The 288,358-nt window shown below is 45.0% G+C and overlaps 3 protein-coding genes across 3 annotated transcripts; 1 reads left to right on the top strand and 2 right to left on the bottom strand.

Moving 5' to 3' along the window:
* Positions 1-4,462: 4,462 nt before the first annotated feature.
* On the top strand, positions 4,463-80,490 carry si:dkey-230p4.1 (trichohyalin). Its single transcript, XM_041807087.1, has 30 exons — positions 4,463-4,589; positions 11,629-11,805; positions 12,247-12,384; positions 16,678-16,755; positions 17,630-17,700; positions 18,591-18,756; positions 18,839-18,945; positions 19,105-19,470; positions 21,288-21,414; positions 23,979-24,110; positions 24,183-24,331; positions 24,550-24,699; positions 26,446-26,524; positions 26,725-26,802; positions 43,296-43,442; positions 43,547-43,656; positions 43,740-43,881; positions 43,956-44,149; positions 44,530-44,657; positions 47,646-48,223; positions 48,674-50,965; positions 63,853-63,984; positions 65,627-66,175; positions 66,253-66,330; positions 66,590-66,742; positions 66,929-67,078; positions 75,795-75,851; positions 76,053-76,112; positions 76,201-76,739; positions 80,374-80,490. The coding sequence occupies exons 2-29, from the start codon at positions 11,665-11,667 to the stop codon at positions 76,426-76,428; spliced, it is 6,780 nt and encodes a 2,259-aa protein (XP_041663021.1). The 5' UTR covers positions 4,463-4,589; positions 11,629-11,664; the 3' UTR covers positions 76,429-76,739; positions 80,374-80,490.
* A 5,368-nt stretch (positions 80,491-85,858) lies between these two features.
* On the bottom strand, positions 85,859-195,799 carry LOC121523030 (titin-like). Its single transcript, XM_041807760.1, has 142 exons — positions 195,717-195,799; positions 195,493-195,558; positions 195,240-195,332; positions 191,461-191,511; positions 189,373-189,771; positions 188,884-189,162; positions 188,131-188,400; positions 187,905-188,044; positions 187,506-187,632; positions 185,823-186,086; positions 184,869-185,008; positions 184,123-184,249; positions 183,647-183,913; positions 183,011-183,277; positions 182,619-182,885; positions 181,518-181,657; positions 181,200-181,326; positions 180,281-180,423; positions 178,088-178,211; positions 177,709-177,975; positions 177,486-177,583; positions 177,227-177,395; positions 176,836-177,105; positions 176,483-176,749; positions 176,115-176,393; positions 175,505-175,913; positions 175,290-175,414; positions 174,936-175,202; positions 173,841-174,110; positions 173,447-173,746; positions 173,055-173,357; positions 172,783-172,970; positions 171,484-171,598; positions 171,036-171,323; positions 170,793-170,944; positions 170,536-170,683; positions 170,272-170,449; positions 170,073-170,194; positions 168,968-169,255; positions 168,538-168,834; positions 168,254-168,440; positions 168,055-168,170; positions 167,638-167,937; positions 166,291-166,590; positions 166,007-166,112; positions 165,647-165,843; positions 165,251-165,559; positions 164,883-165,161; positions 164,176-164,475; positions 163,755-164,057; positions 163,471-163,667; positions 163,204-163,387; positions 161,097-161,399; positions 160,673-160,972; positions 160,420-160,538; positions 160,157-160,334; positions 159,323-159,607; positions 158,727-159,020; positions 158,318-158,617; positions 158,025-158,206; positions 156,489-156,618; positions 156,209-156,399; positions 154,219-154,648; positions 153,665-153,970; positions 153,082-153,263; positions 152,858-152,987; positions 152,311-152,462; positions 152,060-152,207; positions 151,384-151,546; positions 150,225-150,376; positions 149,573-149,869; positions 149,166-149,465; positions 148,384-148,698; positions 148,158-148,306; positions 147,449-147,599; positions 147,060-147,341; positions 146,668-146,970; positions 146,204-146,506; positions 145,687-145,968; positions 145,242-145,429; positions 145,043-145,154; positions 144,574-144,876; positions 144,084-144,392; positions 143,488-143,769; positions 143,023-143,322; positions 142,558-142,851; positions 139,484-142,453; positions 139,078-139,398; positions 137,683-137,967; positions 137,267-137,572; positions 136,977-137,140; positions 135,741-135,981; positions 135,269-135,544; positions 134,881-135,180; positions 134,442-134,744; positions 134,046-134,345; positions 133,662-133,949; positions 133,243-133,545; positions 132,848-133,150; positions 132,433-132,738; positions 131,848-132,135; positions 131,402-131,692; positions 131,025-131,312; positions 130,635-130,917; positions 130,239-130,546; positions 130,049-130,153; positions 129,760-129,957; positions 129,367-129,663; positions 128,684-129,271; positions 128,283-128,585; positions 110,842-128,136; positions 110,444-110,740; positions 109,605-110,192; positions 109,159-109,461; positions 108,483-109,067; positions 108,083-108,388; positions 107,623-107,925; positions 107,233-107,538; positions 105,361-107,124; positions 104,948-105,241; positions 104,521-104,805; positions 104,111-104,410; positions 101,942-104,008; positions 101,529-101,831; positions 101,131-101,436; positions 100,708-100,998; positions 100,317-100,616; positions 99,873-100,178; positions 99,412-99,714; positions 99,035-99,316; positions 98,357-98,950; positions 97,949-98,236; positions 97,544-97,843; positions 97,158-97,460; positions 96,075-96,377; positions 95,387-95,971; positions 94,993-95,295; positions 93,909-94,208; positions 93,227-93,802; positions 92,817-93,122; positions 92,063-92,668; positions 85,859-91,962 (listed from the first exon to the last, which is right to left on the bottom strand). Exons 3-142 carry the CDS (start codon positions 195,316-195,318, stop codon positions 86,984-86,986), a joined length of 64,746 nt encoding a protein of 21,581 aa, XP_041663694.1. The 5' UTR covers positions 195,319-195,332; positions 195,493-195,558; positions 195,717-195,799; the 3' UTR covers positions 85,859-86,983.
* Positions 195,505-282,429, bottom strand: LOC121522553 (titin-like). The gene is given in 86 exon segments (XM_041807086.1): positions 195,505-195,546; positions 195,733-195,803; positions 196,015-196,101; positions 196,285-196,371; positions 196,562-196,636; positions 200,624-200,713; positions 200,839-200,928; positions 201,876-202,091; positions 204,427-204,504; positions 204,654-204,725; positions 205,063-205,131; positions 208,707-208,974; positions 209,907-209,987; positions 210,902-211,085; positions 211,166-211,448; positions 212,854-212,970; positions 213,359-213,646; positions 214,142-214,432; positions 214,857-215,135; positions 221,861-222,139; positions 222,276-222,557; positions 222,646-222,924; positions 223,032-223,319; positions 223,409-223,687; positions 224,570-224,851; positions 224,939-225,217; positions 225,707-225,988; positions 226,195-226,473; positions 226,556-226,843; positions 226,935-227,213; positions 227,304-227,582; positions 227,667-227,942; positions 228,859-229,140; positions 229,220-229,498; positions 229,977-230,255; positions 230,374-230,652; positions 230,866-231,144; positions 231,370-231,651; positions 231,742-232,020; positions 232,782-233,069; positions 233,151-233,429; positions 233,507-233,788; positions 233,877-234,155; positions 234,236-234,517; positions 234,736-235,302; positions 236,020-236,298; positions 236,810-237,371; positions 237,522-240,721; positions 242,016-242,066; positions 245,999-246,187; positions 246,334-246,453; positions 246,540-246,824; positions 248,085-248,316; positions 248,426-248,594; positions 248,668-248,926; positions 249,095-249,268; positions 252,983-253,243; positions 253,685-253,945; positions 254,038-254,301; positions 254,432-254,692; positions 254,771-255,031; positions 255,454-255,717; positions 255,801-256,073; positions 256,689-256,955; positions 258,990-259,268; positions 259,346-261,042; positions 261,186-261,354; positions 261,455-261,619; positions 261,701-261,933; positions 262,024-262,265; positions 262,379-262,606; positions 264,699-264,841; positions 264,955-265,097; positions 265,181-265,378; positions 265,493-265,541; positions 266,572-266,830; positions 266,912-266,974; positions 269,530-269,784; positions 271,159-271,275; positions 271,911-272,177; positions 276,030-276,162; positions 276,258-276,436; positions 276,525-276,592; positions 276,928-277,215; positions 279,954-280,157; positions 282,330-282,429. Coding segments are annotated over 86 exon segments (23,457 nt in total). The 5' UTR covers positions 282,421-282,429.
* Positions 282,430-288,358: the final 5,929 nt, after the last annotated feature.

Raw genomic sequence — 288,358 nt, 5'->3', positions numbered from 1 at the left:
ATAAATATCATGTATATCATAAATATCACATATATCACAAATATCATGTATATCATAAATATCACATATATCATAAATATCACATATATCATAAATATCACATATATCATAAATATCATGTATATCATAAATATCACATATATCATAAATATCATGTATATCACAAATATCATGTATATCATAAATATCACATATATCATAAATATCACATATATCATAAATATCATGTATATCATAAATATCACATATATCATAAATATCATGTATATCACAAATATCATGTATATCATAAATATCATGTATATCATAAATATCATGTATGTCATAAATATCATGTATATCATAAATATCACATATATCATAAATATCATGTATATCACAAATATCATGTATATCATAAATATCACATATATATCATAAATAACACACATATATCCTAAATATCACATATATCATAAATATCACATATATATCATAAATATCACACATATATCATAAATATCACATATATATCATAAATATCACACATATATCATAAATATCACATATATATCATAAATATCACATATATATCATAAATATCACACATATATCATAAATATCACATATATCATAAATATCACACATATATCATAAATATCACATATATCATAAATATCACATATCATAAATATCACATACATGTATTATAAATATCACACATATATTTTATAAATATAACATGTATCATAAATATCACATATATCATAAATATCACATATATATCATAAATATCACATATACCATAAATATCACATATATATCATAAATATCACATATATCATAAATATCACACATATATCATAAATATCACATATATCAAATATCACATACATGTATTATAAATATCACACATATATATTATAAATATAACATGTATCATAAATATCACATATATCAAATATCACATACATGTATTATTAATATCACACATATATATTATAAATATAACATGTATCATAAATATCACATATATCAAATATCACATACATGTATTATTAATATCACACATATATATTATAAATATAACATGTATCATAAATATCACATATATATCATAAATATCACATATATCATAAATATCACATATATATCATGCATATCACATATATCAAATATCACATACATGTATTATAAATATCACACATATATATTATAAATATAACATGTATCATACATATCACATATATCAAATATCACATACATGTATTATTAATATCACACATATATATTATAAATATAACATGTATCATAAATATCACATATATCATAAATATCACATATATCATAAATATCACATATATATCATAAATATCACACATATATCATAAATATCACATATATATCATAAATATCACATATATCAAATATCACATACATGTATTATAAATATCACACATATATATTATAAATATAACATGTATCATAAATATCTCATATATCATAAATATCACATATATATCATAAATATCACATATACCATAAATATCACATATATATCATAAATATCACACATATATCATAAATATCACATATATATCATGCATATCACATATATCAAATATCACATACATGTATTATAAATATCACACATATATATTATAAATATAACATGTATCATAAATATCACATATATATCATAAATATCACATACATGTATTATTAATATCACACATATATATTATAAATATAACATGTATCATGAATATCACATATATCATAAATATCACATATATATCATAAATATCACATATATATCATAATAATCACACATATATCATAAATATCACATATATCATAAATATCACATATATATCATAAATATCACATATATATCATAATAATCACACATATATCATAAATATCACACATATCATAAATATCACATATATATCATAAATATCACATATATATCATAATAATCACACATATATCATAAATATCACATATATCATAAATATCACATACATGTATTATAAATATCACACATATATATTATAAATATAACATGTATCATAAATATCATGTATATCATAAATATCACGTATATCATAAATATCATGTATATCATAAATATCATGTATATCACAAATATCATGTATATCATAAATATCATGTATATCATAAATATCATGTATATCATAAATATCATGTATGTCATAAATATCATGTATATCATAAATATCACATATATCATAAATATCATGTATATCATAAATATCACATATATCACAAATATCATGTATATCATAAATATCACATATATCATAAATATCACATATATCATAAATATCACGTATATCATAAATATCACATATATCATAAATATCATGTATATCACAAATATCATGTATATCATAAATATCATGTATATCATAAATATCATGTATATCATAAATATCACATATATCATAAATATCATGTATATCATAAATATCACATATATCATAAATATCATGTATATCATAAATATCATGTATATCATAAATATCATGTATATCATAAATATCATGTATGTCATAAATATCATGTATATCATAAATATCACATATATCATAAATATCATGTATATCATAAATATCATGTATATCATAAATATCATGTATATCATAAATATCATGTATATCACAAATATCATGTATATCATAAATATCACATATATCATAAATATCATGTATATCATAAATATCATGTATATCATAAATATCATGTATATCACAAATATCATGTATATCATAAATATCACATATATCATAAATATCACATATATCATAAATATCACATATATCATAAATATCATGTATATCATAAATATCACATATATCATAAATATCATGTATATCACAAATATCATGTATATCATAAATATCATGTATATCATAAATATCATGTATGTCATAAATATCATGTATATCATAAATATCACATATATCATAAATATCATGTATATCATAAATATCACATATATATCATAAATATCATGTATATCATAAATATCACATATATCATAAATATCACATATATCATAAATATCATGTATATCATAAATATCATGTATATCATAAATATCATGTATATCATAAATATCACATATATATCATAAATATCATGTATATCATAAATATCACATATATCATAAATATCATGTATATCATAAATATCACATATATATCATAAATATCATGTATATCATAAATATCACATATATCATAAATATCACATATATCATAAATATCACATATATCATAAATATCATGTATATCACAAATATCATGTATATCATAAATATCACATATATCATAAATATCACATATATCATAAATATCACATATATCATAAATATCATGTATATCATAAATATCACATATATCATAAATATCATGTATATCACAAATATCATGTATATCATAAATATCATGTATATCATAAATATCATGTATGTCATAAATATCATGTATATCATAAATATCACATATATCATAAATATCATGTATATCATAAATATCACATATATATCATAAATATCATGTATATCATAAATATCACATATATCATAAATATCACATATATCATAAATATCATGTATATCATAAATATCATGTATATCATAAATATCATGTATATCATAAATATCACATATATATCATAAATATCATGTATATCATAAATATCACATATATCATAAATATCATGTATATCATAAATATCACATATATCATAAATATCATGTATATCATAAATATCACATATATATCATAAATATCATGTATATCATAAATATCACATATATCATAAATATCATGTATATCATAAATATCACATATATCATAAATATCATGTATATCATAAATATCACATATATCATAAATATCATGTATATCATAAATATCACATATATCATAAATATCATGTATATCATAAATATCACATATATCATAAATATCACATATATCATAAATATCACATATATCATAAATATCATGTATATCATAAATATCATGTATATCATGTATAAAACATATTTCATGTGTATTATATATATCATTTATGTCTTCAGCTGACAGTTCTGGTCAGTTTAAATGCAACCGGAGCTGATGATCTTTATTTAAACTTGTGGATTTCTTCTTTTATTAAAATAAAAAAGTAAAATAACAAAACTTAAAAAATAAATATCTTGAATTTAAGACCTATCCCAGGTGTGTAGAGGCAGAAGACTTAAATTGTCACTGTTTTGTTTTTATGTTTGAAAACCAGCCGGAAAACTCAAACCTGATTTTTTTACCAGAAATATTTCTTTATAAGCTGGACGGTAAAGTTTGTGTGTGTCCGCTCATGTCGCTAGATGTCGCTGTTTGATTCTTTCACGGTAGTTTCCGGTCTGAATGGTTTGTACTTCCGGTGTGAAGGTTGAGGATCCTCGGTTTGAAAGTGCTAACAGCAGCAGGAGGTTGGAGCAGAGAGGAGAGCAGAGAGGGATTTAAAGGGTTTTAGAAAGAGAGAGTTTGATTTCTTTGACCAGTTTAGGAGTCAGACTCTTCAGTAAAGCTGAGGTAAGAACGTCATTCTCTTTATTTCCTCTGTTTTTAACGGTTAGTGTCAGGCTAACGGTCCCAGCTGTAGTTCCTGTAATAACGGTAAACTTTGACATGAACTCTGACTCAGGGATGGAGGCTTAGACCGGGACGATCCGGCTCAGTCTGACCCGGTTCTCCTGGTTCTGTAGGTGTTTACAGAGACAGGTGAGGATGTCTCCTGTCTCCAGAGGGATTATGAAGCAGAATAATCCGGTTATAATCTGACACACACAGACTGTTACTGTGTTAAACCGGACTGAACCGACCTCTAACATTCAGATCAGGGTTACTTAGACTGACTGCAGCAGGTGAGTTTTATCATAGTCCATGTTTGGATCTGATCTAGTCCTCCTTAGACTGGCCTCAGGCCATGTCCCCTCTGACCCGGGTCAGTCCGGATTATCCGGCTCCTCACAACTGGATTACATTCTCCCTTCCTTGTCGTCATGGCAACGAGTCCTCTAAGGACCTGAGCTGGTCACCTGAGCTGGTCACCTGTTCTATTTGAGGATAGCTTGTTAATGAAGGTGACCGGATTATAGAAGTGGAATTTAGGGACATTTCCAGTTAGGTGGACTAAAACCAGTAAGAACTGTGAGGCTGACACTGGGAATGGAGACACTGACAGGTTAAAACCAGTAAGAACTGTGAGGCTGACACTGGGAATGGAGACACTGACAGGATAAAACCAGTAAGAGCTGTGAGGCTGACACTGGGAATGGAGACACTGACAGGTTAAAACCAGTAAGAACTGTGAGGCTGACACTGGGAATGGAGACACTGACAGGTTAAAACCAGTAAGAACTGTGAGATCACTGGGAATGGAGACACTGACAGGATAAAACCAGTAAGAACTGGGAGATCACTGGGAATGGAGACACTGACAGGATAAAACCAGTAAGAACTGTGAGTGACACTGGGAATGGAGACACTGACAGGTTAAAACCAGTAAGAACTGTGAGTGACACTGGGAATGGAGACACTGACAGGTTAAAACCAGTAAGAACTGTGAGTGACACTGGGAATGGAGACACTGACAGGATAAAACCAGTAAGAACTGTGAGGCTGACACTGGGAATGGAGACACTGACAGGTTAAAACCAGTAAGAACTGTGAGGCTGACACTGGGAATGGAGACACTGACAGGTTAAAACCAGTAAGCGCTGTGAATGACACTGGGAATGGAGACACTGACAGGATAAAACCAGTAAGAGCTGTGAGGCTGACACTGGGAATGGAGACACTGACAGGTTAAAACCAGTAAGAGCTGTGAGGCTGACACTGGGAATGGAGACACTGACAGGTTAAAACCAGTAAGAGCTGTGAGGCTGACACTGGGAATGGAGACACTGACAGGTTAAAACCAGTAAGAACTGTGAATGACACTGGGAATGGAGACACTGACAGGATAAAACCAGTAAGAGCTGTGAGGCTGACACTGGGAATGGAGACACTGACAGGTTAAAACCAGTAAGAGCTGTGAGGCTGACACTGGGAATGGAGACACTGACAGGTTAAAACCAGTAAGAACTGTGAATGACACTGGGAATGGAGACACTGACAGGATAAAACCAGTAAGAGCTGTGAGGCTGACACTGGGAATGGAGACACTGACAGGTTAAAACCAGTAAGAACTGTGAGGCTGACACTGGGAATGGAGACACTGACAGGTTAAAACCAGTAAGAGCTGTGAGGCTGACACTGGGAATGGAGACACTGACAGGTTAAAACCAGTAAGAACTGTGAGGCTGACACTGGGAATGGAGACACTGACAGGTTAAAACCAGTAAGAACTGTGAATGACACTGGGAATGGAGACACTGACAGGTTGAAACCAGTAAGAACTGTGAATGACACTGGGAATGGAGACACTGACAGGTTGAAACCAGTAAGAACTGTGAATGACACTGGGAATGGAGACACTGACAGGTTGAAACCAGTAAGAACTGTGAATGACACTGGGAATGGAGACACTGACAGGTTAAAACCAGTAAGAGCTGTGAATGACACTGGGAATGGAGACACTGACAGGTTAAAACCAGTAAGAACTGTGAGGCTGACACTGGGAATGGAGACACTGACAGGTTAAAACCAGTAAGCGCTGTGAATGACACTGGGAATGGAGACACTGACAGGATAAAACCAGTAAGAGCTGTGAGGCTGACACTGGGAATGGAGACACTGACAGGTTAAAACCAGTAAGAGCTGTGAGGCTGACACTGGGAATGGAGACACTGACAGGTTAAAACCAGTAAGAGCTGTGAGGCTGACACTGGGAATGGAGACACTGACAGGTTAAAACCAGTAAGAACTGTGAATGACACTGGGAATGGAGACACTGACAGGATAAAACCAGTAAGAGCTGTGAGGCTGACACTGGGAATGGAGACACTGACAGGTTAAAACCAGTAAGAGCTGTGAGGCTGACACTGGGAATGGAGACACTGACAGGTTAAAACCAGTAAGAACTGTGAATGACACTGGGAATGGAGACACTGACAGGATAAAACCAGTAAGAGCTGTGAGGCTGACACTGGGAATGGAGACACTGACAGGTTAAAACCAGTAAGAGCTGTGAGGCTGACACTGGGAATGGAGACACTGACAGGTTAAAACCAGTAAGAGCTGTGAGGCTGACACTGGGAATGGAGACACTGACAGGTTAAAACCAGTAAGAACTGTGAGGCTGACACTGGGAATGGAGACACTGACAGGTTAAAACCAGTAAGAACTGTGAATGACACTGGGAATGGAGACACTGACAGGTTGAAACCAGTAAGAACTGTGAATGACACTGGGAATGGAGACACTGACAGGTTGAAACCAGTAAGAACTGTGAATGACACTGGGAATGGAGACACTGACAGGTTGAAACCAGTAAGAACTGTGAATGACACTGGGAATGGAGACACTGACAGGTTAAAACCAGTAAGAGCTGTGAATGACACTGGGAATGGAGACACTGACAGGTTAAAACCAGTAAGAACTGTGAGGCTGACACTGGGAATGGAGACACTGACAGGATAAAACCAGTAAGAGCTGTGAGGCTGACACTGGGAATGGAGACACTGACAGGTTAAAACCAGTAAGAACTGGGAGATCACTGGGAATGGAGACACTGACAGGTTAAAACCAGTAAGAACTGTGAGATCACTGGGAATGGAGACACTGACAGGATAAAACCAGTAAGAACTGGGAGATCACTGGGAATGGAGACACTGACAGGATAAAACCAGTAAGAACTGTGAGTGACACTGGGAATGGAGACACTGACAGGTTAAAACCAGTAAGAACTGTGAGGCTGACACTGGGAATGGAGACACTGACAGGTTAAAACCAGTAAGAACTGTGAGTGACACTGGGAATGGAGACACTGACAGGTTAAAACCAGTAAGAACTGTGAGTGACACTGGGAATGGAGACACTGACAGGTTAAAACCAGTAAGAACTGTGAGTGACACTGGGAATGGAGACACTGACAGGATAAAACCAGTAAGAGCTGTGAGGCTGACACTGGGAATGGAGACACTGACAGGTTAAAACCAGTAAGAACTGTGAGGCTGACACTGGGAATGGAGACACTGACAGGTTAAAACCAGTAAGAACTGTGAGGCTGACACTGGGAATGGAGACACTGACAGGATAAAACCAGTAAGAGCTGTGAGGCTGACACTGGGAATGGAGACACTGACAGGTTAAAACCAGTAAGAGCTGTGAGGCTGACACTGGGAATGGAGACACTGACAGGTTAAAACCAGTAAGAACTGTGAGGCTGACACTGGGAATGGAGACACTGACAGGTTAAAACCAGTAAGAGCTGTGAGGCTGACACTGGGAATGGAGACACTGACAGGTTAAAACCAGTAAGAACTGTGAGGCTGACACTGGGAATGGAGACACTGACAGGTTAAAACCAGTAAGAACTGTGAATGACACTGGGAATGGAGACACTGACAGGTTGAAACCAGTAAGAACTGTGAATGACACTGGGAATGGAGACACTGACAGGTTAAAACCAGTAAGAACTGTGAGTGACACTGGGAATGGAGACACTGACAGGTTGAAACCAGTAAGAACTGTGAATGACACTGGGAATGGAGACACTGACAGGTTAAAACCAGTAAGAGTTGTGAGGCTGACACTGGGAATGGAGACACTGACAGGATAAAACCAGTAAGAACTGTGAGGCTGACACTGGGAATGGAGACACTGACAGGTTAAAACCAGTAAGAACTGTGAATGACACTGGGAATGGAGACACTGACAGGATAAAACCAGTAAGAGCTGTGAGGCTGACACTGGGAATGGAGACACTGACAGGTTAAAACCAGTAAGAGCTGTGAGGCTGACACTGGGAATGGAGACACTGACAGGTTAAAACCAGTAAGAACTGTGAGTGACACTGGGAATGGAGACACTGACAGGTTAAAACCAGTAAGAACTGTGAATGACACTGGGAATGGAGACACTGACAGGTTAAAACCAGTAAGAACTGTGAGGCTGACACTGGGAATGGAGACACTGACAGGTTAAAACCAGTAAGAACTGTGAGATCACTGGGAATGGAGACACTGACAGGTTAAAACCAGTAAGAACTGTGAATGACACTGGGAATGGAGACACTGACAGGATAAAACCAGTAAGAGCTGTGAGGCTGACACTGGGAATGGAGACACTGACAGGTTAAAACCAGTAAGAGCTGTGAGGCTGACACTGGGAATGGAGACACTGACAGGTTAAAACCAGTAAGAACTGTGAGGCTGACACTGGGAATGGAGACACTGACAGGTTAAAACCAGTAAGAGCTGTGAGGCTGACACTGGGAATGGAGACACTGACAGGTTAAAACCAGTAAGAACTGTGAGGCTGACACTGGGAATGGAGACACTGACAGGTTAAAACCAGTAAGAACTGTGAGTGACACTGGGAATGGAGACACTGACAGGTTAAAACCAGTAAGAACTGTGAGATCACTGGGAATGGAGACACTGACAGGATAAAACCAGTAAGAACTGTGAGTGACACTGGGAATGGAGACACTGACAGGTTAAAACCAGTAAGAACTGTGAGGCTGACACTGGGAATGGAGACACTGACAGGATAAAACCAGTAAGAACTGTGAGGCTGACACTGGGAATGGAGACACTGACAGGTTAAAACCAGTAAGAACTGTGAGTGACACTGGGAATGGAGACACTGACAGGTTAAAACCAGTAAGAACTGTGAGTGACACTGGGAATGGAGACACTGACAGGTTAAAACCAGTAAGAACTGTGAGGCTGACACTGGGAATGGAGACACTGACAGGTTGAAACCAGTAAGAACTGTGAGTGAATACCCCTCAATGAATCAATATTGAATTGAATTGAATCGGGACCTTGTGAATCGAAATCAAATCGATTCAGGAAATCCGTGGCAATCCCCAGCCCTCATCATTATTATCTGCACTTTCACTGATAATCAAGCGGACTCATGCTACCATGTATGGATTACATCAGAATGACGATCACAGACAGCCCTATAGCCAGTGTGAACACAGAGGCATGTCGTTACTAAAGCGCTGCCCTGGCTTAAATGTTAACATGATGTCAAATCTATTTAACTGGTCATTTAAAGGTTAAAGAAATACTGCACCTTCTGGGACTTGAAAACTGCAGCAGGACGTCCCCAGACTGAATCTGAATTTAGATGGTTCCAGTCTGAGCCACCTCAGTGTGGGTTCAGGTTTACAGCTCTGTAGGTCTGACTGGCCTATTATCAGCCTTTCCCTTCTTTGACTCTGCTGTCCTGTCCTGCTCAGTGATTCTGATCATTTCACTCACACGCTCATCCAGCTTGTTAAAGCCATGATAGCTCTCCTCTGTCCCAGGGTGGACGTGTTTCAGCTCTTTCTCTCTTAGATGCATCATAGTGGACTTTTGCTGATATCCCATATGCTGATAATTCCAACCTTTTCTATGTGACACCGATCTATACACAGCTTTGGTAAAGAACACCAGGTGTCTCCAGTCCAAGACAGGCTGAGCCAATCAGAGCTGGGAGAGGAAGTAGACAGTCTGGTAGTAGTTTTATGTTTGGGGCTTGGTCCAGGGCTCACAGCCGGGCCCCAGAAAACCTCCTGCACCTGATGGTATTGACATTTTGGGGATGATAAAGGCTGATAAATGATTCATACAGCTGATATGCACAGACGATAAATAAGCTGTAAATGCTGGCAGACATGTTCATGTTTGCTAATAACAATCATGTTGGCAGTATTCTCTAAACTGAATCAGATTCAAAGTCAGCTGTGAATGGGTGAGCCACAGCTTCACATCAGCTCATGTTTATATGGACGATGATTTATGCTCAAGAACTATTCCACTCACAGAAGCAAAAAAAGTCTTTTTCATCACTCTGTGCTACTCTTCTCAACCTCCTGAAACATCTGTGTGTTTCCTCATTGTTTCCTGTTTAAAACCTCAAGACGTTAAAGGGATTCTGGGTAATAGCCCTGCACAGAGGGGAGTTCATGACAACTGGGTCAGTCTAAAGAATCAGTTTCAAACTATTTTTGTCAAGGCAAACCAGATTCACATCCATAAAAAGGCCCTTTTTAACAGCATATTTACCTTCTGTATAGTTGTAGTGATAATGTCTGTAGGGACCAGTATCGAGATCTGATACCTGCAGCGCCGTGAGAAAGGATTGGCCCCCTTTCTGATTCCTGATGTTGCATATTTATCACACTTCAATGATCATCAAACCAATTCTTATATTTCACAAAGACAACCCAAGTAAATAGAAAATGCAGTTTCTAAATGATGATTTTATTTATTAGGGGGGAAAAATCACAACCTATCTGTCCCTGTGTGAAAAAGTAACTGCCCCCTGAACCTTAAGGTTTAAGGTCACACCACAGCATCTGAATTGGATCTAAGTCCAGACTTTGATTTGGCCACTCCAAAACCTTTGTTTTTGTTTTTGAGCCATTCAGAGGTGGACTTGCTGGTAAGAATCTGTTTTTATTTTTCAGTCTCTCCACATCCTGAGTCGTGGTCGACCTGTCAGCATGGACTCGGCGCTGCTGATTGGGTGGCAGCAGGAGAAGGAGGAGCTTAAACAGGAACTGTGTCGTCTGCACACGGAGCTGGCCGAGAGTCGAGCGGAGAGGGAGGAGCTAGAGTCGAGGAGCAGAGCGCTCAACGACCGGGTGAGGAGGGGGGACCACGGGATCATCTGAGCCAATCACAGGGTGTCTTTGGGGTCTTGAAGTGTGAGAAGTTGATTTATCAGTTCAGCCAAAATGAAGGCTGTTAAAAAGTTTTAAGAAGTCTTAAATGCTAGACGATGAGATTTCATCATGAGTTGTGTAGGAACTCTCTCATGTCTCTCAGTGTTCTGTGACTCAAACTCTGTCGGTGCTTCCTCCAACCTCTGCTGACCCTCAGCCTAGCCACTGACCTGTATGTGATCATGTGACCTGTGCATGTCAGTGATTGGTTCATGCTCGTTCGTGTGAATCGGCTGGAGTCACTTTTTTTATTCCCTCCATCATAAAGCTGTGACTGTGTCATTAATATAATGGGTTAGACATTTAAGACAGGGTATACCCTGAATCAGATCTCATCTTTATCTCTCTCTCTCTCTCCAGCTGCTCCAGACTGTGTCTCCCTCGCTCGCCCTCTCTCTGCAGCTGGAGGGGGAGCAGAGGGAGTGGAAGAAGAGGGCGAGGGAGGGGAGAGAGAGAGAGGCGAGGCAGGCTCTGCTCATCCACCGCCTGCAGAACAAGGTGAGTGTTAGAGTTCTCTCACTGCTGGTGGGTGGAGAGGATGTTTAACAAAGAAGTACTGCTGGAACTGAACCCAGATTCTTCAGATATACCAGAGACCAGGACAGAGACCTGTAGAGGACAGGAGAGAGACCTGTAGAGGACAGAGACCTGTAGAGGACAGAGACCTGTAGAGGACAGGACAGAGACCTGTAGAGGACAGGAGAGAGACCTGTAGAGGACAGGAGAGAGACCTGTAGAGGACAGGACAGAGACCTGTAGAGGACAGAGACCTGTAGAGGACAGGAGAGAGACCTGTAGAGGACAGGAGAGAGACCTGTAGAGGACAGAGACCTGTAGAGGACAGGACAGAGACCTGTAGAGGACAGGAGAGAGACCTGTAGAGGACAGAGAGCTGTAGAGTACAGAGACCTGTAGAGGACAGGAGAGAGACCTGTAGAGGACAGAGAGCTGTAGAGTACAGAGACCTGTAGAGGACAGGAGAGAGACCTGTAGAGGACAGAGACCTGTAGAGGACAGAGACCTGTAGAGTACAGAGACCTGTAGAGGACAGGAGAGAGACCTGTAGAGGACAGGACAGAGAGCTGTAGAGTACAGAGACCTGTAGAGGACAGGACAGAGACCTGTAGAGGACAGGAGAGAGACCTGTATAGGACGGGACAGAGACCTGTAGAGGACGGGAGAGAGACCTGTATAGGACGGGACAGAGACCTGTAGAGGACGGGAGAGAGACCTGTAGAGGACGGGAGAGAGACCTGTAGAGGACAGGACAGAGACCTGTAGAGGACAGGACAGAGACCTGTAGAGGACAGGAGAGAGACCTGTAGAGGACAGGACAGAGACCTGTAGAGGACAGGACAGAGACCTGTAGAGGACAGGACAGAGACCTGTAGAGGACAGGAGAGAGACCTGTAGAGGACAGGAGAGAGACCTGTAGAGGACAGGACAGAGACCTGTAGAGGACAGGACAGAGACCTGTAGAGGACAGGACAGAGACCTGTAGAGGACAGGAGAGAGACCTGTAGAGGACAGGAGAGAGACCTGTAGAGGACAGGACAGAGACCTGTAGAGGACAGGACAGAGACCTGTAGAGGACAGGACAGAGACCTGTAGAGGACAGGAGAGAGACCTGTAGAGGACAGGACAGAGACCTGTAGAGGACAGGACAGAGACCTGTAGAGGACAGAGACCTGTAGAGGACAGGACAGAGACCTGTAGAGGACAGAGACCTGTAGAGGACAGGACAGAGACCTGTAGAGGACCGGAGAGAGACCTGTAGAGGACAGGACAGAGACCTGTAGAGGACAGAGACCTGTAGAGGACAGGAGAGAGACCTGTAGAGGACAGGAGAGAGACCTGTAGAGGATAGAGACCTGTAGAGGACAGGAGAGAGACCTGTAGAGGACAGAGACCTGTAGAGGACAGAGACCTGTAGAGGACAGGACAGAGACCTGTAGAGGACAGGAGAGAGACCTGTAGAGGACAGGAGAGAGACCTGTAGAGGACAGGACAGAGACCTGTAGAGGACAGAGACCTGTAGAGGACAGGAGAGAGACCTGTAGAGGACAGGAGAGAGACCTGTAGAGGACAGAGACCTGTAGAGGACAGGACAGAGACCTGTAGAGGACAGGAGAGAGACCTGTAGAGGACAGAGACCTGTAGAGTACAGAGACCTGTAGAGGACAGGAGAGAGACCTGTAGAGGACAGAGAGCTGTAGAGTACAGAGACCTGTAGAGGACAGGAGAGAGACCTGTAGAGGACAGAGACCTGTAGAGGACAGAGACCTGTAGAGTACAGAGACCTGTAGAGGACAGGAGAGAGACCTGTAGAGGACAGGACAGAGAGCTGTAGAGTACAGAGACCTGTAGAGGACAGGACAGAGACCTGTAGAGGACAGGAGAGAGACCTGTAGAGTACAGAGACCTGTAGAGGACAGGACAGAGACCTGTAGAGGACAGAGACCTGTAGAGGACAGGACAGAGACCTGTAGAGGACAGAGAGCTGTAGAGTACAGAGACCTGTAGAGGACAGGACAGAGACCTGTAGAGGACAGGAGAGAGACCTATAGAGGACAGGAGAGAGACCTGTAGAGGACAGGACAGAGACCTGTAGAGGACAGAGACCTGTAGAGGACAGGACAGAGACCTGTAGAGGACAGGAGAGAGACCTGTAGAGGACAGAGAGCTGTAGAGTACAGAGACCTGTAGAGGACAGGAGAGAGACCTGTAGAGGACAGAGAGCTGTAGAGTACAGAGACCTGTAGAGGACAGGACAGAGACCTGTAGAGGACAGGAGAGAGACCTATAGAGGACAGGAGAGAGACCTGTAGAGGACAGGACAGAGACCTGTAGAGGACAGGACAGAGACCTGTAGAGGACAGAGACCTGTAGAGGACAGGACAGAGACCTGTAGAGGACAGGAGAGAGACCTGTAGAGGACAGAGACCTGTAGAGGACAGGAGAGAGACCTGTAGAGGACAGGAGAGAGACCTGTAGAGGACAGGAGAGAGACCTGTAGAGGATAGAGACCTGTAGAGGACAGGAGAGAGACCTGTAGAGGACAGGACAGAGACCTGTAGAGGACAGGAGAGAGACCTGTAGAGTACAGAGACCTGTAGAGGACAGGACAGAGACCTGTAGAGGACAGAGACCTGTAGAGGACAGGACAGAGACCTGTAGAGGACAGAGAGCTGTAGAGTACAGAGACCTGTAGAGGACAGGACAGAGACCTGTAGAGGACAGGAGAGAGACCTATAGAGGACAGGAGAGAGACCTGTAGAGGACAGGACAGAGACCTGTAGAGGACAGAGACCTGTAGAGGACAGGACAGAGACCTGTAGAGGACAGGAGAGAGACCTGTAGAGGACAGAGAGCTGTAGAGTACAGAGACCTGTAGAGGACAGGAGAGAGACCTGTAGAGGACAGAGAGCTGTAGAGTACAGAGACCTGTAGAGGACAGGAGAGAGACCTGTAGAGGACAGAGAGCTGTAGAGTACAGAGACCTGTAGAGGACAGGACAGAGACCTGTAGAGGACAGGAGAGAGACCTGTAGAGGACAGGAGAGAGACCTGTAGAGGACAGGACAGAGACCTGTAGAGGACAGAGACCTGTAGAGGACAGGACAGAGACCTGTAGAGGACAGGAGAGAGACCTGTAGAGGACAGAGAGCTGTAGAGTACAGAGACCTGTAGAGGACAGGAGAGAGACCTGTAGAGGACAGAGAGCTGTAGAGTACAGAGACCTGTAGAGGACAGGACAGAGACCTGTAGAGGACAGGAGAGAGACCTATAGAGGACAGGAGAGAGACCTGTAGAGGCCAGGACAGAGACCTGTAGAGGACAGAGACCTGTAGAGGACAGGACAGAGACCTGTAGAGGACAGGAGAGAGACCTGTAGAGGACAGAGACCTGTAGAGGACAGGAGAGAGACCTGTAGAGGACAGGAGAGAGACCTGTAGAGGATAGAGACCTGTAGAGGACAGGAGAGAGACCTGTAGAGGACAGGAGAGAGACCTGTAGAGGACAGAGACCTGTAGAGGACAGAGACCTGTAGAGGACAGGACAGAGACCTGTAGAGGACAGGAGAGAGACCTGTAGAGGACAGGACAGAGACCTGTAGAGGACAGAGACCTGTAGAGGACAGGAGAGAGACCTGTAGAGGACAGGAGAGAGACCTGTAGAGGACAGAGACCTGTAGAGGACAGGACAGAGACCTGTAGAGGACAGGAGAGAGACCTGTAGAGTACAGAGACCTGTAGAGGACAGGACAGAGACCTGTAGAGGACAGAGAGCTGTAGAGTACAGAGACCTGTAGAGGACAGGACAGAGACCTGTAGAGGACAGGAGAGAGACCTGTAGAGGACAGAGACCTGTAGAGTACAGAGACCTGTAGAGGACAGGAGAGAGACCTGTAGAGGACAGAGAGCTGTAGAGTACAGAGACCTGTAGAGGACAGGACAGAGACCTGTAGAGGACAGAGACCTGTAGAGGACAGGACAGAGACCTGTAGAGGACAGAGAGCTGTAGAGTACAGAGACCTGTAGAGGACAGGAGAGAGACCTGTAGAGGACAGAGACCTGTAGAGGACAGGACAGAGACCTGTAGAGGACAGGAGAGAGACCTGTAGAGGACAGGAGAGAGACCTGTAGAGGACAGGAGAGAGACCTGTAGAGGTAATGTCTTCTAAGTATGCTCTTCATTAATTTAATTAAGACAATTTAAATAGAATAAAAATATGGTTTTGAGGTTTACTGTTTTAAAGAGAGATAATCTTCTAAGTGTGTTTTGTGTTCAGGTGTTGGAGTACAGAGAGCAGTGTCAGCGCCTGGGGCTTCAGCTACAGGAAGGAAACACACAGCTGATTGACACTGAGGTCTGACTACTGTAGGACTACAGTACTACTACAAACTACAACTATAGCTCTACTGCAGTACAACAGTACTACAATATTATTATAGTACTACAATACTACTACAGAACTACAGCTAAAGCTCTACTGCAGTACTACAATATTATTATAGTACTACAATACTACTACAGAACTACAGCTAAAGTTCTACTGCAGTACTACAATATTATTATAGTACTACAGTTCTACTACAGAACGACAACTATAGTTCTACTGCAGTACAACAATATTATTATAGTACTACAGTACTACTGCAGAACTACAACTATAGCTCTACTGCAGTACTACAATATTATTATAGTACTACAGTACTACTGCAGAACTACAACTATAGCTCTACTGCAGTACAACAGTACTACAATATTATTATAGTACTACAGTTCTACTACAGAACGACAACTATAGTTCTACTGCAGTACTACAATATTATTATAGTACTACAGTTCTACTACAGAACGACAACTATAGTTCTACTGCAGTACTACAATATTATTATAGTACTACAGTACTACTACAGAACGACAACTATAGTTCTACTGCAGTACTACAATATTATTATAGTACTACAGTACTACTACAGAACTACAACTATAGCTCTACTGCAGTACTACAATATTATTATAGTACTACAGTTCTACTACAGAACGACAACTATAGTTCTACTGCAGTACTACAATATTATTATAGTACTACAGTACTACTACAGAACTACAGTACTACTGTAATGCTGCTGCTATAGAACTGTTTCTACGGTGATTCTGATAACACTGAGGCAGGACAACTTCTCATCCCGCTGCAGACAGCCAGCTGTCATGTTTTTGTTTTGTTTGTCTTCCAGCGGAGGATCAGAGATGAACACAGTGATTCTCTGGAGAGCGCCCTCATCAGGCTGGAGGAGGAGCAGCAGAGGTGTGTTTGTGTGTGGTTATCAGTCTAGAGCAGGGCTGTCAAACTCTGATTCTGGATTTAGGTCTAACCTGAGAGTCTAACAGGGTCAGCAATATTTTACCAGGAATGAATTATGGGAAAAAACTTGATCAGCACTGATGATGAATGGTTTTGAGATTTAAAAAAATAAAAATGATAAGTTAAAAGGATCAGAATCTGAGATAAGATGTCATACTTACTAGTTTTAAAGGTCATTGCATTGCTGCCATTCTTGGCCAGGTCCCCCTTGAAAAAGAGATCTTTGATCTCAGTGGGGCTAGCCTGGTTAAATAAAGGTTGAATAAATAAATAAAAAAATAAAGGTCAAAACATGAAATTAAAAATCAAAATAATGCTCATAAAAGCCAAATGTATGAGATAGAAAGTTGAAATCAGGAGTTTTATAGGTCAAAAGATATAATGAAATTCTACATCAGGTCTTTAAAGTGTCAAAGTATAAAACAGTTTTGTCTGAAAAGTCAAAATATGAGATTAAATTTAAAATTTTTAATTCTTAAAGGTCAAAATTTGAAATAAGAAGTCATAGTTGTGAGTTGTAAAGTTGAAAAATGATTGGAAAACACAGATAAATTTCTTTTTCCACATTACTGATTTTTTATCCAACAATTTTAAACATTATATTTTTATTTTTTCTGACTTAGCAAGGATATTTTATTTTTTCATGGTTTGGTTTACATGTTTATACTGGAGGAAACTGCAGACCTCATACTGCTGCTCCAGTAAGAATAAAAGCAAGATATGATCTTGTGGACCGGGTTTAACTGTACCACGGGCCGGATCTGGCCCCCGGGCCTCGAGTTTGACACCCCTGGTCTAGTGTGTATGTGGGTCTCCTCTGTGTCTCCCTTCAGGTCGACCGCTCTGGCTGAGACCAACGCTCTCCTCCAGCATGAGCTCAGCCAATCAGAGCAGGCCAACCAGGCCCTGCAGGAGGACCTCCAGAAGCTGACGTTGGATTGGACGAGAGCAGTGGAGGAGACGGAGCAAAGAGAGAATGACTGGCAGAGAGAGAGAGAGGTCTGTTTGGGTTTAGTTGATCTGTAGAGCACTGGTCCTTCAGACACTCAGAGTCATCTGTGTGTTCTCTCTCTCTCTCCAGTGTCTGTCCGGTCACGTGGGTCAGCAGCAGGCTCAGCTGTTGACGGTTTGGAGGTCTGTGGTCGCTCTGAGACGCCACTGTAACACGGTCAAAACTTCTGCTGACAGGTACGCTCACCTGTGTGGGTTTGAGGTCTCTGTAGTCCCAGTATTAAAGTCAAACCATACTTTATTTCTGAAGCACATTCAATGTACAGAGCAGCTCTCATTCAGTCAGTCAGTCTTTATCTGTACAGCACCGATTCATAACAACTGCTCTGTCTGCAGGGATCTGTGGCAGCTGAGGGCCGAGTTTTCTCGTCTCTCCTCCACGCTCCTCTCCGGCTGTGACTCTGTCTCCTCCTCTATGAGGCTCAACACTCCTACTGTCATACTCCCCTCCTCCTCTGAGCCTCCCCCCGCCTCCCCTTGTCCTCCATCCTCTCCTCTCTCCTCCACGCAGGGATCGTTCTCTTTAGCAGAGCTGGAGCACAGGGAGGAGGAGGAGGAGAGGAGGAGGTGGGAGGAGAAGGAGGAGGAGAGAAGGAGATGGGAGGAGAACGAGGGGGAGAGGAGGAGGTGGGAGCAAAAGGAGGAGGAGCTTTCAGAGCTGAAGCGTCTTCATGAGGCTAAGGTTTCCCAGCTAAATGAGCGGTAAATATCAAGTTCTCTGGTCTTCTCAGGAGGGTTCATTTAGACTCTGAGCTAGCTACAGTGATAACAATCAGCTGGTGATCCAGTCAGCTGTTGTTCTTTATTTATCAGCTGGTGATCCAGTCAGCTGTTGTTCTTTATTTATCAGCTGGTGATCCAGTCAGCTGTTGTTCTTTATTTATCAGCTGGTGATCCAGTCAGCTGTTGTTCTTTATTTATCAGCTGGTGATCCAGTCAGCTGTTCTTCTTAATTTATCAGCTGGTGATCCAGTCAGCTGTTGTTCTTTATTTATCAGCTGGTGATCCAGTCAGCTGTTGTTCTTTATTTATCAGCTGGTGATCCAGTCAGCTGTTCTTCTTGATTTATCAGCTGGTGATCCAGTCAGCTGTTGTTCTTTATTTATCAGCTGGTGATCCAGTCAGCTGTTGTTCTTTATTTATCAGCTGGTGATCCAGTCAGCTGTTCTTCTTGATTTATCAGCTGGTGATCCAGTCAGCTGTTGTTCTTTATTTATCAGCTGGTGATCCAGTCAGCTGTTCTTCTTAATTTATCAGCTGGTGATCCAGTCAGCTGTTCTTCTTGATTTATCAGCTGGTGATCCAGTCAGCTGTTGTTCTTTATTTATCAGCTGGTGATCCAGTCAGCTGTTGTTCTTTATTTATCAGCTGGTGATCCAGTCAGCTGTTGTTCTTTATTTATCAGCTGGTGATCCAGTCAGCTGTTGTTCTTTATTTATCAGCTGGTGATCCAGTCAGCTGTTGTTCTTTATTTATCAGCTGGTGATCCAGTCAGCTGTTCTTAATTTATCAGCTGGTGATCCAGTCAGCTGTTCTTCTTGATTTATCAGCTGGTGATCCAGTCAGCTGTTGTTCTTTATTTATCAGCTGGTGATCCAGTCAGCTGTTGTTCTTTATTTATCAGCTGGTGATCCAGTCAGCTGTTGTTCTATATTTATCAGCTGGTGATCCAGTCAGCTGTTCTTCTTTAAGGATGTTGACCTTCAGAATTTATGGTTCCATCAATCACAGCTAGTGGTCCAGGTCCTGAAGCAGCAAAGCAGCCCCAGACCATCACACTGCCACCACCATGTTTGACTGTTGGCATGATGTTCTTTTGATCAAATGCTGTGTTATTTTGACTCCAGATGTAACGGGACGCACACCTTCCAGAAAGTTCTACTTCTGTCTGGTCAGTCCACAGGATATGTCCCAGAAGTCTTGGGGATCATCAGGATGTTTTCAGTCAAGTTTGATATGAGCCTTTGTGTTCTTTTTTGTCTGCAGTGGTTTTAGCCTTGGAACTCTCCCATGATGCCATTGTTGCCCAGTGTCTTTCTGATGGTTGAGTCATGAACTCTGACCTTAACTGAGGCCAGTGAGGCCTGCTGGTCTTTGGATGTGGTTCTGGGTTCTTCTGGGACCTCCTGGATGAGTCGTCGTTGCACTCTTGGAGTCATGTTGGTTGGCCGACCACTCCTGGGAAGGATCCCCACTGTTCCCAGTTTTCTCCATTTGTGGATAATGGCTCTGACCGTGGTTCTCTGGAGTCCCAGAGCCTTGGAAATGTCTCTGTAACCTTTTCCAGACTGATAGATTTCAGTCACTTTGTTTCTCATTAGTTCTTGAATGTCTTTGGATGGTGGCCTGATGCGTTTCTCTCTGAGGTCTTGTAGCCTACTTCACTTTGTCTACAGCTTGTCTAACTAGTGATAGTCAGTGTTGTGTGAGTTATAGTTATTCGTATAAAATAATTCTAAACAACAACACATAAAACTAAAGCATGACTGTTGTCCATCCTCTCTCCCTCTCTGTTTTAGGATCACAGAGCTAACTCGCTCACTACAGGTGGAGGGCGATCAACGGGAGGAGAGAGAGAATGAGGCAGAGAGACACCGGGAGGCGGAGAGGAAGCTCCAGTCTGTGGCTCAGTCTGTGATTAACCTGGTGGGTTTGGAGCATCTCAGGTGTGTGTGCTGAGGTCAGAGCTCACACTGCTCTGAAGGTCTAGTCTAGTCCAGTTTGGGTCTGGAGGTTTATGCACATAGGGGCACGATATTATCAACATGATGGCGGTCTGGGCAGATAAGAACAAGTCTGCTGATATAACAGCCGTACATATCAGCAGTGTAAGTCATATATCAGAGTTCCTTTAATATCCTGACACATTAAGGACAAAAATGTCCGCTTCCCAAAATCAGCTGTAAAAATAATATATTTTCATAATTTTCTACTCCAAACGAGTCAGTCTTGAAAAATACTTCATATTTTTGGGGTTTTAACCCTTCAAAGGTCAATATGTTTACAAATCTACACTGTTTTTAACAGGACAGATCCCAAAAACTCAAATAAAACACACACACACCGTTATCCAACATCAGTAGTAACACACAGTTATCATTCAGTAGCAGGTGGCACCAACAGAAAATAGTAAAAAATGTGAAATTTTGCACCATCTGGTGGACAAATATAAAACTATGAAAGGAAGTTAGTCATCCAGAATGAAATCTGAGCATAAAGGAAGGACTGCATTAGTTTATGTTCAGATAAATGTGGGATCAAAAGTGTCATTTTCAGTGGTTTTCAATGGGACGTGTTCTGTCCTTAGGAACAAATGTGTGGGTTTTTGTGTAGCTTAGCCATTTTAGGCTAATTTAAGGAACTGAGATGACAATTTTAAAAAATGCATATCCTCTAGTAACTTTGACTTATATTCATTCAGTACGGCCAAAATGACTGAAAATTAAAAAAAAAAAAAACTATTTGGCACAAAATGCCCCTCAGTTCTCTTAGCCTCTTAATCCCTAACCTCTTTTATTAGGCTACTGCTCTAAATATCCCGCCCATCTTTAAATGAGTATAACTCTGTAACTACAAGGTCTATTTCAATGATTAAGCTACAATAAGGAAGAGGGCACTTGTGAAATTTATTCAGAAGTGTAAATATGTGTATATATGTTACTGAAACAGAGAGAATCAAGTTGGTAAATTAAAAATATCCTTTTTACCTTTTTTTCAGCTTTATCATATATATCCTCTAGAAATAATGCAGTTTAAGTCCTAAAATCTCCAGTAGGCCAAAGCACCACATTTTGACATTACCTCTTCCAACTTTCATGCCACTAGAGAGTTATCAGGCCAAAATAAGAGAGATTTTAGTAAAAAATATCCAGGCGAAATCCCCTGTACCATTTTGGCACAATTTGGCCCAATCTCTGCCATTTGAAAAATCTTAGTTATCAAACTGTATTTACTCATATGCCATTATAGGTGGTCAATGCATCATGGAATTCTTTTTCCCCTCAGATCACCCATCCATATAGTTCCCTTTCAGAGGAAGACTTACAAAGGAACTAAAGTTTGACACCAAGAGGAGCAGATTTATTTTCAATGGCACAAAACACAACACAAAATAAAGTGCAGAAAACTAAAAGAAACTGTTGAAACAAATGGAAACTGCACAAACATGACTAGAATTTTCAGTAGAGGCTGGGCTTTCAGAGGAGACCATGTTTGTGTGTGTAGTACCAGGAACCATCCCACAGGGGGCAGAAGTGTCTGGCTACGTACCACTACGGCTACTTAGTTGGATGTGGTGTAGGTAAAAATGCTTTATTTAGGCTTGTAGCTGAGTTTCTTCTTTTTAATTTGATGACTGTTTTTGTGCTAAACTAGAGTGCACAGAGCAAGTTTGTTTGGATCAAGGCGAGCAGGACCAGATTTGGTCCTGCTAGGGCTTAAGAGGGGTTAAGTCTTGGTAATATGTCTAACTGTTCAGGTATCAGGTATAGGTGGTTGTCCAGGGGCCTCACATTTAGAATGAAGCTACCAGACCGTCTACTTCTCCTCTCTCCTTTATTTATTTATTTATATTTTTAAAGATTCCTCTGAACTTCCACTCCGTTATTCTAGAGGAGGATGGTGGATAGAGTCAGAGTCAGAGATTGGAGAATGTTATGCAGGAAGGAGCCACAGGTCAGATTCAAAGCCGTGCTGTGTACTTTGAGGACGATGGCGCAGAGGTGGGCAATTCATCAAAAAATAATCTAAACTGACATTTAGAGCCTCTGACTGACAGAAACCTGCTGTGTTAATTATTTCAAGTTTTTCCCCTTTCCTTGTAAAAATGTGACTTTTTACAAACATTTTTATTTCAGCTGATGTGGGTTTTGATTTTAAGTGTTTTATTAAATAACCATAAATTGTTAATCTGTGCCTGTTCCTTTCAGTTGTTTGTTTTAAAATTATACAAATATTTACAGAGCAAACAGACTCAGAGGCGGAATAATCGTTCATTGATCATAATCGAGGTAAAAAGTTCAATTAATCGTGATTTAGATTTTTTCCATAGTCGCCCAGCCCTACAATGCCTTCATACATAAACTCATCACTGAACTATCAGTGCCTGGATTTACCTGTTTCTGAGGATTTCACAGTCCAGTTTTCGTCCCACTTACACAAAAATGAAGTTTTTACAACGGCATGTAAACATGATGGCTGTGTCTCTCCAGTCCAGAGCCCTGGGCAGCAGCAGCAGAGTGGGCGTGTCCTCAGACGACCTCCTCAGTCTCGACCTGTCCTCCCTGCTGTCCGTCCTGTCCCACAGCGAGAGCACCCTCCAGTGGAGACAGCAGGAGCTGCAGGTCAGACACCGGCCACATGAGGGGTTCAGGCTGCAGCTCACAGAGGGGTTAATGAATCTATATCTGTGTTAGGGGGCGGAGCTCTCTGTGCGGCGGCTCGGCGAGGAGAACTCTGCTCTGGTTCTACGACTGGCACAGATGGAAGACAACCTCCTCCAGCTGAAATCACACACAGAATACACACAGCTGGAACTCACACACGCCCTGGACTCGCTGAGCAGGTACGAGCACACCTGTGACCACCTTTAAGGAGGAGTAAGCGTGGATGAAAGGGCATGGGTGGAGCTGTGAGGAATGTTTCATTCCTCCTCCGTCTGCTCTTTGTTCAGTGGGTTAGAGGAAACCAACAGAGGGTAACTGATATGTAGAAACATGATGGACTTCTCCTTTAGCTCAGACCTGTGCTGTCTGTTCGGGCATGTGTTTCTGTTTGTCTCAGGGAGCGCGAGGCGTCCTCGTTGCTTCACCTGCAGGTGGAGGAGGTGCAGAGGAGAGAGGAGGATGTGAAGAGACAGAACGAGAGGCTGAGGAAGGAGAGAGAGCGACAGGAGGAGAGAATCACGGAGCTGGAGACACAGACACTGAAACGGTACTTTACTGTCACTGGTACTGCTTAGGGTGTAGAGGTCAAAGGTCAGGGTCACAGGGCTTCATGTTCATTCTCTGCTTCTAAGATTTCTGTCAATGACTGTACCACAGACACCAGGCCGGCCCTCGGTCCTGACCCTCCACTGTCTGAGAGTCTTTAACCCTGTGGTGGTGGTTCTGGTTCCTGCTGGTTTGATTCATAACTGTTTGATAAATAAATAAATCTATCTGAAAAAGCTGAGATAAAATTATGAGCCGAGCATTGACCTGGGGTCAGCGAGGACTCTATGGTATCATTTTTCTGTCAGAAGAATCGCTGATGTGGGAGCTTTAACCTGCTCACAGACATCATCAAACTTTAGAGAAAATTGTCTCCCAGTGGGAATTGTGGTGGAATTCCATCAAACTACTTTTTAGTTCATTTTTTCAGTGAAAATTCACCAATAAGGCCTTAAAATGTTTTGATGCTAATGTCAGTCATCACCAGACTTCGCACATTGATCCTGAATACATTCATACATACTTATCATTACTCTGTCACAGCGCCCCCTTCTGGCGATTCAACATTTCTGCCTCTGATAATTGAATATTTCCTGTAAGTATTCAGTCCCGGCACACTGTTCAGCCAAGGCCTCTGATTTTTGGTCTGCATATGTGTCTTTATAAGACCTACAATTAAGCCTCTTGGAGCCATGCTCAAATCCCAACAGGAAGTCCAGCAGCGTCATCTGCATTTCAAAATAAGACATTTTTCATGCTGCCAAATGACTTTAACCTACTATAACTTTAGTAAACAATATTCTGTGATCTTCTGGTCTTTCTTGTTAGACAACAATATCACACTGATCAAGCTCACATGCAAGCATACCATCACAGCGCCCCCTACTGGCAACAGGAAGTGACACAGTTAGGCCATTTCTTCATTTGAATGACTAAATTGAACCGATCATGCTCAAATTTTGATAGAAAGTCCTTGATATTTTTCTTATGAAGGGATCCTTAGTGCCAAAGGCAAGCATTTCAATATCTCGTCAGATTCACCGGAAGTTGGCGTCATTCTCATATGAAACGGCTGATTTGCTTCAAATTTAACGTGTTTAACCCTTAGAGGTCCAATGCCTGTTTTGCCATTTTGCTAATTTTCTTTTGACAAAACAAACCACTCAGAAAATGTAAACCATGCTCATGTTTGGTAAAATCTTTTTCAGCATTACCTAATTTTTATAAAATGAGAACTATATTTTTTTAAGTTTAATTTACTGTATTAGATAAAGAGCCTCCAAAAACACAAAAAATCCCGGTGCCAGTCCTGTACAGCATGGTCCCCTATGTGTGTGGGGTAGTAATTTTTATATCAAATTAAAATGATCATATTTCCTGTTTTTTTCTGGCCTGTTGACATCAAACAAAAACTGGAAAAAAGCTTAAAGATCACGCTTTCCACTCGAAGTGATTGAAAACTGTGTTTTTGTTTTCATGCTGTCATGTGAAATCCCGCCGGGATGATGGTGGCCCCCGAAGAGTTAATCAGGGTATGGCCCTCTACAGATTCAAACGTGTATTCAAATGTGTGTAACATATTTTCACTAGTGCGCCGCCTACTGTAAGAAGGCAGAAGCATCTCTAGCGTCTAATTCTTCTTCTATGGTTAACAGTCCTAGGAGGATCAGTGGATGCGACTCCCCAACATGTGCTCTGCCCTCGTTTCATGTTGAATCATGGGATGTTACACGTGTTTGTGTTTCAGGGTTGAGACGGAGCTGATGGAAAACGTTCAGATATCTGAGAGAGAAACTCTTCACCGAACAGAGATCCACAAACTGAGGGTAAAAGCAGACACCACTTTATTTTTTATAGTGAATTTCTGTCTGATAGTGAGTTTTCTGTGAGGACTGAGTGTTTCTCATTTATCAACATGTGACACAGAGCCTCTTCCTTTTCTTCCTGTTCACTAACCACCTCTTTCTCCTGAACTTCAGGGCCGTTTTGATAAATCTTTCCTTCCTTTGTGCTTTTTCTCCTGTAGGGGGCGTTAGAGAGGGAGCGGTTAGACAGACAGAGGATAGAAGAAGAAGCAGCTGATGCCAAAGACGCCCTGCAGCAGGTCTGCTTCTTTAATTCACACGATGAAGTAAAATCCCCCTCAGCCTCGATTTAAACCCTTTACAGGCTTAGAGAGAACCACTGTCACATGTTAAACAGAGTTCCTGTCCTTGAAAAGTTCAAACAGATCTTTCATTGGACTTCTTAAATTTAAGGCCGTAAAAAGGCTTAAAAAGTCAGATTTTAAATTGTGAGAGGTCTTAGATTTTAGAAGGCGCTGTGACTGAGACGTGTTTTTATCCACTCTTCATTTTCTAAATTTATTTATTTATTTATTTATTTTGCATGTATGCTTGTAAGTTATAAGTGTATTACTGTCCGTTATATTGATAGAAAAAAGGCTTTAAATGTGCCAGAAGCATCACATTTGGGTTTCTATGAACCAAAAATGCATCAGATCAGTTGACATTTTATTAGAGCCTTCAGCTCTGCCTGCTGCAGACTTACCTCTCACCTTACTGTGAGGTTTACTAAAGTGGTACTAATTCTTCTCAGGTCATAATAAAGGCTTTAAAGAGTTTTAAGTTTGATTCTTAAAGTTAGACAGATCTCTGTTTATAACCACAGAGCAGATGTTAAATACCCACATTTATTAATGTGTTTCTCTGTTGGAATAAACTAGACTACAGTCATATAAGGCATGTTCTTTATGTGCTTAAATGGTCTTTGATTAAAACTCAGATATTTCCTGATAATTTCTACTTTCATGTGGTTAAGTCTCCTTTCTGTTGTGCAAGAATAAAAGGATTAAATTCTATATAATTTTCAAAGTTTAAGGAAATACTTGAGAGTGTTCAGTCCTGTGTCCACGGCTGCTTTCTTGGTGCTGGAAGTTTCTAGTTTATAGATTCAGACCTCGTCGCTGCAGTGTTTGAAAGTTGATTTTCTCCATTAGTTTGTTTTAAATCAGTCAGTCGCTAGTGGACCCGTCACCTCCTTATGATGGATCAGGACCCGTCACCTCATCATGATAGATCAGGACCCGTCACCTACTCATGTTCGATCAGGACCCGTCACCTCCTCATGATGGATCAGGACCCGTCAACTCCTCATGATGGATCAGGACCCGTCACCTCCTCATGATGGATCAGGACCCGTCACCTCCTCATGATGGATCAGGACCCGTCACCTCCTTATGATGGATCAGGACCCGTCACCTCCTTATGATGGATCAGGACCCGTCACCTCCTTATGATGGATCAGGACCCGTCACCTCCTCATGATGGATCAGGACCCGTCAACTCCTTATGATGGATCAGGACCCGTCACCTCCTTATGATGGATCAGGACTTGTCACCTCCTCATGATGGATCAGGACCCGTCACCTCCTTATGATGGATCAGGACTTGTCACCTCCTCATGATGGATCAGGACTTGTCACCTCCTCATGATGGATCAGGACTTGTCACCTCCTTATGATGGATCAGGACTTGTCACCTCCTCATGATGGATCAGGACCCGTCAACTCCTCATGATGGATCAGGACCCGTCACCTCCTCATGATGGATCAGGACCCGTCACCTCCTCATGATGGATCAGGACTTGTCACCTCCTTATGATGGATCAGGACTTGTCACCTCCTCATGATGGATCAGGACCCGTCAACTCCTCATGATGGATCAGGACCCGTCACCTCCTCATGATGGATCAGGACCCGTCACCTCCTCATGATGGATCAGGACCCGTCACCTCCTCATGATGGATCAGGACCCGTCACCTCCTCATGATGGATCAGGACCCGTCACCTCCTTATGATGGATCAGGACCCGTCACCTCCTTATGATGGATCAGGACCCGTCACCTCCTCATGATGGATCAGGACCCGTCACCTCCTTATGATGGATCAGGACCCGTCACCTCCTTATGATGGATCAGGACTTGTCACCTCCTCATGATGGATCAGGACCCGTCACCTCCTTATGATGGATCAGGACTTGTCACCTCCTCATGATGGATCAGGACTTGTCACCTCCTCATGATGGATCAGGACTTGTCACCTCCTTATGATGGATCAGGACTTGTCACCTCCTCATGATGGATCAGGACCCGTCAACTCCTCATGATGGATCAGGACCCGTCACCTCCTCATGATGGATCAGGACCCGTCACCTCCTCATGATGGATCAGGACTTGTCACCTCCTTATGATGGATCAGGACTTGTCACCTCCTCATGATGGATCAGGACCCGTCACCTCCTCATGATGGATCAGGACCCGTCACCTCCTCATGATGGATCAGGACCCGTCACCTCCTCATGATGGATCAGGACTTGTCACCTCCTCATGATGGATCAGGACCCGTCACCTCCTCATGATGGATCAGGACCCGTCACCTCCTCATGATGGATCAGGACCCGTCACCTCCTCATGATGGATCAGGACCCGTCACCTCCTCATGATGGATCAGGACCCGTCACCTCCTCATGATGGATCAGGACCCGTCACCTCCTTATGATGGATCAGGACCCGTCACCTCCTTATGATGGATCAGGACCCGTCACCTCCTTATGATGGATCAGGACCCGTCACCTCCTCATGATGGATCAGGACCCGTCACCTCCTCATGATGGATCAGGACTTGTCACCTCCTTATGATGGATCAGGACTTGTCACCTCCTCATGATGGATCAGGACCCGTCACCTCCTCATGATGGATCAGGACCCGTCACCTCCTCATGATGGATCAGGACTTGTCACCTCCTCATGATGGATCAGGACCCGTCACCTCCTCATGATGGATCAGGACCCGTCACCTCCTTATGATGGATCAGGACCCGTCACCTCCTCATGATGGATCAGGACCCGTCACCTCCTCATGATGGATCAGGACCCGTCACCTCCTTATGATGGATCAGGACTTGTCACCTCCTCATGATGGATCAGGACCCGTCACCTCCTTATGATGGATCAGGACCCGTCAACTCCTCATGATGGATCAGGACCCGTCACCTCCTTATGATGGATCAGGACTTGTCACCTCCTCATGATGGATCAGGACCCGTCACCTCCTTATGATGGATCAGGACCCGTCAACTCCTCATGATGGATCAGGACCCGTCACCTCCTTATGATGGATCAGGACTTGTCACCTCCTCATGATGGATCAGGACTTGTCACCTCCTCATGATGGATCAGGACCCGTCACCTCCTCATGATGGATCAGGACCCGTCACCTCCTTATGATGGATCAGGACCCGTCACCTCCTCATGATGGATCAGGACCCGTCACCTCCTCATGATGGATCAGGACCCGTCACCTCCTCATGATGGATCAGGACTTGTCACCTCCTCATGATGGATCAGGACCCGTCACCTCCTTATGATGGATCAGGACCCGTCAACTCCTCATGATGGATCAGGACCCGTCACCTCCTTTTGATGGATCAGGACTTGTCACCTCCTTATGATGGATCAGGACCAGTCAACTCCTCATGATGGATCAGGACCCGTCACCTCCTCATGATGGATCAGGACCCGTCACCTCCTTATGATGGATCAGGACCCGTCACCTCCTTATGATGGATCAGGACCCGTCAACTCCTCATGATGGATCAGGACCCGTCACCTCCTCATGATGGATGAGGACCCGTCACCTCGTCATGATGGATCAGGACCCGTCACCTCCTCATGATGGATCAGGACCCGACACCTCCTCATGATGGATCAGGACCCGTCACCTCCTCATGATGGATCAGGACCCGTCACCTCCTCATGATGGATCAGGACCCGTCACCTCCTCATGATGGATCAGGACCCGTGACCTCCTCATGATGGATCAGGACCCGTCACCTCCTTATGATGGATCAGGACCCGTCACCTCCTTATGATGGATCAGGACCCGTCACCTCCTTATGATGGATCAGGACCCGTCACCTCCTCATGATGGATCAGGACCCGTCACCTCCTCATGATGGATCAGGACCCGTCACCTCCTCATGATGGATCAGGACCCGTCACCTCCTCATGATGGATCAGGACCCGTCACCTCCTCATGATGGATCAGGACCCGTCACCTCCTTATGATGGATCAGGACTTGTCACCTCCTCATGATGGATCAGGACCCGTCACCTCCTTATGATGGATCAGGACTTGTCACCTCCTTATGATGGATCAGGACCCGTCAACTCCTAATGATGGATTAGGACCCCTCACCTCCTCATGATGGATCAGGACCCGTCACCTCCTCATGATGGATCAGGACCCGTCACCTCCTCATGATGGATCAGGACCCGTCACCTCCTCATGATGGATCAGGACCCGTCACCTCGTCATGATGGATCAGGACCCGTCACCTCCTCACGATGGATCAGGACCCGTCACCTCCTTACGATGGATCAGGACCCGTCACCTCCTCATGATGGATCAGGACCCGTCACCTCCTCATGATGGATCAGATCCCGTCACCTGCTTATGATGGATTTGGACTTGTCACCTCCTTATGATGGATCAGGACCCGTCAACTCCTCATGATGGATCAGGACCCGTCACCTCCTTATGATGGATCAGGACCCGTCACCTCCTTATGATGGATCAGGACCCGTCAACTCCTAATGATGGATCAGGACCCGTCACCTCCTCATGATGGATCAGGACCCGTCACCTCCTCATGATGGATCAGGACCCGTCACCTCCTCATGATGGATCAGGACCCGTCACCTCCTCATGATGGATCAGGACCCGTCACCTCCTCATGATGGATCAGGACCCCTCACCTCCTCATGATGGATCAGGACCCGTCACCTCCTCATGATGGATCAGGACTTGTCACCTCCTCATGATGGATCAGGACCCGTCACCTCCTCATGATGGATCAGGACCCCTCACCTCCTCATGATGGATCAGGACCCGTCACCTCCTCATGATGGATCAGGACCCGTCACCTCCTCATGATGGATCAGGACTTGTCACCTCCTCATGATGGATCAGGACCCATCACCTCCTTATGATGGATCAGGACTTGTCACCTCCTAATTATTGGATCAGGACCCCTCACCTCCTCATGATGGATCAGGACCCCTCACCTCCTCATGATGGATCAGGACCCGTCACCTCCTCATGATGGATCAGGACCCTTCAACTCCTCATGATGGATCAGGACCCGTCACCTCCTTATGATGGATCAGGACTTGTCACCTCCTTATGATGGATCAGGACCCGTCAACTCCTCATGATGGATCAGGACCCGTCACCTCCTCATGATGGATTAGGACCCGTCACCTCCTTATGATGGATCAGGACCCCTCACCTCCTCATGATGGATCAGGACCCGTCACCTCCTCATGATGGATCAGGACCCGTCACCTCCTCATGATGGATCAGGACCCTTCAACTCCTCATGATGGATCAGGACCCGTCACCTCCTTATGATGGATCAGGACTTGTCACCTCCTTATGATGGATCAGGACCCGTCAACTCCTCATGATGGATCAGGACCCGTCACCTCCTCATGATGGATTAGGACCCGTCACCTCCTTATGATGGATCAGGACCCCTCACCTCCTCATGATGGATCAGGACCCGTCACCTCCTCATGATGGATCAGGACCCGTCACCTCCTCATGATGGATCAGGACCCGTCACCTCCTTATGATGGATCAGGACTTGTCACCTCCTTATGATGGATCAGGACCCGTCACCTCCTCATGATGGATCAGGACCCGTCACCTCCTCATGATGGATCAGGACCCGTCACCTCCTCATGATGGATCAGGACCCGTCACCTCCTCATGATGGATCAGGACCCCTCACCTCCTCATGATGGATCAGGACCCGTCACCTCCTCATGATGGATCAGGACCTGTCACCTCCTTATGATGGATCAGGACCCGTCACCTCCTCATGATGGATCAGGACCCGTCACCTCCTCATGATGGATCAGGACCCGTCACCTCCTCATGATGGATCAGGACCCGTCACCTCCTCATGATGGATCAGGACTTGTCACCTCCTCATGATGGATCAGGACCCGTCACCTCCTTATGATGGATCAGGGCTTGTCACCTCCTCATGATGGATCAGGACCCGTCACCTCCTCATGATGGATCAGGACCCGTCACCTCCTCATGATGGATCAGGACCCGTCACCTCCTCATGATGGATCAGGACTTGTCACCTCCTTATGATGGATCAGGACCCGTCACCTCCTCATGATGGATCAGGACCCGTCACCTCCTCATGATGGATCAGGACCCGTCACCTCCTCATGATGGATCAGGACTTGTCACCTCCTCATGATGGATCAGGACCCGTCACCTCCTCATGATGGATCAGGACCTGTCACCTCCTCATGATGGATCAGGACTTGTCACCTCCTTATGATGGATCAGGACCCGTCAACTCCTCATGATGGATCAGGACCCGTCACCTCCTCATGATGGATCAGGACCCGTCACCTCCTCATGATGGATCAGGACCCGTCACCTCCTTATGAAGGATCAGGACCCGTCAACTCCTCATGATGGATCAGGACCCGTCACCTCCTCATGATGGATTAGGACCCGTCACCTCCTTATGATGGATCAGGACCCGTCACCTCCTCATGATGGATCAGGACCCGTCACCTCCTCATGATGGATCAGGACCCGTCACCTCCTCATGATGGATCAGGACTCGTCACCTCCTCATGATGGATCAGGACCCGTCACCTCCTCATGATGGATCAGGACCCGTCACCTCCTCATGATGGATCAGGACCCCTCACCTCCTCATGATGGATCAGGACCCCTCACCTCCTCATGATGGATCAGGACCCGTCACCTCCTCATGATGGATCAGGACCCGTCACCTCCTCATGATGGATCAGGACCCGTCACCTCCTTATGATGGATCAGGACTTGTCACCTCCTTATGATGGATCAGGACCCGTCAACTCCTAATGATGGATCAGGACCCCTCACCTCCTCATGATGGATCAGGACCCGTCACCTCCTCATGATGGATCAGGACCCGTCACCTCCTCATGATGGATCAGGACCCGTCACCTCCTCATGATGGATCAGGACCCGTCACCTCCTCATGATGGATCAGGACCCGTCACCTCCTCACGATGGATCAGGACCCGTCACCTCCTTACGATGGATCAGGACCCGTCACCTCCTCATGATGGATCAGGACCCGTCACCTCCTCATGATGGATCAGGTCCCGTCACCTGCTTATGATGGATTAGGACTTGTCACCTCCTTATGATGGATCAGGACCCGTCACCTCCTCATGATGGATCAGGACCCGTCACCTCCTTATGATGGATCAGGACCCGTCACCTCCTTATGATGGATCAGGACCCGTCAACTCCTAATGATGGATTAGGACCCGTCACCTCCTCATGATGGATCAGGACCCGTCACCTCCTCATGATGGATCAGGACCCGTCACCTCCTCATGATGGATCAGGACCCGTCACCTCCTCATGATGGATCAGGACCCGTCACCTCCTCATGATGGATCAGGACCCCTCACCTCCTCATGATGGATCAGGACCCGTCACCTCCTCATGATGGATCAGGACTTGTCACCTCCTCATGATGGATCAGGACCCGTCACCTCCTCATGATGGATCAGGACCCGTCACCTCCTCATGATGGATCAGGACCCGTCACCTCCTCATGATGGATCAGGACCCGTCACCTCCTCATGATGGATCAGGACTTGTCACCTCCTCATGATGGATCAGGACCCGTCACCTCCTTATGATGGATCAGGACTTGTCACCTCCTCATGATGGATCAGGACCCGTCACCTCCTCATGATGGATCAGGACCCGTCACCTCCTCATGATGGATCAGGACCCGTCACCTCCTCATGATGGATCAGGACTTGTCACCTCCTTATGATGGATCAGGACCCGTCACCTCCTCATGATGGATCAGGACCCGTCACCTCCTAATTATTGGATCAGGACCCCTCACCTCCTCATGATGGATCAGGACCCCTCACCTCCTCATGATGGATCAGGACCCGTCACCTCCTCATGATGGATCAGGACCCTTCAACTCCTCATGATGGATCAGGACCCGTCACCTCCTCATGATGGATCAGGACCCGTCAACTCCTCATGATGGATCAGGACCCGTCACCTCCTTATGATGGATCAGGACCCGTCAACTCCTCATGAAGGATCAGGACCCGTCAACTCCTCATGATGGATTAGGACCCGTCACCTCCTTATGATGGATCAGGACCCGTCACCTCCTCATGATGGATCAGGACCCGTCACCTCCTCATGATGGATCAGGACCCGTCACCTCCTCATGATGGATCAGGACTCGTCACCTCCTCATGATGGATCAGGACCCGTCACCTCCTCATGATGGATCAGGACCCGTCACCTCCTTATGATGGATCAGGACCCCTCACCTCCTCATGATGGATCAGGACCCGTCACCTCCTCATGATGGATCAGGACCCGTCACCTCCTCATGATGGATCAGGACCCGTCACCTCCTTATGATGGATCAGGACTTGTCACCTCCTTATGATGGATCAGGACCCGTCACCTCCTCATGATGGATCAGGACCCGTCACCTCCTCATGATGGATCAGGACCCGTCACCTCCTCATGATGGATCAGGACCCGTCACCTCCTCATGATGGATCAGGACTCGTCACCTCCTCATGATGGATCAGGACCCGTCACCTCCTCATGATGGATCAGGACCCGTCACCTCCTTATGATGGATCAGGACCCGTCACCTCCTCATGATGGATCAGGACCCGTCACCTCCTCATGATGGATCAGGACCCGTCACCTCCTCATGATGGATCAGGACCCGTCACCTCCTCATGATGGATCAGGACTTGTCACCTCCTCATGATGGATCAGGACCCGTCACCTCCTTATGATGGATCAGGGCTTGTCACCTCCTCATGATGGATCAGGACCCGTCACCTCCTCATGATGGATCAGGACCCGTCACCTCCTCATGATGGATCAGGACCCGTCACCTCCTCATGATGGATCAGGACTTGTCACCTCCTTATGATGGATCAGGACCCGTCACCTCCTCATGATGGATCAGGACCCGTCACCTCCTCATGATGGATCACGACCCGCCACCACCTCATCATGGATCACCACACGTCACCTCCTCATGATGGATCAGGACCCGTCACCTCCTCATGATGGATCAGGACCTGTCACCTCCTCATGATGGATCAGGACTTGTCACCTCCTTATGATGGATCAGGACCCGTCACCTCCTCATGATGGATCAGGACCCGTCACCTCCTCATGATGGATCAGGACCCGTCACCTCCTCATGATGGATCAGGACCCGTCACCTCCTTATGATGGATCAGGACCCGTCACCTCCTCATGATGGATCAGGACCCGTCACCTCCTCATGATGGATCAGGACCCGTCACCTCCTTATGATGGATCAGGACCCGTCACCTCCTCATGATGGATCAGGACCCGTCACCTCCTCATGATGGATCAGGACCCGTCACCTCCTCATGATGGATCAGGACCCGTCACCTCCTCATGATGGATCAGGACCCGTCACCTCCTCATGATGGATCAGGACCCGTCACCTCCTCATGATGGATCAGGACCCCTCACCTCCTCATGATGGATCAGGACCCCTCACCTCCTCATGATGGATCAGGACCCGTCACCTCCTCATGATGGATCAGGACCCGTCACCTCCTCATGATGGATCAGGACCCGTCACCTCCTTATGATGGATCAGGACTTGTCACCTCCTTATGATGGATCAGGACCCGTCAACTCCTAATGATGGATTAGGACCCCTCACCTCCTCATGATGGATCAGGACCCGTCACCTCCTCATGATGGATCAGGACCCGTCACCTCCTCATGATGGATCAGGACCCGTCACCTCCTCATGATGGATCAGGACCCGTCACCTCCTCATGATGGATCAGGACCCGTCACCTCCTCACGATGGATCAGGACCCGTCACCTCCTTACGATGGATCAGGACCCGTCACCTCCTCATGATGGATCAGGACCCGTCACCTCCTCATGATGGATCAGGTCCCGTCACCTGCTTATGATGGATTAGGACTTGTCACCTCCTTATGATGGATCAGGACCCGTCAACTCCTCATGATGGATCAGGACCCGTCACCTCCTCATGATGGATCAGGACCCGTCACCTCCTTATGATGGATCAGGACCCGTCAACTCCTAATGATGGATTAGGACCCGTCACCTCCTCATGATGGATCAGGACCCGTCACCTCCTCATGATGGATCAGGACCCGTCACCTCCTCATGATGGATCAGGACCCGTCACCTCCTCATGATGGATCAGGACCCGTCACCTCCTCATGATGGATCAGGACCCCTCACCTCCTCATGATGGATCAGGACCCGTCACCTCCTCATGATGGATCAGGACTTGTCACCTCCTCATGATGGATCAGGACCCGTCACCTCCTCATGATGGATCAGGACCCGTCACCTCCTCATGATGGATCAGGACCCGTCACCTCCTCATGATGGATCAGGACCCGTCACCTCCTCATGATGGATCAGGACTTGTCACCTCCTCATGATGGATCAGGACCCGTCACCTCCTTATGATGGATCAGGACTTGTCACCTCCTCATGATGGATCAGGACCCGTCACCTCCTCATGATGGATCAGGACCCGTCACCTCCTCATGATGGATCAGGACCCGTCACCTCCTCATGATGGATCAGGACTTGTCACCTCCTTATGATGGATCAGGACCCGTCACCTCCTCATGATGGATCAGGACCCGTCACCTCCTAATTATTGGATCAGGACCCCTCACCTCCTCATGATGGATCAGGACCCCTCACCTCCTCATGATGGATCAGGACCCGTCACCTCCTCATGATGGATCAGGACCCTTCAACTCCTCATGATGGATCAGGACCCGTCACCTCCTCATGATGGATCAGGACCCGTCAACTCCTCATGATGGATCAGGACCCGTCACCTCCTTATGATGGATCAGGACCCGTCACCTCCTCATGATGGATCAGGACCCGTCACCTCCTCATGATGGATCAGGACCCGTCACCTCCTTATGATGGATCAGGACCCGTCACCTCCTCATGATGGATCAGGACCCGTCACCTCCTCATGATGGATCAGGACCCGTCACCTCCTCATGATGGATCAGGACCCTTCACCTCCTCATGATGGATCAGGACCCGTCACCTCCTCATGATGGATCAGGACCCGTCACCTCCTCATGATGGATCAGGACCCCTCACCTCCTCATGATGGATCAGGACCCCTCACCTCCTCATGATGGATCAGGACCCGTCACCTCCTCATGATGGATCAGGACCCGTCACCTCCTCATGATGGATCAGGACCCGTCACCTCCTCATGATGGATCAGGACTTGTCACCTCCTTATGATGGATCAGGACCCGTCAACTCCTAATGATGGATCAGGACCCCTCACCTCCTCATGATGGATCAGGACCCGTCACCTCCTCATGATGGATCAGGACCCGTCACCTCCTCATGATGGATCAGGACCCGTCACCTCCTCATGATGGATCAGGACCCGTCACCTCCTCATGATGGATCAGGACCCGTCACCTCCTCACGATGGATCAGGACCCGTCACCTCCTTACGATGGATCAGGACCCGTCACCTCCTCATGATGGATCAGGACCCGTCACCTCCTCATGATGGATCAGGTCCCGTCACCTGCTTATGATGGATTTGGACTTGTCACCTCCTTATGATGGATCAGGACCCGTCAACTCCTCATGATGGATCAGGACCCGTCACCTCCTTATGATGGATCAGGACCCGTCACCTCCTTATGATGGATCAGGACCCGTCAACTCCTAATGATGGATTAGGACCCGTCACCTCCTCATGATGGATCAGGACCCGTCACCTCCTCATGATGGATCAGGACCCGTCACCTCCTCATGATGGATCAGGACCCGTCACCTCCTCATGATGGATCAGGACCCGTCACCTCCTCATGATGGATCAGGACCCCTCACCTCCTCATGATGGATCAGGACCCGTCACCTCCTCATGATGGATCAGGACTTGTCACCTCCTCATGATGGATCAGGACCCGTCACCTCCTCATGATGGATCAGGACCCGTCACCTCCTCATGATGGATCAGGACCCGTCACCTCCTCATGATGGATCAGGACCCGTCACCTCCTCATGATGGATCAGGACTTGTCACCTCCTCATGATGGATCAGGACCCGTCACCTCCTTATGATGGATCAGGACTTGTCACCTCCTCATGATGGATCAGGACCCGTCACCTCCTCATGATGGATCAGGACCCGTCACCTCCTCATGATGGATCAGGACCCGTCACCTCCTCATGATGGATCAGGACTTGTCACCTCCTTATGATGGATCAGGACCCGTCACCTCCTCATGATGGATCAGGACCCGTCACCTCCTAATTATTGGATCAGGACCCCTCACCTCCTCATGATGGATCAGGACCCCTCACCTCCTCATGATGGATCAGGACCCGTCACCTCCTCATGATGGATCAGGACCCTTCAACTCCTCATGATGGATCAGGACCCGTCACCTCCTCATGATGGATCAGGACCCGTCACCTCCTCATGATGGATCAGGACCCGTCACCTCCTTATGATGGATCAGGACCCGTCAACTCCTCATGATGGATCAGGACCCGTCACCTCCTCATGATGGATTAGGACCCGTCACCTCCTTATGATGGATCAGGACCCCTCACCTCCTCATGATGGATCAGGACCCGTCACCTCCTCATGATGGATCAGGACCCGTCACCTCCTCATGATGGATCAGGACTCGTCACCTCCTCATGATGGATCAGGACCCGTCACCTCCTCATGATGGATCAGGACCCGTCACCTCCTCATGATGGATCAGGACCCGTCACCTCCTCATGATGGATCAGGACCCGTCACCTCCTCATGATGGATCAGGACCCCTCACCTCCTCATGATGGATCAGGACCCCTCACCTCCTCATGATGGATCAGGACCCGTCACCTCCTCATGAGGGATCAGGACCGTCACCTCCTCCAGACGGATCAGGACCGTCACCTCCTCATGATGGATCAGGTCCCGTCACCTGCTTATGATGGATTAGGACTTGTCACCTCCTTATGATGGATCAGGACCCGTCAACTCCTCATGATGGATCAGGACCCGTCACCTCCTTATGATGGATCAGGACCCGTCACCTCCTTATGATGGATCAGGACCCGTCAACTCCTAATGATGGATCAGGACCCGTCACCTCCTCATGATGGATCAGGACCCGTCACCTCCTCATGATGGATCAGGACCCGTCACCTCCTCATGATGGATCAGGACCCGTCACCTCCTCATGATGGATCAGGACCCGTCACCTCCTCATGATGGATCAGGACCCGTCACCTCCTCACGATGGATCAGGACCCGTCACCTCCTTACGATGGATCAGGACCCGTCACCTCCTCATGATGGATCAGGACCCGTCACCTCCTCATGATGGATCAGGTCCCGTCACCTGCTCATGATGGATTAGGACTTGTCACCTCCTTATGATGGATCAGGACCCGTCAACTCCTCATGATGGATCAGGACCCGTCACCTCCTTATGATGGATCAGGACCCGTCACCTTCTCATGATGGATCAGGACCCCTCACCTCCTCATGATGGATCAGGACCCGTCACCTCCTCATGATGGATCAGGACCCGTCACCTCCTCATGATGGATCAGGACCCGTCACCTCCTCATGATGGATCAGGACCCGTCACCTCCTCATGATGGATCAGGACCCGTCACCTCCTCATGATGGATCAGGACCCGTCACCTCCTCATGATGGATCAGGACCCGTCACCTCCTTATGATGGATCAGGACCCGTCACCTCCTTATGATGGATCAGGACTTGTCACCTCCTCATGATGGATCAGGACCCGTCACCTCCTCATGATGGATCAGGACCCGTCACCTCCTCATGATGGATCAGGACCCGTCACCTCCTCATGATGGATCAGGACCCGTCACCTCCTCATGATGGATCAGGACCCGTCACCTCCTCATGAAGAATCAGGACCCGTCACCTCCTCATGATGGATCAGGACCCGTCACCTCCTTATGATGGATCAGTACCCGTCACCTCCTTATGATGGATCAGGACCCGTCACCTCCTCATGATGGATCAGGACCCGTCACCTCCTCATGATGGATCAGGACCCGTCACCTCCTTATGATGGATCAGGACCCGTCACCTTCTTATGATGGATCAGGACCCGTCACCTCCTCATGATGGATCAGGACCCGTCACCTCCTCATGATGGATTAGGACCCGTCACCTCCTTATTATTGATCAGGACTTGTCACCTCCTCATGATGGATCAGGACCCGTCACCTCCTCATGATGGATCAGGACTCGTCACCTCGTCATGATGGATCAGGACCCGTCACCTCCTCATGATGGATCAGGACTTGTCACCTCCTCATGATGGATCAGGACCCGTCACCTCCTTATGATGGATCAGGACCCGTCACCTCCTTATGATGGATCAGGACTTGTCACCTCCTTATGATGGATCAGGCCTCGTCACCTCCTCATGATGGATCAGGACCCGTCACCTCCTCATGATGGATCAGGACCCGTCACCTCCTCATGATGGATCAGGACCCGTCACCTCCTCATGATGGATCAGGACCCGTCACCTCCTCATGATGGATCAGGACCCGTCACCTCCTCATGATGGATCAGGACCCGTCACCTCCTCATGATGGATCAGGACCCGTCACCTCCTCATGATGGATCAGGACCCGTCACCTCCTCATGATGGATCAGGACCCGTCACCTCCTCATGATGGATCAGGACCCGTCACCTCCTCATGATGGATCAGGACCCGTCACCTCCTCATGATGGATCAGGACCCGTCACCTCCTCATGATGGATCAGGACCCGTCACCTCCTTATGATGGATCAGGACCCGTCACCTTCTAATGATTGATCAGGACCCGTCACCTCCTCATGATGGATCAGGACCCGTCACCTCCTCATGATGGATCAGGACCCGTCACCTCCTCATGATGGATCAGGACCCGTCACCTCCTCATGATGGATCAGGACCCGTCACCTCCTCATGATGGATCAGGACCCGTCACCTCCTCATGAAGGATCAGGACCCGTCACCTCCTGATGATGGATCAGGACCCGTCACCTCCAGATGATGGATCAGGACCCGTCACCTCCTTATGATGGATCAGGACTTGTCACCTCCTAATGATGGATCAGGACCCGTCACCTCCTCATGATGGATCAGGACCCGTCACCTCCTCATGATGGATCAGGACCCGTCACCTCCTCATGATGGATCAGGACCCGTCACCTCCTTATGATGGATCAGGACCCGTCACCTCCTCATGAAGGATCAGGACCCGTCACCTCCTCATGATGGATCAGGACCCGTCACCTCCTTATGATGGATCAGTACCCGTCACCTCCTCATGATGGATCAGGACCCGTCACCTCCTTATGATGGATCAGGACCCGTCACCTCCTTATGATGGATCAGGACCCGTCACCTCGTCATGATGGATCAGGACCCGTCACCTCCTCATGATGGATCAGGACCCGTCACCTCCTTCGACCATTTCAACCATAAAAACAGTATCTAATAAAGAATGTCTCTTTTTGGACTTTAGATGGAACAAAAACAGGATTAGAGAAAGAGACGGGACGTCCTGTGGGTACAGAGGGATGTTCATGCATTTTATTTTTTATTTTACCAGGTAAATGGACATTTTATTTGTTTATGAAGGAATTCCCTCAATATTTTGGGGAACCCAGGTTTGTCATAAAGAAGATGCATAAGGTGAAATCTCAGGATAAAGATGCGGATGTTCAGAATCTCCACTGAAGGTTTCTCTGTTATTTACATACTGCCCTGTTTTTCCAGGTACACATTCATGACCCTCAGAGAACAGCTCCACGGCCAACTTTTGGGTTCGACCCACCAGTTGAGAACCGTTGTTTTAAATGTCTCTGTGTGCATCATGTTGTTGTTTATTAAAGGAAATCTGTAAATGAAGACAGAGTAGCTGAATCCTGTTCTGGTGTTAGCAACAGCTCTGAAACGTTACCCTCAGACAGATAGGACGGATCAGATTCTCAGAAGCCCCGCCCCTTTTTTATTTGATTGGCCAGTGAGGGTGAAGTGACATTGATGAGAAGAGGGCTGATCTGGAAATTGAACTCTTATCAAATGAGAGCTGTGAGTTTTTGTTCTCTCTACTGAGCGCTGACAGCGATGAGCTCCGCTGGTTTGTACTGAAAACGCGCGCTGCCTCCTCATCCTCACTGCACACAACATGAGTGGGCACCAGCTTCACCCCAGTCAGAGCTTTCAGTGATGAAACGCCTCTCCATCCTCTACAGACGGGTCCTGATCGGTGTCTAATATTGTGTTCAGAATATAATCAGAAAAGTTGAATCAGTCCCAGAGTTACTGAACCATCCGTCTGTGTGTTGATCATTTTGATCGTCTCTCCTCCAGTCCAGAGAGAGCGTGCTGCGTCTCTCGTCCTCTGAGTGTGTGTTGAAGAGAGAAGTGGAGGAGGCCCGGGATGCTCTGGACAAGATGGCCGCCATGAGCTCAGCTCTGGCTTCAGATAAGAGAGATCTGAACAAACAGCTGCTGCAGGTAGACATCTCACCTTTACCTGTCTGCTTTCACAGGAGACACCATCATCACAAATATTTACCATTATGTCTCTAAAATCTTTGTTTATTGCTGTCTGTCTCTAGCTGGAGGGTGAGCTGTCAAACAGCCAATCAGAGCTGCAGACAGTGAGGTCAGAGGTCAGCGCTCTGCAGAGGGAGGTTCAAATGTTAAACGTGGACTGCAGCCAGCTCAGGTGAGGTTATTCCTGTTAACCCAGGTTTAATACAGAACCTAAATCATTCCTGATCATAAACCCTGAACTTTCTGATGATTCAGAGCTCAGCGAGACCAGGAGGCCGTCGTCATCCTTCAGCTGAGAGAGAGGCAGACGGAGATGGACAGACAGATGGAGGAGAAGGAGAGACAGCTGGACTCCCTGGTGGAGGAGAAGGAGAGGGATGGAGCTCAGCTGGGGGAGGTGAGGAGGAGGAGCCGACTATCATGTACCGGAGTTATATGATTCATCATGTCTGACGAGCGTTTGCTCCTCAGCTGTCCTCCCAGCATGCCGTGCTGCACGGGGAGCTAAAGGAGGCACAGGAGCAGCTGCGGCAGGCGGTGGAGGAGGGGAGGAGGAAGGGCAGGCAGCATGAGGAGCAGCAAAGGGAGAACAGGAGGCTACAGGAGGAGCAGGAGAGTCTGCAGAGACTCAGGGAGCAGCTGGAGGAGGAGCTGCAGGAGTTAAGGTACCAGGGGTTAAAGGTCACATCTTTCACCCTTTTAAGACAAGGAATAATTGTGGCTGTTCTGATCAGGGGGTGAGGCTAACTCCCCACATGACATCATGAGGGGAAAATCTAAGAACGGCTTGTTTCAGCACTCATGTTCTGGGGTCTTATTCTTGGGGGGATTGTGGACAGGCCAGGGGTACACATCTTTGTTAGTAAAACCTGAAAAAAGTGTGTTTTGCATAATACGTGACCTTTAAATAATCCAGGCTGTGGAGTCCTGAATACGTCTGAAATATGAAGGTTGTATGTAAATTTGTCAGAGTGGGGGGGAAAAGCTGTTAAAGTAGCTGTCCTGCTCCCCTTTATTGTGTGGACTCTCTCCCTCTGTCCTCCAGGTGTGTATCGGTGTCTCTCCACCAGCAGCTCTCTCAGCAGCAGAAGCAGCTCTCTCAGACAGAGGTCGACAGATGTCAGTTAAACACGCACGTCTCTGCTCTGCAGCAGGCCAAACAAACCCTGCAGGGTCAGTCAGCACACACTAACATAACACATGTATACACCAACACCATCCAGCTCCTCTATGAGACAAACATGCTGCAGCACCACAGTGAGACACAGGGGGGAGCTGTGCTAGTGTTAGGGACGTGGAGGACATCCAGAGTGTTCTGGGGTGTCTCTCAGCAGCAGTCCTAGAACCAGCAGTGCTAGTAGAGGTAGCATCAGCACAGCAGTAGGTGCTAGATCCTATCAGTGGTGCACAAATGAGCTAGGGAGGATAAATAACAGCTACACTTTCATAAAAGTTGGGACAGAGTTATGTTTACCAGGTTCTTGCACCATATCCTGATAGCAGAGATGGGGACCCAAGTCTGTGACTTGAACTAGAGTTGCACTTACTGTCTGTCTCACACATCAGTGACTTGTGACTCGACTCGGACTCGTGATTGGGGATCCCCTGTCCCCCTCTCGTTCTTTCCCCCATCATCCCTTGGACCATCCGTGCGTCTCTGTGCAGCAGCACCATCAGACAGATTCACCTCACTGTGTAGATTTTCCTATTTCTTATTTGTGTATTAAAAAAAAAAACTGGCCAAGTGACGTCCCTCTACTGCGGACCAAAACATGGCGGCCTCCTGGTGAGTCTATAAGATCAAATTTACTCTAAAGTAGGGCTGGGCAATTAATCGCAAATTAGATTAAATTGCGATATGGCCTGCTGCAATTTTCAAATCGCAGAGGGTGCAATATTTGTTTTACCTGAAATTTGTTTGAAAATACCAGTTTAAAACTTTTTTTTTTGCAGCAGAGACGTTATGCATTGCATATCATGTGATCATTCTAGTGGCATATTTTTAGAATTAGTGTACAAAAAATCCTATTTTCTTCATTTTTGTATTTTTTCTTGTTAGATATGAGAATTATATAAAACGATCATTCCCTTTAATACAACAGTTCTATCCAATTTGCAAAATGAGTCAAAATCATCAAAATTAGATATTTTTCAAAATTGTTTTGCCATCATTTAATGTAATATTGTGTTTCTTATAATTTTGGATGAATTATTGTTTGTTTTAGTTGGAAAATACATGAGAAAAGAAACTTAAGAAATAACCATGTAGAAAACCGCTATTGGAAAATTGGGTAAAAAAAAAATCGCAATTAGATTATTTTTCTAAATCATTCAGCCCTACTCAAAAGCAGATATCAAGTGAGTTTTTTACTGCATTATAAATATGAGAGACACAAATATCTATAGAATCAGGTGAATTTTTCTGATCCTGGTTCTTTAATATTAAATGTTTATGGAGGGACAAATAAATGTTTAAATCTCTGCACATGCATTGTTAAGAAAACGTTACTAAACCCCACATCTTTGATTGTGGGGAATATAATAAATGTGCTGTTTATTGATAATTAACAGACATTAAAGAGGACACAGAAACTCTAGATAAGGTTAATGTAGGCAGTGAGAACAGAGACAGATGGATACCAGGCTGGGGCTGGTCATGTAGTACCTCAGCAGTCCAGCAGACTTCAGCTGAATAAAGTCTAAAATAATGTTTCCTGGTTTACTCCACTGACATTAAACTGCAGCGTCAAAAACAGATGTTTGAATCTGTTTATGCAGCAAAGTCATCTGTTATATTAACAGATAATTAACTGTATGTTAAAGCTTTATTTTCACATATAAAGACACTAGGGGTGGATAAAAATATCGATTAATCGATGCATTGCAACCCCCCCCACCCAAATTCAATATCGATTCAGCAAATCCTCTGAATCGATTCACCTCCTGGCCAGTGGGGGTCACTGTGTGTGTGATTTGCATTGTAGGCTGCACTCAATCAAACAACAACCAACCAAAACCATGTTATATGAGGTTTATCACAATTTCCAAGAGGAAAGAGATATTATTTGAGTTTACATGCACTTTACTTTTTCAGTGTTTATACAGAACTGTCATGTTTTTTATTTGAACTTCATAAGCACAAATAAGTTATTATTGTGCAAATTTTTATTTCCAGATGTTTTATTGCTCAAAAATGTGAGGTGACCTACCACGTATGTTCACATGGGCATGAAAATAATTATTAAAAACAGGTTATTTTCGTATTTCTACTTCTTACTGAATCGACATTGAAGCATTTAAATCAATATTGAATCGAATGGATATCGAATCAAATTGCAACCTCAAGAATCGAAATCGAATGGTGAGGTTCTTTACAATACCCAGCCCTAAAAGACACTTCCACCAGAAATGATGACAGAAGTTTAAAGGAGAAAAGAGGAGGAGGTGATACTCTGAAGATCTGAGTGAGAATTAGAAATGTTCATGAAACCTGCTGCAGGTTTATTATTATTATAAACTTAATATCCATTAAAGAGATAAATCCAAGAACAGTGTTGATGTGGTCAGCTCTAGAGCTTCAAACAAAGAGCATTGATTTAGGTAAAAAGCTGCTATCAGCAGGTGGTTTTTTTCTTTTTCCAGTTTTTTATCCCCAGTATCCCAACTTTTCTGAAAGCTGTTGCAGTCATCAAACTTCACATAAGTCTACTATTCTCCAAACATGATGAAACATGTCAAACATTTGTGATGTTGTGTTTGTGCTGTTGTCAATTAAATGTGGCGTTTGTGTGTTTTTCTGTCTCTGTTTACATTCCTCACAGCGTCCCAACTTCTTTGGAAACGGGGTTGTAGTAGTTTTAGAAGAGTTAGAAATACTAACAATGGTTGTAGTAGTATTAGCAGTATTCATGGCAGTATTGTCCTTTTCATCCCAGTATTAGGAGTGTTGGTTCTAGCTCTGGTCTTCATGGTTCTGGTCTCAGTGTTGGTATGGTATTAGCTGATCTAACTGCAGGCTGTGCTGTGTTATTGTTGATACAGAGGTGGAGAAGTCCCTGTGGTGTTGACAGCTGTAGTCAGAGCAGTATGAGCAGCATTAGCACATGTTAAACTACCGCAGTAGAGGAGTCTGATGAAGTTTTCTGGTGTCTCTGTCTGAAGGAGAGATCGAGTGCCTGAGAGGAGAACTGCAGAGGACGACAGCCAGGAGAGAGGAGCAGTGGAAAAGGAGCACGGAGGAGAAGGAGGCACTGATGGAGGAGATGGACAGGCTGAAGGAGGAGTTGGAGGAGCTGAAGAAGAGGAGGATGGAGGAGGAAGAGGAGAAGACGGAGGAGAGGGAGGCTTGGCAGATCGAGAGGGAGACACTGAGCCAGGAGCTGGGGACCAAGGACGGGGAGCTGGAAGCGCTGAGGCGGCGCACGAACGCTCTGACAGAGGAGGAGAAGGAGAGACGGAGAGAAACGGACAGACTGAGGAGGGAGCTGACGGAGAAGGAGGCGAAGAGCACCTCCATGATGGAGCAAATACTCCGCATGGAAGGAGAGAGAGAGACAGCAGAGGAGGAGGTCCAGAGGATGAAGAGGAGGTTCACGGAGGACGAGATGAAGAGGGAGGAGGAGATCAGCGCCCTCTGCGACCGCATGGAGGGGCTGGAGAGGGAGAAGGAGAAGAGGGAGGAGGAGATGGAGAGATTGAGGAGTAAGGCAGAAGAGGAGGTGGAGAGGTGGAGGAGGACAGTGGAGGAGAAGGAGAAGGAGACAGAGAGATGGAGGAGGACGGTGAAGGAGAAGGAGAAGGAGACAGAGAGATGGAGGAGGACGGTGAAGGAGAAGGAGGAGGAGATGGAGAGGTGGAGGAGGACGATGGAGGAGAAGGAGGAGGAGATGGAGAGATGGAGGAGGACGGTGGAGGAGAAGGAGGAGGAGTCGGACAGGTGGAGGAGGACAGTGAAGGAGAAGGAGGAGGAGATGGAGAGATGGAGGAGGACGGTGGAGGAGAAGGAGGAGGAGACGGACAGGTGGAGGAGGACACTGAAGGAGAAGGAGGAGGAGATGGAAAGATGGAGGAGGACAGTGGAGGAGAAGGAGGAGGAGATGGACAGGTGGAGGAGGACGGTGAAGGAGAAGGAGGAGGAGATGGAGAAATGGAGGAGGACGGTGAAGGAGAAGGAGGAGGAGATGGAGAGATGGAGGAGGATGGTGAAGGAGCAGGAGGAGGAGACAAAGAGACTCAGACTAGAGATCATCAGACTAGAAGAGGAGAAGAGAGAGAAGGAGAAACTCCAGAGGAGAAGGGAGGAGGAGGTGGAGCGTCTGCAGTATGAAGTCTGGACTAAAGAGGAGCAGGTGGAGGAGCTGAAGGAGCAGCTGAAGGAGATGGAGACGCTGCGGCTGAGGCTGAGCGTGGCCAAACAGGAGTCTGAGGAGTTGAAGGAGGAGGTGGAGCGGAAGGAGCGAAGCCTGGAGCGACAGATGAGCGCCGTGAGGGAGAGGGAGGAGGAGGTGGAGGAGCTGAGGGCCCAGCTGAGGCTGGCAGAGGAACGGGAGGAGGAGGGAGAGAGGGAGTGTCAGGAGGCACGAGAGAAGCTGAGTCTGAAGGAGGCAAGGGAGGAGCAGCTAGAGGTGCTGCTGAGAGAAACCCGGGCGCTCCTGGAGGTGGAGAGGAAGGAGGGAGGAGAACGGGATGGCAGGATCTCCTCTCAGGTCAGGGAGCTGCTGGAGGTCCAGGCCGAGTGTGAAGGAGCAAGAAGTAGAGCCAGAGAGAGGGAGGAGGCGTGTGAGAGGCTAGAGGAGGAGGTGAAGGAGTGGAGAGAGAAGGCACAGCAATGCACAAGAGACTCTGCCAAGCTCAACCACCTCCTAAAGGAGCAAGAGGAGGAGGTACAGCAGCTGAGAACACTGCTGGAGGAGAAGGAGGAGGAGGCGGAGAGGGAGAGAGAGGAGCTGAAGAGGATAGAGTTGGAGAGGAGGAGGAGGCTGGACAGCAACCTGAGTGAGATAGAGGAGGAAAAAAGGAGGGCGGAGGAGAGGGTGAAGGAGGTTGTAGAGGAGCTGGACCAAGAGATGGAGGTGCTGAGGAGAGCCAAGGAGGAGAAGAGAAGATTAAAGGACAGACTGCAGGATACAGAGAGGGAGTTAGAGGAGCAAGGAGAGGAGCTGAGGAGGAGAAAAGAGGAGCTGTCAGTACTCAAGCAGGAGGTGGAGAAGGAACGAGAGGAGTTAAAGGAGACACTGAGGAGAACAGAGAAGGAGACAGCAGCACTCAGAGAGGAGGTGAAAAGAGAACAATGGGAGAAGAAGGAGGCACAGAAGGAGATCAAAACCCTTAAGGAGCAATTGAGGAAGGAACAGGAGGAGCTCAGAAGAAGCAAGGAGCAGGGGGCCCAGAGAGAGGAGGAACAGGAGCAGCTGAGGAGGAGCCAGATGGAGGTGTCCTTGTTAAGAGAGGAGGTTCAAAAGAGACACAGGGAGAAAAAGGAGGCTGAGGAGGAGCTCACGTGGAGGAGAAATGAAGTGATTACCCTCAAAGAGGAGGTGCAGAAGGAGCAGGGCCAAAGGAAGGAAGTAAAGAATGAGCTAAGGAGGAGTGAAAAGGAGGTGACTGAGCTCAGAGAGGAGGTACAAAAGGGGCAAAAGGAGAAGACAGAAATGACAGAGGAGCTGCTGAAGAGGAGAGACGACATGACAGCTCTCAGAGAGAAGGTCCAGAAAGAGCAGGGTCAAAGGGAGGAGGTGCAGAAGGAGCTGAGGAGGAGTGAAAGGGAGGTGACTGTACTCAGAGAGGAGGTAGAAAAGGGGCAAAAGGAGAAGAAGGAGATCGAGGAGGAGCTCATATGGAGGAGAAATGAAGTGATTACACTCAGAGAGGAGATGCAGGAGGAGCAGAGACTGAGGGAGGAGACACATGAGGAGCTAAGGAGGACTAAAACAGAGCTGATGTTTGTCACAGAGGAGGCTCAAAAAGGAGACACACAGAAGGAGGTGATACATGACCTGTTAATAAGGACCGAAAAGGAGGCGACAGCTCTCAAAGAGGAGATACATAAGGAGCAGAAACTGAGGGAGGAGACACAGGAGGAGCTAAGGAGGATTAAAAAAGAGTTCACAGTTGTTACCGAGGAGGTGCAGAAGGAGCAAACGCTGAGGAAGGAGGAACATGACAAGTTAACATGGACCGAAAAGGAGGCGACAGCTCTCAGAGAGGAGGGGCAAAAGGAGCGCAGGCTGAAAGGGGAGGTCCAGGAGGAGCTAAGGAGGACAAAAGCCGGGCTGACACTCCTAAAAGAAGAGGTACAGAGAGGAGAAAAGGAGAAGGAGCAGGTTCAGGAGAAACTAACAAAGGCAGAAAAGGAGGCGGCTGCTCTCAGGGAAAAAGTGCAGAAGGAACAGAGGAGGAGAGAGGAGGTGCAGGAGAAGCTGAAGGAGGTGCAGAAGAGCATGGAGGTGATGAACTCCAACCTGAGCTCCCTACAGAACCAGGTACAGTAGAACTTTAGAGAACCAGGTACAGTAGAACTTTAGGGAACCAGGTACAGTAGAACTTTAGAGAACCAGGTACAGTAGAACTTTAGAGAACAAGGTACGGTAGAACTTTAGAGAACCAGGTACAGTAGAACTTTGGAGAACAAGGTACGGTAGAACTTTAGAGAACCAGGTACAGTAGAACTTTAGAGAACAAGGTACAGTAGAACTTTGGAGAACAAGGTACGGTAGAACTTTAGAGAACCAGGTACAGTAGAACTTTAGAGTACCAGGTACAGTAGAACTTTAGAGAACCAGGTACAGTAGAACTTTAGAGAACAAGGTACAGTAGAACTTTGGAGAACAAGGTACGGTAGAACTTTAGAGAACCAGGTACAGTATAACTTTAGAGAACCAGGTACAGTAGAACTTTAGAGAACCAGGTACAGTAGAACTTTAGAGAACCAGGTACAGTAGAACTTTAGAGAACCAGGTACAGTATAACTTTAGAGAACCAGGTACAGTAGAACTTAAGAGAACCAGGTACAGTAGAAATTTAGAGAACCAGGTACAGTAGAACTTTAGAGTACCAGGTACGGTAGAACTTTAGAGAACCAGATACAGTAGAACTTTAGAGAACCAGGTACAGTAGAACTTTAGAGAACCAGGTACAGTAGAACTTTAGAGAACCAGGTACAGTAGAACTTTGGAGAACAAGGTACGGTAGAACTTTAGAGAACCAGGTACAGTAGAACTTTAGAGAACCAGGTACAGTATAACTTTAGAGAATCAGGTACAGTAGAACTTTAGAGAACCAGGTACAGTATAACTTTAGAGAACCAGGTACAGTAGAACTTTAGAGAATCAGGTACAGTAGAACTTTAGAGAACCAGGTACAGTAGAACTTTAGAGAACCAGGTACAGTAGAACTTTAGAGAACCAGGTACAGTAGAACTTTAGAGAACCAGGTACAGTAGAACTTTAGAGAACCAGGTACAGTAGAACTTTAGAGAACCAGGTACAGTAGAACTTTGGAGAACAAGGTATGGTAGAACTTTAGAGAACCAGGTACAGTAGAACTTTAGAGAACCAGGTACAGTATAACTTTAGAGAATCAGGTACAGTAGAACTTTAGAGAACCAGGTACAGTAGAACTTTAGAGAATCAGGTACAGTAGAACTTTAGAGAACCAGGTACAGTAGAACTTTAGAGAACCAGGTACAGTAGAACTTTAGAGAACCAGGTACAGTAGAACTTTAGAGAACCAGGTACAGTAGAACTTTAGAGAACCAGGTACAGTAGAACTTTAGAGAACCAGGTACAGTAGAACTTTGGAGAACAAGGTATGGTAGAACTTTAGAGAACCAGGTACAGTATAACTTTAGAGAATCAGGTACAGTAGAACTTTAGAGAACCAGGTACAGTATAACTTTAGAGAACCAGGTACAGTAGAACTTTAGAGAATCAGGTACAGTAGAACTTTAGAGAACCAGGTACAGTAGAACTTTAGAGAACCAGGTACAGTAGAACTTTAGAGAACCAGGTACAGTAGAACTTTAGAGAACCAGGTACAGTAGAACTTTAGAGAACCAGGTACAGTAGAACTTTAGAGAACCAGGTACAGTAGAACTTTGGAGAACAAGGTATGGTAGAACTTTAGAGAACCAGGTACAGTAGAACTTTAGAGAACCAGGTACAGTATAACTTTAGAGAACCAGGTACAGTATAACTTTAGAGAACCAGGTACAGTATAACTTTAGAGAATCAGGTACAGTATAACTTTAGAGAACCAGGTACAGTAGAACTTTAGAGAACCAGGTACAGTAGAACTTTAGAGAACCAGGTACAGTAGAACTTTAGAGAACCAGGTACAGTAGAACTTTAGAGAACCAGGTACAGTAGAAATTTAGAGAACCAGGTACAGTAGAACTTTAGAGTACCAGGTACGGTAGAACTTTGGAGAACCAGGTACAGTAGAACTTTAGAGAACCAGGTACGGTAGAACTTTAGAGAACCAGATACAGTAGAACTTTAGAGAACCAAGTACAGTAGAACTTTAGAGAACCAGGTACAGTAGAACTTTAGAGAACCAAGTGCAGTAGAACTTTAGAGAACCAAGTGCAGTAGAACTTTAGAGAACCAGGTACAGTAGAACTTTAGAGAACCAGGTACAGTAGAACTTTAGAGAACCAGGTACAGTAGAACTTTAGAGAACCAAGTTCAGTAGAACTTTAGAGAACCAGGTACAGTAGAACTTTAGAGAACCAGGTACAGTAGAACTTTAGAGAATCAGGCACAGTAGAACTTTAGAGATCCAAGCACAGTAGAACTTTAGAGATCCAAGTACAGTAGAACTTTAGAGAACTAGATAGAGTAGAACTTTAAAGAATCAGATACAGTAGAACTTTAGAGAACTAGATAGAGTAGAACTTTAAAGAATCAGATACAGTAGAACTTTAGAGAATCAGGTACAGTAGAACTTTAGAGAACCAAGTACAGTAGAACTTTAGAGAATCAGGTACAGTAGAACTTTAGAGAATCAGGTACAGTAGAACTTTAGAGAACCAGGTACAGTAGAACTTTAGAGAACCAAGTTCAGTAGAACTTTAGAGAACTAGGTACAGTAGAACTTTAGAGAACCAAGTTCAGTAGAACTTTAGAGAACAAAGTTCAGTAGAACTTTAGAGAACTAGGTACAGTAGAACTTTAGAGAACCAAGTTCAGTAGAACTTTAGAGGATCAGTTACAGTAGAACTTTAGAGAACCAAGTTCAGTAGAACTTTAGAGAACCAAGTTCAGTAGAACTTTAGAGAACTAGGTACAGTAGAACTTTAGAGAACCAAGTTCAGTAGAACTTTAGAGAACTAGGTACAGTAGAACTTTAGAGTACCAGATACAGTAGAACTTTAGAGAACCAAGTTCAGTAGAACTTTAGAGAACTAGGTACAGTAGAACTTTAGAGAACCAAGTTCAGTAGAACTTTAGAGGATCAGTTACAGTAGAACTTTAGAGAACTAGGTACAGTAGAACTTTAGAGAACCAAGTTCAGTAGAACTTTAGAGAACTAGGTACAGTAGAACTTTAGAGAACCAAGTTCAGTAGAACTTTAGAGAACCAGGCACAGTAGAACTTTAGAGAACTAGGTACAGTAGAACTTTAGAGAATCAGGTACAGTAGAACTTTGGAGAATAAGGTACAGTAGAACTTTAGAGAACCAGGTACAGTAGAACTTTAGAGAACCAAGTACAGTAGAACTTTAGAGAACCAAGTACAGTATAACTTTAGAGAACCAGGTAGAGTATAACTTTAGAGAACCAGGTACAGTATAACTTTAGAGAACCAGGTACAGTAGAACTTTAGAGAACCAAGTTCAGTAGAACTTTAGAGAACTAGGTACAGTAGAACTTTAGAGAACCAAGTTCAGTAGAACTTTAGAGTACCAGATACAGTAGAACTTTAGAGAACCAAGTTCAGTAGAACTTTAGAGAACTAGGTACAGTAGAACTTTAGAGAACCAAGTTCAGTAGAACTTTAGAGGATCAGTTACAGTAGAACTTTAGAGAACCAGGCACAGTAGAACTTTAGAGAACTAGGTACAGTAGAACTTTAGAGATCCAAGTGCAGTAGAACTTTAGAGAACCAGGTACAGTAGAACTTTAGAGAATCAGGTACAGTAGAACTTTAGAGAATCAGGTACAGTAGAACTTTAGAGAACCAGGTACAGTAGAACTTTAGAGAACCAAGTACAGTAGAACTTTAGAGAACCAAGTACAGTATAACTTTAGAGAACCAGGTAGAGTAGAACTTTAGAGAACCAGGTACAGTAGAACTTTAGAGAATCAGGTACAGTAGAACTTTAGAGAACCAGGTACAGTAGAACTTTAGAGAACCAGGTACAGTAGAACTTTAGAGAATCAGGCACAGTAGAACTTTAGAGATCCAAGTACAGTAGAACTTTAGAGAACTAGATAGAGTAGAACTTTAAAGAATCAGATACAGTAGAACTTTAGAGAACTAGATAGAGTAGAACTTTAAAGAATCAGATACTGTAGAACTTTAGAGAATCAGGTACAGTAGAACTTTAGAGAACCAGGTACAGTAGAACTTTAGAGATCAAGGTACAGTAGAACTTTGGAGAACAAGGTACGGTAGAACTTTAGAGAACCAGATACAGTAGAACTTTAGAGTACCAGGTACGGTAGAACTTTAGAGAACCAGGTACAGTAGAACTTTAAAGAATCAGATACAGTAGAACTTTAGAGAACCAGGTACAGTAGAACTTTAGAGAGCCAGGTACAGTAGAACTTTAGAGAACTAGATAGAGCAGAACTTTAAAGAATCAGATACAGTAGAACTTTAGAGAACTAGATAGAGTAGAACTTTAAAGAATCAGATACAGTAGAACTTTAGAGAACCAGGTACAGTAGAACTTTAGAGAACTAGATAGAGTAGAACTTTAAAGAATCAGATACAGTAGAACTTTAGAGAACTAGATAGAGTAGAACTTTAAAGAATCAGGTACAGTAGAACTTTAGAGAACCAGGTACAGTAGAACTTTAGAGAACCAGGTACAGTAGAACTTTAGAGAACCAAGTACAGTAGAACTTTAGAGAACCAAGTACAGTATAACTTTAGAGAACCAGGTATAGTAGAACTTTAGAGAATCAGGTAGAGTAGAACTTTAGAGAACCAGGTACAGTAGAACTTTTGAGAATCAGGTACAGTAGAACTTTAGAGAACCAGGTACAGTAGAACTTTAGAGAACCAGGTACAGTAGAACTTTTGAGAATCAGGTACAGTAGAACTTTAGAGAACCAGGTACAGTAGAACTTTAGAGAACCAGGTAGAGTAGAACTTTTGAGAACCAGGTACAGTAGAACTTTAGAGAACCAGGTAGAGTAGAACTTTAGAGAACCAGGTACAGTAGAACTTTAGAGAATCAGGCACAGTAGAACTTTAGAGAACCAGGTAGAGTAGAACTTTAGAGAACCAGGTACAGTAGAACTTTAGAGAATCAGGCACAGTAGAACTTTAGAGAACCAGGTACAGTAGAACTTTAGAGAACCAGGTACAGTAGAACTTTAGAGAATCAGGTACAGTAGAACTTTAGAGAACCAGGTACAGTAGAACTTTAGAGAATCAGGCACAGTAGAACTTTAGAGATCCAAGTACAGTAGAACTTTAGAGAACTAGATAGAGTAGAACTTTAAAGAATCAGATACAGTAGAACTTTAGAGAACTAGATAGAGTAGAACTTTAAAGAATCAGATACTGTAGAACTTTAGAGAATCAGGTACAGTAGAACTTTAGAGAACCAGGTACAGTAGAACTTTAGAGATCAAGGTACAGTAGAACTTTGGAGAACAAGGTACGGTAGAACTTTAGAGAACCAGATACAGTAGAACTTTAGAGTAACCAGGTTCAGTAGAACTTTAGAGAACCAGGTACAGTAGAACTTTAAAGAATCAGATACAGTAGAACTTTAGAGAACCAGGTACAGTAGAACTTTAGAGAGCCAGGTACAGTAGAACTTTAGAGAACTAGATAGAGCAGAACTTTAAAGAATCAGATACAGTAGAACTTTAGAGAACTAGATAGAGTAGAACTTTAAAGAATCAGATACAGTAGAACTTTAGAGAACCAGGTACAGTAGAACTTTAGAGAACTAGATAGAGTAGAACTTTAAAGAATCAGATACAGTAGAACTTTAGAGAACTAGATAGAGTAGAACTTTAAAGAATCAGGTACAGTAGAACTTTAGAGAACCAGGTACAGTAGAACTTTAGAGAACCAGGTACAGTAGAACTTTAGAGAACCAAGTACAGTAGAACTTTAGAGAACCAAGTACAGTATAACTTTAGAGAACCAGGTATAGTAGAACTTTAGAGAATCAGGTAGAGTAGAACTTTAGAGAACCAGGTACAGTAGAACTTTTGAGAATCAGGTACAGTAGAACTTTAGAGAACCAGGTACAGTAGAACTTTAGAGAACCAGGTACAGTAGAACGGTACAGTTGAACTTTAGAGAACCAGGTACAGTAGAACTTTAGAGAACCAGGTACAGTAGAACTTTAGAGAACCAGGTACAGTAGAACTTTAGAGAACCAGGTACAGTAGAACTTTAGAGAACCAGGTACAGTAGAACTTTAGAGAACCAGGTACAGTAGAACTTTTGAGAATCAGGTACAGTAGAACTTTAGAGAACCAGGTACAGTAGAACTTTAGAGAACCAGGTAGAGTAGAACTTTTGAGAACCAGGTACAGTAGAACTTTAGAGAACCAGGTAGAGTAGAACTTTAGAGAACCAGGTACAGTAGAACTTTAGAGAATCAGGCACAGTAGAACTTTAGAGATCCAAGTACAGTAGAACTTTAGAGAACTAGATAGAGTAAAACTTTAAAGAATCAGGTACAGTAGAACTTTAGAGAACCAGGTACAGTAGAACTTTAGAGAACCAGGTACAGTAGAACTTTAGAGAACTAGATAGAGTAAAACTTTAAAGAATCAGATACAGTAGAACTTTAGAGAACCAGGTACAGTAGAACTTTAGAGAACCAGATACAGTAGAACTTTAGAGAACTAGATAGAGTAGAACTTTAAAGAATCAGATACAGTAGAACTTTAGAGAACCAGGTACAGTAGAACTTTAGAGAACCAGGTACAGTAGAACTTTAGATAACTAGATAGAGTAAAACTTTAAAGAATCAGATACAGTAGAACTTTAGAGAACCAGGTACAGTAGAATTTTAGAGAACCAGGCACAGTAGAACTTTAGAGAACCAGGCACAGTAGAACTTTAGAGAACTAGGTACAGTAGAACTTTAGAGAACCAGGTACAGTAGAACTTTAGAGAACCAGGCACAGTAGAACTTTAGAGAACCAAGTGCAGTAGAACTTTAAAGAATCAGATACAGTATAACTTTAGAGAACCAGGTACAGTAGAACTTTAGAGAACCAGATAGAGTAGAACTTTAAAGAATCAGATACAGTATAACTTTAGAGAATCAGGTACAGTATAACTTTAGAGAACCAGGTACAGTAGAACTTTAGAGAATCAGGTACAGTAGAACTTTAGAGAACCAGGTACAGTAGAACTTTAGAGAACCAGGTACAGTAGAACTTTAGAGAACCAGGTACAGTAGAACTTTAGAGAATCAGGCACAGTAGAACTTTAGAGATCCAAGTTCAGTAGAACTTTAGAGAACTAGATAGAGTAGAATTTTAAAGAATCAGATACAGTAGAACTTTAGAGAACTAGATAGAGTAGAACTTTAAAGAATCAGATACAGTAGAACTTTAGAGAACCAGGTTTAGTAGAACTTTAGAGAACTAGATAGAGTAGAACTTTAAAGAATCAGATACAGTAGAACTTTAGAGAACTAGATAGAGTAGAACTTTAAAGAATCAGGTACAGTAGAACTTTAGAGAACCAGGTACAGTAGAACTTTAGAGAACCAGGTACAGTAGAACTTTAGAGAACCAAGTACAGTAGAACTTTAGAGAACCAAGTACAGTATAACTTTAGAGAACCAGGTAGAGTAGAACTTTAGAGAACCAGGTACAGTAGAACTTTAGAGAATCAGGTAGAGTAGAACTTTAGAGAACCAGGTACAGTAGAACTTTAGAGAATCAGGCACAGTAGAACTTTAGAGATCCAAGTACAGTAGAACTTTAGAGAACTAGATAGAGTAGAACTTTAAAGAATCAGATACAGTAGAACTTTAGAGAACTAGATAGAGTAGAACTTTAAAGAATCAGATACTGTAGAACTTTAGAGAATCAGGTACAGTAGAACTTTAGAGAACCAGGTACAGTAGAACTTTAGAGATCAAGGTACAGTAGAACTTTGGAGAACAAGGTACGGTAGAACTTTAGAGAACCAGATACAGTAGAACTTTAGAGAATCCAGGTACGGTAGAACTTTAGAGAACCAGGTACAGTAGAACTTTAAAGAATCAGATACAGTAGAACTTTAGAGAACCAGGTACAGTAGAACTTTAGAGAACCAGGTACAGTAGAACTTTAGAGAACTAGATAGAGCAGAACTTTAAAGAATCAGATACAGTAGAACTTTAGAGAACTAGATAGAGTAGAACTTTAAAGAATCAGATACAGTAGAACTTTAGAGAACCAGGTACAGTAGAACTTTAGAGAATCAGGCACAGTAGAACTTTAGAGATCCAAGTACAGTAGAACTTTAGAGAACTAGATAGAGTAAAACTTTAAAGAATCAGGTACAGTAGAACTTTAGAGAACCAGGTACAGTAGAACTTTAGAGAACCAGGTACAGTAGAACTTTAGATAACTAGATAGAGTAAAACTTTAAAGAATCAGATACAGTAGAACTTTAGAGAACCAGGTACAGTAGAACTTTAGAGAACTAGATAGAGTAAAACTTTAAAGAATCAGATACAGTAGAACTTTAGAGAACCAGGTACAGTAGAACTTTAGAGAACCAGATACAGTAGAACTTTAGAGAACTAGATAGAGTAGAACTTTAAAGAATCAGATACAGTAGAACTTTAGAGAACCAGGTACAGTAGAACTTTAGAGAACCAGGTACAGTAGAACTTTAGATAACTAGATAGAGTAAAACTTTAAAGAATCAGATACAGTAGAACTTTAGAGAACCAGGTACAGTAGAATTTTAGAGAACCAGGCACAGTAGAACTTTAGAGAACCAGGCACAGTAGAACTTTAGAGAACTAGGTACAGTAGAACTTTAGAGAACCAGGTACAGTAGAACTTTAGAGAACCAGGCACAGTAGAACTTTAGAGAACCAAGTGCAGTAGAACTTTAAAGAATCAGATACAGTATAACTTTAGAGAATCAGGTACAGTAGAACTTTAGAGAACCAGGTACAGTAGAACTTTAGAGAATCAGGTACAGTAGAACTTTAGAGAACCAGGTACAGTAGAACTTTAGAGAACCAGGTACAGTAGAACTTTAGAGAACCAGGTACAGTAGAACTTTAGAGAACCAGGTACAGTAGAACTTTAGAGAATCAGGCACAGTAGAACTTTAGAGATCCAAGTTCAGTAGAACTTTAGAGAACTAGATAGAGTAGAATTTTAAAGAATCAGATACAGTAGAACTTTAGAGAACTAGATAGAGTAGAACTTTAAAGAATCAGATACAGTAGAACTTTAGAGAACCAGGTACAGTAGAACTTGAGAGAACTAGATCGAGTAGAACGTTAGAGAACCAGGTACAGTTGAACTTTAGAGAACCAGGTACAGTAGAACTTTAGAGAACTAGGTACAGTAGAACTTTAGAGAACTAGATCGAGTAGAACGTTAGAGAACCAGGTACAGTTGAACTTTAGAGAACCAGGTACAGTAGAACTTTAGAGAACCAGGTACAGTAGAAATTTAGAGAACCAGGTACAGTAGAACTTTCGAGAACCAGGTACGGTAGAACTTTAGAGAACCAGGTAGAGTAGAACTTTAGAGAACCAGGTACAGTAGAACTTTAGAGAATCAGGCACAGTAGAACTTTAGAGATCCAAGTACAGTAGAACTTTAGAGAACCAGGTACAGTAGAACTTTAGAGAACCAGGTACAGTAGAACTTTAGAGAACCAGGTACAGTGGAACTTTAGATAACTAGATAGAGTAAAACTTTAAAGAATCAGATACAGTAGAACTTTAGAGAACCAGGTACAGTAGAACTTTAGAGAACTAGATAGAGTAAAACTTTAAAGAATCAGATACAGTAGAACTTTAGAGAACCAGGTACAGTAGAACTTTAGAGAACCAGATACAGTAGAACTTTAGAGAACTAGATAGAGTAGAACTTTAAAGAATCAGATACAATAGAACTTTAGAGAACCAGGTACAGTAGAACTTTAGAGAACCAGGTACAGTAGAACTTTAGATAACTAGATAGAGTAAAACTTTAAAGAATCAGATACAGTAGAACTTTAGAGAACCAGGCACAGTAGAACTTTAGAGAACCAGGCACAGTAGAACTTTAGAGAACTAGGTACAGTAGAACTTTAGAGAACCAGGTACAGTAGAACTTTAGAGAACCAGGCACAGTAGAACTTTAGAGAACCAAGTGCAGTAGAACTTTAAAGAATCAGATACAGTATAACTTTAGAGAACCAGGTACAGTAGAACTTTAGAGAACCAGATAGAGTAGAACTTTAAAGAATCAGATACAGTAGAACTTTAGAGAACCAGGCACAGTAGAACTTTAGAGAACTAGGTACAGTAGAACTTTAGAGAACCAGGTACAGTAGAACTTTAGAGAACCAGGCACAGTAGAACTTTAGAGAACCAAGTGCAGTAGAACTTTAAAGAATCAGATACAGTATAACTTTAGAGAACCAGGTACAGTAGAACTTTAGAGAACCAGATAGAGTAGAACTTTAAAGAATCAGATACAGTAGAACTTTAAAGAATCAGATACAGTAGAACTTTAGAGAACCAGGTACAGTAGAACTTTAGAGAACCAGATAGAGTAGAACTTTAAAGAATCAGATACAGTAGAACTTTAGAGAACCAGGCACAGTAGAACTTTAGAGAACTAGGTACAGTAGAACTTTAGAGAACCAGGTACAGTAGAACTTTAGAGAACCAGATAGAGTAGAACTTTAAAGAATCAGATACAGTAGAACTTTAAAGAATCAGATACAGTATAACTTTAGAGAACCAGGTACAGTAGAACTTTAGAGAACCAGATAGAGTAGAACTTTAAAGAATCAGATACAGTAGAACTTTAAAGAATCAGATACAGTAGAACTTTAGAGAACCAGGTACAGTAGAACTTTAGAGAACCAGATAGAGTAGAACTTTAAAGAATCAGATACAGTAGAACTTTAGAGAATCAGGTACAGTAGAACTTTAGAGAACCAGGTACAGTAGAACTTTAGAGAATCAGGTACAGTAGAACTTTAGAGAACCAGGTACAGTATAACTTTAGAGAACCAGGTACAGTAGAACTTTAGAGAACCAGGTACAGTAGAACTTTAGAGAACCAGGTACAGTAGAACTTTAGAGAATCAGATAGAGTAGAACTTTAGAGATCCAAGTTCAGTAGAACTTTAGAGAACTAGATAGAGTAGAATTTTAAAGAATCAGATACAGTAGAACTTTAGAGAACTAGATAGAGTAGAACTTTAAAGAATCAGATACAGTAGAACTTTAGAGAACCAGGTACAGTAGAACTTTAGAGAACTAGGTACAGTAGAACTTTAGAGAACTAGATCGAGTAGAACTTTAGAAAACCAGGTACAGTTGAACTTTAGAGAACCAGGTACAGTAGAACTTTAGAGAACCAGGTACAGTAGAAATTTAGAGAACCAGGTACAGTAGAACTTTCGAGAACCAGGTACGGTAGAACTTTGGAGAACCAGGTACAGTAGAACTTTAGAGAACCAGGTACAGTAGAACTTTAGAGAACTAGGTACAGTAGAACTTTAAAGAATCAGATACAGTAGAACTTTAGAGAACTAGACAGAGTAGAACTTTAAAGAATCAGATACAGTAGAACTTTAAAGAATCAGATACAGTAGAACTTTAGAGAACCAGGCACAGTAGAACTTTAGAGAATCAGGCACAGTAGAACTTTAGAGAATCAGGCACAGTAGAACTTTAGAGATCCAAGTTCAGTAGAACTTTAGAGAACTAGATAGAGTAGAACTTTAAAGAATCAGATACAGTAGAACTTTAAAGAATCAGATACAGTAGAACTTTAAAGAATCAGATACAGTAGAACTTTAGAGAACCAGGTACAGTAGAACTTTAGAGAACCAGGTACAGTAGAACTTTAGAGAACCAGGTACAGTAGAACTTTAGAGAACTAGGTACAGTAGAACAGTAGGCCCAGATGGTTCAGATAGGAGCTTTGCAAGATGGATTCGCCAGTGAGAAACATGGAAATGGTTGTATCCTTCTGCTGTGCAAGGTTAAAGGCCCATTAATGCTCAAGGTTAAATACGGACCCGGATACGGACAGAGCCTTCTGTCCGTGCTTTGCATTCATTTCGTCTGTATTTCTGCATGTTTCCATAAAGCTTAGGGATACGGGCCAAACGGAGCAGTACCACCGGAACCCGTGGGGGCAGTGTTGCTGTCACTACCCGATACGTAGCTCTAGTGAAACACAAAGAAGAAATAACAATGGCGGAACGTTTTGTGGAAAAGTTGCGCGAGTTGGTTAGAAACTGCCTCTGTTTTTGTCTTTTATGCAGAGGTACATTATCAATACCTCCTCCCCATTGCCATGTTTGTTTTTGAGTTTGTTGTTGTCATAAACTTTTGACCCTGGGCTGCCCCCCCTCCTGTGGATGTATTGGTTAATATCCATGCCAATGTAAAGGACGCATGGAAGTATGTGTGTAGTGATGGTAACATCGTTTGAAAAGGACTTATACATTTTTGTACGTAAAGGGAGTAATGGGCCTTAACTCTCACCTCCATCATAACATCCTCCTTAGGTACAAGCTGACTCTTCAAGAGCTGCTGTTAGAGGTGACTGAGGCCCTTCTACTAGGTCATTTCCACCGAGCGGTCCAGTTCAGTTCAGTACACCACGGCACACTTTTTTTTGCCTTTCCATTGAGCAAAAGTTGGAAAGGGTCCCAGGAAAATAACCCGTACACACCCACTTTATGGCAGCCTGCAGTAGGGGTCCCAATCTTACCTATCTGTCCCAAAAGGTGGAGCTACACACACAACCACACCTCACATCAGCATGTCACAGTCCTCTATGTAACAGAAACCCTAGCTTACTGATCAGTAGATAAACTTATAGAGAGCAGTTTCTATTCAAAAGACAACACTGCAGCTAGGAAACAGAGGTGGCAGAGCTGAGCACTGAGTCACTACACATCTTTAATATGAATTCAGTTTGATTTATGCAAAAAGAGTTTAGGATGTGGCCTCTCTCTTTCTGTTTCAGGTGTCTGATCAGAGCCAGAGCAGGGAGAGAGCCAGGCAGGAGGTGAAGGAGATGGAAGAGGAGAAGCAGCAGATGAGGGAAGGTCTGAAGGCTGCACTGGAGGAGATGACCAACCTGAAACTCCTCCTACAGGTACAGCACTCCCTGGAGTCATAACTAACACCCCCCACGTTTCTAGTCTTTGGGCCAAACTATGCTAACCAGAGGAGAGAAGTAACAAAGTATCAAAACTTTATTATCGTACTTTACAAGTTTAAATACTTTGTTTTTATTTTTCTGACAATTTTAACTCCCTACATTTGAACACAAATGTCTGTACTTCTTACTCCTTACATTGTTCCTTCAAAACATTCCAACCTTTCCTTTTAAAATGATGTCATCAAAGCCTTCAAAACATTCCAACCTTTCCTTTTAAAATGATGTCATCAAAGCCTTCAAAACATTCCAAACTTTCCTTTTAAAATTATGTCATCAAAGCCTTCAAAACATTCCAACCTTTCCTTTTAAAGTTATGTCATCAAAGCTGATAAAACATTGCAACATTTCCTTTTAAAATTATGTCATCATAGCTGACAAAACATTCCAACATTTCCTTTTTAAATGATGTCAGCAGAGCTGACTTGTCATCCTTGCCTTCAAAGATCGGTTCATCAAAACTTCTAAATATTCCATCCCTGCCCTTAAAGGTTACATAAAATTTTAAACCCATTCTGTCTTTGCCTTTGAAGATGGTATCCGCTAACCTTGTTAACATTTCATCTTTGCCTTTGGCGATGAGTCCATCAAGGCTAAAAACATTCCATCCTTGCCTTTGAAGATGGTATCCTCTAACCTTATTAACATTTCATCTTTGCCTTTGGCGATGAGTCCATCAAGGCAACAAACATTCCATCCTTGCCTTTGAAGATGTTATCCTCTAATCTTATTAACATTCCATCCTTGCCTTTGAAGATGGTATCCTGTAATCTTTTTAACATTCCATCTTTGCCTTTGAAGATGGTATCCTCTAATCTTTATAACATTCCATCCTTGCCTTTGAAGATGGTATCCTCTAATCTTATTAACATTCCATCCTTGCCTTTGAAGATGGTATCCTGTAATCTTTTTAACATTCCATCTTTGCCTTTGAAGATGGTATCCTGTAATCTTTTTAACATTCCATCTTTGCCTTTGAAGATGGTATCCTCTAATCTTTATAACATTCCATCCTTGCCTTTGAAGATGGTATCCTCTAATCTTATTAACATTCCATCCTTGCCTTTGAAGATGGTATCCTGTAATCTTTTTAACATTCCATCTTTGCCTTTGAAGATGGTATCCTCTAATCTTTTTAACATTCCATCTTTGCCTTTGGCGATGAGGCCATCAAGGCTAAAAACATTCCATCCTTGCCTTTGAAGATGGTATCCTCCAATCTTTTTAACATTCCATCTTTGCCTTTGGCGATGAGGCCATCAAGGCTAAAAACATTCCATCCTTGCATTTGAAGGCGTTTAGATGTTGTTTTGTATTCTTTGGGACCTCCTGGATGATTTGCTCATGCTCTCTTGGAGTCATTTTGGTAGGTCAGCCACTCCTGGGAAGGTTCACCACAGATGAAAGTTTTCTCCATTTGTGGATAATGGCTCTCACTGAAGTTGGCTGGAGTCCCACAGCCTCAGAAATGTCTCTGTTACCCTTTCCAGACTGTTCAATGTCAGTGACTTATCTTCATTACAGTAAGTCTCTGTGTCTCTGTTGATGACCACCCTGGCTGTCTTCTTCTGTGGTTTAGGAGAGCCATACAGAGGGGGAGCGTCTGAGGAGGGCCCTGCAGGAGAAGAAGGAGGAGATGGAAAGGTTCAAAGAGGAGAACCTGCAGACTGTCAGAGAGGAGGTGCTACGAGAGCGGGAGGAGATGGAGAAAGAGAGAGCAGAGATAGAGGAGCTGAGAGCCAGAGCCAAGGCCCTGGAGAAAAGGAGAAGGGAGGTGATGGAGGAGCTGGAGGAGGTTAGGCAGGAGAAGGAGAAGGTGGAAGAAGGGAGGAGGGGCAGAGTGGAGGAGATGGAGGAAAAAGTGAAAACACTTTTTAAGGAGATCCAGACACTGAAGGAGGTGGGGGAGGAGAAGGAGAAGGAGTGGAGAGCCCAATTAGAGGAGGCCAGGAGGGAGGTGGAGGAGAGTCGGGATGAGCTGAGCCGGGTCAGAGCCACGGCAGCCATGTTGAAGGAGGAGAAGGAGCAGATCTCCTCACTGTTGGCACAGAGAGAGGAGGAGACGGACGGACAGAGGAGGAGGAGAGACCAGGAGACGGGGGACGAGGAGATCAAAGAAGGAGGAGAGGTGAGGAGGAAGTCTTTGCTTTGAAACTCTATTTAAAGTAAAGGTTTGACCATTTTAAATGTTGATTTGGTTTTCAGGAGAAGGAGGAGCAGCTCTCTGTTCTGCTGCAGGAGCGAGAGGAGATCAGGAGTCTGCTGAAGCAGAGAGAGACAGAAGTAAGAAGCTGAAACTCTTCTGCAGCTGAGAGCAGCAGCTGATTCAATGGCAGATGCTGCTGCCTCAGTACATCCTGTTGATCTCGCCGCACATTTTTCACCTCAGCGTTGACATTGTGATGTTTTAGTCTCATGAGATCTCATCACACCCCTACTTCCTGGAAATTACTTGGTCTGATAAAACTTGGCATGTGTTCATCTTTAGGTTCTCCTCACTGTATTCCTACGAGAACTGTTGTTAATCATGTTTTCGTTGAAGGTGTACGCTCTGACTCAGCGGACAGACGAGCTGGAGAAAGACAGAGACCGTGTCCGATTGGCTCTGGAGCTCACTGAGGCAGCTATGATTGGCTACAGGGAGAGAGCCCACCAACAGGAGCAGAGCCCAGGGGCGGGGCCAAATACAGACCAGGTCAGTGTCTCTGGTCATTGACTTTATCTGTGTCCTTTCCTGATATCCATCCTGAATGTGACACTGAGTATGTGGTTCTGAAGTCATGGTTTATGCCTCCATGATGGAGGTAGGCTCTAAGTGTAGTGGATCTACATGCTAACTGCTGAGATATGTCCTCAGATCCACCTGTTTGTGTGTCAGCAGGCTGACGGGGAGCGTCTGGTGGTCCTCCAGCGTCTGGTGGCTGAACTGGAACTGGACGTGAAACGACTGAAGAGTAAAAACACACACCTGGAAAACCAGAAAGAAAAACTGAAGAGAGACAGAAACACTCTGAGAGACACGCTCAGACAGGTAAACCCTCACAGTGAGACACAGCTGGGGTTTTCAGGTGAGACGCACCGGGTTGGAGAGGTGGAATAAGTGCGTGACTGTTGTACTCAAGTCTAATCTGATCTTTCCTTACTCGCAAGAACAAGAGAACAGATCTCCAACCAGGGTGTTCAGCTGAAGTCACACCTCTATAGGAAAGGAGAATACACCACAGTGTGTGACATTACATATAGGTAATGAGACTTCTGAAAGGAATGTTTTAGCTGCAGTAACTCCTGAACATCTGTGGTAAGGGGAGTCCCCTCTGGAAGAACAACGCAGAGAGTCTACCTCAGAGCAAGACCATGCCTACTGATGAAGAATTCACACTATGCATCCCTCAGGGACACCTAAAGTCACAGATGGGAACTCTAACTCAGTGCAGACTAGGGCTGTCACTTTTTATTCGAAATTCGAACATTCATTCAAACCTGAGGGTGAAAGTTCATATTCGAACTGAAATGAGATGTTCGAAGTCAAAATAAACCCTCTATCAGTGCATCATGCAGTCTAAAGTAGTTTGCCATTCGACCCAGCAGAGGGCGCCCTCAGAGAAACTTGTCCGTTGCATGCCCTCTTGACCTCCATTAAGACTCTATTTGCTGTTTGCTATTCTGTTTTACAATGGAAGGTGTTAGCAAGCGGAGAAACAAGCGGAGCAAATATCGCGGAGCAAATATCACGTTGTCATATTCTAAATTTGTTTGAAGTTGTTTTTTATAAAAGGTGACAGCCCCAGTGCAGACCTGCCAACCTGTATGCATTTTGCCTACCAGGTACACAATTTGACATGTAAATACGCTGGTACGACTCGCCTTTCTAAACTACGCAAAAAGCTGCGGACGTGTGAGTTCTGAGGGAAATGTGCACCATCGCTCATGTCTGACAGCAGATGCAGCAGCGTGGTGAAGCAGTTTCAACCAATAATGCAGACTTAGCGGAGGATAAAGAGTCTGCTGAAGCTATAGCATTATATCCCCACTCCCCCTCTTTCCTGCTCTCTGCCTCCCTCCCTGTGTGATGACAAGGTGAGAGAGGTGCGTGCATGCCAGGCGTACAGTTTTACCTGTTGCCACAAAAACTTCACTTTGATTTAAGATTTGAAATTCATGCCCAGTCCTTTAATTTTTCTTTCCTCTCGTCATGCAAAATCCTCTGCGTCTGGAGTGTGAGCAGCCACGCTCCGCAGCTGATACGATGGCGAGAAAGTGACCTGCTCTAGCTCATAGGTCGCGGTGTCTTGGCTGTCAGTGAGAGGACAGAGCGCTCAGTCTGCGCTAACTTCTGGGCAAAGATGAATGTATAAAACGATGCATTTTCTCTTCACTAATATTGTAGCTGCTGCTGTTTGGTTAACAAGCTAACACATGTCTGAATGTAGCATACAGGTGTGAATGTAGCATACAGGTCTAAATGTAGCATACAGGTCTGTATGTAGCACACAGATCTGAATGTAGCATACAGGTGTGAATGTAGCAAACAGGTCTGAATGTAGCATACAGGTCTAAATGTAGCATACAGGTTTGAATGTAGCATACAGGTCTGAATGTAGCATAGAGGTGTGAATGAAGCATACAGGTGTGAATGTAGCATACAGATCTGAATGTAGCATACAGGTGTGAATGTAGCATACAGGTCTGAATGTAGCATACAGGTCTAGATGTAGCATGCAGGTGTGAATGTAGCACACAGGTCTGTATGTAGCACACAGATCTGAATGTAGCATACAGGTCTGAATGTAGCATACAGGTCTAAATGTAGCATACAGGTTTGAATGTAGCATACAGGTCTGAATGTAGCATAGAGGTGTGAATGAAGCATACAGGTGTGAATGAAGCATACAGGTCTGAATGTAGCACACAGGTCTAAATGTAGCATACAGGTCTGAATATAGCATACAGGCCTGAATGTAGCATATAGGTCTGAATATAGCACACAGGTCTGAATGTAGCACACAGGTCTGAATGTAGCACACAGGTCTGAATGTAGCATACAGGTCTGAATGTAGCAAACACTTCTGAATGTAGCACACAGGTCTGAATGTAGCACACAGGTCTGAATTTAGCATACAGGTCTAAATGTAGCATACAGGTCTGATTGTAGCATACAGGTCTAAATGTAGCATACAGGTTTGAATGTATCATACAGGTCTGAATGTAGCAAAGAGGTGTGAATGTAGCACACAGTTCTAAATGTAGCATACTGGTTTGAATGTAGCATACAGGTCTGAATGTAGCAAAGAGGTGTGAATGAAGCATACAGGTGTGAATGTAGCACACAGGTCTGAATGTAGCACACAGGTCTGAATGTAGCATACAGGTCTGAATGTAGCACACAGATCTGAATGTAGCATACAGGTGTGAATGTAGCATACAGGTGTGAATGTAGCATACAGGTCTAAATGTAGCATACAGGTGTGAATGTAGCACACAGGTCTGTATGTAGCACACAGGTCTGTGTTTAGCACACAAATCTGTATGTAGCGCACAGATCTGAATATAGCATACAGGTTTGAATGTAGCACACAGGTGTGAATGAAGCATACAGGTCTAAATGTAGCATACAGGTTTGAATGTAGCAAAGAGGTGTGAATGAAGCATACAGGTGTGAATGTAGCACACAGGTGTGAATGTAGCACACAGGTCTGAATGTAGCATACAGGTATAAATGTAGCATACAGGTCTGAATGTAGCACACAGATCTGAATGTAGCACACAGGTCTAAATGTAGCATACAGGTCTGAATATAGCATACAGGCCTGAATGTAGCATATAGGTCTGAATGTAGCATATAGGTCTGAATGTAGCACACAGGTCTGAATGTAGCATACAGGTCTAAATGTAGCATACAGGTCTGAATGTAGCACACAGGTCTGAATGTAGCACACAGGTCTGAATGTAGCACATAGGTCTGAATGTAGCATACAGGTCTAAATGTAGCATACAGGTCTGAATGTAGCACACAGGTCTATATGTAGCACACAGATCTGATTGTAGCATACAGGTCTAAATGTAGCATACAGGTTTGAATGTAGCATACAGGTCTAAATATAGCATACAGGTTTGAATGTGGCATACAGGTCTGAATGTAGCATACAGGTCTGAATGTAGCATACAGGTGTGAATGAAGCATACAGGTGTGAATGAAGCATACAGGTCTAAATGTAGCACACAGGTCTAAATGTAGCACACAGGTCTGAATGTAGCCCACAGGTCTGAATGTAGCATACAGGTCTGAATGTAGCACACAGGTCTGAATGTAGCACACAGGTCTGAATGAAGCACACAGGTCTGAATGTAGCATACAGGTCTGAATGTAGCATACAGGTGTGAATGAAGCATACAGGTGTGAATGAAGCATACAGGTCTGAATGTAGCACACAGGTCTAAATGTAGCATACAGGTCTTAATATAGCATACAGGCCTGAATGTAGCATACAGGTTTGAATGTAGCATACAGGTGTGAATGAAGCATACAGGTCTGAATGTAGCATACAGGTTTGAATGTAGCATACAGGTGTGAATGAAGCATACAGGTGTGAATGAAGCATACAGGTCTGAATGTAGCATACAGGTGTGAATGTAGCATACAGGTGTGAATGAAGCACATAGATGTGAATGTAGCATACAGGTGTGAATGAAGCACATAGGTGTGAATGTAGAACACAGGTGTGAATGTAGCACACAGGTCTGAATGTAGCACACAGGTGTGAATGTAGGTCTGAGTGTAGCACACAGGTCTGAATGAAGCACACAGGTCTGAATGAAGCACACAGGTCTAAATGTAGCACACAGGTCTGAATGTAGCACACAGGTCTGAATGAAGCACACAGGTCTGAATGTAGCATACAGGTCTGAATGTAGCATACAGGTGTGAATGAAGCATACAGGTGTGAATGAAGCATACAGGTCTGAATGTAGCACACAGGTCTAAATGTAGCATACAGGTCTTAATATAGCATACAGGCCTGAATGTAGCATACAGGTTTGAATGTAGCATACAGGTGTGAATGAAGCATACAGGTCTGAATGTAGCATACAGGTGTGAATGTAGCATACAGGTGTGAATGAAGCACATAGGTGTGAATGTAGAACACAGGTGTGAATGTAGCACACAGGTCTGAATGTAGCATACAGGTCTGAATGTAGCATACAGGTGTGAATGAAGCATACAGGTGTGAATGAAGCATACAGGTCTGAATGTAGCACACAGGTCTAAATGTAGCATACAGGTCTTAATAAAGCATACAGGCCTGAATGTAGCATACAGGTTTGAATGTAGCATACAGGTGTGAATGAAGCATACAGGTCTGAATGTAGCATACAGGTTTGAATGTAGCATACAGGTGTGAATGAAGCATACAGGTGTGAATGAAGCATACAGGTCTGAATGTAGCATACAGGTGTGAATGTAGCATACAGGTGTGAATGAAGCACATAGATGTGAATGTAGCATACAGGTGTGAATGAAGCACATAGGTGTGAATGTAGAACACAGGTGTGAATGTAGCACACAGGTCTGAATGTAGCACACAGGTGTGAATGTAGGTCTGAGTGTAGCACACAGGTCTGAATGAAGCACACAGGTCTGAATGAAGCACACAGGTCTAAATGTAGCACACAGGTCTGAATGTAGCACACAGGTCTGAATGAAGCACACAGGTCTGAATGTAGCATACAGGTCTGAATGTAGCATACAGGTGTGAATGAAGCATACAGGTGTGAATGAAGCATACAGGTCTGAATGTAGCACACAGGTCTAAATGTAGCATACAGGTCTTAATATAGCATACAGGCCTGAATGTAGCATACAGGTTTGAATGTAGCATACAGGTGTGAATGAAGCATACAGGTCTGAATGTAGCATACAGGTGTGAATGTAGCATACAGGTGTGAATGAAGCACATAGGTGTGAATGTAGAACACAGGTGTGAATGTAGCACACAGGTCTGAATGTAGCACACAGGTGTGAATGTAGCATACAGGTCTGAGTGTAGCACACAGGTCTGAATGAAGCACACAGGTCTGAATGAAGCACACAGGTCTAAATGTAGCACACAGGTCTGAATGTAGCACACAGGTCTGAATGTAGCATACAGGTGTGAATGAAGCATACAGGTGTGAATGAAGCATACAGGTCTGAATGAAGCATACAGGTGTGAATGTAGCACACAGGTCTGAATGAAGCACACAGGTCTGAATGTAGCACACAGGTCTGAATGTAGCACACAGGTCTGAATGTAGCATACAGGTCTGAATGTAGCACACAGGTCTGAATGTAGCATACAGGTGTGAATGAAGCATACAGGTCTGAATGAAGCATACAGGTCTGAATGTAGCATTCAGGTCTAAATGTAGCATTCAGATCTAAATGAAGCATACAGGTCTGAATGTAGCATACAGGTGTGAATGTAGCACACAGGTCTGAATGTAGCATACAGGTGTGAATGAAGCATACAAGTCTGAATGAAGCATACAGGTCTGAATGTAGCATTCAGGTCTAAATGTAGCATTCAGGTCTAAATGTAGCATACATGCCTGAATGTAGCATACAGGTGTGAATGTAGCATACAGGTGTGAATATAGCATACAGGTCTGAATGAAGCACACAGGTCTGAATGAAGCACACAGGTCTGAATGTAGCACACAGGTCTGAATGAAGCATACAGGTGTGAATGAAGCATACAGGTCTGAATGTAGCACACAGGTCTAAATGTAGCATACAGGTCTTAATATAGCATACAGGCCTGAATGTAGCATACAGGTTTGAATGTAGCACACAGGTGTGAATGAAGCATACAGGTCTGAATGTAGCATACAGGTTTGAATGTAGCATACAGGTGTGAATGAAGCACATAGGTGTGAATGTAGAACACAGGTGTGAATGTAGCACACAGGTCTGAATGTAGCACACAGGTGTGAATGTAGCATACAGGTCTGAGTGTAGCACACAGGTCTGAATGTAACACACATGTCTGAATGTAGCATACAGGTGTGAATGTAGCACACAGGTCTGTATGTAGCACACCGGTGTGAATGTAGCACACAGGTGTGAATGAAGCATACAGGGGTCTTCAAGCAGCAACACTTCTATGAAGTTAGTCAGCTTCCTGCAGGTTGCTCTTGTTTTGTGTCTGGATGTGGAGATGAACCATCAGCGTCTCTCTTCTCTGCTGCACCCCAAAATCCTTAACCATGATTGGCTGTTAGCTTTGTTAGACATTAATGTGGGGCTGTAATTTAGGCTGTTTTTTTCAAGTATTTTCACTTACTGAGCATATATTTAGGTTAGATGTTGGTAACCATGTAAGAAAAATTTTATAACTTGTGCTACAGGTTTTAAATGTAAAAGCCTCCCATGGACAGGTGTTGAACATTAGCACTTTGCTAGAAACACTTACAGCAGTGCATCTGGGACCTGTGTGTGATTAAATGTCACAGCATCAATGTTACTGTATGTCCATGTCAAAAAAATGTTTAATAAATACAAAATTTATTTTTTTTTTCTGTGCTACAAGATTGTCAACCTCTGTGGCCCCAGTGCTATGTATATGGATATATATGGATATATATATATATATATATATACACATACACTATATACAGTTGAAACCAGAAGTTTACATACACTATATAAAAAGGCACATAAACCTTTTTTTCTCACCGTCTAATATTAAATCAGATTAAAGTCAGAAGTTTACATACACTAAGATTACTATGCCTTTGAACAATTTGGGAAAGCCCAGATGATGATGTCATGTCTTTGGAAGCCTCTGATAGGTTTATTGACAACATTTGAGTTAATTAGAGGCACACCTGTGGATGTATTTTAAGGCACACCTGAAACACACTGCTTCTTTGTGTAACATCATGGGAAAATCAAAAGAAATCAGCCAAGATATCAGGAAGAGAATTGTGGACCTGCACAAGTCTGGTTCATCCTTGGGTGCAATTTCCAGATGCCTGAAGGAGCCACGTTCATCTGTTCAAACAATTATACGAAAGTATAAACACCATGGGAATGTCCAGCCATCATACCGCTCAGGAAGGAGACGGGTTCTGTGTCCCAGAGATGAACGTGCTTTGGTCCAAAAAGTGCATCTCAACCCAAGAACAAAAGCTAAAGACCTTGTGAAGATGCTGGCTGAAGCTGGTAAGAGTGTGTCATTATCAACAGTCAAACAAGTCCTGTACCCACATGGGCTGAAAGGCCACTCTCCCAGGAAGAAGCCATTACTCCAAAAGAAACATAAAAAAGCCAGATTACAGTTTGCAAATGCACACAGGGATAAAGACCTTAATTTTTGGAGACATGTTCTGTGGTCTGACCAAACTAAAATTGAACTTTTTGGCCATAATGACCATCGTTACATTTGGAGAAAAAAGGGGGAAGCTTGCAAGCCTGAGAACACCATCCCAACTGTGAAACATGGGGGTGGCAGCATCATGTTGTGGGGTTGTTTTGCTGCAGGAGGGACTGGTGCACTTCACAAAATAGATGGCATCATGAGGAAAGAACATTATGTGGAAATACTGAAGCAACATCTCAAGACATCAGCCAGGAAGTTAAAGCTTGGGCGCAAATGGGTTTTCCAAATGGACAATGACCCTAAGCATACTGCCAAACTGGTTACAAAGTGGCTTAAGGATAACAAAGTCAATGTTTTGGAGTGGCCATCACAAAGCCCTGATCTCAATCCCACTGAAAATTTATGAGCAGAGCTGAAAAGGCATGTGTGAGCAAGACGGCCTACAAACTTGGCTCAGTTACACCAGTTCTGCCAGGAGGAATGGGACAAAATTCCTGCAAACTATTGTGAGAAGCTTGTGGAAGCATATCCAAAACATTTGACCCAAGTCATACAGTTTAAAGGAAATGCTACCAAATACTAATGAAATGTATGTAAACTTCTGACTCTAAAGAAAATAATAAAAAATTGTCTAAAAAATGATCTCTCTCATTATTCTGACATTTAGCAAATAGAAATAATTTTGGTAATCCTAATTGACCAAAAGCAGGAAAAGTTTAATCTGATTTAATGTTAGAGGGTGAGAAACTCACACTCTGCTTCCCTCAGGGACACCTAAAGTCACAGATGGAACTCTAACTCAGTTGATAACTTCACCCATGGTGCACATGTGTCCTACATCAAAAAACAACAACAATCCAGCAGAAAATGTGAGCAACAGAACCCCAGCAGGGATCAGCTGTTTATGGATGTGATGGCGAATCATCCTCTCTCTATGAGCCCCGGAGTCGTCAACAGAGGGGAAGAACAGAAGTATAGTACTCCAGTAAAAGTACAGTTACTCTGGTTAAAACTTACTCAAGTAGAAGTAAAAGTGCTGACTTCAAAATGTACTTAAAATAGTCCAAGTACCCCCCAAAAAACCTCAGTTCCAGTCATTTGAGTAAATGAAATGAGCTCCTTTTCAGCCCTGGTACTGATTCATACAGGACTGTCCTGTATGAGACCGCCCCTGCTCCTCTGACTGTAATGGTCCTGTTGAATCAGACATAAATCTGGGGTCCTACCCCTTTATTCCTCCTGGATGTTCATGGTGGGGGTGCAACATCAGAGGGAGTCACTATTCTGGATTTAAACCACGCTGTGAACAGGTGTAATGACACAACCAGAGATACACTCAAACAAACTCAAAACCAGATGGAGCCACTGACTGGTGTTTGTGTGTTTCAGGTGGAGGGGGAGCGTCTGATGTTCAGGCAGAAGCTGACGGACAGCCGCAGGTCACAGGTCAGGGACCGTTCTATCACGGTTGATGGTTTTTGTGTTTTTATAAACTCTAATGCACCCCTGTTCTACATCTATGATAACATCATGTTTACAGTGTCTTTGATGTAAAACAAACTCTTATCATCACCACCATCTCCCCCCACCCACCCACTAGTATTAACTATCACCACTGTCATTAAAGCGGTTGTGTTTGCCGGTCAGTTTGCAGACACCACAGAAGAAGACCGCTTGAGGAACCGAGTGATGGAGCTGGAGGAGCAGGTGAGAGCACCACAGAAGAAGAAGAGATTGATGTGTTTTGATGTGTCAGATGGATGCTGATGATGTCACTTTGTCTCCTCCCCCCCAGGTGCGTCGGTTACGTCTCTCATTGGCTGTGGACCAGCAGCAGAGGGCGGAGTTCATCCAGCAGTCCTCCAGAAACAGCCAATGGCTGCTCTCTCTGAGACACGACCTCACCGACTCGCTGGACGCCGTCGCACGTCGTCCAGTCCCATCAGTCTTGCAGTCTGAGACGCAGCGATTGGACCGCAGCCTCAGGGAGGAGGAGCTTAGGATGTCCCTCAGCCAATCATAATGCCTGAAATGTCCAAACTTTAAATAAAGCTGCTGACCAAAAATGAGCATGTGACTTGAGCAGGCTCAGAGACAGTCTGCTGTCAGCGTGGAACAGACTGTGTTCAGGAACCAGAGACAGTTGGAACAAAGATGAATGAGTTATTTATTAAAGACTGTAGTGTTCCAGACCTCCTGCCTTATTTCTCTTGCTGGTCCTCATGGAGCCTTCTTCATCTGTGTCAGACTGTTCAAATGGACTTCATGGCTCTCCAGAATCACCAAAGTCTGACCCCCTTACTCATCACTCCTCACATCTGGACCGTCCAACCAGTGAGTCGGGGTCTAGATGTTTCACATCTGAACATACTTTCTTTATTTTCTATTTAATTTCTGGCCTGTGGGTTGATATCAGCCTAAAAAACCCTGGAAATATAAACACACCACAGGGATTACACCACGGCTCACAGTTTTGAAACTACAGATGTCCTGGTTTTAGTTTTCTTCCTCACTTTTAAAAAAGAAAATAACTAGAAGACCAAAACAAAGAAGGGTCTGATTTTTCATATTCTGGGGTAGGATGTTGTCTTAAACAGGATATAATCTGACAGAGATCTACAGTCTGGCTCTGGAAGTAAATATCCAGTTAATTTCCTCCATAGTTGATCCGTTTATTTGCCATAATATAACTGTCTGAGGCAGAATTACTATGAGCTACATGAGAGAGAAACCATGGTATAAACTGCTGGAGAAGACACTAGGCAGCAGGTATTTAACTCATTTTAATAAAACATGTTTGGCACAGCTAGCCTCTTAGCTTGTGGCTAATGAGTTACAGAAAATCAGAATGCTTCATCCTTCTTTCATTGTTAGAACACATGTGTACCCACAGTCTTTCCCTAATGCTGACCGGGCTTTAATGGCAACTGCTGGAAAAGTGGGTGCACTCACATCTCCAACAGTTGGCAACAGAGGCCTACTAGTGGGCTAAAATGGAGGACAAAGCCCCAAGCAGCCCAAGCTTCACCAACATTTCATCATCTGCCTTTGAAGATGATGCAATCTTTAGATCTTTAGACCCTTAAGATCTTATAAACATTCCACCCTTGCCTTTAAAGATGATGTCATCCTTAAAGATTATAAACATTCCACCCTTGCCTTTAAAGATGATGTCATCCTTAAAGATTATAAACATTCCACCCTTGCCTTTAAAGATGATGTCATCCTTAAAGCTTATAAACATTCCACCCTTGCCTTTAAAGATGATGTCATCCTTAAAGATTATAAACATTCCACCCTTGCCTTTAAAGATGATGACATCCTTAAAGCTTATAAACATTCCACCCTTGCCTTTAAAGATGATGTCATCCTTAAAGATTATAAACATTCCACCCTTGCCTTTAAAGATGATGTCATCCTTAAAGATTATAAACATTCCACCCTTGCCTTTAAAGATGACGTCATCCTTAAAGATTATAAACATTCCACCCTTGCCTTTAAAGATGACGTCATCCTTAAAGATTATAAACATTCCACCCTTGCCTTTAAAGATGACGTCATCCTTAAAGCTTATAAACATTCCACCCTTGCCTTTAAAGATGACGTCATCCTTAAAGCTTATAAACATTCCACCCTTGCCTTTAAAGATGACGTCATCCTTAAAGCTTATAAACATTCCACCCTTGCCTTTAAAGATGACGTCATCCTTAAAGCTTATAAACATTCCACCCTTGCCTTTAAAGATGACGTCATCCTTAAAGCTTATAAACATTCACCCTTGCCTTTAAAGATGATAACGTCCTTTAACAGTTATAAAACATTATTCCTTTGCCATTAAAGATGTCATCATTTAAAGCTCTTACATTATTCCTCCCTTGCCTTTAAAAGTTGTGTAGTCCACCAAAGCTTTTTCGACCTTTGCCTTTAAAGATGAGAGCTTCCTTTGAAACTTATTCCATTCTTGCCTTTAAAGATGTCATCCTTCAACAGCTCTAAAACATTCCATCCTTGCCTATAAAGATGTCATCCTTTAAAGGGATACTTCAACATTTTGACAAATTCGCCCATTGCCATAGTTCCTATAGTCTTAGTAATAGGTTCGTTACCTTCAGTTGTTGGTGCAAGCTATTTTCAGATCGCTGTGCCGAGTTCGGACCTGCTGTGCCAACTCAATGTAAGCAGACGGTATTCCAGCTTTCCCTCATCAAACTCATCAAATACACAATCCAACAACTCCAAAACGCTCTCGTGGACAAGTTGTGACCTGCACATTCACCACTAATCATGGAACATTACGAGACGGAGGTGTTTTAAAGGTAAATGCAAAGCCGGAACGTCACTCTAGACATGGCTGCTGCACTGTGTCACTCCGCCCAGTGGTTTACTCAAGACATAGTTCGGAGTATTTGCTTCACGTGTCGTAATGTTACATGATTATACGTTATTATTTCATAGCGTGGTGAATGTACAGGTCACAACTTGTCCACGAGAGCGTTTTGGAGTTGTTGGATTGTGTATTTGATGAGTTTGATGGGGGAAAGCTGGAATACCGTCTGCTTACATTGAGTTGGCACAGCAGGTCCGAACTCTGCAGCGGCGATCTAAAAACAGCTTACACCGACAACTAAAGACTACGAACCTATTACTAAGACTATAGGAATTATGGCAATGGACGAATCTGCCAAAATGTTGAAGTATCCCTTTAAAGCTTATAAGACATTCCAGTCTATCCAGTACCCCACATGGTTTATTGTCTAAATAGTCTCATTGGTCCTTTTTTTTAGCATTTTTATGACAACATGAGGGAGAAAAGCTGTTGAAGAGACCCCTAGGTAGCTCATTAGCACCCATTCATTGTTATCAGTATGTAGGGATACCATGCCACAGTCAGAGAGGATGGGTGGACTGTTGTCTGGTGTCTGAATGACTAAAGGGCCCTTATATCTCTGATGAGTGATCTCCTGAACAACCCCTCAGAGTAGGAAACCGACCGTGTCCTTTAAAGCTCTGACATTATTCTGGTCCTTTCTTTTCCTTTCAAAACTGAGAAAGAAAATTAAAAACAGACTGAACCTTTAGCTCGTCCATTTAACCGTGAAATAGAAAATCCTCCTTTTTTTTAATTTGATTTTTGCCAAGCAGCTGCTTTAAAAAGACTGAATCTGATTCAGAAGCAGTTACCTGGCTGGCATTAAAAACTCCAGAACCACCTTTTCTATCCGTTCTGATTTTTCACTGACAAAGGAAATGACTTTTTAAACGTCTGTTACAGGATTTTATAAAGTCTGAAGACAGATTTGAATGTCTAAGACAAACTTCTTCTAGTGACCCTACACAGTGGTTAGCATTTTATGCCTTCATGCTGTTGATAGCCAGGGGGCGGAGTCATGGTGTGTCCAGGTTGTCCTGTCATATACACCTGTACAGGTTCCCTTTGTGAAGCAGATATCTCTAGAGACCGTTCTCGGTCCACTGTGGCTCAACAATAAATGGATTTGATTTTGGAGGTCATGGGTCACTGATGAAGGTCATTAGGTCCCATGTTAGTCCCTAACCACTGCACTTTCACTGCCCACCTGGGTCAGGTGTTAGATTCAGAGTCTAGATCCCACTCTGGGCTGCCTCCCCGCCTTATACAGCATGCTTTAAAACAGGCACGGGTCTGGGTCTGGGTCAGGGTCTGGGTCTGGTTCTGGAGTCTCAGAACCTTGGTGCTTTCTGGCGAACCAGCCTGTATTCCGACAGGATTTTGGATGCAGGTTTTAACTTGGAGACATGTTTTCTGTGTGTTTTGGCCTTTGTTAGGACATTTTCTCCACAGTTCGGGCCGTTTTCGAGTCTACTGTGATAAAAACATGAAACCAAATGTCCTGATCAGACGCTGACACATTGGTGCTTTAACTTATTTTTCTGTTTACTTATTTATTTTTTCCTTTTTGTATTTATTTTTTCTCTCCTCCTATCACAGCTCTCAGCCCTCACCACACTACATTACCCATGATCCTCCAGGCTGGGCTGTGAGTCTTCCTCAGGTAAAGGTCAAAGGTTGCCAGTTTGATTGTAAAGTTCAATAAAAACCAAAGTTTAGATGTTGTTCTGCGAGTCTTTCTCTGTTTTTATTGACTCCTGATGTGTGAAACACCCTAACAGTTAGGAGTGAGCGCGCATTTGCCGTCCACACGCCACTACTCAGTAGAATTTACTTCATGGGTGTCAGTTTCTTTTGTTTATCTTGCGCTTTTATTTTGAAGGTGCATAATTATCGGCAGCAAAAACGGCGAGCCAGCCAGGGGAGATCAGCACTGATTTAATCCACATCTATGAGGACATCTTCTCTGAGTTTGGTTTTATTGATGGCTCCTCTGGGACAGACTCATTCCCAGCTGATTCTGGATCCAAAGAGTGAGTGAGCTACAAACCTGATCCTAAGAAGTCCATATAGGGCCCCTGCTTCGTCACTCTTCAGCACTGATTTCTGATCCCATGAGTCTCGGCTCTCTTTCTCCTGAAGTCCTCCATCTGGTCTTTTCCAGGGTCTTCCTCATCCTCCATCATGCATGGTGTGTGGTGATAGTATCTAGTGTTTGATGGTCGATCGCGTTTCTGTGCACTTGGCTTTAATTGAGCTTAAGCGGTTACTGCGCTGCATGCCATGTTGTGCCTGTTTCACCATTTAGATTTAAGTGAGGAGCAGAGAGAGCAGAGAGAGCCATGGCACGGACCAGCACCTTCCTAAAATAATGCCCTGTCATTTTTTAACAACTTTTTTTTTTTTTTTTTGCCTCAGTCAGCTCTTCATGATGCTGGCCAGCAGGGCTGTTTCTAGCTTTGTGGGGGCCCCTAGTCTGCCAAACTACGCTGGCGAGATTCCTAATCCAGTAGATGATCCACGAGCATGCTAGTGATGCATGCATGATGACTTCTCATAGATTAAACATCTCAAGAGAAATAACAAGGGAAACAAAAATCCCCTAAATGTCAATAAATTAAACACGTATCAAATGTTTTCAGAACTGTTTTAAAAGCAAGAACACGACTGATGCCACTAACCAGCATTTATCCCAGGTTAGCTGAGGTCAGACTATTTTTGCGACCGAAATAAAAGAACAAGAAAAAGGCCTGGGTTTTTTTTGTTTTTTTTTTTCAAACAGGAAATGGATCTGCCAGAAAATACACTGACCCAGTCATTCCCATGCTACCTGTCAGAAAACCTCACTGACTGCGTGACAGTGGCGTTCAATGTTTTTGACTTAATTTTGCCTCAGAAACACTGGCAACAGATTATCATGGCGGCTGACTTCATTCTGATACCCTACTTTTATTTTTCAGCACACAGTCAGGGATAAAGACAGGAAATCTGAATTCTCCTCAGATGAGGCTGAACATTCAGTTTTTGGGCCCCCTATTGCAGGGGTCATCAACTACATCTGCACAAGGGCCAGATTTAGTCCTGAGAGAGACTCTGGGGGCCGGACTTTCAAATAAACCAAAGTGATATAAATATTTTGGTCTGATGAACGTGTTATTGTATTGGTGTTTGTATTAAATTTTAAAACGCAGGACATTTTTAGTCATTACCAGTGAGATCTATCCCTGTTATCGATTATGCAGAAGGCCACAACGAGACGGGCTAGCCCACAGAATTGCCTGGGCCTCTGAATGATGGGTGATTAAGCACCAATATTAACTAATTTTTGACACTTTTAACCCCATTTCATTACTTGATTTGGCCATTCCTGCTACATTTTCTGGCCCTGGTAAACTATTTTTGATCATTTTGGCCACTTTTATAACAATTGTGCTGAAACTAGGAAGAATAATACTGTCTAGAACAAGCTTCGGGCCAATCAAAAAAGGGCCGCCACTTTTCGCCCATTTCGTCACACTTCCTTGCCAATTACTGTTTCTGTGTGCCATTCTTTTACCCATTTTCACTACTGTGCCGGGCTATTTTTGCTATGTTTTTGCCACTTTTGACCCTTTTTTGATACTTTTTGCCTCTTTAAAACATTTTTCATATTCTCAAACCCCTTTTAAACCCCTTTCCTGCATGTTTTATCCCCTTTGTGCCACTCTTGTGTCCATTTTGCCACTTTTTAACCCCTTTTCATTACTTCCTCTAGCCATTTTTGCAACATTCTGCCAGTCTTAACCCATTTTTAAAAAGATTGTAATAATGGCTGACGAGTAAATTTCTGTAAAACCAGATCAAAATCAGATGGCTCTTGAACTATGTCAATAGTAAATGATTTTGGGATGGGTTTAACAGCTGCAGACATTTGAAGCCAAAAGACACTCCTAAAACCAGAACATCTTCTTTTCCTTCTTTTCTGAATTTAACGCTCTTCTGGGGGCCGGACAGGGAGCTTTGGGGGGCCTGATGTGGCCCTCGGGCCGCCAGTTGATGATCAGTGCCCTATTGGCTTGTGGGGCCCTGTGCATTTGCGTAGTCCGCGTATATCCAGAAACGGTCCTGCTGGCCAGCTCTAGTAAAATCCCCAGCATCCTCAGCTGAACAGACCATGTGATCTACGCCTGTAGTATAAAGAAGAGAGTGGAGAGTGACTCAGGCCAGTTTATCAGCTGCTTCACAAAGACTGAAGTTCTACCTAGCTAGCCATGGTGCAGGACTGGTGCCCTGTGGGTAAGTGATCAGGTTCACTGTCGTACAGGCTGGGCTAAAATGTTGAATAGTTATTAGCCTTTTTAGTCAGTTAAATAGCATGAAGCTATCTCCATGAAGCCAGCAGCTACTGATGATTAGTAAAGAGTGGAGAGGCTGCAGCGACACACATATGAGACCATTATTGATGACTAAAACTATGAGTAGAAACACTCTGATCGTGATTGACCCCTGACCTCAGTGTTTGGTGTAGTCCATCCAAACAGGATCAGCTAAGTCTTCCAGTATTTGTTCTGGAGTTTAAAGAGATTTCTAAAGGAGAACGTGAGAGTGCTGCATGGCTGCAGTGAGGAAACTACTCAGTGGATTTTTAGCTCTAAAGCTCACACTAATGCAGAGTTGTGTTCATGGTGTTCTGCAGGTGTTTGCTTCATGTGTCCTGTACAGACTGTTAACCAGAGCTAATAACAGGCCTTTTCCCTCTCTGTCTGTATGTTTGCATGAACCTTTGTTCCATCTCTAGCAGCTGTCTATAAACTACTATAACCTGGTAGTCAGCTGTGTGTTTCTACAGCTGATCAGAGGAGAGGAGAGAAAGTTAAGATTCCCTCCTGTTAGTGTAGAAATGTTGGATATGAACCTTTCCTGTTCCTGTGAACTGAAGACAAAAGCCAATGTGTGTCAGAACTTAAACCACACTCTCTGACGCAGCCTCTATTATTCTTTTATCATAAAAAGGAGCAGGAAAGGCTGCATGGTCTGTAAAAAACCCAAACTACCCCAACAGCAGGTTATTGCTCTGGAATTTTTACCCTGCAAATCACAGACATGGCCCGTTTTATGGGATGTACATATAAATATAAATATATATATAAAAATATATGCAGGGCTTAACAAATGTATTAAAGTACCCTAACCCTAACCAAAGTAAGGTTTCTGCCACAGCTGTCCTAAATTAACAGCATTGGTAATTACCAAAATACATCAATATGTAGAAGCTCTTTAACCCAAATGATATTTTTAATGCTAAAATAGAATTATTATTGTTATCCATGAATTTTACAATTTACTGATTTACAAAAAACTGAAAAAATAGTAAAGCACATTAATATTTCTAGATTAATGTGTCAGATTATAGTTATTTACTGTCATTCCTGAAGAGAAAAATGAGTTTTAGTGGTTGAATGTTGTGCTTGATTCATTTCTGACTTCTCAGAGAAGCCCAGTGAGCCGGCTCACATTTGGGTGAATTCAGTTTGAAATTCCTCATTCCTGTTCAAAATGGTAAAATGTGGAGAGCTGACTGAAAATGAAAGAGTCTGCATTAAAGCACTTCATGATGCTGGATGGTCTCTGAGACAGGTGGGCTAATACATTTGTTAAGCTCTGTATGTATTTCATCATAGGTATGACTTTATTTCATGTTTTTCATTTTGTTATGTATTTTTGTTCATCTTAATTTCACATATTTAGATTCTTGCTGTCTGTCATTGCCAACTATCAGAGAACGTTTTCAGGGTTCCTGCAGAACCTCGAAAAGTCTTGAAAAAATCTTCAATCAGACTTTTGAAATGTGATGCCATAAAAGTCTTTATTTTTAGTCATGGTTTAGAGCATTTCAAATATAAGCTTTATGAAGGAAATATGATTGTATGTTTGTTACATATGAACCATTTGTTCTATTTACCTCCACCACCAAACATTTCGTAAATATTCACCAGCATGGAGGGAGTTCAGAGTTGGATGCTGGACCTGCAGACCCCCCTCTGTATGATGAGACCACATAAATCCTGTACTGTAGTGGAACACTAGTCCAGCTCTCTGTTCTCGTAGTCACCATGTAGCCCACTTGAGAATGGAAATGGCCCACCTTTATTTTGACGTATCTATCCTGACTAGAAGTGCCATTCTCTCTTTTAATATTAAACTGCTTAGAACCAGCTCAGCATAGCTACAAAGTAAATGTCAGAAATATCACTATACTGATAGAATACAGGGGTTTAAATGCTCATGACAAAGAAATGAACCCTCCTAAATCATCAGACTTTTCAGAAACGCTGCTTTAAATAAGGAAACTCAGCAGAGGTCTTGTTCTTGCAGCACAAAGGGGGTCAACGTCTGCTCAGGTCTGATTTTAACAAGAGTGAAGAAACCCTGGTATAAAGTTTACACTCTACTAAATATCCAAGATGCATAAATATGAAGATTTATCACACCAAATCTACACTTTGGAGAAATGTGGCATACTGAGCTACAGTAGCAAAGCTAAAGTAGGTAGCTACATGTGAGCTTTCTCATTTATACTGTCATAGATGCTGTTTTTAATCCATATATTATCAGTTTGCTCAGTTTAAATACCAGCTTTAATCAAAAAATAGATTTAAAAACATCTTGGCAAGGTGTTCCTTTCTGAATAAAGGTTAAATGGATGAAAGCTACGTGTGTTTTTCCATAGCACTAATGCACTTCATCTACTGACACTGCTATTTGTAGTTCAGTTAATGCCTAACACCAGTTTGTGCTATTTCTTTTATACTTTGACCCTTTTTAACCATTATGCATCAAAACACGTTAATGACTTCTGCCTTTGGATGAATACACTCTCACAGTCATTAAACTGTATGTGTGCCTAATTTAAAGAGCTTTTATCAGTAAAAACAGTTTGACTCCTCTGCTTTAATCCTGACAGTGTGTTGTCGTATTAGATGTATGTAGCACAGTACCAAGTGTAATATTTCCTCCTAAAGTATGTGTGTTCTTTAAATCTTCCCTTCCCATCAGCACCAGAGCAGAAAAAGGAGCAGACTCAAAGACCAGGAGACCAGGCAGGTATAGTGCTGAAATCATGCTTTATTAAATCAGTAATGCATAAAACTCAAGGAGGATGAGTTATAGTTCTACATCAACAGATCAATTAAATAAAAGTGCAGGGTAACACGCGTTTGCCATTCTTTCTTCTCACAGCAGATCGAGTCGCTGTGGTGAGGCAGAAGAAGATGACCCTGACTACTGACAAGGTGAAATGTCTACAAGCTACAAACACTCACACTCAAACACACAAACACGTTAGCTAGCTATCCTCCAAGAGACGGCGCTGCTTCTGCACCGCAGAGCTGGCTCTGACTTTACTTTATGGCCAGGAGATGTAATCTTTCTAAAAGCCAGTCCAGCCGTCCTGTGCGAGACGCAGCGCTCTTAAATAAAATGATCTAAACACTCAAAGTGCATGCCGCTTGCACTTGGAGCTGGTCATCAAATCATGGTGGTATGACGCAGTCAGTCTGAGCACAAGGCCAGTTCATGCTGCTTACATGAGGGTGATGCAAACAGCACTCAGGGTCTTATGCTCATAGGAAACTGTAATATCACACGCACAGGCGCGTGTCCAAAACAATAACTTAGTCTTTCTGTTTCTGGTTCAGAACATCAACAGGGAGCCTCTCTACCTGTTGAGGCAATCTTAAGACTTCAACTTATCGTTGAGGCACATTGTTTAGTTTCTTGATTCGACAGGGTAATCGTTCTACTCGTAACTTTCTCCTGTTCAATTTGTTATTTTGTTTCAGTTAATATTATTGTCATAAATAACAATGCATACATTTCTCATAACCGTTCAGTTCGGCTATATACATTATGTACATGTCACAGAAAAGTGGTTCAAAAATCCTAAGTCATACTTGTCCAATATGGCACATTTCATAACAACTTTAGACTTTAGTCTAGTTTGGCATAAATTAATGTCAAGTTTGGTACAAAAATAGTTCATATTTACAAGAACAGAAAACCAGATCTTTATCAAGTATTATTGTTACTAATTCACTAAATAAAAGGTTCTGGATGAAGAAAAAGGGGAAATAAATTAGCTTTTTATGGACCAAATGTCAAAGTTGACAGTTGCAGAGCCGGAGTCTTCGCCACAGTCTGTGGTGACTCGGTAGAAGTCACTCATTCCTTCTCAGATTGGAGTAGGGGACTTTGGTGTGGGGGATTTGGGTGTGGGGGATTTTGGTGAGACTGGAGACTTCACTCTTTGAGGGGACTTTATTGGCTCAGGGGACTTGACTCTCTGAGGGGATTTTACTGGTTCAGGGGACTTGGCGAGAGGGGATTTTACTGGTTCAGGGGACTTGGCGAGAGGGGATTTTACTGGTTCAGGGGACTTGGCGAGAGGGGATTTTACTGGTTCAGGGGACTTGGCGAGAGGGGACTTGGCCTCTGGAGAGGTAACTCTGGTGGTGGCGGTGGCTTTGGACTCTGACTTCTTGACGGTCAGACTAAAACGAGCCTCTTCTTTGCCTCCTGCATTTTCCACTAGCACACTGTAGCTGCCTTCGTCTGACACCTCGACAGGGCAGATCTCAAAGCTGGAGTTGCTTGGAGAAGAGATGACGTGGTGACGAGAGGTGGAACCAATAGCTGCTCCTTGGTGCAACCAGACGATAGATGGTGCCGGTTCACCTTCCACATCACAGTCAAACCTGGCAAAGTCTCCCTCCTCTACTGTCATGGATTTTGGCTTGGTCAGGAACTTGGCAGGCTTCTGTCTTGGCTTTTCAACAACTGTTGTTGACTCTGTTGTAGTTTTCGTTTCCTTCACTGTTGTTTTAGAGGAAGAGACGTGATACATCTCTGTTCTGGTCATCTCAGGGAGATGGGAGGATGGAGGCTCCTCGTCTTTGCGGAGGGAAGAGAAGGCAGCATATTCAGCCCCAGCTACATCCAGTGTGGCATAGTCAGAAGTCTCTCCTTTAGCGTTCCTGCAGACAACACGGTAAGTTCCAGCATCTTCAGTGACGCAGTTCTTGATCTGGAGAGTAAGAACCCCACTAAGGTTGGTCATGTGGTATTTGCTACTCTGGCTGATCTCTTTGCCATTGTGGAACCATTTGACCTCTGGATCAGGTTTGGCCTGGACATTCAGAGTGAACTTTGTGTTTGAGCCATAGGGCACACGATGAGAACGCATCCTGATGGTAACGCGTGGGACGTGGTCAAGGCTGAAGGGAGCCTGTGTCACCACCTCAACCTTCCTCTCCACTGATCTTCTTTCTGATCTCAAAGCCTGCTTTCTCTCCTCATACCTGGATGCAAAGTCAACTCTTGGAAGGGTCACGTCGGTCACAACAGCCCTTCCTGGGGTGGGAGACCTCCTTCTCTCTGGCTCAGGCATTGAGGTCTTCTTGATTGGTTTGGGAATATATTCTGAGGTAAAGGTTGTCAGGTAGTCAGATTCAACAGCCTCAGAGTATGTGACGGTGGTAGTTGTCTCCTTCCTCTTGACCCGAGTCTTCTCCTCAAACTCCATGCGTTTGAGGTCACTCTTGTAGGAGATGATCCTCTGAGCTGTGGTGTGAGGGCGCAGCAGCTCTTGATCCTCTCTCTCTTCATACACTTTCTGCTGTTGTCTCTGGGGTTTGTACGTCACTTTGTCATGGCGTTGCCGCAGATCAACGAAACTTGGGCCAGCCTCGTATTTGGATGGGATACGGTAGGAGTCATATCTGGGAACTTCTTCTCCCTCTTCTTCATCAGTGTAGGCTCTTCTAGGAGATGAGGGGCGCAAGGCCGACAGCTCAAAGCGAACTGGGCTAAGGCTAGGTGGAGAAGCAGAGTAGCCGAGTTCCAGCTCATCCTCCAGACGAAGCCTCTCCTCCTCTGTCCTCTTCATTGACAAGTACTCGTTCACAGGCAGCAGCAGCTCTTCATCTGACAGGTCACCCAGAGACCTCCTCCTGATCCTGTGGTAGGTGTCCATCTCAGGGGAAGGAGTACGTTGCCTTGCAGGCCTCACGGTCTCCAAATCATCCTGAGTCAAAGACGAGATGCGCCACTTGGGCTTGTACTGGTCCTTGATCCTTATTGGCACCTCGTAGAACTGCTCCCACCGTGAAAGGCGGATACGCTTCATCCTTTTCTGCTTAATTTTATCCATGGGCTCAGGGAACTCATACTGATCCCGCAGCTTCTTGTACCACTTCATGTCAGACAGTGGCTGGAAGTGTTTGATTTCAACATCTTCCTCAAGGACAGCTGGATTAATAACACGGGGAGTAGGAACCACATAGGGCATACGCAGCCTCTTCTCATCCGCCCGCTTCTTCCTCTCCTCTTTCTCTTTCTGTATCTCAGCCTCAGTCTTTTCACCCTTCTTTGTTGTCACAGCAGGTTTGAACATGGTGGCTGCCTCCCTGACAGCCTGTACGGCTACAGGTGGTAGAGGTGTAACAACAGTGCCGGTAAGAATCTGAGACAGCCGGACTTTCTTGTCCAGCTCCTCTTTCCCAGCTTGTGCTTGCTTCTCCTTCTCACTCATCTCATACTCCTTCTTGACATGAGTAACACGTTCCACTTTCAGAATGGCCTGGCAACTGGCTGATCCTGCAGAGTTGGTTGCAGTAACCCTGTACACACCAGAGTCTTCTGGAAGAGTGTCTCTTATATGAAGGATGAAGTAATCCAGACCCTCATGGACAACCTCAATGGATGGTCCAAAGGCCAATGGAGTGCCATCCTTCTCCCACTTCAGTGCTGGATGGCCAGAGACTCTGATTTCAAAACGCACATTCTGGCCCTCTCTGCACTCAACATTTGCAAGCAGGCGCTTAAACATGGGCCTCAAGGTGAGATCGGCTGGTTTAGGTCGAGGAACCACAGTAAGGCGTGCCTTGCAGCTGTCGTCACCATATCTGTTGCGAGCAACAACACTGTACTCGGCATCATCTTCAACCTCAAGGCTGCGAATAATCAGCTGGTACAGGCCTGTGTCGCTGATGAAGGTGTATTTCCGGTCGTCTTGTCCAGGTAAGAGCTTCTGCCCAGATCTGTGCCAGATGACACGAGGCTCAGGGTGAACGGTGATTGTGACACTCAAGCGCACATCCTCACCGATGTAGGCTGTGCTGTTGACCAGAGGAAGTGTGAACTCTGGTGGCTTCTGCAGCATTCTGGCAGTGTCAACTCTGCGCTTGGTCTTCTTAACTACACGTGTTGTGAAGAAGTCCCGGTAAGATCTGACGCCATTGACGAACAGCTCTGCGTAGCCGCTGTCCTCACCATACTCATTTACGATCTTGCATCTGTAGGTACCATCATCTGCTCTTGTGATCTTGTTGATGGTGATAACGGCTAGTCCATCCTCGTATTCGATTTCATATTTGTCACCTGCTTCAAGTTGCCTGACACCACAATACCATGTCACTTCAGTGGTGCTATCATAGTTTTCAATGTTGCAGATGAACTTCGCACCGCCACCCTCATTAGCCATAGTGTGGCTAATTTGGCCTGCAACAGGACCATTTTCAAATGGTGCAATCTTCACCTTGGCAACAAAAACACCACGCTGGGACCTGATGGAGCCACCACTGGCAACACGAGCTGCAGAGACAACAGTGTTCCACTCCTTCCTGGTCATTGTCTGGTAGTATCGCTTATGTCTGGTAGTTGTGATTGCTCTGGTGCTTAATTGCTCTGCAGGTTTAGTTAGCCAAGGATGTGCCAATGCCTCTGCAGCAGTCATACGATGCTTACGATCCTTTGTCATCAAGCGGTCTGTGAAGTCTAATGCATCAACATTGACTTGCTTGAAGGACTCGTCTTCATAGCTGTACGCTGCGTTGGAGATGTTGTCAATCATTTGTTGGTTGGTTTCAGCCGTGAAAGGATTAAGTCCACTAATGAGCACGTAGGCAAGGACACCGACTGCCCACATATCAGTCACACTGCTGACCATATCACACTGGTGGATCTCAGGTGCAGCATACTCTGCAGTGCTATACTGAACCTTGATTTGGTCTCCAGGGGTCAGGTGTCTGGACTGTCCCAGCTCAATAATCTTAACATTGGAGCTGGTTCTAGTAGTGTACACAATGTTTTCAGGTCTAATATCAAAGTGCCCATAGCTCTGAGCATGCAGGAACTCAAGAGCTGAGCAGATTTGACTGATGTAGTTGACAATCTCACGCTCATTAAGCTCAAACTCTGCTGAATTCAGGCGCTCGAAGATGTCAGTACCAGAGATGAAGTCATAGATCATTACCAGCTCTTCAGGGCTGTCAAAGGACTCGTGGAGGAGGAGGAAGTTGGTGTGCTTAGCCAGGTTCAGTGTTGCAATTTCCTTCTTCACTGTTGCTTGATCAGCACCTCTGACTTTAACAAACTTAGCCATGTAGGTCTTCTCAGAGCTGATGCTTACACAGCGGTGGACGATACCAAACTGACCCCTGCCCAGTTCCTCTGCAATGGCGTATTTGTTATGCAGATTCTTGGCTTCAGAATGTGGAGCCTTGCTCTTTGGCACACGCCCTGTATCGTCAACCTCTCTGTCATAGAGCAGAACTCTAGATTTGTCCTCCTTAGTCATGACAGGTCCAGTGGTCTCTGACGGAGCGCTCTGTCCAAACTTATTCTCAGCGATGACTCTGAACTGATAGCTGGTTCCACCAAACAGATTGATAACAGTGTAGCGGGTGTCACGGGACTGGGCAACACGCTGCCATCTCTCAGCGGTTGTCGGGCACTTCTCAATGATGTAGTTGATTACCCTGCTGCCACCATCGTTTGCTGGGGCTACCCAGTTCAGTGTGACTGAATCTCTAGAGACGTCGCTAGCTTTGATGCCTCTTGGAGGATCAGGCACGTCAGCCACATCAAGTTCCACTGTCTGCTGGTCGATGCCAAATCTGTTCTTGGCACAAACAATGTAGAAACCAGCATCCTTCTTCTCCACTCCGTTGGGGAACACCAAAGAAGTGAAAGATCTGGTGACAATAACTTGGTAGTGACCGTTGCTGTCAATGAGATCTTGTCCCTTCTGCCATGTAATGACAGGATCTGGTTTGCCACTGAAAGGAATCTTGATGTTGACTACTTCTCCACGCAGAGCAGGGATAGCCTCCTTGTCCTTCAGGTTCTTTGGCAGGTTGATCTTTGCAGGAACTAAAAGGAAACAGAGTAAGATAAGTTAACAATGGTTTACGTTTAAGTCAGTACAAAAAAACATGGTCATGTTTGGTAAATTTTAAGTCTTATCACTTACTTTCAACATCCAGTGAGACTGTAGCACAGATGGAGCCGCCCTGGTTGGTTGCCCTTATCTGGTACACGGTGGAATCTTCCTCATCAGCTTCAGTGATGACCAGCTGGTGGTAACCTCCCTTAAACTCCTGGATCTTAATCTTCTTTCCATCGGAGTGAATTTCCTTTCCACGTCTGAACCATTTAATCACAGGCTTAGGCTGTCCTATTATCTTGCAGACAAGTGTAGCGTTGCTCTTGTACTTGACACTCATGTTCCTCAGCTCTTCCTTGAAAGCAGGAGCACGGACCTCGACGACTGTGGCCGGAACAATGGGAGCAGTCTCCTCACTGTAGTCGCTTTCTCCACCGAGGTTCTCGCACTTCACACGGAAGATGCACTCAACGCCCTCGGTCAGACGCTTGACAGAAAACACTGTCTGCTTGATCTCATCTGTTGTCACTGGGGTCCAATCACCCCATTCCTTCTTATCCTTCTTTTGCTTCTTCTCAAGGCAATAGCTCTTGATCTTGGAGCCGCCATCGCTTAGTGGTGGCTTCCAGGAAACGACGCAAGAGTCCTTTGTAATACCAGAAACAACTGGAGACAGAGGTGGTGATGGTTTCTCTGTGGACAGGAATACAACAGAGATTGTCAGTAACTTTGCTCAGTGTACCTACATATCTCTGTCAAAAATTCCATCCTTCCTGGGTAAAATTATAGCATATGAATTGATGAAGCAGAAGAGACTACACTTTTATTTGATTTAACATACCCAGTTGGCTCTTGATGAGTATAGGTGAAGTCAGCTCCAGTGGTTCACTGTTGCCGTAGCGGTTCTGAGCGTACACACGGAAGAAGTATCCAGCACTGTCAATGAGGTTAGGTACACGGCAAGATGTACCATTGATGGACGATGACACCAGTTCCCACTCAGTGCCCTCTTTGTCCTCACGCTTCTCCACAATGTAGTTGGTAATCATGCAGCCGCCATCATCTGTAGGAGGCTTCCAGCTGATAATGACAGAGTTCTTCAGGAGGGCATCCAGCACAATGGGACCTTGTGGCTTGTCAGGTTTGTCTAGAAAAAATAACCAAATATTAATCATTCATCCACTAAGCAGGATGCATTTAAAGAATGCTTAAAATGTGCCGTTTAATCACAGAAACATTAAAAAATCTCACCATAAATTTCAACGCTGAATGCGGTGTCAGCCCTGCCAAAGTGGTTATGCAGGCGGATCCTGTATTTGCCTCCATGAACTCTGCGCTGCACGTTCTTGATGACCAGGTGAGTATAATGCTCTGTGGTCTCAATGCTGATGTCGTCTGTGTTCTCCAGGGTCTTTGCCCCATGAAGCCACATGATCTTGGGCTCAGGACGGCCAATGTAGACGGCGTGGATGCGCAGAGTGGTTCCCAGGCCAGCATAGTAGGTTTCCTTCAGAGGGTAGTCAGGGTGGAAGGATGGAGCAGCCTCCAACACCAAGGTTCCTGTGGACTCAGCCTCTCCAGCATCGTTGATGGCCTTGCATGTATACGGTCCCTCATCCTCCTGTTGGTCGGTCATGATGGAAAGAGAGTGGTTACGGCCATCAGAGCTCATCGCGTACTTCCGCGACTCAACCACCTCCTTGCCAGCATGATACCACTTGATTTCAGGGACGGGCCTGCCAATGATCTGGCACTTCATGACAGCAGGCTGGCCAAGCTTGGCAGTTACTTCATCCATTTCCTTCCTTAGACTTGGTTTACTTTCAACTGTTTATGTAAAAAAAAAGATGAGTATTTAGGAAAAAATATTCTTAATCCTTTCTTAAAGTGATTATAGGACACTATTAGGTAACAGCATATTTCAGTTACTTACCACTCAGTTTGGTCTTAATGCATGTGGCAGTCCTACGGGGTCTGCTCATTCCAGTCTCATTCTCAGCAAATACTCTGAATTCATACTCTGTGGCCTCAGCCAGTCCAGGCATAGTGAACTCTTTGTCTTTCAGCCTCTGTTTGTTGCACTTCTTCCATGTGCTCTCAATGGACTTCCTGTACTCTATCCAGTAGCCCAGGACTTCCTTTCCACCATCACATTCTGGAGGTTGCCAGCGGATAGTGATGAAGTTGTTGGATACGTTCACTGTGTCGATCTCTCCTGGTTGGCTTGGCTTGTCTAGGGAGGAAAGAAGATTATTGGCCAGGTTATTTACAGTGTTTCATCTGGGTAGAGGTAGTATTTCATGAAGCACAGCGTTAGAGCATGCAGGAAACCTTAGTCATATGTCCAGCTGTGACCGATTTGAGGCCAGCTGATCCAAATTATCGCCAAATTATATCTCTCACTAATCCCTACTTGCATTAATGCTGATGAACCACACTGCTGCTGGCAAAGCCTCACCTCCTCCACCCCAGCCTCCTCCTTTATGGACTAAAGCTTCACCTCCTCCACCCCAGCCTCCTCCTTTATAGACTAAAGCTTCACCTCCTCCACCCCAGCCTCCTCCTTTATAGACTAAAGAGTCACCTCCTCCACCCCAGCCTCCTCCTTTATAGACTAAAGCTTCACCTTCTCCACCCCAGCCTCCTCCTTTATAGACTAAAGCTTCACCTCCTCCACCCCAGCCTCCTCCTTCTTTATAGACTAAAGCTTCACCTCCTCCTTTACTGCATAAAGCTTGTTGCATGCTCATATTCAGATTCATGCTACTATGGATTAATTGCTTTTAGAATAATTTAATTGTATTCATTATTCATTGTCATGAATGTATCTATCCATATGGGGGTTTTCAGCTATTTGCTCCATGGAAAGTCAAATCATGCTGCTGACTAAGCCAGGGAGCATCTTTAGAGCAGAGCCTTCTCCACCAAGTAAAACTGTAGATCTATTTTGCAATAAAATGGTAGAATTTATGACTAAAGTGTTCCTGACTGAGGATTATTTTACAGTGGAAACTTACCGAATGGATCCTTGCAGGTGACAGGGTCGGACACAGGTCCAGCCTCGCTCTCGCCGATGTTGTTGACAGCAACTATGCGGAACTGGTACTCTGAATCAGGGGTTAGTCCAGGTAGAGTAAACATGGTAGAGGTGATCTGAGTCTGGTGCCGAGACCATGTCTCAGCAGACACCAGTTTGTATTCCACAAAGTACCCGGTGATGGCAGAGCCACCGTCGTCCTTTGGTCTGGACCAGGCCAATGCCACAGAACTCTTTGTGACATCCATGATTTCTGCTGGGGTACCTGAAGGCTCTGGAGGACCTGGTTTAAAAGAATAACAGATTTATTTAGTCTTACATATCTGTGAATTCTCCAGAGACACTCATGGCCAAAGAAAAGGAATAACACTTACAGAGAGGAGTCTTTGGCACCACTGGCTGCTCTGACTTCAGAGAGGAGCTGATACCAAAGGAGTTTTCAGCTGTTACTTTGAAGTGGTACTCTGTTCCCTCCTTCAGGCCCTTGACAACCAGCTGAGTGTCAGTCACTCTGGAGTCCACGGTGTACCAAGCGTTTCTGGCTGCCTCACGTCTTTCTACAATATAACCCAGGATCTCTGAGCCACCATCATCTGTGGGCGCCTTCCAAGACACCTTGACAGAGTTGGCCTGGATCTCCTCAAAGAGCATCGGTCCTTCTGGAGCACTTGGGCGGCCGATGACCTTTACCTTTATTTGAGCCTTTTTCTTGCCAACCCTGTTCTCCAACAGGAGGTCGTACACTCCGGAGTCACTTCTCTCAGCTCCCTTGATCACCAGCTCACTGGCTTCTTCTGTGGAGGCAATCATGGCCATGGCAGAGACATCGCTGCCATCCTTGGACCACTTGCAGGTTGGTTGAGGCTTTCCTTTGACGGGAACAGAGAGTCTAACCACTCCTCCCTGGCGAACCACGTACAAATCTTTGTATTTCAGCTCCAGTTCAAAGTCTGGGGATTCTGGAAGGAAGTGAGAGTTATAGAACGTCATTTTTCCAGAATAACTTTATTCAACTTATGCAACTGGTCCCAATGCAGTTGGGTTTAATTCTTGAGCTCTTACCAAGCATCTCTGTCACTTTGACTGTTCCAGGCACCTCAGCAGGCTCTCCAGAGCCTCCTGCGTTGCAGGCCATCACACGGAATTTGAGCTCCTCTCCCTGTACCATGCTTGTTAGCGTGTACTCGCAGATAAGAGATGGTGTGGTGTTGCACTTGATCCAGGCCAGTGAGCCTGCCTTTTGCATCTCAATCAAGTAACCATCAACTCTTGCATCTCCTTCATCATCAGGAGGACTCCAGGCAAGCGACACAGAGGACTTGGTGGTGTCGGTGATTCTTGGGTTTTGTGGACAGCCAGGTGGATCTAAGCAGAGAAGAAAATTTTATAAGTTTGGCTGTTTTTTTTCTAAAAGATTAAATTGTTCTCTATTTGCTCATTTTTTCACTACCTAGCCTAACAATCCTTGATTGATTATGGTGATATTCCATACATGCGTGCATCTTTCCAATGCCTTAAATCTCTAGATTCTGTGTCCCATGGGATGCTGAGGTTCACAATGAACCTTGAGTCCTTAACTCATCACTGTACTCTGTGTGATTGAGTTGGTTTGCCTTATTTGACCACTGGTTGGCTAAATCATTGGCATATACTTATTTATTAAACTTCAACCTGCTTCCATCATACTTGTTTGATTTTATTCATGTAAAAAGTTAGTTAGAAACTAGTCTTTGCTCTGAGAGCCTGTCACAAGATTCATTTTAGCTCACTCTGTAAATGGAGTCTCAGGTACGCTGCTCTGGCAGTCTGGAATCTGCTGCAGGAAGATCTGGGGGAGCTAGTCTCTTTGAATAGTTTTAAAAGTAGATTAAAGGCATTGGAGGAAGATGCTACAGGTTGTAGATGTCCTGATAGCTTTCTGATCTGTGACTCAGACATTGGTTAATCTGTGTTTTATAGTGCTTTAATGTTTCCTGTCTGCTGCTGCTGGTCTTGGCCAGGAAACCCTTGTGAGATTCTTAACCTCAATGAGACTTTTCTGGTTGAATCTAAATAACATCTGAATAAAATAAATTAAACAACATATTCTCAGCTTTCTGTAAAATTCTTGTAATAATAGAGCTTTTAGTCAATCTGTTGTCTCACCGATGGGGTCTGTTGCCACCGCGGGCTTAGATGGCAGACTTGGCTTGCTCATTCCTCTTGCGTTGATAGCGATGATTCTATGTTCGTACTCAAGACCCTCGATCAGCTCTGTTGACCTGTATCTGGTCATGGTGATGGGGTTCTTGTTGGCCCTCACCCATCTGTCAGCCCTGACTTCTTTACGCTCGATAATGTATCCAGAAACTTCAAGACCACCGTCTTCGTCTGGTGGGTTCCAGGCCACGGTCATGCCGTCACGGGAAACATCGAAGACGGTTGGACGGCCAGGAGGTCCAGACACATCTGTGGAGAAGAGGTTAGATGTTACCTTATGCCTGTTTAGTAAAAGGTTAAATGTGTAAGCGTAAAAATGCCACAAATCTTACTCTTCATGCTCCTGCAGGTAACAATTTCAGACTGCAGGAACTCTCCGGTGCCATAACGATTGATGGCTGCTGCACGGAAGACATACTCATCTCCCTCAATCAGGTTCTCAAACTTGAATATTGGTCGGCTAACAGAGTCACAAACAGGCACCCAGCCAGGTCTGTGAGCATCACGCTGCTCTACCGCATAGCCACTGATGGGAGCGCCGCCATCTCTGACAGGTGGTTCCCAACTGCAGGTTACGGTGGTCGCGTCAATCTCCTCAAACTTAATGGGTCCTTTTGGTTCATCCGGTTTAGCTGGAAGGGTATTCAAAGGATTAAAGTTATGAATAAATGTTAATGAAATATTTGTTGTAATTGCTTCATCACAAGTAGATTAATAACTGGGGGATGGTCTCTTACAGAGGATGATGACTTTGATGACCTCGCTGATAGTACCGACGGCATTCTTCACCTCCAGAGTGTAGTCACCAGTGTCATCAATGGTGGTGTCAGATATGGACAGTTTGGAGAACTTGCCAGTGCTCTTGACCTTGACGCGATCTGTGATTTTTATCTTGTTATCACTGAAGAACCAGGAGCAGACAGGAGGAGGCCTGCCGATGATGGGCAAGTCCAGCTCCAGAGTCTTGCCAGCCAGGACGTTGACAACCTTCTGCGGTATACTGGAGAAGTCTACCACAGGCATGACTGGAAAACAAAAAGATGTATAAACATTAATGCCAAAAGGTGGGAGAAAGACTGAGCTTAGCTATGGTGTCATTGCTAGATGAAACAAATATTGAATGTGTAGTTTTCTGTGGCTGTTACCTCTCTGTTCCTGTACTGTAACAGCAGTGAGAAGCTCTTTAGGCTCACTGGCTCCTCTGCTGTTGACCGCCCTTATTCTAATCAAATACTGCTCATTCTCATTCAGCTTCTCGATGGTGTGCTCGAAGTCTGTGGGCTTCAGAGTAGCGACTTTCATCCACTTGTCAGTGCCAAACTTGCAGGCTTCAATGACGTAGCCTGTCAGTCTGCTGCCACCATCGTGCTCTGGCTTCTCCCAACCCAGGGAGAGAGTGCTCTTAGTGACGTCGATCACCTCCAGCTTGTTTGGCGGCAGAGGCACCTCACAAACCAGGATAACATCTGGAGTCTCACAGGGTTCTCCGATACCATAGATGTTCTCGGGTAGGACCCTGAAGTAGTACAGCATGCCCTCCATCAAGCCATCGATCTTGTAGGACGTCTTACTACACTTGGAGGTGACGGTCTTGTAGGCTCTCATGGACGCCTCACGCCTCTCAATGATGTAGTTGTTGACAGGAGCACCACCGTCCACAGTTGGAGCTTCCCAGGAGATGGTAGCAGACTCTTTGGTCAGCTCTTTGATCTTGATTGGTCCAGTTGGTCCAGGAGTATCTAAAATAGAAGAATTAAAATGTAAAATTCTGAGAAGAAGAAGAGGTCATTATCTTCAGTTAAGTTTAAATTATATTTTCTTACCGTAGACCTTGACCAGGATGTTGGCCTCTTGTTTTCCAGCAGAGTTCTCAGCCACCAGTGTGTACTTGCCGGCATCATAGCGGTGGACTTTGTCAATGATGAGTGTGGTGGATGTGTTTGTGACCTCGATGAATCCTCTGTTTTGAAGGTCAACACCAGGTTTGCTCCAAGTGATGGCAGGATAAGGACGACCAGTGACTTTAACAAACATTCTGATGGAGCCTCCAGCACGCAGGCAGATGGTCTTCTTCAGGTCTTCATGGAGCTCAAAGTCAGGGGTTTCTGTGTTAGAGAAGATGGTGATTAATCACTAGAATAGTTTATTAAAGTTTATAAAGCTTTTTGTGGTATTGGAAATACTTTTATGGATGGCTTACCAATTCTCTCCACAGGCTCAGTCTCAGCACAGGGTTCGCTGAAGTCTCCTGTACCATTAATGTTGATGCCAGCCACTCTGAAGTGGTACTTCTTGCCAGCAGATAGTCCAGTCACAACATACTCGGTGGCACGCAGGGTCTTTTCATGGGCCTTTGTCCATTCCTCTGCTCCAGCTTCCTGCATTTCCAGGATGTAGCCCATCACATCAGCTCCTCCATCCTCCACAGGGCGGGACCAGGCCAGGCTGATGCTGTCGGCATGGGTGTCGGTAATACGAGGAATAGAGGGAGGAGCAGGGGTGCCTGAACAAGGATACAGGAATCAGGATGGTGAGAATATCAAAGGACATTTCCTAATGAAGGTTGAGGGTTACCCCTACTAATATCCTGATGATCTTTTTAAGGAAGGGAATCATTAAGAGTTACTGTTGAGCATTTAGATCTAGTCAAACTAAACTTACATGTTGGCACTCGGCACACCACATACAGAGAGACCTCGCTGGCTTCGCTCTCTCCGGCCTTGTTGATAGCCGTCACTCTGAACTGGTAGATGTTGCCTTCAGTCAAACCAGACACCTTCAGTGTAGTGTCCAGATGAGCTCCATCCCTGTTCACCTTCACCCAGCGGGCACTCTTCCTCTCTCGCCTCTCAACCAAGTAGTGGATCAGCGGGCTACCGCCATCACTCTCTGGCTTCAGCCACTCGATGGTGGCGAAGTCCTTTCCTGATACGAGAATCTCTGGAGCACCAGGAGGAGTTGGAACAGCTGAAGGAGAGAAAATAAAGTGTTAGAGGTTTAAACATGGCCTTCTGGTAGTTTCTCTATTCAGAAATCATTGGGAGATCTTTGCTGCCTCATGATTTTATCTACACAGAATCTGTTGTTTTTTAAATTTGGACTTACTGAAAGTGTTTCTGGCAACCATTGGTCCTGACTGGAGGTAGATGCCGGCTCCATACTTGTTGACTCCACAGACTCTGAACAGGTACTCTGTGTTCTTGAAAAGCCCGGTGATGTTGCAAGTCAATTCTTTGCATTCGGCATGCATGATGACCCAGTTAAGTCTGTTAGTGTCGCGCCTCTCCACGATGTAATGGGAGATATCATCGCCACCATCCTCAAGAGGAGGCTTCCAGCTCAGTGTGCAGGACTCCTCTGTGATCTTACTGATCTCGATGCTGCCTTCACAGACTCCAGGGGTGTCTGAAAAAACAAGAATGTTCGTATTGAACTGGACCTACTCATGAGAGATTGATGGTGGCGTGTTAATTCATGATGCAATAAACCCTCTTACCAAGCACTTTGACGTTGACCTCAGCGGTCTTGGTTCCGCTTACGTTCCTAACAGTAAGAATGTACTTTCCAGTGTCATCTCTGTCACAGAACTTGATGATGGCCATAGCCTTGGTGGGGGTGTACTGAAGGTGATACTTCTCACACAACTCCAAATCCCTGGTACCCTTTGACCAGGAAGCTTTGGGGTCAGGTCTTCCTCCGACCGCAGCGTCCAGAACCAGGTCTGATCCAGCTCTGACCATCACAGTTTCTGAGAGGAGTTTACTATCCAGCTGAGCTTTAGGAGGCTCTGTAGAATAGACAGAGTGACATTGAAATACACAGTTTATGTTTAGGCTGGCATTAATTTGCTGGGACAACAATAAAAGCAAGCTCATTCAAAGCTAGAAAGTTTAGGAGTGTTGTAAGATGCATGTCTTACCAAAGTCTGTCTTGCACTGCACAGATCCAGTGGACTCAGATGGTAAACTGAACACCTGGTTAGCATTCTTGGCAATGACTCTGAACTCGTAGGGCTCTCCCTCTCCTAGCGCAGTGACGGTGTAGAACGTGTCGGTCACATTGGTGTAGTTGCACTTGAGCCAGCGGCCTTCACCGGTCAAAGTGTACGGTTTACGTTCCACAATGTACCCAACAATGGGACTGCCGCCATCATTCAGTGGAGATGACCATTTAAGGGAAACTGTGGTTCTAGTAACGTTTGTGACTTCTGGCTTACTTGGAGGATCTGGAAGAAAATGAGACATTTGTCAAACTTGGTTCACCAACAGAGTATTGAGGACAGTGCCACTGGATTTTGTGATCTCTGTGAAAACTCACCAACTGGGTTCTGAGCTACTGCTCCCTTGGAGGCCTCACTGGCTTTGCTTAGCCCAGCACTGTTCATGGCGTAAACTCTGAACTGATACTCCAGGCCTTCAACCAGACCCTCCACTTTGTAGTAACACTCAAAGCAAGGGATCTTGTTCTCCCTCACCCACAGGATGTTGTTTCTTTCCTTCTTCTCAATCCAGTAGCCTGTAACCTTGCTGCCACCATCGTGGTATGGCTCTTCCCATTTCATGGTCATGGTGTTGGCAGTGACATTAAAGATTGTGGGTTTTGTTGGTGGACCAGGAGGAGCTGTGACAAAAAATATTTGGGTTTTTAGCAGGTAGGCCAGATTGAAAAGAAAATGCTCATTCTAAGGCAAAGAAAATTCATTCAGGCATTTTTAAGTAAATGGTACTTACTGTAAGGATGCTCTGCAACAATTGTCTCAGACTCTGTAGACTTGCTGACTCCGAATCTGTTCTCAGCTGATACCCTGAATGTGTACTGCATGTACTTGGTGAGGTGGCTGACATGGAGGGATGTGCGCTTCACGCTGGAGTTGATCAGCTGCCAGGCGGTGGAGCCAGACTCACGCTTCTCAACGATGTAGTTAGTTATGTCAGTGCCGCCGTCATCCTCTGGAGGTTGCCAGTTTACGACGCAAGACTCAGAGGTGATGGAGGAAATTTCAACGGGTCCAGTTGGTGGACTAGGTTTTCCTGTGACATTAACTTCAACAGTGAAGGTCTTAGTTCCAGTGACATTCTCCAGAGTTAGGAAGTATTTACCACCGTCTCCTCTCATGGCTTCCTTTACGGAGATGCTGGCTCTGTCTTTGGTGACTTTAATGGTGACTCTGTCTGAGCTCTTCAGCCTCATCTCTTCCAGCCTCCAGCTGACCTTAGGAGCAGGTCTACCGCTGATGGGAACATCAATAGTGAAGGTACTGCCTGACCTACATGTAATCAGCTGGTTGGCTATCTCACTGAGATCAGCAGCAGGTTCAATGTGTGGCTCTTTGACCAGCACAGGACTGATAGTTTCCTTGGCTGTGCTGTAGCCAGACTCATTCTTTGCCTTCACACGGAAGTCGTACTCATCACCCTTGTTAAGCTTTTCAACTGAATAAGTGAGATTTGTGGTGTTTCCAACCACCATCCATTTGTCTGTGCCCTTTGGCTTAGCTTCAATGACGTAGCCCTGGATACGGCTGCCTCCATCATGCTCTGGTTTCAGCCAGCCCAGTAACACTGAGTTGTCTGTGGTGTCCAGGATGTCCAGTCTCTTTGTAGCTGCAGGCTCTGCAGTGGCAATGACAGGTTCAGTAAGCTCAAACGCCTCTCCAACACCATGCTGGTTTTCAGCCGAGACTCTGAAAAAGTATGGTACACCCTCCAGCAGGTCCTGGATCTTAAGGACATGCTGTGTGCATTTTCCACCAGACTGAGTCCAAGTGCGACGGCTAGCCTCACGCCTCTCAACGATGTAGTGATGGATTCTAGCTCCGCCGTCATTGAGAGGAGGCTCCCAGGCAACAGTGACAGTGCCTCTGGACACCTCTTTCATGGTAACGTTCTGAGGAGCTCCGGGAGTGTCCATGACCTTGACAGTGAATGTAATGGCCTTGCTGCCACTAGAATTCTCCAGGTTAACTGTATATTTGCCTGTGTCATTTCTGGAGCAGTTCTCAATGTTTAGAGAGCTGTAGCCTTCTGTTGTTGTGATCTCAGACATGACACCGAGTTCTCCCTCTTCCTTGACCCAGGTGGCTGTTGGAATAGGCTTTCCTCTGAAGTGAATGCCAAGGCAAACTGAACCTCCAGCCTTGACAATATGTGTCTGCTTGAAGGATGCATCAATATCCACCTGTGGTGGTGTTAGTCTGTCTACAGCCTGAGCAGGCTCCAGAGTCTCCTTGTCTTCACCTCTTCCTATGTGGTTGACAGCTGCGACACGGAACCTGTACTCAGCTCCTGTCTGGAGACCAGTAACTACATAAGTTGTCTCTGAAATCAGCACCTCATTAACTCTCTTCCAATCGTCTCCTTCTCCCTTCACCATCTCAATTATGTAGCCCATAATCTCCATGCCTCCATCATCTGCAGGCCTGGTCCATTCCAGGCTGATGGATGTGTTGGTGGAGTCTGACACACAGATCACAGATGGAGCACAAGGAATATCCTTTGGCTCTGCGGCCTTGATAGGCATAGAGATGTTGCTAGGTGTTCCAACACCTGCGTCATTCACTGCCATTACACGGAATTCATATTCCATATCCTCTGTTAGGTGGAGCACTTTGTGAGCACATTCAATGATGGGCTTCTTGGAAATGACCTTGTAGAACTTGGTAGTTTTCTTCTCTCGTTTCTCCAGGATGTAATACTGAATGGGGTTTCCTCCATCAGATGTTGGAGGAGCCCAAGACAGGGTGATGCTCTCTCCTGTAACTTCAGTGGCATCAGGAGTTCCTGGAGCATCAGGAGTAGCTGAAGGAAATGATGCAAATAGATCAGTTTACCAGGTTGACTTTTAAAAACATTTTTTTATGAGAAAAAAACTCGTTAAATCCTTTCTTTTTTCCCACTTACTGTATTGCAGCTGAGCAATGATGGGGCTGGATTCCAAAGGTCTTCCAACTCCGAACTTGTTTACAGCAGAGACCCTGAACTGGTATTCATTGGACTTGATAAGCTTGGTTGCATTGAATGTGCACTCCTTACATTCATCAGACACCAAGGCCCAGGAGATCTTCGCCGTCTCACGCTTCTCAACGATGTAATGTGAGATCTCAGAGCAGCCATCATTCTCTGGTGGGTTCCAGGACAGTGTGCACCTGCCTTCTGAGATGTTACTGAATGTTAAGGGTCCTACAGGCTCCCCAGGAGTATCTGCAGTAAAATGGAATAAAGATGTAAGATATGGAACATGAATAATGATATTTGCATTTATAAAGAACAGCTTTTGACTATCCAAAGACAAGAAAAGCAAAGCTGCATACCTTGTACTTGAACAAGGATGTTCTCCTTCTTGCTTCCAGATCCATTTGTAGCCTCCACAGTGTAGAGGCCACGGTGTGTACGATCAGCATCCCTCACAAACAAGGTGCTGGATCCAGCTACATTGAGAATGTCCATCATCTTTTTGGTCACCTCGACACCATCTCTGAACCAGACCACCTTGGGGACAGGGCGCCCTGTGATTGTCACTTTCAGCCTGATGTTATCTCCTGCCTTGACTGTCAGACCTTCAAAGTACTCTGGGCCAAACTCAATGTTTGGAGCAGCTGGTTTTGAGAAAGACAGATAGCATTAGATCCCAGTGTGTAGCTTCAGTTTGCTTACAAGATGATAGAAAACAAACTGCTCTTAAACATAATTTTATTGTTCAAGCTTTAAGGTCAGTGTAGCGACCCTTAGATTACTCACCATTCTCACTTCTGACGACAATCAAGCCAGAGGAGTTAGAGGGAGGGCTGACCACACCAATGGCGTTTCTAGCAATCACCCTGAACTCGTAGCGTTCATTTGTTGCCAACCCGGTAACGGTGTACTGGCAGTCATGTACGTCCGTCAGGTTGGCCTTGAACCAGCGCCCATGTCCTTGGCGCTTCTCAACAGTGTAGCCGGTAATTTTGCTTCCACCATCGCGCTTGGGTGCATCCCATTTCAGTGACACTGAGTCACTAGTTACATCAGTGTAATCAGGCTGACCAGGAGGATCTGAAAGATGTGTTTTTCAAATGTTACTATCAGACTAAACCAATTATTACCAAGCTCTGTAGGCTAATATTAGACTAAAAACACTTGATAATGTTTGAGACATCTAAATCAGTACTCACCGACAGGACTGACAGCCATGGTGGACTTGCTCTCATCACTCATTCGGCTGAAGCCGGCGTCATTCTGGGCGTAGACTCTGAAGGAATACTCAAGGCCTTCAATGAGTTCCAGGATCCTGAAGTCTGTTTCTTTGACTTGTACAGTGTTCACCTTTTGCCACATGATGCTGTTCTTTTCCTTCTTCTCCACATGGTATCCTTGGATGGGGGTACCACCATCGTAGATTGGCTTCTCCCATTGGATGGTCATACCATCATTGGTGACGTTATACACGATAGGCTTGCCTGGTGGGCCTGGAGGCCTGAACTGGTGCTTGGCAATGACCATTTGTGAGACTAGCGCCTCGCTGACACCATACCTGTTTTCAGCACAGACCCTGAACTGGTATTGGACTCCCTTGATCAGGTTAGGGACCTTGAACTGCGTACCCTGTACGTTGGAGCAGGCCATCTTCCACTCAGTCTTGGAGGTGTCACGCTTCTCCACAGTGTAGCAGGTAATTTCTCCGCCACCATCATCGTTAGGTTCTTCCCAGGATATCATGATGCTCTCAGCTCTTACTTCGTCCAGATTGATGGGTCCAACAGGCTTTGATGGTGGTCCAAGTGTGATGACATGGATATGGAAGGATCTCCTATTGACCTTGTTATCTAGAGTCAAGGTGTATTTACCCTCGTTCTCCTTCGTCACATTCTTAATCATCAGAGTAGCTTTGTTTTCTGTCGTCTTAAAGCGGATTTGGTCGCTCTCCTTTAGAGGCAGGTTGTCCTTCAGCCACAGAATAGAAGGTTTGGGTTTTCCTTTGTATGGTAGCTCAACGTGCACATTGTGACCCAGGCGGACACTAATTCTTCCTTTTGGATATTCAGCAAGGCTGGCCTCAGGTGTGATGATGTAATCAATGACCTTGATAGGCCCAGCCTCAACAAAGTCGCCCTGTCCTTTTTCGTTCCTTGCAGCAACTCTGAAGAACATTTCTGAGTGTTCCTTGAGTTTCTTAACCTCAAACTCGCACTGTCTGCTGGTTCCTCCCAGTGACCAGTCCTCACCTTTGAGCTTCTTCTCAATGACATAGTCAGAGATAATGCTGCCACCATCGTAATCAGGCTTCAGCCACTGTAGTGTCACAGAAGTCTTGGATGAATCCTTCATAGAAACCTCCTTGACTGGTCCTGGGGTCTCTGTAGCCTTTACAGGCTCAAGAGTTTCACATGGTTCACCAACACCGTTCTCATTTTCTGCTAACACACGGAAGAAGAAGGATGTCTTCTCTGAGAGATCTTCAATGGTGTATGTTGTTTCTGTGCACTTGCTGGTCACTGCAGAGTAGGATCGTTTGGAAGAGTCTCTCTTCTCAACAACGTAGTTTGTGATCTCAGCACCGCCATCAAGAAGTGGAGGCTCCCAACAGAGAGTGACCTTTCCACGTGTGACATCCTTCAGAACAAGATTTTGGCACGGAGCAGGAGTGTCCTGGACCTTCACAGACAGGGTAAGGGTCTTGGGCTCACCAACACCGTTTTCAATCTTTACTGTGTACTTTCCAGTATCAAGCCTGGTCACCTCACGCATAACAAGGACCGTTGTTGTATCTGAGTGGTGGAACTCATATTTGGGATCCCGATCAATGCATTGTTCTCCCTTGCTCCATGAAGCTGTTGGGGAAGGTCGGCCTTTAAGGGGCACAGACAGCTCCACATCTTTGCCAGCCTTCACGATGTAGTGTGTTCTCATGGCCACATCGGTATCAATCTGGGCCTCCTCTGTGAACATTATAGAGAACACTCAGGGTTTAACAGCTTGTAATATCCATGTAACACAGAAACATCATAAATGAATGGATTTTACTTTAGTATCAGAGACTTATTTACCAAGGATATCCTTAGCCTGCACAGGCTCAGTCATCTCCAGCGGCTCTCCCCGGCCAGCACAGTTGACAGCAGAGACTCTGAAGAAGTAGTTGACATCTGGTTTTAAGTCATGGATGATGTATTCAGTTGTCTTCACCTCTCCCTTGGACGTTATCATCGCCCATTGTTGCTCTCCCTCGATCAGCTTCTCCACCATGTAGCTGGTGACCTCACTGCCTCCGTCCCATTCTGGCTTGGACCAGCCCAAGGTGATGGAAGTCTTTGTGGAGTCCACTACCTTCAGCTTGCAGGGCTCATCGGGTGGATCTGTAAGTTGAGTACATGTGATGTTAAGGGTTATAGATGTATTTTGTTTTTCTTGAGTTTGTTTGTGAATGGTAGACCACCTACCAACTGGGTCTGCAGCTTTGTAGAAGTCTGATGCGTCAGAGAAAGGTCCCTCTCCAGCCTTGTTAATGGCACAGATGCGATACTGGTACTCGTTTCCTTCTGTCAAATGATAGACACCCTGTTTGGTGTCAGTAATAGGGTCTTTATAAACCCTGATCCAGCGCAAGCTCTTCTTGTCACGACGCTCCAGGTAATAGCCAGTCACAGCGCTGCCTCCATCTACACCTGGTTTGTCCCATTCCACGACCATTGTGGTCTTGGTGATGGTTGTGACCTCGGGAGTACGTGGCTGCCCAGGAGTTACTGTAGACATTAATGATGGATATGTTAACAATTTTACTGTTATCATTCAAATGCAGAATAGTGAAACTCTAAAACTGACAGTTAGGAAGCTGCAGCAATAAATTGCGACTTATTTAAATGAAATCATATTTGCCGCACACTTCTGCCCAAAACATACCAAAGGCGTTCTTAGCGATGACAGGCTCCGACTCCAGAGGCTCTCCGATTCCAAATTTATTTACTCCCATTACTCGGAACACATACTCATTTCCTTGCAAAAGCTGTCCAACTGTGACGTGAGTCTTCTCATGCCTGTCTGAAACTGTTGACCAGACCACTCTACTGGTTTCCCGCCTCTCAACGATGTAGTGAGTCACCTTGGCACCGCCCTGGTCTGACTCAGGTACAGGCTCCCAGCTGAAGACAATTCTGTCTGCTGTAACTAAGTTGAAGTTAATTATGCCAGCTGGGGGTCCGGGTTTATCTGAGGGGAAGTTAAAAAAAAGAGAATGATTAACATTTTAACAGGAATTCAGAATTTTGGGATTTGGAAAAGATGAGGCAAAATGTCTTAATACCTAGGATTTCAATCCTGATAGTTGCAGATGCAGAACCAAGAACATTCTTAATTTTGACCTCGTATGAGCCAGTGTGAAGGCGAGCTGCATCCTTGATCAGAACAGCTGAGGAGTCAGTTGTGCTTTCAATAGATATTGTAGAAGTTTGTACCAGATCCTTTCCGTCCTTCAGCCACTCGATTGTTGGTAGAGGTTTGGCGATGATTCCAACTCTCAGTTTAACTGAAGCTCCAGCCTTGTATTGAACCACATCCAAATACTCTGGTGGCAGATCAATAGCTGGTGCACCACATGCATCCACACAAGTGACCGGGCCAGCAATGAGAGACGGGTTGCTGACAGATCCAACGGCATTCTTGGCATACACTCTGAACTCATAAGACTCATCTTGGTTCAGTCCAGAAACTGTGAAGCCCATCTCAATGATGTTTGTGAAGTTGGCCTTCACCCATCTTCCATTTGGAGCATCCCTCCTCTCCACACTGTAGCCGGTAATCTTGCTGCCACCGTCATATGGAGGCCTCTGCCATGCCAGGCTGACTGAGTTCTTGGTGACTTCTGTAATGCGTACATTTGCTGGGGGCTCTGTGACGTAAATAATGAACAGCCATTTTAATTAAACCATGATCAAAAATGCCAGCACTTTTATTAATGCATATTTCATTAAAACACTTACCACAGGCATCAATTGCTAGTACTTCTTCAGAGGTCTTGCTCATCTTTCCAATACCTGCAGCGTTTTCAGCTGCTACCTTAAATTCATAGATGAGGCCAGGGCAGATGTTGGTGACTCGCCACTGGTTTGCCGGGATTGCGGTCTTATTGACCTTCTGCCAGAGGATGCTGCTCCTCTCTTTCATTTGGAGATGATATCCAAACACAGGATTTCCACCATCGTTGACTGGCTCATTCCAGCAGACTGTCAAACTCTCTCTGGATACAAAGCTGAGCCATGGTGTTGATGGGGGTCCAGGGATGGCTGTAAGGGGCAGAGGAATTCATGATACTTAACACAAAAGAGTCACAGCAAGATTATTTCACCTCTATGTAATATATCATTTGTAGGCAACAAAAAGTAGGTCAAACATTCACTTTACATTGCATTTAATTATATTAACTTACTGTAAGGAAGCTTTATTGTGACTGGTTTGCTGTCAATATGATCACTGACACCGTAACGGTTCTGAGCCTTGATCCTGAACTGGTACTCCTCTCCCTTTGTCAGCTTATGAACCTTGATGGCACTTCTGGCGATGCTAGTGGACACTTCTTCCCAGGCTGGAGTGCTTGTTTCTCGTTTCAGAACAATGTAGTTTGTGACAGGGCTGCCGCCGTCATACTCTGGAGGTGCCCATTTCAAGCATACTGTGGTTTCTCCAACCTCTCCGATCTCAACTGGACCGACTGGAGGCCCAGGTTTATCCATCACAATGAAGATAATGAAGATTTTAGTGGTGCCTCCAGCATTTGAGGCGGTTATTTCATATTTGCCAGCATCGGTTGAAATGCTTTCAGTCAGAGTGATGACTAGACTGTCTGGAGTCACTTCTGCAAGCAGCCTCTTTGACCCCTTGATGACCACATTGTTCTTGGACATGGCCACCTTTGGCATTGGTCTACCAGTGAGAGGAATCTCAAAGGTCAGATCTGATCCTGCCTTAACATAAACCGTATTCTTGGGATAGTTCTTCATGTCAAATTCAGGGGCCTCTGTTCATAGAAGACAAGAACAAAATTTTGCATCAGTTTGAAAGCAAAACTGCTTTTTCAATCACAAATTTTTAAAAAGTCTCTTTAAATACACGTCTTCATTACCTGAAATGTATTTTAACTTAACACTAAAACTTGTGAAGAAAAAGTGAGCATCAAGTGACATTGTGCATAGTGTTTTATTCACTAGAAACACAGAAAAATATATGGAGACAGCCAAATGAAACAATAAGTAGTGATGGAGATAATACCATGTATTTCTTTGACAAGGACCGGTACGATCATCTCCTTTGGTTCACTGAGTCCGGCGTGGTTCTCGGCTCTAACTCTGAAGAAGTACTCGGCACCCTCTCTCAGGCTCTTAATGGTGTGGGTCATGGCCCTCACGGTGGCGCACTTGACCCATTTGGTCTGTCCCTTCTCTAGGGCATCAATAAGATAGCCAGTGACTCTGCTACCACCGTCATATTCTGGTCTTGTCCAAGCAAGTGTCACACAGTCCTTGGTAACATTTGCAACTCCAAGTTTCATGGGTGGACTTGGAACCTCTGTGAAAGACAGGGTGAAGTTTATTAACGGACATCTGCACCAAAAGAAAGAAGCTGTGTAAAATGGACTTCAGAAAAATTCAGACAATTGTTTCACTCACCTGTGATCTTTGTTCCAGCCTTGGCCTCCTGAGGGACGCCCACTCCATATTCATTTTCTGCAATAACTCTGAAGTAATAGATGGCTCCCTCCTGAAGGTTTTCAACCAGGTAAGAAAGTGCATGGCAGTTGCTAGTCACAGACACCCAAGCCTTCTTACTGGCCTCACGTTTTTCAACATGGTAGGCCTTCACTGCATCACCGCCATCATTTTCTGGAGCTTCCCAAGTGAGGGTTGCAGAATCCCTGGTCACTGCTGATACCTTAACATTGACGGGGGGTCCTGGAGAGTCGAGCACCTTGACAACCATTGGCAGGGTTGCTTTTCCCAATGGGGATTCAATAGTAACACTGTACTCTCCAGAGTCATTTCTAGAGGACTTCTCAATAGTCAGTGAAGTACTAGACTCTGTTGATTCAATGGTTCCTCTAACCTTCAGGTCAATGCCCTCCTTGGCCCATGTTACTGAGGGTACAGGTTTTCCCTTGAATGGTACATTGAGTGTAAATGCTGTGCCATGCTTAACAATGAGCAATTTACGCATCTCGATGTCAACATCAAATGATGGCTCTGCAGTTCTGTCCATTACTGCCGCTGGCTCTGAATACAGACTACGAATACTGCTGCCAATTTTGTTTATTGCTTTGACACAGAATTCATAATGTTTATCTGTCTTCAGTCCAACAATGGTGAACTCCAAGCTCTTAGTGATAGCAATAGCCTCAACCCATCTTGCAAGTTCTTCAGGGGATTCAGGTACTTCCTCTTCCTCCTCTTCATATTCTTCCTCTTCCTCAACCTCTGGCTTTGGTTTGGGAATGTGTTCTCTGTATTCAACACTGTAACCAAGGACAGGAGCGCCACCGTCAGTTGTTGGTGGTTTCCAGACAATTGATGCGCTGTTCTTTGTTGTGTTTACAATCTTTGGCTTGGTTGGGCGAGAAGGAACGACCAGTGGATCTAATGCTCTGAAGGTGGCTGATTGTTCACTTGGTGGGCTCAGACCAGCAGCATTTTCAGCATAGACTCTGAAGTCATATTCACAGCCCTTGCGTAGTTTTGTTACCACAGCAGTGCATTCAGTGATAAGGTCTCTGTTTACACGGACCCAGCGCATGCCTGTCTTCTCACGGCGTTCAATCACATATCCAGTGAGTGGACTGCCTCCATCACTTGCTGGCTTGCACCAGGTGAGAGTCATTGTGTCTCCAGTTATGTCTGTGACATCAACACTGGTTGGTGCAGTGGCAAATGTGTATGGATCTGTAATTTTCACAGCTTCACTCTCCAGAGTCTCACCGAGACCGTGCTTGTTGACAGCCAGAACTCTGAAGACATATTCATTGCCCTTCAGCAGTCCGGTGACTTTGAAATATGTCTTTGTGACATCTCCCTTTATCATTGTCCACGCCAAACGGCTGGTCTCACGCTTCTCAACAACATAATGTGTGATGTCAGCACCACCTATCTCCTGAGGAGGTCCCCATGACAGAGTGCATGCCTCAGCAGTGAGACCTGTGATCTGTAGAGGTCCTGCTGGAGGTCCTGGCTTATCTAAAATCACACAGTTAATTGGCATGGTGACTGTTCCACCAATGTTCTGCAGAGTCAGGGCATACTGTCCAGAATCTCTTCTGATGCAATCCTTCACAATTACGGAAGTGCTTGTATCTGTTGAAACAATCTGGATTCTGGCTCTCAGCTCAATGTCTTTGCCATCCTTAGTCCAGGAGACTACAGGGGCAGGACGACCAGCAAGATCAGCATTAATCTTCAGAGTTTCTCCTGCTTTTACAAGGACTGTCTCTCTAAACTTGACGTCCATCATGATACGTGGTGGGTCCACATCATCTTTGACAGTGATGGGACCAGTGTTGTACGATGGTTCACTGAACAGACCAGCAGCGTTCTTTGCAATGACACGGAAGTCATACTGGCTGTTCTCTGTAAGGCCTGTGACGTCATAGTGGGTCTCAGGCACGTTAGTGAAGTTGCATCTTGTCCAGCGTCCCTCTGGAAGGTCTCTGCGTTCAATGACGTAGCCAGAAACCTTAGCTCCACCATCATACTCTGGTTTATCCCAAGACAATGAGACTGAAGTTCTGGTGATGGAAATGACCACAGGGGTTCCTGGAGGATCGCATGGATCCCTGGCAGCTACACCTTCACAAGCTTTGCTGCTTTTACCAATGCCGGCGATATTTTCAGCATAAACACGGTATTCATATACCATGCCTTCCTCAATTCCACTGACTTTGTATTCTGTATCTTTGATCATTCCTCTGTTCATCTTTGTCCAGAGGATGCTAGAACGTTCCTTCCTTTCTAGATGATAGCCAAGGACAGGGCTACCACCATCATTGACTGGCTCATTCCAAGTTACCAACATGAAGGACTTGGTAGCCAGTTTCACTATAGGGGTGGATGGTGGTCCAGGTTGTTTGAAGCTGTACACTGCAGTGATTCCGGGTGAATCCAGACTTGTACTCTTTCCATAACGGTTCACGGCATAGATGCGGAATTGGTACTCTGAGCCGTGCGTCAGGCGCCCAGCCTTGAAAGATGTTCTGGCAACGTTGCTAGCCACCATCTGCCATTCTTGTGTGTTTGTGTCTCTCTTCTCAACAATGTAGTTACTGATGCAGCAGCCACCATCGTACTCTGGTGGGGACCAGGACAGTGTGATGCTGTCTGAAGTCACAGCATCCACCTTGATGCCCTTAGGTGGACCTGGTTTATCGAGGACAACAACTCCAATATCAGCTGAGACGGTTCCTGCTGAGTTGGCCAAGGTTACCTCATACTTGCCGACATGTTCCCTGCTAGCTTCTTTGATAAGGATTTTGGAAGAGGTTGCTGTGTTCAGGATGGTCACTGATGATGTTTGCTTCAAAGGAAGCCCATCCTTTTTCCAGGATACAACAGGCTTAGGCCTGCCTCTTACTGGTACCTCCAGGGTGAGGTCATCTCCAGACTTCACGCTGTATGTGTTAAACAGCAAACTGATAGATGGCTCAATTGCAACATCCTTTGCAACCACGGGCAAGCCAAGCTCCTTTGGTTCACTCTTTCCTTTCTCATTGATTGCAACAACTCTGAACAAATAGGCTTCATTTGGAGTCAGATTTGGTACAGTTGCTTCAGGCACCTTGACTGTGCATGCTGTGCCCCATTTATCTCCACTCTTGGGTTTGAATTCAACATTGTAACACATAACTTTGCTTCCACCATCATGAGCAGGTTTTTCCCATGCCAGAGTCACACTGTTCTTTGTCAGATCCACAAGGGAAATCTTGCTTGGTGGCAGAGGTACCTCAGACACTTTAACTTCTTTGGTTTCAACACTCTGCCCCTGACCGTATTCATTAACAGCACATACTCTGAAGTAGAAAATTCCACCCTCAGGTAACTCTTCAATCTTGAAGAAGTTGGCTGTGCAGTTGCTGGTGACAGTAGTATAGGCCTTCCTGACAGACTCTCTCTTCTCTACAATGTAGTTCGTGATCTTAGAACCACCGTCAGTGAGTGGAGTATCCCAGGCAAGAGTAACAGAGTCCTTCTTTAGCTCCTTCACAGCAAAGTTTTGAGGTGCACTTGGTGTGTCCAGGATTCTTACTGCAACAACAGCAGATTTTGACCCACTGCTGTTCTCCAGTGTGAGTGAGTACTTCCCACTGTCAAAGCGGTTAACATTGTCAATGACAAGCATTGTGTAAGAGCTGGTTGTGTCAATCGCAGCACGGTCTGTGAGAGTGCCCTCAACCTTCTCCCATTTCACGGCAGGTTCAGGCCTTCCTCTGATGGTGACAAACAGACGTAGTGTTCCTCCCGCACGCACGGATACCACCTTTCTGAGTTCGGCATCGAGCTCCATCTCTGGTGCTTCTGCCCTGTCAGAAGTAACCACTGTGCCGTGGACACTAGCAGGCTCTCCCACTCCCTCAGAGTTAATAGCACAGACACGGAATTGATACTCTCCGCCCTCCTTCAAGTCTGGTATGGTAAGTTTAGTGGCTTGAATGCCAGCAGGTGGAGTGCACATAGTCCATTCTTTTTCTACTGTTGCTTCTACTCCAGGTGCCACTTCTGCCTCCTCTGTTGATTCAGGTACTGGAGTGTACTCTCTCATTTCAACAATGTAGCCTTTAATGTAGGCACCACCGTCGAAGTCAGGCTTACCCCATGACAGAGACACAGAAGACTTGGTGTAGTCGGTAACCTTGGGATGATGAGGAGGACCAGGGGGTGTTGTGGCATCACATGCTCTGTAGAATAGAGACAGCTCACTAAGATCTCCCATTCCAGCCTCATTCTCTGCTGCAACACGATACTCATAGAAGTGGTCTGTCATGAGACCAGTGACCTTGAAGTGGGTGTCAGTCAGCTTCTCTCTGTTGCATTTTGTCCACCTTACACTGTCTTTGTCACGTTTTTCGAGGTGGTAGCCATCAATGTCAGCACCGCCAGTCTGTTCTGGTGGTGTCCATGACAGAACCATTGAGTCTTTAGTGATCTGACTTGCCTCTGGAGTTCCAGGAGCGCTAGGCGGTTTGTAAGGATTGCGTGCAATGATGGGTTCACTCTCAAGGAAATCACCAACACCATATTTGTTGACTGCCCTCACTCTGAAAATGTATTCATCTCCAGGAAGCAAATTTTTCAGTTTATAGTATAGAGTCTTTATGTTTGGTGCAGCCACGGTCCATGACAGCCTGCTTGTCTCTCTTTTCTCTAAGACATAGTGAGAGATGCTGGCCCCACCATCCAGGGTTGGCTCAGCCCAGGCAAGGGTGCACCTGTCAGCCATGACTCCTGTTACCTTCATGGGTCCAGCTGGTGGACCTGGTTTATCAAGGACTTTGACAGTGATGGGGAAGGTCTTTGTACCACCCAGATTCTTTAGGACAAGGTCATAATGGCCACCATCAAGCTTAGTAACATCCTTTATGGTAATGGCTGCACGCTTCTGTGTAGTTTTCACTTCAATACGGAGGGCTCTGTCCATTTCCTTGCCTTCTTTAAGCCAGACAACATCAGGAATTGGTTTTCCATAGATGTCTGCATCAAGAAGCAAGTGTTCCCCAGCATTGACGACAATGACATCCTTGTATTTGGGGTCCATTGAGGCTCTCGGTGGTTCAATTTCATCAGTAGCAGTAATAGGTCCAGAGCTGTCTGATGGCTCACTGAATACTCCAGCTGCATTTCTTGCAATTACTCTGAACTCATACTGCTCATTCTCAGTGAGACCAGTTACGGTGTACTCAGTCTCAATAATGTTTGTGAAGTTAGCTCTCACCCAGCGCCCCTCAGGGGAGGAAAGATCTTTTCTTTCAACTATATATCCGTTAACTTTGCTGCCACCGTCATACTGAGGTTTGGTCCACTGGATCTTGATGAGGTTCTTAGAAATAGATACTGCTTCAGGAGCACCAGGAGGGTCACAAGGGTCACGGGCGACGAAAGATTCAGACACTTTGCTGCATCTGCCAATGCCCACAATGTTCTCCGCATAGACTCTAAATTCATATCCAAGGCCTTCCTCAAGGTTGCAGATTTTGAACTGAGTATCAGCGATGAGAGTTTTGTTCAGTTTGTTCCACAGGATGCTGCTTCTCTCCTTGCTTTCTAGATGGTAGCCAATTACTGAACTTCCACCATCATTGACTGGCATATTCCATTCGATGATCATCATTTCCTTTGTTGCTGATTTTATATATGGTGTTCCTGGAGGTCCTGGAGGTTTGTATGGATATTGGACAACAATGGCTTTGGAATCCAGTGGCACTCCCTTTCCATATCTGTTTTCAGCTATGATTCTGAACTGGTACTCTGAACCAGTCTTAAGTTTAGTCACCTTAAAGGCTGTCCTAGCGAGCTGTGTAGTGACTGCTTGCCATGTTTGGGTAGTGGTGTCTCTCTTTTCTACTATGTAGTTCTTTACCTGGCATCCACCTGTGTACTCAGGTGGTTCCCATGACAGATGAACAAAGGTATTGCTCACTTCAACAACCTTAACTGGACCTGATGGTGGACCAGGCTTGTCAAGAATAATAACACTCACATCCTCTGTGACTGTGCCTGCAGAATTGGTTGCTGAAATTGAGTATTTACCAAAGTCATCTTTGGATGCCTCAGTTATTTGAATTCCTGTTGAAGTTTTAGTGCCTACCACGTTGACCCTGGATGTCACCTTCAAAGGCTGACCATCCTTAGACCAGGTGACTTTAGGTTTTGGCCTTCCAAGGACAGGGAAGTCCAACTTAAGATCTTTTCCAGCTAATACACTGTAAGTGTTGAATTGCATCTTAATGCTTGGCTCCACTGTCATGTCACTGGCAGTCACTGGTGCGGCAAGGGCCTTTGGCTCACTCTTTCCCTTCTCATTGTAAGCAATGATACGGAATAGGTATTCTGCTCCAGATGTGAGGCCTGTGACCGTGCCATCACATGTCTTTGTATTTGTGGCGACTCCCCACTTGTCTGTACCTTTAGGCTGCATCTCAATCAGGTAGCCACCAATTCTGCTACCTCCATCATGCTCAGGTTTCTCCCAAGCCAGTGACACCGTGGCCTTGGTGACATCAGTGAGGAATATGTTTCCAACAGGCAATGGTACCTCTGAGGCCTTGGAAGCTGTCTTTGTTTCAATAGCCTGGCCAACTCCGTAATCATTCTCAGCCATGACTCTGAAATAATACATAGCGCCTTCAACCAGGTTCTCAACTTTGAATGTTGTTTTGGTGCACTTTGTGGAGACGTTTGCATATGCCTTCCTGGTTGATTCACGTTTATCGATGACGTAGTTCTTTACTTTAGATCCTCCATCAATAAGTGGAGCATCCCACACCAGAATGACACTGTCTGTTTTGATTTCTTTAACTACAAGGTTCTGTGGTGCTCCAGGTGTGTCCAGGACTTTGACAGCAACAAACTCAGAAACAGTGCCACTGCTGTTTGTAAGGCTCAGTGTATATTTTCCTGAGTCGCCCCTGTCACATGAGTCAATAGACAGCTGAGTGAAATTGAGAGCTTTCTCAACCACAACCTTTTCAGTTACGTCTCCCTCATCCTTAGTCCACTTAATCTCAGGTGTTGGTCTGCCTTTGAAAGGAATATGGATTCTAACTGATCCACCAGCTTTTACGACAATGCCTTTCCTCAGCTCAGAGTCTAGGTGGATCTGTGGAGGTTCCATCCTTTCCTCTGGCTTAGCTGTTCCAGAGGGTGCCGCTGGTTCACCAACTCCAAGTTTATTCAGAGCACAAACCCGGATCTTGTATTCCTGACCTTCAGTAAGTTTTGTAATTTCATATTTGTTGACACGCAGGCCAGTGGGGGGAGTAACCATTGTCCATTCCTCCTCTTCAGCCTTACATACTTCAACAATGTATCCTTGTACAGCACTGCCACCGTCAGACACAGGTTTACCCCACGACACTGTAATAGAACTCTTTGTGGAGTCTATCACATTCACATATGCTGGGGCACCAGGTTTGTACTTGGGGTCGCAGGCCTTGTAGTATGAACTTGGAAGGCTTGGCTCTCCCACTCCAACTACATTCTCTGCAGACACTCTGAACTCATATTCATGATTAGTGGTAAGACCTGTAACCCTGAAGGAGAGGTCTGTTACTTTTTGTCTGTTGCATCTTGTCCATTTGATTCCACTTCTGTCCTTCTTTTCTATCACATAACTGGTAATTTCACTGCCGCCATCATGCTCAGGGGCAGTCCATGTGACGGTCATGCTATCATGAGCAATATTAGACACATTCTCAACGTGAGGTTGTCCAGGGGGGACAAATGGAGTCTTCATAATCACTCCTACAGAATCCAGTGGGTCACTGACACCGTGACTGTTCACTGCCATGACACGGAACATGTACTCATTACCTTCCAGTAATTTGGTGACTTTGTAGCATGTGTTTTCACAGCAGTTAGAAACAACAGTCCAAGCCAGACGGCTAGTTTCTCTTCTCTCGATGATATAGTGGGTAATAGGACTGCCTCCATCATGAAGAGGTTTTTGCCATACCAGTGAGCATCTATCTTCAGCCACTCCTGCGATGCGGAGAGGTCCTTCACATGGGCTAGGCCTGTCCAGAACAACAACTTTGAATGGAATAGTTTCACTACCAGCCACATTTGTCAGCTGGAGAGTGTATGTTCCCCCATCAATTCTCACACAGTCCTTAATGACAATCATAGCGTGGTTTTCTGTGTTTTTGATTTCTAGTCTAAGCGTGTTCTCCACTTGTTTTTCATCCTTGAACCACTGGATTGTTGGCAGTGGCTTGCCTCTGACATCAGCGTCCAGTTTAAATGTCTCTCCGGCATTGATAACAATGGTCTTTGTAAAAGCGGGGTCAATAGAGTATTTGGGTGCTTCCACCTTGTCACTTGCAGTTATTGGTCCACTGTTGTAGGATGGCTTGCTGACAGTTCCAACAGCATTCTTAGCTATGACTCGGAAGTCATATTGGGCATTTTCAGTCAGACCAGTGACAGTGAACTGCGTTTCAATGACGTTTGTGAAGTTGGCCCTTACCCACCTGCCCTCTGGCAGATCACGCTTCTCTACAGTGTAGCCAGTTATATTACTGCCACCGTCATATTCTGGTTTAGTCCACTGAATGACAATGGTATCTTTGGTCACATGGATAGCTTCTGGAATACCAGGAGGATCGCATGGGTCACGGGCAAAGCAGCCCTCAGACACCTTACTGCACCTGCCAATACCAACAATGTTTTCAGCATAGACTCTGTATTCATACTCAATACCCTCCTCCAAGGGATGACTCTTGAAACTGTTCCCGTGGATAAGTGTCTTGTTGATCTTGACCCAGAGAATGCTATTCCTCTCTTTCCTTTCCAGATGGTAGCCGAGAACAGGGCTGCCTCCGTCTGATACAGGCTCATGCCACTCAACCACCTGGTGGTCTCTAGAGAGGGAGGAGATGAAAGGAGTACCTGGTGGGCCTGGCTCTCTGTAAGGATACTGAGCAACTACAGCAGATGAATCTAAACCATGACTCTTTCCATAACGATTCTGAGCAATTATCCTGAATTGGTACTCAGATCCAGTCTTAAGTCTGGGCACTTTAATGGTGGTTCTGGCATGGTTGATACTGACATTTTCCCATGTTGTTGTAGTAGTGTCTCTCTTTTGTATGATGTAATTTGAAATCTGGCAGCCACCGTTATGCTTTGGTGGATCCCATGAAATAGTGACACTCTGTGTTGTGATTTCATCGAACCTCACAGGCCCTGAGGGAGGGCCAGGCTTATCAAGTACAACGATCTCTAGAGTGGTGTCCTTCTTTCCAGCTGAGTTTGTAGCATTGATGCTGTACATTCCACCATCGTCCCCTGCAGCCTCTTTAATGCTCAGTGTTGTATGTGTTGGTGTGCTGAGAATGTTGACTCTGGTAGTGAACTTCAGAGGAGCCCCATCTTTCATCCATGTCACTGTTGGTTTAGGACGTCCAAAGACAGGAATGTCAATGTTGATGTCTTTTCCCACATGGACACTGTAGCTGCTGAACTGTGGCCGAACATCCGGCTCGAAGACTAAGTCCTTGGTCATTACTGGACCAGCAAGCACTTTGGGGTCACTCTTGCCCTTGTCGTTAATTGCAGTAACTCTAAAGAGATACTCGTCTCCTGGGTTCAGATTGGAAACAGTGGCCTCCATTGTCTTAAATGTGTTAACACCAGACCACTTATCACTGCCCTTGAGCTGCACCTCTAGTAGGTACTGCATCACTCTGCTACCACCATCATACTCAGGCTTCTCCCAAGCCAAAGAGATACTTGTTCTGGTTTGATCTGTTACACTCAAACTCTTTGGGGACTGGGGCACCTCTGAGACCTTAAGAGGGTCAACAGTTCCCACAGGCAAGCCAACACCATGAGCATTTTCGGCAAGAACCCGGAAATAGTAACTACAACCCTCCTGCAGTGGCTCAATCTTCCATTCAAGAGCATGGCAGTTTGTAACAACTGCAGCATATGTCTTGCGTGTGCTCTCTCGCTTCTCAACAACGTAGTTCTTGATCTTGGACCCACCATCCAACAGAGGGGGTTCCCATGACAGAGTCACCGATTGGTTTGTGATTTCTTTCACTTTCAGGTTGACAGGGGCACTAGGCGTGTCAAGAACACGGACAACAACAAATGCAGATTTGGTTCCACTGGAGTTTTCTGCAGTGATCGTGTATTTCCCGCTGTCATTTCTGCTCACCTTGTCAACTACAAGGGATGTGTAACTGCTGGTTACTTCCACCTGAGCAGTCTCTTTGAGTGCAGCTTCATCTTTGTCCCATTTGATGGTAGGAGTGGGTCTTCCTTTGATAGGGATGAACAGTCTAAGAGAAGCACCAGCTTTAATGGTGACAATCTTCCTCAGCTCTGCATCAATGTCAAGGTCGGGTTCTTCTGCCCTGTCTTTTACAACAACAGCCCCAGAGACATCAGCATGCTCACCAACTCCAACTTTGTTAACAGCACATATTCTAAACTTGTATGCCTGGTTTTCCTTCAGGTTTGCAACCTCAAACTTTGTCTTCTTGATGCCAGCTGGTGGTGTGCAAATCTTCCATTCCTCTGCAGGTGTGCCTTCAGCAGGGACCTCTGCAGGAGCTGCTGTCTCAGTGGTAGTGCAGTACTCAACAATATAGCCTTGAATCTCACATCCTCCGTCACAGCTGGGCTTGCTCCAGGATAGGAATACTGAGGTTTTTGTTGTATCAGTAACCCTTGGATTGTGTGGTGGGCCAGGCCTGAAGATGGGATCAAGGGCTTTAAAGAGTACAGTGGGGGAGCTTGGTTCACCAACACCAACAGCATTTTCAGCGGCCACTCTGAATTCATAGTTATGGTTTTCCAGGAGTCCAGTGACCCTGAAAGACAAGTCAGTGACTGTTTTCCTGTTGCATCTTGTCCATCTTACACCTTCCTTGTCATGTTTCTCGATGATGTATCCAGTGATAGGGCTGCCTCCATCTTCAGAGGGAGCCTCCCAGGTAAGCATCATTGAATCCTTTTTAATTTCTGAAACTTCCAAGCCCTTGGGTGTGCCAGGAGGTAGATATGGATCTTTGATTGTGACAGCAGCGGACTCAAGAGGTGCGCCCACTCCAAAGTCGTTGACGGCACGCACTCTGAAGATGTACTCATTTCCTTCTAAGAGCTTTGTGACCTTCAAACAAATATTTTTCACTTTTGGATCAATAACAGTCCAGATTAGTCGGCTTGTCTCTCTCCTCTCCACAATGTAGTGAGAGATTTTGCTGCCACCATCTTGTAGTGGTGGTTTCCATGCCAGACAGCAACGGTCTGAAGCTATTCCTGTGATAACAAGAGGTCCATGAGGTTCTCCGGGTTTATCCAGAACAACCACGTTGATTTGTACTGCCTTTTCTCCTCCTGGATTTTTCAGCAGCAGGGTGTATTGGCCTCCATCGGCCAGTTTAGCTTCTTTGACAAATATAAATGCTTTGGTGGGTGTGTTCTTAATTTCCCTGTGAATAGTGTTGCCAAGTTCCTGCTCTCCCTTCATCCAGTGGATAGATGGTAAAGGCTTGCCATGAACATCTGCATCAATCTTGAAGTTGTCTCCAGCGTTTACCACAATGGTCTGTGTGTACTCTGGGTCAATGCTGACACGCGGTGGTTCAATCTCATCCTTAGCAGTGATAGGTCCAGTGCTGTAAGATGGGAGGCTGAAAACACCAGCAGCATTTCTGGCAATGACACGGAATTCATATTGATTGTCCTGTACAAGTCCTGTTGCAACGTACTCTGTCTCAATGATGTTGGTAAAGTTAGCCTTTAGCCAGCGACCTTCAGGAAGTTCTTTCTTTTCCACAACGTAACCTGTTACCTTTGCACCGCCATCATACTCAGGCTTGGTCCAAACAATAGTCACAGAATCTTTAGTGATCTTAGTTGCCTCTGGGGTACCAGGAGGGTCACAAGGATCTCTAGCAACATGTCCCTCAGACACTTTGCTCGCCTTGCCAATTCCAACAATGTTTTCAGCATAAACTCTGTATTCGTACTCCATTCCTGGCTCAAGACCAGATGTCTTAAAGGTTTGGTCGGTAATGAGAGATTTATTAAGTTTAACCCACAGGATACTGTTTCTCTCCTTGCGTTCAAGATGATAGCCCAGGACTGCACTTCCACCGTCATTCACTGGTTCATTCCAAGCAATAACCATGCTATCCTTGGTACAAGCTGCAATGGATGGTGTTCCTGGAGGTCCTGGCAGCTTGTAGGGGTATTGAGCTAAAATACACTCTGAAAGAAGAACTGGACCTTTTCCGTATCTGTTTTCTGCTGTGATTCTAAATTGATACTCGGAGCCAGTCTTCAGTCTGCCTGCCTTGATTTTGGTCCTGGCAAGGTTGTGAGATACAACCATCCAATTGGTTGTGGAAGTGTCTCTCTTTTCCACTATGTAGTGTTTAATGGTACAACCACCATCATACTCTGGTGGGCTCCAGGAGATGGTGACACTGTCAGAAGTGACCTCCTCGACTTTCACTGGACCCCCTGGCTGACCAGGTTTGTCAAGAACAACAATGCCAACATCTGCAGCTGTCTCTCCGGCTGTGTTGCTGAGAGTAATGTGGTACTTTCCAACGTCGTCTTTAGTGGCCTCCTTAATGGTCAGATTCAGCATTGTGTCCGTTTCACCAAAGTTCACCCTGGTGGTTCTCTTCAGAGGCTGGCCATCTTTCACCCAGGAGACAGCTGCTTTGGGGCGTGCCACATATGGGATATCCACGGTCAGATCTTCTCCTGCCAACACGCTGAATGTATTGAACAACATTTTTGCAACAGGTGCGATCACTAGATCTTTCACAATAACTGGCACACCGATTTGACGCGGGTCACTTGTTCCCTTTTCATTTCTTGCCGCTACGCGGAACATGTATTCTTCCCCTGCATTGAGTCCGCTGATAGTAGCTTCCGTCTCCTTTACAATCACAGCCTGGGACCACTTATCAACCCCCTTTGGCTGGATCTCAACAACGTAACAGCCCACTCTGCTACCACCGTCATGCTCTGGCTTCTCCCAGCTGAGGGTGACGCTGTTCTTTGTGACATCCTTAAGAGTGATTTTGCCAGGTGGCTGGGGTTTCTCTGACACTTTCACTGATTCACCAGTTTCAATGGGCAAGCCAATACCATATTCATTCTCAGCAAGGACTCTGAAGTAGTAGTTGCATCCTTCTAGGAGCTGGGCAACGGTGAAGGTGGTATGATGGCAGTTGGCACTGACTGTGGCATAAGCTTTCCTTGTAGACTCGCGTTTTTCAACGATATAGTTTTTAATCTTCACTCCTCCATCATTCACTGGTGGTTCCCAAGTCAAAGTCACAGCTTCATTAGTTACAGCAGTTATCTTCAGATTTTGTGGCGCACTTGGTGTATCAAGCACCCTGACCTGGACTGTGACGGTCTTGGAGCCAGAACTGTTTTCAACTGTAAGATTATACTTTCCACTGTCAAATCTGTTTACATTTTCAATTACAAGTGATGTGTAAGAAGTTGTGCTGTCAATGGTTGCCCTCTCAACAGCCTCCCCTTCACCTTTGGTCCATTTAGCCTGAGGAGCTGGTCGGCCTCTGATGGGCACAAACAGTCTTAGTGAGCAGCATGCTCTGAGACTGACAACCTTGCGAAGTTCTGCATCCAAATCAATCTCAGGAGGGAGGAGTCTGTCCTCTGCTTTAGGGTTACCAGGTACAGAGGCTGCCTCTCCAACCCCTTCACTGTTGACAGCAGAGATGTTGACCTTGTACTCCTGATTCTCCTTCAGATTAATAACAGTAAAAGATGTGGCAAGGAGTCCTTCTTTGGGTGTTACAATGGTCCATTCTTCCTCTTCCTCCTTTTCAGATGGAATACAGGTTTCCACAATGTAGCCCGTGATGTCAGAACCACCATCATATACAGGTTTGTTCCAGGCAACTGTTATTGAAGATTTGGTTGTGTCCAAGATTCGAGGGTTGCATGGAGCCCCAGGCTTGTACAATGCATCAGTGGCCTTGTAGAATGGACTTGAGCCACTAGGTGCACTCACTCCAGCAGCATTCTCTGCAGTTATTCTGAATTTATATTCATGTCCAACAACAAGACCTGTCGCCTTGAACTGTAGGTCTTTGACTTTCCTTTTGTTGCATTTGACCCAGCGGAGGCCTATTTTGTCTTTTCTTTCAATATTGTAGGTGGTGATGGGGGTCCCGCCGTCACTCTTTGGTGCCTGCCACATGAGAACCATTGAGTCTTTAGTGATAGCTGTCACCTCAGGATTCTCAGGTGGATCTGGGATCTTGTATGGGTTGTCTGCAATAGTTGGTTCTGATTCAAGGGACTCACCAGTTCCGTATTTGTTTACTGCCATAACTCGGAAAATGTATTCATTTCCTTTAAGCAGCTTGGTGACTTTGAGCTGTGTAACCTGAAGGTCTGAAGCCACATTTGTCCAAACCAGTCTGCTTGATTCGCGCTTTTCAATCACATATCCTTCAATCTTGGCACCTCCATCATCTGCAGGTGGAGCCCAGGTGAGCACACAGTTGTCAGCTGTAACATCAGATACTCGAAGAGGGCCCTCTGGTGGTCCAGGTCTGTCAAGCACTTTAACATTGAAGATGTGCTTAGCAAATCCACCCACGTTAGTGGCAGTAAGAACAAATTCTCCTCCATCTGGTCTGATAGAGTCCTTGTTGGTTAGGGTGGTTGTCAGCTCTGTGAACCTAACCTCCAGTTTCAGGGTGTTCTCAATCTCCTTTCCATTCTTGGTCCAAACCATAGATGGGGTTGGTTGTCCAGCAATGTCAGCATCGAGTTTAAATGATTCTCCTGCCTTCAGTACGACAACATCCTTGTAGATGGCATCAACCATTATGCGTGGCTCAATGATGTCATCTTTGCAGGTAATGGGGTCTGAGGGATCTGAGGGGACACTCACGGCACCTGCCGAGTTCCTGGCCATGACACGGAACTCATAGGCAGCATCTTGAGTCAGTCCACTTACAGTGAATGTTGTCTCAATGATGTTGGTGAAGTTTGCCCTGATCCAGCGCCCAGCGGGCAGTTCTCTCTTCTCCACTGTGTAGCCAGTGATTTTGAAGCCACCATCATACTCAGGCTTTGTCCACTGGATAGTTATGACATTCTTGTTGACAAAGATCGGCTCTGGCTGACCAGGAGGATCCACAGGGTCCAAGGCCAGAATTGCTTCTGAGGACTTGCTGGGCTTGCCAATTCCAGCCATATTTTCAGCCATGACACGGAACTCATAGGCAACTCCATCTTCAAGACCGGTGGATTTAAAGAGGTTTCCTTTCACAAGACCCTTGCTGATCTTATGCCACATGATGCTGCTTCTTTCTTTCCTCTCAACATGATAACCAATGACTTCATTTCCACCATCAACAACAGGCTCATTCCAGCCAATTGTGATTGAATCCTTGGTAAATGCAACAACACCAGGAGTACCAGGAGGTCCAGGGACTTTAAATGGATAGGCGGCCACCACTGCCTCTGAGGCTATGGGTGGTCCAGCACCATATCTGTTCTTAGCCTTTACTCTGAACTGGTATTCTGATCCTGTATTCAAGCGGATAGCCTTGAACATGGTACGAATGACAGTTGAAGACAGCTCCGTCCATGTTTGAGAAGTGGTGTCTCTGATCTCAACCGCATAGTTGGTGATTGGAACACCTCCATCGTTCTCAGGAGTCTCCCATGCAAAGACACAATATGTACGAGAAATCTCCACGATCTTGATTGGTCCTTTGGGTGGCCCAGGTACATCATGCACTTTGACAGTGATGTTATCAGTCACCGAACCCACGATGTTCTTTCCTGTCATGGTGTATACACCACTGTCTGCCCTGGTGCATTCACCGATGCTGAGGATAACGGTGGCAGCAGTAGCTTCTACATTGGTCCTCTGAGTGAGCTTTAGGGCTGCACCATCCTTCTGCCAGGAGACAGTAGGTCTAGGACGTCCCATAACTGGAATTTCAACCTTGATGTCATCGCCAGCCTTGGCGATAACCGTTTTCTGGCATACACCACGAAGATCAAACTCGGGCATGGAAGTAGAGTCCCTGACAATAACTGGTTTGCTGTTACGTGGAGCACTTCTTCCCGAATGGTTCACAGCCATTACACGGAAAATGTACTCCTCATTCTCATTCAGATTCTTCACTGTGAAATCCATGTTCTTAACTGTTGTTACATGTGCCCACTGATCAGTTCCCTTCTTCTGGGCTTCAAGAACATATCCTGTCACCCTGCTTCCACCGTCATGCTTGGGTTTGGTCCAAGCCAAGCTCACAGAATTCTTTGTTACATCAGTAGGAATTATACTCTCTGGAGGAGTTGGTGCCTGGGATGCACGAACAGGATCAGCAGTTTCAACTGCCTCACCAATGCCATACTCATTCTCAGCAGACACTCTGAAGTAGTATTCGCAGCCTTCACCAAGCCCTCCGATTCTGACGGAGGTAGTGGGGCAATTTGTGACAGCAGTGGCAAAAGCCTTACGTGTTGATTCTCTCTTCTCGATTATGTAGTTTGTGATCTTTGCTCCACCATCAATGAGAGGCATCTCCCACTGAAGTGTAATGCTTTCCTTGTCAATCTTGACTGGTTTTAGGTTAAGTGGAGGTCCAGGTGAGTCTAGAACTCTCACATGGATATCAGCCGACTTCTTGCCAGCAGCATTTTCAACGGTAAGCTCATATTTTCCTGCATCATTCCTTGAACTCTCGGGGATGAGAAGCATGGTGAAAGACTCTGTGCTGTCAATGACTGCGCGGGGAACAGGGCCACCTTCTTTGGTCCAGGTTACTGTTGGTGCAGGACGCCCCTTGATGGGAACAAAAAGGCGAATGGAGCAGCCAGCCCTGACAACAAGGGTTCTCCTAAGCTCCACATCCAGCTCAAAATCTGGTTCAGCTGCATGCTCCACAATCTCAACCAGCTCCTTGGTTTCAGCAGGTTCACCGGCCCCCTTAGCATTCACAGCACTTATTCTGAAGTGATATTTTGCACCGCTTTCTAGATTGGGAACGACAAACTCTGTGATTCTTAGTGGGGATGAAGGAGTGTCCTTCACCCATTCTTCTGTTCCCTCTTTCTTGTGCTCAAGCACATAACCGGTGACTTCAAGTCCACCATTGTCCAGAGGTTTGCCCCAGTTCAAGGTGGCAGTGGTCTTGGTTGTGTCAGTGACTCTTGGATTAACTGGAGGCCCAGGTACATCTGTCAAACACACCAAAGAGGTTAGTTTTTACTAAGAGTACATTTCTCACAAAGATATTTATTTTATTTTGAGCATCATAACAATGAATGAACATGAATTATTCCTGAATCTTTGCTTGCATAACCAGAAAACAATTTTTACTTACAGGCGACAACTATTGTTCTGACCGACATTGACGGTTCACTTGGCTCTCCAAAGCCGGCTCTGTTCTCTGCAAGAACACGGAACTCATATTCCACGCCCTCGGTGAGACCAGTGACTTCATAGGTGAGCTCAGTGACAGATTTCTTTGATGCCCTTAACCATCTCATACCCTTTTTCTCCTTTTTCTCAACACAGTAACCTATGATGTCACTTCCCCCGTCCTCAGTGGGCCTTCTCCACGTCACTGTGGCTGAATGTCCATCAACCTTCTCTACCTCTGGTTTAGATGGTGGACCAGGAGGACCTATACAAAGGAATAGCAGAAACATACTTGTGAAACAGCCCATTATATGTGTAAGAATTTAAAGATTCACGTTAAGAACTAAAGCTCACTGCTCTTACCAAATCTGTCGACCATCTTGACTGCTTCAGAATGAGATGGCTCGCTGGCACCATACTGGTTAACGGCAGAGACTCTGAAGAAGTACTCGTTGCCCTGGATGAGCTTGTTTGCGACGTAGTGACAGTCAATGACCCTCTCCTCCAGGATAGTCCAAAGCAGGCGGCTGGTCTCTCTCTTCTCAAGAGTGTAATACTTGATAGGAGAACCTCCATCCTCAGTAGGAGCTGTCCAGGTAAGTGTGACTTTTTCAGAGGAGACACCACTACTTTCAATGGGTCCAGGCATTCCAGGAACATCCAGGACTGTAACATTGACCGTTTCTTCCTTCACACCGAAGGGGTTGCTAGCAGTGATTACATAATCTCCAGAATCCTTCCTGCCAGCATACTTGATGGACAAAGTGGATGAAGTCTCGGTGGTCTCAATATGCACAATATCAGATGGTTTAAAGTACTTTCCTCCCTTTGACCAGCATGAGGTTGGTGCAGGCTTTCCTAAAATACTTGTAGCAGTTATAACAATAGTATCCCCGGCTCGGACAGTCAGGCCCTCTTTCACCTGTGCATCGATTATGATGGTTGGCGCAGCTGTTGAGTAAAGGAAAGTTTAATTTATTGTACATTTTCATAGATTATAACTGAAAGTACACTAAGAAGGATTAAGGGTATTTTAATTTTCCTACCGTATTCGTCTCTGCAGATAATGGTATCTGTCTGTTCAGAGGGGGGACTGAGAGCACCAGCAGCATTCTTTGCTCTGATTCTGAACTCATATTTGCAACCTTCCTGGAGATCTGTCACAGTGAATGCAGGCTCCACAACATTCACATTGTTGGCCTTCACCCAGATCTTGGATGGAAGGTCACGCCTCTCCACGATATAGCCAGTCAGTCTGTGCCCACCATCAAACTGTGGCTCTGTCCACTGCAGGGTCACAGTGCTTCTGGTGATGCTGATCACATCAGGTTTACCAGGGGCATCTAAGGGCAAGGACGCAAGACATGTGAGTCCATGTTGCATTTTTATAGAATTCAGTTTCCTATATTTGTTGCCAGTCTTGTACTTTTAGGACATACCAACTGGATCCAGGGCCACCAGTGGATCAGTGGGAGCACTTGGTCTGCCAATACCAGCCAGGTTGATAGCCATGACTCTGAACTCGTACTCCAGTCCTTCCGTCAGCCCTGTTACCTTGTGTTCCTTCATCCTCAAGGGTGCAGGACTTGCCCTTTTCCACAACATACTGTTCCTTTCCTTGAACTCAACATGGTAGCCTGAACAACAAAGTAAACAGTTGGTCAAAGACAAGAAGAGACAACTTAGATGTTTGACAGCAGCTGGATTGGGTGTTCAAGCTGATTGTACCAGTTATAGGAGATCCACCAGTCTTCCTGGGATCAGACCAGGCCAAGTAAGCGGAGTCATGGCGCATGCTCATGATCTGAGGTGGAAGAGGAGCGTCGGGAACATCTGTAGAAGAGCATTTGATATTTATCAATAGACAACACTTCAACACTTCGACTTAAAACTGTAAAGTGGATCAACGATCACTCACTGAATGGATGTTTAGCAACAACTGGGTCAGACTTGAGCCCTTCTCCAACTCCATACTTGTTCTCAGCACAGACTCTGAAGAAGTACTCTGTGCCCTCATGGAGACCGGTCACCCTCATAGTGTTGGTCTCCACAGAGGAGGACACATTAACCCACATGTTGGTGATAGAGTCCCTCTTTTCCAGGATGTAGTTTGTTATCTCGGAGCCACCATCATCCTTAGGAGCACCCCATTTCAGTGTAGCGCCATCAGCAGTAACGTCTTTGAACTTCACTGGTCCAATAGGGATGCCAGGTTTTCCCACCACCCTTTAAGAAGATGGTTGTATGGCATCAATGATTCAGCATCCAAACCAGTTCCTATGAAATATTCCTGATTGAGCAGAATAATACTTACCTGATGAAAATGGTGGACTCCTTGCTCCCAGCACTGTTTCTCAGGGTGATAATGTACTTTGAAGCATCACTTCTCTGGCAGTCTCTAATCAGGAGGGTTGTGTTAACTGCAGAGGACTCTACACACACTCTGCCAGTGTCTGTAAGGTCTTCATCATCTCCCTTCTTCCACGTGACCTTGGGGGTAGGCTTGCCGATGATTGGGATCTTCAGACGGACGGTGCTGCCCTCTTTGGCAATGTAGCACATGTTGGGCAGCTCCCTCAGGTCACAGCTGGGATGAACTGTGGCGATAAGAAATGAGTACTTGAACACTCAAAAGTCAAAACATATTATTACAAACTGCCTTCTGTAGTTTGAATACTCTTTATAATAATGGACAGTGACTTACTGATCTGGTCCTTGGCGACTACGGCCAGTTCTCTGGGAGAGCTCTCTCCTGAGTCATTCACAGCCTTTACTCTGTAGTTATACTCCCTGCCCTCCACCAAGTCTTTGGCACTGTACTGCATGTTTTTGGACCTCATTAGTTCCTTGTATTTGTCTTCACCATTGAGAACCTCCAGGACGTAGCAGGTTATACGGCTGCCACCATCTGTAAGAGGTTTCTTCCAGCTTAGCGTGCAAGAGTCCTTGGTGACCAGCAGGGTCTTAAAGTCCATAACAGGACCAGGCTCCTCTGTAAAGATGAACATGAGTGCAGTGAGTATGATTTTTGCTGACAGACAACAAAAGAGTATCAGACATAAAATGTTATTATAAACCCACCGGATGCCTTGACTGCATCAACGGTTTCACAGCACTCTCCGGCTCCAAGCTTGTTCACTGCTGATACTCTGAAGCAGTAAGACCGTCCTGCATCCAGGTCTGGCACTTTGAATGCTGTCTTGTTGCAGTCTCTAGAGACGCTGGACCAGGCCTTCCTCTCTGTGTCACGCTTCTCCACTATGTAGTGGGTGACCTCGTGGCCACCATCAATCAGAGGAGCGTCCCAATAGATGGATGCACTGTCCTTAGATGTCTCCTTTACCACTAGATTGGTTGGAGGTCCAGGAGTATCTGGAGAGATAAAGCAAAGCATTCTAGCAATGTATCTTAAAACTGGAACTAACCCCAATCAAACATTAGGTTCCCACCCCAGTCTATCCAGTCTATGTATTTACTTGGAGTACAATCACTGGAAATGATATGAGAAATTAAAACATTTTACTCACCAAAGATCTTTACAACAATGGTGTACATCTTCATGCCAGCCGTGCTCTCTAGATTCAGAATGTATTTGCCAGCATCATATCTGTTTACATTCTCCACCACCACCATCGTATCATAGTTAGTTGATTTTATGACAATGCCCTGACGGTCCTTGATGTTTGTGTTCATTTTGGCCCAGGTGATCTTGGGAACGGGACGGCCCTTGATGATGGCATGTAGCCTCATGGTGGCACCAGCAGTCAGCTCCAAGCCTTCCTTCATTTGTGCGCTCAGCTCTGCCTCAGGTGGAACTACAGAGAGAGAGTCACGGTTACAAATGACAGTGTGAAAAAAGAGCATTGCTGTCATATCAGCACCGGCCAAATTCTGCAACACAAATGGGGCAAAGAACTGTGAAAATAGAAGAAAAATTTTGTGCTGAAGAACCTAGTAAATAGGATTTGGTAATCAAGTGTTCAACCAGGTTTAAAGGCAAATGAAACGATATCAGTAACTTTGAACTGAACACAACATAAATGAGCCAGGCTAACTGTACACGTTTGATTAAGGTTTGAACAGTTCTAGGTTAAAACAAAAAATGTACGTACCAGTGATGTCCTTGGCAACATGCTTGCCAGGTACCTCCACTGGCTCACCGAAGCCCACCTTGTTGACAGCAGTGACGCGGCACTGGTACTCAGACTTGTGAATAAGATTCTGGATGACATAGTTGGTTTCTTGCAGGTTCCTTGGGACATTGCACCGGATCCAGTCTGTGGTGTCCGTCCTCTTGCACTCCACTAGGTAACCTATAATTGGACTTCCTCCATTATTGGCTGGGGCAGTCCAGGTGAGGCTAATGGTGCTGTTGGTTGTGTCTGCCACACTGGGGTTCACAACTGGGCCAGGAGGAGCTGGAGGAGTGCACATTGACCCAGGTTAGATTACATAAAGAGAGTAGTGATGTACATTTGACTTTAAAAGAAAGATGTGTGCAAAGTTTTCAGAGGCAACAGGACTTACTGATGGGATTTTGTGCAACTGTTGAAGCAGAGGGCTCGCTGAATTTGCCAGTCCCTGCCAAATTGACGGCAGCGATTCTGAACTCATACTCTACTCCCTCTGTGAGACCGGTGACATCCAGGCTCCTCTCTGTCATGGGCTTCCTGTTCATCTTGGTCCAGTTCATCTCCTTCCTCCCTTTCTTTTCCAGCATGTATCCCAAGATGGTGGACTTTCCATCATCAGCAGGCTCTTTCCAGCTCACAGTCATACGGTCCTTAGTCACATTGGTGATCACTGGGGCCTCACAAGGGCCAGGGACAGCTGAAAGTCACATGAGAATTTGAGTTTTGGTTTATGTTTTGGTCAAAAGAAAATATCAAGTGGAATGTAATTGCTTGGACCTGAAAACTCACTGTATGGGTTCTTTGCAATAGCAGGGTCAGTGATGAGGGCGTCTCCAACTCCCCACATGTTCTCAGCACGGATTCGGAACTGGTACTCATGACCCTCAATCAGCTTCTCCACATTGAGCTCAAGGACTTCACCCTTAAGTTTTGCAGTAACCTGGGCCCAGTTGGCTCTGCTGGTCTCACGCTTGTCTACGATGTAATTACTGATGGCAGCACCTCCATCCTTCAGAGGTGGCTCCCAGGACAACTTCATACTGGTGGCAAACACCTCAACAAACTTGGCTTTTGCAGGGGGGCCAGGCACATCTGAGTAAAATAAAAAATAAGAATCAGCTGACTGATCAGAGTTTAGTGATTCGAGAAGCTGGACCTGGTAAAAAGGACTGTTAAACCTTTATACTTGGATCAAGAGTGGTACTCACCCAGGACGATGACCTGGATTTCTGCAGTCTTGGAGCCACTGGCATTATCAGCCTGGATGGTGTAGGTTCCTGTGTGCTCTTTGGTAACGTCCGTCATCTCAAGCTGGAAGTGATGCCTCTGATGGGTGATGACCTGGCCTTCACCTGACTTGAGAGTATCATCGCCTCTCTTCCAGGTCACTCTGGGCATAGGCTTTCCAAACACCTCAGCCTCCAGAAGAATTGTGGTTCCAGCCTTGACCTTGAAACCTTTCTGCATCCTTGCGTTGATTTCCACCCTCGGAGGAACTATGTTTGTTAAAATGAGACAAAGCAGCGTCACAATTCAGATCAAGATAAGGCAGTCATAACAGTGTGTTACTAATGCTTTAAGCCAGGACTCACCATTCTCAGCACAGACCAGGATGGGATCTGTGGGCTCAGAGGGTTTGCTGATGTTGACAGCAGTTTTGGCAATAACTCTGAACTGGTACTGAAGGTCCCTCTCCAGGCCAGTCACGGTATACTCTTCCCTTGGGACGTTCTGACTGCTGGTGTTGCAGCGTATCCAGGTGTCTCCTGGTACCCGCATGGCCTCAACATAGTAGCCAATGATCTTACTGCCACCATCATTCTTGGGACGAGTCCAGACCAGGGTGACAGAGTTCTTGGTCACGTCTAGGACCTCAGGTTTACCTGGGGTGTCTGTCACAGGCAAAGGAAACAGGATTTAATAACTGAAACTAAGATTGTTTGCACACATTCTTTTGATTGTTTTTGATGCCAAATTGGCAAACCTACCAATGGGTGTTCTGGCAGCAACAAAGTCGGTCTTCTTGCTTGGTTTGCCCTGGCCAGCGCGGTTGATGGCAGACACTCTGAATGTGTATTCAAGACCCTCAATGAGGCCAGCGCACGGGTACTCGGTGGTGCGGACAACGGTGTCGTTTGCTTTCACCCACAGCAGGCTGTTCCTCTCCTTACGTTCTATGTAGTAACCTGTGATGGGACTGCCACCATCGGTCTCTGGCTTATCCCAGGCCACAAACATACAGTCTTTGTTGGTCTTGTTGATGCGGCAGTTGAGAGGCTCACTAGGAACATCTAGAAACAAAACAAACAAAAAAAAAAAAAATTGATACATCTTGGACCTTGTCACGCAACACCTATTTCTATGTAAATAGAAAATAAAGGGTTATCTTGTCTAACTTAAAAGTAAGCAAGGACTGTGACAACATACCGAAGGGGAACTTGGCCACCATCCTGTCAGACTGAATGGGGTCTGACACGCCGTAACGGTTCTCAGCACGGATACGGAACACATACTCTTTTCCAGGAATGAGTTTTCCAAGCCTGCAGCTGGTCTTTACACCAGAAGAGGCAGCTGTAACCCAGTCGCCTCTAGACACGTCACATTTTTCCACGACATAGTTGGTGATGTTGCTGCCACCATCCTCCAGTGGTTTGTTCCATGAGAGGGAGCAGGCGTCAGAATCGATGTCACTGATTTCAACAGGACCCTCAGGAGGACCGGGAATATCTGAAACAAATACTTATCTTTAAGCATGGCAAATATCCATCCTGCTAAGAATCAAAACCTGAGGAACTCTTCTGTGGTTAACACTGACCTCTGATGATAATCTTCAGGGCCTGGGTCACCTTTGCTGAGCTGTTCTCAGCCACAAGGCTGTACTCTCCGCTGTCAGTTCTTGACACATCTTTGATGATCAGGACACACAGGTTGCCGGACTGGTGCACAGCCAGACGGCTGGATGGGACCACTGCACTTTCACCGCGCATCCACTTGCAGGTCGGGGCAGGTTTCCCAGAAACCAGTGCCTCTACTCTCAGCTTGGCTCCCGCTCTGGCACTTGCTGTTTCTTGCATGACAATCTTTGGCTCCACTGTCAATAAAAATGAAAATTAATCTCTTATTTTACTGAGGTAACTTGACTGAGAGGAATTAAGAGGAATGCCAGGATTATTAGCGACACTTCATTTGTCAAAGTATGAGACGAACAAGGTTTTAAGATAATTTAACAATTTGCACATCACAAGATATTCACTGAAATAGTCTCTTAGTGATATGAAATAACTTACACATCTGTTCCTTGATCTCAACTGGCTGTCTGGTCTCCGTAAATGAGCTCATGCCCATGATGTTCTTTGCTGCCACCCTGAATTTGTACCTCTTTCCCTCCTTCAGACCACTTATGCTGATGGTCAGACCTTTGACTGTAGTGTAGGCATTCCAGACTTCCTTTTCAGGTTCTTTCACCTCTTCCTCTTCAACCACAGGGGGTGGAGGAGGTGGTGGAGGAGCTTCCTCACCTTCAGGAACCTGTGGCAGATAAAAGTTTGTGGATAGATGATTACTATCCAAAGCTACTAAATGTTAACTTCCTAAGACCCTTCTCGCACTTACTGCAAGATTTGGGAAACTGTTTTAGACTTTCTTTGGCAACTTCATGGGGAATTTTGTAGGGATTCACAATATTACCAGTTTAATTTCAGTATCGGCAGACATGAACATTTCTGCCGATAACTAAAACTGATACTTTGACTGTAAAAATCTGCTTTCTTTGGCTGTACAAAAATAATTTAGTGGAGTTTTCTGGGCCTTAGGCGAGTCCTTTTCTTTATTCATCATCATTCCCTACACTTCAAAGTGTGTTTTCAGGTTTTAGGTCTGAACTAAATCTAAATATCGATATCGGCCAACATTATTTTGTAAATACTGGCATATCTGATTTCAGCAAAAATCAAATATCAAGCATCCCTAGAATTTGGGAAATTAGGAAATTTGGAATTTAGGGGTAGGGGTTGTCCTTTGAAATTTACAGAAATTTTCATGGAAATTTCAGGAAAATATTTTAGGACATTCCATCTTTTCATGGAATTTTGGAGAATATATGTAAAAGTTTTAGAATATGCCAAGAAACTTTTGATTATATTTTAGAAATCTGCCTGGTATTTGCAAAGTTTCACCGAAAGATTTGAAGACCATGTAAAGATGGGAAACGTTTTATGGGATACTTTACATATATGAAGAAGAAGAATTTGAGGTTATTTATTAAAAATTTAAGTGTTTTTTATTTTGGAAAGGAACATTTCATGAAATGTCCCGTTTAACTCTAACTGTACTTATCCCAAAAATTTAAAAATGCTCTACAGACAAAGCTGAGGTCTCAGGATGTTAAAAGAGCTTTGGTTCTAGAAATCATTGCACATATAAAATGGCAGTAAAGCTGTTTTATCCTAGTCTGAGTTTTTAAGTATGTGAAGGGGAAGATAGTCAAAACTATTTCAGAGGTTCGGTTGCATCACAAGACAAACCTCCGTTGGGGCTGGGATCTCTGGAGGAGGTTTGACCTCAGTGTATTCAATCACATAGCCATCAATCTTGGCACCACCATCTCTTGCAGGTTTCACCCAGCCAACTACGGCGCTGTTTTTGGTGATCTCCAGAACTTCAATCTTCTCACAGGGATCAGGCTTGCCTGAGAAAGAAAAGCAGACAGGTGTATATGAAGTGTTTTCAGGACTGATGGGAAAAAAGGCGTGAGCACTACAGTGTTAGTAGCCGTTGTCTCTTGGCTCTGGTGTGAAAACAATTTTGTACGTACTGACAGGATCAGAAGCAAGATAGGAAGTGGGTGACACTTTGGGAACTCCAGGTCCGTACTCATTGACAGCTGTGACCCTGAAGTAGTACTCAGTGCCCGGAGCCAGACCGCTGACTTTGAAGGGAACCTTATCCTTCTCAACTTGTGCCTTGACAGTTGCCCAAGTCTTACGGTCGATTTCACGTTTTTCAACGATGTAGTGGGTAACCTCACTGCCACCATCAGTCTCTGGAGGACTCCAGGCCAGCATGGCTGATGTCTGTTTGATGTCACTGGCTTCCAGATTCACCACAGGGCCTGGAGTGTCTGTTGGGTAAGAAAGGAGACATTTATATCAAGTTTTAGTAAAGCAAAATTATTTTTTCCTGTAGGTAGTTAACAAGTATGTGCATTATTTAAAGAACACAGTGACGTACCAAGAACCTTAACATTGACAAACACAGCTTTCTCTCCAGCAGGACTCTTCAGAGTCAGGCTGTATTTGCCAGAGTCATAGCGAGTGCTGTCGGGGATGACCAGGAAGGTCATGGTGTCGATGATGTCAACTTTGCCCTTCCTGACCACATTGTCAATACCCATCCTCCTCCAAGTGACTGTAGGAGCTGGTCTTCCTCTGATAGTGGCACAGAGTCTAATGGGACAGCCTGCTCTGACTGTCAGTCCCTGTTTCAGGTTGGCGTCCAGGTCGATCTCTGGAGCCTCTGTTGGGAAGAAAGGGCCAGTATCAGCATCTCAAAATGAACTGTAGTTTATTCATCAGGTTGTTGTGTGTAAGCGTTGGAGGGCATCATAATCTAGGGCAGTGGTTCTCAACCTTTTCAGCCCGCGACCCCCAAAATAAAGGTGTCAGAGACCGGGGACCCCCACTGTACCTGAAGGTGGCTGAACACAGCCATGAACATTCAATAATAGTCACATGGAGACAAGACCGCCTATTAGGGGGAAAAATGGCCCAGCCGAACTGGGGACCAACAAAACCATGGTCCATTGTACAGTTAAGCTGTGGTATCTTATATTTAACCTGAATCATAACCACTCTTATCAAGGAAACAAATATCTTTTTAATTCATCTGTGCAGTAAGTAGCCCCCTAAAGAGTGGTAATCCTTCTGTTAAAAAACTGAATTAAAATACATTTTGAAAAGCTAAAATGGGTCAAAAGGTGGTGAAATTTGAGTTTAAGAGGAGCAGAAATGTCAGAAACTGGATAAAAGTGGCAAAAAATAACAAAGCGTGGCAAAAATCGGTTAACATGGTAAAAATGGGCATATTAAGTAGTAAAAGGGGATTAGAAGTGTCTGAAATGGCGTTAAAGTGGCAAAAACTGGTGGAAATTTGGTGAAATGGGTTTAAAAATGGATATAAACTGGCATAAAAGGGTTAGTGGAGACAGAAACAGGCAGGAATGGGCATATAAAATTGTGAAATGTTGCTTAAAAAGTGCTAAAAGGGGTTAATAGTGGCAATAATGGGTCAACAGAGCCAACAATATGCAGAAAGTGTAAAGGTTTGGTTTAGAAGTGACAAAAACAGGCAGAAAAAAAGTGGTGGAAAGGGTTTAAAATGGACAATAAATGGGTTTTAAGTGGCAAAAATGAGTTGGCGAAATTGGCAGGAAAAAGTGATGACAACGGGTTGAAATTAGGCAAAATTGGTGTAAAGTGGCAACATTGTTATTTAATAAATATTCTAAAATCTTTTTAAAGCATCTGGAGACCCCCTCTCGGTGTCTCGCGACCCCCAATGGGGTCCCAACCCCAACGTTGAGAACCCCTGATCTAGAGAGTTTTGTGGTGACTACAAATATCTCACCTAGAATCTCCTTTGGTATCACGGCACCATCGAGGTCACATGGCAGGCTCATGCCCACCTGGTTCTGAGCTGACACTCTAAATTCATACACAAGGTTCTCATCCAGACTGGTGACGGTGAACTCGCACACAACCAGCTGTGCAGCCACGTTACACCTCTTCCAGCCATCGTCTCCTTTCTTTGCACTTCCTTGCACTCTCATCTCCACAACATAGCCGATGAGAGGTGCTCCACCATCTGATACAGGCTTGGTCCAGCCCAGGGTGACAGTGGTTTTGCTGCTGTCAGTAACCTTCAAGTTGGTGGGAGGTGCAGGAGGTTCTGTAAAAAGACGTCAGAGTATGTGAAGATAAAACCCTAACCAATAGATTGTAAAAGCAATGAAAAGGTTTTTGACAATACATACCAACTGCATCCTTGGCAGTAATGGCACGCGAAGGCTTGCTTGGACTGCTGATGCCAATTTCATTAACAGCCTTTACTCTGTACTGGTAGTCATGGAGGGGCAGGAGTCCAGTTACTGTAAAACGAGTTGATGGGATTGGATCCTTGTTGACAGGAGACCACCTAACTGCATGCTCCTCCTTCTTCTCCAAAAGGTAACCGATGATTGGCTTTCCGCCATCTTTCTCTGGTTCTGACCACTGTACAGTCATTTCCTCCTTTGCAATCTTGGTGACTTCGGGTGCCTCAGGAGCATCAGGAACACTGAACTGGGTGCCGGCAACGATAGACTCGCTCTGCACTGCAGGTCCAGGACCCATCTTATTCTCAGCCCGTACCCTAAAGATGTACTCATTCCCCTCTATAAGGCGAGTCACCCTAGCTTTATTGGTAATGACAGCATTGGTGTGGACTGACCAGACTCCTCTCTTAGTCTCACATTTTTCAATAATGTAGTTATAGATTTCGCAGCCACCATCATCCTCTGGGACCTCCCAGGCCAGATTGCACCTGTCAATGGTGACATCAGACACCTTAAGATCCCTAACGGGGCCAGGTCTGTCCAGTACATTTACTTTAGCATGAGCAGAGGAAGTTCCTGCACTGTTTGAGGCAGTGACAACATATTTGCCGCTGTCGGTGCGCCTGGCACCAGTAAGCAGAAGCTTGGAGAAGTCAGCACCACTTTCAATCTGCAGTCTGGGGCTCTTCTTGATCTCCTCAGCGCCTTCATCTTTAGTCCACTTGATATCAGGCTGGGGTTTTCCCTTCACTATTGCCTCAATAGGAATCGAGTCTCCTGCCTTAACCACAAGGGTTCCATCAAGTTTGATCTTAACTTCAGGCTCCATAATCTGTTCCTTAACCAGAACTTCACCTGTGGTCACCCAGTTGCTCTCGCCTCCCTCATTCTTAGTCTGAACTCTAAACTGGTAGATCTGGTTTTCAATGCAACGGTCAGCCATAAAGTAGGTCTCCTTTATGGCGCCCTTGTGAATCCTCTCCCATTCCTCAGCCTCCTTTGGCTTCTTTTCAACATGGTAAGCCAAGTTACGGCTACCCCCGTCGTATTCTGGTTTCTTCCATTTAAGGAAGCAGAAGGTCTTTCCAATCTCAGCGATCTGGAAGTCAATTGGTTCACCAGGTTTCTCAACTGGATCAACAGCCAGTACAGGTGACTTGGTCTCAGTGGGTGGACCGGTGCCAATCTTATTCTCTGCACTGACACGGAAGAAGTACTCGCAGCCCTCATTGAGAGGAGCCTTTAGGAGGCGCTTGGTGCAGTCGCTGGACACCACCGACCAGCCTCTCTGGCTTGGCTGACGACATTCGATAATGTACTGAGTAATCTCTGTGCCTCCATTGTCCTCAGGGTTCTCCCAGGACACCATGCAGGAGTTCTTGGTCACGTAAGCTACTTTGAGGTTCTGGCAAGCGCCTGGTGTGTCCAGGACATTGACAATAATGGTGGCCTGTGCTTGCCCACTACTGTTCTTGGCCAAAATTGCATATTTACCATAATCTGACCTGACTGCCTCATTAATTACCAGCTCACACAGAGGGTAGTTATTATTCATCTCTATGCGCTTGTCCCTCTGCAAGGCTCTGGCGTCCTTGGTCCATGTGATCTCTGGGTCTGGTCTGCCCTTCACCCTCGTGATCAAACTTATTATCTGACCTGCTCTAACGGTCAGAGAGTCCCGGCATGACACATCAACAGTAACCTCAGGGGGCACAAGGATGTCTTTAGCTAAGACAGTCTCAGCCAGCTCCCTAGGTTCACTGTCACCAACCTTGTTTGTGGCTCTAACGCGGAATCTATACTCCAGTCCTTCAAGGAGGCCTGGCACTCTGTAGGCACAGATCTTGATGAGATCCTTGTTGATTCTATCCCACTGGGCGGTTCCTGACTTCTGAGCCTCAACAACATAGCCCAGAATGGGACTGCCTCCATCTCTTGTAGGCTTGGTCCAGCAGATGTCAGCGTAAGACTTGCTCCAGTCCTTCAGTTTAAGATTGCCAGGTGGTCCTGGCTTGGTGATTGCACGTGTGGCCTTGATGGGTTGAGAGTTGAGAGAAGGTTCGCTGATACCAGCAATGTTCTCAGCAAATACTCTGAACTCGTAGCTGTTGCCTTCAAACAGACCGGAGACTCTGTATCTGAGGTCCAGAACAGGTGTTTTGTTGACGCGGATCCACTTTCCTGTCATTTCTCTGCGTTCAATCACATAGCCACTAATGGGGCTGCCGCCATCGTAGTCGGGCAGGGTCCATTCTACTGTCACAGCGTTCTCTGTGATGTCAGAGCACTCTGGAGGGCCAGGTGGACCAGGAGGATTAAACATATGTTTGGCAATAGTGGGAGGACTCTCAAGCCCGGCCCCAATGCCAATCTTGTTCTCTGCACGGACACGGACGATGTATTCACGGCCCTTTTCCAGCCTGGACACCTTGGCCTTGGTGCTTGTGCCACCGGAGCTAACGACAGACCAAGGTTCCCATGGCTTCTTCACATCCTTCTTTTCCACCACATAGTTGGTGACTGGCGCGCCGCCGTCGTCTTTGGGTGCCCTCCACTGGATCATCATATAATCGGGGGTGACTTCCAAGATGTTAATGGGTCCAATGGGTGGACCTGGAAGATCCAGCACAGTAACATGAAGGGCAACAGTCTTGCTGCCTGCAGGGTTGGCCACAGAGAGGATGTACTCTCCAGTGTCTCCTCTCTGGGACTCAGGGATACTAAGAATGGTGGAGGATCCAGCAGTCTCAATTTTAAAGCGGCCCTCAGAAACGATCTCCTTGCCATCGGACATCCATTTGGCAGTGGGAATGGGGATGCCAATCATCTTGGCTGGAAGGGTGATAGGACTGCCAGCTTTGACAGTAAGACCCTCAATGAGTTTCACATCAACTTCAATAGCCGGTGGCACTGAAAAGGAATCAGAAAACAACATTGGGATATTTGCAGACTTTAGGAAAAAATCACAGAATGTCTCATTGCACTAAAGAAAACTAGATGAGAATGTTTCTTACATGTCTTTTCCTGGCAGGTGACGGGGACGCTAGTGTCAGGACGGCTCACGCCAATAGCATTCTGAGCCTTAACCCTGAAGCGGTAAGTCTTGCCTTCCACGAGACCTGTAACATGGGCATGGTTGTTGCTGACAGTCTTGAATGTTACCCAGTCAGTCTGACCCTCTTCCTGGTGCTCCACGATGAAGCCGGTGATTTCACTTCCACCAGTGCGGTCAGGCCACTCCCAGGCTAACCAAACTTCGGTCTTCTCTGCATCAGTGTGATGCAGATTCTTGGGTGGGCCAGGAGGATCTAAAGGTACCCAGAACAAAACATAACTGATTGCTGACTACTGATGGGACTTCTATCGATATCAGGTACAATGTTATTTAGCAGACGGTATAACAGGCAAGGATCACTGATACAATTTCATGAATATGGCAGCTAATTATCATTCATTGACTAATGATGACGGTTACTCACAGAGAGGATCAACCGCTTTGATTGGTGTCTTGGTCATCACATAATCACTCCTGCCAAACTGGTTTTCAGCAGCCACCCTAAACAAGTACTGGATACCTTCCATCAGATACAGGGCCATCAGACTCAGCTTCTTATTGGCAGCAGAGACGGGCACCCACTGTTCTGCAGCAACATCCTTCTTCTCTACAACGTAATGTGAGATGACAGCACCACCATTGTCCTCAGGAGCCTTCCATGTCAGGTAAGCAGACTCGCTGGTTACCTCTGATATAACCAGGTCTCTTGGAGGAGTAGGCTTGTCTGGTGGAAACAGAGGATGGGTTGGTGAAACTGACAAACGTTCCATACTCAAATAAATCTTCCCTCACGCTCTTAACCTGCATGTTAATGTGGACATTATAACAAAAATAACTCATTTAATCTACACAAATCTAAGCCTGCATCTGTGGTGGCCGTTTCACTTACTCAGCACAAGAACAGCAACAGTTGCTGATTTCTTTCCGGCTGCGTTCTCGACAGTGATGGTGTAGTTCCCAGAGTCTGGACGCACACACTTGGGGATGAACACTTTGCTGCCGGTGGCAGTGACAGCAACCGTTATGTGGGCGGGAACATCACCATCATTCTTCTTCCAGCTGACAGTGGGTGTTGGGATGCCCCTAATGGTGGCGCTGAGGGTGATGTCTGTTCCCAGCATGGCCAGGTGGTCACGTGCCATGTTGGCATCCAGCAACAACTCTGGCTCCTCTGTGAGGGGAAATGGGAACACATTTAGTCACTTTTTTATGCACACGTTAAGGCTGGAATGATGATATAAAATATGTGGGTTTACTAGACCAAAATAGAAAAATAACAATGGTAGTTGTCAAGAAATATATGAGAACCAGGTTTATTCTATGAAGTCAGGTTGCCAATCAAAATGACACTGTTGGATTTCTTTGCACAAATAATGACAATAAACTAAATCTAAGACTTGATTTTTGCAGAAAAAGTATGCCATAGGTAGATCAGAGCTGAGATGTACACATGCATACATAAATATATATATATGAACCCCGTACCAAGTCTGTCATGGACTTTGATGGTCTGCTTGACATAGGCAGGGTCAGATTTTCCTGCAGCATTGACAGTGAAGATCCTGAAGGCATACTCCTGTCCATCAGTTAGACCGGTCACCACATAGTGGAGGTCGGGGCACTGCTCTGGGGTCTCATTGGCCTGAATCCATTCGACAGCACCGGGCTTCTGGTACTCAACAAGATACCCAAAGATTCTACCCTTTCCATCGTGGCGCGGCATCTGCCACTTCAGGCTGACAGAGTCCTTGGTCTTATCGTAGACCTCAGGGGTTACTGGTGGGCTTGGACGCACTGAGGGAGGAGAACATCAAAGAAGACATTCAGTTATGAGCAAATAAAATCTAAAATCAGCAACATGAGACCGAAGAGCAGACAGTTTGTTCTTTGATGGGTCATGCATTTGCTTATTTATTTTTTACATTCATGGGTTATAATTCATCTTGACTAAATGTTTGGACGATGTTGCACTGACCAATGGGATCCTTGGCAAGGATGGGTTTGGATGGGGGGCTAGGATCTCCAGTTCCCAGCTCGTTTTCAGCCATCACCCTGAACTCGTACTCACAGCCCTCCACCAAGTCCTGGACTCTATACTGAGTGTGAGGGTAAAGAGGGTCCCTGGTGGCCCTGGACCACCTCTTGGCTGTGGTCTCCTTCTTCTCAAGAATATAGTTGGTAATGGGCTTTCCACCATCTCGAGGTCTGGTCCAGAGAACCAGGGCGTTGGTGGCATACACCTCCCTGACTGTTGGCATCTCAGGGGCCTCGGGGACTCCTGCAGAGGGAGAGTTAACAATGCTGGGTTAAGGACAGGGAGGAGCAATGGTGTTTGAATATTCAAACACCCATTAATTTATTTAAAAATGTGAATTTCATGTTGCTATTACAATAATCAAACTGAATTTCTGAATGTGCGTAAGGATGTTGTAAACAGGACGTACTGAAGAGATCTTTGGCTCTCATCTCCTCGGACTCCAGAGGGTCGCTGATGCCGTACATGTTCTCAGCAGAGATCCTCATGATGTACTCTCTGCCCTCTGTAAGCTTGGGGATCTGGGAACAAACAGTGAGATTTTAGTAATACTGAGGGTTTCATTTCAACAGCTAATTGAAAACAGTGGACAAACCATCAGGACTTACCTTGCATACAGTCTTGGTGGTGGCGGATGTCACTGTGGTCCAGGTGTCTCTATTGGTGTCTCTCTTCTCAACGATGTAGTTGGATACGTCAACACCGCCGCTGTCAAGAGGAGGTTTCCAGGAGATGACCATGTACTCCCTGTGCACCTCCTCAAACACCACAGGTCCGACAGGAGGGGTAGGACGGTCTGCAGGGAGAGGAAGTCTCAAAATGAGCAATCTTTGCTGCTGCAATTATTAAATCTTCATCCATTGCAGTGAAGTGGCTTTTCTTGGGTTTTAGAGCCTACTTCTTTCAGTCATAATTGCTTTCTATCCTTAGACCCCTTCTACAGCTCATTTAAAACAAACACAGACACTACAGATGGCATATCGATACTGCTGTCCACTTCTCTAATTTTGTCTTATTTCTGGCTTATACAACCTTGTTTGAGCCGCTACTCACCAACAACAGTGATGTTGCAGACTCCCTTTCTGGAACCAGTGCTGTTCTCCACCACGACTACATATCTGCCACTGTGTTCACGCTTCGCCTTCATCAGGCCAAGCGACATGGTGGTCAGGGTGTTCTTGAACATGATGTGTTGGTCTGCCTTCAGCTCCTCATCATCTCTGTACCAAGAAATGGATGGAGAAGGTTTGCCGGTGTAACGGCCTGCCAGCAGGCAGCTCTCGCCCACGCGGATGATGATCTTATCACGGAAGTCCAGCTCGATGGTTGGTGGCTCTGCAAACACAAAGATCAGAAGGTTAATGTGGCATATCCAGAGGGCTCTTCAAATTTCGGACTTCACCATGCACAGGAAGGTTTGTGTCTACTTGTAATATTCTTTAAATACTCTCTGAATGAATCCTGCTTTGAATTAAATTGAATTAAAAAAGCATTTTTTCACAGACAAACATCATTTGATGCTAATGTACTGAAGCATGATTTAAACCCAGGAGGCGACAATGATTCTCACCAAGTTCATCCTTGCAGGTGATTGGTTTGGTGCAGAAAGAGGGTTTGCTTGGGCCAACTTCATTGACAGCAATGGCTCTGAACTCGTAGGAATCCCCCTCCCTGAGGCCGTCGTAGGTGAACTTTCTCTCCATGAGCGCCTCCTTTGTCAGTCTGGTGAACTTGTCTTTGCCAATCATACGGGCTTCAAGAATGTACATGGTGATCTCTGAACCACCATCAAACTTGGGTGCCTTCCATGTGACACTAATCAAGTCCTTTGTGACCTTGGTGACCTCCAGGTCCTCAGGGCGGTCAGGTACACCTTGGGGAAGCATAGACAGTTTTTTTACTGATTTGTGTGAATTTTAAAAATGTAAATGTTTTCAATGGCAGACAGTAATATAGACAATGATTACTGCTACTAATCTTCGTGTCTATAGCTGTAATACCTCCAGGTTTGAGAGCCTGTTTGACACTACTCACTCATTGGTTCCTTGACGACCATTTCAGCTGCGGTCTCGACGAAGGGTCCCATGCCGATTGCGTTCACAGCAGCTACCCTGAAGAAGTAGGCCTTTCCAAGGGTGAGGTCATGAACAATTGCATTCTGTCTGCTGGCAGTGAAGGAAACTGAGGTCCAGGCCTTACGCTCACCCTCACGTTTCTCAACGACAAAGTTACTGATTGGAGAACCACCATCGTTCTCGGGGAAGAACCAGTTGAGTTTGCAGGAGTCAGTGCTCAGGTTTTCTGCGACCAATGGGATACCAACAGGCCCAGGGACGTCTGAGGAATGACAAAAGGGTTTTTAATAAATACACACACTGAAAACATTCAGGATGCTGTGGCAATTTTAAAGCTAAACAGTATTTTACCCAGGACTTCCACGGTGATCTTCTTGGACTTCTCTCCTCCGGCGTTCTTGGCTGTCAGTGTATAAACGCCAAGGTGCTTCCTGACACAGGGTTTGATAACCAGAGAAGAGCTGATGGCTGTTGTCTCCACTTTGGCCTCAGGAGGAAGTGCAGCTCCATCTCTGCCCCAGGTCACCTCAGGTGCTGGCTGGCCGGAGATGTAAGCAATGATACGGATCACTCCACCAGCGTGGACCACCATCCTCTCCTTCACTGAGGCGTCCAGGTCGACTTCAGGAGCAACTGTGAAGAAGACGGGAAATATTACAGTCCAACCAAACCGGATAAAAAGGTCTCACCACTGAGACACTGAGGTTTAATTTGAGCTGTAGCCATCTCAGTTGACTCACTTATTCTGTCGTTGACCTCAAGCACCTCTGGGACTTCTCCTGGCTCGCCATTTCCAGCAGCATTGAAGGCGATCACCCTGAACCTGTACTTACCACCAGTCTTCAGACCAGTGATCACCAACCGGGTGCCTCGGGTTTCTGTCTCCTTGGCCTGAAAACACAAACATGGAGTTTCTTAGATTACTGACATGCAGAGATTTATTTGTATTGGGCAGTTCTACAGTAGGGAACTGGACCCAGATCTGAGTACACAAGTACTGTGCCCCAGTTCACTTGGTATGGGGAAGATATGAATGCAACTATACCAGAGTAAGGGCAGCTAGATTCTACACATCTGGTATCCCTAAAACCATTCTAAAACGGGCCCTTTTTATCCTCTGAGCTGCATGGTTAAGGTGGAACTAGAAGTGGGCCATCGTTGGTGTCAGACATAAAAAAGAAACATACATAGCAGTAGGAAGGCCTCTATTGGCTGCATGGACCATGCTTTTTTTTGGCATGATTGGTTCCCATGGTTGTCTCTAGTCTCTCTTTCTTCAATGCACATACCACCAGCCACTGTAATGGACTGGTGGTGGGTGGGCTGGGGGGTAGGGGGTCACACACTTGAGCACAGTACAAAACAATCAGGTCTTCTATGAAAGGCCATTCTACAGGGTGACAAATCCCAGAATCAGTGCTATCAAAAGTAGAAGCCTGTGTCTCTCACCTTAACCCAGGCTTCGGTACCCTCCTCCTTGTGCTCCACCCAGTATCCAATGACCTTGGAGCCTCCATCTTTCAAGGGAGGGATCCATTCCAGGTCCACTGTAGACTTTGTCCAATCAGAAACCTTTGGTGTTGGAGGAGAGGGTGGGGCTAGAGAAAGAAACAGAAGAGTCAGCATCCTGCTCTGCGGATTTTTATTCTGATGTGATTTCAGTTTGTGGACTCACAGATGGGGTCTCTGGCAAAGATGGGGTCAGTGGGGGGGCTGGCGAGTCCAGGTCCAGCTGCGTTGATGGCAGAGACTCTGAACAGGTACTGGGCACCCTCAATAAGTCCACTAACCACGAAAGACTCTCCCATACCCATGGGTCTGATTGGGTCGCGGCTTACACGGGTCCAGCGTTTTCCTGTGGTCTCTTTGCGTTCCAGCCAGTAGCCGGTGATTGGAGTGCCGCCGTCGTCCTCAGGCTCCTCCCAGTTAACTGTCATGGAATCCATGGTGACGCTGGTGACGGTTGGCTTCTCCACCTGACCAGGGACGGCTGCAGAAAGGTGAAGACAGGGTCCGATGATCAGAATAATAGCTAGATATAAATATAACTGAAGGCTTTCCTCCAATCAGAGAGTATTATCAATCAGACCAAAAACGTAACGTTGCAAATGTTCAGTATTTTGAGGTATGTGTCCATCCCTCACAACTTGATTTTCTTATGACAGTTATTTATTTATGAAACAAAATCAAACATTCAAGGTCCAACAACTAAACAGTAGGCACAGTCATCAGAAATTTCCAATGTGCTGAAAAATGGCCTGTGAACATTTACCTTTAGTTAACTTTTCTGAAGAATTATGATTAAATCAAATAACAGCCATTAAAGTCCCAGGCTTGTTTTGGTGGTTCCATCGTTGCCAACATTTACTTCATGATTTCTAATTGTAAAGGATGACTCTATGTTGCCATTTTCCATTGCTATTTGAAAATGAAACTCAGTTATAACCCTGGACTTACTGAAGAGGTCGCGTGCTATCTCAGGCTCGCTGTCCAGTGGCTCTCCAACTCCGTACTTGTTCTGGGCCATGATCCTGAACACATACTCGTGTCCTGGCATCAGGCTCTCCACTGTCCAGATACGCTCTTTGGGTTCACTGGTAACAGGGACCCAGGTCTTCCTGTTGGCGACACGCCTCCAGATGACGTAGTTTGTGACGTTGGACCCACCGTCGTCCTTTGGTGGCAGCCAGGACAGCGTGATCCTCTCAGCGCCAATCTCTTCAAACTTGATGGGAGCAGAGGGAGGCCCAGGCCGGCCTGAAAGAAAGGAGAGAGAGAATTAAAGCCAATGTGATCATGTGAAAGTGCCTCTGCATTCTCCAGTCTTAAATTTGAAACACTTCTTCGTCAGATGTTTCCCTCACCGAGAACGTTGAGCCTCATCTCCTTGGAGGCCTTGCCAAGGCTGTTGGAGGCCACCAGAGTGTACAGACCCGTGTCGGGGCGCTTTCCCTGCTGGATGAGCAGCGTGCAGCTGTCGTCTGACACAATCTTGTTGATGTGCTCGTCATATTGAACCTCCACCTTGGCATCGGACTTGTGGGGCGGAGCCTTGTACCAGGTGAGCGTGGGGAATGGACAGCCACGGATCTTGGCCACAATGCTGATGTCGGAGCCCTGTTCCACCTCCATGAACTCCTTCAGTTCGATGGAAGGAGCACCTGCAGCAGAACAATAGAATATTTTCTTATGAAGTTTCTGGTCCCTGAATGTTTGTAGGGAAGAACACAGGCTATAAGACACTGACTGCAGTAATGTTAGTTATAAAGTACATCAAGAAGCTTCGGTAGACCCTCAGAAAACTAGCAATAATGTGAGGATAAGAAAGCTTTCATTTTGATTTCATGGTCTGGTCAAACTTACACATAAGAGAAATCTTTTCTTCTTTGTTGATATTAAAGGCGCACTGCCATAAAGCGCTTTAAGCCTTACACTCTGCATCCTACATTTCCCATAATTCATTGCATGGATTTACTAGGAGCACACCCAGACCCAGGCTGAGAGTTCTGGTCTTACAGGTCTGGTCCTGGATCATGATGGGTCCCACGGTGGTTGAAGGTCGGCTGGCTCCAGCTGCGTTGTACGCCATCACCCTGAACTCATAGTCGTCTCCCTCTGTCAGGTCCTCCACCTTAAACCTGGTGGTGTCCACGTCTCTCCTGTTACACCTGAAAGACACAGAGGTCTCAGTCAAGTCCTCTGAGTCACACATCTGGAAAACAGACCTGATTCTGGAAAAGATCTGATCTGACCCGCACTCATAGGCAAATACATGTCAACACAAATGCTCAAAAACCTATTTTTTTCTGGCATGAAGCACTAGATACACTAAAAGACGATAAATTTAACAAACAGAAACAAGGGCTGTCAAATAGTACATTTTCAAAACTGACTGATCACAATATTTCAAATAATAGCTATTAATGAATTAGCCTGCACACAAAGCACTTCTTTGTAAGAGCTCACATTTAGCTGCTTCCTCTGTGGAGTAGTCTCCTTAAGTTTATGTTCAGATCCGAGATTTTTCAGGAAAGTGTTCTTTGTTATGTCTTTATTTTGGAGTTTGTAAAGTCTTAAGCCAGGGTATATTTCTAACTGTTTGGATAAAAAAAATTCAGTTTTTATTGCAAAAGAAATAAGGAACTTCTAGAATGGCTTTAAATTTTGGAATTATTATTATAAAGGATATTATAAAGGAATATCTTATGATAAATGGTCAGGAAAAACAGTAAATGTTGGATTTGAATGGCTCAAATGCCCACTGAGCTGTCTGAGTTTTTAAAAACTAAAATGAAGTATTCACAGGAGCAGTGGCGTCCTTGTTTTAAATCAGTGTGTTAACAGGAAGAGGTTAGAAAGACCCTGCTGCTGCCCTGCTAGGCTATCTAAACTAGTGTGCCTAAATGACAACATAGCACACGATTTATTTAGTTTAGAAAAAATTAATCATGGTTAACACATTAACGCTGACAGCCCTGACTGAAAGCTAAGACTGTTATTTGTCTGTACTAACAGAGATTCTGTATGAAAGTGGTCTAAGAAGCTGGTCTAAAGGAGTCCCCGAGGACTCAGAGTAGCAGACATCAGCAGTATTTTATCCCACAGAATTATCTGGAATATTTATTGCATCTTAGCCTGATCTGGTTCAGGTCTGCACTCAGAGGAGGAAGTTTACCTCCTCCAGGCCTCCTTCTGGCCACTGGCGTCCCAGCAGAGCAGGTCAACGCTGTAGTGGGTGACTGGTGCACCGCCGTCGTTCTTTGGAGCCTTCCACGTCAGAGTCACCGTGCCCTTCCTCACGCTCTGGATCTTCAGCCTGGTTGGAGGATCTGGAGGATCTGCAGCCCAAAAAAAATGATAAATGTGTCTGAAAACCAAGACTAGGTTTAGTTTCAGTACAAGTATGTGGCGAATGTGCCGTCTCTATTTCTGGGGTTTCCTGTCTTTTTTAGTTTTATCTAATTCTAAATGTTTTTTTCTTTGTTGTAACCTAAAAAGTGAACCATAGACGATGCTGACATCAAGGACAAACAGCAAAAAAGAAACAGAATAACAAAACTAACAGTTCAGGTTCCTGACAAAAAGTACAACAAAGAAAAAGTACCAGCGCAAATACAAAGAAAAACTTCGATTTTAAGAAGGATAAGACGAAGAGAAACAGACATAAAAATGTGCCATTAAACAAAGAGTAAGATAACAGTAATTCTGTACCGTTAGGAACAGTTCTATCTAGGTCAGGTGGTTCACTAGTTAGATGTTATAATGTAAGCTGGCTGATGAACCACTAATAAAAGCAGCAGTGCTTCCTTAGAGTCAAATCCAAACTTCATAAAAGGTCTGACTGTACGTACGGATGGGGTCTTTGGCTCTGGTTCCTTCGGGGGTCTCAGCCCACGGGCCGAAGCCAAAGCGGTTCTCAGCTTTGATGCGGAACAAGTACTCCTGACCATTGATCAGGTCTGGAACCACCAGGGACTGGGCAGCACAGGCAGGGTTGACCTAAAGGAACCAGATCAGGGTCAGTGTGTAGTCCTCATACTGGTAGATAAAGTGAAGCTGATGCATGAGGGGTGGGTCGGGTTGGTAGGGGGCTAGGGCGTACCTTGGTCCAGGCTTTACCGTCCACCGACTTCTTCTCGATAAAGTAGCTCTTCACTCTGTCCCCACCATCACACTCCGGAGGTTTCCAGGTGAGTCGGCAGGTTCCTCTCGTCACGTCGCTGACCTTAAAGTCTCTGGGAGGTCCAGGCAGGTCTGTGGTCCACCAAACAAAACATGAGACCGGGAAAATCACTCAAATCCACAACACTCAAATCCAACTACAGTTTGAGGTTGCTTAAGATGTTTGACTGGACTGCCCTCCTCGTCCTGGTGTACAGACTCAGCAGCAGGTGGCCATGTGACCCTTCTTAGCTAGTTACTGTCGCTGGGTTGACCTGCAGCTGATTGGTTGTATGCTGAACGCTGAAAACAAGAACATCTTTCCCTCTCCGTACTCTTGGTACCAATAAAATGCAGACTATTCCTCAATCTTTAGGTGATATCTGAAGGTGGAGAACAAGACTTCTTCTATTCTTATTTTGACTCTAATTCTACTTATAATTAGTGATAAATGTGATTGATGAATACATGATTGTAGGTTTCCATACCGAGCACGTTGACTCTGACTTTGACCACTTTGTGTCCAGCAGGACTCTCTGCGTTGAGGATGTATCGGCCGCTGTGGCTCAGTTTGCTCTCTGGGATTACGATCACAGACGTGGTGTCTGTGGAGTGGATCTGAGAGGAAACACCGCCACCATGTTAGACGTCTTTATTTTACACGTTTACATTTATAAAAACGGTTTGAGTATTAACGCGAGAGCAGCCTGACCTCAGAGTCGACTGGCAGGTTGTGGAGCTCGTTCTTCTTCTCAGTCTCAGCGGTTCCATCGAAGTTCCACGTGACTTTGGGAACAGGTCTTCCTGTGATGGTGACAGGAATCTTGATGGTGGTTCTGGCTCTGCAGTTCAGCAGGTCTGGGGCGCTCACATCCAGAGTCACCATCGGCTCAACTGGAAAACACAAAACAAACTTTTCTAAACACAGGAGGGAGCAGTTCAGGTGATTTTATGTAATAAACTTGATCTGTTTAAGAAGTTTGACCTGAAGACTAGGATGGAAAAATCAATACTTTTAAGACATTTCAAGATATTTTCAGTGCAGATAGAGGATGGGACAGTATTTAAATATATTACTGCTGATAGTCGTCCCACAGAAAAGGCCCCAGTATGCCCAGTAAAGAGTTTACAGTGGGAACAGTGGAGCTCTTTCAACACTCATTAATCAATATATTAGTGTTGATTTTGTATTCACATTTAGAAACATGGAGATATAGTTTATAGCCTTAGTCTAAGCTGTGACAAAGATCTGATTTAAAGCAGACGTATGATTCTGACGGCTCAGTCTCTCTTACTCAGGATATCCTGGACCAGGATGTCGCCCGTCTTGGCGGGCTCGGAGTTTCCAGCTGCATTCACGGCGTAGATCCTAAACTTGCACTTCTTGCCCTCCTTCAAGTCGGGGACGGTGATTTCTGTGGATGGGTGAAGCTTGTCTGCAGGAGTCACCCTCCTCCAGTCAGGAGAGCCCTCCTCATGGACCTCGATGATGTACCCTTTGACAGGGCTGCCGCCATCTCTGTCGGGCGGGCTCCAGGTGAGCGTGATGCTGCTCTTGGTCTTGTCCTTAACCTCTGGGAAGCCAGGTGGGCTGGGAGGGTCTGGGGGGAGCGGAGAGGGTCAAAGATCAGGATTGAATGTTTTTATAAGAGAGGAACATCTAGGTTAGGGATCAGCAGTAATACTACGGTTAAAAGGAACGTTTAGGGAGTCTACAGGAGGGACAGAGAGAAAAGGGTTAATGTTGATTACTGTGGTGATCTGATCATGAGCCACAGTGGCTTCATACCCACCCACGATACAGAACTAGTAACATCCCTGCTCTGTAACAGGAAGCAGCAGTACTCACTGCATGGATCGGTGGCGAAGCGGCACTCGGACGCCTCGCTGTGCGGTCCGATTCCTGCAGCGTTGCAGGCAGAGACTCTGAACTGGTACTCGGTTCCTTCGATGAGCTTCAGCATGGTGTACTGCAGACCCTTTACAGCTGGTTTGGTGATAGGAGCGCGGTTGACTCGCCCCCAGTACACGGCGCCACGCTCCCTCTTCTCCAGCCAGTAGCCCTGGATGGTGGAGCCGCCGTTGTCCAGAGGAGGCTCCCAGGTCAGGGTCATGGTGGTTGCAGTGGCGGCGATGATTTTTGGGTTACGGGGAGGTCCAGGGAGGCCGAACGGATCCCTCAGCTGGACTTTCTCTGAGTCACAGCCATCACTAACACCATACTTGTTCTCAGCCTTGATCCTGAACTGGTAGGTACCGTTGAGGTTTAGTTTGTAGACCTGGAGGAGAGGAACCAGAACAGGCAGAATGACTATCTCTACCAGGGTTGGGCAACAGGTGGCCCGCGGGCCATATGGGGCCTTCCACCTCATTCACTGTGGCCCTGAAGTTAATTCCAAATACCAATAAATTATAAACCTCAAGAAAACAGTCAAAATCTGGCATGAAAACAAACATTCCCCATGGAATTTTGCTCCTGATAAAAAGTTAGTTTATTAATTCAGTTTGCATTTTCAATTCAAACAATTTTTTTTTTTTTTGATGTTTAAATGAATAGATATTTTATTTTTTAATTTATTATATTTGCGTTTACTTTAAATTTCTAATTTTTACTTTTTGGATTTCAATTAAAAAAAATTAAGTTTTCAATTTCTATTATTTTTGTTTTTAATGTCATTTTATTGTTTGTTTTTTATGTAATTTTTCTTCATAATAATTTTTTAAGTTTTTATTTGTGTTCAATTTAATTTATTTTATTTCATTAAAATTTGAAATGTTTTTATTAAATTGTTTGCAGTCTCACTTCTATTTCTGGTTTCAGAAGAGATTATAAACGTTTTTAACTGTTCATAAAAATGTTTAAATGAATTTTACTGCAGCTCAAAAATGAATAGCTTTCCTGTAAACTGAACATTGAGTATATGACGGGCCTCACAAATGTTTTAATGCTGGGTGGGACCCTCTTATAAACCCTTAGGGGTTTCTTTTGTCCCCCCTGTGTATTTCATATGTTCATGTATTCCTTTGTCTCATTTTAAACTTCTTTCTTTTGCACAAATAAAGACCAATTTTAAAATGTCTTTTATGCTTATTTTGTTTCTTTTAAATCTTTTTATTTTATTATCTTTTATTTATGTAATTTTTCTTCATTAAATTTGTATTTATTTAAATGTCTTTTAATTTGAAATTTGAATATTTGAAATTTATGAATTCTTAATTTGTTTATCCTAATATTTTATATATTTGTTCGTATTTTATTTTAATTTATTTTGTCTACTTTTTGAAATTTGTTTTCAATATAATTCCTATTTTTAATTTTTATCTTTATTAGATTCAATTGGCTGCAAGTTTAACTCTAAATTTTTTATATGCATTGCTAAATGCACTTGTCCAGAGAAACGCAAATAAAATACAAAGTATCATGTTCACTGCACTGAAAAAGCACCTTGAAATTTATTTAATTTTGTATAACTTATTAGTTTAACTTTTTCTTTTTGCACTTGAGTTTAAAACATAGAAAGGGGTTAAATTGAGAAGATCCGACAGTCTGTAACAGTGAGTGAAATAATACGGCCCATCCCTGATCTCTACTCATATTCAGGATATTTAGTGTTATTCTCTGCACCTGTTAAAGGTGGAGCCAAATAATGAAGTCTGCATGTTTAAAAGCTTGATTTTGAAGATGTTAGGAACTGTTTCTGTTCCTAATTTTCTGAATGCTAGCTGAAAATAAAAAGCTCCTTTTTCAGATGTATTGAAATGTATTGATTTCCTTGAGTGTGCTGAATGAATCTGAGTCCTGCTCTTTGGTTAGACCTCTGTGGCATTGCTGTACTCACCCCGTATCTCCTGTCGATGAGGTTAATGGTCATAACCTCAAAGTCAGACTTCTTCTTGCTGGCATCGCGGCGTTCTACGATGTAGTTGGTGATCTCGCTGCCTCCATTGTCCTCTGGGGCGTCCCAGTTGAGGTAGCATGAATCTGCTTTAATGTCCGAGACCACAATGTTTCTCGGCGGAAGAGGGCGGTCTGAAAGCGCAGGGTTGGATTTAGGGATCATTTAGGAAACATTGCAAACTTTTAGACAAAATCTGAACTCTGTGTGATTCAGATCTTACCGAGGATCTCCACGCGGATCAGCTGCTGAGCTTTGCCATGGCAGTTCTCAGCCACCAGCTTGTAGTTGCCCTTGTCTGGCCGGACGGTTACTGGGATAGCGATTTTGGTCTTGATAGTCGTCCTGTCCACCTGAGGATCAGAATCACATTGATTCATTAAAACAAACAAAACATGAGCACAAAGAAGACGGATGTCAAGCTTCCATGTCTGTCATCAAGCAGGAAACGCTACCAATAGGCCGTTTTTAGCCGTTTACAACAAAGCACAAAAAAAAACATTCTTATTCTCAAGCTCCTTTTCTGTCCTGAAAGTAGTGAAATATTCAGGCAGAGAAAAGTTTGAAAAAACTTGCAGAGAAACATCAGCAGGCAGAAATCTAAAATCCTCCATCTAAAGTCTGGACGTGTGTCGGGTATGATCTGTTTCCACAAAGCAGTCCAGTTTGGTCCAGTCCAGTTCTGTCCTGGTTTCATTAAACTGATCTGTTTCCTCAGCTGATGTCTGTCCAGTCTCTCTGGTTGTGACGGGAAATACATCTCTTTTAGAGATCCAGATCATGTGGCTCAGCCCAGCAGAGCTGGTTCTTCATCTGGTACCAGTTTTTCTTTTCAAATGTGGATTAAATAAGGACAGAGGATGGAGGAAAGGAAACTGGTACTCATATGAGCTGGCTATAGAGGCTCACACTAGAGAGTGGTTCATAAGAACAAACTAATTCGTGAATGGCTCATATTAAAGAATCATTCAGTAGAACAGACTCGTTCGTGAACAGCTCACATTAAAGAGTGGTTCAGTAGAACAGACTCGTTTGTGCATGGCTCACATTAAAGAGTCGTTCAGTGGAACGGCTCGTTCGTGAACAGCTCACATTAAAGAGTCGTTCAGTAGAACAGACTCGTTTGTCCATGGCTCACATTAAAGAGTCGTTCAGTAGAACAGACTCGTTTGTCCATGGCTCACATTAAAGAGTTGTTCAGTAGAACAGACTCGTTCATGAACGGCTCATCATTCCTTGGTTGCTAACCCCACAGTTTCCTTGTTTGGGATCGTTTGGGTTTTCTCTGTTGATAGAACATCAGCATTACATTGAGGACTGTTTGAGACTAAAGGGGGATTTTAGGTGTTGGGGGGCTCTGCTAGCCTCTTAGCTCAGGACTAGACTCTTCTAGACTCTGGTCTTCATCTGTTTAGCCGAATCAGAAGAGGGTTAGACGTACATTGGTGTTCTGATGATAACTGCAGCCCACAGCTCCATTTAGAGCTGTGAAGTACTTTTCTAATGGTTGTCCACCACTTCCTGACCCCCAACAGACATTTTAGGATCATGTGATTGCAAGCAACCTATATGAAACGGCCTCTCTCATGTCAGATTACAGCATGGTAATATTTCTAACCCCGGTTTGAGATTTTCTTAAACCATTATTGAGGGTTGCTGAAATTAGATGCTCTGCAGAAATACTCCAGGATAAACTGTGGATGGTTCATCTTCCCGTCTCTGACAGGTACAAGTGTGGATGTATCAGGAATCATCTCACCTCCTCAGTCTCCATGGTCATCTTCTCTCCATCAGGAGCCTCGATCACCTCGTCATCCTTCATCCAGTACGTTGTGGGTAGAGGAAGACCCCTCACCTCAGCCGGGATGTCAATGGCGGGTCCCTTCTTCACGATGATGGCGTTGTTCTTAAAGTACTTCAGGATGGTGATAACAGGAGCGACTGTGGACACAGACATCAGTTTATGTTCTCTCTTCCGCTATAAGTCTTTTAAATGTTGATCTAAAGTTTCTCAGCTACATCTGTTTTAATGTTCAGATTTTGATTACGTACTCTCTTCATCCTGGATCTTGGCTGTGATTGGCTTTGAGGGATCTCCTGCTCCGACCTCATTTACAGCTTTGACGCGGAACTGGTACTCCTGGTGCTCGGACAGGTTCTCGATAGTCCCGCAGCACTCGGTGAAGATCTTTCGGTGTGCCACTTCAAACTCGGTGCCATCAGACCTCATCTTCTCAACATAGTAACCTCCAATGGGGCTGCCGCCATCAGTGCGAGGAGGCTGCCATGCCAGCGTGATGGTGGTCTTGCTTCTGCCTGTGTAGTGAAGCCTCTCAGGGGCGGACGGGGTACCTGCAGCACAGGAAGAGTTTAGCTAGTGTCCAGAAGGAGACGCAGAGCTTCTTTGACAGCATTCATCCCAAAAACACGATTGGATACTGGTCATAATTAGTGTGTTTACCCTTTGGATCCTCAGCAACGATGGGCCCCAGGTCAGACGGAGCGCCGTCACCGTACTTGTTTCTTGCGAAGACCCTGAAGTCGTACTCCTCGCCGGCCAGCAGGCCTTGGATGTCGCACTTGCAAGAAGCTGTCTCGATGGGTTGGCGGAAGAGTTTCATCTTGGAGTCCTTTCTTAGGACCTCATAGCCGATGATGTCACTGCCGCCATTGTCCAAGGGGTCAGACCAGGTGAGGGTGATGTTCTTCTTCGTCACAGCAACAGTCTTCAGGTCGACCACGGGGCCAGGGACGTCTGTAGAGACAAGGAGATTTCAGATTCTTTCATTTAACAGGGTTCAGACCGTAAGTCGGGTCCAAGAGAGCCCTAATGTCATCTTTTTAACGTTTATATAAGACTGTCTAGTGTTCAGTACCAGGAAGAGGCTTGTTTGATTTAATCCTGAACATTTAAGAAACTAAAAAGACCTTTAAGACCAAAGACAGCCAGATGTTCAAATCTGATAACTGAATGCTTCTGAGTGTCACTCTTAACCTTCAGTTACACAAACAGGCGTGCTGTCAAACATCGACGGTCTGTCTTTGCTAAACACTGACCCATGACGTCCACTCTGGTCTCGGCAGTCTTGGTCCCGCTGCTGTTGGTGCCAGAGATCTTGTACTTTCCGTGATCGGCCCTCACGGCTGTCTTGATGAACAGAGTGCTGTTCTTGCCTTCTGTCTCCACGATCATACGCTCAGTGTCGATGTCCGCCTCGTCTTTGGACCACTTCACTTCAGGCTGAGGACGTCCGATCACCCTGGCGGGCAGTCTCAGAGGCTCGCCAGCCTTTATCATCACGCCGTTTTTCACTGAGTCGTCAAACTCCACGACAGGAGACTCTGAAAAAAAAAGAAGACTCAGCATTAATACAAGACATGTAAAAAGTATTCACATTTGCAGCATAAATGCTCATCATTGTGATCCTCCTACCCAGTGTAAAGGTTTTTCTCACATTTATGGGTGATAACATCTTCTGTTTAGATGAGTAAAGCCAGAGCTGCACATATTTAGATCAAGGGAAAAAAACAGTTTTCTAGAGTAGTACGCCCCAAAATCTTCCTGGAAAGCTTGGCTTTTGGACCTCTGTACTTCTGAAACCCTGTGTCTGGCCCTTGTCATGTAAGATGTGCTGCTACCAGGAAACTTTTATCAAAATAGATTTTAAATCTCAATGAGACTTTACTGGTTAAAGGTTGAATAAATAGATTTATAAAAAGCAACTGAAAACATATTTGAAGTGCTGATAGGTAATGCCATTACTGCCTAGCATCAGGAAGTAAGACTAGGCACAGTCTTGAAGCAGGGCTGGGACAGGAAACCGTTCTGACACACTGCCATAAAAACATCTCTAGCCATCTCCTCATGTCTGATTATGAAAGTGTCCGTACCTTGTGGCTCCTTGACCTGGACAGGCTCCGTCAACCCAGGAGCTCCAGGTCCAGCGTCATTAACGGCGAGGACACGGAAGTAGTAATCAGCTCCCTCGGTGAGACCGGTCACAGTGAAGGTGAGCTCCTTACACCTGAACTCAGTGGCGCGAGTCCAGTCCTTCTCTCCGGCCAGAACCTGAGTACAGGAAAACAGAGGTGAACATCTCAGCTCAGAGATTTCAGACCAGCATCCATCAGCTCTGTGTCTGAATGTGTCCAACCTTCTCCACGTGGTATCCAGAGATGTCTCCTCCTCCGTTGTACAGCGGAGGCTTCCAGGCCAGAATGACTGAGTCATTTCCTGTGTCCACGATCCATGGAGTGGGGGGGCCAGGAGGCACTGGGGGGTTAGGGGGAGATGTGTAAATCTTCTGATGAGAGCAACATGAACTCATTAATCTGAAAGCACACTCTAGTCACTGCTGATAAAACCTATAGCCAGTTCAGTTACACCAGGAGAACAGGGCGACTTACAGATGGCGTCCATGGCGACGATGCGGTCGGTGGGCTCACTGAAGGGCCCAGGTCCGGCCAGGTTCTCGGCACACACTCTGAAGATGTAGACGAGTCCCTCCATCAGACCGGTGACCTTGACCTCCAGAGAGTTGAGGAGGGCACGGTTGACTCTGGTCCAGTGTTTGCTGTTCACCTCCTTCCTCTCAATCCAGTAGCCCAGGATCGGGCTACCGTTGTCCTTTGGCTCCTGCCAGGAGATGTGGGCAGAGTTTGCTGTCACCTCGCGGACTCTGGGGGTGTTTGGAGCATCAGGAGGATCTGCGGAAGAAGGATGAAGGTTTTAGTGTTTAAAAGACTGTTTGGTGATTTTGGTCAAACCTTGCTGATATTTGGAAAACTTTAAATGTGAGCTAGATTCTTTTTCTTTCTTGTCGTATCTTACCGAACATATTCTTGGCGACTAGTGGCTCAGAGATGCATGGAAACCCACAGCCGTACTTGTTCTCGGCAGTGACCCTGAAGATGTACTCCTTGCCCTCGATGAGTTTGGTGATGGGGCAGCTGGTGCCCTTCAGGGTGGAGGTGACGGTGATCCAGCCAATCTCCTCGTTCTTGTTGTCCTTCTTCTCCAGGATGTAGTTCAGGATCTCGCTGCCTCCATCGTCCTCCGGAGGCTCCCAGTTACAGATGCATGACGTGTTTCTGACCTCGTCGAAGGTGAAGTTGATCGGAGCGCCAGGTTTGTCTGAGACAGGATAGAGGCCAAAGCTTAACCAAAGAAGGACTTGAGTTTACAAAGTTTTAGCTATCAGGATCATAGCAACTCAAAGGTTGATCTCATTAGCACATAAGACTTAGTTGTTATTCTTGAGGACTTACAGCTCACCGAAAGGGCCTCATCAGTTCTACCATAACTCTCTGAGGGTCTTTGGTATGTTGATGGTGTTCATCAAATAAGTCATTGACTTACTCTCACAGTCGCTAACTGAATGACTGAGATCGAGGGCCCAATCATCAACCATTAACATACCAATGACCCTCAGAAGCTGACCTTTCAGTCTCAGCTACAGATGTTTTGATCATTCCTGAGACACCATCAACGACCCTGTCCTACGTGCATGTTGGATAACTGAGGCCTTTGCTGCACGGATACGATGGTTTTCAAAGAGACGGGAGATGTTTAGAACTGAATTTAAAACAGTACTCTCCGATGAGAACTCAATACTTGGCATGATCTCTTCTTCAGGGTGGACTCAGGTGCCGTTCCTGTGTGCTCGCTTTCACCCTGACCAAATGGAACTGGACTTTGGGGTCGTGTACTCAAATATGGGTTCAACATGACTACAGATTATTGAACCACGTTGTAATTCTGTGAAAATACTCCACACTTTATAGTTCACTGATCATCAACTGGCAGCCCGGGGGCTATATCAGGCCCCCCGAAGCTTCCTGTCTGGCCCCCAGATGATTATTAAATTCAGAATAAAAGAAAATGTGGTTTTAAGAGTATGTTTTGGCTTTAAATGTCTGCAGCTGTTAAATCCACCCCCCAAAACAATTAATAGTTAAATATTTTTAAATTATGACTTCACATTTGATTTGTTTTTACAGAAATTCCCTCATCAGTCATTAATATTAAACATAAAAAATGTGTTAAAATTGGCAAAAATGGCGGGAAAAATTGGTGAAAATGGGTTAAAGTGGCAAAAATGAGCAATAGGCATCCAAATGGGTTGTGGAGTGGCACAAAGGGACAAAACCTTGCAGGAAAAGTGGTGAAAAGAGGTTAAAACGTGGCAAACCATCAGTTTAAAAGGAATAAAGGGGCAAAAAGTATATCATAATGGGTTAAAAGTGGACAAAATGGTGGAAAAAAAGAATAAATATGGATAAAGGAGTGGCACAAAAGGGAAACGACAGGCAAGGAAAGCGGTTCAAAGGAGTTAAAGAATGGCAAAAAATTGGATTAAAGGGGCAAAAAGGGCAAAAAGTATCAAAAATGGGTTAAAAGTGGCAAAATGGTGCAAAAATAGCCAATGGCGAAGTGGTAAAAAGGCAGGAAAGTGGGTAATAAAATAGCAAAATGTGGCAAAAATTGGTTAAAAGTGGCACAAAATGTTGCAGAAATTGCAGAATGAAGCAGTGAAGTAGTGAAAAGTGTGAAACATGAATTCATACTGGTGCACAGTCAAAATTGTTGAGGGCCCATTCTCTGGGATTTTCAGGAGTCCGGCCAATTCTGTAGGTCTACGGCATTAAAGATTTCAATGGTAATGCCTAAAAATGTCCTGCATTTTGAAAGAAAATACTAATAAAAAATATGTTAATCAGAACAACACATTGATTTAATTGTTCTTTATTAGGAAGTCCGGCCCCCAGAGACTCTGTAAAGACTAAATCTGGCCCTTGTGCAGATGTTCTTGATGACCCCTGTCCTCTGTTCATCTGTAGTTCTGGTATTTATGACCAGATATAAAACTGTTCCAGCATAGTTAAACGTGTGAACCACCACCTATAGGCAGTGCCACGTAGGGTTCACTGAAACCTACCGAGCACATTAACAATGCAGGAGGCGCTGGCAACTCCATGCTGATTCTCCACCTGGATGGTGAAGTTTCCATGGTCAGCTCTGACGGCATCACGGATCATCAGGGCAGTCTGACCTCTCTTGGTCTGATCCAGTCCAAGACGCTCACGCAGAGGAGTCACATACTCAGGCTCGGGTTCAGGAACCTGAAAGGAGCACAATAAGAAGAGGTTTACAGAAGAATCACTGAAATCAGAGTTGATACTCTCCCATCTCTCCGAGGACTAACCTTGGCCTTGGATTTCTTTTTCCTCACCACAGGGATGATTTTCTTGGCGGGCTCTTTGGTGACATCCTCGCTGTTCCTCATCCAGGTGATTTTAGGATACGGGGAGCCTGAGACGTAGGCGTCAATGCGAATCTCCTCACCTTTTTTAATGCACAGACCAGACTGCACGCGGGCGTGGAGGGTGACCTTTGGTTTTTCTGAAAAACGGCGAGGTGTTTTAAGTTAAAGGGTTTAAAATAAAGATTCACCAGGAGATTTTTAGCAAAAAGCCTGAGTTTTCTTACCAACAGGGTCTGCAGCCTTTATCATCTGCGTACTACGTGATGGCTCGCTGACTCCAGCTGCATTCTCAGCACGGACTCGGAACTGGTACTCCATGTCCTCCTTCAGGCCAGTCACCACATATGAGAAACCAGGCACCAGGCTTGGGGTGACCCTCTCATAGCGGTCCCCATCTTTCTCCATCTTTTCCACAATGTAGCCCTGGATGGGACACCCACCATCGTAGTCCGGAGCCTTCCAGGTGACGGTGATGGACTTTGATGAGGGATCTTGGGCCTCCACCTGGATGGGGGGGTCTGGTTTCTCTGTAGACACATTACAGAGTGGTGATTGAATTTATGGTGGAAAAGACAAAGAGCCACTCATATCAGAATTCTTTCATGAATCATTAAAAATAAGAATGTTGGAGCGTCCAGGACTCACGTTTGATTTCCTCACAGATGACTGGGTTGCGAAGCTCCAGGTACTCTCCTGCTCCCACCTTGTTCACGGCCTTGATTCTGAAGTAGTACTCACAGTTGATGTAGAGGTCTTTGACGGTGTAGGTCAGGACGTTCTCCCCAGACATGACGGGCATGTACGTCTTCTTGGAGGCTTCGCGGCGCTCCAGGGTGTAGCTGACAATCGGGGTGCCTCCGTCATCCTCTGGGGCCTGCCAGCTGATCTTGCAGGAGTTCTTAGTGGCATCGCTGGAGGTGATGTCTTTACACTGGCCAGGGAGTCCTGCAGGATCAGGAAAGCATTAAAAAGAGGGCTGGTGCATTCTTGTTTTGGATAATAACTGAAACTTCTCAGCAGTAGAGTTTAAAATTCAAACTTGTAGGATGAAGACCAGAGTCAGGCACACATATTTTAATCGGTTAATTGGTGATTATTACCAATTTTAATTTTAAACATATATAAGAATTTGAAAAATGAAAAACAAAAAACGAGAAATGAAGAAACTACATGGCAACAGCTGAAATGTAAAACTTTCAGGTGCAAAAGGAAATCCAACCATGTGGTGACTCCTGGGTGACTATGGCTATTATAAACACAGACTATAATGAGAAACCAATGATGGACTGGTATACAGATAGATTCACTTGATTCCTCATCGACCCAAGTGTTGGATTTGAAGAACATCATACCAATGACTTTGACGTTGATGGTCCCGGTGGCAGTTCCCAGGCTGTTCTCCAGAATGATGGCATAGGCACCGGCGTCGGCACGTGTGCACTTCAGCAGCTCCAGGTGAGCATCATTCATCTCCACAGTCATAGAGAGACGGTCGCCGGCCTTACACTCCACTGTGTCCTTCTGCCAAACCATCTTAGGAGTCGGGATGGCCCTGTATGGGACGTTCAGGTGCAGCTTCTCACCTTCAACCACGACCACGTCCTGTGCCTCCAGGTTGATGGTTGGAGCACCTAGGGAAGAGATGACACGATCATTATCATTCCAGGTTGTTCAAGAGCGATGCTTCTTATCAGTGAAATGTAGTTCTGTTGATGCTTACAGTCGGGGTCCTTGGTGAAGACTTTGTCAGAGATCTCGGAGGGATCGCTAACACCAACAGCATTGATGGCGCGGACCCTGATGACGTACTTCTTCTCAGGTTTGATTCCATCATCAATCCTGAATTTGAGCTCCTTGACGGGTCTGGCGTTGACCCTGAGCCACTTCAGCTCTGGACGAGCCTCTGCCACCTCAACATGGTAGCCGGTGATCGGGCTGCCGCCGTCTTTGGTAGGAGGCTTCCAGGTGACATTGATGTGCTCTCTGCTGGCGTCAGGGATGGCGACCTCCAGGGGAGGAGACGGAGCACCTTATGAGAGAAAAGGATGCGTTAAGGTTCAAGTTCAAAACCTTCAGTCATTTCTGTGTTTGATTTGAACGTGTGCTGGTCTCTTACTGGTTGCATCCTCGATGGTGAGGATCATGGTGGGTTCACTTGGATCTCCAACTCCAGCCTCGTTCTCAGCTCGGACCTGGAACTGAACCTCAGATCCTTCATCCACGTCCGTCACCTTGAACTGCGTCTGTCTGTCTGGAGTCTTGCAGCATTTCAGCCAGCGAGTTCCCAACTTCTCCTTCTTCTCAATCACGTACCTGGAAGGAAAAAGGGGATTATATCAGCTGAACTGTTCTTAAGTTTTTCCCAAAATAGAGCCAGGTAGGTTCGAAAGTTTGCAGAATTCACTGGAAAGATTTACGTGCCATTCTTCTCTGTGAAATATGGCCTTAAGCTACAATGGCTAGGTCTTATTCTTACTTGGTTATGGGTCTTCCACCAGTACTCTGGGGAGGCTCCCATTTCAGGTCCACGTGTCTCTTGGTAACCTCCACCACGGTCAGGGCGTAGGGCGGTCCAGGAGTTGCTGCAGAAAACAAGACAGGCATGAAAATCAATGGTGGCATCACTGTGAACACAAACCCTCACTCTAGGCTGTTTATGGATGCACTGGGAGGTTAAGCTAAGGTAAAAGCAGGCCCTGTTTTTGACCTTAGTGAGTTGAATGTAAAATCTTGACCTGCTTGTCTCAGCTGAGGACTTACTGAAAGTGTCCTTGGCAAGCACGGCGTCCTCCATCTCACAGAATTCACCCATGCCCACGGCATTTTCTGCCGCCACGCGGAACACATACAGAGATCCTTCGTTTAGAGGAGTCACCGTGTACTTCAGTTCCTTGACCGTGGTGTCCACAGTCTGCCAGGCCTTCCTCCTTACGTCTCTCTTCTCCACCACGTAGTTTGTGATGGGTGAGCCTCCATCACTGCTGGGAGCCTGCCACTTCAGGTCAGCGTTGATCTTGGTGATGTTGGCCACCTCCAGCCACTGAGGAGCCGACGGAGGATCTGCAGGAAACAGGAAAACTTTGAATCCCTCTTTCAGGTGCGCGCATTACATTTCAACATCATGTGCTTATTTGTGCTATTTATGTTTTATTATATATTAATTATTAAAAATTATGTCTCATCAAGTTTGTCTCCAAGAGATTACTTAAAACAACTCATATGCATGGGTTAGAAAAACATGTGAAAATGAGTGAAAATGTTAAAAAACTTAAGAAAAGTTATAAAAAAGTTAATCTTGACAGATATAAGTGTTGCCAAGTGTTGTCTATGGGCTGTTTGTGTAATCCTCAGGAAAAAAAATCTGTTATTGTCAGGATAATTGTATCTACCTTTTTTTTTGGAATTGTTAGATTTGGGGATTGAGACAAGTTTGTCTCTATTGACTTTGCTACGCTAAAGAATGAAGGGAAGGATGGGTGAGTGAATGAATGAGGGTGGGGGGTTTGGGATAAGGAGTGACACAGGAACATTATGGTTTTTTTGAAAATGTCCAGAGATGGAGCGCTATGAATGTCTGCAGGAAGAGTGTTCTAGAGGGTGGGAGCTGCAGCACTGAAGGCTCTGTCTCCATAGGTTCGGAGTTTGGTTTTGGGCATGGAAAGTAGGCCGGTGTCTGAAGATGGAAGGTTGTGGGATGGTGTGTATGGATGGAGGAGATCAGAAAGGTACTGGGGAGCCAGAGCATGGAGAGATTTGTATGTGAGGAGGAGGACTTTGTAGTTGATACGGGACTTGATAGGGAGCCAGTGGAGGTGGATGAGGGTCGGAGTGATGTGTTGCCAGGGTCTAGTGCGGGTGAGAACTCTAGCTGCAGAGTTTTGGACGTACTGAAGCCTGTCCAGGGTTTTGCTGGGAACTCCAGACAGGACTCCATTACAGTAGTCCAGGCGGGAGGTTATGAAAGCATGAATGAGTGTTTCAGCCACAGAATCAGGGAGTGATGGTCGGAGTCTGGAGAAAAGCCCAGTGACTCTGACTTGGCTATTCGAGAGTTTCTCTGACCCACTAATCTTTGGTTAAGGACCACATTGTTCATGTTGGACTTACAGAGCCTCTCCTTGCAGACAACAGGGTCACTGGGGTCGCTGGGTTCACTCTCCCCGGCTTTGTTGACGGCTTTGACCCTGAACGAGTACTCCTGCTTCTCCTTCAGGCCTGTCAGCTGATGCTCCGTCTGTGGAACGTCCTCTGCGATACGGATCCATTCCTCGCTGCCTGTTTTCTGGAGCTCAATGATGTAGCCTTCAATCTTTGCTCCACCATCGTGCTCTGGTCTGGTCCACGCCAGCAGGGCGGTGGTCTTACCCACTTCCCTGACGACGGGCTTGCCAGGAGCCCATGGAGGATCTGAAGAACATTACAATACTATTATTTATAAATGACTCTCATGTCTAGTCTAACCCTTAAAGATGTCATCTAAACAGCGATGGCGATGAATCTGTGAAAGACTGATATGTGACTGACCAATAGGATCTTTGATGAGGACGGGATCTGTCTCTGCACTGGGTTTTCCAGGTCCAGCCAGATTCTCAGCCAGAACCCTGAAGCGATACTTCTTCTTGGTGGGGAGTCCCTTCACCCTGCAGACACATGACAGCAGGGTTGAACACATGAACCCCTTTTCTGTAACTGATTATCCTGTTTTTCTGTTTGCCATCTCTACCTGAAGGTGGTGTCCTTGACTGGAAGTTTGTTGCATTTCATCCACTTGTCGCTCTCAGGATCGAACTTCTCAACCCAGTATCCTGTGATGGGGCTGCCGCCGTCCTCGTCTGGCTCAAACCAGGTCAGAGTCACGGCGTCCTTGGCGATGTCAGAAGGAGTGACTCTGGTAGGAGGACCAGGAGGATCTGAGGAAGGGGGAGTTACGGGATGAAACAACAGAAATAATCATTTTACCGCTCTGGATTGAGTCTTTCATGCACATGAAGGGACTCTACAACATACCAAATGAGTATTTGGCAATGATTGGTGTGTGCTCTGCAGGCTCGCCGATGCCATACTGGTTCTCAGCGCTGATCCTGAAGATGTACTCCTTCATGGCTGTGAGCTTGCAGGCCTTGAAGGTGGTGTGTTTCACAGTGGCTGACAGCTTCACCCATTCCTCCTTGTCTGTCTGCCGACTCTCCACAATGTAGTTGGTGATGACTGAGCCACCATCATCTCTGGGAGGGTTCCACGCCAGGAAACAGGACTCGTTGGTGATCTCAGAAATATCGAAGGCAGCGGGTGGACCGGGTTTGTCTGAGAAGATAAAAAAAAACACTCTGGTTGGTAAATTTGATATTTTTCTGGAACAGACAAGACATATGTAAAGTTTCAAAGCTTCATATGAGCTCCCAGAACCAAATAATCAGATTTATGTCTGGTTTTGTACCGAGAATGTTGACATCAATGGTCGCAGTGGCACGCCCGCAGGCGTTGACTGCCTCAATAATGTAGGTGGCGGTGTCTCCTCTGGTGGTGTTGGAAATGGACAACTTGGAGTGCCCCGGCTGGGTGTCGATGGCGATGCGGTCATCGGCACGCAGGACATGGTCAGCCTTGGTCCATTTCACCCTGGGGTCAGGCTTTCCAGTGACATCAGCTGGCAGCTCGATCTTGGTTCCAGCTCTGGAAGTCAGGCCAGCCAGAAGCTTCACATCCAGCTGGATCTCTGGGGGCTCTGCAAGGAGATTCAAAAACAAGTGTGAGACCCAAGAAAGACAGTTATTCTCCTCAATCTAATCCTGAGACTTTTAGTTTCGTTTCCATTAGACTTGCATAATGATAGGTCATTTTTGGCCCTAAAGGTATAAATATATTGTCCAAATACTCCTCAAGTATGTGGTGTCAGTATGGTTATTCTGCAGCCCCTGGCTGGGATGGAGCAGTCATAAATATCTAACGTCAGACATTGGTGGTTCTAGATCAGGCTGTCTGTCTAAAAAGCCAATCAATGTGAGTGGACTGGCCAGTGTCACCAGCTGATGTTAGTTAGTTTTAAAATAAACACATAAAAATAAAATAAACAACTATGCTGTCTTCTCAACCTGCATTTTACCCAGATTCTTCTTCTTTAGAAGAATGCACACCAGGAATCTCCACTCTTAAGTTGCTCCTACAATCAGCAGGAGTGTGCCCTTAGGCAGGTCTTGGTGGCCCATAGGAATTTGCACAACCACACATTATTGCTACAACTAAACATTAAGGTGTGCCTTCAGATTTTGGCCTGATTTGAAGTGTGCCTTGGGCCAAAAAAGATCTAAAACCACTGTCTCGTGTGCCTGGACACTGTCCTTATGTCCGTGGTCTCCCATGTTTTAAATCAGGTAAGATTTTAAATTGTTGGCAACCGTACATTCAGTCCCTAAACTATCATCCAGCTCATTCATTTGTGAGCTGATATTAATCATCTTAGTCTGGATCCCACTGCAGCCCATCTTAGCCCAGTTAAACCAGTGTTTAAGCCAAGACCATCCGGTAAAAAGGAACTGGTCTACCTCTGGCATCCACAGCCTGGATCTCGTCAGTCGCTCTGCATGGTCGGCCAGCTCCCAGCTTGTTGAACGCTCTGACTCTGTAGGCGTACCACTGACCCTCGATCAGGCCGGTCACCTGGAACCTAGGAGCAGAAACAGATTGTAAATACTTTCTGTACCAAAGAACCTCATCATGAGGTGACTAAATATTGAGGCTTACTTCAGTTCAGGGATGGGGTCACCGCATGGTTCCCACTTGTCAGTACCACGCTGACATTTGTCCACAACGTAACCTTTGAGTGGGGCTCCACCGTCGTACTTAGGAGGTTCCCAAGACAAGAAGATGGTCTTGCCACTCTTGTCACGCCACTTCAGGTTCTCAGGAGGATCAGGAACAGCTGGAGAGAAAGGTAGGGTCATCTTTGAGTTCGTCTTTGACATAAAGATGTCTCTTTAGTTTTTCTATGACAGAATGAAGACTCACTGGCAGGAGAGGACACATTGACGGGCTCATCGATGTATGCTGGCTCTCCAGGTCCACATTTGTTGCACGCTGTGACGCTAAACAGGTACTCCTTTCCTTCAATCACATCTGTAACTGTGTGCTCCAGGTCCAGGACACCAGTGGCCACCTGGAAAAAACACCCATCACCATAGTGAGGACACAGAAGCTGCAGAAGACTTATGGACTGTATCAACACAGCTTTGGCAGATGGTTTCTGAATCTAGACTTAGGTGTACCTTGGCCCAGGTCTTACGGGACACTTCTCTCTTCTCAATCTGGTAGTGAGTGACTGGACTTCCTCCGTCATGCTCAGGAACCTCCCACATCAAGTGGACGTGATGTCTGGTCACTTCAGCCACCTTAAAGTCCTTGGGAGCACTGGGGCATGCTGGGAAGTAAAAGCACCAAAAATGACTCAAACCAAAGTTTTCATATGTTATTGATACAGATGACATCGTTCATGAGGGAGAGAGTTTTACCGATGACGTTGACTTCGATTTCTCCAGAGACTGATGAGACGTCGTTCTCCAGTGTGAGGCCGTAGGTGCCTTTGTCTGGACGGACGCTTGGAGAGACTGTCAACTCTGTGTAAGTGGGCTTTGTCACCATGGTGACACGCTCATCAGCGGTGGTCAGCTCCTTCTCTCCGAACATCCACTTAGCCGTGGGCGTCGGGTAGCCGGTGATGGGGACTCTGATGGTGAGAGGTTGAGGGACGATCACCTCCAGGCCGTTCCTGAAGGCACTCAGGTCCAACGTGGGACCAACTGCAAGAGGGGGGTCATTTTAGGGGACATATTAGTGTCTTTGAACAGATGGTTGCACACATATTGATTGGCTGATTAATAAATAAAACAAATCCTTTGTTTTAGGTTGAACACAGTTTCAGTTGGCTGTAACAAGAAAGAGAGACATTTTGTTCCATACCATGAGGATCGTCGGCAAGCAGAGGTCCAAGCTGCTCTGCAGGGTCGGAGACACCAGCAGCGTTTTCAGCACAGACTCTGTAGAGGTACTTCTGACCAGGTTTTAGACCAGACACCTACAGAGAACAACACCACATTAGTGCCCTCATGACCAAGGAAACTACTTCTGCATCAACGAAGCTGTGAAATCAGAAAATCATGTTTTAAAAAACAATTTTCTGAAAAGTAATCACATCCACCGGGCAGCACAAGTTTAGTTAAGGTGGACTTGGACAGCACCAATCCAGTTTCAGGGTTGGTGCTGGTCTAGGCCTGGTTTGCAGTTGGTTTGATGTAAAACAGTTTGCATTTCTCTGCACTAGCACTGGTAGCTCCCTAAGATTTATTATTCTTTATATTATCCCAGGCCCACCAGAGGTGCCAAGTAACTAAGTACAAATACTTCGTTACCTTACTCAAGTAGAAATTTTGGGTATCTATACTTTACTGGAGTAATTATTATTTAGCTGACTTTTCACTTCTACTCCTTACATTTTAAAAATAGCCTCGTTACTCCTATTTCATTTCAGCTTGTTTTCATTCTGGCTTGCCATCGTTCAAAAAAACACAAATAAAGAACCCAAAAACCTATCCAGATAAATCGCGCCATCCAGATAGAGTGATTTTGATTGTGGTTGGATGAGAAGTATAAACATAATACCATTCTGACACCCTATTGGTTTGTACGCGATCCATCGCACCTGCACACGACACAAATCACGTCACACTCCAGCAAGGAAATAGCAGACGTATGTAGCCTAGTATGAAGATGTCTGTGGCAGAGACTCAAAGACTTACCCTAACTGGAGCAAAATGTCCCAACCAATCACCAGCGAGGAGGTTGGTAGGCAGGAAGACCAATACTTATAGGCAACTATTCATCATATCTTCTGCTCCATAAACTCATATTAATGCTCAGTAGTACACATATCTGGTTCTTGAATGTATTTACATCATACAAATGTCTTTTAAACCCTAGTATCTGTACTTCTACAGAAGGCTTTTAAACCCTAGTCTCCATAATGAATGTGAATACTTCTGACACCTCTGAGGCCCACACAGGAGACAGCCGACCTCCTCCCTGGACTACTGCTGCTCTGCTTTCACATTCATGTTTGTGTTACACCACTGTCTTGTCTGTCTTGTTTTCTCTGTCCCAGAGTCAGCTCTTTGGCTCTAGACAAAAACGTCCCCTTGATTAAGCCCTGGATCTGGTTAAGTGGACCAGGGTTAAGAAAGTGGCTCAAGTGTTGGTTTGTACCCGGTAGGAGAGGTCTGGACACAGTCTGGCGTTACAGCGGAGCCACTTGTCAGAGCCGTCATCACACTTCTCGATGATGTAGCCGGTGATCATGCTGCCACCGTTGCTGGTTGGCGTCTCCCAGGTTAGCGTGACAGCAGTCTTGATTTGGTCGCAGAAGTTCAGGTTCAGAGGTGGGCTTGGTCTCTCTGCAAATATAAGACAGCGTGTTTAATGTCGGTGATGTTTCTCACATGATAGAACAGACATTTAAGTTTCTGTTTCTTATTCACCGATAGGATCCATGATCTTGACAGGTTTGGTTGCGGCGCTTGGCCTGCCGATGCCGGCCTTGTTCTCGGCGCGGACTCTGAAGATGTACTCCTTGTTCTCCACCACATCGTTCAGTGTAGCCGAGCGGTCATTGGCGCCGCAAACCATGGCTGCCTCCCACCTCACAGACGTCCTGTCACGGAGCTCAATCACGTAAGCTGTGATTTCAGAGCCGCCGTCAAACTTAGGAGGCTCCCAGTGAACGGTGGCACCAAACCTGTTCACCTCACCAACTTCGACGTTCTCAGGAGCGTCTGGTACATCTGATGATGAAGGCAAACAGCCATTAGACACGTTTTCCAGTACAGAGTTAAGAGAACACTTAAATGGGGGAACTGGGGGTGTGTCTTACCAAACTTGTTCTTGGCCTGGACAGCATCCTCAGTGGCGACGAGGGGTCCACTGCCGACACGATTTCTTGCGCAGACTCTGAACAGGTACATGTTGTCCTTCTGGAGGCCACTGACGCAGTACTCTGGTGCATCTGCACGATCTGTAGCCAGGGTCCAGGTCTTACGCTTCACATCACGTCTCTCAACCACATATGCGATGATCTTGCTTCCTCCATCGCTCTCAGGCTCCTCCCATGCCAAACTGACCTCTCCATCAGCAGTGTCTACTACTCTCAGGTTCTTGACGGGTCCAGGAACATCTGGAACATAACAGCACAGCATTTAAAAACTCATACACAGATCTAGAACCTTACCTTCAACCACTCAGAGATGAAGGTTGTCCCCCAGACTTACCGATCACGTCCAGGTTGATGAAGGCCTCTCCTTGTCCGTGTTTGTTCTTGATCACCACCTTGTAGCGGCCCTGGTCCTCCTTGCTGGGGCTCTTCAGTCTGAACTCAGTCCTATCAATGGAGGTGTCGATGTTCTGCACAGGCAGACTAGAACCCTCGAAGAACCACTCGGCATCAGCACGAGGATAGGCGTCATAGGGCACGCTCATGATGAAGGGCTTACCAGCATCAGTGACCAGATTCTGGTCGGTGGTTTTAATCTTTGGAACGGCTGTGGGGAAGAAAGAAGAGAGACGTGTGAATGTTTTGAATGCACTGGCATTACCAGAATCAGAGACAGCTAGGAGTGACACTAGCACTATCGGGGACGACGCTGGCTGCCGAGGATCTCTCTAAAAATCTTTGTCTCTTTGTAAAGTTCACGAATGGGATTAGTTAATACTGACAGACACTCTAAATACCAGCCTTTGGCTTCGGTGTGTGATGGTAAGGGCTTAACAGACTAGAGTAGTCAGATAACTAGGAAACCATCACACAAGCTCAAGTCCATCTACTATTGTGTTTTCTGGTTTTCTGGTCTTTCAAAGCAGTTCTTTTAAATCCAATGTCTCAACAACACTTTGAGAAACTTTCTTCAAACTTTGCATAAATATCTGCTCTGATTCAGAGATGAAGAGAACACATTTTAAAGGTCATAGGTTGCTGTTAGTTCATATTTTCCAAATGCACTGAAAGATTTTTGTCAAATCTGGCAGAAACCTACGCTTGGACTTGACGGTGATTTGATGAGATCTTTAGTGTCAGAAGGTCATTATTTATGCACCAATTTGACCCCCATACATGTAACTAGTTCTTTAAAATTCAAAGTTGATCACAAAGTATGCACGTGTTCCATGAAATAAATGATTTCTACCAATCACACCACCACAGGAACCAGCCCAGACCTTGGGCCTCTTGACCCACCACTGTCCATCTACTGTCTGACAGTCAGAACCAGTTCTAGCTCTTTGTCATGCCACTGAATTATTGCTTTAGTGCATCCACTCATCTATGTCTACCTATAAATAAATGTCTGAGTGCCTCAGTCCTGACTCACCTGCCAGCTCCAGCTTGGCTCTGGCGTCCTTGTCTTTGGCCACGATCCTGTATTCTCCCTGATCTCGAGGTCTGATCTCACAGACCTGAAGCCTGTGGACCTTCCCCTCGCTGATCATCTGATATTTGTCTCCCTGGACGATGATCATGTTGTTTCTCATCCATTTCACCTCCACTCTGTCCTTGTTCAGCTCCACCTCGAACACGATGTCCGAGCCTGGAGGTTCAAACATGTCCTGAGGAGGCCTGACGATCTCCACCGGGGTCTCTGCACCAATAAAAACGGATTGATGAGAGGGACGATAGAAAGCAACAAACAGAGACTTAAATATACGGGCATAATTTCAGATTTTACCTTCAACAAAGAGCCTGGCTCTGGTCCTCCTCTCTTCGATGCCACATGCGTATTCACATTCATCATCAGGTCTGCACACCTTGATGACCAGTCGGCAGGTCTTGCCTTCCTTTTCCATGTGATATCTAGAAATACACCAGATAGAAGTTGAATCCTTTTACCCTCCCCACCATGCGACTTGATCTAAAATCAGTTATGGATGGATCCTGTGATACCTGGGTCCCTCTCTGATCTCACGTCCGTCCTTGTACCACTTCACCGCAGCCTTCTCTTTGCTCAGCTTGCAGGTGAACTCTGCATCCTCAAACTCAGTGATGGTCTGGTCTTTGAGCTGCGCTGTGAAGTCTGTAGGTGCCTCGCTGATAATGAGCTCAGCAGAGCACTTGTCATCTCCGACCACGGCGGTGTACTCGCCTTCGTCGTCCATCACGCAGTCCTTGATGGTCAGGGTGTGTTTGAGGCCATCGGCTCTGTAGACGATGCGTTTGCTGAGCGTCAGCTCCTGGCCGGCCTTCATCCACTTCACCGTCACCTCGGGACGGTTCACCTTGCACACGAAGCTGATGGTCTTCTTCTCCTGAGTCTCAATGTCCTCGATGGGATCCAGGAACTTGAGTTTCTCCTCTGTGGACGATAAGGAGCATTTTCATACGTTTGAAGCTAGGCTCTACATATTTTATCTCACATTTAAATGCTTGAATAAAGATGAAAAGTTTAAGAATATCTGCAGAGGATTAAATGAAGGACCTGTGGTCTAAAGACACACAGCACGACTGACAAAGGAACAAGCCTGGACTAAAAGTCTGGATGAATCCAGGTGAGTACCTGTGACTCTTGCGCTGGCTGTGCACTTGGCTGCCTCTCCTCTCTGATTGGTCAGGCTGATGGTGTAGCTGGACTCATCAGACTTGTTGGCGTCTCTGATCCTCAGAGAGAAGACGTTGTCTCTCTGAGCCATCATGTACTTGCTGCTTTCAAATATTGTCTCCTCGTTCTTCAGCCACTTTGCCTTAGCTCCCTCCGTGTTCGTCTCACAGTTGAACACAATCTCACTTCCCTCCTTCACCTCGGTGTCTCTGATTGGTGTTATGATCCTCAGTTTTTCTGAAAACAAACAAATATGTGATTACAGATGTGCTCTGAGATCATTTAGGCTGAGATTCGGGATAAAAAAGTCTCTAAAACAGTCTTACCGATCACAACCAGATCAGCCGAGGCCTTAACAGTGCCGATGTGGGCTACGTAGCCTCCCTCATCCTTCAGGTCACAGTTTTTCACAATAAGAGCCCTTCTCTTCCCCTCACTGATGATAGTGTATTTGTCTCCAACTTCTACTTCCTTTCTACCTCTGAACCATTTCACCTCGTAGGTCTCCTTGGACACAGAGCAGGTGAACTCGGCCTTCTCGCCCTCCACCACCTCCTGGTTCTGAGGACGGGCGATGAACTCAGCTGCCAGCTCTAAAGAGAGAAGATAAAATGTTTTAATGGTGATTTCACTTTTCCATAGCCTCTAAAGGTGGAAACAGCTAGCTTAACGTTCTCACCGTTGAGTTTCAATATGGCCGAAGTCTTGGTGGTGGGACTCAGCCTGCAGTTGTACTCTCCGGCATCCTCCATCCTCAGGTCCTGGATGATCAGGATCCTCTTGCGTCCGTCCATGATCTGCTCGTAGCGGCCGCCCTCAGGCAGCTCCTCGTCTCCTTTGTACCATGTGACCTCAGCGCTGGCCTTGGACACCTCGCAGATCATCTTCACGCTGTCCGTCTCCATGCCCTCCACGTTGGACAGGTTCTTGGTGAACCTGGCTGCCTCCTCTGGGAGAAGAAACACAACAGCAGCGGCAGAAGGTGTTAGTGTGACCCCGACCTTTATTCCTGCGTCCTAGTTCTCATCGAGACGTCGATACCAAGTTTAAAATAAAAGCTGAACTCTCACCGATGACAGTGAGCATGCCGGAGCTCTTGGAGGTCCTGGCGTCACATTCGTACTCGGCTTCATCATCAAACACTGACTTATGGATGATCAGGATCCTCTGGACTCCCTTAGCGATGATCTCGTATTTCTTTCCTTTCCTGATCTCACTGCCGTCCTTGAACCAGCGAACCTGCACACAAAGTCACCAAATTATTGATGTAAGTCGTCAAAGCTTCACGTTGAAGCAGCCGTAGATGTTTAATGACGCTGCAGGCCCCACCTTAGCTGACTCTCGGGACACTTCACATTCAAACTTGGCGGATTCTTTCTCTTTGACCTCCACGTCCTGCAGAGGCTTGGTGAACTCCACATGTGGCGCTGTGGACCAACACATGACTCGTTAGAATGTTTTTAACCATGTTCAGCTTTTTAACTGTGAGGTTGATGAAGTTATTGTTTTTGTGTTGTTTCAGAGATAAAACTAAAAATGTCTTGGTCCTTACGTGTGACCTCCAGGAAACAGGAAGTCTTGAACTCCTTGGCGTCACATGTGTACATCTTTGCGTCATCTGGAGTGCAGTCCTGGATAATCAGCACCCTCTTGCGTCCGTCAGCGACTAAGTCATATTTTTTGGTCTTTCTGATCTCCTGTCCCTCTCTGAACCATCGTACCTCGGCGTTCTCTCTGGAAACTTCACACTCCAGCGTGGCGGTGGCCTCCTCCTCCACCGTCTGGTCCTCCAGAGGCTTGGTGAACTCTACCGGAGGCTCTAAATGCACACGTACACTCATATTAGACACTATGTAAGGTCCCCTAAACCTCCTACTCTGGATCTACGGCCATGATGCATTCACTGTCCACCGTTTGTTTGGGCGCCTTACCTCTGACGATGAGCTGGGCCTTCGTCTGGAAGTCCTTGGAGGTGAGTTTGACCTCGCCGGCCTCAGACAGCTTCACGTCTCTGACGGTCAGAGCGTGAACGCGGCCTTCAACGCGAGTCTTCACCTGCAGAGGACAGAATATCGCAATCATTGTTTCTATTGGTTAAAACAGAAACAGCCATGGCAACAACAGTGACTGATATCTGAACAGACCAGTCAGTATCAGCCTGCTTTTTATTTTAACCAGTTAAATTAAAAAAAAAACATAGAGCTTCAAAATGAGGCGGTCCCAGTCAGACTGGGGGACACGGTCCCCCTGAAACCAGTTAAAGTCAAAGTTAAATATTTTAGTTCTAACCAGGCCTTTAAATGTCAGCTGACTGAGTGTTAAAGATAACAGCTGTTATCTCTGACTATTTTTAACCGGAGCGTCTCTGCAGATCCTACACTGTAAAAAATAAGCTGTCAGCTTCAGTCTGTTTACAGTTATTCAAACCAGCAGATATGACACTGATCATGCATTTCATTGTTATTTATTTATTATCTTAGTTTATGATGATTATTTATTGGTTAATAAAAATATCGGCTTATATATCCATACCTTGTTCTAGGAAATAACTGAAAAGTTAAAAGAGGAAATAGAGAGAAAAACTAGAAAAACAAGAGTTTTTGATAAAAGGTTGGCATTTCTGTGAGACTCTCTCGTGTCACCTCGGTCAAAATGTGCCCATAATGAAGCAAAAAGATTCAGTGGCCCTATGACTGCTCAGGAGTCTGTGCAGTAGTAGAGTTAGCAAAAACATCCCAGTATTATTATCTGAAAATGGTTAAAAACTGCTTTTATTTTCACAAAATGGCCAGGTAGGTAGACTTTGACCACATTTGGCACAGCTGCCTAACTGGGCAAAAATCAAAAGTATGCCTGTTCCCCAGTGTGTTCAGATGGCTGTTCATTTACTGGTCCAGACACTGGCAGCGTATCAGGAGGAACAGAGACCGGTCAGATATCTAATAATCTGAATATTCACCAGGGCTGAACGATCACCCAGCATTGGGATTGCAATTTAACATGTGACTATTCTTCATTATTCTTATAAACCATTCTATACTATAACACACGAAGCTATTATATATTGAATTTCCCAAAATCCACAAATAAATGTTCAAAAATTTTAAGAAAATAACTAAAAATTAAAAACCTGCCCCACCACCAAAAAAATCAAATCAAATTCCCCCCAAAATTCCAATAAATTCCTCAAATTTTCATATAAATACTAAAAAAAAAATCAAAGCACCCCCCCCCAAAAAAAAGAAAAATCAAACAACATCTTAAAAATTTACAAATAAATTTCTCTAACTTTCATAAAATTACTTCAAGGTTTCAAAGCTAATTCCCCCAGAAATTTGAATCAAATTTCCCCAAACTTTACAATTAAATGTTAAAAAAATTCCAAAAAAATACCTAAAATTTTCTAAACAAATTTCCCAAAACATTCAAATCAAATTCCCAAAACGTAACAAATTTATCAAATTTTCAAGAAGATATTTGAAATTTTCAAATCAAATTTCCCACCCCAAAATTCAAATCAAATTCCTAAAAATGTCGAAATAAATTTATCAAATTTCTGCAAAAATATCTAAAAATTTCTATGCAAAAATCCTAAAATTCAAAGCAATCTAACAAAAATGTCTTATTGCAAGTATTTTGTCCTATATTGCAAATCTGATATAAATTGTAATGAAGGGTGTGATGGTTTTACGGATTTCTTATTTTGAAGAAGACAAAAATGTACCAAAACAAGAAAAGTAGGAACTTTGGTCAATTATTCTAGAAAATATTGGCACTTGAATGTTTGCATGATGTGTAGAGTGAATCACCTCAGCTTAAAAACATATTAAACTGGTATTTCAGAACATTTCAGGTCAAAGACATACTGCACCCTCTGCGATTTAAACATTGCAGTAGGTCACATTGAGATTTAATCTACATCTCTATTAACTGCCCAGGCCTGATATTCGCTGCAGTTCTTGGGTGAATTGAAAGTATTCTGAAGGCGCCTCTGACAGGAAATATCACGAACGTGGGATAATGAGGAGCAGTCTAACAGTCGACGCCTCATGGATCCACACAGGACCAGGATTTATCCTGGGCATGAGGATTCTGTACGTCTGAGCTGAGGTCATGTGACTCACCCGGTCGCTGGCCTCCATCTTCTGTGCTCCCAGGAACCACTCGACTGCGATGCCCTCATACGACAGCTCGCACTCGAAGGTTGCGGTCTCTCCTGCGGTCACCGTCACGTCCTTCAGAGGACGCAGCATCCCGATGGAGCGGGCTGGAGAAGAAGAGGAGGACATGGTTAGACGGACCAGCATGCATCTGTCTGCCTGGTCTCAGGATTGTTTCAGAAAGTCTGAAGGGCAGCACGGAGCTGTCCAATCAGACAGCTGCCTCTCACTTCAGATAAAACGGCTAAAATAAACTCAGGAGCTGATTGGCTGAGGACAAGGTGACACTCATCACCTTCCGCTGATGGATGCAGAGGGGAGGTGAGAGATAGAGAGGACTTCTCCTCGTCTGTCTGCTGTTTAAATCTAACGCCACTAAAATGGATTCTCCTGAAGGACAGAGCTCAAAGACCGACCACGGACGACATCAACGACACGGTTCACTGAACGAGTTCAAAATACTCCACCTTCAAAGTTTTGAAGAAGAGGAGTAATCAGCACTTTGGTTCCATGACTGTAAGAGAACTACTCTGTGGAAACTTCCAAACACGTTTTAGTATTCCCGCTGTATTCTCCTTTACTTCTGTCACAAACTTGACTCTTAAACACTGGTTCCACTCACAGGTGAGATCACTGAAAGGTGCTCACTGAACCAGGAAGTGGACTATGGGCTGCTGCCAGCTGATTGGTCCGTAGAAAAGCATTTTCTAGATACTGGCCACCTAAATGGTCTCTGTCATTCTAACCTGTCTTTCTGGATGAGAACACACTCTGTAGGCACCACAGCAGGTTAAATTAAAGAGACTACATTCAGAGTCCCAGCAGCCCGACAGACAGGAAACAAAAGAGAGAATAAAGCAGTCATGGATGTATGTGCTCTCACCTTTGACCCTCAGCTGAGCGTTGGATTTGGCGTTGGCGGCTGAGAAGTCGACAGCTCCGGCCATGTCCATACGGACGTTATAGAGGATCAGCAGGTGCTTTTTACCCTCCTCCTTAATCTCAACATCCTGAAAACAAAAACAGAAGGTTGAGAGGTCACCAGAGAAACAGGAAGTCAAATATGTGAACAACCAGCCAGTAAAGCTAGTAGGAGTGGAACTCCTTCTTTTATCTGTGAATGTGCTCAACAACAGTCAGAACAACCATCAGGCTGATAACTGCTCTTTCATCATTAGAGATGGAGGTAGGCTGAACTCACAGGAGACTGATGCAAGGCCTCTCCCTTCAGTTTCCAGTTTCCGTGGACGTCCTCTTCTGAAATCTCCGTCTCAAACTTGGCGGTCTCGGTCTCTGTCACCTCCACGCTGTACAGCGGACGAACAACCTTGATGTCCCGCTCTGTAGAGGAAGACCAAGAGAAAAATCAGTGAGGGATTCAGACAGAACCTGCACGTCTGAAAGCTGATAATAGAGAGATCACTGGAAACTGGAATCTTAAAACCGTTTCCCCTCCATAGGCCCAATAAAGACCTGCAGTTCTGTTACAACCATACCTGTCTGAAATCAAACACTCTAGTTTGGTGAAACTGCGTTTGACTGATTGACAGTTAAGTCTGGAGTTGTTCAGGGCTCTTTCCTCGGCCTTCTTCTTTTTTAAGTTAACTTTTAAGATGATTTTGTGGCCCTGAAACTGAAGAGGGACAGGGAATACGAGGGGGGGACATGCTCACGACAGGATTGGGGTTCCATTCTCCCAGCAGTCTTCAAGGACTGTAGTCTCATGTGCCCTGCTTTACCACTGCACTGTTACCATAAACGTTTGAACACAAACATTTGTAAAAATATAGAAGTCTGAGACGGTGCAACATGGGTTGAACCACAGCTTCGAACTTTTGAAAACAAATATTTATGCTGCTTTAAACATCATACCTTCATCTGAGTTTGACAGATATGAGTCTGGGTCTAAGGGCTGTATCTAGGCGGGCCATTAGGTCACGTCCCGTGAACGGAGGCTCCATGGTGCTTCCCATTTGATTGGAAGTCAGAAATTCCACAATGCTGGTCGAGTTCATCATACTGAAGGCCCCCAGAGGTCGCTAACCCCAACTTGGAAACCTGGAGGACCTTGGAGTAACTCTGACTTACAGATGCCATTCCCAGCTCCAACATCTGAGTTCCAAGGATCGTGGACTGCACCATGAGTCCTCCAGGTGGAGGTCATGGAAGACTAAAGGCAAAGCTACAGGGCCGTCATGACCTGGCTGGGTTCACTGTCCCCACTCCATGTCCTCTCTCTGATTTCTGTTACTATCCTCTGACCTCCCAAAATAAAGGCTTCTAAGAAAAAAGGAGAACCTACCTTCAATGTTGAGGTTGGCGGTGGTTTTATCAGAGCCACAGTCACAGGTGTACTCTCCGATGTTGGCCTTCTCTGCCTTCCTGACCGTCAGGATGCGCTTCTTGCCATCGGCACTGATGGCGATGTTCTTGGATGGAGTGATCTCCTTCCCATCTTTGAACCATTTGACGTCAGCGACGGCTTTGCTGAGTTCACAGACCAGCTTCACCTCGTCCTTCTCCACGGCGGTGTAGTTCTGAAGCTTGGTGGTGAAGTAGAGGTCACCCTCTGCAGACGAACAGGAAAGGAAGATGTTTAAACTGAAGAGACGCCCTTTTGAACTCAGTGATTGGATGGAACCCTAACCAAATATAAAACTGACTGATGGACCAAAGTTTTAAATTTACACTCACCGATAACGGTGAGCATTGCGGTCATGGTCTTGTCCATGGCCTCCACTTTGATCATGGACGTGTCATCGATGGTGACCTCCTTGAAGGCCAGCATGTGGACCTTTCCTTGGTCTGACATGTGCACCACCTTGCTGGGGTGCAGACGAACGTCGTTCTTGTACCAGACCACCGAGACCTTATCGTGGGACAGTTCCACGCTGAACTCTGCAGTTTCACGTTCCTTCACCGTCACGTCTTTAATTGGTTTGACAAACTCAAGGCGGATACCTGAAACCAGAGATGATGGCGTTACAAATGCCTTGCAAAGATGATATTTACCATAAAGATAAAAGTAAAGATGGATAACATCCTTTCATCTGAGTGTATTTAGCAGAACTCTAAAATGAAATAAACAGGCCTGAGTTTCTTTAATGGAAAGGAATTTTTATGAAATTCTGGAGCAAATGAGAAAGAGGGAAGGAAACCTAAGTTTGGTAGCTCCTCTGGGAAAATTTGAGATTTAAACATGGAGAAGGAAAAATGTCCTTATTATTTAAATCGATGTAAACTTACACTGGGTTTAATCAGAGTTTACTGCGATAATTCATTCTTAGAAAAGAGACTGCATTCCTCATTAGGATGTTTTTTGTCGGTCACCTTGTATGATGAGTTTGCCAGTCGTCCTCTTGTCCTCCGCCTCAAACATGTACTTGGCCTCATCATCGTAGGCGGCTGATTTGATCAACAGAACGTACATGTTTCCCTCCTGGATCATCTCGTACTTGTCATCTGCCTGCAGCTCCTGAGAACCCTTCAGCCAGCGGAAACTCTTTGGCGCTCTTGAAACCTCGAGCTCAAACCTGGCCTCGTCCTTCTCGTACACCTGGACGTCGGTGAGCGGCGTGAGGAAGTTCAGAGGAAGCTCTGGAGGGTAACGGGAGGAAGGGTTTTAAGCGTGACGCTGCGACATTTAGAGATCGAGTCTGCGGTCTGAAAATAATCCTGATTGACCTCTCTCTGAGGTAAGACGTAAAAACTAAAGGACCAATCAGGGACTGGGGTAATTCCTTCTTCTAACATGATGTAAACTCTTCTATTGGACTGAATGAAGGTGAAGTGGCGGTCCTGATTACCTTTGACTTTCAGGTTGGCAGAACACTTAGCGTTGGCAGCGGCGTACGACACCTCACCGGTCATTGGTACTCTGCAGTTGTAGAGGATCAGAGTGTGTTTGCCTCCCTCCTCGATGATGTCCACGTCCTGTTGAGACGACATGACTGACATTACTAACCAGCAGAAACCTCCGTGGTTAAAACTGAGGCCAATACTGAAGAGAAACAATCTGCTCTTCCCCTAACCCTACTGGAGGCTATCCCTCCACAGCCCATTCTCAAATGGCCATGTTTACAGCACCCCTGGGATTGTGGGTATTGTAGTATTTAAAATAAAGAACTTTAGTTTTCTCTGGGAGCATGGACCATCATGTCCCCCTCAGGTAGCTCATGATAGGTCGAACTGAGATATCTCTGACAACATGGCTGATAATTACAGCCACTGTGGAGCGAATGAAAGGGAATGTTACATCCAAACCCATGCTATTGGGCTCCATTCTGCATGAGTTACAACAGCATGGCTTCACAGTGAAAGAGGGCAAGGTCTAGACTAGCCCGCATGCAAAAGACAAGGATACAATGTTTTTTAATCTTTAAAGAAAGAAACCATCTCCAAAGGCAGAGGTGGAATGTTCATGAAGCTGGGGATGTTGGGGGCTTTAAGTCCATTTGTGCCATAGTCAGCGACTTTTGAAAAAAGGTAGGAGGAAAACCCTGGCTCCTAACCACTGCCACCCACTTTTCCAAAAGAAGCAGTGTACACTCACTGAGGACGGGCTGAGGATTTCTCCGTTCAGCTTCCACTGGCCGTGAATGTCGTCCTCAGAGATCTCTACCTCGAAGCGAGCCGTCTCTCCATCGAACAGCTCCACGCCATAAATTGGACGCACCACTTTGATGTCACGAGCTGAGGAGTGAAAAAAGTGCAAAGAAAATACATGAATAACAGGTAAATTTAATGTTTGATTTGAATTGGAAGTCAAGTTTATGCATTGAAATAAATCATAAATTATCTATGAGCACTCTGATTGGATAACACCTTACCAGGTTCCTGATATGAAACCACTCTGAAAAGATCATGTTGGCATTTGTACATGTGACGGTTCATCATCAACGTTGTTCTAAAGTCTGACTATAGGCGTGTCCATGGCTTTGTCATTATTAATGATAGGTCATTTTGTACTAATTGGGAGTTCACATTAATGAAAGGTCGTTTTGTACTAATTGGGAGTTCACATTGATGAAAGGTTGTTTTGTACTAATTGGGAGTTCACATTGATGAAAGGTTGTTTTGTACTAATTGGGAGTTCACATTGATGAAAGGTTGTTTTGTACTAATTGGGAGTTCACATTAATGAAAGGTCATTTTGTACTAATTGGGAGTTCCCGTTAATGAAAGGTCATTTTGTACTAATTGGGAGTTCCCGTTAATGAAAGGTCATTTTGTACTAATTGGGAGTTCCCGTTAATGAAAGGTCATTTTGTACTAATTGGGAGTTCCCGTTAATGAAAGGTCATTTTGTACTAATTGGGAGTTCCCGTTAATGAAAGGTCATTTTGTACTAATTGGGAGTTCCCGTTAATGAAAGGTCGTTTTGTACTAATTGGGAGTTCCCATTAATGAAAGGTCATTTTGTACTAATTGGGAGTTCCCGTTAATGAAAGGTCGTTTTGTACTAATTGGGAGTTCTTCCCCCTGGTGTGTTGTTAATCACACCTACCTTCGATGTTGATGTCGGCTGATGTCTTGTCAGTCCCACAGTCACAAATGTATTTGCCTTTATCGCTCTGCTCCACCTTCTTCAGGACCAGAGACCTGCGTGTGCCCTCAGACTTCATCACCACCATCTTGGAGGAGACAATCTCCTTCTCATCTCTGTACCAGACCACGGGCACGTCTTTGCTCAGTTCACAGTCCAGAGAGACCTCATCCTTCTCTGTGGCCGTGTAGTCCTGCAGCTTCACCACGAAGACGGCGTCGCCCTCTGAGACACAATGAGACAGACAGGAAGTCAGAACCAGGACAATTCTCAGAGGTAGTCCATTTGAATGGAGCTGTGGCTCAAGGGAAAGACGTAAGAAACTGATCGAAATTCACTCTAATTTATACATTTTTATTGACTTTGGGACAAATTAGGCCAGCTACACACCAGATGATTTCAGATGCTGTAAAGTTGTGGGAGACCACCGACATGAGGACAGTTGGAGCTGACAAACATTAGACGGTTCAACCAGACTGTGAGAGCACACAGCTGCTGTCTGGATGGTTTCAAAGTGGAGGTTATTATGAATACCAGCCATTAATTTCTATGATCCCAGATCAGGGAGATTCTGACTCAACTGGGACCAGTAAAATGATGGTTTGACACTCCATAATTGAGGATTGGTTTGCACAAATTGGTTGCAACAAGCCATGATGGGGCCAAATCCCACCGATGGTCCTGGGGGAATGAAAATCAGCTCCAAAGATCAGCTTAAATCATCTAATGTGCAGCCAGCCTTCCTTTAGAGAAATAAAACCTGTACAGTCATGTATGTAAAGTGGCTCCATCCTGCTGAGGTGAAAACATCATTTAAAAACAGACATGTAAAGAGGGAGAGAGGGTTTTTACCTATGACCGTCAGCTTTGCCGCAGAGTAAATTCCTTTGGCCTCTGCCTTAACCTGGCAGGTATCATCTAGAGACAAACTCCTCATTTCTAGGAAATGTCTCTTTCCTTCCACGTGCATGAGCACCGTGCGGCTCACATGGAGCTTCACTTCGTTTCGGTACCAAACCACGGGCACGTTTTCGTGCGTCAGCTCGAGCTCAAAGTGAGCCGTTTTACCTTCTTTCACTGTTTGGTCCTGTAGCTGCTGCACATACTTCAGCCTCATGCCTGTAATACAGCAGGTCAGTGCACACAGACCGCCACACTTTACTGACACAAACATGGAGAGACAACAGAGGAAACATGGAGCAGCGTCTCTGACCGACACTTACCTTCCACAGCCAGCTGAGCGCTCGACCTCTGACCCAACACCTCCACGGTGTACTGAGCCTCATCGTCAAACTCACAGCTGTTTATGATCAGCATGTGTTTCTGGCCATCATCGATTATCTCATATTTAGGACTCGGGGTGACAATCTCCGCCCCCCTGAACCACATGACCTTTGACACTTCCTTGGTGATGGTGCATTCAAACTTAGCCTGTTTCTTTTCAGGCACAGAAACGTCCTTCAGCGGGTCAACAAAGCCCATCACGATCTCTGCGAGGTGCGAACATTTCAGCCGTTATTCACAAAAAGCAGAACACAGACGACACCTTCTTACCGTCTGAGACCTCGGCTTTCCTGACCCACACAAAGAAAGCAGCGACAGACCACAGGAAACAGTGTTTGTGTGTCCGTGTGAGGTACGTACCTTTGACGTTGAGCATGGCGCTGGTGACGGCGTTCAGAGCCTGATATGACACTTCACCAGCCTGATCCAGCTGCACGTTTTTCAGAGTAAGGAAACGCTTCTTTCCTTCACTCCGGATGTCACAGGTCTGAAAAACAAGCAACAATGTGATTTAAACACTGAGACACCTTCTAGTGCGTTCACAGACCTCCAAACTCCTAAACAGTTCCTGAGACTTCTGTGCTAAGCTGCATTAGAGAATGCAAGCTAAGAGACTCCAGCCCAACCCTTCCAGAGCCGTGCATCAAAGTTTCATGTGCTGCCTTATTTGTTTTGTGTCCCTGACAGGTCACATGATCTGTGCTCATTCGTCCCATTTGTCCACGTCCTTTCCAGTGAGTGTTTTTTTTCAGTCCTTACCGGAGATCTCATCAGCACGTTGCCTCTCAGTTTCCACTCTCCCACCACATCATCCTCAGATATTTCAGTGTCAAACTTGGCCTCCTCTTTCTCCACCACCTCCACGCTGGCCAGAGGCTTCAGGATCTCAGCCTCACGCTCTGAAATTACAGATGTAGAGGTGTAACATTAACACTTCATGAAACCGCCCTTCAGGGTCTGTGGCTATGGGACTTTTTACACAAACCTCCAAGCGTGAGTTTGGCCGAGTATCTGCGGTCCTCCACCTCGATGGTGTAGTCCGAGACGTCGTCTGGCTGGCAGTTTTTGATGGTGAGCGTCATGTCCTTTCCATCTTTATTGATCTCCACCTTATCAGAAGGAGTGAGCTCGTTCTCTCCCTTGAACCACTTCCAGTTGGGAGTGTCCTTGAACAGCTCACATTTGAACTCAGCCTTGGCCTTCGGTTTGACGTGCTGGTCCCTCAGAGGCTTCACCAGCCAGTCCTTGATGATTTCTGAGCACAAAAAGGCAACGATGGTTAGTTTAAAGGGAAAAGACACAAAGCTTAATATGAAATTGAGGGCCAATCAGAGCAGAGGTGGAATGAAAACAGCTGAATTATGTTAAAAACTTCATTTGAGTATGTAGACGTTGGAACCAGAATAATAAGTCCTATCCAGCAGTCGTAGGTTTCCAGGACCCATCATTCCTGAAATCAGTGGTTTTATGCCATGACCAGAGTCATGAGAGACATTCAAACAGTCCTTAATGCTCAGTTGTTGGTCTCTGACAGTTACAAAAGTGGTCAAACATAATCTCCACTATTCCAGGGATGCAAGGGGGCTGATATCTAGGACTAATTCAGTACCATGTGGCCCTGGCCCCTCACCCTACCCCTTAGGCATGATGACATCGGGTCAGGACTAAGCAGGGGGGTCAGAGGTCTGTTGGGATGGAGCCTTCACCTTAAGCTCTACGCCACACTCAGATTGCTTACCAATCACTTTAACGTTGGTGGTCGTCTTAACGTCCTCCTGTCCTTCTACCTCACATGTGTAGTCGCCAGCATCCTCATCCGTGGAGTTCTGGATGGTCACGGCGTGCTGCATACCAATGATATTTATGGCCACTTTTCCCGCCTTTTTCTTTAGTAAGGCGCCGTTACGCTTCCAGACCACATCTCTCTCTTTGTTCAGCTCACAGGTCAGATACATGGGCTGACCCTTCGTACATGTCGTCTCTGGTTCCAGTTCTTTCAGCCATTTCACGGGCAGTTCTGTGCAAATGGATAAACCCATTAAACATCTGTGTTTTCTCAACAATGACTGTTCGGTTTATTGAACTTGTTTTATTTTGTTGCTGATACCATACCTGAGACTGAGCATGATCTGACTCAAACAAAGAGCTTGGCTTTTAGTCAAAATTAGTCACAGATACTTCAACATTGTGAAAATGTTTGTGTGGATGAAAAGCGTCTTTATTTTACCTTCAACGACCAGCTTGGCCGTGCATTGTATTTCCTTGCCGGCGTTCTTGGCCACACAAGTGTAGTCACCCATGTCTGACAGCTGCACGTCTGCAATGTGCAGCTTGCGATCTTTGCCGTCAGAGGTGAACTTGTGCTTGGGGCCCTCGCGGAGGTTGCTGCCATCTTTCATCCAAGAGGCGATGGCGGTGGAGGGCGAGACCTCACACTCAAACACAGCAGACGAGCCAATAGACTCGGCCTCCTGCAGCACGATGTCCTGGATCTTCTTGATGAACTTCAGAGGGACAGCTTTGAGCTTGAATCCTCCGAAGGGCTCCTCTGGTGGGGACGGGCCCTTTCCACCAGGCCTCAGGCCTCGACCCCGCCCACCATCACCAGGAGACGGCGTCTGTCTCGCTGAAACATCACATACAAAGACTCATCAAGTTAGTCTCAGATGTCATAGCGGCAAGAATCAGACATTGTTCATGGGATGTTTAAAGCCTTGGTGCCTACCGTGAATTATCCGTCATTCAGAGGTCATTTTACATCAATGTTAGCAGTTCATGGCATTAAAGATTCTGTTTAGACATGCAGAGTGGCTCTGAATGAGCGTCCAACAAGACTCAAAAATACAACACAACAATAAACCAAAGAAACACACAAAGGAGATAAGACAACCTTCAAGAACGTTGGAGCTTAGTGAGAAACACCAAGAGAGCCTCCCTGATCTCTGTGTTTAGAAGATGACTACAGATAGCCATCCATATTTGTCTTTTTGGGCCTTCAAACGTCTGAGATAGAGATACAGAGACCCACTAAACAAATGAAGTTACTGACTAATACAAGAAAAACAGCCCATTAAAAAGATGTTGTCATTGTAGTAACCTGAAAATTGATGTTGACTTAGGGTGTTTCCACATTAGGCTTGATTGTTTCCTCCCCTGCAGCAGGTGGCGCTATACACATAACTGTTTGCAAATCTGCCAAGAAGAAAAAGCTATTGCAGCCACTCCATAAGTCCATATTTCTACTACGGATTTTTCTAAGATGCCAACAACGACCTGTTCCTACTTCTACATCTACTGTAGCTCAGAGGATGGATAGGCCCGTGCTGCACGGATGTGGCCTTTCTAACTGCCTGGCTTTTACAGCTCTGCATGCTGACCGCTACCCCCTACTGGAGCACGGTTGCATTCAAATCTCCTGAGTATGTGCCTGAGGCCACCTCTTCAAGCATATCCAAGTCTGGGATGCCTTTGTTCCCACTGATTAACGGAACTGAATTTGGGGTCAGGGCTGCATGGTGGTGCAGGAGTTTGGAGCTGTTTCCACGAGGCTTCCTGGTTTGCTTCCCAGTCAGGGCCTTTCTGTGTGAAGTGTGCACCCCCCCCCGGATTCTCTGCAGCTTCCTTCCATCACCAAAGACATGCTTGTGAGGGTAACTGATGATTCTAAATTGCCCGTAGGTGTGAGTGTGCCTGGTTGTCTGTCTCTGTATGTCAGTCCTGTGATTGACTGGCGACCAGTCCAGGGTGAACTCCGCCTCTTGCCCAATGACAGTTGGGATAGGCTCCAGCCCCCCGCAACCCTGAAAGGGATAAACGGTACAGAATGGCTGGACTTTGGGGTCAAGTGTTCTTCAGTTAGGGTTCCCAATGTGAAACCACCCTAAGACAAAGAATCCTTAATATCTTTTCAAAAGTAGAACAACTAGAACAAAAATAATAACAAATACGATTTCAACGGGGTCTTCACCGCCGAGGTTGGTGCTCAGGCCCTAACTATGACCCTGACAGTTTTGGGTCCAAAAGGATTTGGCTGAATAAAACTAGAACTTTCCACAGAAGAAGGCCAAATCTACTGGTTCTTGACAGATTTGAAAAACAGAACACACACATGCGTGCTACACATTTCGGCTAATACCGAAAAGTGAGGGGTCTGAAACCCACCCCTCTGTTCAGAGAGAAAGTCAAGATTTAAGACCAAACACAAACCAGCTGTTTGATTTTAGTGAAAGAACAAGACTATCAATCAGTGAAGAGATTATTCTACACAAAGAACACACTGTTAGTACACTCAGGGTCTATTTTCACTACGTCATACCCCCAAATCCTCTGCCCCGGCCTTTTGGTGCCTCCTCCGATGGTTTTCCATCTGGATAAGAGATAATCAGATTATTGTCTCTGATAGAGCTCAGTGTGGAGGTTTATTCTAGAAGACAACAGCAAACATGCTAGATCCAACATTAAACTACTCTGAAGAACAGAACAAAGATGGAGCAGTGGATGAAGATGGAGGAAACCTCAGACTAATGAATAATGAAAGATAACGACTTGGATGTTCATGGATGGGAGAAGATGCTGAAAGTCAAAGTTATGGTGAATCACATGAACACTGATGACATTCAACATGGATCGATGCGGATGGACAGAAGGACAAGACAATAAGTGATGGATGATGTGAGGACGGACAGACGGACAGAAAGATGATCTCATGATCTTTAAGATGTGATGGATCACATGATAAATGAGGAGAAGATTAGACGGTCACTGGCGATGGAAGACATGAGGACAGAGGGATGGACAGAAAAATGATCTCATGATCTCTAAATGATCTGATGGATCACATGATGATGTGATGAAGATTAGACGGTCACTGGCGATGGATGATGGCCCTCCAGAGTGATTCCATGAGGATGGGGTTTGTTGGACAGCATCTCACCTCGTTTGCCACCAGGGACAACTGGAGTCTCCCTCGCCCCGTCCATCCCTTCACCTTCCCAGTCGTCTGAAGGGACCAGCTCCCAGCCCCAGGCTTCCTCTTCCTCTTCCATCTCCTCCTCCTCCTGGTACACCTCCTCCTCAGGCTGGGTGGGAACTTTTTTCATCTGCACGGCCCCTGGAGAGACCTCCTTCACCAGGGGGACCCGTCCTTTACCGGGTTTCTCCGGTTCTGGTGCCTCCTCTAGAGTCGGCTTCCTTGGGACCTTTTTGAGCATCACGGCTTCGACCGAGTCTTTGGGTGAAACTGTTTTAGGAGTCCTTTTGACTTTTTCAGCGCTGGGCTTCCGCTCCACGGGGACTTGCTCCAGTTCTTTGGGCTTTGGCGACGGCGTCTTTTTAAGCTCCACCTTCTTAAGTTGCTCAATAGGTTTTAGGGGCTTTTCTTCTTCTACCTTGTCTCTGCTGACTCGAGGTGAAGGAGTCTTTTTCAGTTCAACACCTTTCTTTAAGACTTCCGTCTGTTTTGGAGGGATCTCCTGCTCTGCCTGTTTCTCCTCAGGTGGACTCGGCTTCTTCTGTGGAACAGTTGGTTTCTCTTTCTCCTGGGGTTTCTCGTCCTCTTTTACAGGAGTTGCGGTCTTTTCAGCCTTCCTCAGCTGCTGATCTTTCTGGTCTTTAGGGATGTCATCAAGCGGTGTCCAACTTGGTACCTTTGCATCCAGAGGCTTCTTCTCCCCTTCCTTGGGGGCTTTGTCTTGCTTTTCTTCAGGTTTGATTTCTTTGGTGAAAGGCTTCAACACGACCTCCTCCTTCTCTTTCTCTGGTGTGGGAACAGTTCTAGGTTTTCCACGGAGCTTATCAACAGCTGCTGGTTCTTCATCTTTGGGTACTTTTTCAGCTTTTTTCACCTGTGGGGTTTCCTTCTGGTCTTTGCTGACTTCAGGAGTCCCCTTTGGAGTCTTGACAGGAACGCCTTCCTCTTTCTTGTGTTTAACAGCAGCGTCTGGCTGATCTTTCTGTGGCGTCTCTCCTCTCTTGTATGGAGTCCGCTCAGTCCCTGTCTTTGCCTCGCCTTCCTTCAGAGCTTTCGGAGGTTCAGCTGCTTCTGGTTTTTGAGGTTTCTCAAACGGTTTCAGTGTCACCACTTCCTGCTCTTCCTCTTTCTTTGGCAGTTTTTTTATTTTCTTCTTATTTAAATCTGGCTCTTCTGCCTCTTCTTTTGGTGCTTTAGGGGTTCGTATCCACCTAGATTTCTCCTCTTCTTCCTCCAGTTTTTCAGGTTCCTCTGCACGGCTGACTTCCACCATCTCTTCAGCTGCTGTGAAGATTCGTTCACTTCTCTTTAGGGTCACCAGCTCTCGATCGTCTCGGTCCCGCAGCTTCTGAACGGTCAGTTCTGTATCGTAATGCCTGACCACGTCAACCTTATGAGTGATGACTTCCTTCTCAGGCTCTTTGGGCTTCGTCGGCACCTTCTTTAGTTTGACCTTTAGTGGCTCTTCTTCTGGTTTCCCTGGTTTTTCAGACGGTTTCAGTTTGACTGATTCTTTATCCTCTTCTGTCTTTGGGAGTTTGGTTATTTTCTTCTTCTCTACTTTAGGAACCTCAGGCTCTTCCTCTTTCTGTGGTTTTAGGGCTCTTGCCCACCCTTCCTTTTGTATTTGTGTTACCACCTCGACTCTTTGGGCTTCCTCAAAGTATTCCAACTGAACTGTTTCTTCCTCGGCTGTGTAGAGCCGTTCAGTTCTTCCAAGTGTGATGATCTCTCGATCTTCTCTGTCGTGAAGCCCGTGGACTATAAGCTCGGGATCGTAATGCCTCGTCACTTCTGTTTCATGAGTTATCACTTCTTTCTCAGGCTCTTTGGGCTTAGTCGGCACCTTCTTTAGTTTGACCTTTTGTGGTTCTTCCTCTGGTTTGGCGGGTTTTTCAGACAGTTTCAGTTTGACCTTTTGTGGTTCTTCCTCTGGTTTGGCGGGTTTTTCAGACGGTTTCAGTTTGACCTTTTGTGGTTCTTCCTCTGGTTTGGCGGGTTTTTCAAATGGTTTCAGTTTGACCTTTTGTGGTTCTTCCTCTGGTTTGGCGGGTTTTTCAAACGGTTTCAGTTTGACTGATTCTTTCTGCTCATCAGTCTTCGGCAGTTTGGTTATTTTCTTCTTCTCTACTTTAGGAACCTCGGGTTCCTCCTCTTTTTGTGGTTTAGGGGTTCTTGTCCATCCTTCCTTCTCTGGTTCTGATACTTTAACTCTCTGAGCTTCCTCATCATAGCCTAACTGCGCTGTCTCTTCCTCGGCCGTGAAGACTCGTTCGGTTCTCCCGAGTGTTACAAGCTCTCGATCTTCTCTGTCGTGAAGCCCATGAACCATCAGTTCGGGATCATGATGTCTTGTCACCTCTGCTTTATGAGTTATGACCTCCTTTTCAGGCTCTGGAGCTTTCACTGGGACCTTCTTTAGCTTGATGACCTCTGGTTCTGGCTCCTTCTCTTTGGGTATCTTGGTGAACTTAGTCCTCTTGGGAGATTCGGGTGTTTTTGCCTCTTGAACAGGAATCTTACCCTTTTGCTTAAGAGCTGACACTGTAGTTTAGGCAGTAAATACACTTTTTACAACTTCAACATAAAGACACACAGAAACATGAACAACAGCAGATGTCTGTATTCATGAGAGAAGATCTAACTGGCCTTTTGAATTAAAGAAGCCAATATTTGTATACCTTTGGTTGGCCCAGGCGCTGAAACTGGTTCCATGTCTGTAAGAATTTAAATAAGTAGACATGATACAAACAATCTTAGAAAAGAGAGAATAATTCAAGGTCAGAGAAGATTTTTAAGACAGTTAAAGTTGTGAGTCAAGAAAGTGTGGCATGCTTTTGTGCAGGATAACTACGTTCTAACGGTGGAAGTGGACTGAGTCAGTTACATCCAGATAAACCAAGGGATGCTTGGCCTCATTGGAAAGCTAAACTAGAAGATTTGAGCCGGGATGGGGAGGGAACTGTTCTCCAGTGTGTACAAACATTAGACCAGGACATGGAGACAAAACTGGACAGTGAGTGTGTTTCATAAAACAAAGCTTAGATGGCTCAGAACCAAGACAGAAGAAGCCATCAAAGCTTTAGACGGACACAGAGACACACAGACAGCTAAAGGCATGTTACCTTCAGGGGGAGAGATATCCTCCTCCAGTGCCGGAGAGGGTTCAGCCTGTACGGCTGGGGGAGAGGGTTTCTTCTCCATTGGTGCAACTGGAGCTACAAGAATGCCAACTTGATTAAATCACTGGCAAGATATGATCAACAAGAAACAACTGACAGATAATAAAACCACATAAAATGTAAGAATTCAAACCAACACATTCCTTAAAGGCTGGACTGACAAAATAAAACACTGATGACAGACAAAAGAAAATACCTGCAACTTTTTCTACGGGAACCTTTGGAGCTGGTGGAGATGGTTTCTTTTCCGCTGGAGGAGACACTTAGGAGCAGAAGATACCAAAAAGAATGACCAAGAGAGCAGAAGATATCACAGAGAGACAAGACATTAAACCAGAGAAGACAAGTCAAAGATGGTAAAGAGGAGAACACAGGAACAGAACCAGACATAAGAGGACACACTGAAAGTCAAAGAACTACCTGCAGGAGGCGCTACTTTCTCTGCAGGACGAGGAGGCGTAGGCTTTGGTACTGGAGCAGACGGCTTCTTCTCCTCTGGAGGAGACACTTTGGGAACACAAGATGCCAAGATCATGACCAAGACAACAACAAGGTCAATGAAGACAGAAACAAAGAAAAGAAAAGACCGGACACGATAGAGAGCAAGAGAAACGGCAACCAAGCACAGAGAGACGGACAACGGTCATCATCCAAAGAAGAAAATACTCAGTAAACAAACAAACAGTTTACAACAGACAGAACAGAATATGTAAACTACCTGCAGGAGGCGCTACTTTCTCTGCAGGACGAGGAGGCGTAGGCTTTGGTACTGGAGCAGACGGCTTCTTCTCCTCTGGAGGAGACACTTTGGGAACACAAGATGCCAAGATCATGACCAAGACAACAACAAGGTCAATGAAGACAGAAACAAAGAAAAGGTGATATAAAGAGGAAAAGACATGAATCTGAGAACATTTAAGACAAACCAACAGACAAAAAGTAAACAAACAAACAGTTTACAACAGACAGAACAGAATATGTAAACTACCTGCAGGAGGCGCTACTTTCTCTGCAGGACGAGGAGGCGTAGGCTTTGGTACTGGAGCAGACGGCTTCTTCTCCTCTGGAGGAGACACTTTGGGAACACAAGATGCCAAGATCATGACCAAGACAAGATTAGGCCCAGCCAAAACATGAAAGGTGATATAAAGAGGAAAAGACATGAATCTGAGAACATTTAAGACAAACCAACAGACAAAAACCCCAACATGGCAGGCTGGTGATGAGCCAGCCAAAGAGAGGAAAGAACAGAGTAATTAGACTACCTGGAGGAGAAGGAGGACGAGGAGCTGAAGGCTTTGGTACTGGAGCAGACGGCTTCTTCTCCTCTGGAGGAGACACTTTGGGAACACAAGATGCCAAGATCATGACCAAGACAACAACACGGTCAATCGAGACACATTAAAGCCATAAAGAGGATTTCAGAGTAAATCCTTTTTAAAGACAAAAAGCACAAGAGATGATGGGAATGAAGGTAAATCAACAATGATGTCATTAGACCAAGAGTGGTTCTTTAGTTCATGGTGAACCTTGGAGGTTAGTAACGTTTGACGATGATGATGATGGATGAGGCTGTTAAGAAATGAAGATTAGAGAAACACAGCGTATACCTGATGTTCTGGTTATTACCATGACATGGGAGTTAAGAAGCGAGATGTGGAATCTCTTAAAGAGGGTTGATCTGATGGCGATCAGAAGCCTGCGCGGCTCAAAAAAGAAAGAGTACCTTTCTGAAGAGTTTGTTCAACCGTCTGTACTGTCTTCTTTGGTCCTTCTGGGGTCTTAGCTCTGGTGGTTCTTGTTTCTTCTGATAATCTTTCTTCTGTAAAGATCCTCTCTGGTTCCAAAGAGGTCTGTTTCTCTGAGAAAAGAGGTTCTTCTTTAAGTACAAGAGGTTTCTTCTGAGGTGGAACTTGGGATTCTGTGGTTGAAGGAGCCTTGTCTTTAGTGGTTGGTTTCTTTGTCCGTGTGGCTTTGCTCTCTTCTACAGGAGCTTTTGGAACAGCCGTCGAGGTCTTTGTTGAGGGTGTAACGGAGTCTTCTACAGGACTAACCATTTTCTCATGTGGTGGGATCTGATCAGGACTTGGAGGTGGCTTTTCTCTACTTGCTGGGACAAGTTCTTCTTTTGCTACTGGAGATGGTTCCCTTTCAGTTTCTCTGAGATACCCCGGTCTATCAGCTTTGGAAGGTCTTGTTGGGTCTTCCACATGAGGCTCAATCTTCTTTGGGGTCAATTCATCCATTTTTGGAACTTCTGTTGTGACTGGAGGAGTTTGAGGGAGAAACTCTTCCTCAGACTTGGTAGCAACAGTTTGTTTATGATGAAGGGTTCTTACTGATTTAACTCGTTTCACTTCCTCAGAGCCAGACTGCTTCAAAACGTGGACTTCTTCTGGTATTTCAGACTTCTTTGGTACAGTGATTTCCACAGGCGTTGTCGAGATTTTAGGCTTAGCAGGGTCCTTGCTTGGATAGACGTCTTCCTCCTCAGTTTCTTCAAGGTGGATTGATGATTCAGAAACCTGGGTCTGCTCTGTAGAGACACGGGAAATGTCCGCTGTCTGAAATGGTCTTTGTGGAGTCTTCCTGTAGGCCCATGACTCTTCCTTGGGTGATAATCTAGAGATTTCTTCCTCTGTAGGTTGAGTCTTGTCCGGGGGAGGGATCATGGCCGGTTTTGGTGGAAGGACGGATTCTTTCTCTAAGGTTTGGGGAACAGGCCTTAACTGAATCTGCTCTTTATGGTCAGTTGATTTTTGCTCCTGATCTTCAAACCTGATCTTGGTTTCTTCTACGATGTCAGATGACTGATCTTCAGTGTGACACACAGAAACATCCTCTTCTTTCTCCAGGACGGATCTACTTTGCTGCTGAAGCTTTTTAGCCAGAGGGACCGGAACTATCTTTGGTGTCTCTGGAACCTTCTTTGGCGCTTCAGGAACCCTCTTTTTCTCCTCTGTTAACTTTTTTCTTTCCTGTGGTTCGATCTTTGGTTCTTGTGTGACCATCTTTGGGGCTTCAGGAACCATCTTTTTTTCTTCCACATCCATCTGTGGTTCCTGTGGTACCATCTTCTGGAACCTTTCTGGAACCTTTTCTGCTTCTTGTGATACAATCATGTCTGATTTCTTTGGCGCTCCAGGAGTCCTCTTTACCATTTTTGGTTCTTGTGGGACTATCTTTGGGGCTTCAGGAACTATCTTTGTGTCTTCCACAGCTTTCTCTAGTTCCTGTGGTTCTGTCTTTGGAACCCCAGCCCTCGTTGACTTTTGTTCTTGCAGAACCATCTTTGGAGCTTCAGTAACTGTCTTTGTTTCCTTCACGGCCATCGCTGGTTCTTGTGGTACCCTCTTTGGTGGTTCTGGAACTTTCTCAGCTGCTTCAGTAACACTTTGTTTTTCGTCTACAGCCTTTTTGGGTTCTTTTGCGACCATTTTTGTTTTTTCTGGAATCTTCTTTGGGACCTTTCGGACCCTCTTAATGTCTTCCATAACCTCTTTTGGTTCTTGTGTTAACGTCTTTGGTTCCTCTGGACCATATGTTATTGTTTCTGGAAACTTCCCTGGAGTTTCAGCACCTTTAGCCTGCTGATCTTCACTGTACCATGCAGAAACCACTTCCTCTTCCTTTACCAGGACCCTTTGGTGTCGTTCCTTCACTTTCAGCTCTTCTCTTACGGTCGACTCCCTAAGTTCCACCCCCTTCTCATATATCCTGACTTCTTCTGCCAGAAAGATCTTTTCTTCTCGGTCCTTTCTCAGAGAAGTCTCTCTTCTTTCTTCAGTCTCTTCTGCTGTTTGCTTCAGACCAGTCTTAACTGGGACTGGGTTTGTTTTTAAGAGGGGACCCAAGATTGAAGATTTGCACCATGAAGCGGTGGCCAAGAGAAAGACAGCACAAGACAAAAGTATCAAAATACAAAAGCACAGATTTCTGCATGTCCTTTTTCTACTTTTACTAGATCTATCTAACTTTATACTGGGACTCTGGCTGGACCTCTACTCCAGACGGGATCACCTCGTCTGGGTTCAGTTAAATAAATAAATGAAAATTTCTACATAAACTTTGCTGGCTTTCTAAAAGTACCTAAGAATGCGTCGGCATGGTGGGTGTTGTTGTCCCTGAGTGTGGTTTAGGCTATTGTTCTCTAAGGTACCCTGCTCAGTCTCACTGCAAACACTCAACACACAGCAGCACAGACAAAACCATGGACCAGTTAGCTCCAGATAAACCATTAAAGAGTGAGTTAGAAGACCAAGAGGGATGATGGGAAGGTTAAAGAGGTTTTCACTCGTAGCAGACATATCTACCTTGTTGCTGAGGTTTTTTAGCCGGAAGAATTTGTCTTGGTGTTTCCAAATCTGGCTCTACTGGCAGATCGGCCATTTGAGCCTTTGTTTCTTGTGGAACCCTTTTTGGTGTTTCTGGAATCTTCTTTGGAGCTTCAGGAACCATCTTCTTTTCTTCCATGACCTTTTTGGGTTCTTGTGGAACCATTTTTGGTTCTTCTGATACCTGCTTTGGAATGTCAGGAACTCTTTTTGTTTCTTCGATGACTTTTGGAGGTTCCTGTGGAACCATTTTTGCCTCCTCTGGAACCTTCTTCGGGGCTTCAGGAACCCTCTTGATCTCTTCTACCACTCTTTTGGGTTCTTGTGGTACCACCTTTGGTTCTTGTGGTACCTTCTTTGGTACCTCAGGAGCCCTCTTTGTCTCTTCCACAACCCGTTTTGGTTCTTGAGGTATCATCTTTGGTTCTTGTGGTACCATCTTTGGTTCTTGTGGTACCACCATTGGTTCTTCTGGAACATATTTAGGTGCCTCTGGAACCTTCTCTGGGGGCTCAGGAACTCTTTTTTCTTCCTCAACCTTCTTTGGTTCTTCTGGTACCTCAGGAACCCTCTGTGGTTCCTCATGCACTTTCCTCTGTTCTTCTGGAACCTTCTTTGGTGTTTCTGGGACTGTCTTCGTCACCTCAGCAGCCTTCTTTGGTTCTTCCAGGACTTGCTTGGGTTTTTCTTGAACCTTCTTCCGTTCCTCTTGTTTCCTTTCAGAGATATACTTTGGTGCTTCTGGCTCAGGTGTCTTTGGTTCTGTGACAACTTTGAAGAACATTTGTAAAGATGTTTATCTTGTAAGCAATATTTTGAAAAGCAAAGTGCAGTCACACTCTATCGAGTGCTCAGCATTCTCAAAGACAAAGAAAGGAGACGTGTCAGCAAGACTACAGATCATAGGAACTCAACATGAGAACACAGAAAGCAACACAAACACAGAACAGAGGAGAACCACTAAAGAACCAGGTGAGAACGTCTTTATAATACCTGTGGTCGGACGAGCTTCAGCCTTTGTCGGAGTAACTGTGGGTGGAGACGGCTGAAGCACAGGTTCCTCTGGTCTGGGAACATCTTGTACTTAAGAGAACATTATGTATGGTTTAACTCACCAGGGCTAACATGGAACCAAAGATTACACTCTAGACGAGTGAAAAGACAGAACAAGAGGATGTCAGAAGATTCCAGACATTATCAATTGATACCTTTAGTTGGAAGACGCTCTGGTGTTGGAGGGGGAACCTTTACTGCAGTCGGCAGAACTGCAGGTTCTTCAGGTCTAGCAACGTCTGGTGCTTTAGGAACATTTAAAGAACATTTTAAAGAGCATTTAAAGAACATTTTAAGAACATTTTAAAGAACACTTAAAGAACATTTTAAAGAGCATTTAAAGAACATTTTAAGAACATTTTAAAGAACACTTAAAGAACATTTTAAAGAACATTTAAAGAACACTTAAAGAACATTTTAAAGAACATTTAAAGAACACTTTAAGAACATTTAAAGAACATTTTAAGAACATTTAAAGAACACTTTAAGCACATTTAAAGAACACTTTAAGAACATTTAAAGAACATTTTAAGAACATTTAAAGAACACTTTAAGCACATTTAAAGAACACTTTAAGAACATTTAAAGAACATTTTAAGAACATTTAAAGAACACTTTAAGAACATTTAAAGAACATTTTAAGAACATTTAAAGAACATTTAAAGAACACTTCAGGAACATTTTAAAGAACATTCTAAAGAGTAAATAAAGTCCAAAAGGCTTTAACGTTACCACTCTGACGAGTGACAAAACACACAAACATGACAGCCAATCAGTGAGCTAGAAGACAAACTCGCCGTCTCTCCTCTACCTCGTCTTAATCTGTCTACAACCTTTGGCGCAGTAATCTTGGCAGTGATTGGCTGAACAAGGGCGTCCTCTGGTCTGGTTAGTTCTAGTGCTGACACTTTAGACAACATTAAAACCTTGACTCTCTCTGCAGGTGTGATAGTTGCTCTAGAAAAGCAGCGTGAGCTTGATTATTCACACAGAACTCAGGCTTTAGTGACTCTGAGTTAGTTTGTGGAAGAGTGTAAAATCAGATTTCACTGAAGAGGTTAGGAGTGAAGAATCTGAGGACAGTGGGAGTTAAAACTTTAGACCACAACAACGAGACACAAAACAAGAAAGACATCCTGACAAACACCACACCTTTCCTGCAGACCAGCGGAGAAAGCGTTCAGTACTTTACCTTTAGCTCTGGCTGCCTCAGGGATTTTCTTCACAGGTTCTACTTTGGGTTCTTGAGGCTTGACTTTGGGAACCGTAGGCTCGGGTTTTTTCAGAGGAACTTTAGGCTCAGGAGGAACCATTGTCGGCTCCTCGGGCTGATAAAGTTCAGGCGTGACCTTTCTGGGAACGGTCACTAGCTCAGCTTCAGGTTGTGGTTCGGGGTAAACGGGACGTTCTCCATGTTTAAAAGAGAAATACGACTTTGAGTCAATACAAAGAACACAGAGCTTCAAGAGATGAAGGAGTAAAAGAAGAACAAACACGAAACATAGAAAGACAGACGGATGAGAAAACAACGACCTTTAAAGAAAGACACGAAGACATGAAGGTCAAAAGACAAGAGAAGAAGAAAAGATCAAGAGTTACATCAAATAAAGATAAGAAGAAGAAGACTGGTGGAATCAGCCGATAAAACAAACACAACGTTCATGCAAAACTCTGAATATCTGCAGGACTAAAACTCTGAATATCTGAAGGACTAAAACTCTGAATATCTGCAGGATTAAAACTCTGAATATCTGCAGGATTAAAACTCTTAATATCTGCAGGACTAAAACTCTGAATATCTGCAGGATTAAAACTCTGAATATCTGCAGGACTAAAACTCTGAATATCTGCAGGACTAAAACTCTGAATATCTGCAGGATTAAAACTCTGAATATCTGCAGGACTAAAACTCTGAATATCTGCAGGATTAAAACTCTGAATATCTGCAGGATTAAAACTCTGAATATCTGCAGGATTAGATGTAGAAGAACTCATAATCTGCTGTTAGAAAGTTAAAATAATCCCTGAATAATGGCGATAAGCATGTTTGGTGTAGTTTTTAATATCCTGGCTTTGTTAGGTTTTTTTTTAAGTGCTCAAATTATTTCAAAGTTACTTCATGAAAACATTTAGGAATTGAATTATTTAATATACCAAAATAAAATAAAATGTCTTTTTTTTTTTTAATTTTATGCATATTCAAAAATGTTCCATGATTCCTTATAAATGTTTAATTAAATAAATATATACATCATAATTTTTTTAAAATAGGAGATATTTTAAAAGGCCGTGCTTACACAGCGATGCGTTCCACTGGAAACAGAGACCATTTGGACTTTCTTAAAAAGAAAAACCCAGATTTTAGACCCTGCTTGGACAGTAGCCTCCGTAAACACAGGAAGGACGGTCTGGTGTTGATCCGGATTATCTTTACAGGCGGATCCTTCTGCTCCTAGTTCAGCTTCATAAGATCAGACAAACTTACCGCTGCTCTGACCCGGGATTGAATTTCTTTTTTGCTTTTAGTAATAATAATTATTATTATAATCATAATAATAATCATAATAATAATCATAATAATAATAATAACAAGTATTATTATTATTTGTTACTATTATTATTATTATTATTACTTATTACTATTATTATTATTATTGTTTATTATTGTTTGTTATAATAATAATAACAATGACAATAAAATTGATAATAATAATCATTACTATTATTATTATTATTATTATAATAACAACAACAATAATGATAACGATAATAATGTTAACTTTAAAAAGAAAAAAATTAATAACAATTATTATTATAACAATAATAATCATAAAATAAATGCGATTTATAAAGCAGTTTAATTAAAAGTACTGTGATTTAAAATAACAAAAAACAACAATTAAAAAAAACTGTTAAGAACATTAAAAATCTGAAAAACAGCTGAGCTATCAGACGGACTGAGAGGAACAGACCGACTCTCAGCCAGCAGTTAAGGTGAGGGTCTCTTCCTGGGACGGTCCTGTCTGAAGTCTACAGGCACCGGTTCAGAGGCCAGGATTCTTTTAGAACTATTCTGGTGGTCTGGAGTCGTCTTTGGAGCTTCAGGAACCATTTTTGGATCTTCCACAGCCTTTTTGGGTTCATGTGGAACTCCCAAGATCACCCCTTTACTCTATTTAACAACAAGACAGGAAATAAAAAAGAACTGAGATCCTGAGATCCACAGATGAGGCCCATCAGGAGCACACGGATCCACTAAAACCCCAAACATGCTGGCCTACAAACGCCAGGACCTTAGACGTGGCCATGACTCATCAGGTGTGCTCTCAGGTGTTACCATCCAAAAACACACAGAGAGACTACGTTTAGAGGAAATGTGGATGGGAGTGAGCGTACCTGTGCACGCCTGCTGTAAAGGTCTCTGTTTCCAGAGGGACCCGTGGATCGCCAGTTTGCAAGACCACAGAAACGGGGCCATTTTAAAACCCCAGTAGGTTTCCATTTGTGATGTAAACTTGACCTGGTTCAAAGAAACTGATCCTAGTCCATAAAGATGTGGACAGTCTGCCTGATCTGTTCCTTTCCTCCTGAATGAAGAACAGAAATCTCACCGTGGTGATTCTGAGTTAAAGGAACAGGAAGTCTGACCTCTTCCTGGCATGGTCTTACAAAGACTGAAGAATCTGAGTCCACAGAGACTCTAAGAGCACAAAGACAGGAAAACGAGAGCTAAAGAGGTTTACCTGCTGCAGTGAGACGTTCCTCCGGCCAGGACGGAGCGGCGACGGTCACCTCTGGCTTCTGTCTCATGGCGTCAGGTACTTTAAAATATCATCATCAGGTTCAGTTTGTGACCACAGCAAACAGGAAGAATCTTTAACAGTGAGGTCATTAAGAGGAACACAGAGAGGGACTGGACAGAAGGTTTAAGAAACACAAGAGCAGAATCAGGTAAGGAGGTGTCTGATACCTGCGTAAGGAGCTGAAGGCAGCGCCGCCGGCTCAGAGGGTTTCTCCTCTGCTCTCCTGTAAGCCTCAGGAACTTCAAAACCAAGAAAGGTCACATTAAAACACTGACAGGAAGTCTGGGTTATTCTGACTACTCTACTGAAAGCTGTGGAGAGGGTTAATAAGAGGTGAAGAAGAGACACACGGGTGAGGAAGAGGGACATGGAAGGAAAGGCACCACACGCACACATCTGCAGCCGCGAGGAAAGAAAAGCATCTAAAGCAGCAGCTGCTGAAGCTTCGACAACGAGGACGCACAAACGTGGCGCTGAGCAGAGTGGCATTTTCAAACCAGCTTCACTACGCCGCAGCCGCAAACTTCAGCACACAAACAGCTGACTTTTTTAGATGTAAAAAAGCAGCGTCGGTACCTTCAGGGACTCCTTCTCTTCTATCGAACTGAGTCCTCTCAATAATCTCTTCAACAGGTTTTCTCTCTTCTGGAGGAGGAGAAAGTCACACTTAGACAGAGAGACTGACAGCAACGCACGCTCAGAGATGCTCAGCAGGAAGTCAGCAGATTTATGAACCAGTGAAGAAGAATGGAGACGACGACGAAGGACAGGGACACACATGAGGGACAGATATTTACACAGACAGGGTCAGCAGACGATACCTGGGGCGGAGGAATATCGGACAGAGACGCGCTCCTCTTCCACCGTCAGGCGCTCATAAGCTACAGCGGATCAGGACAATCAGCTGTTAGATCCAGCTCTAAGACCTCATGGCTACATGGTCTCACTCAGTACAGAAGAGTCAGCCAATCAGTGCAGACCAGACATCTACTGAGCCAATCACTGAGCAGCTTTAACTTCAAATCTGACTCTAATGTCCGCTGTACGTCTGAGCTCATGTAGTCACTTTAACATTTATTTACAAGATGTGGGATTAAATAAAAAGAAATACATTTTTGAAGATTGTTATGAGATTATTATTAGTAATTTTAAAATTACATGATCATTAATATCATTATTATTATTTTTATTATTATCACTATTATTATTACTATGATTGTTTTTATTATTAGGAGGGAGGATGGTTTGGATGGGGGTTAAGAGAGGAGGTTAACATTTCGGGTGGGGAGGGGAACACTTTATTATTAATATTGAAGATTAAATTCACATTTTTTCTACTCAAAATAAGAACGAAGGTTTTAGTGGGTGTGAATAAATCCTCTCATCTGTACCTTTCACTTGTGTTCTTTCTTCGTAGTGATAAAATTCTGCAGACTCTTTTGGCAGAAAAACACAGATTTATTACTGAGTTCAGAGTTAAAGTTGGGTTGGTTTAATAAATCCTAAACTCACCTCGGACCACCATGGAAGCAGATTCTGGGACGTAAACTGACGTGTCAGGGACGTCTAAAGGTTTATGAATAAATATCTGATCAGTTCACGTCAAATTCACTGAAATCTTCTAGTTTTTTATGACAGTAAAACTTCACAACTCCTCCATTTTTCTCTTCTATTCTAAAGTTTCACGTGTTTCAGAATCTAAACGTAGGGCGCCTTCACGTTGATGGTTTACACCATACTTCAGTGCGATGGCTCCCTACTCTTTTTCTCATAGAAGAGTGAAGACTGTGCCAAAAGTTGCCATCAGAGGAGAGTGGATGAAGGGAGGGTTTGCTGGTATAAATGTATTCTGAAAATCAAAGAAAGCAGCCAGAACTTCTCCTGAAGGCTTGCTCAGCTTTACTGTCATGAGTTTAGTCAATCATTTTAAAATACTCACCCACAGGAACCCTTCCTAACCCAATCTCTGTGAAAGGACAGGGTATAACAGTTATTTTACCTGCTGATTTATCATTTTAACTCCAGAATTTTCTGCAGACGTGTTCTACAGACCTTTGCCTGAAAGGTAAAGCTCGGCCGTGCTTCGAGCTTCTCCGGTCGTCTCCAGACGAGCGATCACCGAGTACACCCCTGACAGATTTGAGCACATTAGTTTCTCTGAGTGATACTTCATTTATTTATGAAAAGTTCATTTCTGAAACTAAAACCTGCGTAAAGCAGCGGTCACACCAGGGGGGAGCTAAAAGGCCGACTCATCAGTGAATCAGAGATGTTTGGTTTCCTTGTACGCCGACGATACCGTGGTGTATTCTCATAAAACCAAATCTGCTTCATCATTCTGGACTTGAAGCCTTTTTCTTTCCATTTAGAAGATAAAAAATAAACCCAGCTAAACCTTTCACAGTTCAGTTTAGTTTAGTAGTTCATTTCATCTCTGCCACTGAACCCTCCTATGAGCTTCAAACCAGCAGATTCCTCTCTAAATGCTGGTGTGACCGAGGCTCATGTCTGCTACTCTGTCTTCACTGTTACACCTGCAGGTTTCAAGAAACGATGTGTTTGCAGGGATCAGTCTAGGGTGAAATATTTGATTTGTGAACAAACCTTCGTCCTTGGGAGTTACGTTCCTGATGGTCATAAAGTGCCGGCGGCCTTCGGTCCTGAAGTTATATTTAGAGCTCTCTTTGAGCTCCCAAGAGTCTTTGTACCACGTCACAGTGGCGTTGTCGAAGGCCAGCTCGCACTCGAAGGTGGCAGCAGGGCGTTCATCCACCTCGATACTTCGGATGGATTTAGTGAACTGAATTTGTTCGGCTAAAACCAAACAGTCAGAGTTAACGTCTCGTATTTGAAGATAAATGTTACTTTAAAACAATGAAGACCGATTAGACTGGTTAGAGGCTTCACTGGTACAGGTTTATCTGACTGGTTAGATGTGATTTTCAGGGGTTATTCTCCAGTTTAGAGGCTTCACTGGTACAGGTTTATCTGACTGGTTAGATGTGATTTTCAGGGGTTATTCTCCAGTTTAGAGGCTTCACTGGTACAGGTTTATCTGACTGGTTAGATGTGATTTTTATGGGTTATTCTCCAGTTTAGAGGCTTCACTGGTACAGGTTTATCTGACTGGTTAGATGTGATTTTTATGGGTTATTCTCCAGTTTAGAGGCTTCACTGGTACAGGTTTATCTGACTGGTTAGATGTGATTTTCAGGGGTTATTCTCCAGTTTAGAGGCTTCACTGGTACAGGTTTATCTGACTGGTTAGATGTGATTTTTATGGGTTATTCTCCAGTTTAGAGGCTTCACTGGTACAGGTTTATCTGACTGGTTAGATGTGATTTTTATGGGTTATTCTCCAGTTTAGAGGCTTCACTGGTACAGGTTTATCTGACTGGTTAGATGTGATTTTCAGGGGTTATTCTCCAGTTTAGAGGCTTCACTGGTACAGGTTTATCTGACTGGTTAGATGTGATTTTCAGGGGTTATTCTCCAGTTTAGAGGCTTCACTGGTACAGGTTTATCTGACTGGTTAGATGTGATTTTCAGGGGTTATTCTCCAGTTTAGAGGCTTCACTGGTACAGGTTTATCTGACTGGTTAGATGTGATTTTCAGGGGTTATTCTCCAGTTTAGAGGCTTCACTGGTACAGGTTTATCTGACTGGTTAGATGTGATTTTTATGGGTTATTCTCCAGTTTAGAGGCTTCACTGGTACAGGTTTATCTGACTGGTTAGATGTGATTTTTATGGGTTATTCTCCAGTTTAGAGGCTTCACTGGTACAGGTTTATCTGACTGGTTAGATGTGATTTTTATGGGTTATTCTCCAGTTTAGAGGCTTCACTGGTACAGGTTTATCTGACTGGTTAGATGTGATTTTCAGGGGTTATTCTCCAGTTTAGAGGCTTCACTGGTACAGGTTTATCTGACTGGTTAGATGTGATTTTTATGGATTGTTTGGAGGTTTTTCTGGTTTGGTTTTATTCACGGATTTTATTTAGAAGACACAAGGGACACAAACAGGAAGTACAGATCCACAGAGACACACACATAAAGCCGTGAGGTGAACCGTCAGGCTCAAAGAGGTCAGTACAGGGTTAGGGTTAAACGGCTTACCTGTCCTGTAAGCAGCTCCTGATGATAAAATAACCACAGGTTAAAGAAGGACGGCGTACAGACGGCGTCCATCAGAGAGGACAGGAAGTCTGAAGGCTCTTACCTGTGACGGTGAGCTTGGCGTTGGAGATGTGAGGTCCACACACCACGCGGTAGTTGCCCTGATCCTTCACCACGCAGTTCTTGATCTTCAGGTAGTGGCGGTCGCCCACGCTGCTGATGTCGTATTTATCGCCCCTGTCTAGTTTCTGCGTGCCCTTGTACCAGGTGAGCGAGATCTCTGGGTAGTTGATCTTGATGCGACACTCAAAGGTGGCGCTCTGGTTCTCAGCGGTCGTCTGGTCAGTGATGTCCTCGAGGACGGTGACGGGCTGAGGATTCAGAACCGTGATTACTCTTCAAACATTATTTTACCGTTTCCTCACAGATAAATGTGTCTACATCTGAGGGTTAACAAGAACGAGGACCAGGGTGGACATTTTATATCAAACTAAACCTGACAAATGACAAATGAGGATGAGCAGGATTGTCTCTTCTAATAATAAAGCTTAGAAAGTAGGAATCAGGAGAATTTTAACATTAAATCAGACTGTTACCTAACGTAATGCCACGTAGTATAACAAATCCTATTGTATCAGGTGTCATGTTGTATTTATGATAACTAATATGTCGTAACATTTCACTGAGTAATATTGTATCATATCGTGTCTATCATACAGTTTTGTATCATATTCTGTCTGTTCTGCTGAAGTCAAACGTATCCCAATGTTTCCTAACATATTTGTACAGAACAATGGCAGCGTAACGTATCGTAGAACAACCTGACGTAACATAATGTTACACAACACAACCTAACGTAACATAACGTATTATAACCCAATGTTTAAAAATGAATACTTTGTAATATATCTTAACAACAAGTATCCAAACACAACATTACATTACAATGCGTATCATAACACGTTTAAAACACAATGTATTGTAACATATCTTAACATTACTTACCATAACAAAACATTACGTAACATAACATTATGTATCATAACACAATGTTACATAACGCAACTTACCACTAGGTATCATAAGACAACGTCTCATCTCAGCAGACAAACCAAACCAACACAGGACCATTAAACCAGGGAAATAGCTCATTTAAGGTTCAACAGCTAAATGAATCAACAGTGAACAGGCTCCAGATCTAACATTAGAATATTTATTCACAGGTATTCATACACTCCCTCTGATAAGTATTCTCAATAGAGACCGGCTGCTTCATAACCAATAATACTAATGTTTTAGTCACCTCTGTCCCGACGCGTCCCTCCAGCTGTGTGATGAGACGAGCCATATCCTCCTCTTGAACCCGACCGCCATGTTCCACTTCCTGTAGAGAGAGACGATGGTTAACAGCAGTCTGAAAAGGTGCTGTCTTTAACTCTGAAAACGCTGTTTAGAGATTCCACTGTCAACAACCTTTCTGCTCAATGAGGAGTCCTCAAAGAGCCCTGTCTCCCTGACTAGGCTTTAATTTTCTCATTTTAGCATCAAACTTCGGATCAGGGATAATCAACTGGTGTCCCGGGAGCCACATCAGGCCCTCCACATCTTCCCATCCGGCCCCCAGAACATTATCAAACTAAAAACATGCTATAGCTATTAAAACAGCTGAGACTGAAGCGGTTTAATCAGGCTTTGTTTCATCCATTTTCAGAAATCCTTGCATCAGCATTATCAGCAAATATAATGCATGTTAAACATGTATCTACCTGTCCATGTTCTTCAGATAAAATTAGCTGTTTTTCTGTTGGGAGTGAAGGTTTCCTACTTACCAGTACACAGCATATTAGCATCAAACCCAGAAACAGACATGACAGCCATAGAAATATTCAACTACCTCTATCGCACCCCTGTGGCCGCCTGCGATAAAGGGGCCAATCTTATTTTACATGCATTTAAAATAAAATAAAAACAGTTCAACAAAAATCTGTTAACTGGACCCGTCCTGAAATGTTTTAGTTTATTTGAGAGTTCGGCCCAGTAGAAATGTAGGTGATGACCCTGCTGTAGATCTTTGGTGCTGCAGCCTGCTAATCTCTTCACTGGCCGCCATCGTTTACAGTCACTTCAGCTGTACTTACCGCCACTTTCTCCTCCAATGACTCTGATTGGTCGGCTCATCCTCTGACCAGGAACAAGAAAATCAGCTTGAAGCTGAAACACTTTTGGCATCATGGCGACCCTAAAATGATCAGGAATCCCTGAATCCCTCCACAGCCAGCTCGGCTGCACGTCTCTTACCGGTCTTCCAGTCTCCACCTCCTTCTCCCTCTTCAGGAACTCGATGGCCTGCAGGATGGCGCGGTAGTCGTGGATTCCGTGCTCGGTCAGGATCCTCTCGTAGTCCTTGGGGTCGTGACCTCTGAGCAGCTCCACGATGTCAATGTCTCCCTCCTTCTTCGGACTCTTCTGCTTGGAGGGGGTCCTGACAGAAACCAGACACACAGTTAGAGAAAGTTCCACAAGTAGACCCGCGTTTACCCCCAGACCAGCAGCTCTTCGTACTTCTTCAGCCTCGTCCTGATGTCTCCGAATCCTTCCACTTCCTCCTTCTTGGTGACCGCCATGTCAGCGCTGCACTCGATCTCTCCGTGTTTGTTGGTGGCCACACACCTGTAGGTACCAGCATCGGACTTGGTCACCTCTCTGATCTCCATCTTGGCGTCCTGGCCCTTGTGCTCGATAGAGATGCGACCACCGGCTGTGATCTGCCTCCATTTGCCCTTCATCCACTTCACGCTGGGGATCGGGTCGCCGCCAATCTTGGCGATGAAAGTTGCAGTGCCCTCTGTGATGAAAACAATTTAACATTCATTTAACATGAGGTTCAGGAACATTTCAGAGAATTTAACCGAGTTTCTGTTTTAGGCGGTTCATTTTCATCCATCAACGGGTCTTTGAATGAACTCTGACACCTTGAACCTTGGTTTCTGCAGACTAAAAACCAAACTTCTCCTTCTGAAGCACAGCCGACCAGGATGAACATTCATGGTAGCTCAGCCCCACCCAGAGTAACTGCATGTGTGAGGATCAGTCAGCCTCCTGGCTGAGGACTGCTCCATGTTTTGGTGCTAAGGTCTATCTTAAGTTGTTTGCTGATGCAACATGAACGGTGTATTTCTGATGCATTGATAGGAATGATTACTGTTCAATTTCAACACAAAATATGCTGGGGCCACTGGCCTTATCAGACTGAAGTTGGTCTTCCCTCACTCCTCTCCCTGATGTCCTGCACGGTCCTGTCCTCTCCAAAATAATCCCCCCAAAATATTTACAGATATATCTTAAAAATAAATCTTTTACATCTAAACACAGTGACATACAACAACACTGCTAAAGGAAACATGGCCATACATTTGCCAGTCATTCTCATATCTGCTGGTCGTGTATCAAAATTCAAACATTTTGGGAAGGAGTTATCCAGATCTTGGGAAAGATTTTTGCGACGGGGATACCTAGGGACCCTCGGTGCTATACCTAGGCTTACCCCCAGGAAACTGCATCCCTAAAAGGACATGTATCTCTTCAAAATAATTACTCTCACATGCGAAAAGGCCATCACGAGAATCTGGCTGAAAAGTGACCCCCCCAGGAATAGCTCACAATTTTAGAGGAAATATACTCTATGGAAAAACTGTCTCAGCTTCTGAAATTTAAAACAAAAACCCTCGACCATCGCTGGGACAGATGGTTTCAATACAAGAGAACAGTGGAACCATTGCAGCTGGACTGAGAACCTTGAACGATAGGCGGGATGACTGTATAGCCCCCACGCCCCCCACTTTTCTTTGTAATGTCCTCTTAATTTTATTTGCTGTTATTTGCTGTTTTTGTAAAAATGAACAAAGATGAAAAATAAAAAGTAAAAAAAACAAAATCTTAAAAAAAAATAGATCTTAAAAAATAGATCTTAAAAACTTTAGAATTAAAATAAAACAAAATAAATAAAGTAAAAAAAATGGAATAAAATAAAACAAAAAAATAAAATAAAACAAAAAAATAAAATAAAAAATAAACAAAATAAAACAGGAAAAAACAAATCAAAAAATAAGGCAGCTCAACTTTAAAGTGGACCATGTTCTTGATGACCCTGGTGGGCCTTAGCAGCCCCCCCCACCCCCATGCTGGCCCTGATACCTAGCAATGCTGTCTTCTACCAGACCCCGTTGGTGTTGATGAATGAATGAACTTACTCTCTGTGACAGAGACGTTTTTAGGCTCCTCGATAAAGAAGAGGTTGTCCAGTCTCTTGACGGGAGCGGGGGCAGCTGGGGCGGCGGGCTCGGCCGGGGCAGCCTTGACTCCAGTTTCTGCAGAAAAGAAGAGTGCAGATGAGAGACGTGGCTGAAACCAAGGCTGCAGACTCTGGATGAGCTCTAACATAAACATAAGCGTCTACCCTAACCCTCATCACTGACTCTAAAGCAGATAAATCCATCAGACATGATCTCATCCTGCTGGACCTTAACCCCTCCTACCATATCCTGTGGTCTGACCATACCGCTGTACCGGTTTGTTTCATGTTGTTAAAGAAAGACAAAGCCAGCTTCTTATTGGCTAATAGTGTTTAAATCAACTATTCCTCTGGTAAATATTAACATAACATTAAATTACAGTATATTTTTGGATGTTTTAGTGCACACTGTAAAAGATGAAGCCCTAACCCAGCAGAAATGTAAACACTGATCACTGCTGTACCTTTCACAGTGACGCGGCATTTGCAGAAGTTGCTGCCGCTGGCGTTGCTGGCCTTGCACAGATAGTCTCCAGCGTCGCCCTTTGAAGCTGAGCTGACCTCCAGACAGGCCGTCCCACCGACGAACGTGATTCTGGTGTTTCCGCTGGACTTCAGCTCCCTCCTGTCTTTCATCCACTGGATGTTTATAGGAGCAGAGCCGACCACATGGCACTTGATGCTCAGCTTCTCGCCCTCGTTCACCGTCACCGGCTCCAGAGGGACGTCAAACTTTGGAGCCTGGCCGCTCTCTAAAGCAGTGATGAAGATGAAGGAAGACTATTAGAGCTGCTGAAACAGACTCTGGAACAAACCTGCCAAACCTGCAGCTGAGGACTCACCCCCCCTGAATTTAAGGGTTAATTCCAGCCCCAGTGATGTTTTGTGAGAATTCTAGGAGTGACCTCTGGTCCCCGCTGTCACTGACTAAGGCTCCAGTCTTTAACCCTGATTACTGGAGCCATTCAGAGATACCCTAACACCTGAAACCAGCATGTGGTTTTTCCTCATCCTTCTACCAATCAGGGATGATACCTTGGTCACCTTAGAAGGTTATGACATCATGGACAATAAAAGCATAGACTACGATGTTGTGGCTGATAGGGGACAGAAGGAAGAGCTGAGTGGCTAAACAGCCCTCCGTTGGTCGATTAAGAACCCCCGTCATTACGAAGCATGAACACCACTCCTGACCAGTAAAGGAGAAAGGCTACGATTAAACCAGGAAGAAAAGGTGAAACTCGTACCTGCGATGGAGAGAGAAACCTGGCACGAAGCCTCTCCAGCTTCGTTGGCAGCTGTGCACGTGTACACGCCGCTGTCGTAGGTGGAGGACTCTCTGATGCTCAGAACCGCCACGTTGTTCTTGAAGCTGACATCGTATTTGTCAGAGGGGAAGATCCGGTTGTTGTCCTTGTACCAGGTGACGGTCAGAGGCTGAGAGCCCGACACGCGACCCTCCATCTTCACCGTCTTACCCACAGAATCCACCATGGACTCGGAAGGCTTCCTGGTGAAGTTTGGAGGCACTTTGCGCTCTGTTAGTGGAGGAGAGATGAAGGAAATCAGGCAGGGTAGGAACCATTCTCTAAGGCCAGTGGGCCTTCACCTATGACTGGGAAACAGAGAGCCACAGAACCGAGACCACATGAAACACAGATGCAAACACAGAATATCCGCTGGACGGACGATACTCTGTTCAAGCAGGCAAAATATCCGACCCAGCCATACTGCAGGAAAATCTCTCTTAAGGACCTCGTAAACACTATCTATACATTTAAGTCCAAACCCGACAGACATGAGACCAGGACCAGCTGGTCTGGAACAACAGACCGAGAGCCAGGGCTTCATAGATGTTACTAACCAACGAGAACACGACCACAGGAAGGATCACTGCACTAGAGGAGGGTGTTAGTACATGGAGCCAAAGGTGGGGGAGACGGTTGATGCAGAATGTGTTACCTATGGTAATATGAGCATGACAGACGTCAGTTCCTTCTGCATTGGAAATTTCGCAGGTGTATTTTCCTGCGGCGGTGGGTCTGTCGCTGTAGAGAACCTCCAGGACACAGGAGGAGTTGGTGGTTTTTACGTTGTACTGGTAAGAAGCCCAGATCATCTTGTCGTCCTTCTTCCACGTCACGTAGACCCTCTGACTGCCGGTGTATGTGCACTCCAGCCTCAGAGGTTTGCCCATCTCGTGGCACATATCCGTCAGCTTCTTGACGAATCGTACGGGTTCTGGGAGAGGCAATGTTGACATCAGTCATAAAAACCAAAGACCCGTGCATGCGGAGGAAAAACTAAATGTGACCGCGGAGTATCCAAGAGTGTCTGCGATGTTCTTATGCCCAAAGAGAGGCTATGTGACTGAGAGAGCTTTACCTGTACAGGTACGACAGGCAGTGGGACAACTATGTGCTGCTGTATGGGAGTTACCGTTAGGATTATTCACTTCATGCAAGAATAAATGATGCAGACTATGAGCACTCTGCTGCTGGTTCTGGTTACCTAGTTTGACATAAGCATGGCAGGTATCAGAGCCTTCAGCGTTGGAAATTTCACAACTGTATCTTCCTTGAGCTTCTTCTCTGTCACTGTTGAGGATGTCCAGCATGCAGCTGCAGTCCGTGGTCTTCACGTTGTATTGATAAGAGGCCCAGATGGGCCGCCCATCCTTCCTCCAGCTCACATTCACTCGTTGGCTACCAGTGAATGCGACTCTAAGAGACAGCGGTTGGCCGACCCAGAACGTGGTGTTTTCCAGCTTCCTGATGAAGCGTGCGGGCTCTGTGAGAAGCAGTGAGGCTTGTTAGAAGGCAAGGTCATGTTAGCAAGCAGAAGCCAGTACAGTGATTAATCACTGAGAGAGAATTAGTCTTTATTATAAAGTCAGAGATCCTACTCCAGGGGGCGCTTCTGTTTCAGAGGCGTCTGATGTTATCGTTATCAGCACTTTCATTTTTGGATTTTGCAACTAAGAAGAAATTATTAGTTAAAGTTAACAGAACAAGCCTGAAAATGTGATGAGTGCCAGCGAGTACGCCACCTAGAGGACTAGAGAGCTGCAGGGATGACATACGTTTGGACTCTTTGCAGAAAGCCTTTTTTTGTTGTTTTTTTTACAGGGGTCTTGGATTATTGCTGGAAATGTTTTTGACACTGGCATGTTCTGTTCATCAGGATAATCTTCACAAACAAACACTACTGGAACAGTTTTGAGGGTTAAAGCAGGAAGTGAAAGCAAAAGTGAATGTTAGACTGAAGAGGAACTTCAGTGTCACCGCCAAGACGCTTCTTAACCTTCATTTGGCGCTCTGGCCTCTTCTAGAAAAGACTTTCCCCTCAGTGGGAAACACAAATCAAAAGTTCTAGCTCAGCACAATGGACCATAGGCGGGCTAAGATGGAGTTAAGATGTTTAACTCTTGACCTGCTGTTAGACCAGGATCAGCTTCTAAATCCATAAAGTGGGAACTTCAAAATGAACTTTAGATCATGGAAAAAAATCCCTTCTGCTCGTGTTTTCCACAGACCTGCTTCAGGCGGCGTCTCAGTCAAAACGCCATGAAACAGGAAGTGCTAAAATGCAACTTCATGTCTGTTTTAGGATTCATCACTGCAGCGCTCTAAAAAAGAGCCAAAAATCAGTTAATGCATGAAAGATTTATTTTCCTGGCTCTCCCATAAAGTGGCTCACATGTGACATGTTCATGGTGATGCAGGTCTGAAGGAGGAGGACCTTCAGCGGCGAGGCGGTAACGATTTCATCTAAACATGTATGCTTTGAAGAACTCAGCAGGAAGTCCAATTTCAGGATTGGAAAACGAGTTTAAGAGGGTCTGATTAAAGCAGGAGGGGGCTGTGTCGGAGGACCCAGTGGAACAGAAGCTAGTCTGGAGTAGGAGCCAACATCTGCTGTGTGCTTATCGTTAGCTGATGTCAGCTGATCGCTGTGAGTCACTGAGAGAGGTGAGAGCTGTGGCTGCGATACCTTTCTTTGTGCTTTTATGAACCACATAAGCGTCACAGACGTCAGAACCTTCAGCGTTTGAAACTTGACAAGAATAGACTCCGGCTGCTTCTTGTCGGTCGCTATTGAGAACCTCCAGAACGCAGGAGGAGTCGCTGGTCTTCACGTTGTATTTGTAAGAAGCCCAGATCGGCTTGCCGTCCTTTGTCCAGCTGACGTAAACTCGCTGACTTCCGGCAAACGTGCACGCCAGAGTCAGTGGATCGCCCAGACGGAACGACGTGTCCTGGAGCTTTTTCACAAAGTGCACAGGTTCTGAGAGAAGCAACATGAGCGTTAGTCAAGATAAACCTGAGCTGTTAGCACAGCAGTGAGGATGTTAGCATGGTTACCTAGTCTGACATGAGCGTGGCAGGTAGCTGAGCTACTAGGGTTGGATATTTCACAGGAATATTTCCCAGCAGCCTCCTCTCTGTCGCTGTTAAGGACCTCCAGCACGCAGGAGTTCTTCGTGGTCTTCACGTTGTATTTATACGAAGCCCAAATGGGCTTGCTGTCTTTAGTCCAGGTCACGTGCACGTGCTGGCTGCCCGTGAACGTGACCTGGAGCTTCAGAGGCTGCCCAACCCTAAAGGTCACGTCCTCCAGCGTTTTGACGAAGCGCACAGGTTCTAGGAGAGGAGCAAGGAGGTTAGCTGTTAGGGGTTAGCAGTGGGCTAAGCTCAGCAATGTCTGAGGAAGTAGAAGGAGAGGGTGTGGTCAAAAATAAGGCTCTTTGTTTCTGCTTCACAGCGGTTTAAAACAGCTGCTGTTATTATAGAAATATTTATCAGAACATGTAAAGAACAAGGTGAGAACACAGAAGGACATGAACAGGGTTCAGTCTTCTAGACCATGATCAGAGACCAGTGGTCGCTGGTTCCTTTAGAGACAGAGCTAAGCTAACGCCACGCCCAAAAATTCTGACTTTTAAACTCATAATTAGAACTTCTGATTCAGTGTTGAGGTTAATGTTTCAACCTTTTCCTCATAACTAGGATTTTTTTTGTCATAATTTGACTTTTATCTCTTCAACTAGTGTTAACTTTAGCAGATTTTCAAAATGTAGTCTTAGTCTTTAAAGCAGGGGTGTCAAACTCAAGGCCCGGGGGACAAATCCGGCCCATGGGACAGTTAAATCCAGCTCGCAAGATCATATGATATTCTGCTATAACTGGCCCATCAGTCTGCAGATTTCCTCAGGAATAAAAATGTGAACTTATCCTGATGTTTGAAGATATCCTTGTTAAGTCATAAAATCTGAAAAAGGAGTAAAAGTATTTAGATAAGAAGTCAGGAATGTGGGGAAACAATCTGATTTGTTTTAATTTATTTTCGCATCTGACTATAAGGACGCAAAATTCAGATTTTGACTTTATATTTTGTACTTTTAGCATTTTAACTCATAATTTTGACTTCTTCTATAATATTTTCTAAATTATAGATTCATAATTTAAAATCAAAAGTCATGTTTTGACCTTTTTAACTAATTATTTTGCATTTTATCTCATATTTTCAACTCCTTACCTTGACCTTATAATCCCATAGTTTGACCGTTTAGACTCACTATTTAAAATTTTGAATCATGTTTTGACTTTTAATTTCATGATTACAAATTTTATTTCATATTTTGACCTTTTAAACTCATAATTTAGAATTTCTTTCTGAAATACATGCTTTTTACTTTGACCTCAAAATATTTATCATCGGTGCAAAGTTTTTTTTTGTTTTTTTTTTTCATATTTTATTACTGGTGAAATAGGGGTGACAGTTTGTGGTTAAATAGTTGACCCTGTTAGGCCTTCAGGTTAGACCTGAATCCAGAATCCGGCCCCTTCTGTGATTGAGTCTGACACCCCTGCTTTAGAATGTTAGTCTGCTTTCCCACCAATTATTTACATTTAATCTTTACTGTTTTAGTTTAGGAAAAGTAAAAAATAGTCCAGCTTAGGTCAGTAAAAAATCCTGATATTTAAATCTTTAGTTTGTTAGTAATAATAATATTTTTGAACTACTTTCGTGACCCAAACAGTAAAATTCTTATAGATTTAAACCCTCCTATTAATGCTCTATCAGTACTTGAATGGTTTTAAAATAACCTGAACTTCTCTCAGATATTTCCTTTCTCTAAACAGAAACCAAAAAGCCTTTTCTTTGAACCTCCGTGTTAATCGTGTTACCTAGCCTGACTTGAGCGTAGCAGATCGCCGTGTTCTCAGAGTTTGAGATTTCACACGAGTATCTGCCTGCTGCTGCGAGCCGGTCACTGTTCAGGACCTCCAAGATACTCGAGCTATCGGTGGTCTTCACGTTGTATTTGTAGGAAGCCCAGATCGGCTTGCCGTCCTTCCTCCAGCTCACGTGGACTCTGGGACTGGCGCTGAAGCCGCAGTACAGCGAGAGCGGCTCGCCCAGCCTGTAAGTGGTGTCCTCTAGCTCTTTGATAAAGCGCACAGGTTCTGAAGGAGGCAATGGGATGTTAGTGCTTGCTTTCCTGGGATAGTATGTCTGTGTGAAAGCTTGGATGATTACCGTAAATCCTCAGATAACGACTGCTACTCAGTGGCTCAGCCCAGGGTTGGGGCTCGCACAAACCTTTTATAAACCCGGGAATTATCAAGGGTTAATGTGAACATGCTCTCCATGTGCTTCCATTTCTGCAGCTTGCAGGGCTTTCCAACAAAAGTCTGTCAGTAGCTGCTGTCACATTTGACACTACTTGGCCAATCAAATCCTTTAGTTGTTGGAGAACGAAACACATGGAGGAGTCATAGGATGGAGAAGCTTCAGAAACTATGGGGGAGAATCGAAGTAACTCAAGACGCCAGCAAGAAGAAGTTCCTTAAAAAAGGATGGACCCATGTCTGTCCCCCACGCCACGGCAGTCTAAAACAAGTTTTCCCAAGGCACTCACTGTCAAGCGTCAATACAAGATGATGCACGTCTTTCAGCCACCATAGCAGCAGACGTCTGATCTGAGGAAAGGGTAAACTGCTGAGCGCCGAGCCTTGAGGATTTACGGTATTCACTGAGGTTGTTAGTGTCGTTACCTATCTTAACCAAAGCGTGGCAGATAGCAGTGCCCTCTGAGTTGGATATTTCGCACGAGTATTTCCCAACAGCTTCCCGCCTGTCGCTGTTGAGGACTTCCAGGGTGCTGGAGGATTTGGTGGTTTTTACGTTGTACTTGTACGAAGCCCAGATGGGTTTGCTGTCTTTCCTCCAGCTGACGTAGATCCTCTGACTGCCGGTGAACGTGCACTCCAGCGTCAGAGGGTAGCCGATTTTATAGTAGGTGTTTCTCAGTTTTCTCACAAATCGGACGGGTTCTAGAAGAATCAGTTTGTCATGATGGTATTAGAAAAGAAGGCAGTGGTTTTTGGAATTTTAAAGAAGCTGCACATGAAGCTTTAGTAAAGTGAAAGTTATTTAACTGAGGGTTAAATCTCTGTTTACCTAGTTTGGCATTAGCGTGACACACATCCCTTCCTGTAGCGTTAGAAATTTCACAGGTGTATTTCCCGACAGCATCCTCTCTGTCGCTGTTGAGCACCTCCAGGATGCACGTGTCTTTGGTGGTCTTCACGTTGTACTTGTATGATGCCCAGATCAGTTTGTCATCCTTCTTCCAGGTGACGCTGATTCTCTGGCTTCCAGCGTACATGCATTTAAAGCTCAATGGTTCACCGAGTCTGAAATACGTTTCCTCCAGCTTTTGCACGAAGCGAGGCGGCTCTGAGAGGAGCAATGGTGGTTAGTTGCATGTAAAATAACAACTTTGTTATGCTAGAAGGCAGGTATTAGTCTTAGGGTTATTCTTAGCATCTACATGTTGAGACAGAAATCTGCAGTGCCTAGGGAAAAAGCAAACGTTAATGAAAGCAGGTGATGTGTTTAGACTTTACCTAGGCTCACGCGAGCGTGGCAGACATCTGTTCCCACCCCGTTGGAAATTTCGCAAGAGTACATCCCAGCAGCTTCGGGCCTGTCGCTGTTAAGGACGTCCAGGACGCAGAGAGAATCGGTCGTCCTAACGTTGTACTGATAAGACGCCCAAATCAGCTTGCCATCCTTCTTCCAAGTGACGCTGACCCTCTGGCTTCCGGTGTAAGCGCAGGCCAATGTCAGCGGCTGACCGACTACGAAAGTCGTGTCCTCCAGCTTGGTGACAAAGCGCACGGGTTCTGAGAGAAGCAATGCTAGCGTTAGAAATAAGCCAAAGGTGTTGCTGCCATGCAGTTCTATGCCTCTATGAGAAGGTTAATGCAGCTATCATGGATGAAGTGTAGGATGTGTTGAGACCACTGAGAAGAGGTGTACTGTCAAAGTTACATGGTACACATGAAAAAAGTGAAATGAGTCTGGATAACTTTACATGAGTCTTCAGCGCAGTTCAGACCAAAGATTCCTGACACAACAGCGGCAGCTCCAATCAGGGCAGCAGATGGTGCTGACAGCTGGTCCCGATCAGGCAGAAGATTCATCGATAACTTTATTGACACCGGCTTTAAAGTTACTTAAACTAAATCAAACAAGAAATCGCAAAGCTTCTGAGTGAATGCAGTAAGGATTATCTTTCAGTCTGCATAAATCAGTAATGATTTGGAGCTGGGCTGTTGAAGGCCCCACCAACATCTGCCCAGTCTAGATCTCCTTGTCTTTTTCTGGTTTTCACTTTTTTGACAAGAGCAGAATTGCAACGTAGTGAATTAGTCACTATTACTGTCTTCAAGTTCAGCTACAAGACGGGCCTGAAAACTGGAAGGAGGAAGTGGGGACTGGTGCTCCGAGTGTGTGCAGGGTTCAAGCACTTGCACGTTTCATCTCATCTTGTCAGGAATCGTTGGCCTGAACTGGGCTTGACAATGAAGTTAAACTGGTGATCTTTCCAGTTCCTTTATCACTGAACACAAAAGAACGTTAAAGAAAATAAGAGTCATGGAAACGGGCATCACCTTTCACCATCACACGGCAGGTAGCAGAGGCTGAACCGACCCGGTTCTCTGCCTGGCAGGTGTACTCGCCGTGGTCAAACTTGGTTGTTTTGCTCAGTTTCAGAGTTGCTACACCGTTTGTGAAATCCATGGAGCAAACATCTGATTTGCGCAGCTTTCCGCCTCCTTTGAACCAAGCTACAGCGATGTCAGGAGTTCCTGCGATACGGCATTTGAGGGTGAGCGATTGGCCCACAGTCAGCTCTGTCGGCTCCATCTTTTCAACAAAATATGGTCGCTCTGAAGTGAGAGATGATGATGGTGATGGTTTAGTATGACCCATGACTCAGTGAGTTACTGATGAGTAAATGAGGGAATGAACATGAAATATCTGAGAAGATTAAACCAGGCAGAAGAACATGCACGTTGATATTACCTAGAATTGAAACTTCAGCTTCACATCTGTCGCTGCCGACTCCGTTGTCTACTTCGCAACAGTATCTACCAGCAGCCTCCGCCCTGTCTGAATTAAGAATCTCCAGAATGCAGGAGGTGTCGGTGGGGATGAGGTTGTACTGATAGGAGGCCCAGACGGGTTTACCGTCCTTCTTCCAGGTCACATTTACCCTGGGAGTTCCAGCAAATGTGACCTCGAGCCTCAAAGGTTTGCCCTTTTCAGAGGAAACGTTCCTCAGCTTCTTCACAAAGTGGACCGGTTCTGAGAGAGGTAATTCCAACATCGGTTACATCAAATGCATTTAAGAGCTGTGGAAATGGTCAGAAAAGATTCCATCATGCTAACAAACCTTTAACAAACAGATTAACGGGGCAGCTTTCCTTCCCCGCATCGTTAATGATCTGACAGGTGTACTCTCCTGCGTGGGACGTCTCCACTTTGTGAAGCACCAAAGTTGCGATGTCGTTCTTTAGGCTGATCTCACAGCCCCGACCATGCTGCATCTCTTTAGCTCCCCTAAACCATTTCACCTTCAGAGGAGCGCTGCCTTTCACTTTAGCCGAGAAAGACACGTTCTTGCTGGGTAAAGTTTCCTTTGCTTCTGGTGGTTCCACAAAAGATGGAGGTTCTGGATTCAAATAAACAAAGGTGTCATTAACTGTGTGATGAGCCTGATCCCACGCTTAAAAAAGACCCATAAAGACTCTCTTCTTGACTCCAATCCCATCTACTGACCTGTCACATTCATGGTAGCACTGGTCTCACTGGTTCCAGCAGCATTCGCTGCTTTACATGTGTATTTGCCAGCGTCTGACATCCTGATTGAAGGAACTCTCAGTTTGCAGCTGTTATCAGTGCAGCTAATGTCATAGTTTGGCCCGCTCTTGACCTCCTGGCCGTTGTGGAACCAGGATGTCGTTAGTGGAGCAGAGCCAGCGACCTTGCACTCCATCTCGCCAGGCTTACCAACAACGAGGTGGGTGTCTCTGAGCTTCCTGATGAAGCTCGGTGGAATCACCTTATCTATTTCCAAAAAAGAAAGTGTTATAATGCATTCTGAGCGAGTCTGAATCAAAAAGATCCAAATGTTTGCGTGCACAACGGCCACCAACCTGATACAGAGAGCTTAGTTTTGCTCGAGGCAGTGCCAACATGGTTTGCAACCTCCAGCTTGTATTCGCCAGCGTCTGCTTTGTCAGCAGAGCGAATCTTCAGGGACGCAACCTTCTTTGAGAAAGACAACTGGTACTTTGCGCCAGCAGAGAGTTCTTCGTTATCCTTGAACCACTTAACCTTCAGCTCTGGAGAGCCAGAAACCGTGACTTCAAGAGACGTGTTCTCTCCTGATTTCACGTTCAAAGACTCTGGGCTATCCACGATAGCAGCCGGTTCTAGAAATTAGTGAGAAAGATGTTGAGCTAAAAGAATTCCAACACGGTATCTTAATGTTCTCTTAAAATGGTGCGCTCCATTTAATCTTGGAAGTTGGACATTTTAAGATGTTGGATAAGTCTCGCTGAACGCCACCCCAACCCCAAAGTCAGAATTATGGGCTGTAAACTCAGAGGAACCTAAATACTAACCAGACACAAACAGACATTTTCAAAGTCTATTTTATGGGATTCAGTTCACATCCATCTGGGTAACGCCCCACAGACGGTGCTTGGGAAGGGAAGGACCTTTCCAAGAATGACTACGGAGGGTGACTGGATGAACTTCCTGTCTGTCTCATTCAGTATGGGCCAATCAGAGCGATAAAACATGATGTTGTAGGCGACAGAACTTGAGCTGCTGCCCTGTCAGTCCCGGATCGTTTACTATCAGTGGAGCCAGTTGGTAAATTAAACTGTGTTGAAGACAGTGAGGAGAAAAACAGAAACATCTTCTCCATCAAGAGAATCTTTGAGCGTGGTTCTTTTATTTAAAATAATGTTTGTATGTTGTAATCTCTTCACCTGCTGCATTCAGGCTTGCAGTCGCTTCAAATAAACCACACCTAAACCAGAGTTATCTAAAGAAACTAGATAACAAGATTGCTTGGCTGTAGCTACCACCTCTTTCTCCTCAAGTGATGCTGATTGACTCTTAGACTGGGCACAAACATGAAAGATGGGTCTGCCTGACCAGGGGACTTGGCCAATCCATCGGCTCTGCAAGATTAAATCTGAACTGAAAGATGGTGGACTTGTTCAACCTTGATTCTAAGTCAGTCCCCGACACCGTCCAACTTCTGAGAGAAACGGAACGCACCAAAAGCCTGGAGTTTTACAAACCTAGCACGGTCACTTGGGAGATGGACTCAACAACTCCAGAGTCGCCTCTCAGCTGGCACGTGTATTTACCAGCGGTGGCCGAGTCGGCTTTGGGTACGACAAGAGTGGCCACGTGATTCTCAAAGGTGATCTTACGGTTATCACCGTCTCTGAGAATGTGGTCTTTGTCCTGAACCCAGGACACGGTCAGCGGCTCAGAGCCTGTCACGGTAGCCGTCAGAGTCAGCTGCTGGCCGACCTTCACTGACTGGTCCACCAGCTTCTTGACAAACGCTGGCTTTTCTGAATAACGATGGAAAAATCAAATGTAAGGAGAAGATTAACACTAAAACTACCCTGAGAGAAAATGGTCAGTGATCTTTTACAAACCTTTCAGGCTAACGGTGGTACGGCAGAATTCGGTTCCTACACTGTTAGAGACTCTGCACTCATAAAGACCAGCATCATCCTGCTCCAGCTTCATTACATGAAGAGTAGCAGAGCTGGCTTCAGTCACCATCTTATACTTCCTGCTCTCCTTTAGTGGTCTTTTGTCTTTGTACCAGTTCACCTGGAACGGTGGAGTGCCGTAGATCTCACAGTAAAGGCTGGCATCTTTTCCTATGATGCCCTCTACTGGGCTTGGTGTTTTAGTAAAGGATGGTGGCTCTGGAAAATACATCAAGAGATATTAGCAGAAGAAACATCTGAGAACGTCTCCACTGCAAACATAAATTCAGCAGTTCCATGTCTCGTAGAGGGTCATGCTTCAGGTCAGTCCATGCTTGAGGAATCCATCAGACGTTGACAGAAAACAAAGATCATTAGTGAGGGAAAGAAAGACTCACGTATGTGCTATGTGCATGCTCTGACTGGACTGTAGGGCTAACCGACATTAAAGAAGTGAAGATAGAAAACACTTTAATCATTCTTGGAGTACATGCCTCTAAACAAGAGGGAATGTTCAGATTCATGCTATCCAAATTAAGACTGTTTTCACAGAAACAGTAGGTGGTGCTGTTGAGGTCCATGCTGGAGATTTACAACAAGGGTTCCAAAAACACTTTAAGGTCACATCACATTTCACAAGGGATTTCCATTCCTTCTTTTCCATGCTACACAGTTCAAAAACATCAGTGTGTAGCCACCATATCTGACCTTGGACTTTGAGCACTGTGCTGCAGCTTGCACTGCCAGCATCATTATGAGCCTCACATGTGTAGACGCCATTATCCTCCAACTTTGTGGTGCGAAGCTGGAGGTATGCGGTGGAGCCAACAAACATTGTTTTGTAGTTGCCCCCGTCAGTTATCTTTTGGTCATTTTTGTACCAGCACATAGTCAGAGACTGGGACTCCGTGGCCTTGCATTCGAAACGGAATCCCTCACACTGCTTCACGAAGGTCGCGGGAGGGAGTTTCTGGACAAACTGTGGAGGTTCTGCAAAGTCAAAGACATTCAGTTACTATCAGCTGCATGCTGGAACACTTGGATAAGAGTGTGGCGTATGGAGAAATCCCTGAAAGAAAGACATGTTAAAACGGTCAGATGGAGAAAATGAAAACAAAGAAAGAGCAGCTAGGGAAATGGAGGAAAAAAAGAAGCAGTTAGTCGCGGTGATGGACAAAGAAAAAAGATAGTCCCACCTTTCACCAACAAGTCTGCTGCACTTTTCACCGAGCCCGCTTCATTGCTAACTTGGCAAGAATAAATCCCAGACTGCAGGGTCTGGACTGAGTGCAGCTCTACAGAGGAGGAGTACGTCTCCAGTCTAACAGTACAGGACGGGCCGGTGATGAGCTCCATGTCATCCTTGAACCATTTCACCACAAATGGAGGAGTTCCTTCAAACACACTTCTGAAGTGTACAGTAGACTTTGGAATAACAGCCCGAGACTCAGGCTCGGATGTGAACCTGGGGGGCACTGAAACCCGTACAGAGAGATCAGTAAGACACTTGACAAACAGGGAAAGACTTAAACATTTAACCAAGAAGTCCTTCCAAACCTTTGGCTGTAAGAACTCCACTGCACAGGCAGCTGCCTGCTTTGTTGGAAACTTTACAAGAATACTCTCCGGTATCATCGCTCTCCGTCAGTCTGAACTCCAGCGACAGAGTGTTTTCAACATGCTGAAGTTTATACTTGGAGCTCTCAGCGATCACTTGTTTCCCTTTGCTCCATTCAACTGACATTGGAAGAGACCCGGTCACCTTACACTCCATGGTGACCGGTGAGCCCATAATGGCTTGAGTGTTTGTTAGTTTCTTAAGGAATGTCGGAGGGATCACCTCCTCTGTTTGAAATGACATGAAGAGAAAATGGTGATTAAAAGAAAAGCACAAGGCTGCGTATCAAAGAAGGTATGAGATTTTCTCTTTACAAACCTAAAACAACCAGCATGATTTTACAGCTGCAGGTCCCCACAGAGTTCCTGGCTTCAAACAGAAACTCTCCACCATCGTCCATCTGAGAGCGGAGTATGTTTAACCGGCCCAGCTTGTTCTCATACTGGACTTTGAATTTCTTGTTAGAGCGGAGCTCTTTACCATCTTTGCTCCATTTAACACTGATCTGAGGAGTTCCAGTGACCCTGCACTCAAGGCTAACTGGATCTCCACACGTCACTTTGACTACGTCGGGCTTCTCTGTGATGGTGGGTGGTTCTACAACATGGAAGAAGAAAGGTGAGGCACTTGCTGCTGTTAGTGCGAGCTCTAATGTTAGCTAAAGCATTGAACTTGAAGCAGAGCTACCTTGCACTATGAGGTTGGCGAAGCATTTGTCCTGGCCGGCCTCGTTCACAACATGGCAGCTGTATTTCCCCGCGTGAATCGCCTCACACACAGGAATCCTCAGGGTGGCCTCGTTATTAGCAAACGTTCTCTCAATCTTTGGATCCTCGTGGATCCAGTTCTCATCTTTCTGCCATTGCACAGAGAGAGGTGAAGAGCCGTCCACGGTGCACTGAAACACCGCGACCCCTCCCAGAATAGTGGAGATGTTTTCTATCTTGGTGGTGAATGTTGGACGGACTAACACAAACAGAAGGAGTCAATGAAACACGGGGATAAACACCACTGTGTGCCTGATGGATGTAAGACGTTAGGGAAACAAACCTTTCAGACTCAACGATGCAGAGCCGGTACAACTCCCAACTTCATTTGATACCAAACACTTATAAGTACCGACGTCGCCTGCATTGCAGTCCTGGATTTTCAAACTCACGTTGTCGGTATCCATTATGACGTACTTCTGGTTGGGTTCTATTGGCTTTCTATCTTTGAACCATGTGACCTTAAATGGAGCACTTCCTGCCACTTTGCAAGCAAATGTAGCTGTGGAGCCTTTTACCACCTCAAGATGTGTCAGCTCTCTCAAAAAGGACGGAGGTTCTGAAATATAAAACAGCAGATCAACCTAAAACAACCCTTCACTCTTACGGCTGATGGAGTATTAAACTTGATCCTCACTGACTATTAAGAGACTCAGAGGCTCATTTATGCTCCACGTTCAGTATGCATCTTGATCCACTCTGGTCTGTACTTTTACATGTTCTTCCCGAGCTAATGGAAATACACCAAACGCTGCAGTACCACCATGATCATGGGGTGATGCTGAGTGATAAAGCACAACTTATGCCAAGGCAGAAAACACAACAAAGACGAAATGTTTCTGAATATTGTGAAATATTTTAGAAGCTACTCTAAATGATGTCAGCTTTCCTGGACACAGACAGACTACAGTAAACAGCTGGAGGATGTATTCCAACATTCAACAGAATGTTTGGCATGTCTGGGCCTAAAACTGAGACTGAAGGAAGGCATGTAATGGCGAGTTAGCCACCTGAGGACACCTTCGGGGGAAGGAGAATCGCCACAACCCAGATTGTGCTCTGGATGTCCTTGCACATTACCAGAGTCACGGTAAAATAAGCTGTGAAAAAAGAAATCCACTTCATGTAAGGGGTGGACTCAGCGAGTGCGCATGGCCTAGGGCACTGCCAGGCAGGTAGTAGGGTTGTCATGCTGTGGATGTCCCAAGGGTCCAAAACCTGGCAGGCGTATGATTAGGGGTGAAAAGGCCTGGAAAAAAGAGATGCCATCAAGCTTGACCCTGGCTCCTGCCCCCCTCCAGCCCCTGGTTGTGGCATCAGGTCCCATGATATATCCTCACTGCCGTACGTTCCTAAATCATCTGTTCCTGACTGTAGATTCATGGGGGTTGTGGGTAATAACGGCTGTGACTGAAACATTCAGATGCATATCCTACGTTGACGGAGCATACATGAGCCTCTGGAGGGAAACCAACCTTTCACATCAAGCTCAACGCTGCAGCTCTCTGTCCCTGCTTCGTTGCAGGCTTCGCAGAAGTATTTACCGCTGTCATTTTCACTAACGTCACAAATCTCCAAGGAGGCCACAGAGTTGTAAAATGAGATGTAGTGTTTGTCACTCTGGCCAATCTCAGCTCCGTCTCTGAACCAGCGCACACAGATCTCTGGAGTTCCGGCTAACTTGCACTCAAACATTTTAGATTCTCCTGCTGCTACGACTGAAACACCGTCAGGTTTCTCTAGGAAATATGGCGGCTCTGGAAAAACAATCACAGGTTACTAAAGCATGCTCACTTTTTGGAGTGGAAGTCTTAAAGGTGTGAGAAAGTTAATAACCTTTAACAAAGAGTGATGTCTGGCAGGACGTGGAGCCCACGTCATTCTGGATTTCACAGACGTAGTCCCCAGAATCGGAGGTTTTGGCATAGAGGAGCTTCAGCGTGCTGGAGGTGTTGTCTTTAAGCACAGAGCGGTCAGCACTGGATAAAAGCTCTTTCTTATTCTTTAACCACCTGATCTTTAGTGGAGGCGTACCAGAGAACAGAACATTTAACTGGATCTTTGAGCCCGGCAGAACACTCATGGGTTTGGGCTTTTCAAGAATACACGGAGGTTCTGTTGGTGGAACAAAACCATTCTTATAGTTTTCACATACAGCATGATAAAGCCTGAAAATGTAAGACAGCTGTGATGATGAGAGAACAAACCTTTGACTACCAGCGCCCCTGAACACTGCACAGATCCGGCCTCGTTTTCAGCCTTGCAGGTATAAAAGCCAGCGTCTTTACTGTCAATACTACTGATCTCCAGGAAAGCAACGTTTTCAAAGAAGGCACATTTGTGCTTCTCGTTTGCACGGATCTCTTCGCCGTCTTTTGACCACTGAACCGTCATGGGCAGGGAACCGGACACGTGACACTCCAGATGCACGAAGGAGCCTCGGATACCTTGGGTCTCCTTCAGAGCTCTCGTGAAGGAGGGTTTTAAAATCTGATCTGTTGTTCACAACGTACAGAAAAAACAGAGAGGTGGGGTTTGGACATAAAGTACAGAGGGAGATCTGATTAAAGATGCTTTCTTATTGATAACTGACCTAAGACCGTCACAGACGCTTCACATGAACCGCTGCCGGCTTTGTTCGAAACCTCGAACGTGTAATCACCGCTATCACTTTTGTCTGTTTTAAGGATGGTGAGCACAGAGCTGGTGTCCGTGCTCCGTATGTTGTATCTCCTGCCTGAGGTCAGCTCCCTTCCCGCCTTCATCCACCTGGACTTCAGCGGTTTGGTGCCTGAGAATCTGCATTCTAGCCTGGCTGGGTCGCCTTGCGTTACACTGATAGACTTTGCATGATCAGAGATATTTGCAGGCTCTGGGACGACACGATAATCCAGTTAGCCGTGACTTTCAACACAAATATAAAGCAGCAAATAAAAGCTTGACAAAAGAAGCGACAGCATTTGAGACAAATAAGGATCACATCTACAAACCTGTGACTACGAGTACAGCGGCGCAGCTGCGAGTCCCGGCATTGTTCTTTGCCTGACAGACATATTTCCCGCCGTGTGACAACTGAGTGTTTGTCAAATTCAACACGGCACATTTGGTTTCAAAGGACATCTTAACATGCTCATCCTCAGTGAGCTCATGATCATCCTTAATCCAGGTGAAAGTCATGGGGAGGGATCCAGACAACATGCACCTCATAGAGATCTCAGATCCCACCATACAGGACATATCCTCTAGTCTTTGAACAAACGACGGGGGTTCTAGTGAGAGAAGATCATACATCAGACTGCATGCATGGAAGAGTTCACATCAGCAGATATAATCCACATTGCAAACATCATTTAGCTGAATTATCTGCAACTGGAAGCCAAATGAAACAAGCTGAGCATTGAGAGAAAAAGCCATGGCTCCTAGATTACATATTTAAGAAACACATTGATCAACAGATGGCATCCAACCGTCCTCCGACTAACCTTTAAGAGAAATCTGGCAAGAACAAGATGTCTCCCCGACATCATTAGCGACAGTGCACTGGTATGTCCCAGCGTCTGTCGTCTCACAGTGGGAGATCTGAAGAGTCACCGTGTTGTTTTCAAAGCTGATCTTGTGCCTGGCGTCGCTTCTGATCAGCTTATCGTTGAGGAAACAGTTTATTTCAAATGGAGGGGAGCCGGTAACCGTCCCCTCCAAGACAATTACAGATCCTTTCACAAGCTCAGCGGATTCAAACGGCCTCACAAACACCGGAGGTTCTACAAGATAAAGATAGAGTTACATTTAAAGGGGGCAGAGGAGTCAGGGTTCTGGTCCACAGCATTCATTTAACTGTTCAGAATATCTACACAACCATCTACCAGTTACACGAGGCACCAGTGGAGATGAACTGGTTCTCCTAGACCCCCCCATTAATGTAGGTAGTAGTGAACAGGTTAGAGAGGAGTGTGGAACTAAGGCAGGCTAGTTTAAAGTGGACCAACCTTTGACTGTTACTGAGCAGTTGCACTGGTCTCTGCCGGCCTGGCTGGACGCCACGCAGACATAATCGCCGCTGTCCTCCATGGAACAGTCGTCTACCTCCAGAGTCGCTATCGAGTTGTCGAAGGACATTGCATGTCTGTGGTCTGCAGCCATTTCTTCCCCGTTTTTAAACCATGAGATGCTAATAAAGGGGGTGCCCTGAACTTTGCAGGACAGCTTCAGAGACTGTCCCAGTTTGACTTGCTGTGACGGCTCAAGCTTGATGGTAAACGTTGGCGCCTCTGTGAATTAACAGTAACAGTGAAAATGAGGTAAAGGGAAAGAACAAGGCAGCGTATTAGATCACCTGGAAGGACGGAGCGACACAGCACCTTTCACAAAGACGTCTACAGTGCAGTCCACCTTCCCGGCATCGTTGGAAACCTGGCACGTGTATTTAGCAGAGTCGCTGGGTTTGACTGAATGGAGCTCCAGAGAGCTGGAAGAAGCGTCTTTCTTTATGAAACATTTCCCCCCAGTGAAAATCTCTTTTTCCTCTCTGAACCACTTCACATGCAGAGGAGCTGATCCTGTAAACGCCGATTTTATGACAATGTTTGATCCAGGTGAAGCATCCTGGGATTCAGGCCTCACCGTGAAGACTGGAGGTTCTGGAGTCATTTAGGAAGAAGAAGAGCACACGTTCAAAGCCTATGAATGAGCTCTGGTTCCAAAAATGTCTGCCAAACTCAAGTTAAAGCAACAATATGTAGGGTTTGGTTTGGGGCACTTTGGTAGAATCACGATCCCTGACCGGGTACAGTCAGGGTACAGGGGTTTGGTCAGATATGACTGCTAGCGTCTACATCTGCAACCGAGGGACACTGAAGAGGATTATTTATGAAATACCAGATGAGATAGGGCTCTAAGGCTCCAAACTTATCAGGATAACTTAAAGACTGGACAAGGAATGACTTTGGTGTCAGATGGATGTCGAGTTACATCAAAAAACATGAATGACAAAAACATGTGCATCAGTCTATCAGCTGAAGTGTCATTTAAATCATTGGTTTTGGTATCTGTCTTGGTTTTCTTACGTGATCATTTGGTGTCAATAGTTTCGGTGAGGGTGTAGCAAGCATGCAGCAGCTGGGCGTCAGAGCTGCAGCCTATTCTGATGTAAAACTCTTGTATGAAAAGTAAACAAGCCTATCCAGTACCCAGAATTGCTTGCTGACTTCCTGTGGCAGGCTACCTGGCTCCCTTTCAGCCCAAGGTTGGTGTGTGAACTATTTCTGGTGAGAAACCGCCATCATGCTGAATCAGCTGATTGGAGTGATTTGTAGAAACAGGATTGAAAGTCTTGCACGGTCTGCGTCGCAAACATTTACATATTGTTGCTTTAAATGTGGAATAAGTGATGAGGGCTGACCTCTGACAGCCAGGGCACCACTGGTGTCTTTTTCTCCGGCGTCATTGGACGCCCGGCACGTGTAAACTCCAGCGTCCGTCTGCTCCAGGCTGATTATAGTCACTGAGGCTGTACTCTCACTGAAATCAATCTTATATTTGCCATCGCTGTGGATTTCTTTATCGTCTTTGTACCAGGAAACAACCATGGGCTGAGTCCCAGCCACTCTGCACTCCAAGGTCACGTTACTACCCAGATTTCCATCCACTTTCTTTAGAGATCTGGTGAAGGACGGTGGCACCGCACGGTCTGTGTGAGGAAATAAAGCCAGCACTGTCAACAGAAGCTCACCTTAAAGCGGTATTAACCATGTAATCTGGACTAACTGACCTATAACAGTGACTGAGCATGTGCACTCGTCTTTTCCGACCCTATTGGACACCTCCATCCTGTACTCGGACGTGTCTCCTTTATCCGCTGAGAGGATCTTTAAGGTGGCGGTGTTCTCCTTTACTACCACTTTATATTTGCGCCCACTGGCCAGCTCTTTGCCGTCTTTGAACCACTTCACTTTCAGCTCTGGACTTCCAGAAATAGCACACTCCAAAGTGGCTGAATCTCCGGCCGTCACGCTGATGGACGCTGCCTTCTCTAAGATCCTAGCCGGCTCTACAACACAACAATCTCATGAATGAACAGCCCTGCGTGTTATCCTGTATGTCTAATAAACAGCATCGTGTTCTAACCTTGGATTGTTAAGACGGCGTCACATTTCTGCTGTCCCGCCTCGTTTTCGGCCACGCACGTGTACTTAGCCCCGTGCTTCATCTCAACAGACGAGAAGGAAATGCTCGCAATGTTGTTCTCAAATGTCATTTTCACATTTGGATCATCATCTCTGAGCAGCTTAGAGTCTTTCAGCCATTTAATAGTGATGGGGGCGGAGCCTTTCAGGGCTCCCTGCAGCTTCACCGTGGTGCCCAGCACTGCTGTAGCACTCTCAATCCTCTTAGAGAACATAGGTGGCTCTGAAATAACAACCATCATATAAATAACACATAGCAGGGCCAGGGCAGTGCTACAGTTTCATAAAGCTGGTCTTATAGCATCACTGACCTCTCTGTTTGGCTACAGACTTGGATGTTACCGAGCCCACCTCGTTTGAAACCACACATTCGTACTCCCCAGCGTCAGTGCTCTCGAAGGAGCGGATCTCCAGAGAGCTCAGCGCTCCCTGTGAGACTATGCTGTACTTCTTATCTGTGCTCAGGCGTTTCTTATTCTTTCTCCAGGCCACCTCAAAGGGGGCGGTGCCTGAAATCTCACACTCCAAGACTGCTACAGAGCCTCTGACCGCCTCTACGGGGAGTAACTCCTTTTTGAAAGTGGGGGGCTCTAAAGGAGGACATAGTTGGGTTAGACAAGTCCTTTTCTGATGAAACAACCGCTTCTCTAATGAACCTGGATCTACAAACCTTTCACTGTTACTTTAGTGCTGCAGCTTTCACAGCCAGACTCATTGAGAACCTCACAGGTGTAGTTCCCGCTGTTGCTCATCATCACATCCTGTATCTCCAGAGTGGTGACCCCGTCCTTCTGACTGATGCTGACTCTGCCCCCCGCAGAGATTTTACTGTTATTAAAGAACCAGCTGGTGTGAAGTTCAGGAGAACCTTTGACACTGCACTGCAGCCGTGCAGTGCTGCCCTGCTTCCAGACGGTGTTGGCTTCAAGCCTCTTTACAAAGACTGGCGGCTCTGGACAGGTTTAGGGTTAAAATGAGCCATTATGGAATCAAAGAAGACATTAGAAAAATAAAAACCCAGCATTGAAAGACAAGATGTTAGAAAGTACAGCTGGAGCTGCACCATCTGGAATGAACACCACAGAATTAAATACGTTATTTTCCAGTCCTGCAGATTTGAAAGGCTTCAAATGCTGCAGCAGCCATGGAGAATAACCAGACAGCTCTTACCTTGGACTTTCACCGAAGTGGAGCAAGAGGCACTGCCGGCCTCGTTGGTCACCGTGCACACATAATTTCCACAATCTTTCAGTGTGGTCTTTAGGATATCAAGACTCACTGTCTTATCCTCAAAAGACAGTTTACAGTCCGGAGACTGGTGGACTTTCCGACCATCCCTGGTCCAGGTGACACTGACTCCTGTGTCCTCATCCACCTGACACTCCAAGTGTAGAGGAGCTCCGACCACAGCGGCGATCGGACCCAGGGGCTTCACAAAGTTGGGCTGGTTAATAACACGCAGCTCCATGCTGCACTCAGCCGTCCCAACGTCATTGGACACTTTGCACACATACAGCCCTTTATCGTCCGGCTCTAGCCTGGTTATCTCAAGAGTGTGCTTGTTCTTTTCGCTATAGGTCTGGTAGTGGGTGGGCACCATGGGTAACGGCCGGTTGTTTTTGAGCCAGACCACATTCAGTGGAACAGATCCTGTTATTACACTCTGAATCAATGCCCTCTTCCCAACATACATAGTCTGGTGCTCAGGTTTAGTTATAAAGGCAGGAGGACATAGCTCTACAAGAATTCAGAAAAAGAGAAACACATTAGTGGTAATATGTTTGACCCAGAGATTAGCCTGAGCCAAAGCTGGCAGGAGTCAGACCAGCAGAGCGAGAACAATCAAGAGTTCAAGACCAATCAGGCACAGACGAGAGCCCAGAGCAGAATAAACTCCAGAGGAAAGCGCACATCGACTAAAGGCGTTCTCACATTTAGCACGGTTGGTTTGTGCCCGAACATGGCTGCCCCCCCACTAGAATCATTGCTATGTTCCCGAGCACACTTGCATTCCTGCAAAGTTCAGTTCTGTCAGTGTAGTGGCGCACAGTCGATTTAAAAATCTAAAAGAAGAGGACAGATGAAGATGCAACCATGGCAGCCACATGTCCCTGACAGGCCTGATTAGGGTTTTATTACATGTTAGGAGTAAAGACCACCGACGCTGACACAGGCCCGTGCTTTTACTGTACTGACAAGTAGCCTGCACGCCAGCATGGCTGCACTCACATCTCTCCTACTCCACGCTTGAATGCACATGCCCACGACCGCTGCTTCAGTCGCACCAGTAAGCTTGTGTTTACACGGATCAAACTAACTGGATTTCAGGGTCAAGTGTGCTCGGGTCCGGGCCCCAATGTGAAGCCACCCCAAAGCTGTAGATTCAAGCTTCATCAACACAAACATCAGCTCCAACCTAACCAGCAAAGAGAAGGACAGACATGTCGCTCTTACCTGTAACGCTGAGAGAGGCGGAGCATTCATCACTGCCATGCTGATTGGATGCCTTGCAGGTGTATTCAGCACTATCGTCCTTATTTGGGCTCAGAATCTCCAAACTGGACATGGTAAAGCGGCTGATTATCCTGTACTTGTCACCCTCTTTGATGGGGTGTCCATCTTTGAACCATTTGAAGCTCACGTTGGGAGCATCCTCAGTTTCACATTCAAACTTGGCAGAGCCGCCAATGTTGATCTCCACAGGGGCGATTCTGTGCCTGAACACAGGCTTCACTGTGTTTTTGGAGAGAGGAGAAAGACAAGGTTAATAAAGAGAAACTACAGAAATGAAAGCAGAGGTTAAGGTGATGTGGTGAGCCGAGGATGGGAGGTGACGGTGATCCTGTAGTGAGGAGAGAAAAGCTTTGATGAAGTGAAGTGACTGGAGGAGGAAAAGTGAGGTAAGTTTGAGATGGAGATGAAGAATTCTGCTAAATAAAAAGAAAGAAAGCATGCAGAAAGGAATGGACCAGGAGCAATGAGCAGCTAAAAGTATGGAGCCAACATTCTTTCCTTCATGGTGCAGAGGGATGGAGATGGAGAGTTACAAACGTGGGAAATGAATGACCTTCAAAGAAAAGTGAGGATGTGACTGGTGTCTGCTGAAAACCTCAAACCTCTCTCTCTGGTTTAAACTCTACGTTCGTGCTCAGGTCGGCTTGTGTTTGAGGTTTGCAGACATCAGAAGTGGATCCACATGTGAGGTTAGTTGATGATCAAACCAAAGAATATTCTAGGATCAAACCTCTTGAGACCACAGTGAGTCTTGAAGATGTTGTAGTCCTGCCGGCTTCATTCTCAGCCTCACAAACATATTCTCCTTGGTGCCTCTCCTTCATAACCTTGTCAATAGTCAGTGTGTATCTGTCCTGGTCTTTAGAACACTTGAACTCTTTGCCTGATTTCACCAACTGGCCATTGAAAAACCAGTTAACTCTGCTGGTATACTTTATGGTGGTAGTAAAAGTGGCTTTGCCGTTTTCCTCAGCACAAATATCTTCCAGAGAATTCACAATGACAGGATAGTCTAGCAGACTGTCAGAGGACTCACTGATCATGATAGCCTCAGACAGATACTCCTCTCTGCTCTCTTTGTGGACCATCACTTCTACATGTCGTTCAACATGGGTCTGATCCACGGACACCGAGGTGGTGACGTCAGCAGCGGTCTGCCTCTCTCTCACACTCACCGTCTTAGATTCCTGGATCTCAGCACAGCTCTGAACTGAAGCGCTCTGGAAGGAAGCCCTGGCTTCAGTTTTGATCTCAGCAGACTGAGACAGAGCTGGAGGAAACCCTACTGCACTCTCTGCCACCGTCATGGTGTCCACCATAGTCGACAAAACCTCCTTGGAAGCCCTGGCTTCAGTTTTGATCACAGCAGACTGAGACAGAGCTGGAGGAAACCCTACGGCACTCTCTGCCACCGTCGTGGTGTCCACCATAGTCGACAAAACCTCCTTGGAAGCCCTGGCTTCAGTTTTGATCACAGCAGACTGAGACAGAGCTGGAGGAAACCCTACTGCGCTCTCTGCCACCATCGTGGTGTCCACCATGGTCGACAAAACCTTCTTGGAGCGTGCTGAACTGACCAGCGCTCTCTGAGGCTTGTCTATCTGCATGAGACCGGGTTGCTCTGATGTGAGACTGGAATGTTCCTGGAAAACCATCGCCTGTAGAGCGATCTGGAGCTCAGACCTGAGGTCAGCTGTCTGAGGGTATTCACCTTCAAAAGACAGCGTGATTTCCATAGGAGCCCCAGGTGTTGTGATCAGGTATGAGTATGTGGCTCGTTTGGGCTCTCTGTACACCTTGACCTCCTGAACCTCCACGCCCTCCAGCCTTCCTACAACGTCAGCGAGAAGCACGGGCTGGTCCTGGGCCACAGCGGACTGAAGGGCGTCTCTGAGCTGATGACGGATATTTAAACTGAACGGTTTGGGAATCTGAATGACAAAGTGGAGTTCTTTCGGGAGAGTCAGCGTGTCCTGGGACTCATGAGCAAACAGAACCTCATTGGGCTGGGTCTTCACGCTGAGAGCTGATCCCTCTGATTTAAGGATCTCACAGGAACGCTCTCCCGTTATCACGCGCTTCTCTTCTAGTAACACCGAGCGTTGGACGGACTGGCCTTCCTGGATCTGAACAGCGAAGTCCTGCTCAGCAGCCTCTAAGATGGTGCAGCTCTCTGTGGCCATGGCCTTCTCCTCTATTAGGATGGGTCTCTTTGGAATCTTGGGCTCAGTATTTATCTGGGGTCTGAACTTCTCATCGGTCTTAATGCTAACGGTATGACCCTCCTCTAAAGCCTGAGTGTCTGAGATGTTTAAAGAATGCATGATTCTCCAGTTTTCTTCTTTCTGGACTAAGGCGCGCTGGTGCTTGGCCTCGCTGGTGAACGGTTCTTCTTTGGCCAGATGTAGTGGTTTGGAGGAGACCGACAGGATGCTGGACGGTCTGGGCTCGGTCTGAAGCTTTGACTGAAGTCCAGGCACAGAAACATCTAGATCTTTGTGAAACTCTGCTGTAATCGTTGGTCTCTCCTCTGAGGTCGCTGCATGACCCCTGGCCTTTTCTTGCTTCTGCACTGCCCCCTGCTGCTCAGGCTTGGTGATGGTGAGGATGCCCTCCTTTGGTAGGACCATTGAGGACTGAATGGTCTGGAGGCATTTTGTTGGCGGTGACTCTTTCTTGGGCTGAATGGACATGGTCTCGGTCTCTGCTGAGAACTCCGAGGTGGCTTCACAGACCGCGGTTCGTTGCTCCTCCTGGGTCACAGAATGCAGAAGTGTTGGGCTCTTCCTTGCCTCTGCCTGCTCTGCGGACGGCTTGTCACTGCTAAACCTACCCTCAGACCATAAAACATCCTGTTCACTGATGACCTGCAGATTCAGAACCCTTTCCTCCTCACGCTGTGGCTGCAGACACAAAGAAGAAGCTAACCCTGGCACTGGCTCTGTCTGCTCACCTTGGAGTTCATATCTCTCCTCAGCAGTCACTGCTGACTTAAAGACCATCACTTTGTTTGGGACGATGCTCTCCTGATCTGGTCTGTCCATTCTAAATGTCTGCTCCTTGGATAAAGACACCCTAGCTTCACTAACTGGTGCTACCACTGCTTTAGCCTGCTCTCTCTCTACGTAGGGCTCAGAAGCTGGATCTAGATCTGGCAGAGGCTCCGTGTGCCTCTCTGTGATTGGTAGTTGCCCCGTGGACTGAGCCGAGTATAAAATCTTGACTCCCTCGGTGACTTTAAAGCCCCTCTCTTCCTCAGGCTTGTGGACGGCCTCTGAAGTCTCATCAAGAACTGGAAGTCTGGACTCGACTTGGTGACTGCTGACGATCTGCTGGGGTTCTCTCGAGGCCTTGAGGTTCTCTGTAGCCCGCTCCCTCAACACCTCGGCTCTCACTGTGGCGAGGGGCAGGGTCTCTTCAGATGTGGCTGACAGGAGCCTCGATCTGCTCTCTTTGGCCGGTTCAAGCTCCACGATCTCAGGACTGAGGATCCGCTCCGAGTGCTGCTCTGTGATCTTTTGCTTTTCCTGCACTGAGGATAAGAAGCTAGCTACATGAAGCTGTTTCTTGGGCACTGCTGACACTTGAGGAGGATGACTGGGGGCCAAAGAAACTCTTTCCTGTATGTCATGAGACTGTAAGACTGCAGCCTGCTGGGTGAGCAGCTCTCGATGAAGGGTGGCCGCATAGATATCGAGCTCCTGCAGGGTCCCCGCCTCCTCGCTGGGAATGATCTGCCGGTCTTCAGTGCTAATGGTATAAATCATCTGATCAGACCGGCTCCTTTCTGTTGATAATCTAGATTCTGTGGTTTGTTCAGTCATTGATATTTTCAGACCTTTAGTTTTCTTCACCAGTGTTTGCTCTTCCTGGACCTCCTCCTGACAGACCATCAGCTCAGCGGAACAGGACGCCTCTCCGTACCGGTTTGAGGCCTTACAGGTGTAGACGCCACTGTGCTCCTGCTTGACACTCTTCAAATTCATGAAGCCTGATCCATCTGGGTTACTCACAATGATGCAGAACCCACCAGCCTGAATGTGGAAGCTGCCTTTGAGCCACTGAACCTCAGGAAGAGGATCTCCCGTCACCACATACCTAAAGAAAGCCTGACCGCCTTCAAACAGCTCTACAGACTCGATGTTTTTAGTGAACTCTGGGGCTCTGCCGGTGGGAACAGGAGGTTTCCTGTCAACTTTCTCCTCCCTCTCTGGTTCCTTCACGTGCACATGCAGATAAGACGTGCACGTTGACTTCCCAAACCTGTTGCTGATAGTACACGAGTACTCGCCTTCATATTCCCTCTCAGCTTTAGTGATGACCAAGCTAAACTCGTCCTTCTCATGGACGAACGTATACGCGGATGAACTAGTGATAGTGTGGCCGTTGTGGAACCACTGAATGGTGGGCTTAGGGAAACCAGACACTCTGACCGTAAGTCTAGCCGTTTCTCCAACACTCACAGCAGCTGGACAAAGTCTGCTGAGGAAAACAGGTTTTTCTTTCTTCTTTTCCAAATGGCTGGAAAAGCGTTTGGACTCGGGCTTAAGTTCAAGTGTTCTGGTTTTATCTGGCAATTTTAGACCGGAGTAGAATGACTCCTCGGTTTCCTCTTCCACTGTGACGGTGGAGCTAGTGAAAGCTGAGTGAGATAATAACAGGTGAGTAAAGTCAGACCAGCACTCCAACAAGAGGAAAGAAGCTGCTCTGGAAACACAGGAATCTAAGATAGACTAGCAGCTTTTTACTGGAAACTGTTCCCAGATTTAAGAGGATGCATGCATGCACCGAACTCACTACTGGAACAGTTCCTCACATTTTATTAAACAGGTAATATCTGCAGATAATAAGAATTTAAAAGAACTTTATGTGGTGTAGAAAAAGAGATGTAAAACTAGGGATGCACGGTAATATCGGCCTGATATCGGTGTCGGCAGATATCAAAATTTCTGCCAATATTTACATCCAATATTTTGCCTTTGTATTTCAGCATACATGGACTGTAAATCTGGTCATATATACTAATAATTTAGTGGAGTTTAGGCTGAACCAACAGATCTGTGTCAGTTGAGGTTTTTTTCTTATTTACCCTCATTCTTCACACTTTAAAGTGTTTTTAAGGACTAAAGTTTGTTTCCTTGGTCATCCTCAAACCTTAAAGTGTGTCCAAAAGGACTGAAATTTTCCATCTGAAAAGCATATCTAAATATCGATATTAATTTTGGTATCAGCTAAAATGAATCTGTAAATACTGGCATATCGGATATTGACAAAAATCCAATATGGTGCATCCCTATGTAAAACCCCAAATCTTGGTTTGATGTCGATAAATTCTCTCTAAATATTAAGAAAACTAAAGTGATGATTTTGTGAATCAAAAGGAAATTGATGGTAATAGATTTATTTGTGATGTTGACACTAAAGGAGCTTTGGAGACCAAAAATTCAACGTTAACATAAAAACACTAGACTAAATAAATAAAAGGAGAAATAGCAAAGTCAGTGGCACCTCAGTGTAATCACAGAAATGTATTAAATCATAATCTTTTACCCACTCATGGTTTCTTACATATCTTATTGGATCTATGGAGCTAGTTTTGTTGTCAAACTATTTGCAAATGCATATACAAATCTACAAATGTGTAGATAGATGTGCACAGATTCACAGCTGATATGTCTGTTTAAACAGAATCAGAATGTTGATGTCAGATTATCCTGATAAATAACCTGTAAGCTAACATCCGGCTGGGCTTAAATCGTGCTGGTTCCACATTTACATGCCTTCAGCTGAAAACATTAACCCCTCAGTTGAACAACAATGACATTTTGATTGGCTGAAAATGCTTGAAAACCTTTAAAGACCTGCACGTCTCCATCGCTGTGGATCAGTGTATCTATGAACAGAGACAGGGTTAGGACGGTCATAGGAATATTTACCTTTCACTTCCTCTTGGACCTTAACTGAAGGTTCCTCTGGTACTTCAGTTACTGCAAAGACACAAACATTTCCAAATTAACAACACTCCAAAAACTGCACATCAGCTGCATATGGTGCAAGACTGTTAGAATCAGTGAAGTCGTGCATCCATATCATAGTTTTCCCTTAGCTTCCCTACATGTGGGCATGCTTCCTCTCGGTCTCTAGTGTACGGCACTGCTGTAAGTCTGAGTGATGTGAGTGTCCCTCCCTCACACCTAAACACAGGTTAAACCTTGTTGAAGAGGAGCTGTCCCCGTGTGAAGAAGTGTGCCTCTGCTGGCTGTTTAGGTGGAAAGCAGTGTGGATGAGTGGAGGGCCAAGCGGCCCGAGCGAGCAGAAGGACCAAAAGCATGCAGATGCCAACCTTTCATCCCTGTGCTGCACTCAGCATCGTCAGCTGAGCTCACGTTTTTGAGAATGTAAGAGCCCCCATGTCCGGGTCCCACATTGTTAACATTTACGCAGCACAAGGGGCCGTCACGTTTCAGAGAGTAAGACACAGAATCCTCAACGTTCAAACGGTTGTAAAGCCAAATGAGAAACGGAGAGGGAACCCCCTTCATAACGCAATACAAGGGGCCGCCGCCTCTGTTGGTGAGCAGCAGCTCAGGCGGCAGTTTGATCAGGAAGTCAGGGCAGCCGCTGAGACGACGAGGCTCCACGTCAGGGAAGTACATGTGGCTGAGGAGGCTGAAAGGTCGCTGGGAAGATGGAGCCGACGGTCCCGGCTTGTCCACAGCCTCCTGCTTGTCATGGCTGTGGGGGTCTCTAGGGGTCTCCCTGTCTGCCTGAGACACTTTACGTACAGAATCGGCGGGAATGGGGGTTTCTGCTTTGAGATTTGCTTCTTTAGCTGGGTGAGGATAAAGTTAGGGAGAGGAATTAGGGGTCAGAGTTTAAAAGGCTATGACTGGAAACACTGAAGGGATTAGTGGGATGATGGATGAGGTTAGCCAGAAGCTGGGAACATCAGGAGGCTTGTTACTGTATTACAGTCTAACAGGAAATATTAAATACTGGGAGGAAGGGGCGGAGCAAGAGGAGCAGGTGAGGAGAGGATGGACCAGATGGAGTGAGAGTCAGAAAAAAGAAAGATTAACCACCTTCAACAGTCAGCTTGGCCGAGGAGCTGTTCTGGCCGTGTTGGTTGGTGGCCGTGCAGCGGTACACGCCCTGGTCTGCCACGCCAACACCCTGGATGATCAGGGACAACAGCCCCCCCATCTGAGAGCTCCTCACCCGCTCTGTGTCCGGCAGACTGTGGCCGTTATGATCCCATACCACCCCGGTGAAGGGCTGCCCGCCGAAGGAGCAGCTGAACTCGGCCATCTCTCCGCTCTTCACCCGGATGTCGCTCATCTCCATCAGCAGCTCGGGTCTGGTCGAGAGCTTGATACCAAAGCTGCTCTCAGAGCTCCTCTCCACTGAGCTCACACTCTCCATCTGAATCTCAACAGTCCTCCAAGACATGGAGGAGCTCTCAGAGAGCGACTCAGAAAACTCCACCCTGTGGGCACTCTGACCCACGGACCCAGAGCTGAACGCTTCTCTCTGAGTCTCTCTAGCTAAGGCTTTTTCATCTGGGCAATAAGAAAGAGTAGAAGAATTAGGTCAACACAGCATTCTGCCAGCTTCTTCACGTTACTGAGTCACACCGTGTTTGCAGAGGGAGCAGCCAGGGTGGAGCGCTGAGCATCAGTGAGAGAGTGGACAGTGGCTGTTTCCACTGTCAGTCATGCAAGCTTGATTGGAGATAAATTCACAGTAAAACCAGAATGTCGGTGCCTAAGAGTGAGGAGCCTGGAACACTTCCAGGAGTCTCTAATGTCAGGCAGGAAGAGATGACAGGCATGCACCACAGGAGAGGGGATGATGATGTTTGCTTTGGATGTCAGGACACAAACACTCCGGGTTAGGGTCTGAGTGGGAGACCATGTTCACCATGCAGGCTCGCGTCAAAACCCTTATCAGACTCATCCTCACAGTCTGCATATCCTGAAAGATCTTACCGTGAGAATTAGAGGACTACATTCTTTAACTGTCAGATGTGACTTCAGGTAACCCTTTAACACCTGTGAGACCATGCAACCTTTCTCCTGAAATCCACCTGACCTGATGTGTCACTAACTGTGAACGTTTCAGCTTTCCTCTCCTGCCTTCCCTCTCTCTCTCTCTCTCTAATAGGGCTGAATGGTTTGCAAAAATATTCTTATTTCGATTTTTTCCCCAATATTGCGATTTAATGTGCGATTATTTTTAGGTTCCCCAGCTTACATGTTGTTTAACAAACACAAGCAATAAATCCCTCTGTATTAAAAAGAGCACCGTATTAGATAAACAGAACTAGGAATACATAACTTTAAAAAAAGAAAAGGCATTTTGATCCTTATCTTTTCTTGTTATTCTTGTTTTGAATAAGAAAAACCCATACATGAGGGATAAAAATCCACAAAAGAAACCCTGTTTGCATAAAGTGTAGAGCAGTGACACTCAACATGTGGCTCTTTTATGTCCTAATCTGAAATATCATTCCCCAGAAAACCTTAAAAAAAACTGTTTTTGCCATTTTCACTATTTTTGCCACTTTCCCCCATTTATTCCACTGTAATCCCATTCTTTTGCCCTTTTTCACCATTTTTTGCCCATTTAAGCTACCTTTTGCCAATACATACCACTTGTTTCCAATTTTTTGTTCATTTTTGCTACTTGTGACTGCTTTCTGCCCATTTTAGTCACTTCTTTTGCCACCTTTAACTTGTTTTGATTATACTTCATGCCATTTTTGTCACTTTTCACCTCTTAGATTGTGGCTCTTGCAAAGGTATTTTTCAACAGTTTGGCTCTTTGGTTGAGCAGGGTAGAGTAACACTGCTGTAGAGCATAAAACATCTACTGCAAAAAACTGTATCTGGTATTCTGACACAGTTCAGGTTAAAGAAATATTGCATTGCATGCGATTAGAATATTGCAGCAGGCCATATTGTGATTTAATCTAATTTGCAATTAATTGCCCCGCCCTACTCTCTAACACAGTGTTGTGGGTTTATGTGGATTCACACCGTGGATCTTTAGAGATGAAGGATATCAGGAGTCACAGCCACATGAAGCTGAAACCATTCCTTCTATCTGATTCTCACAGACTTGTTTATCAGGGTCCTGGATTAAAGGATGGATCCACCATTTCTTTGTCTTTCTTCCAGAGATGAAGAACCACTGAACTGTTTAATGTGCTTGTTAACTCTATTTTGTCAAGAACTGTCCACATTAGAGTGTGTGTGCATGGTTTCTGAGCATTTACTGGATGAAGGATCTGTAAAAAGGACCTGAAAAAACCAGCAGACTCAGTGAAGAAAGGCCTTTAGTGTGAACCTTTCTGCTGTTTGTTGGTCTTGTTGTAGCTCTGGAGACTCTTTGATAGTCGTCTGTTTTCAGTAAGAGCTGCACGTAGAGACAGGAAGGCTCTACAGAAGCATTTATCCTAATCTCACCTCTGCAACATTGGTCACATCTCCACATGGTTAGCTAAAAACAGCCTCGCTTTAGCTCTACATCCACTCAACAAAGGCCTTCTGGGTGCCGTGGAGCCAAAGGTTGGTGGACTCCAACAACGATGGAGGTCTCCTGAGTTTGTTAGTCTACATTTTCTCTGCAGGCTCATCTAAGGTGTGTCAGCCATCTTTGTTCATGTTCACCAGTCTGTAGAGGAAGAGGATGTGAACATGCATGTGCTGTAGCGAGGACGGCGTTTTAGGATCCGTGTGCACTCACGTTATGTTAAGGTTGCCGTCTGAACACAGAACTATCTCAGTGGACTGTATTTACACTGAGCCTCCCTGGTCACAAACATGCTGGATGAGGAGACCATGACGGTTATTCAAGCTCATGCAATGAAGAGAAGTGTTAAAGTTTCAGCGCGACTCTAAAAGCCTCAGATACTCACCATCAATGTGGATAGTGGCCGAGCTCGTGGCCATTCCAGCAGAATTAGTGACCACACATGAATATTCTGCTTCATGGCTGGGCTGGACTCTGGAAATGTCCAGCTGGAAGATGTCCCCATAATGAGACATCTTAAAGACGTCTGACTGTCTGATCTCTCTGTCATTACAGAACCAAGAAACCTGCAGGTCTGTGGAGACAACGTTCATGTCCAGTCAGAATCGGTGGATAATCTGCTAAAAGCTAAAACAGAGCTGCAGAGATGATGGGAGCCATCCAGCTTCAGTGGAGCTGGAAACAGAACTCCTTTATTATAAAAACAGAGGTGGTCACTACCTTCCCCAGAGATGGTGCACTGGAAACGGGCAGAATGTCCCTCTGCAACCAGGACGTCCCGGATAGGAGCCACAAGGACCGGAGCAGAGACCCGCACCATATGTTCGACCACCTCAGGAACTGAAGATACAAGCAGCAGCAACATCATCAGTACAGGTGAGCTAGAAGAAACGTGACTCACAGTCCTGCGTGGAGTCTTCTCGTACCTTCCACAGTGAGAGGGGCAGAGCTTGTCGCCTCTCCGTAGTCGTTCTTGGCTTCGCAGCTGTAGACGGCGGCGTCCTCAGGGAAGACCTCCAGCAGCATCAGCGTGTGCTCGTCTTCGTCATGGAGGAACTTGCACTTGTAGCTGGTGGCCAGAGCCTGGGAGTCTTTGTACCAGGACACCTGAGGCTGTGGGATACCGCCGACCTGCACAGAGAAACGCACCGACCTGCCGGATGTGGCGGTCTGGGGCTCCATGTGGCGGACGATCTGAGGAGGCTCCGGCACTGGAGACAGGAGAGATGGAGCTCAGGATCTCAGGAGATACGACAGGATGTTTGTAGAATGCAAAGAGCAGAAATCAAATGTAAGGAGTCTTTGCTGTTGATAACTGAGGAGTGTATTTCAGTGTTTTTTACATCCTGACTTCTTGATTTCAGTCTCATAGTTTTCAGCAGTCTTTCCATTCAGACCTGTCTTTGGTCTCTGACCTGCCTCCTGGTTCTTAGATTTCTCTGAGCTCTAAACGTCTGACTGATCCCTAATCTTTATCTGATGATCAGATCTCCCAAATCCATCCTCGTCTGTGGCGTACGAAACTTTCTCTGAGCTCTTAACGTATTTCTGCTGACAAACCGACCAATAGGAAACAGGTAGAGGATGGACCAATCAGGTTAGAGCTCAGAGAAAGTTCTGTACGCCACAGACAAAAATTAGAGTCAATTTGACAAAAGCTGCATTTCCATTATAGTTTTCACAAAATAAAAGTAATGTTTTTTAAATTTCGACTAAGTACAGTCACGCTCTGAATGTGTTTTCATTGAAGGGAGTTGTGGGCATGAGCCTTCCAATTCTTGTGAAATCTCATCTCACATTCCCGCTGCAGGGAAGCTGGACGTTCAAACCTGTGGCGTGTTCATACGGTTCTGATTACATGTACCGCGGTCGCCATGATAATTTTGAACAAAAGACGAAGGAAATGGATGATAGTTCAGAGGAAAAGTCTGTATGTGTGGAAAAAGCCACGTATAAGGGTTAAAGTTTGATGTTAAGAAAAGTCTCGTCTCCTCTTCTGTCCTCATGTACCGCACCATGTTGTCTCGGATTGGCTGGTCATGTGACACCGTACGTCACTCGTAAATACAGAAAAAGTGTTTCCATTACACTTTTGGGATATATTTCTATATCGAAAACCTCCTCATGGGAGGGTAAAAACTTTTCAGCGATATCAAAGAGGTTTTTTGAAAATTCAGGTGTTTCCATAACCAGTTTTTAACTGCCCTATTTAGATTTTGAGCATTTCTAAGAGTGATGGAAAGTCAGCTAGTGAAGCAGAACCAGCCTGAATGAGAGGAGGATGGATTTAGAAGATCATCAGCTAAAGATTAGAGATTAGAAATCTAAGAACCAGGAGACAGGTTTAGACAGGTCAGAATGTTAAAATATGCTCCTGAGTCTTGCACCAATACTGACTCTGTGAAAATGTGGCTTCAGTGTCTGATCTGCAGAAGTGAACTGATTTGTTGTTGATGTTTGGGGTTGCTTACATCTAACGTGGAGGTGCATGGTGCTCCTGTTCTTGCCAGCTAAGAAGGTGTACTCGCCGGCGTCGCTCCTGTACGTCTCAGAGATGGTGAGGCGGTGCAGCTTCCTGATTGTGGCGTAGTTGAACCTCTCCTCCATCGAGAACTGGATCTCCACGCCATTCCTCATCCAGTGACCCTCCACGTCGTCCTCGTTCACCTCGAACTCAAAGGTCGCTCTCTGTTTCTCGACGACCTGCAGAAACACGAGTAGATTTAAGAACGGCTGGAACGCCGGAGCATCTTCACGTCTGAACCACCCGTAAAAACGTCTCTGCTCTCATATTTCTATCAGTCAAACTCACTGTGATGTCTCTGCTGACTGGCTCTGAGATTTTCACGTCCCGCCCCTCAACTCCCAGATGGCCAACAGACATGCTGGACCCGGCGACGGCGGTGTATTCTCCAGCATCAGACAGGCGAACGGACGGCAGAACCAGGCGGTGCACAAATTTATCTGAGGTCATCTTATACCTGCAGGAGAAAGAAGAGTTTACGGGGCCTGTCGTTGTTCTCTGATGTCTAAGGTGACATATGAGTCACGTACCTGTCAGACATCTCCAGCTCCTGGCCGTCCTTCATCCACATCACCTGGATGTTAGGCTCAGAAACTTCACACTCAAATGTGGCTCTCTTTTTCTCCGTGATCTTCAGGTCTTTAAGATGTTTGGTGAACTCAACAACACGAGCTGGAAGAAATACATGGAGCCAAACTCAAACATGTGCGCTAACAAATAACGTCTCTATAGTCTGAAGGAGTCTCTGAATGAAAGAGAAAAGCATTTTAAAAAAGATTGCCCTAAAGCCTGGAGGACCCTGAGGACAGTAGGGTTACTCTAGGGGTCCTAACAGCATGCTGGTGATCATGGAGCTTCAGGTTAGCAGACATACTCAGACCCATCTTTAAGGTCTCTAATGTGATCTGGAGCTTTACGTGGTCCTCTTTACTTCTACTCTCTGATCAAACCACATGCTGAGGCTGTGAGTCAGCTGTCTGCAGCGAGCCTGGCATCTGTCCGTGGACCGGATCTCCACGCCGTTCTTCAGCCACTTGTACGTGATTCCCTCGTAGTTGACGTTCACCTCAAAGGTGACCGTGTCTTTCTCCTGAGCGTTCAGGTTCTCCAGCATGGTGGTGATGAGGATGGCTGGTAGAGGATGAAGGTGACGGTTAGTTCAACTAAACCTACATCTGAATTTTATCATGGAAATGGAACGTTTCTGATCAGTCGTTGTAGCATTTAAATCAAGCCAGAGATCCTTTCATTTTCTGATTAATGTAAAGAACATCATCTCAAAAACATTCATGCTTTAACAGCACATCACCTGTAACTGTGAGTCTATCTGCAGGCCTGCAGTGGTCGGGGGCTGCAGGAATAATATTCTCTGGTTGTCTGCACGCCGCCGCGGCGTTGTCTTATCTATCTTATCTTTCTTATCTAATCTGTCCAGAACACTTTTGGTGATTTGTCTGAAACTTCACACTAATGCCCGTGGTAGTTTAAGGACTAATACTGTGGGGGATTTTCTTCAAATATTCACTTTGATGCAAAAAGAATATAGGAGCTGCTGTCAGTGATTCTAGTTTATCCATCTTTAACCCTCTCTGCTGTCAGTTATTCTAGTTTATCCATCTTTAACCCTCTCTGCTGTCAGTTATTCTAGTTTATCCATCTTTAACCCTCTCTACTGTCAGTTATTCTAGTTTATCCATCTTTAACCCTCTCTACTGTCAGTGATTCTAGTTTATCCATCTTTAACCCTCTCTGCTGTCAGTTATTCTAGTTTATCCATCTTTAACCCTCTCTGCTGTCAGTGATTCTAGTTTATCCATCTTTAACCCTCTCTGCTGTCAGTTATTCTAGTTTATCCATCTTTAACCCTCTCTACTGTCAGTTATTCTAGTTTATCCATCTTTAACCCTCTCTACTGTCAGTGATTCTAGTTTATCCATCTTTAACCCTCTCTACTGTCAGTTATTCTAGTTTATCCATCTTTAACCCTCTCTGCTGTCAGTGATTCTAGTTTATCCATCTTTAACCCTCTCTGCTGTCAGTGATTCTAGTTTATCCATCTTTAACCCTCTCTACTGTCAGTGATTCTAGTTTATCCATCTTTAACCCTCTCTACTGTCAGTTATTCTAGTTTATCCATCTTTAACCCTCTCTGCTGTCAGTGATTCTAGTTTATCCATCTTTAACCCTCTCTGCTGTCAGTGATTCTAGTTTATCCATCTTTAACCCTCTCTACTGTCAGTTATTCTAGTTTATCCATCTTTAACCCTCTCTACTGTCAGTTATTCTAGTTTATCCATCTTTAACCCTCTCTACTGTCAGTGATTCTAGTTTATCCATCTTTAACCCTCTCTACTGTCAGTTATTCTAGTTTATCCATCTTTAACCCTCTCTACTGTCAGTTATTCTAGTTTATCCATCTTTAACCCTCTCTGCTGTCAGTGATTCTAGTTTATCCATCTTTAACCCTCTCTGCTGTCAGTGATTCTAGTTTATCCATCTTTAACCCTCTCTACTGTCAGTGATTCTAGTTTATCCATCTTTTTAAAAACTATAAGTAATATTTTCCTGTTTGATCAGGATGAAAAGTGAGTATAACAGTTAAGGTCATGGGTGGGAAAAGATTTATTTTACTTGGAAAAATTAAAATTACAAGCAGCAGCCTTTTTTAATCCAAGTCTCAGTCAGTCTCTTTACACACTGGTTCTGTTATTTTAGACCTCGCACACTGGGCCCAATGCCTTTTTTTTGCCTTCATTGTGAAAATTCATAGAATGTGGGAAATTGTTTTGTACTGTGTCTCTGTCACTCCTTTAAAATCCTGCTGGATTAATCCTGACAGAGAGATTCATTATCCGTCTCTTCAATTTGTCATCAATTTTCCTCCTGCGGCCACGTCCAGGGAGGTTGGCTGCAGTCCTGTGGATCTTAAATTTCTGAATAATATGGTCAACTGTAGTCACAGGAACATCAAGCTGCTTGGAGATGGTCTTATAGCCTTTACCTTTAACATGCTTGTCTATTATTTTCTTTCTAATCTCCTGAGACAACTCTCTCCTTGGCTTCCTCTGGGCCATGTTTAGTGTGGTACACACCATGTCACCAAACAGCACAGTGACTACTTGTCACCCTTTAAATAGGCCGACTGACTGATTACAAGTTTGTAGACACCTGTGATGCTAATCAGAGTTTGGTTGAACATGTCCCTATGGTCACATTATTTTCAATCTTTCCTAGGGGTACCATCATTTTTGTCCAGGCCTGTTTCATGATTTTGTTTTTTAAAATAATTCTGTTGCAGCACAGTTCAAAAGCAATGTATGATTTTCATGTGTTAATTTTCATTGAATTTTTATTTATTATCACTTTTGTCAAATTCAAGTTATTTCTGTGACCATTGTGGGTTTTTCTTTCATTAACAGAGGGGTACCAACAATTCTGTCCACGTGTGTACATAGGGTGTGCTTAACCAATCAGTCACCTGCACCCCAGGTCATTTTGATGAAAACTAAACTTAGTTTTAGTCATCACAGATCTACTTTTGTTAGTCTCAGTCTAGTTTTAGTCATCACAGATCTATTTTTGTTAGTCTCAGTCTAGTTTTAGTCATCACAGATCTATTTTTGTTAGTCTCTGTCTAGTTTTAGTCATCACAGATCTATTTTTGTTAGTCTCAGTCTAGTTTTAGTCATCACAGATCTATTTTTGTTAGTCTCAGTCTAGTTTTAGTCATCACAGATCTATTTTTGTTAGTCTCAGTCTAGTTTTAGTCATCACAGATCTATTTTTGTTAGTCTCAGTCTAGTTTTAGTCATCACAGATCTATTTTTGTTAGTCTTAGTCTAGTTTAGTCATCACAGATCTATTTTTGTTAGTCTCAGTCTAGTTTTAGTCGTCACAGATCTATTTTTGTTAGTCTCAGTCTAGTTTTAGTCATCACAGATCTACTTTTGTTAGTCTCAGTCTAGTTTAGTCATCACAGATCTATTTTTGTTAGTCTCAGTCTAGTTTTAGTCATCACAGATCTATTTTTGTTAGTCTCAGTCTAGTTTAGTCATCACAGATCTATTTTTGTTAGTCTCAGTCTAGTTTAGTCATCACAGATCTATTTTTGTTAGTCTCAGTCTAGTTTAGTCGTCACAGATCTATTTTTGTTAGTCTCAGTCTAGTTTTAGTCATCACAGATCTATTTATGTTAGTCTTAGTCTAGTTTTAGTCGTCACAGATCTATTTATGTTAGTCTCAGTCTAGTTTTAGTCATCACAGATCTATTTTTGTTAGTCTTAGTCTAGTTTTAGTCATCACAGATCTATTTTTGTTAGTCTCAGTCTAGTTTAGTCATCACAGATCTATTTTTGTTAGTCTTAGTCTAGTTTTAGTCGTCACAGATCTATTTTTGTTAGTCTTAGTCTAGTTTAGTCATCACAGATCTACTTTTGTTAGTCTCAGTCTAGTTTTAGTCATCACAGATCTATTTTTGTTAGTCTTAGTCTAGTTTTAGTCGTCACAGATCTATTTTTGTTAGTCTCAGTCTAGTTTTAGTCGTCACAGATCTATTTTTGTTAGTCTCAGTCTAGTTTTAGTCGTCACAGATCTATTTTTGTTAGTCTCAGTCTAGTTTTAGTCGTCACAGATCTATTTATGTTAGTCTCAGTCTAGTTTTTGTCAAGGAAAAAAGGCCCTTAGTTTTAGTCAATGACATCAACGGTGGTTATAAGGACACAGGCTTCATTTCATTTATAAATCAAGGACCTAACTGTAAAAAAAGAGTTAGATTTGGATTTTTCTTGGATGGATGTGTTCTAAATCTCAGCTGGTAATAATAAACAGTGATGGAAACCAACGTACGGTTAACGGTCAGCGTAGCGGACACTCGGTCGTTCCCGCAGACGAAGGTGTACTCTGCAGAGTCGTCCCTGCTGGTGTTCATGATCTTCAGCTGGTGGATTTTCCCCTGGACGACGATCCTGAACTTCTCGCTCATCTCGATCTCCACGCCGTCTTTCAGCCAGGTGGTTGGCACGTTGAAGTGAGAAACTTCACACTCGAACATCGCCTCCTTGGTCTCTGGGACTGCCACGCTCTTCAGCGGTCTGGTGATGCGCAGGGCTGAGGGGAAATCACAGGAGGAAGCTCACTGATACGTACTTTCTAGACTCAGTCCTGGTGGAACCACTGCTCTACTTTTGTCAGAACATTGTGTGCCATTTAAAAAGTGTCTGCTGCCTTTATGGAGATGATGTTTCCTCTGAATTACATGGTAAAAGCAGTGTCAGGTCAAAAACATACAGTAGGCTCAACCTGAGGCTGATTTGGCCTCTCAGTGTGAATAAAAATGTTCAAAACTTCTTAGAAATTTCCTCTCAGTGTCTGCACCTTCGAAATTTAACAAAAACTTGGTTAAAGATCTGAAGATTCTCTGGTACAGCCAGTCCTAGCAGACAATATGAGGATCTCTGGTAGAGAAGCGTTGTTCTAGAAAGTGTTTGTTAACGCAGTGACAGAAGGTTCACGTCTCATGTAGTTTAATCTGTCACGTTAGAAACTTACACTCAACAGAGAGGCGAGCGCTGCATTTAAGGTGTCCCACCATCAGCGTGTACTCTCCCTCCTTGCTGTTGTCCACGTCCTGGACGATCAGTTTGTGGGTCTTCTTCTCAGAGAGCATCCTGTAGTGCTCACTGGGCTTCAGCTCGGTGTTGTTGAACATCCATTTGACAGGGATGTCGTCCTCAGAGAGACCCACCTCAAACATGGCGGTGGCTCCCAGCAGAGAGGTCACATCTTTGGGCTTCTTCAGGATCTTGATGGCTGTGGGAACATGTCATTGTTTAATGGTTTATTTCTGGACACACCGTTGTTTGACGTTTTGTGTTGCTAATATTTGCGCAGGTGTTGCTTACTCTCAACGTTGAGCCTGGCGTTTGCTCCCAGCTTGCCCAGTTTAAAAGCGTAGACCGACTCGTCCTGTGTGGTGCAGTTCTTGATCGTCAGGGTGTGGACAGTGCCTTCGATGGTGATCTCATATTTATCGCTGGGCTGGATCTCCACGCCGTTCTTGATCCACTGAGCTCCCCTCACATCCTCGTGGGTCAGCTCCAGGCTGAACACGGCGTCCTGAGTCTGGACCACATTCAGGTTCTTCAGGGTCTTCTTGATCTTCACGGCTGTGGAGAAATAATGAGGGGTTAATCCAGGGGTCACTGGTGTCAATGGAGTCCAGATCTGGACTCTGATCAGACGCCACACCAGATGAGAACCAGTTATGTAAGGTAACAAGCTCTTTGCTAGACCTACCCTCCACTTTCAGGGTGGCTGTGGTCTTGGAGGTGGCCACCTGGTAGGTGTACTCTCCGATGTCGGTGGCTTTGGTGATGTTGATGACGAGGCGTCTGACGGCGCCGTTCACCTCGCTCACCGTGTTCTCGTTAAAGTCCACAGGTTGTCCGTCTTTCAGCCATCGGCCCTCAGCGGTGGGGTTGGCAACTTCACACTCCAGCACGGAAGTCTGGGAGTCGGCCACCACCAAATCACGCAGCGGCCTTTTGATAGCGCCACCTGGTGACCAGCGACAGTCAATGATCAGTCAGAGCCTGGCACTGAGACTCAGTATAACGGTGTAGTATTGTAGCTCACCTGTCACTGTGAGCATAGCAGTGCTCATCTTCTCTCCAGCAGCGAACATGTACTCGCCCTCTTCATCCACCATGGCGTTCATGACCGTCAGGGTGTGGCGCTTGTTCTTGGACTCCATCTTGTACTTGGCGCTGGCCTTCAGCGGCTGCCTTTTGAAGGTCCAGAAAGGGTCAATGCCAGGGTGGGAAACCTCGACCTCGAAAGTGACGTTCTCAGACTCTGAGCACTGCTTGTCTGACATCGGCTTCACGATCTGGACCGCTGTGGAGGTGCAAGAGAAGCAAATATCCAACAGGTCATCCCCCATATTCAGACTCTGACATTTTCACTGTCAAAGAGGAATGTTTTTAGTGCTGACCCCTTCATTTTCTTGGCTTTAAGAGTAAATCTGGCAAAGGTCATCATGTCGTTTAACCTTTATCCAATCAAGACATGACTATGTGTTAGTCCCATTTGTGGCATTTACCCCTACCCTTGTTTTCCAGTGCCCCTACAAAGTGTAAATGGTGTAATACCCCCCTTACTAAATGGGACGGCCCTGCTAGTTCCCTGATTAGTCATCAGTCACCGTGTGCAGAACTGTAGTCCTAGTACCTCTCCATTCCTACAAGACCTAGAACCAAACGTGGGGATAGTGCAGAGTGCAGTGAAAGCAGTAATCAGTCCCTGCTCATATGTCTTACTCTGAACAGTAAGCCTGCAGCTCGTGTCTGCACGGCCAACAACCAGTTTGTAGTGTCCCTCATCGGAGGCAAACGTCCTGTTGAAGACCAGACGCTGCTTGGCTCCCTTGGCCACCATCTGGATGCGGTCGCTTGGCGTCAGCAGCTGGTCGTTGTGGTACCATTTGACAGAGCTGATGTCCTGAGCAGAGATCTTGGTCTCCATGACTGCTTTGGTTCCCTCAACAGCACTGATGTCCTTCAGTGGGATCAGGATGCCGATTGCTGCAACACAAAATAAAATGTGTAACGTTTGGTTAAAGCACGATAGATCTTTTAGGAGAAACAGGAAGTGTGTGTTGTCTTACTCTGGACGACCAGCTTAGCAGTGGTGGAGATGCCATGATCAGGAACCACAAAGGAGTACATCCCGTAGTCGTCTTTGGTGGTGTCTTCGATCAGGAGTTTGTGGATCTGTCGGTCGATAACAATGTGCACACGATTTGAAGCAGTGATTGGCTGCCCGTTCTTCTGCCAGGATCCCTCAACGTTCTCCTGGGAGAACTTAACCTCCATCTGAGCGATGTCGCCCTCGCAGACGGTCAGGTCGGCCAGAGGCTGCATGAGCGTCACCGGGCGCACTGAAACAGACCAGATATGTCAGGAACACTGGGACAAAACCTGCTATATCCAGGATGTTCTACATGTTCTAAGCACAATCGTAAACCAGCCCAGCAGCTGGAAGAATTCTGGACAGGTCTGCCCTGAAGACCCATGGTTTTACCAGGCGTATAGAGCGTCATAGTAACTGACAATCAAGACCACATCTGGGAGTCTTCACAACCTACTGATAGAAGGTCTAGCATGTTTGATTTTCTCTGTCTTCTCTCTTTGATCTGCCACAAGTGTTTACGAAACCATCACAAAGAAGAAGAATGATGGGATATAGCTCTGACAGCATCCCAGCCTTTAATGTGTCGTTAACGGACAACCCCAGCAGACTGAAAGAAGAAGAATGATGTCAAGAACCAGCAGACAAACTACTGAAACCCAGTAATGGATGTTAGCATTAGCACCAGGATAGCGTCCCTGTTGCTTCTAACATCATCTCATCAGTTATGATACTTGGTTGGTACCACTGAGTAGCCATGATTTTATGGCCCTGCGACCGCCACACAGACCACTATAACAGGCAAAAAGGCCTCGGCATTGTTCTGGTGTTGGGGCATTTAGCCATGGTCGCTTTTAAAACTCACATTTCATCTTCAGCGAGGCGCTTGTCTTCAGCTCTCCCACTTTGAAGGTGTATTTTCCCTGGTCCTCCTTCTTGACGTCTTTCACGGAGAGGGTGTGTCTTCCACGGCGGGAGGTCATAAGGTATTTACCGCTGGGAGAGATCATGTTCTCCCCAAAGTACCAGGTTCCTTCAGCATCCTCACGGGACACGACACACTCGAACTCTCCAGAGTATGTCTCAGGTACTTCTGTGCTCTCCAGCTGCTTCACGATCTCCAGCGGGGCTCCTGGTGAAACAAAGCACCAGGGGTATGTGAGTGAGAACAGTCATCAGACAACACACAGAGCCACTAACAGGTTCTCTCTCTGTTTCTAAAACCTCACTGAAGTGAACATAATCACAGTTCAGACCATGCATGTTTGCTACCATAGCATCGGCACGTTTGGTGCTTCTTGTACAAATGAGACATGACCATGGAAAATAATAAAATGATTTACAGGCATCTGATGCTGACATTTCAAGCTGTGCAGGCGTTTCATATCCAAAATGTACACGTCAAAGGTTGCCATGGGGAATTTGTGGACAAGAATTTTTATAAAGCACTGGGATCCAGTCAGTATTATGACCTTTGACCTCAATGTGTGGGCAGGACAGACTGTCTATGGAGCTAAACAGTAACTACCCACGTTTTTGGTTTGGCTCTGGTTCTGGACGTAAATTTCCCTGTTAAAATCCCCACTGATATTTCAGAGAGTCCTTAAACCAATATTTTACCCCAGAACCAAACCAACCAGCTACCTGGATACCTGAGACGCTTCAACTACGTGAAAAAAATTGAATTGGAAAAGAAAGGCCAAGGTACAACATGTGGGCATTATTGTTTCCAGGAGTGAAGGAGCTACACAGCCCACAATCCATTGCAGTTCCCATAATTCACTGCAAATGGTGGAGTAGCACGCTTCATTCAGTCGTCATTGACAGTTGATAGCCAAAGTCTGTGAAGTTGGTAAACATTTCCACAATAAGAACATACTCCACAAATCAGAGCTGTTGCTTTAAGACTGGAGGATTATGGGTAGTTCATTTGTTATTCTTCACACCAGGTGGATGTCAAACATGAGCATTTATCGTGTCTACCTCGGATGGCTGGTGACCAGTCAGATCTGCTGTGGCAGAAATAAATGTGAGCCTTTGGTAGTACCCTACAGCTTCTAGATCAGTGGTTTTCAAACTTTTCCCGCCCAAGGCGCACCTGAGGTTGAGCCAAAATCTCGAGGCACACCATATTTAAATTGATACAAAACAGAATTTTAAAATAATGCTACAGTCAAGGTGGGGATAAAGGGGAGAGCTTTCTGGGGCCCAGACAACTGGGGGATCATGGAGATGGCAAAAGTGGGCAAAACAAAGTCAGAAATGGGCAAAAATTGGAGAAAAAAAATAAAACAAAAAGAGGGCAAACAATGGGTTGAAATTGGCAAAAACTTGTTGAAAGTGTCAAAATAGTGGCAGAAATGGGCTACAAGTGGTCTAAAAGGGTTAAATGTTTTAAAAAGGTGGTAAAAATGGGTTAAAAGTGATAAAAAGAGCAAAAAAGTGGTCAAACAAAGGCAAAAGTGGGCAAAAATTGGCAAAATAGATCACAAGTGGAAGGAAAGTAGCAAAAAAGGGGTTAAAGTTACAAAAAGGTGGTAAAAATGGGTTAAATGTGACAAAAAGCCCCCAAAATGTGGCAAAATGGGTCAAAAGTAGAATAATAAAGTGGTCAAAATGCAAAACAAAAAAACCCCAGCAAAATTGTTTAAGTTGTCAAAAGAAGTGGCAAAAATAGGTAGAAAAATAGGTTAACTTGGTTAAAAATAGCACAAATAATCATTTCAACACCAATTTCAACCCAATAACAGCCTGCCATGCTTTTCAGCTCTTAGTGAGGGAACTGTTAGCCAGGATGCTAGCACCAATGCTACTGATCCAACACACATACACTGATATCGTCAATAAATCACAACTGGGGAGGTCCCACTCTCTGTGGTTTTCAGGGGTCCAGATTGTAGTAATAATGTATGGTAAAAATTCCCACGGCACACCTGGACTAGCCTTAAGGCTCACTAGTGGGCCTTGGTACACCATTTGAGCACCTCTGATCTGGATGATGTAACGGGCCAAGACTGGTGTGAACACTAGAACATGATCCCTGGAGGCTGATGAGAAACTAAATCGCTATCTGACGGTAGATGAGGGTCCTAGCACTGTCAGGTCCCTCACATCTAGATTCCACATGGACCTGCAGGTATCGATCAGCAGTTGTCCTTTCACCCACCTTCAACACTGAGCTTGGCGGTCGTTCTGACATCATCGTCGATAACCATGCAGGTGTATTCTGCATCGTCCCTCATGTCGATCATCAGCACTGACAGGAAGTGAACCTTCCTGTCCGAGTGCATCCTGTACTTGTCCCCGGAGTAAATTTCCGTGTTATCTTTCAGCCATTTGACCTTGACGAACGGCTCGTTGGTTTCACACTCAAAGGTAGCCATGGTGTCCTTCTCTTTGGCGTTGACATCCTCCAGCTTCTGTGTGAAGGTGATGACTTGCTTTCCTGTAAAAAGAGCGCCCTCTGTTAGAAACACAAACTCTTACACTGCAGAAATAAGTGGATAACGTCCAGTCTGCTACCTTGCACCAGCAGGAAGGCGTGGCTGGAAGTCTCTCCAGCCTTGCTGGTAGCTTTAACCATGATGCTAGCAGAATCCTCCGCTCTGACATCTCTGATCACCAGCTCGCACACGTGATCTTCAGGCCAGAACCAGCTGATGCGGTCAGACTTCTCCAGCTGAACACCGTTCTTGAACCACTGGCACTCAGGTTCTGGTCTACCAACAACACGGACTCTGAACTTGACCTCATCGCCCTGAGAGACGGTCTGGCTGGTGATGCGCTCCAGGATCTTTGGAGCTTCCATGCTGGCTGAGAGCTTGACTCTCTCTGGTTTTAGAGCTTTAGCTGTAACTTTGCGACGTTCTTCTTCCTTCTTTTTCTCAGCCTCCTCTTTCTCCTTGACACGGTGAGCCAGCTCCTCCTTGGTTTTCCTCAGGAGGTCCTCGTAGGAGTCGTCCCTCTTGCGTGCCTTGAGCTCCACTGCAGTGATGGATTCATAGTAGCCTTCCTCAGTCCTGCGCTTGAACTTGCTCCTCAGCTCCTCAGTCTCCTCTGTGGCCTTCTCATGGATAATTCTTTGAGCCTTCTTCAGTTTGACCACTTCTTTGAGCTGGGACTCTTCGGTGACTGCCTCAGCCTTCACCACCTCAAATGGAGTTCTTCCAGGTTCAGGTGCGGCCTCTATTAGCTTCCCATCAGCTGCACGGCGCAAATGTGTCCTGAAATCCTCTTTCTGCCCAATCTCGAGCTTCACAGTGTGCTCTGTTGAACCAACGATGTTGTCAGCCACCACTTTGACCTCTCCGGAGTCATAGGACTTGATTTCGGTGATCTCAAGATAATAGATGCCATCATAGCGGAGTCTGTATCTCTTGCTCTTGCGGATAAGTTGTCCGTTGAGGTACCAGTTCACCTTGGGGGCTGGATAACCGGTTACTCTGCAGCGGAATCTAGCTGTGTCTCCCTCCATAACATTGACTGGTTCAGGAAGAAGGACAATCTCAGGCTTGGTTTTCTCTGTCTCCTCTTCGGCTGTGACTCCAGAGGGTCCTCCCTCATGAGCCAAGCGTTCCATCTCATCGATACGGTGGGCTCCCTTCCTGCCTTCAGGAAGTTGGGATTCCTCAACAAGGCCCTTCTCGTCCTTGACGACAAGAGTGGCCGAGGTCTGGTCGACTCCGAACTTGTTTGTGGCTCTACAGGTGATGACACCGCTGTCTCTAGGGTAAGCAACCTCATAGTCAAGACTGCAGTATCCAAATTCATTGACCATGCGCAGTCTGTTAGCAGCTGCCAGGGGTTTACCGTCATGCAGCCACTCTACCACCATGGTGGGGTCACCAATGGGAGTCAGTCTGCACTCAAAGTGGGCTGGACCAAAGCGCTTCATGCGGACAGAGGTCAGCTTCTTCTTGAACTGAGGTTTCTGCTGCTTCTCTTTGTCGTAAAGGTCGCCCTCCTCCCACTGCTCTTGACCGTATCGTAGATGTAGAGGCTCCACCTCTGGAGGGGCGATCTCCTTGGCTTTGTAGGTTCCTTTGGGAATGATGAGCTTCCTCTCTGGTTCAGGTTCTACGTAATCCACCTCCACATTGACTCTGCAGCGAGTGGTGTCTCTGCCAGCCCTGTTGATGGCTGTAGCGGTGTACCAGGCGCTGTCTGAGCCGGTTGCAGAGGGAATCTGGAATTTGGCCTCTCCTCTTGTTCCGTCAACCCTAAAACGAGGATAAGATGCATTAAAATACCTTTTTTTAATCACAAAGAATGTTTGGAAGGGCAGTGAAAGGGGGCCCTAGCTCACTGATTGGTTCATTAGAAGAAGGTCAGATATTTCACATGAAAGTTCAGGAGGTCCTACCTGATGTTTGGGTGCTTGTGTGGGGTGATAATGTCGCTGTTCTTCAGCCAGACGATGTCAGGTAGGGGGTTTCCAATGGCTTTGACAGCCAGCTCAACCAGAGTACCCTGTTTGACACTGATATTCCTCAGCTTCTCAGTGAACTGGGGGCGCACCAAGGTTTCTTTGGCTGAAGTAGAAGAAGAAAAAACAGTTTTAAGAACCGTACGCCATCAGATGTACAGAGGAAGCCTTTTAAAGAAGTTCGGTCTCAGTAATGTCAATCTTACCATCGACCGTGAGAGTGACAGAGATGGATGAACGTCCAGCTCTGTTCTGGGCCACGACGGTCCACTCTCCAGAGTCCTCAGGCATGGCTGGGACGATGATCAGAGACTGGGTACCATCCTCTTTCACCACTATCTTGTGGGTGTAGTCGCTAACGACTTGTTGTCCTGAGAAGGCAACAAAAAGATTTGATTTTAGAAGACCAGCAATCATCGAAGATAGCAATGAGATAGATCTGTTCAACTCACCGTTGTGGAACCAGTATGTGTCCGGCATGGGTCTGCCGACAACCTTTAAGTCAAATCTGGCAGTTTGCCCCTCAGAGCATTTACATGAAGAAGGCTTCATGACAAACACAGGCTTGTAGAGTCTCTCCAGCTGAGCCTCGTCTGTCTCATCAAGCCTCCTGGCAGGAGAACGTCCAGGAGAACGGCTGGGAGAACGTCCAGGAGAGCGGCTCAGAGAACGAGGAGATGTGGACCTGAGGACAGGGTAGGTCAGTCTTACTAAGATTCCACAGTTCTTCTGAGTTCTCACTCTCTCCTCCTCCCCCCTTTGACAGAAATCTTACCTGATTCTCTGCACCGCCGGCTGTGGCGTGTATCTCTGAGGCGCTCCAGCTGCGGATGGCTCGATGTAGAGTTTTCCAGAGCTGACAGCATTTCCTGTCATGTTTGAGGCAAAGGCGGTGTACACGCCTTCATCCTCTGGTCCAACCACAGGCAGACGCAGGCTGGCTCGTCCATCCTGAAGAACCTCCATGTGATAGCGGTCGCTGGGCCTAATGCGCTGGCCATCTTTGAACCAGGCAATCTGGTTTCAAAGACAAAACATCAGCATATGACCACTGTGGAGACTTTGACAGAGGCGTCTCAGCTTAACAACACAAACCAGAATGACAGAAGCTAAACCTCAGACGTCTGTACCTTGGGGAGTGGAGCTCCAGCCATCTTGCAGTGGAAAGTCACTCCCATTCCCTCCATGATTCTGTAGTTTTTGACAGGCGTGTCAAAGGCAGGCTGCTGGGCCCCAGTGGGGGCAGCAGTCACGACTGTTTCTCCATCTTCAGTCACTATTTCAGTGTAGGTAATCTGCATGATACGTAGTTCAATCTCCTGGATGATTCTCAGCTCAATGGCAGAGAGATGGAACTCCTACAAACAGGATGAGAAAGGTACGCTCAGGTGTTCAAGAACTCTTGTCTGACTTAGCAGTGACTACCAGTCCACCAAAGCCAACTCTGTCATGCAAATTCATGGATAGAAGCATTAACGTTGTTTTAAAGATATATCTCTGAGCTTTTCATGCTTTTATTGATAGAGGAGGACAGAGGATAGAATCAGAAACAGGGATGAGAGTGGGGGAGAGACATGTGGGAAATGGTGCCTGGACTCAGCCTTCATGTTTCTGTTAGTTTTACATGTTTTTACATGTTTAAAAAGCTTTTTTAAAGCTTAAAAATGTGTCTTATTTAGGATATTCAATCTCTGGGGGGCAGATGGACAGCAACACTCTTCGACATCTTCTGGGGGATCCCACGGTGTTCCCAGACCAGGCAGGATATATAATCCCTCTAGAGCAGGGGTTTTCACAGTGTGTGAGGGTGAGCCTCTCCTAAGAAGAACGTATTCATCGGTGGACCCACACCCACAAAAAGGATTCAAATTAAAAATAAAGAAATAAAAAAATAAACAACATTTCAAACATTTATGTCTAATCATAAAACATTTTTAACATTATTTTTTTTTTATATTTTGGTTTGCGAATGTCCTAAACATCTGCCTTTCCTTCTTATTCAGTTATAATGCCATTAAATATTGAATTACTTACTTGAATTAATTATTGAATTTCCCTTCGGGGATAAATAAAGTTCTTGTATTCTTGTATTGTATTTTATTGTATTGTAAATACCCCTTTTCATATATTTTGGCCATTTTACAACTTTTTTTTGCTACTTTTCCCCATATTTGTCCTTTTTCACCATTTGCCCATTTAAGCTACCTTTCATCATTAAATATCCCTTTTTCCCTCAATGTTTTTGCTCATTTTTGTGACGTCTTTTTGCCACATTTTCCTAATTTTTGCCACTTTTATCCTGATCTTGCCCTTTTTTTCCCCAATTTTTGCCACGCTTGACTGCTTTTTGCCAATTTAAACTACCTTTGGCCATTAAAAACCACTTGTTTCATCTTTTATTGCCATTTTTTGCCACTTCTTTTTGCCACTTCATCCCATTTTTGCCCTTTTTCACCCTTTTTCTCCCAATTTTCACCCATTTAAGCGACCTTTTGTCATTAAATACCACTTTTTTCCTAGTTTTTGCCCATTTTAGCCACTTCTTTTTGCCACTTTTATCCCATTTTTGCCTTTTTCACCACGTTTTTGTCACTTTTCAACCATTTCAGCTACCTTTTGCCACTAAATACCACTTGTTTCCCCTTTTGTTGCCCATTTTTGCCACTCGTGGCTGCTTTTTGCCCATTTTAGTCACTTTCCACTCATTTTTTGGTCACTTCTCACCCATTTCTGCTACTTTCTCATGATTTTCCATTTTTGCCCCTTTTCACCCATTTTTTGCTGCCTTTTGACCATTTTGCCACCTTTAACCTATTTTTATTGCTACTTCCAGCTGTTTTTGCCTCTTTTCACCTCTTAGATTGTGACTCTTGCAAAGGTATTTTTCAATAATTTGCCTCTTTGGTTGAGTAACACTGCTCTATAGCATAGTCCCTATAGTAACTATAAGTTTATCCATTTTGCTCCATGCACAGCAGAGGTTCGCAAAGCAAATCACCTTTTTTCTAGTTTATGGTTCTGCGCCTCCCCTGAAGCTCTGCGGCGCCCCCCAGGGGAGGCCCACCTCACACTTTGAAAACCACTGCTCTAGTGCATTCTGGGTCTTCCTAGAACGGAGGAGGAGCAGCTCTAAATGTCTAAACTCCTCCCCCTGTCTCTCAGGCTGAGCCCAGACACCCTCCAGAGAAAACTCATCCCAGCAGCTTGTACCCCAGATCTCATTCTTCTGTCATTACCCAGAGACCAAAGGTGAAGGTTTGGGATGTAAACCAAGCAGTCAGTAGGAATGTTGGATTATTTAGAATGTGTTTTGGCCGTTCTCCACCTCCTCCTGACCTGGCATATGTTCCCATTCCTGATCTGACTTAGGATGTACTAGTCCTTCTGGTTTCTCCTTGAGAATAGTTAGCCCCCAAACCCCCGGTTGAAAACATGGTGTAGTGCTCTCACCTGTCCAGAGATAACGGTGGTTGTTAGCGGCATAGTTGTGACAACGACTGGGGGAACGTCTCCCACTTTGGGCTCCTGCACCACTGCTGTCACTTCAGTCTTAAAGGTAGCTTCCTGTTTCTTCATGTAAGCGTCGTATTCCTCTGTGAAAACAAAGCAGTTTGAGGATTTGACCTGCCATCCTAGTCTTATCTGCAGTCCTCTCTTTGCTTCACTTTTAATCTCTGGTGAATTTATCGATCAGTTGACAGCTCACCTTCTTCCAGCAGGCTGACGGATTCTGAGACCTCTCCCAGCTGGTTCTTGGCAAAAACAGAGTATTCTCCGGCATCATCAGCAAAGGTCATGGAGATCTCCAGCCTGCATACTCCAGTGTCCTTCTTGTAGGCCACTTTGTATCTGATAGGCCGTTTAAAGAAGGCTATTAAAAACTATTCTCAGAATATGAAATCCTGACCAGATGACCTGAATAAATCCCGTACCTGTATCCAGTAGTCAACGGTACACCACCCTTCTTCCAGATGATGTGAGGTTTGGGGCTTCCTCCAACCTGGCAGTCAAACACCACACTTCCTCCTTCCACCAGCTTCTGAATGGTCGGCTTCTTGATGAAGAAGGGAGCGGTGGCAGGGGCGTCGGCCTCAGCTGCCATGGCCTCCTCTCTGGCTTCTTCAGTTACTCTGAAAATAGAATTTTCCATATGGAACAACAGTTAGGTTTATGCAGAGAACAAGGGGAATCTGTTCCTGAGTCCACCAGTGATGCAGCTATTCAAGTTAAAGAAGATAACTCACAGTTTCTCTGCAGCTTCAACTTCCTCTCTGCTCTCGATTTCCTCGGACACTGAAAGAGAAAGACTGGGTTAAAAGACTAGACGGTAAAAAAACATGAAACATGTCTAAGGTGACCGTACATCTTGGTTTGACTGGAATGTCAGCTCCATGTTCCCAGTCCCAACAAACATCTATAAAACCATGAGATGTCCCAGTTTTATCCATGTGAAATAGAGGAACAATGCATTAGGTTAACAGCATGGGTAGTCTGTAGAGACGCTGAACTGTGCAGAACTTTTAGGCATGTTTGGGCCAGAAAGGCGTAGGCGTGGCGAGTAAGCCTGCCTGAGGACAGGAAGGAGGACTGACACAATCCCAGCAGTGCTCTGGGTGCCCTTCCATATTACCAGGGAAATGAAAAAAAAACTTTACACCTTTAGGGCGGAGTAAGGGGTGGATGTGCTGAGTAAGCACGGCCTGGGGTATCATCCTGTGGGTTTCCCAGAGGCCTAGAAACCACCAGAAGTCTCAGGGTGTATTACCAGGGCTGAAAAAGTCTGGATTAAAGAGTTGCCTTCAAGCTTGACCGTGGGTGCCAAATAACACACACGTGTGTGTCGAGGTGTCCAGCTTGACTCTGCCTCTCCCTCACCAGCCCCGGGTTGTGGCCCGTTGGGCTCTTTGTTGAATTCTTAGCTCCCTACCTGCCTAAATCTTGTGTACATGACTGAATACTGATCAATGTCATTGAAACAGGTGTTGCAGAATGAACCAATAGAAAACATCCCTGATGCTCTAAGGGTCAAAGTTCAGCACTGATTCCTCTGCTTGCAGCTGTTGCTTATCTAGCCCAGATTATCATAGTGGCAGGACCTGCAGAGTAGCGTCAGCTAGGCTAGCTGTCATGAAAAAGTTCTCCAAAGAGCTCCAGGAGGAACCTTTGAAAGGCACCAGCATATACGTGAGGCCTCTGGGCAGCGACAGGTAAAAACTGGGGTCAGCCTAACAGTAACACCCACAGGTTTAAAGAGGCACATGAGTAAAACCACCACAGTTTCTGACCATATATGGTTTTTATCCCGTGTGTCTTCTGTACTGACCCTGGACGAGCAGGTAGCAGGAGGTGCTGACAGTTCCCGCCTCGCTGGTGGCGGTACAAGTGAAGCGTCCGCTGTCTTCGGCGAATGCCTCGCGGATCACCAACTGGGCGATTTCATTCTTATACGTGATCTGGAAATCGATGGAGCTCTCGATCTTGTAGTCCTCTCTGAACCACATGATGACGGGCGTGGGGTGACCGCTGATCTGGCACTCCAGGGTCACCGACTCGCCCTCCGTCACATTTGTGTTCTTCAAGCCCTGGAGAGAGGAAAACTCTTTAAAGAGAGGAACTTTCTGAAGTGATGGGAACACGCCTGTGGATTATAGTGGGACACTTACGGACACCAGAGTGGGCGGGACCACGCCGCCACCTGCTGCAGGTACGGCTGCTGCCTCCGCCGCCTGTTGTAGAAACAAACATCCGTTAGCAAGGCTGAACAAAGAGGGCTTTCTAAAATCAATGACATGAACACAACACGGCCACACATTCAGGACAAGACAGGGGATGAGAGGATGAAGGAATGTGGAGAAAGATGGCGGGACGATGGAGGACAGGCTGGAAGGGATGAAGAGATGAGGTGAGGGTGTCAATAACAACGACAGGCGTGTTAAACTGTCAACACAAGGATGATAAACTCTGGATTCAACAGAAATGAAGAAAACCGGACTTTGACAAGACTTGATGGAAAGGAGAGGCCCCTAAGGGCCACAGTGTTCACCACATCACAAAATATACCAACAAAGCAGTTTTATCTCCAAGATTTGGCAGTCAGTAAAAGCCTGGTTTATTCTCCTGCAGTGAATCTACTCTGGAGATCTGCTGTAGACCGTTCTGAGCAGTACTTTAGTACGATGGTACGTCCGTCAGCCGTTATTGTAACAGCTTTAACAGCGTTATACATCGAGCACATGGAGCCTGTTGTTTTCTTTATAGATGTGCTCATACACCAGGGTGCTGACATGGACTTTTAATTCTATAGTGATTTAAGTGATTTGATATTATAAAACAGTGGTTCTAAACCATTTCAGCCCCCGACCCCCAAAATAAAGGTGCCAGAGACCGGGGACCCCCGCTGTACCTGAAGGCAGTTGAACACAGCCATAAACATGCAAGATCATCATGTGCAGACAAGGCCGCCCATAAGGAGGGATAAAGGGGGAGGCTTCTGCGACCCAGCCAAACTGGGGGCCCTTGGAGGTCAGGAAAACCATGGTCCATTGTGAACACCATATTTGATATTTGACCTGAATAATTACCACTCTTAGCAAAGAAATATCTTTATTTATTAATGTGTGTAGTAAATAGCCTTCTTTAAATTAAAATAACTTTTGTTAAAAACATAATTAAAATGGGTTAAAAATTGCTAAAATTGACTAATAATGGCAAAAAATGGTGGAAAAGGTGCTGAAATTGGATTTTTAAAGAACATAAATGGGTTAAAAGTGGCAAAAATTAGATAAAAGTGGCAAAAAATAACCAAAATGGGTTACAGTGGTGAAAAATGGCACAGAAAGTGGAAAAGGGGGGATTAAAAAGTGGCTGAAATGGCTTTAAAGTACTAAATATTGGTGAGAATTAGGTGGAATAGGATGGAAAATTGATATAAACTGGCAAAACTGGGCTAACTGTGTTTAAAATGGGCAAAAAGGGGTGTAAAAAGTGGTTGATAGTGGCAATAATGGGCCAACAGAGGCAACAACAGGCAGAAAGTGACAGAAATTGGTTTAGAAGTGGCAAAAATAGGCTGAAAAAATGATGGAAAGAGTTTGAAATTGACAATAATTGGTTTAAATGGAAAAATTGGTTATAAAAAGTGATGAAAAAGGGTTAACATTTGGTAAAATTGGTGTCAAATGGTAACAATGTTATTTAGAAAATATTCTTGATTTTATTAAGGTATTAAGGTATCCTCTCATTGTCTCGCAACCCCCAAGGGGGCCCGACCCCAAGGTTGAGAACCACTGTCATGAGGAAAGAGCATGGCTAGCTCAGCTGTCTGCTTCATCCTGCCCCGTCTCCATTACTTTGTAAGGTCAGGTATGGGAGCATATGCCGCTTTGGCACTGAGCCTCATCAGCCTTGGTCCTGGGCTGCTCTGGCTGAGGGGGCATGCTGCACTTCTTGGGGTCTATGCTTTTAACTCTGGATGTGTGTGAGATGAATAAAGGTCAAATCAAATCCATGGTGGAGAGGAAAAGAGAGGAGACGGACCGTACGGCCACTGAACCAGCTGAGGAACAGGACGGAGAAAAGGTTCTGATAGGTTTTTAGATTTGTAATCTGGTTCGTCATCTGCACACGTGACTCTGACAGCAGAGAACACGCTACCATTAGACACGGCTCAGCGAACGGCAGACTGGCACGCTACCTAATGGACCAATCACAGGGCAAAAGGTCTGCCTCATTTTGGCGTGCAGGTGCACTTCAGGCTGTGCTTGTGGGATTCTGTAAAGTGTAACAGTTGAGGTTGTGTAATGAACCTTTGATACAGGAGAGCAGTTCCACTAGAGGGCGCTCTGACCTGTAGAGCTCTCGTCTTTAGGCCTTCAGGTTTGTAGACCTACTGTTTTCTTTACGTGCTATAGCAGCCATACAGCTGTTTGTGCACTTTTGGCTAGCTCCCATGCCTCCCACACTCTCAAAAACACAATCAGCTAAGAAACAGGGACCCCAACTGTCAGAGGAGGACGATGGTAACCAGCGTAGGTTCAGCACAGAGGTATAAATCAGGCTTAATGAAGAGAAACGCAACGTTCTGGAGTCTCAGCATGGTTCAGACCAAAAACAGAGTAAATGTGTGATATTCAGGCCGGGGGATCTTCAGCTCTCTTGCACTGATCCAACACCTCGGCCACACAAATCCCAGATTCTTATTCCAGAATTGGTCTAGATCATTAATAACTCATCAGGTTTTCTTGTTCTGTTCAGATCCAGCCCACTATAGTGGATTACAAACCTGGGCTTCCCAGTCCTCATACATTCTCTCCACACCCCCTGAGAACACCAGCCCTGTCTGTAAACCAGCCCCGAATTGACTCTGATATTTCTCTGTGAAGTCTTTAAACGGTGGGGGGACGGGCTCCGGGGTCTCTCTGGCCTCCCCCACTCTATGAGACGGGACAGGAGACTTGACGGATCTGATGATCCTTCTAGTGGTGGTGGAGGAAAACTCTTTCTGCAGGGCGGCGATAGCCGAGCCGGCGATGGAAACCTGGCCAACCCAAAGAGGAGGAAGAGCCACACCATCATCATCAAAGAATCAGGATCCTGTTTTTATGAAGCTGCACCAGAACACGGGGAGGTCTACGGGACGTTAGTCTGATTAAAGCTACTGAGGGGGTTTAAGATAGAGCAGGATTAATATGGAGGCTCTGCAGCGTCTTTACTGATTAAGAGAGTCAGGAAAACGGGTTAAAGAGGGACGTTTGGTTATTTCACGGATGTTATACTTCCTTCTACTTTCAGGTTCAGGACTCAGCATCTTAGGCAAGCAGTCAGAACAGGATTTTTAAGATTACAGCCTGGAGACAATCACAAACCTTAGGTCAGTAGGGGTTTAGAAAGCCAGGAAAAAATGAAGTTAACAAGTTAACCATTCCTGTGGTGGCATCTCCTTATAAACTGCTCTAACAGGAAGTACCCGGGACACGAGCGCTGACTTCATAAAAAGTCATCATCTAGGAGACTTCAGACTGTTTCACTGAGATATCAAGACTGGCTTCTGGCTGATTAGTAGACCACGAACTATCTTTACGAGACTGATCAAATAATGCCAAACATTCTCTTCCTCTACTCAAATAAAACCTTCAGTTTTAGAGACTGGGACCAGAGACAGACCATCTTTGTTGACCATTCACATGCTAATGATCAGGGCGGTCACCTGAGAGTTGTGAACGCCATTGGTTCCTGGGGTCTGGGACCCCTTAGAGGCATGAGACTTTGTCTGCTCTGAGGTTGTCATATTGGTTAAACATATGTAGACCCGGGTTAATGACTCTCAGGTGACCACCCTGATCATCAGCATGTCAATGGTCAACAGCTGCTTTAATTCCTGGCTCTGGACCCAGTCTCTGTAGAACGGAAGAAGACTTTTGGAGCAGAGTAGAGACACTTCAAGAACCTCAATCAGGTCCAGTTTCCTCCTTGAACATGATTTGGATGACCATGACCTGGATGAATGAGAACCTAAACAGACTCAGAGGAAAAACTGTGGGGAACCACTGATGCAAACGATGCCCAGCCTGTAAAGTCTGGATGATCTGATTAAAGTCTTTTTATCCGCAGCTGTCTGGAGTTTTTAGTCCAACTATCTGAGCTGCTGTCACAGTCAGCAGGCAACAGCAGATGCTGAGATGCCACCGCAGATATGGCAGCCACCAGAAGGTGGCAGCGCCCTCAAATCAATGGTCCAGTGGTCATAGTGGTGTCTGTGGCCCTCAGCAGAAAGAGTCTGGAGACCTCTGGTTCAAAAATGATTCCAGTATTTGATGTTAATATTTCTTAGTCCACGTAGTTTCTTCACGCCTTCTCACTGTTAAGTTCCACACAGGTTATTTTGCACTGCTTGCCTGTTTGCCTCTCTTACCTCGGAGCTAATCTCGTGTTTGGGGACAGAAACTTTAGAAACAATAAACTGTGGAACGGGGGATGGGGCAGGACCGGCGTCCACCTGGGAAGAGATGATTTCTGATGTAGTACGAATCTGGAGTGACCAACAAAAGTTCATAGGAGCGTTAACCTCAGGAAGATTTCAAATTTGAATAAATTATATTCATTTATACCGGTTAGTACAACAGATAAAGTCATGGTTATATCAAGAGATTAGAACCAACACTGAACATTTAAATCAAAGCACTGGCAAAAAATTTTGGTCATTTTTGTAACACTTCATCAGTTATCTGTGAGCCCAAAAGTTTCTGCTATTATTTAAAATAAATGTATTTCTCATGTTTTAATTTAAACCTTTATTGTCATAATTTTCATGCTGATATTTTATAAAGAAAGGACCAAGAGTCGTATTTTATTGTTTAATATTAATGTGGGGCCTCTCTTTAAACAGGACAGATGTCATACCGGAGAAAGAGAGTTGGAAATGACATGCAGGGAAGGAGCCGTGGGTCAGCCTTAATCACCGACCAGCCGTGTCGGGACAGCGGTCTGTGGCGGGCAGACGTAACGGCCAAATGAGTTAAAGACTTGGAATTTTAGGGATAACTGATATGGAGCCGTCAGATTTGGTTTGACATTTCAGCGATTCCTGAAAAATTGTTTGCCAGTACAGAACAGTCTAGATCTGTCTGCGTGGTGGTGTTTCCTCGCCACTGGGGCCTATCTAACCTGGGGCAGCGGCAGGGCGGCGTCAGGTGTAACGCCCTGAGCAGTGGTTAGCATTTGGCCAGCCTGCACTCGCGTTGTTGTCCAGCCGGCTCGATACTGTCGATCAGCAGCCGCGGCGGCGGCGGCCTGCTTCCTAAACTCTGCCTCTACAGCCTCAGACTCCTCTTCGGCTCCACCGCCCTCCACATGCACGGGCTGACGGATGCGAGCCAGGTCGACGGCAGCCATCACCGTGGCCACCGCCCCGGCTCTTTTCCCTCCCTCAGCCTGGAGACACAACCAGCAGCACATAGATTCAGGACATCCATGGCGGCCCGGCACAGAGACAGGCAGGAGGAGGGGCCCAAACATGTCTTTTAAACATTTAGGGGTTTGTTGTTCCTGATAGTTTCATTTTAACGCCAGAGAAAAGCTGAGAGTTTCCTCTCATCTCTGACTGACCCACATTAGACTCGTTTAGATGGACGAACATTAAACATGTGAGCCATCCACACCTGCCTGTCTCTGTTAGAGACAGTTAACAATTACCTACAAACACATGAGGACCACTGAGACAGGAAGTAGAACTGTAGGGTTATTCACAGTGCTGCTGTATGGGCTGATATTCACGCCTCCATGACCAGTGACCCTGGGGACTGTAGAAAAGTTTTGGACGTGTATGCTTGGTCCCAAAGCTCACGCCTATTACAGCCCAAATTTAGATTTGAATGTACTTTAAAAAGCCTATTCTAACATTATTTTTCCTCAGTCTTTCCATCCAGACCAGTCGTTGTGCTCTGTGAGAAAGCCTGCTCTGACAGAAAGTGGTGTAGTCTCTGAAACAGAGCTCAGTCAGAGACCCTGGTGTAGTCTCTGAAACAGAGCTCAGTCAGAGACCCTGGTGTAGTCTCTGAAACAGAGCTCAGTCAGAGACCCTGGTGTAGTCTCTGAAACAGAGCTCAGTCAGAGACCCTGGTGTAGTCTCTGAAACAGAGCTCAGTCAGAGACCCTGGTGTAGTCTCTGAAACAGAGCTCAGTCAGAGACCCTGGTGTAGTCTCTGAAACGAGCTCAGTCAGAGACCCTGGTGTAGTCTCTGAAAAAGAGCTCAGTCAGAGACCCTGGTGTAGTCTCTGAAACAGAGCTCAGTCAGAGACCCTGGTGTAGTCTCTGAAACAGAGCTCAGTCAGAGACCCTGGTGTAGTCTCTGAAACAGAGCTCAGTCAGAGACCCTGGTGTAGTCTCTGAAACAGAGCTCAGTCAGAGACCCTGGTGTTGTCTCTGAAACAGAGCTCAGTCAGAGACCCTGGTGTAGTCTCTGAAACAGAGCTCAGTCAGAGACCCTGGTGTAGTCTCTGAAACAGAGCTCAGTCAGAGACCCTGGTGTAGTCTCTGAAACAGAGCTCATTCAGAGACCCTGGTGTAGTCTCTGAAGCAGAGCTCAGTCAGAGACCTGGTGTAGTCTCTGAAACAGAGCTCAGTCAGAGACCCTGGTGTAGTCTCTGAAACAGAGCTCAGTCAGAGACCCTGGTGTAGTCTCTGAAACAGAGCTCAGTCAGAGACCCTGGTGTAGTCTCTGAAACGAGCTCAGTCAGAGACCCTGGTGTAGTCTCTGAAACAGAGCTCAGTCAGAGACCCTGGTGTAGTCTCTGAAACAGAGCTCATTCAGAGACCCTGGTGTAGTCTCTGAAACGAGCTCAGTCAGAGACCCTGGTGTAGTCTCTGAAACAGAGCTCAGTCAGAGACCCTGGTGTAGTCTCTGAAACAGAGCTCAGTCAGAGACCCTGGTGTAGTCTCTGAAACAGAGCTCAGTCAGAGACCCTGGTGTAGTCTCTGAAACAGAGCTCAGTCAAAGACCCTGGTGTAGTCTCTGAAACAGAGCTCAGTCAGAGACCCTGGTGTAGTCTCTGAAACAGAGCTCAGTCAGAGACCCTGGTGTAGTCTCTGAAACAGAGCTCAGTCAGAGACCCTGGTGTAGTCTCTGAAACAGAGCTCAGTCAGAGACCCTGGTGTAGTCTCTGAAACAGAGCTCAGTCAGAGACCCTGGTGTAGTCTCTGAAACAGAGCTCAGTCAGAGACCCTGGTGTAGTCTCTGAAACAGAGCTCAGTCAGAGACCCTGGTGTAGTCTCTGAAACAGAGCTCAGTCAGAGGAAATGTATTTTGGTAACATGGATATTATTCCTCTGTACCTGTAGTGGAGAATTAAAACATGTGGAGCATATATCCTCTCTCCTGGAATTCGTCCATATTTCACAGACTCAATGATAAATATTCCAAAGGTTCACCCTTGAGTGCGTGCTCTAACCTGCCCTGGTTCTTAGATTTCTCTGAGCTCTAAACGTCTGACTGATCTCTAATCTTAAGCTGATCATCAGATTTCCTCTGTGGCGTACTGAACTTTCTCTGAGCTCTAAATGTATTTCTGCTGATGAACCGACCAACAGGGCGGTGCGGGAATGAGTCCTGAACGTGGAAGTGAGTTCTGGTTCCCTGGTCTGAAAGTCTCTGGGATTTTTGAATGAGTTTTGGGTTAAATGCCTGAGATAAAGTCTGTGGTGAACACAAGCTCAGGAGAGTTTAACGTTTTATCCTACAACATAAATCCATCTGAAACCTGCCCCACCTTTGAACTGTCCATCTTTACCTGTCCTAATAAAGGCGGCTGCTAAAGGACAGCTAACAATGACTACAGCGTTTGTCAGGAAGTCTATACGTCATCATCTGAAGCGTGATAACCGAGCCTGCTGCTCGCCCCCAACCCTTTGGTGATGGCGTTAAATCCTGTTGACCGTGTTGTAGTTCAGTATAGCATGAGATTGGCTTTTTACTTCCTCAGTTAGATTAACCAACCAGATATAATGCTGATATTATCAGTTTATGAAGATTATCTTTATGAACAGAACGTGTAAGTTTCATAAACTTTTACTGGACACAGATCTTATTTTCAGCAATAATCCAAAAACCCATGGAAAGATCCCATAGGCTCGTCGCTGAGGAAACCCATGAGACACTAACTTCTGGGTTTGCCTACTGCACCACTCTATAGAGGATGGACCAATCAGGTTAGCTCTGCCCATTGTTGCTATGCTGTTCTCCTTTGATCTCATGAAGAGTCCCAACATCATCCCAGACTGTAGCTCCACCTCGGTTCCTCCTAAAGACTTCATCTAAGCTTTACAGCGCGCTGCAGTCGTGATGTAATTTTGTAGGCAAACCCAGAAGTTAGTGTCTCATGGGTTCCCTCGGTGTCGAGCCTATGGGATCTTTCCATGGGTTTTTGGATTATTGCTGAAAATAAGATCTGTGTCCAGTAAAAGTTTATGAAACTTACACATTCTGTTCATAAAGATAATCTTCATAAACTGATAATATCAGCTTCATATCTGGTTGGTTAGAGACCAAAGGTCTGGATAAAAGACTGAAGAAAAGTCAGAGACCAGAATCATTCAGTCAGGATCTCAGGATGTTAAAACCAGCTCTGGAGCTCTGCACTAATATTGAGTCCACTAATAAAAGTTAAATAAGATTAAATGTAGAGCTCTTGATATGCGTGCACAGGGATGCTTAAATCTACAGTGACACTGTGAAAAACCTGATCCACGGCCATGTCTGAGACAAAAACAACCCAATAATGCAGTCTGATTTAGTGATAATCATGAACAGGATGGTAGTGTTTGACTCAGTAATGCCTCAGGTCATGCTCCTCTGTTTAACATGCTAGAGACACTGAAACAGGAGGGAGTCAGCAGACAGTGAGCGGTCAGAGCTGAGAGAAAGAAGAGCCCAGAGCTGTGGCACCAAATCAAAAAAGAGGAAGTTAAAAAAGAAGAAGGTTTGGCGTGTCGATCCTCTCCGGCTCAGTCTGAGCTCTGATAGATTCACCATCTAAGAACCAGACATGATCAGAGATCAGAGAGTCTCCTGTTGAAGTCTGCAGTCCTCTCCTTCAGCGGTCGCTCTGACGTTCCTGAAGAAAAACTGACTGAACTCAAAAATCCAGGGTCAGTTATAGCTGACAGCAGACAGGATCATCTAAGCTGTGACCCGGCTCAGAGCGGCCTGCTGGGTCGGCCTGGTCTTCTGTCATCCCTAAACCACAAGATGGCGCTGTGGAACCCCATCCAATCAAGTTCAGACTCACCTCTTTGACCTGTGTCTCCCAGCGCTGCTCCATGCCAGGCTGGGGAACGCTCAGCTCTCCCTGCTTCCATGGCGGCAGGACGTCGGCGCCGACAGCTGGCTGTTTGCGTGTGGTGATCGGGGACTTGACCGGCCTGCAGGGGGAGACAGAGAGCCGTGAAGAGGGGAAGGCAGGAGGAGTAATCAATATTTCCACAGACTCTTTAAGACAGAATCTAATCAAACCCACCTGACAGGCGTGGGCGTGGGCGCCTTCACGTGTCTGACAGGAGACGGGGACTGTTGCCGTCCTCCCGCCACCTTGGAGACCAGCGAGGGCTGAGTCGGGGACTTGGATGTGGGTTTGGGAGGAACTCTTGGTGGAGTCTTGTGAGCGAGAGCCTCCACCTCCATACTGACCTCCACCTTCTGAGGACGGACAGATGAGAGACGATCAGGGTCATGAACAGACGGACAGAAGAGGAAATGCTTAAAGGGCGATCGGTTAGTCTCAAACCTTTTCCACTCGGGTCTGACGGGTCGAAATCACAGTCTTTGTTTTCTTTGCTGGGACAGCTTCTTCACCTGGACACACATTAATGTTGGATGGTACAGCACACATCTGATAAATCACATTTTTACTGGATTTTATCGTCTTTATTCTATTTAGACAATAAACCTAGAAGGGGACTGGTTAGACTGGAATGACAACTGGGGGCCTAGACAAGCCTGCATTTTTAAACCAAGGGTGGAGTGTTGGTGAAGCTGGGGATGTTGGGAGCTATTTTCCTCACCTGTTACTTTTCTAGCCTACACGAGGAACCATTGTTGGTATTTCTGTCTCCCCCAGCACACTAAGAACATGTTTTTGTCACCCTTTCTGACCCTTTCATAAACTGTTGACGGTCCCGTCTCCTCACCTTGAACCTGCAGCTCAGCGGTGGAGGTGGCCCGTCCGCTGCTGTTGGTGGCGGTCACAGAATATGTCCCAGAATCCTCTGGGAAGGCCTCAGCAATCAGCAGGCTGTACAGGTCTCCTTCCTGAAGGATCCTGAAGTCGGCTGAGCTCTGGATCTCGGCTCCCTCTCTGAAGAATTTCACCACGGGCGTTGGGATTCCTGTCACACGGACATCCAGCCTCACCTGGCTGCCCTGTCTCACCGTAGAGCTCTGCAGTCTCTGGAGGAAGCTAGGGGGCGCTGTCTCTGCTGCAGATCAAAGGATAGACACATTTAGGTATACTGTGTCAAAAAACCTCAGCCAGCTCTCGACTGGGTCGCTTCCTTTTTTGGATGTGCGCTCAAAGGCAAAGATTTAAAAGGTTTAAGGACAAGAACCCACAACTCTAGTCTAGACTCTAGTCATGACCTTATTTGCCTGGGAATTTATTTCAATTTTTGATTAGACCTGACATTTTTTACTCTCTGGATCCTGATTTTATCAAAATGCTAACAGCTTTAATGGACGAATGGATACAGGTAGATTTTTTTGGATAAATAGATAAATGCATAAATGTTTTTGATTGGATGGATGTTGGACGGATGGATGGATGGATGTTGGATGGATGGATGAATGGATGGATGGATGTTTGATTAATGATGCATGCTGAATGGATGGATGTTGGATACATGCTGGATGGATGGATAATGGATGGATGGATGATGGACAGATGGATGTTGGATGGATGATGTTGAATGGATGGATGATGTTGGGTGGCTGGATGATGGATGGATGGATGAATGTTGGATGGATAAAAGTTGGATGGATTGATGTTGGATGGATGGATGATGATGGATAAATGTTGGATGTTGGATGGATGGATGTTGCATGAATGGATGGATGTTGGATGGATGTTTGTATGGATGGATGGATGTTGCATGAATGGATGGATGTTGAAAGGGATGTTGGATTGATGGATAGATAGATATTTCGATGAATGGATGTTGGATGGATGGATATTGGATGGATGGATTGATGTTGCAAGAATGAATGGATGTTGGAGGGATGTTGGATGGATGGATGGATTGATGTTGGATGGCTGGATGATGATGGATGGATGGATGATGATGGATGGATGGATGCTGGATGGATGTTGGATGGAAGGACGTTGGATCTATGGATGGATGTAGGAAAGGATGGATGGGTGGATGGATGCTGGATGAATGGATATATGTTGGATGAATGTTGGATGGATGGATGTTGGATGGATGGATGGATGTTGGACGGATGGATGTATTGAGCTTGTATGAATGGATGGATGTTGGAGGGATGTTGAATGGATGGATGGATGTATGGATTGATGGATGGATGTTGGATGGATGGATGTTGGATGGAAGGATGGATGGATGGATGGATGGATGTTGCATGAATGGATGGATGTTGGAGGAATGTTGGGAGGGAGGGATGGATGGATGGATGGATGTTGAATGAATTGTTGGATGGATGGATGGATTGATGTTGCCTGAATGGATGGATGTTGGATGGATGTTGAATGGATGGATGGATGGATGGATGGATGGATTGATGGATGGATGTTAGATGGATGGACGTTGGATGGATAGATGATGGATGGATGGATGTTGGATGGATGGATGGATTGATGTTGCATGAATGGATGGATGTTGGAGGGATGTTGGGTGGATGGATGGATGGATGTTGGATGGATTGTTGGACATTGGATGGATGGATCGATGGATGTTGCATGAATTGTTGGATGTTGGATGGATGTTGGATGGATGGATGGATGGATGTTGCATGAATTGTTGGATGGATGCTGGATGGATGGATGGATGGATGTTGCATGAATTGTTGGATGTTGGATGGATGCTGGATGGATGGATGTTGCATGAATTGTTGGATGTTGGAGGGATGTTGGGTGGATGGATGGATGGATGTTGCATGAATTGTTGGATGTTTGATGGATGTTGGATGGATGGATGTTGCATGAATTGTTGGATGTTGGAGGGATGTTGGGTGGATGGATGGATGGATGTTGCATGAATTGTTGGATGTTGGATGGATGTTGGATGGATGGATGTTGCATGAATTGTTGGATGGATGCTGGATGGATGGATGGATGGATGTTGCATGAATTGTTGGATGTTGGATGGATGCTGGATGGATGGATGGATGGATGTTGCATGAATTGTTGGATGTTGGATGGATGCTGGATGGATGGATGGATGGATGTTGCATGAATTGTTGGATGTTGGATGGATGCTGGATGGATGGATGTTGCATGAATTGTTGGATGTTGGAGGGATGTTGGGTGGATGGATGGATGGATGGATGTTGCATGAATTGTTGGATGTTTGATGGATGTTGGATGGATGGATGTTGCATGAATTGTTGGATGTTGGAGGGATGTTGGGTGGATGGATGGATGGATGGATGTTGCATGAATTGTTGGATGTTGGATGGATGTTGGGTGGATGGATGGATGTTGCATGAATTGTTGGATGTTGGAGGGATGTTGGGTGGATGGATGGATGGATGGATGTTGCATGAATTGTTGGATGTTGGATGGATGTTGGATGGATGGATGTTGCATGAATTGGTGGATGTTGGATGGATGCTGGATGGATGGATGTTGCATGAATTGTTGGATGGATGCTGGATGGATGGATGGATGGATGTTGCATGAATTGTTGGATGTTGGATGGATGCTGGATGGATGGATGGATGGATGGATGTTGCATGAATTGTTGGATGTTGGAGGGATGTTGGGTGGATGGATGGATGGATGGATGGATGTTGCATGAATTGTTGGATGTTGGATGGATGTTGGATGTAGTAAATTGAACTTACAGCAGTTCCATGTTCACAGATATTAAAACTAAGGTATATAACACTGAGGTATGATGGCAGTTAGCTACAAGCTCCAACAGTAGAGCAGGAAATAAACATAAACTAAAAATACTGTGAGGAAAAATGAAAAAGTTCTCACCTGTGACGAGGAGTTCAGCGGTGCTTGTGGCTTGTCCAGCTCCGTTGGTTGCTCTGACAGAAAATCTTCCGCTGTGTGCGGCGGTCACAGCGGGGATTCTCAGAACAGCACGGCCGTCGCTGAACGAGATCTGAACGCCGGGCAGAGCGGCGGCGGAAAGAACCTGGCCATCACGAAACCAGCTCACCTCAGGAACTGGAGAACCTGCAGACGGGAGAAGAAATGTGGGAGAGGGAGAGGAGTCTGAATCCGATCACCAACATTTATAAGGACATTCCAGATCCAGAGAAGAGGATTTCCAGAAAAGCCCAGCTAGTCCTGGATCAACTTCAGCTCTGCTGCCCCCACATGGCTGCACACATGGTCTCCTGTAAGACCAGCAGACCCACGGACTCTCTTATCCTGGCTGCCATCAGCTACTGTTGCTGCCTCTAATGTGTCTAACTTCATTCCTGTGATTCATTCATTCCTGTGACCTATTCATTCATTCATTCATTCCTGTGACCTATTCATTCATTCATTCATTCATTCCTGTGACCTATTCATTCATTCATTCATTCATTCCTGTGACCTATTCATTCATTCATTCATTCATTCCTGTGACCTATTCATTCATTCATTCATTCATTCATTCCTGTGACCTATTCATTCATTCATTCATTCATTCCTGTGACCTATTCATTCATTCATTCATTCATTCCTGTGACCTATTCATTCATTCATTCATTCCTGTGACCTATTCATTCATTCATTCATTCATTCCTGTGACCTATTCATTCATTCATTCATTCCTGTGACCTATTCATTCATTCATTCATTGCTGTGGCTCATTCATTCATTCATTCATTGCTGTGGCTCATTCATTCATTCATTGCTGTGGCTCATTCATTCATTGCTGTGGCTCATTCATTCATTCATTACTGTGGTTCATTCATTCATTCATTCATTCATTGCTGTCGCTCATTCATTCATTCATTCATTCATTCATTGCTGTGGCTCATTCATTCATTCATTCATTCATTGCTGTCGCTCATTCATTCATTCATTCATTGCTGTGGCTCATTCATTCATTCATTGCTGTGGCTCATTCATTCATTCATTCATTCATTGCTGTGGTTCATTCATTCATTCATTGCTGTGGCTCATTCATTCATTCATTGCTGCGGCTCATTCATTCATTCATTGCTGTGGCTCATTCATTCATTCATTCATTGCTGTGGTTCATTCATTCATTCATTGCTGCGGCTCATTCATTCATTCATTGCTGCGGCTCATTCATTCATTCATTGCTGTGGCTCATTCATTCATTCATTGCTGTGGCTCATTCATTCATTCATTGCTGTGGTTCATTCATTCATTCATTGCTGTGGCTCATTCATTCATTCATTGCTGTGGCTCATTCATTCATTCATTCATTCATTGCTGTGGCTCATTCATTCATTCATTGCTGTGGCTCATTCATTCATTCATTGCTGTGGCTCATTCATTCATTCATTCATTCATTGCTGTGGCTCATTCATTCATTCATTGCTGTGGCTCATTCATTCATTCATTGCTGTGGCTCATTCATTCATTCATTCATTCATTGCTGTGGCTCATTCATTCATTCATTGCTGTGGCTCATTCATTCATTCATTCATTCATTGCTGTGGCTCATTCATTCATTCATTCATTCATTGCTGTGGCTCATTCATTCATTCATTGCTGTGGCTCATTCATTCATTCATTGCTGTGGCTCATTCATTCATTCATTCATTCATTGCTGTGGCTCATTCATTCATTCATTGCTGTGGCTCATTCATTCATTCATTCATTCATTGCTGTGGCTCATTCATTCATTCATTGCTGTGGCTCATTCATTCATTCATTGCTGTGGCTCATTCATTCATTCATTGCTGTGGTTCATTCATTCATTCATTGCTGTGGCTCATTCATTCATTCATTGCTGTGGCTCATTCATTCATTCATTGCTGTGGTTTGTGAGTAGCCAGGGAACAGGAACCTGTCGGACCCTGTACCCACTGCTACAAAGATCCAGGACCTGGACTCTGGCTGAGAGGTCTGGTCTCTGTCTCTGATGTGAGGTAAACAGGAGGGCGTTGGTCTGAAACATGAGTCAGAGCTGGCAGACAGCTCCACAGAGCTTATTCCCTGTTAAACTCTGCAGGAGTGCATGTACACAATGACTCTGACATCTGATGGACTTTGCAGGTTCTCATTCATCCAGGTCATGGTGATCCAGATCTTCATGGGGGCACCTGGACTTGAATGAGGTTCTTGAAGAACTTCAGGTCCAGGCGCCTGTCTGAGTCTGGACCTGTTTTAGACCAATCATTGAGTCTTAAAGTAGACCTGGAATAGAGAGGATTTTCTTACCACTAACTTGAGCCTGGAACGTGGCGGCACTACCCTCTAGTGCCACCACGCTCTGCAGCGGCTGAGTGAACGTTGGTGCTTGTGTTGTCATGGCGGCGGCACCCTGCAGAAAAAAAACAGAGAGGAGAGGTTAGTGGCAGGCCTTCATCCTGATCCAACATTAAACTCTAGGAGGAGGAGACACAGCCAGCTTTAGGACAGAAAGAGGACGCTGCTGTCCCATGATCCCTCACTCCTGAAATAGACCTCCACATGTCTCTGTCTGTCAAACACCAGCACAGCCAGGAACAGGTCTGGAAGAGTCCCTCTGGGATCCAGAATCATGTAGAAGTACCACAAACATGAACCTGAACACTCAGACACAGCTTTGTTCCCCCTCCTGTGGCTGATCAGAGTTAAGAAGACTCTTTCACTCTTACATGGATTAGAAGTGCCAGAATATTCTCTTAAAGAACCGTGTCCCAGAGATGCTGACTGGGCTGGATAGAGTTCACAGCTAACCTCATTCACTCATCCCTAAAGTCTCTACATTCTCTGGTTCCTCGTTTGTATTTCTGCACATCTTCTGGATTATGATGCAGCCAAACCTTGTCACACCACAGCAGGTCATCGCCGCGGTGCCAAACAGCTGAGCTGTCGGTTTAAACCAGAAACAGGAGAATACTCCGGAAACTCTCCTCTCACAAACAAACTGAGGTGGTCAGGGACTCTGAACAGACGTATAATCTACAGAGCTAGCCCTTCTACCTGATGGTCATCCTGGATTAGCAGACGTATCTCCTATTTATTCATTAGTCCCACCAAAATTTACAACACAAGAAGAAGTGTAGAGAAAGCACGCCATCGTCCACAATAATGCAGTTAAACTAGTGTGAACAAGAGCATGCCATTAAAGACCAGGAATAAAATGTAACCTACAAGTTAAAATAGTATTTACAGCTGTTGAGGACAGGTTGGATATGGTGGAGATATTTATACACCTATACACACACACACACACACACACACACACACACACATATAAATATACAGACATGTGTATTTCCCTCCAACAATGTCACTTCAGGCTCCACCCCTCCTCCAAACAACGTCACTTCAGGCTCCACCCCTCCTCCAAACAATGTCACTTCAGGCTCCACCCCCCTCAAACAACATCACTTCAGGCTCCACCCCCCTCCAACAATGTCACTTCAGGCTCCACCCCCTTCCAACAATGCCTTTTCAGGCTCCACCCCCTTCCAACAATGTCACTTCAGGCTCCACCAGAGTTTGACCTCATGTTTGACCTCAGAGTTTGACCTCTTGTTTGACCTCAGAGTTTGACCTCTTGTTTGACCTCAGAGTTGACCTCAAAATTTGACCTTAGAGTTTGACCACATGTTTGACCTCAAAGTTTGATTTCAGAGTTTAACCTCAGAGTTTGACCTCATAGTAAGACCTAATGGTTTGACCTCAAAGTTTGACCTCAGAGTTTGACCTCAATATTTGACCTCAGAGTTTGACCTCAGAGTTTGACCTTAGAGTTTGACCTCAGAGTTTGACCTCAAAGTTTGACCTCAGAGTTTGACCTCAATATTTGACCTCAGAGTTTGACCTCAGAGTTTGACCTTAGAGTTTGACCTCAAAGTTTGACCTCAGAGTTTGACCTCAATATTTGACCTCAGAGTTTGACCTTAGAGTTTGACCACATGTTTGACCTCAAAGTTTGATTTCAGAGTTTAACCTCAGTGTTTGACCTCATAGTAAGACCTAATGGTTTGACCTCAAAGTTTGACCTCAATATTTGACCTCAGAGTTTGACCTCAGAGTTTGACCTCATTAGGAAGTTTCATGAGTCCTGACATAACCAGATCAGATCTTGTGTAAAGTAAAAACAATAATCTCTTTGTTTATATTTATGAATCCAGATGATTTCATTAATGCTGTTGAGCTGCATTGTAGCTCCTTGGTTTCATTGATTAGATTGTTGAGGAGTTTGATTCTCTGAGTACCCAGGATACACTCTTTGTCTTAAAAGTCCATAAAGATTCACAGAGATCCAGAAAGTTCTTCTGCTCTGCCAGCGTTCTCTGGAATCACTTTCACATGTGATGTTTGGGGTTTTTGTTTGGTTACACCACAGTCGTCTGCAGCACAGCGTGGTTTTTGATCCATTCAACAGAGATGGAGGTGTCTGAAGGTTAAATCAGGGATTCAAATAAATATGATATAAATAAAAATAATGCTGAAGGCTGCTGCTTCTACAATATTCAGCCAAACTCTACCCACTGCCACTCCCCTTGGTTCAGATCACAGTCTCAGCTGTGCTGAACTGAGCTCTACTGCATATGGAAGCAAACTGAGACGATTATCACGAGGACCAGAGTTCACTGCAATGGTCACACCATCCAAATAAACAGTGATCTGAGAGGGCTCCAGAGTTCATTTCAAACGGAGCAAAGAGCAAAAAACACAGTCTGAAATGAAGGCTTTAGAGAAAGTCATAATGAAAGGAGTAAACCTTTATAACCATGTTTGTTTGCACTTATGAGATGTGATTCAGGCCTTACTTTAGCGTAGATTAGGATCTTTATTTACAGGCTCAACTGAGTAGTGATTAGAAAATAGTCAAAGTAGATATTTGGACTTGTACCTAGACAGAGATCTGATGTTTCTGTGCTGATGGATCTGATCATTCCCATGTTTGTGTTCAGGTTTTAGTGGAGCTCGTGTTGAAAGACAGCTGGATGAAGCTTCTCTCAGCAGGTTTCACCACACTGCTATAAATGTCAGGGGGCGGAGCCTGTTGGGGGGTAGGGGACGCTGACAGACGGCGGCAGCTGGAGGTCAGATGCATGTTAGAGTCACTGATGACTGTTAGAGTCATTGACGAATGATAGAGTCATTGACAAATGATAGAGTCATTGATGACTGATAGAGTCATTGACGACTGTGAGAGTCATTGACGAATGATAGAGTCATTGACGAATGATAGAGTCATTGACAAATGATAGAGTCACTGATGACTGATAGAGTCATTGACGACTGTGAGAGTCATTGACGAATGTTAGAGTCATTGACGAATGATAGAGTCATTGACAAATGATAGAGTCATTGATGACTGATAGAGTCATTGACGACTGTGAGAGTCATTGACGAATGATAGAGTCATTGACGAATGATAGAGTCATTGACAAATGATAGAGTCATTGACAAATGATAGAGTCATTGACGAATGATAGAGTCATTGACAAATGATAGAGTCATTGATGACTGATAGAGTCATTGACGACTGTGAGAGTCATTGACGAATGATAGAGTCATTGACGAATGATAGAGTCATTGACAAATGATAGAGTCACTGATGACTGATAGAGTCATTGACGACTGTGAGAGTCATTGACGAATGTTAGAGTCATTGACGAATGATAGAGTCATTGACAAATGATAGAGTCACTGATGACTGATAGAGTCATTGACGACTGTGAGAGTCATTGACGAATGTTAGAGTCATTGACGAATGATAGAGTCATTGACAAATGATAGAGTCATTGACAAATGATAGAGTCATTGACGAATGATAGAGTCATTGACAAATGATAGAGTCATTGATGACTGATAGAGTCACTGACGACTGTGAGAGTCATTGACGAATGATAGAGTCATTGACGAATGATAGAGTCATTGACAAATGATAGAGTCATTGATGACTGATAGAGTCACTGACGACTGTGAGAGTCATTGACGAATGATAGTCATTGACGAATGATAGAGTCATTGACAAATGATAGAGTCACTGATGACTGATAGAGTCACTGACGACTGTGAGAGTCATTGACGAATGATAGAGTCATTGACGAATGATAGAGTCATTGACGAATGATAGAGTCATTGACGAATGATAGAGTCATTGACAAATGATAGAGTCACTGATGACTGATAGAGTCATTGACGACTGTGAGAGTCATTGACGAATGTTAGAGTCATTGACGAATGATAGAGTCATTGACAAATGATAGAGTCATTGACAAATGATAGAGTCATTGACAAATGATAGAGTCATTGACGAATGATAGAGTCATTGACAAATGATAGAGTCATTGACGAATGATAGAGTCATTGACAAATGATAGAGTCATTGACGAATGATAGAGTCATTGATGACTGCAAGAGTCACTGACGAATGATAGAGTCATTGTTGACTGTGAGTGTCATTGACGAATGATAGAGTCATTGATGACTGTGAGAGTCATTGACGAATGATAGAGTCATTGATGAATGATAGAGTCATTGACGACTGTGAGAGTCATCGACGAATGACAGAGTCATTGATGAATGATAGAGTCATTGATGACTGTGAGAGTCATTGACGAATGATAGAGTCATTGATGACTGATAGAGTCACTGACGACTGTGAGAGTCATTGACGACTGTGAGAGTCATTGACGAATGATAGAGTCATTGACGAATGACAGTCATTGATGAATGATAGAGTCATTGATGACTGATAGAGTCATTGACAAATGATAGAGTCACTGATGACTGATAGAGTCATTGACGACTGTGAGAGTCATTGACGAATGTTAGAGTCATTGACGAATGATAGAGTCATTGACAAATGATAGAGTCATTGACAAATGATAGAGTCATTGACGAATGATAGAGTCATTGACGAATGATAGAGTCATTGACGAATGATAGAGTCATTGACAAATGATAGAGTCATTGACGAATGATAGAGTCATTGACGAATGATAGAGTCATTGACAAATGATAGAGTCATTGACGAATGATAGTCATTGACGAATGATAGAGTCATTGACAAATGATAGAGTCACTGATGACTGATAGAGTCATTGACGACTGTGAGAGTCATTGACGAATGTTAGAGTCATTGACGAATGATAGAGTCATTGACAAATGATAGAGTCATTGACAAATGATAGAGTCATTGACGAATGATAGAGTCATTGACAAATGATAGAGTCATTGACGAATGATAGAGTCATTGACAAATGATAGAGTCATTGACGAATGATAGAGTCATTGACGAATGATAGAGTCATTGACAAATGATAGAGTCATTGACAAATGATAGAGTCATTGACGAATGATGGAGTCATTGACGAATGATAGAGTCATTGACGACTGTGAGAGTCATTGACGAATGTTAGAGTCATTAATGAATGATAGAGTCATTGATGACTGCGAGAGTCACTGACGAATGATAGAGTCATTGTTGACTGTGAGTGTCATTGACGAATGATAGAGTCATTGATGACTGTGAGAGTCATTGACGAATGATAGTCATTGATGAATGATAGAGTCATTGACGACTGTGAGAGTCATCGACGACTGACAGTCATTGATGAATGATAGAGTCATTGACGACTGTGAGAGTCATTGACGAATGATAGAGTCATTGATGAATGATAGAGTCATTGACGAATGATAGAGTCATTGAAGACTGTGAGAGTCAGTGACGAATGATAGAGTCACTGACGAATGATAGAGTCATTGATGACTGATAGAGTCATTGACGACTGTGAGAGTCATTGACGAATGATAGAGTCATTGACGAATGATAGAGTCATTGACGAATGACAGTCATTGATGAATGATAGAGTCATTGATGACTGCGAGAGCCATTGACAAATGACAGAGTCATTGATGAATGATAGAGTCATTGACGAATGATAGTCATTGACGACTCTGAGAGTCATTGACGACTGTGAGAGTAATTGACGACTGTGAGAGTCATTGACGAATGATAGAGTCATTGATGACTGTGAGAGTCATTGGCGAATGATAGAGTCATTGATGACTGTTAGTCATTAACAAATGATAGAGTCAGAAACAAATGTTAGAGTCATTGATGACTGTGAGAGTCATCGACGACTGTTAGAGTCATTGACGACTGTGAGAGTCATCGACGACTGTTAGAGTCATTGACGACTGTCAGCCCTTGACGAATGTCCAAGCCATCGACTACTGTGAGAGTCACTGACGAATGATAGAGTCATTGACGACTTCGAGAGTCATTGACGACT

This window comes from Cheilinus undulatus, linkage group 15 (genome assembly GCF_018320785.1).
Source record: "Cheilinus undulatus linkage group 15, ASM1832078v1, whole genome shotgun sequence".
Classification (NCBI taxonomy): Eukaryota; Metazoa; Chordata; class Actinopteri; order Labriformes; family Labridae; genus Cheilinus; species Cheilinus undulatus.
Note: the sequence above shows the minus strand (reverse complement) of the source record. Positions and strands in the feature narration are given on the sequence as shown.

What these genes read in the sequence shown, in the direction of transcription:
- si:dkey-230p4.1 (XM_041807087.1), top strand. Translation starts at nt 11,665, where the DNA reads ATGGACTCGGCGCTGCTGATTGGGTGGCAGCAGGAGAAGGAGGAGCTT. An exon ending in CACAGCTGATTGACACTGAG is followed by an intron (nt 16,756 to 17,629) that starts GTCTGACTACTG and finishes TTTGTCTTCCAG; the next exon opens with CGGAGGATCAGAGATGAACA. An exon ending in CAGAGATCCACAAACTGAGG is followed by an intron (nt 26,525 to 26,724) that starts GTAAAAGCAGAC and finishes TTTCTCCTGTAG; the next exon opens with GGGGCGTTAGAGAGGGAGCG.
- LOC121523030 (XM_041807760.1), bottom strand. Translation starts at nt 195,318, where the DNA reads ATGGAGAAGAAACCCTCTCCCCCAGCCGTACAGGCTGAACCCTCTCCG. An exon ending in CGTTGCTGAGGATCCAAAGG is followed by an intron (nt 158,618 to 158,726) that starts GTAAACACACTA and finishes CCTGTGCTGCAG; the next exon opens with GTACCCCGTCCGCCCCTGAG. An exon ending in CCACCAAGACTGTATGCAAG is followed by an intron (nt 145,155 to 145,241) that starts GTAAGTCCTGAT and finishes GTTTGTTCCCAG; the next exon opens with ATCCCCAAGCTTACAGAGGG.